The sequence below is a fragment of the Gopherus evgoodei genome, chromosome 2 (assembly GCF_007399415.2).
Source record: "Gopherus evgoodei ecotype Sinaloan lineage chromosome 2, rGopEvg1_v1.p, whole genome shotgun sequence".
Classification (NCBI taxonomy): Eukaryota; Metazoa; Chordata; order Testudines; family Testudinidae; genus Gopherus; species Gopherus evgoodei.
Genome location: NC_044323.1, coordinates 1,065,537 through 1,280,814, shown reverse-complemented (window position 1 = coordinate 1,280,814; position 215,278 = coordinate 1,065,537). Strand labels below are relative to the sequence as shown.

General features: G+C 47.6%; 7 protein-coding genes across 23 annotated transcripts; 3 read left to right on the top strand and 4 right to left on the bottom strand.

The window, feature by feature from the left end:
• Positions 1-57,399: 57,399 nt before the first annotated feature.
• On the bottom strand, positions 57,400-82,482 carry CDC25A (cell division cycle 25A). The gene is made up of 16 exons (XM_030549733.1): positions 82,310-82,482; positions 79,358-79,443; positions 77,658-77,706; positions 76,761-76,799; positions 76,536-76,572; positions 76,035-76,136; positions 71,729-71,848; positions 69,486-69,623; positions 68,095-68,169; positions 66,116-66,268; positions 65,654-65,743; positions 64,996-65,058; positions 64,800-64,898; positions 63,002-63,132; positions 62,541-62,652; positions 57,400-60,255 (listed from the first exon to the last, which is right to left on the bottom strand). Exons 1-16 carry the CDS (start codon positions 82,480-82,482, stop codon positions 60,115-60,117), a joined length of 1,608 nt encoding a protein of 535 aa, XP_030405593.1. The 3' UTR covers positions 57,400-60,114.
• Positions 82,483-87,790: 5,308 nt separating this feature from the next.
• On the bottom strand, positions 87,791-100,472 carry LOC115645302 (E3 ubiquitin-protein ligase TRIM39-like). Of its 2 annotated transcripts, none has more exons than XM_030549732.1 (7): positions 99,806-100,472; positions 97,162-97,248; positions 95,479-95,682; positions 94,317-94,339; positions 93,098-93,213; positions 92,022-92,054; positions 87,791-89,460 (listed from the first exon to the last, which is right to left on the bottom strand). In XM_030549732.1, the coding sequence occupies exons 1-7, from the start codon at positions 100,223-100,225 to the stop codon at positions 88,949-88,951; spliced, it is 1,395 nt and encodes a 464-aa protein (XP_030405592.1). In that variant the 5' UTR covers positions 100,226-100,472; the 3' UTR covers positions 87,791-88,948. The 2 variants fall into 2 exon arrangements, with proteins under 2 accessions (XP_030405592.1, XP_030405591.1); XM_030549731.1 differs by having other exon boundaries at positions 95,479-95,709; positions 99,806-100,470.
• A 9,435-nt stretch (positions 100,473-109,907) lies between these two features.
• Positions 109,908-156,214, bottom strand: LOC115647271. Its single transcript, XM_030554174.1, has 17 exons — positions 156,130-156,214; positions 155,344-155,480; positions 152,753-153,151; positions 151,796-151,877; positions 151,281-151,388; positions 150,857-150,970; positions 141,389-142,937; positions 132,327-132,452; positions 131,492-131,672; positions 131,043-131,272; positions 130,450-130,854; positions 125,902-125,962; positions 124,356-124,461; positions 116,466-116,704; positions 115,050-115,176; positions 114,174-114,281; positions 109,908-111,496 (listed from the first exon to the last, which is right to left on the bottom strand). The coding sequence occupies exons 1-17, from the start codon at positions 156,212-156,214 to the stop codon at positions 110,265-110,267; spliced, it is 5,289 nt and encodes a 1,762-aa protein (XP_030410034.1). The 3' UTR covers positions 109,908-110,264.
• On the top strand, positions 116,939-133,042 carry LOC115645270 (zinc finger protein 271-like). Of its 3 annotated transcripts, none has more exons than XM_030549645.1 (4): positions 116,939-116,967; positions 127,134-127,260; positions 129,369-129,473; positions 130,318-133,042. In XM_030549645.1, exons 2-4 carry the CDS (start codon positions 127,227-127,229, stop codon positions 132,510-132,512), a joined length of 2,334 nt encoding a protein of 777 aa, XP_030405505.1. In that variant the 5' UTR covers positions 116,939-116,967; positions 127,134-127,226; the 3' UTR covers positions 132,513-133,042. The 3 variants fall into 3 exon arrangements, with proteins under 3 accessions (XP_030405505.1, XP_030405504.1, XP_030405506.1); XM_030549644.1 differs by lacking the exon at positions 116,939-116,967 and adding an exon at positions 124,821-125,245; XM_030549646.1 differs by lacking the exon at positions 116,939-116,967 and adding an exon at positions 125,838-126,632.
• A 1,435-nt stretch (positions 156,215-157,649) lies between the features above and the next one.
• LOC115645278 (zinc finger protein 398-like) lies at positions 157,650-173,093 on the bottom strand. 2 transcript variants are annotated; one of them, XM_030549679.1, is made up of 7 exons: positions 173,013-173,093; positions 170,926-171,309; positions 167,214-167,340; positions 164,277-164,390; positions 164,082-164,141; positions 163,550-163,663; positions 157,650-161,044 (listed from the first exon to the last, which is right to left on the bottom strand). In XM_030549679.1, the coding sequence occupies exons 1-7, from the start codon at positions 173,034-173,036 to the stop codon at positions 159,942-159,944; spliced, it is 1,926 nt and encodes a 641-aa protein (XP_030405539.1). In that variant the 5' UTR covers positions 173,037-173,093; the 3' UTR covers positions 157,650-159,941. The 2 variants fall into 2 exon arrangements, with proteins under 2 accessions (XP_030405539.1, XP_030405540.1); XM_030549680.1 differs by having other exon boundaries at positions 157,650-161,041.
• A 736-nt stretch (positions 173,094-173,829) lies between these two features.
• Positions 173,830-186,356, top strand: LOC115645284 (zinc finger protein 282-like). Of its 2 annotated transcripts, XM_030549693.1 has the most exons (8): positions 173,830-173,913; positions 175,963-176,361; positions 176,665-176,791; positions 178,431-178,544; positions 179,440-179,553; positions 181,526-181,639; positions 181,887-182,000; positions 183,565-186,356. In XM_030549693.1, the coding sequence occupies exons 1-8, from the start codon at positions 173,890-173,892 to the stop codon at positions 184,242-184,244; spliced, it is 1,686 nt and encodes a 561-aa protein (XP_030405553.1). In that variant the 5' UTR covers positions 173,830-173,889; the 3' UTR covers positions 184,245-186,356. The 2 variants fall into 2 exon arrangements, with proteins under 2 accessions (XP_030405553.1, XP_030405554.1); XM_030549694.1 differs by lacking the exon at positions 181,526-181,639.
• Positions 186,357-196,569: 10,213 nt separating this feature from the next.
• LOC115645291 (zinc finger protein 674-like) lies at positions 196,570-207,384 on the top strand. Of its 12 annotated transcripts, none has more exons than XR_003998704.1 (6): positions 196,936-197,029; positions 198,274-198,381; positions 198,713-198,860; positions 200,996-201,116; positions 203,970-204,062; positions 205,345-207,384. XR_003998704.1 is itself a non-coding variant. In XM_030549715.1 (5 exons), exons 2-5 carry the CDS (start codon positions 198,495-198,497, stop codon positions 205,875-205,877), a joined length of 1,113 nt encoding a protein of 370 aa, XP_030405575.1. In that variant the 5' UTR covers positions 196,570-196,691; positions 198,274-198,494; the 3' UTR covers positions 205,878-207,384. The 12 variants fall into 12 exon arrangements, 9 of the variants coding, with proteins under 9 accessions (XP_030405575.1, XP_030405573.1, XP_030405572.1 ...); XR_003998703.1 differs by adding an exon at positions 201,989-202,130 and having other exon boundaries at positions 198,274-198,860; XM_030549715.1 differs by lacking the exon at positions 196,936-197,029 and adding an exon at positions 196,570-196,691 and having other exon boundaries at positions 198,274-198,860.
• The last annotated feature ends 7,894 nt before the right edge of the window (positions 207,385-215,278 follow it).

Below are 215,278 nucleotides of genomic sequence, written 5' to 3'. Positions count from 1 at the left end.
GGAATGTGGGGCTAAAAATTGCTTTGTAGATGTTTGGGCTTGGGCTGGAGCCTGAGCCAAAACCCAGAGTTGAATTTTTCTGTGGTATCTTTAACGAGGCTCTGACAGAGATTTGCACTTCTACTGAAGACTTTATGGTCTGAATTCTGCCATCTATACGCAGCCAAAATCCCTACTGAAGGTAAACAATAGTTATGAGGTACATATAATTGGGTCCAATCCACCCAGGCTAGCCTCACTATCCAACTTATTCCATTTTCAAGATCAGATTTAATGACACAGTGAATGTCCTTGGCAGACAGGGCCTATGGGAATTGTTTTCAATGAACTCTAGCTGCCTTTGGGGTTCAAAGCAGCTGCTAATTCACAGCACAGAACAATACTACTTAAGAGCACCAGACTCAGGAGATCTGGGGTCAAATCTCTGACTCCTGGCATCACCGTGGCCAAATCACTCCATCTGTCTGTGTCCCAGTTCCCCATCAAATGAGGACAATAACCTTGCCTTGCTCTCCCTGTTTTGTTTGTCTTGCCTATTTAGACCAGTGGTCCTCAAACTTTTGTACTGGTGACCCCTTTCACACAGTAAGCCTCTGAGTGTGACTCCCCTGTTATAAATTAAAAACACTTTTTTTATAGTTAACACTATTATAAATGCTGGAGACAAAATGGGGTTTGGGGTGGAGGCTAACAGCTCGCAATCTCCCATGTAATAACCTCATGATCCCCTGAGGTGTCCCAACCCCCAGTTTGAGAACCCTTGATTAAGACTGTAAGTGTAACCCTAATAGGGAGATAGCTCTTTAAAAGATTTCACCAAGAAGGTTGGTGGCAATTGGACGTCTAACATAGTGAATGCCAGTGAAAATGACCTAGGATCAGAGTCTAAAATAGGGAAAGAACAAGTCAAAAATTACTTTGACAAGTTAGATGTCTTCAGATCACCAGGGCCTGATGAAATGTGTCCTAGAATATTCAAGGAGCTGACTGAGGAGATATCTGAGCCATTAGCAATTGTCTTTGAAAAGTCATGGAAGACGAGAGACAATCCAGAAGACTGGAAAAGGGCAAATCTAGTGCCTATCTATAAAAAGGGAAATAAAGACATCCTGGGGAATTACAGACCAGTCAGCTTAACTTCTGTATCCAGAAAGATAATGGAGCAAATAATTAAGCAATCCATTCGCAAACACCTAAAGTGATAAACAACAGTCAGCATGGATTTGTCAAGAACAAATTGTGTCAAACCAACCTGATCGCTTTCTTTGACAGGGTAACAAGCCTTGTAGATAGGGGGAAGTGGTAGATGTGGTATACCTTGACTTTAGTAAGGCTTTTGATACTGTCTCGCATGACCTTCTATAAACGAATCAGGTAAATACAACCTAGATGGAGATACTATAAGGTGGGAAAATTGTTCCCAGAGAGTAGTTATAAGTGGTTCACAGTCATGCTGGAAGGGCATAATGAGTGGGGTCCCACAGGGATCAGTTCTGGGTCCGGTTCTGTTCAATATCTTCATCAATTATTTAGATAATGTCATAGAGAGTACGGTACACTTATCAAGTTTGTAGATGATACCAAGCTGAGAGGGATTGCAAGTGCTTTGGAGGATAGGATTAAAATTCAAAATGATCTGGATAAACTGGAGAAATGGTCTGAAGTAAATAGGATGAAATTCAGTAAGGACAAATGAAAACTACTCCCTTAGGAAGGAACAATCAGTTGCACACATACAAAATGGGAAATGACTGGCTAGGAAGGAGTCCTGTGGAAAGGGATCTGGAGGTCATAGGGGATCACAAGCTAAATATAAATCAACAGTGTAATGCTGTTGCAAAAAAAGCAAACATCATTCTGGGATGGATTAGCAGGAGTGTTGTAAGCAAGACACGAGAAGTAATTCTTCTGCTCTGCTCTGCGCTGATTAGGCCTCAACTGGAGTATGAGGACATTTCAGGAATGAGGACAAATTGGAGAAAGTCCAGAGAAGAGCAACAAAAATTATTAAAGGTCTAGAAAACATTACCTATGAGGGAAGACTGAAAAAAATGGGTTTGTTTAATCTGGAGAAGAGAAGACTGAGAGGGGACATGATAACAGTTTTCCGTACACAAAAGGTTTTTACAAGGAGGAGGGAGAAAAATTGTTCTTCTTAACCTCTGAAGATAGGACAAAAAGCAATGGGCTTAAATTGCAGCAAGGGAGGTTTAGGTTGGACATTAGGAAAAACTTCCTAACAGGCAGAGTGGTTAAGCACTGGAATAAATTGCCTAGGGAGGTTGTGGAACCTCCATCATTGGGGATTTGTAAGAGCAGGTTGGACAAACACCTGTCAGGGATGGTCGAGATAATATTTAGTCCTGCCATGAGTCAAGGGATTGGACGTGATGACCTTTCTCAATGTCCCTTCCAGTTCTACGATTCTATGAAGAGACCCACTGAGGAAGGTAGAAGTGAGTTGTGTCTGGGGCATTGTTGCTAGGCAGATTTAGCACTCCGCATCCAAAAGCTTCTGGAATTTGGTGTGGTGGTTTGGGGTCTGCTCCAATGGGTTCCCTGTTGCTGGGGTCAGACTCCATGAGAGCAAGCTGCAGGGCTGCTGCTTTACTAAGGGCCGTGTGCCCTGTGTGAGTTGGGAGAAGCTGCTCCAGGAGCAGGAAGCAGGCTCTTGTCGCGAAACATTTTGCAGCAGGTTAGTGATATTGTTAACCCTCTGACATAGAAGCATGGACAATGTTAATTATAGCAAGGGGAAATAGGAAGGGAAAAATAATTTATTCTATTTTAATTGTATGCTTTGAATGTTGTTTTGATTTTAGCCAACTTGTTCTAGTTAAATTGTCTCAATTAGTCTGATTCACCAACTTTTCTTTAAATGCAGTAATGGGGAAAGATTCATGTATATTTTGCTATTCTCAGTTTTGTATTTTCTTGTAACAGGGTTTTCTTTAAATCTGTACACTTGTGATTTAACTGAGTGATTGGTTAATCAGTTAGCTGGCTGGCTAGTAGTGATTTCAGCAGAGAAAGAGTCTGCCTGAGAAGATTCCTACAAGTGGAGGGAAGATGTTGTTTTAGACTCAGCAAAGTGATTTGGTGATCAAAGACTCTGACTGAGACTTAGATGAACTAAACCTAAGCTTTTGGGAACTCTCAGTTTCTTCTCACTGTGTTTCTGTGGGGACTGAACTGTTCAGATTTTAATTTTTCTTCATGTTTATGTATAACTGTGAAGATAATGTCTGTGGGTTATAAAATAGCCATGTTATGCTGTAAAAATTAGATTATGTATCATAAGGTTTTATAAAGTTATTTAATTAATTAATTTCTTTAGTTTCTTTTGGGACTTCAATGTGGGGAGGTTGCCCCTGTGCAATCCTTGCTGAAAATCCTTAGAGACTGAACGCTGGGTCTCCAGTTACTTTTCTATGGGAGTTGGGGGCGGGTTTAAGGCACTGCAGAAGGGCAATGAAGTGAACTCTAGCCCACCCAAAGGTTACACACATTCTTCAGGTCAGGGCCTGTATCTTACTGTGTATGTGCAGCACTTGGGACCGTGAGGCCTGGGTCTCAGTTGGGCCCTTTAGCCGCTTCTGTAGTCTGACTATCACAATAATACAAAGACGGAAGACAAAGGGAAGAATGCCTCTTGCTGTCGTAAGGGAAGACAAAGGGAAGAATGCCTCTTGCTGCTGGCTTCTGCTGGCTTCTGCTGCTGCTGCTGGCTGCTGGCTTCTGCTGGCTTCTGCTGGGGCAAGTTTCCCTCCTCCCTGGGAGTTCTTCTTCCCCTGAGCCCATGTAGCTGAAGCAAAGGGAAGAATGCCTCTTGCTGCTGGCTTCTGCTGGCTTCTGCTGCTGCTGCTGCTGCTGGCTTCTGCTGGGGCAAGTTTCCCTCCTCCCTGGGAGTTCTTCTTCCCCTGAGCCCATGTGGCTGAAGCAAAGGGTGGGCTCAGATGCCCTGGAAGTGGTCCCGGATGAGGGGTTTCCCTTACAGTTTCAAGTCCAAGTGAAGTGAGGGAAAGGGTACTCCAGCTAGGCTTTATTCTCACCCCAATGTTGCTGTTGGCACCTCCAGCCTCTGCTGTGCTTTTATTAATGTAGCCTTTCCAGTTTTATTTTGGTAAAACCCTAAAGGTGAGAAATTAGAAGTATAAGAATGGCTATACTGGGTCAGACCAAAGGCCCATCTAGCCCAGTATCCTGTCTACCAATAGTGGCCAATGCCAGGTGCCCCAGAGGGAATGAACAGAACAGGGAATCCTCAAGTGATCCATCCCCTGTCGCTCATTCCCAGCTTCTGGCAAACAGAGGCTAGGGACCCTTCCCTGCCCATCCTGGCAAATAGCCATTGATGGATCTGTCCTCCATAAACGTATCTAGTTCTCTTTTGAACCCTGTCAAGTATCCTTGACATTTTGCCAAATATTCTTCCAGTTATTGCTGGGGATAGTTAAATTGAGTTCATGTTCCTATTCTTCCTGCAGCCTTAGACCCAGAGTATATGGAAGAGAGCTGAGCCAGCATGATGTGTGTTCCTTGCTAAATGACTCAAGCTGCCAAGTTTTTTCAAAGTAATCCTCTACGGGAGAATAAGTTACTGTGGGCCATTGCTTCTCTGTCTGGGTATTATTAAGCTCATGTCACTGTGGATACATTGACTATGTGACAAAGGAATGCAGCATTTATTCTGCAGATATGTGATGACTGCCAGTTGTATCTTTAAAGACACAAAGGCCTAATCTACACTAGAAAATTAAGTCGGCTTAACTATGTTGCTCAGGGGGTGAAAAATCCACACCCTTAAGCAGTATAGTTAAGCCAACCTAATCCCCAGAGTAGACAGCACTAGGTCAATGGAAGAATTCTTCCCTCCTCCTAGCTACTGCCTCTCAGGGAGAGGAATTACCTACACTGATGGGAGAAGCTCTCCCGTCAGCATAGGTAGTGTCAACAATGAAGTGCTACATCTGTAGCTGTGATGCTATAGCAGTTCAAGTGTAGACAAGCCCAAAGACAGGTAAGATCATATTTTTTATTGGGCCAACTTCTGAAGTGACTTCTGTTAACACCTCTCCAGTCACAGAATGGGAGGGGAGAGGACAAAACAAAAGCTGAGAAGGGGATTTAAGTGGGTTACAGATGGTTGTAATAAGCCATAAATCCAGGGTCTCTGTTCAGTCCATGATTTTCAGTTTCTAGCAGAGTTATGAATTTAAGTTCCCAGACTCAACTTTTGAAGGTGTTGTGCAGGTTTCCTTTGAGAATGGGGACAGAGGTCAGATACGGAGTGACCACATTGTGAAAAGTGTTTGCCCACAGGTGACAAGGTGTTTTAGTCTTCTCTGTGTGAGCTCATTCGAGAGTGTCATGATGGTCTGGTTTCACCTACATAGTTGCTATTACTCCTTGGGAAATTCTGTGCCACTGCACATGCACAGAATTCATGTCCCCCACAGATTTCTTTGCATCCCCACAGAAAAATGACTTTCTCACAGTGAAGCAAAAGGAAGCTGCAAGAGCAGTCACGCACCACTCCCTAACTGCACAGGTACATGGTTTTGGGGACCCGGAGCAGCTGGTGGAGAGGTAAATCACTGTAGGGCTGGGGACACCCCAGTCAGTGACTCCTACCTTGAGCGGGGATCAGCTTCTAGTCCCAACTGGGCTGGAGGCAGAAGAGGATGGGACTTCCTCTTCCCCTGCAAGGACTGGCTGGGGGTGTGTCAGACCCACCCCCAGAAACCTCCTCCAGCTGCAGGGAGCTCAGTATCCTCACCTGCTTCCTGCCTCCATCGCTCCTCAGCTGCATGGGAGGAGTCACAATACGGGGAGCTGCTCCCCCATTTGCCCAACCCCCTGCATCCAGACCTCCCATACCCAGACACCCCCACCAAGCCTCACCCCATACACCCAGAACTCCCCTAGCCCTCCATACCCAAACCCCATCCCCATGAACCTCAACCCCTGCATCTGGAGGCCCCCTGCCTCCTGACCACCACCCCTGCATCCAGACCACCCCCCACTGAGCTCCATGCACTCCAACCCCCACCCTGATGAGCCCCACCCTCCTGCACTACCCTGAGCCCCCACATCCAGACCTCCAACAAGCTGCACCCAGAGCCCCCACTCCCAAGCTCCACTCCCCCAGCATCCAGAACCCCCTCCTGAGACCCCACACCCAGACCCCTCCACTCAGCCCCAACCATTTTCATCTGCAAGACCCTGCAGAGTCTCATTGCACCTGGAACCCCACCCAATGAGCCTCTGTGCATCCAGATCCCCACACACCTAGACCCCTCTACTGAGCTGCCTGCACCCAGATTGCCCCACACAGAACCCTCTCACCCCACACCTGGATCCCCCTACACTGAGCCCCTCCACACTTAGATCCTGCCTGCTTGAGCCTGCCAGCCTCACACCTGGTGCAGAGGGGCAGGGCCCCAAGGTGTTTCTGGGGCAGGCCCAGGCCTTGTGCTGTGTCAGGTGCAGCCTCACTGCCGAGTCCATGTCCCAGGGGGAGGCTGCAGGGTGATCTCCCACCTTCATGCAGCCAGTGGCCTGTGCTCCATACTACCATGCTGGAATCTTGCATTTATTTATTGACAAATAAAAGGTGCAGAGTTTTGCAGAATTTTAAAATATTGTGCACAGAATTTGAACTTGTTTGGTGCAGAATGCCCTGAGGAGTATTGCTATTGGGGCATTTAGTGCATGGGATAAGGTACACCACAAGTTGTGATCGGCATGTGTCTTAACTATAAAGGGAAGGGTAACAGCCCTCCTGTGTACAATACTATAAAATCCCTCCTGGCCAGAGACACCAAAATCCTTTTACCTGTAAAGGGTTAAGAAGCTCAGGTAACCTGGCTGACACCTGACCCAAAGGACCAATAAGGGGACAAGATACTTTCAGATCTTGGGGAGGGGGAGCTTTTGTTTGTGCTCTTTGTTTTGGAGGTTGTTCGCTCTTGGGACTAAGAGGGACCGGACATCAATCCATGCTCTCCAAATCTTTCTGAACAAGTCTCTCATATTTGAAACTTGTAAGTAACAGCCAGGCAAGGCATGTTAGGTTTATGTTTGTTTCCTCACCTTGTAAATGTTCCTTTTGCTAGAGGGTTTACCTCTGTTTTGCTGTAACTTTGAAACTAAGGCTAGAGGGGGTTCCTCTGGGCTCTTTGAATCTGATTACCCTGTGAAGTAATTTTCCATCCTGATTTTACAGAGATGATTTTTACCTTTCTTTCTTTAATTACAAGCCTTCTTTTTAAGAACCTGATTGATTTTTCCTTGTTTTAAGATCCAAGAGCGTTGGATCTGGACTCACCAGGAATTGGTGGGGGGAAAGTAGGGGGAATGGTTAATTTCTCCTTGTTTTAAGATCCAAGGGTTTGGATCGCTGTTCACCAGGAACTTGGTGGAGAAGTCTGTCAAGGCTACCCAGGGAAGGGTTATAGTACTTGGGAGGGAGATATTCTGGGGGGGAGGTAGACAGAGTTTCCCAAATAACTAATAAATAATTTGGGTGGTGGCAGCAAAACCAGATCTAAGCTAGTAGTTAAGCTTAGAGGTTCTCATGCAGTTCCCCACATCTGTACCCTAGAGTTCAGAGTGGGGAAGGAACCTTGATAGCATGTGTAGGACCTGTGGATCTTGAAAGGTGTGTTGGGGTGTTTCGATCATCAGAGCAATGCAGGTATGTCTGCAGCTTTTGCATCTGTTGTTCTGTCAGGGACTGGCACCATTTTGAGTTGGTGGGTCCTGTGGAGAGCTTGCTTCTGATGATGAACTTGGTACAGTTGGGGGAGGGAGGTTGTTTGAAGGCCAGAAGTGGGGGTTCAGGAAAGATTTCTTTCATCGAGTGTGGATTATAGCTGTTTGATGATACCTCATACAGGTTCCAGAGCGAGGTGGCAGGTGACAACTAGAGATGTGCAGTTGGAAAGGGGTTTATTTTTGTATGGAAGCAGGCTCTCTTGGGGTATGTGGTTGGCCCATTCCATGATGCGATCTACTTCTCCAGTGGAGTGTCCTGGTTTGGTGGAGGCAGTTTACTTGTGTTAAGGTGCATATCCCAGACTTTCTCCTCAGAGCATATTCTGTGGTATCTGAGTGCTGGCCTGTAGATTACAGATTTCTTGGTGTGTTTTGGGTGGTGACTGGATCTGTCAGGGTAGGGGTGATGATCCATGGGTTTCTCTGTGTAGTTGTCTTTAGGGTTCCACTGCTGAAGCTGATCGAGGTGACCAGGAAGTTGATACTGGTGTGGGAAAATGTTCCAGAGAGAGTTGAATGGGTGGGGGTGGGGGTTGAAGTTCTGGTGGAAATCTATGAGGAAGTTTAAGTCGTCTGTCTAGAGAATGATAATATCAGTGATGTATCTCAGGTATCTCACTGGTTTTGTGGAGGATTTGTCTAGAAATTCTTCTTCAAGGTATCTTATGAAGAGGTTGGCATATTAGGGAACCATCCTAGTATGCACGGCTGGAGAAAATGTTTGTTGTTTAATGTAAAAGTGTTATAGGTGAGGATGAAATGGATGAGTTTGGCAATGTGTTTTGGGTGGACCTCTGAGGTTTGTCCATTGTCTCATAGATATTTGGAGCAGGCAGAAATGCCCTAATTGTGAGAGATATTGGTGTATAGGGAGGTGACATCCCTGGTGGCAAGGATGGTGTTCTGAGGGAGGCAGTTAACGTTGCAGAGTTTCTGGAGGAAGCTGGTTGTGTCCTGGAGGAAACTGGCCCTTTGTGTGAGGAGTGGTTTCAAGATGGTTTCTATGAGTCCCTATATTCAGTAAGAGTGCCATGGCCAGATATGATGAGTCTGCCTGGGTTCCCTTGTTGGTGTATCTGGGGAGACATGTAGAAGGTCCCTGGGGTGGGTGGGTGGATTGGGGATGAGGTTGTAGATTTTCTCCTAGAGTTGTTCAGGGGTCTGATGATATCCATAAATTCCTGGGTAAACTGGTGTGGGATCTTCTTTGAGTTCTTTATAGTAGGTGATGCCCAGCCAGCCTCCAATGACTGAAATTTCACTGGAAAGCTTGGATTGTTCCATAGAGGAGTTAGGAATTAATTGCTGAGTTTGAAGCTGGGGATGTTCTTGCTACACTGGAACATATGGAGTCCAAGAAGCAGTGAATTATTTTTTTTTTAAATACACAGTGGTGCTGGTCCATGTCATGCTTCCAGTGGTGCACTCAGCATCCTTTCTATTCTGAGCCAAAGTGGAGCATAACTAGTTAACTAAAGGGTGCAAATCACTCCTGAGCAGAGATGCAGCATAAGCCCTAGACACCACTTAAGTCCTGTTTAAGTTGAAGCAGAACTTCAGAGATGCTGGTCCTCTGTACGGGGTGAATATCACCCTGGGGGCGAGGATGGCGCTGGAAAGCTAAGTATATGGTTTTTAAGCCCTCCCTTCAGAAAGCCAAGCTTTTTATCGAATTCTTGAACAGCTGGCAAAGTTGTTTCTTGTCTCATAGAAACATCATTATTATCTTCTCCAATTGTCTGAAAGCTGAGCAGGGATCTGCATCGCTTATAAACCCAGCATGTAAATAATTCTAGGGCATCTGATCATTTTATGGTAGCTATTTTGAATGTACTCAGCAGTGACAGACCATAGCTGAAGCCATCTCTCTCTATTTGTATTGTGATGTAAACCCCACGGGATAGCTGGGCACTTTTCTGGAAAGGGCAGATGTTTGTGGGTTGTTGAGTGCTCTTTTGGATATTATCAATTCAGTGTGACTTCTGACATTTGATATAGAATCCTGCTGCAGCATGAAAGGAATCACCAGGAGCGGAACTGGGCGGGGTGAGTTACTTAGCAGAATATGCATCAGTCATGAATTATATTATAATATATTCATGATTTCAGACAATATAATGTAGGTTATATAATTATAACACCTTCTGCACTGGCTTGCCTTCATTTTTGTAACTGTGTTTATATTATGGATACATGCTAGGAATTTATTTGCAATGTACTATTTATTGCATACACTGTGTCAAGTACAGCATAGTGAACATGAGTGGTCATTGCATTAGATACACTGTGTCACATATTGTGACAAAGTTCCTCCTCTACCTTGGTGGGTTCTGCGCTTATTGGCAGATTTGCTCACCTCAGTGATCTTCCCCACAATCTGGGCCAGCTTCTCCTGTGTCTGGTCAGGAGTGGGGAGGCTTGGGGGGAACCTGGGCCCGCCCTCTACTCCAGGTTCCAGCCCAAGGCCCTGTGGATTGCAGCTGTCTATAGTACCTCCTCTAACAGCTGCATGACAGCTACACCTCCCTGGGCTACTTCCCCATGGCCTCCTCCAAACACCTTCTTTATCCTCACCACAGGACCTTCCTCCTGGTGTCTGATAACGCTTGTACTCCTTAGTCCTCCAGCAGCACAGCCTCTCACTCTCAGCTCCTTGGGCCTCTTGTTCCCAGCTCCTCACACACACTTCCTCTCCTCTGACTCCCCCCTCCCTGACTGGAGTGAGCTCCTTTTTAAACCCAGGTGCCCTGATTAGCCTGCCTTGGTTGGCTGCAGGTGTTCTAATCAGCCTGTCTGTCTTAATTGGTTCTAGCAGGTACCTGATTACTCTAGTGCAGCCTCTGCTCTGGTCACTCAGGGAACAGAAAACTACTCATCCAGTGACCAGTATATTTGCCCTCTACCAGACTCCTGTACCCCACTGGCCTGGGTCTGTCACAATATAGACACAGCGTGTAGTTGCCTAGGATATGATGCTGTATTTATTGCATACAGCATTAACATAGCATCTAGTAAATAAAACTCATGTCAGGGAATTGAAGGATCCTTAACTAATTTCTTGGACAAAACCCAGTTCACTCATGTGCAAAGGGCAGCACAAGGTCTAGGCACCACATAAGCCCTCAAAAGATGGACCCAAAGTCCCACTCCCATCAATTAGTTCTAAATGGTGTAGACCATGAGGGTCATGTTTGCTTATGCTAATTAAAATGTGCTGAAACATAAGCCGGGAGCAGGTCTTTAGGCCTGAAGTTTGGGCTTCAAGTTAGCTATAGTTCAGTTGTGAGCATGAATGAATAAGAGGTGTTAATAGAAGTGACTTAAGCCATAACCCTGGGTTGTGTAGTAAACATGGTCTTTTGGATGTTTTGGAAAATTGTTAATCACAGAATTTACATCAATGCAAGTGATCATTAGAATGACTTTTGATGAGAAGATAGTTGCGTTTTGGGGTATGGACGATTAAATATGGTAGCAGAAGATAGACATGGGAAAAGAGAGACAATGCTCATGAATTAAGGGTGCTATTATAGTTGATTATAAAAGCGTAGTCCAGTCATTTTAGGTCAGTGGGCTCATCCACCACCAGAGTACTGTTACAGAAAGGATTACATACCCATTCTTCTCATCCAGGAACTGATAACCTCGGAATGCACCCTTTCATCTTAAAGGGCGAGTATAAAAGCAGTGTGTGGTTATGCAGTAATGCCTGTTTGCTTTAACTAATTATTTTATTTTAAATAAAGTCTTTAATTCTACCACTCGTTGTGTCATTCAGTCCTCCACTAAAGTAAATTATCTGTAACTGCCCCAGCAGCTCGAACCTTAGAGTTCAGTTTGATTTGATTCCTTATCTTTAACCTATTAATTAGGAACACCTCAATTGAGGTTACTGGGGGCAGACCCCTGCACTTGTGCAGAGCCCCAGTGAAATCAGTAAGGGCAGGTCTACATTTAAAATGCTGCACTGGCGCAGTTGCACAAATGCCCCTGCGCCGCTGTAGTGCTTTAATGAAGACACTATAAGCCGGTGGGTAAGAGCTCTTCTGTCGGCTTAGTCACTCCACCTCCATGAGAAGCAGGAGCCGTGTCAGCGGGAGGAGCTCTCCCACCACCATAGTGCTGTCTACACTGGCACTTAGGTCAGTATAATGACATCGTTCAGGCATGTGGATGACTCACACCCTTGAGCAACGTAGTTACACTGAAGTAATTCTGTCGTGTAGACCAGGGCAAAGGCTCCATATAGGCACAGGCAGCACCGTGCTTGGAGCTCATTTCTCGATCAGGGCCTAAGGATATATCTACCCTGCAGCCTGTGTCAGCAAAATGGGGGAGTAACTATTCCATCCCCCAAGCGACATCAGTTACGCCAACCTAAGCGCTCTGGCCGACACAGCTTATGCCTCGCATGGGGGTGGGTTTTCTATGCTGATGGGAGAGCTGTCCCATTAGCATAGTGTCTTCACCAGATGTGCTGCACCTGTATGGGTACAGCTGTGCTGCCACACCACTGTATGTGTAGACACGGCCTAAGTGTTACCTAAGTGGCACAGAGCCCTTGTACTTGTCCTGTGAATAGCGCACGTCATTTTATGATATACTTGTGTTACAGCAGCACCTAATGACCCCGATTAAAGATCAGAGCCCCACTTGCTAGTGTTGTACAAACAAATACAAGGAAGACAGTCCCTGGCCCAGAGGGCTCTCAATCTAGGTGTCAGATAGGACAACACAGACAAACGGGGCATGTGGTGACAAAACACACCGAGTTTAGCAGTGAAAAGTGGAAGTCTGAGATGCACCTTCCTGTCTCTGGCTATTGTTTATACAGGATTGTGCAACTTTATGTGTGTTGTTTATATGCACTAACCTTGTAACTACAAAATACCCCTCTGTACATCTCTGCTCCCTTCCTAATTAATTCTGTGGGCAAATTTGGAATTAGGCCACTTCATTGCACTACGCTGACAGTTTACATACCAGTTATAATCTATCTTCTGTGTCAACCCAAACTAGAAATACAAAAGTAATCTTATATGGCCAGAGAGGTTTCAAAGAGAAGTTAAACAATATTATTTCATTCTGACTCCTGGGTGGAACTCATTCCCCAAACTTCTTCTGAGTTAACCTTTTCCCCTAACCGAGCCCTTCTCTGATTTCCCCCCTCTCTTTCCCTATCACATCAGCACTGATCCAGCAATCGGATCCGTACGGGCAGACCCTTACACCTGCACAGAGTTCTGCTGAAGTCAAGGGGCTGTACCTGGGCACAGTACTGGGCTATTATTTCTCCACTGCTCACCAGCCTCTACTTTAATAACCTAAGATAGTAATAACTAAACAACTACATTAAAACCCCCTCCGCCCACACAGAAGGGAACGCAGAAAAGAGAATTCTGCTTTGCTCCTCCTCAGCGCTTTTCCACTTTCTTCCATTTATATTCTTTTCTTGGTTTAAAGCTCCCCTCTTCTTAACTCTAACATAAACATGGCTGACTAGCTTGTCCGATGAAAACAAAAGAGAAAGGGCCACATTTTCTGCAGGTGTAAGCTGGCACTGCTCCATCAAAGCCATTGCACCAGTTTACATCAGCAGACGATTTGGCCCAAATATTTGCACCAAAAAGATCAGCTTTGAAATCAAGTAGCTGGACTGCGGTTGTTCTTGCTAACATCCTGTCTATGCTGTCCAAAGAGCTTGCCAAGCCTCTCTGGGGACCCTGGGGTACACTTACACTGCGAAAGCAAACAAACAAACACGCAAACATGCCAGCAGATCTTGGAGCCTGGGCCAGCTGACTGAGGCTCATGCTACAGGGCTAAAAATAGCAGTGTAGATGTTTTGGCTCAGGCTGGAGCCCAGTCTCTCAAACCCAGCGAGGGGGGCAGTTTCCAAGCCTGAGCTCCACCCCAAGCAGGAATGTCTACACTGCTATTTTTAGCCCCATAGGATGAACCCCACAAGCCAGAGTCTGTTGACCCAGGCTCTGAGACTTGCTGTTGTGGTTTTGGATTTTGCAGTGTAGACGTATCCTCTAAGTGCTTAGTAGAACCACCCAGGATCGGTGTGAAAATAGCAGGAGGCCTAAGATCAGACCTGGTATCAACTCTGAGTATTTGCTTCAGACCACTGCATGCTGCCCGCTTTTTGTTAAGCTCTCCCAAGAAGAGTCTGCCTACCTGGACGTGTGCTGGAACAGGTCTCCCGACTTCCCAGCCGTGGTTTAGCACTTTGCCATTGAGCTGCAGTAGTTTACACATCATGGGCTTGAATTGTCACTTGCATGTACCTTGTGTTGTCATTTTACACCTGTGCAGAATGGGGACAAAAAGCTACCGCATCAGAACAGCAGGTTCTTGGTTCTGGCACCAAGGCTGAGTTTCTGTAACATATATGTCATGGCAAGACCCTCTGTGGGATGTTGCACCCATTCAGAATAACCAGAGCACAATCCTCTCTCATCACACCCGTTTTCTCCCCCAGTATATGCCCTAAGTGTAGGAGGAAAATAGCATAGGGCCATTCTGCTGAGCCTTCACTGCCAAGAATCTCCTTAGCGATGAGTGTTTTCCGTGGTGGGGATATCTGCCAGCCACTTGGTCCCTTTACACCGGTGGAGCTGTAGTAAAGGAGCCACAGTGGAACGTATCATCAAGGCAGAAGTGATTTACCGCCACTTTACACAGGCATGTGTAACCATATGAGGTGAAAGGCAGTGGAAAATAAGGCCCCAGTGATATCTGTGAGTCACTGGAAGATCTTAATGTCTGGCATCAAACAGGTCTTTTCTCTACTGACAGTCACAGATCTCATTACAGCTAATGGACGTGCCTTCTTTCAAGCTAAATGGAAGGAGCAATTAAGTCCCTTTGTAAAGACAGAGAGCTGGAGGAAAGTAAGAGGCTACTGCCCAAGGTACTAGGCCTCATAACAAAGCTTGCAGAGAGTTAAGCCATATGGGTTGAAGGCTTTTCCTGGGGCTGCTTGCAAATTGAGGGGCTAGAGGATTGACTGATGTGTGAGAAGCAGGAAAGGCAGCAGATGGCATGAGAAAGAGCTCTTTGGGAGACAGGACTCACTGGAGGGTCAGGCATGGGAACTGTGATAATGGAAATGGCCTTTTCCTGTTCGTTAGTACTGTTAGTTAGACCATTGCTCCTTGTTCTGTCAACTGCAGCCACTGAGAACAGTCTAGATCCATCCTCTTTGGAACCCCCCTTCAGGTAATTGAAAGCAGCTATCAAATCCCCCCTCATTCTTCTCTTCTGCAGACTAAACAATCCCTATTCCCTCAGCCTCTCCTCATAAGTCATGTGCCCCAACCCCCTAATCATTTTCTTTGCCCTCCACTGGACTCTCCCCAATTTGTCCACAGCCCTTCTGTAGTGAGGGGCCCAAAACTGGATGCAATACTCCAGGTGTGGCCTCACCAGTGCCGAATAGAGGGGAATGATCACTTTCCTCGATTTGCTGGCAATACTCCTACTAATACACTTACTCCTCTGATGCAAGGAAACTGATCTCTGCTACAATGAGACACAGCAATTGCTGCCTTCACTCTTTTTAAGAGAGACGAAGTGAGTGAGGTAATATCTTTCATTGGACCAACTTCTGTTGGTGAAAGAGAGAAGCTTTCAAGCTCCACAGAGCTCTTCTTCAGGTCACTCTTTCACTTTCTCCCCTTCTTCATATGGTTTGCATGAAAAGTATGTCAATCAGAAAAGAACTGGACCCTGCATATTTCTTCCCATTCCTTTCTGCTTCTGTCACAGTGATCAAGCAGCAACCTGATGGCAAGTCATGCCTTGGGGATACATACTATTAAAGGAGGATTAATGGCATTGACAGATCAAAAAGCATACATGGTTTACAGGAATATTACAGGCATCTGTTGCAATGCAGCAAAAATAAATTTTGCATATGCACAAGACAGTTGCTGCAAAGGAAATGAAAATAGGCTGGAGGAAAGCATATCATCAACATTTCAGGAGTTAAATTTCATCTAGTACCATCAAACCTCACATTTTAATTCAAGCCAGTAATACTGTCATTTGCATTTTATGGTTAAGCCTCTAAGACTTACAATGAACAATCATTAGTACCTTAGTGATGGGAGGAATTCGATTTTCAGCTTCCCCAGCCCCAAGCATATTTATTAAACATTCTAATGATTTTGATAATGGATTTCCTGGATGTGGAATACTGGGGAGGGTTGTCACTCTGTGAACAAGGTACTGTAGTTTTGTTTTGGAGGCTGAGGAACATCTGGCAAATGCTGAGGGACAAGGATGCACTTGTCCATGGTGAAGGACAGCCAGGAACGAGTACACGCTAAGGGACATTGTCTATGGCACATGTCGCAAGTATAGCTACGCTGGGAGACCTCCTAATAGGCAAATCCTGCCACCTTACAGTCGCTGAGGGGCTCTGAGAGCAGCAGAAGCGAATGGCTTTAGAGGGGCTGGGGCACAAGATGAGAGGAGTCTGCACATCATGGGGCGGTGCTCCCTGCACTCCAAAGAGTTCTGGGGAGCAGGGGGAAGGTGGAGCGGGATCAGAGGAATAAAATGGTGTGTCAACGGTGCTCTGAGCACAGTGCGTCTGGGTATTGCCGCGCACGGCGAGCAGGTGCAGGGAAGCTGAGAATCACTCACCTTGCTACCAAGTCTCAGAGTTTTGATTCAAGGAGCTCCCAGGAAGCTGACGTTACTCAAGCTCAGGTGGCAAACCTCATTGGGGCTGAAAAGTAGCAACCCCCAAAACGATGCTGTGACCCTCTGTACCTCAAAAAAAAACCCTGGAGCCCCCGTGTTCACCGTGGTGACATTGTAGGCTTTGTACAATGCATGCCTTGTGAGGTATCATTTAAGAAGTTGGATTTGTTGAACATTACTATCCTGTTGGGTTGTCTGTGCTGTCATTGTATGGGAAATGATGAAGTATTGCAAGAGGTTTGTTTCTGAAATATGTGGTACGTGGGAAACACCCGCAGATAGTCTCTCAGTGGCACCAAGGCAGTCGCTAACGACAAGGCAGAGTTACACCAGGACTGGCCAGACATGTGTTGATGGCCCACCAAGAAGAATCCACTGTCCCAGAGACTCCTCAGAGAGAGCATGGATGCAATGGGGTGCGGCCTAACTCCCCATATCACAGCAAGGATCTTTCTAGCTCCTGGAAAGAAAATATAAACAAGGGTTGATGACATCACCACATGGCCTCTCTCCTCCCCCATCTCACCACCTGGAAGATCATTTGAGAGACAAAGGCTTTGAATTGGGGAGATTGGTCCCAGGCTGAGAAGGGAATTCAGCCTGTGTATCAAGAACCGTAAACTGCCTGGAACATCCAGTGGGGATGAGAAAAACTGTTCGATTCAAATCTTGCTTTGTCTGTTCAAGTTTAGAATTGAGACTGCAACTCTATTTCTATGTCTTATATAACCAACCTTGACCTCTGTGCCTAACATTATAATTGCTTAAAAATCTATCTTGCTGTGGTTAATAAACTCAGCTGCATGTTTTATCCTTACTAGTGAATTTGTCTAAGGTGCTACAGGAATCTGGTCAGATTCCAAAGGCTAGTGCATGTCCACTTTCCTTTGACGAAGTGGCGAACTAACTAATGAACTTGCACCGTTCAAGAGAAGGTCTTGAGCAACGTAAGATGGTACATTTCTGGCACAGATGCTCTGGCAGGGTGAAGTGGCAAAGCATAGTTCCTGGAGAACAGGTGGGGGGTGTCCTCCAGCTCCCCAGTCTCCTGGCACAGGGATTATGAGAGCACTGCTTGGGAAACAAAGGACAGGGGATTACCTTCGGGAAGGTCAGGCTCTACGTCCAGCGTTATAGGACTGGGTTGAAACCAGGGTTGGACTGAGGCAATCCACGGGCCATAGTGACACACCTCCACTGTGTGGTCATGTCCCCCCACTATGGCCCCCCTCCTTCTCTAAGACTTTGCCTCAAACTGTCTCTAGACTCAGGCAGACAACACTACATTGATTATCATTGTCTAACGTTTTCAAGGATTTTTTATTTTTTTTTTTGGCAACCAGAAAGGCTAGAGTCTTTGAAAACAAACCAAACCCCTGCAATTTTATAGATTCATCGACATGTAGGGCGGGAAGGGACCTTGAGAATTCATCAAGTCCAGCCCCCTGTGCTGGGGCCACGCCAAGTAAACCTGGACATCTCTGACAGCTGTTTATCTAACCTGTTCTTAAAAACCCCTGATGATGGGGATTCCACAACCTCCCTTGGATGCTTATTCCAGAGCTTCATTAGCCTCATAGTTAGAAAGATTTTCCCAATATCTAACCTAAAGCTCCCTTGATGCAGATAAAGCCCATAACTTCTTGTTCTACCTTCGGTGGACGTGGGGAGCAATCGATCACTATCCTCTTTATAACAGCCCTTAACCTAAGACGTAAAACTGTCTTCTTTTCTCAAGACTAAGCATGCTCAGTTTTTTTAACCTTTTCTTACAGGTCAGATTTTCTAAACCGTTTTTCATTTTTGTTGCTCTCCTCAGGACTCTTTTTCTGATTTGTCCACGTCTTTCCTAAAGTGCCCAGCCAGAACAGGACACAGTGCTCCAGCTGGGGCCTTGCCAGCACTGAGTAGAGTGGGACAATTGCCTCTCATGTCTAACATACAAAACTCTTGGATTCTTGAGGATAAATTCACAGCCAGAATTGGGGGCTGGAGCCCAGGCCTCATGTTTAAACTTACTTTGGTTGAGCCCCACTGGGTTTTCTTTTCTGGTTTTGTGTAGCTATTTTGCCTTCTTGTTTAAATGACCTACTTTGAGAAGAGGTCTAGGGGAAGAAACCTTGCTGTTTAAGACTGGGTGGGTGTTTTTGGTGCTGAACAATTCCATTATCTCACATTCACTGACATCCCACCAAGCAGTTCCTTTTCATGCCATAAAACAGCCCCATAACAAACTCTCCATCAAAGGTATAACAACAACTGTCACTTTGCAAATATTAACTAATTCATCCTCACGTCAGCCTGGAAGGGTAGCTAGATGTTATTATCCCTATTGTACAGATGGGCAAAGTGAGGCAGAGAGCTCATGTGACTGAACTAGCCAAGAACACAGAACAAGGCAGAGCTCTGATTAGAACCCAGGATGGAAGTTATAAGGATGCAATTGGTGGCATAAATGGTGAAGAACCTGTTGATGCATACAGCAGCAGTGATCATGGCTTACTGTACATTTTAATGCTGTGTTGTGTCTTGCAGATATGCTCTTCCAGTGCCTTGCAAATACAGCATTCCGTGCATCATTGGGTGGGGGGAGTGAATTACCAGTAAAGAAAGAAATCCAACTCAGCCTTCTTTAGGCAAACCAGCCTCTCTTTCTGCAGGCAGTTCTGTCATGAAGATATTAGCCTGTGGGAGCTCAGCGAGTCACAGGAAATAATTACTGCCATCTAACTAAGCACCAAAGAGATTAAACCACAGTGCATAGCATAAAGGCAGGCTGTCATTTAAAGGGACAGAAGCCACGGTTCTATGTCTGCCCATCTCAGGTGATGTGTCGTGCTGATTTGTTCCACACAACATAAGCCTTGTTGTCAGGGCCAGCTCCAGGCCCCAGCGCAGGAAGCAGGTGCTTGGGGCAGCCGATAGAAAGGGGCGGCGTGTCCAGCTCTTCAGCGGCAATTCGGCGGTGGATCCCTCAGTCCCCCTCGGAGGGAAGGACCTGCTGCTGAATTGCCGCCGAAGAATGAAGCAGGGCAGTAGAGCTGCACCAAAGTGCTGCCGATTGCAGCTTTGTCTTTTTTTTTTCCCCCACCGCTTAGGGTGGCAAGAAAGCTGGAGCCGGCCCTGCTTGTTGTTCAGCAAAGACTGTGACCTTTGGGCAAGGTGGATGAGGTAACATCTTACCGGGCCAACGTCTGTTGGTGAGAGAGACAACCTTTGGAGCCACGCAGAGCTCTTCTTCCCATCTGGGAATGGTACTCCCAGAGTCACAGCTAAATACAAGGTGGAACAGATTGTTTAGCATAAGTAGTTAGGACATATTGTCAAGGATCATTCAAGGCAGAGTGGCCCATTAACACCTCTGCAGTCATAGGAGAAAAAGAGCGGGTTAATGGGTTACTGATTGCTGTAATAAACCATAAATCCAGTGTCTCTGTTCAGCCCATGATTTGTAGTGTCTAGCAGAGTAATGCATTTAAGCTCCCAGGCTTGTCTTTTTAAAGTGTTGTGCAGGTTTCTTTTGAGAATGAGGACTGATAGGTTCGGGCAAGGCAGTCCTAGATACTATTCAGAGGAGATGGGCTAGGAATAATCTATGAACATGGGAAATACCTGGTCTAAATACCTGGTGGCTCTGAAATATTCAAGAGGCCAAGACTAGGGAGTAACTCAGATTCCTGGGCAAAGATTTTCATGAAATGAGGGAACAGAGTTAGGCTCCTAAATCCATATTTAGGTAACCAAAGAAGTGGTCTGATTTGAAGAACCCAGCTGTGCCGACTGTCACAACTGAAGCAAAGGAGACACAGGAGCATCTTCATCATTCGCTGCACTAAGAGCACGATTCTGAACTTTCAAATCAAAGGGAGTTTTATTATCAACTGCAATGGAAGCAGGATGAGGCCCTAAACCAGAGAAAGTTTTCTTTTGCCATATGCCTAATGAGCTCAGTTCATTAAAGGTAATTGGCTCACCATGCGTTGCTGCTTAAAAGCTGTGGCTTCTGTTACATGTGAGTACACATGCCTCTGTGGCTTTAAATCAAAGGTGGATTCAAAAAGAGGATGACTGCTTTCCATTAAATGCAAGGTTTTCAACCTGCCACATGCAATGTAAAGGTGCAACTCCTGTGTTGGCACTGAGCCAGGTTGTACACATTTGCGTTTCACTCTTGTGTTAAGCTGTGTGTGTGTGTGCACTAAAAGGACTTGAGATTAGTGCCTATAAAAATATAAATACATATGTGAAACCAAGGCAACTTAAAAACGAAGAGAGTCGGAGCCTGACTCTCAGCTAGTCCATTCCTGCGCTCGGGGTGGGGATGGGAAAGATTGATCCACCGCTCCACTCCCTGTATTCTGGGGCCATGTAGGCCCCAGTCCAACCTGTAGTGTAAGTTAGAACAGCCCTGAGGCTGCTCTAACTTATGCTCTGCTTCCCAAGGCCCACTCCACTCATATCCCTGACAAGTTCCCTGTGTAGGGGACAGGATCAGGATCAATGTAGAATCCTTACATTAGCGCTACACCAGCCAGGGAAACCTCTGCATCAGGATATCTCAGTGGGTTATTTCTTCCCTCTTAAAGGCTCCTTTATTCTACCAGAGTTTTCTAACTAGGTCTTAGCATAACAGAGTCAGGCCCAAACTTAGTTCAGAGCCTTTTGACTTATACTTTGTTATGACTATTCCTCTAAGTATGGATGAGATGCTGGTAACACTTAGGGTACATCTATACTACCCCCTGGATCGGCAGGTAGTGTTCGATGTATTGGGGATCGCTTTATCCCCAAATTGATGCCGGTACTCCACCTCGCAGGAGGAGTAAATGGAGTCGATGGGGGATCCATGGCAGTCAATTCGCAGCCATGAGGATGGCCAGGTAAGTTGAACTAAAATACTTTGACTTCAGCTACATGAATAGCGTAGCTGAAGTTGTGTATCTTAGTTCGAACCCCCCCGCTAGTGTAGCCCAGGCCTTAGTGTTAATAGGTCTCAGCGTGCTTTGCTAAGGTGGGTAAGTTTCATTAACATCCTTTCCCAGCAGAGGAAATGGGGATTCAGTGACAGATCATACAGCAAAGTCTGTGGCACAGCTGGGTGTAGAAGCAAGCACTCGTGCCTCTCAGGGTATGTCTACACTTACAATTTTGCAGCGCTGGTAGTTACAGCTGTGTTAGTACAGCTGTATAGGGCCAGCGCTGCAGAGTGGCCACATTTAACAGCACTTGCAGCGCTGTTGGGAGTGGTGCATTGTGGGCAGCTATCCCACAGAGCACCTCGTCCCATTTCGGCGCTGTGGCTTGTGGGAAGGGGAAGGAAGTGTGATTGTCTTTCCGCTTCATGTTCCAACGCCCCGTGGTGCTTTGCTACACATTCCGAGCAGTTTGGTGGCGTTGTGATTCTACAGCGCTTTTTCTGCGGTTTTTGTTATAAATGGAGCCTGAGCAACTGACGACCTTATTGATGAATGTTGCCAGCACATCACGCATGGCAGTGGAGCTATTCCTTCAGCTGCAAAGTGAGAGTGACAGTGAGGAATCAGACGATATTGAATCGCCTCACTGTGAAGACAGTAAATTGCTTGTGGCAGTAACAGACGTGCTCAGCTCCGTGGACCGGCGCGTTTGGGCTCAGGAAACCAGCAGTCAGTGGTGGGATCACATCGTCCTGCAATCCTGGGATGACGAGCAGTGGCTGCAGAACTTTCGGATGAGAAAAGCCACTTTCATGGCACTGTGTGCTGAGCTCGCCCCTACCCTGCGGCGCAGGGACACGAGATTGAGAGCTGCCCTGCCAGTGGAGAAGCGGGTGGCTATTGCAGTCTGGAAGCTGGCAACTCCAGACAGCTACTGATCGGTGGCGAACCAGTTTGGAGTGGGAAAGTCTACCGTTGGAATGGTGCTGATGCAAGTTTGCACAGCCATTAATCGCACCCTGCTAAGAAGAACCGTGACTCTTGGGAACGTGCAGGACATTGTGGATGGCTTTGCAGAAATGGGGTTCCCTAACTGTGGAGGGGCAATAGATGGGACGCATATTCCTATTCTGTCACCATCCCACCTGGCATCAGAGTACGTTAATCGCAAGGGTTATTTTTCCGTGGTTCTGCAAGCGCTTGTGGATCACCGTGGGTGTTTCACTGACATTTACTCAGGATGGCCTGGAAAGGTGCACGATGCACGCATCTTTCGGAACAGTGCCCTGTTCAGGAGGCTGAGGGCCGGGACTTTTTTCCCAGACCGCAAGATCACAATAGGGGACGTCGAAATGCCCACTGTGATCCTTGGAGACCCCGCTTACCCCTTAATGCCCTGGCTCATGAAACCATATACAGGGAAGCTTGACAGGAGCAAGGACCAGTTCAACTACAGGCTGAGCCGGTGCAGAATGACTGTGGAGTGTGCTTTTGGCCGTTTGAAAGCTCGCTGGCGCTGTCTTTATGGGAAGCTAGATTTGGGGGAAAGCAGCATCACCGCTGTTATATCCGCATGCTGTACCCTCCATAATATTTGTGAAGGGAAGGGTGAAAGATTCAGTGAGGAATGGACCTCCGAGGTTCGACGCCTGGAGGATGAGTTTGCTCAACCAGAGAGCAGGGCTAATAGGGAGGCCCAGGAAAGGGCTTCAAGGATTAGGGATGCTTTAAGGGAGCAATTTGATGCTGAGAGGCCAACAGCCAATGAGAGGCCAATGTTTGATGGATTTGATGTGCTTTGCTTTACCTTGGTGTATAATATTTACCGCTTCCAGCAACAATAAAACGTAGTGAAAGAAATAAAAAAAAAAAACTTTATTCAACATACAGTACATAACAGGCAAGGGGGTAGGGGTGGTGGACTGTACATTTACAGGTTTTAATATGTCCTATTTTGATCAATATTCAATGTCTGCTGCACTTCAGGATTACTATGCTGCAGAATAATGGGGTGGAGTGAACAGGGTAAGAATTATAGTTATCAGGGCTGGTAGGTGATCTTACAGGTGTTGGGGGCAGCTGGGGATAATAAGGAACTGGCTGCTGGAGAAAGTTGTTTTGTGGAAATACTGAGGAACAAGGAAGAGGGCTTTGGGAGGGCTGTGGGTTACAACGGTACATATTTGTCTGCATGGCTACAATAGACTCGAAAGACTCAGTTTGGCGAGCCAGGAGGCTTATCATCTGCTTTGTGGTTTTTTTGGCAGACAATTCCTTTCTCCTGCTTTCTGTTTGCCTAAATTCATGTACACTCTTTCTCCATTCATGTACACTGTTTCTCCATTCATAGTTCTTCTCTCTCCATTCCTGTGTCTTCCTACTTTCTCTGTTGTAGTGGCTCATAACAGATTTGATCAATTCCTCTTTTGATTTCCTAGGATTCTGTCTCAAGTTCTGCAACCTACGTGAGGCCGGTGATCCGGCTGCAGTAGTCAAGGTCACTAGAAAACAGAGAGATAGAACCATGTAATACACAGAGGCTACATTGTTTATTATCACACGTTGAAGGACTTTTTAGACTTTTGGTAGCATCCTTCTCACATACCTCACATAACACAGAGAGGGCAGGTAAGCTAAGTCATGGCGAGCAATGGGGAGTAGTTTTGCCCCGATTTCCCCTTGGGAGTGGAAATTGACCAGTGGGTCACTGGGGTTTATCAGCAATGGGTACAGGAGGTAGCTGGTGTCCTGAAGAAGGGACAGTAGTGAACAGGAAGGTGGTGAGCTAGCTGCTTGGGGGGGGGGTTTCTTTGGTCCGCGTTCACGCCGTCCTACTGGTGAGGGGAGGGGGAGAAACGCGGGGCTGGATGCCTGCTTGGAGGGGGGGTGGGGAACACCGGAGCACACCGCGGGGCTGGATGCCTGCTTGGAGGGGGGGTGGGGAACACGGGAGCACACCGCGGTGCTGGATGCCTGCTTGGAGGGGGGGTGGGGAACACAGGAGCGCACCGCATGGCTGCCTACGTGCTGGGAGGGGGGGGGTTTAAAAACAGAGCGCCATGGGCTGGGGAAACGCGAACCTGGTGCCCTGCACTCAATTATCCCTAAATTCTCAACAGGGTTTCCTACTGCCAGACATATCATTGCTGCATGTTACCTGGGAAGAGAAGGAGGGTCTTCTACAGGAATGTGGATACCGCCCTGGCCCCTATGCAGCTTGCCTGTGTGCAGCCATGGTCCCCCCACCCCTCGCTGCACAGTGGATCGGACGAGTTAGCCTGACCGGGACAGGGACCACGGTGGCTCTCCCGATCAACTTGAGAAAGCAAATTGCAAACGCTCTTGCAGCAACATTTCAAGAGATTACCGAGGCAGATTACAGAGACGTGATAGAGCAAATCAATGGGCTATTCCACGTTTAGGCATGCATGCAGGCAGCCATACCCAAAACCCTCCTCTCCCAAAACATAGAAATCTACTTACCCCGAGCACGATCCTCAGCTTCCTCCTCACCATCAACTTCCTGCTGCTGCGACTGGCTAGCCTCCTCCTGGCTTGAGAAGAGCTCCTGGCTCCCTGTGTACTGGGACTCCAGGGTGTCTCCCTCCACGCCAGTAGCCTCACTGTCTCCATCCTCTACAACCTCCCCCACTTCTCCCTGCTCTGAACTCTCCATCGTGCTCCTAGGATTGGCAGTGGGGTCACACCCAAGTATGGCATCCAGCTCCTTGTAAAACCGGCAGGTTGTGGGGGCAGCTCCTGAGCGGCGATTTCCCTCACAGGCTTTGCAGTAAGCACTCCTCAGCTCTTTAATTTTGACCCTGCACTGCAACACATCCCGTTCATGGCCCCTTCTCATCAAGGACTGCGATATCTGCCCATAGGTATCATCATTTCTCCTTCTGGAGCGCAGCTGTGTTTGCACAGCCTCCTCTCCCCAAACACTAATGAGGTCCTGCAGCTCTGCATTGGTCCATGCTGGGGCTCGTTTGGTGTGTGGAGGCATGGTTGCTGAGTGATTGATAGATTAATTGCACTCCACACCTGGCTGAGCAAACAGGAAGGGGATTTTTAAATTTCCCAAGGCATTTAAATGAGGGGTCAGGTGAGCCCAGGGCAGTGGAGTTTGCTTGATTACCAGAGAGGCTTCTTCAGGTATGCTGGGATACCTGCTTATGCCACGGAGGTCAACAAAAACGCTGGTGAGTGTCTACATTTGATGACCAGCGCTGGTGATCCAGCGCTGGATCCTCTACACCCGAGGCTCGACCGGGTGTATGGCCAGCGCTGCAACCAGGGAGTTGCAGCGCTGGCCGTGCTGTGCAGGTGTGTACACATCCTAAGTTGCAGCGCTGTAACCCCCTCACCAGCGCTGCAACTCTGTAGTGTAGACAAGGCCTTAGTCCCATGCTGTATCAAGCAGACCATGCTGCCTTTGTCATTCCTACTGTGAGTGGCCCAGAAGATCAAACAACATACCCACCATCACCTATGATGACAAGGAGACTTGGAGCAAACGTTGTATTTGCATAGCTATCCATCTAATTGCAGTTGGCTCTCCAGGCTAGGTCACTTGAACATTGATATGATCAGTGGTCCACACATCTCACTCTTCTCTGACCAGTGCCCTCTTCTCTCACTGCCTATTTCTCTCCTACTTGTATCCGAGGGGTAGCCATGTTAGTCTGGAGGAAGTGGGTATTCACCCACGAAAGCTCATGCTCCAAAACGTCTGTTAGTCTATAAGGTGCCACAGGATTCTTTGCTGCTCTCCTACTTCTGGCAATTCCCTCATCCTGCTTGGAAGCAAAGGGGCAAGTCGAACAGCTGCCTCTGTATGTCAAAATCCAGAAGGTCACCCAGTGTTTAGAATCTGAAATCCTCTGTTACTCTGCTATGTGACACTGAGGAGTCAGTTTCTAAATACAAGCCAGAGCCAGATTCCCTACTACAGCCTGTGACCAAGCCCCTGTTTGTCAGCAGCTGGGGAATTCCCAGCCAATTCACCACCTAAGTCAGAGTGAGTCTGCTAGGTTGGGCCCTTATTCTCCAGCTTCTTGAGTGGGACAGGGCATGCACTGAAAATATCCACATCAGAAAGCGAGGCCAGTTCTCCTACGATGTCCCTGTACTCCCAGCTTGGTCTGAACGTGCAGCAATGCCCCCTGTTGGGCCTGGAGTAACTCCTGTTTGCACTACATTGTCGGAGACCTGTGTGTGTGTCTGCAAGGTTGTTATCCGTGTAGACAGGCTGAGGCTGCTGCATGCCCCCAGATGCTCCTAGCGCTAACAGACCCTTGCTTTACATCTCTTAACACTGACATTCAGCTGTGATCAATTACTTCACAGTATTGTGTTGTCTTTTCTATGTGAAAGTAATTACTGGTATATGAACATTACCACAGCTGCTTAGCGCTGGCTTCGGGAGGAAGGAGACACGCTCCAGGTACACGTAACAACAGGCACATGCTTCTCAAGGTATAACACTTCCAGAAGAGGGGACCTCCAGCCTAGCTCATGGCTGCCTGGAAGGAACAGCCTGTGCTCGCCCAGTCCCGGTCTGCCCAGAGAGAGGCAAACAGAAAGGTCACAAAGGGGATGTTCCAAAAGAGACACAAACCCCAGGCAGTGAGTATACAACAGGCTTCTACTACCCTGTGTGTGTGCATGTGCTCAGTGGGATTTTGGCACCTAACTTCCTTTGGCTCCTTTGAAACCCCCTGTGATGCTCCCAATGGTGACACAAGAGCGTGTGTACTGGCCTCAGGGCAGACTGTTAAAACCAGGGCACAAACCCCAGACTGGTTGTGAGTTCTGAACGTCAGTTTCATCAGCCAGCTGCACCAAGTACAACCCCCTCAGGCACTTTTAACAGCCTGAATACAGAATGGCAGGCAGCCCCCCTGGGCACTCCCAGGTGAGTGTATCTCTGTGACAGATGGCCCCTTACACCAAGAATCACAGCAATAGTCAGCTTAATCCTGATCCCAAAGGACCAGGCACTTACCCCAGGTCAACTGAGCTTCAGGTTTCACACAAAAGGCAACGCTTGTAGCCAATCCTGTAGTAAACTACATGAAGGTGGACCACAAGCTTAATATGAGTGAACAGTGTGATACTGTTGCAAAAAAAGCAAACATGATTCTGGGATGCATTAACAGGTGTGTTGTAAACAAGACACGAGAAGTCATTCTTCTGCTTTACTCTGCGCTGGTTAGGCCTCAACTGGAGTATTGTGTCCAGTTCTGGGCACCACATTTCAAGAAAGATGTGGAGAAATTGGAGAGGGTCCAGAGAAGAGCAACAAGAATGATTAAAGGTCTTGAGAACATGACCTATGAAGGAAGGCTGAAGGAATTGGGTTTATTTAGTTTGGAAAAGAGAAGACTGAGAGGGGACCTGATATCAGTTTTCAGGTATCTAAAAGGGTGTCATCAGGAGGAGGGAGAAAACTTGTTCACCTTGGCCTCCAATGATAGAACAAGAAGCAATGGGCTTAAACTGCAGCAAGGGAGATTTAGGTTGGACATTAGGAAAAAGTTCCTAACTGTCAGGGTAGTTAAACACTGGAATAGATTGCCTAGGGAAGTTGTGGAATCTCCATCGCTGGAGATATTTAAGAGTAGGTTAGATAAATGTCTATTAGGGATGGTCTAGACAGTATTTGGTCCTGCCATGAGGGCAGGGGACTGGACTCGATGACCTCTCGAGGTCCCTTCCAGTCCTAGAGTCTATGAGTCTATGAGTCTATAAGGTTTATTAAATAGAGAAAGGAAATCAGAGAGATATTTACAAGGTTAAAGCAAGCAAATATAGACACAAAAATGAGTTACAATCTTGGGTTTCAAAAGGTAATATACATGGCCGTCCTTAGGATTTATGGGGCCCTACGCAGTATTATTAAACTGGTGCCCCTATGCCGGATGGCAGCCCAAGCTCACAGCTTGGTGGGGGAGGGGGAGGAGGGACTTGACAGCAAAGGATAATGAGATGCCCAGCCTGCCTCATGATGGCGGAGAGTCACAGTTCCCGCAGAGACTTCCATGCACTCTCCCTCATGCAGAATGGACATGAAGAAAGTACCTAATTAAAAGCACTAAAATTTGGGAATAAAAAATGTCAGTCACAGGTTTTTTGATATGCCCTAAAGTTTGTCAGAGATTTATTTGCAAAAACTTCATAGTAAGGGTGAGTCAGCTGTCCTGCTGAATACAACATTACATATAATGGAATACATGATGCTGCTCTTCTCTGTTCTACATTTTCTTCATCAGTATTTCTAAGCTGAATTTATATTTTAAATGTACTCAAATCTTAAGCCAGCATTCCAGATTACTACATATTTAACTCACTGAAACAAAGACATTCTTTTAAATTAATCAGAGAGATTTAGTGTGTTCATAACAATGTTCATTGCTTTTAGAAAAAGGGAACAGTAATTTACTTTGTGTGATCTCCATAACAAGAGACATGGTTATGAAATTTCACCAACTTTAAAAAAAAATGTTTCCAAAGATTTTAGGTATAACAAGGATTTTGTCTTACTAAGGTACTGATTTTGCTGGAGGGTTCTTTTAAAACTAGTTTGTCGGATAGTCAGAAGTAAAGAAAGGGAACTCTTTGTCCAGCTATCTGGAAGGGAAGGACTGTTGTCCCTTTAAGGGCTCTCTTCAGTGGGGAGTGGGGGGAGAGGTGGTGAAGGGATGGACAGAAAGGACAGGAAGACTTGGAAGCACTTTTTTTTTAACTATAGTAATTAAAATGTGTATTTTAGATAAGGGAGGTCTTTTGAAGGATTTATTTAAAAAACTATGTGTGAAGATCCACACATTTAAGGCTAAAGATGATTGTGCATCTAAAACTCTATGCAAGCATTTTTTAGAAATGTGATTTTATAATCTTCACCAGCTCACTAATGAAATATTTTTAAAGCAAATTTTAAACTAAGGTCCTGTAGACCGACATGTTCTGTGTAAATATTACATTAATGCACAACTGTTTTTGTCAGTAAAGTCAGAAACTGACAGTATAAAAATTTATTTGGGCATAAGCTTTCGTGAACATCTGATGAAATGGGTTCTAGTCCACAAAAGCTTATGCCCAAATAATTTGTTAGTCTTTGAGGTGACACAAGGACTCGTCCTTGTTTTTGCTGATACAGACTAACAGGACTACCACTCTGAAACCTGTCAGTATATACCTTGGGGTTGGCAAATGCCTGTTAAATGGCTTTATTACCCCTTGAATGTCTCTTTAACAGTTTCAATGTTGTGCTAATAGGTCTGGCAGGCTGGAGGTTTTTTCACTTTTAACTACTAGATTCCCTCCCAAGGAAGACTCACCAGGCTAGAGCAGCCATCTGTGGGAGCCTGCAGGAAGGGTCAGAACAGGGATAGGAAAACAAGAGGGTGGACACTAAGACCCAGTGGTGCCCCAAATTTTCAGGTGCCCTACGCAGCTGCCTATGTTGCCTATGCCTAAGGATGGCCCTGGTAATATAGGTTTCTATAATCAGCAAGCTCTGTCTGTCCTTTAGGGCTAACCCAGCTGGGGATCTCTTGTTTATGCCTAGAAACATCCCCTCCACCCTGAGGCCAAGCAACACAGATATCCTCACTTCCTTTCGGTTGTACTTTCTACCCCCCTCCTGCCATGTGCTCTAACCTGCAAACTCAGCTCGTGGGAGGAGTCCACTTACATGACTCATCTTCATGGGTAGAGGAGCAGGACAACAATAAGAATCTTTAGTCCTTTTATTGACTGTTTATCAACCCAGATGTACAGAGTTTCCAGCTGTAAGATCCAACCCTACCCTGTCTTCTGTTGAGGGTCTCCTCTTTTGGGAGGGCTGTGCCAATTTCTGTAGAGAGAGCAGCCCTTCGCACTAATGAATATCTCTCTCCTGCATGGCGATTCATACAGTCACAGAGACTCACTCTATAGCTGCTATAATATTACATTACAATATGGACCACTGCAGTCAGGCCGCTGCCCCACTCCTGGAGAACAGGGGAAAGCAGCAAACCTAGTCTGATTGGGGAAGCAGCCACAGCTGTGGCCAGCTTAGTTAGGGCCCAGCTGGCCCTGATAAGAGGCTTGTGGGCCAGAAGGTGAGGGAGTCCAACCTGGAGGGAAAGGGCTTAGCTGCTGGGGAATAGGCAGTACCTGAAACTGGAGCAGTGCTGGGGACTAGGGCAAGGTAGCTGGGGAGCTCCAGCCTGGCAAACCCCCAGGCTGCAGGCCTTGGAGGAAGGCCTATGAGAAGGTACTTGGGTTGCAGGGGGCAGCCTGGGCTTAGGCAGAGGCAGCTGGTCTGAACCCCTTGCTGATGATGAATGGCCAGGACAGACTGCAGTCTGCCCCAGTGAGCGGGGGCTAGGTGATGACTGGCAAAGCCACTGAGGCAAGGTGGGTTTAGAGGGTTAGGAGTTCCCCTCAGTGAGGAGACCCAGAGTAAGGGGGTGCAGCTGGGGGCAGAACCTGACGAAAAGGGCACTAGGGTCTGGGAGGGACATGGGGCCTGGGGAAGGCGAGCCACCAGCCAACAGAGGGTGTGCCGAGAGCTGAAGAAGAGTTAATTCCCAGATGACCAGCAGGAGGCGCCGTGGCAGTGAGTCTCACGTCGCTACAACCATGGATGTGACAAGACAGACTAATGCAGGCAGCAACTGATGAGCATTTAATAGAGTCCAAACACTAAACACTTTCTTGTCATTCTATCAATATTAACCCACAAGTGAGCCAGCCATGTATTTCTCAGTGTCCAGTTGAGCCATGAGGATCTTGGCCTGAGCTAGCTAGCACCTGGCCTGCCAGCATCACCCCCTGCCTAGCCGACCGACTGGTAATAGGTCTTTCCTGTCTCTATTGTCTGTTATATGCAGTGGGTATTTCAAGAGTCTTGAGTCGGGGTGCTCATGAGCACATAGATGCTCTGAGCTGGGGGAAGAGGGATTACTCAGCATCCCCACTGTTACAAGAAAAGTGCTCCCATCTGGAGGGAATCGTGGTCGGCCAGGAGATCTTCACCTATCGCTGCTGAAGGAGAGGAGGCCATGGGGAGACAAACGGTGCTTCAGTGCTGCCATCTGCAATAGATCAGGGCTGCAGGGAGCTCCACCTGCTGCTGCTGTCATTAGGGTTGCCAACTTTGCAATTTTTAAAAACTGGACACTCCAGCAGGAGTGCCAGAACCTCCCCTGCCCTGTGTCTTCCCCTAAAACCCTGCTCCTGGCCCCACCACTTCCCTAGGCCCTGTCTCTCCTCCATCTCTTACTTGTAAGGTCCTGCCTCCCATTTGTTCCTCTTCCCCCTACCCCAGTCACTCACTGCTCTTCCCCTCCCCTCCCCTCCCCTCTGCCCAGGTCGAGAAGGATTTACCTGCTGCAGCTGCCCAGTGATGCGGGTGATGACCCGGCACCTCCTCACCTCCCCCACCTGCAGTAACTGGACTTTGGGAATCCAGTCAGTACATCTGACCAGACACTGTCAGGTCCCCGTTTTGACCAGCCTTTCCAGCTGAAAACCAGGCAGCTGGCCACCTTAGCTGTCATGTGTGGAAGAACAGCATGATCGGCAGTTGCTGCACAGGAAGGAAAAGAGAGACAAGCAGGGAAGATGGAGGTCAAGTCAAGGCATGAGAATCTTCTGTAGACGTACAAGAGGCGATCATGAGATGACACCATAGTTTGGGTGTTATAGTGCAATGGTCTCCAAAGGGGGGTGCGTACACCCAGTGGCAGATTAACAAATTTTCCACCCCAGGCCCTCAAAAAATTGCCACCCTGCCCCTGCGCCAGCTCACCTCCGCTCCCCCATGGCAAGCCTGGGAGGGATGGGGGAGAAGGGGAGTTGTGGTGCTTGGGGAATGGCAGCAGTGGAGCAGATGTGAGCTGGGGCGGGGAGCGGTTCCTGGCCCCCCCGGGTTACTCCCTGCACCCGCGGGCCCCAGTTCACTTCTGCTCCGCCTCCTCCAAGCGCCACTACTTGCTTCTCCCTCCCTTCCAGGGCTTTCGCGCGGCAAGCCTGGGAGGGATGTGGAAGGAGGGAAGCGCGGCGCGCCTGGGGGAGGTGGGCCGGGGATTTGGGGAAGGGGCGAAGGTGGGGAGGGGTCATGAGCAAATTTGACACCACTGAAAATTTGCCACCCTAGGCCTAGGCTTTGTTGGCCTAGGCGATAATACATGGCTGCTTACACCCCAGGGGGTGCGCAAGACGATCCATTGCGAGGCGTGGCGAGAGGAGCACGACTGGGGCAAAGGGCGGCGTGGTAGGCGGAGAGCTGCCGGAGGGGGGAAAAAAAAGGGTGGCTGGAGGAGGGAGGGAGCAGGGAAGTTATCCCCACAGCCCCGGGGCCAGGCAGGGTCACTCGGAGCACAGGGGCTTTCAGGGCTGCTGGGCTAAGTAGGTCCCGTGGCTCTGGCCTGCAACTCTAAAGCCCCTTTCAGAAAGCGGCCCTGAGTCCTCGGCCCATGGAGGAGCAGGGGCAGCCACGTAGCCAGCGGCGGGAAAGAGGCGGCATTTTCCCCTTCAGAGCCTGCTGGAGAGAAACGGCTCTTTGAAGGGGAAAGTGCTGCTTCTCTCCGGCCGCTGGGTGCGCGGCTGCCCCTGCTCCTCCTGAGTCATCCGGCCTGTGCTCGCAGGGCCGCTTTCCAAAAGGGGCTTTGGAGCTGCAGGCCAGGGCCCCAGAGCCCTTGTCCTGCCACTTCCCCCTGAGGCCCTGCCCCCAGCCAAGCCAGCAGCTGGAGCCTAGGTGGGGAGCTCAGGCCCCTCCACCTGCCCAGGGTGAAGGAGGCTGAGAGCAGCCTTCAGCCCATGTCCCTGCCCCCCATCCTCCTAGGGGGGCCTCGGAGCCGCAGCCCAGCCATGCTAAGAGCCGCCTGGGCAGCTGTGCGGAGCCGCAGACCCTCTATCTGCCCTGGACAGGAGCCTAGGGGGTGGGGGCTGCTCTCGAGCCGCACTTTGCACCCCAGGCATGTGAAGGGTCCACATCTCCCCACAGCTGCCTGGGCAGGCCGGGCTCCCCAGCTGGGCTCCAGCTGACGGCCTGGCCAGGGCCTTTGGCAAAAAGTGGGAGGGCCACAGCCCCCTGGTTCCCCCAATTCCGGTGCCCCTGACTGGAGAGTTCAGGGTTTAGGGCAGGAGTAGTCAATTATTTTTTGTCAAGGTCCAAATTTCTTGGTCAAAGTCTAGTCAAGGTCCAGATTCCAGAAAAATAATAAGAATAAAAAAGTAAATAAAAAGATTCCAGGGTCCATTCAAAAGCATCGAGTGGTCTAGCTTTGGCCCGCAGTTTGCCTTTTGACTACCCTGGGGCAAGGGTCTGGGAGCAGAGACCACCACTTTCCTTACATTTTCCGAAGGGCTGGGATCTTTGTGCTGGTTCCGTTACAGAGCCGGGCCAGCACTAGCTGCTCCCAGCTGGAGGCTGTCTCTGCAGTAGCACTGCGTCAATTCCTGCAGGCTTTCCCTGGCCCCCGCATGGCTCTTCTGAGGATAGAACCATTTCCTCGCTTTGGTGGCAGACCTGTCACAATGCCGGCTCCAGCCATGAGAAGGGCACCGGTGTCCAGTTACTGAGCTAGGCAGGGCTGTGGCAGAAGCCGCCTTTGGTTGTCATTTGTTTGACCTCTGGGAAAGTTTGAGATGCTCTCTCTGCCTTATACTTCGTTCTTTTCAGCTCACAGGCCTTTCCTTCGCATGTCTCACTCGTGTTTCTCTGGGATGTGCAGCTCTGGCGGCCCTTGGTACAGGTCCCATTCGGTTCATAAATCCGTTCTCTTGGTATATTTATGATCCACATGAATGCTTCCGATTTAATCTAAATGCATGTTTCTAGTTCAGCCGTAATAAGTAATCTTGTTTTAGCCAGTCTAATCTGCTTCTGCGCTACACGCAGGCCTGACCATCTTCGGAGGAAGAGAGAGTCTGGCAGCAGGAATTAAAGGCAATACATAGCTCACAAAGCATGGCACTGGCCCAAACAGAAACTCTACCCTCGGTGGCCTGAGCACACGGCTCAGAAGCAGGAGCTCCTGCATTCTCATCCCAGCTTCACTCTCAACCCCCAGAGCCTCCGGCAAAACACTAATGCCTCCGTTTTCCAAAGAAGCTACTGATCTTGTGTGGCCCAGTTTGAGATAACTCAGGCCTTATTTTCCAACTGGAATCGATGGAAGCTGCAAGCCCCTCCGCACCTCTGAAAATCAGGCCCAAGATGTCTCCAGCTGAGCAATTCTGGAGAATGCAGGCCCAACGCTCTCTACCTCAGTTTTTCCATCTGTAAAGTGGTGATAAACCCTTTCTGCCATGGGGCTATGAGGACTCAGTTAATATTTGCACAACACTATGTAAAATGCTAAGGACTATGTTTACAGACAGTGTTATAATTAACTCCCATATGAGGAAAGACTAAAAAGATTAGGGCTGTTCAACTTAGAAAAGAGACACTTAAGGGGGGATATTATCTAGGGCTATAAAATCGTGAATGGGGTGTGGGAAAAAAGTGAATAGAGACATTTTATTTACCCCTTCTCACAGTACAAAAGGCTGGGGTCATCCAATAAAATTAACAGGCAGCAGGTTTAATATAAACATGAGGAAGTATTTTCTCATACAATGCATAATTAATCTGTGGAACTCATTGCCATGGGATGTTGTGATGGCCAAAAGTATAACTGGGTTCAAAAAAGGAATAGATAAGTTCATGGAAGATAGGTCCATCAATGGCTATTAGCCAACATGGTCAGAGATGCAACACCAGGATCAAGGTGACTCTAAACCTCTGACTGCCAGAAACCAGGAGGAGAAGACGGGGTGGATCATTCTAGCCGCCCTGATCTGTACCCTCCCCCTGAAACTTCGGTACTGCCACTGGCCACTGTCAGAGACAGGATTCTGGGCTAGATGGACCATTCGTCTGACCCAGTTCGCCCTTCTCATGTTTTTAACTGAGCTTCCTCCTCCATAGACTAAGTTGCCTATTCACTCCACTTCAGTGCCCAGGACTCCCTCATCCCTGGCGCTCTACAAAATCCATCCCACCAATCTCCTCCCACATCCCCTTCCTGTGTGCAGTCACAGTGCTGAGCACCTCTGGGGGAAAGCCCACGGCCAGGCCTATACTCCCTCCACTACAGATACATCTCTCCCACCTCTGCTTCTGCTCTATGCCCTGCCAGGTGACGCTATTGCTCCCGTAGGGCTGTCTAGCTACAATTGCAGCCAGCTATTTGCCATCCTTGGCTCCTTCCTAAAACTGTCCCTGAGCCCCTCTGGCTCCCACCTCCCTCTCCAAGTGGTACCGATCTGAGCTCTGTTCTGGGCCCTCTGACTGAGGAATGATTGTCATATCCACAGTGCATCTTTGTATGTCACATGGACCTCGTTCCCTCGACCTTGCCACCCTCAGATGATCTGATAGAATCAGCAGATTGCTCAGAGAATCAAAACAGGCCCATGTGTCTTCCAGAGAGACCAAAGTGGATGGACACAGCTCATTCTTCAGTGGTGGTTTCAGGCCCAGGGATTGGGTGCTGATCACAGACATACAGATGACAGCCTGCAAGGCCTGGAGAGGAGGGAGGGCTTTCTTAGGGGAGCAGATGGTGCTGAGCAGATGGCCAAGCAGCAAGAGGTGGCTACAGACCAATGGCCCGGAGTTATGAGCCATGAGGGAAGAGTAGTTTCCAAGCAGTTTTTCCGCTGTGCCTCTGACTCTGTTAGGTTTTAGGGCCCAATCATGCTCCCCTGCAAGCCAAGAGCCAGAGTTCCACTGAATTCAATGGGCCTAGGGTCAGACCCTTACTGTGTTTTCCCTCTGCTTACCCTAAGGTGTCTCTGAGTAGAAATGCTGCTGTGGTGTGCGAGATACAATAGGCTGAAAGTCCGAGCCTCTTCCCAACATTTCGTAAATGGAATTTTAGGATCCAAACCAGCGGAACAGTGAAGTTTTGCACATTTTCAAATGGATCCACACTCACATACACCAACGCCCTATTTTCACTTGAAACACCGCCCATTTTTTGTACAATTCTCTTGCATTGACCCAATTCTCAGTGAAAATGGCATATTTCCAAGATCGAAAAACAATTACAAAATTTCCCATTTCCCCTCCACAAGAGAAACAGGGTATTTTTCAACCCAATGCAAAGTCCATTTCACCCTAGATTCCTTTCCTCGGTTTCCCACTGCTCTTTCCCTCTTCAGGATGGAAAGGTGCCACCTCCACTGAAATACAGCGTGGCTGCTCTGTGGCTGATGGATTCACACGAGCTGTCTGAAAGTTCCTTTTCATCTTACTGGATCCCAGGTAATTTCCCCTGGAACAAAGCCACATACCCCAAGCCATGGACTCCAGCAGGGTTCCGACCTCGCGCTGGTTACACATGGCGTCATGGCCAACCGAGCTCCACAAAGCAATCAGAGGCTGGGCTTTTACCTCTCACTCCTGTGCAGGCAGTGGCCAGCATCAAGCCCCACTTTATGGTTCATGCCAGAGTGGAGACTGTACTTCTTCTGCTCTGGCAGCCAGACTTCAGGAGTCTGAGAGTTACTGGGTTATTTAACACTATGAGATCTCCCCAAAACTGGACCCAAATGGGTATTTGGGCTGCTTGACCCCTGGCTAGTGAAGAGGCCTAAGAATCAGGACTCAGATGCTCCATTCCTAACTCTGCTACTGACTCACCTTGGCCTTCATCAGATCACAGCTGCTCTTTGCCTCTGCTTATCCAGCTCAATATGGGGAGAAATAACCAGGATGTGTAGATATTTCTTTGGTGCCTGCAATAGTTATCTACTTTTCTTGGATATCTGGGGGCTTAGAAGCTTTGCCGGCACAAGAAGAGCAGGATCAGGCCTTTATTTAGTTAGGCTCTTCTCTGCTAATGATGCCTTGTGCAGTGTGGATAGAGCACTGGACTGGGACTCAGGATACTTGGGAGTTTAGTCCCAGCGTGGCGATCCTGGGCAAATCACTTCATCTCTCTGTGCCTCAGTTTCACCAGCTGTAAAGGGTTGGGGGGATGAAACTGGCCTCCCATGTAAAGCACGGTGAGAGCTGTTGATGAAAAGCGCTAGAGCAAAGTTAGGCATTATTATTAAAAGTATCCCTAAAGCGGCTGGCAGCAGCCAGTGGAAAATTGCTCCTGTGCTGGGGAACTTGAAACAAGTGTAAAGCTGGCTGGTGTGGCTCTGCCTCTCTCTCTGCTGGCCACTCCTTTCCCCAGCATGAGGGGCAGAAGGGGGCTGTTCCAGGGGAGGGACATGGGGCAGGAGGGGGAAGGGAAAGTGGATATGGCATGGCAGAGCTCCACCTTATCTTGCACCAGGCCCATGGAGTTGCAGCCCCACCCCCTGGGTGGAGTGGAGAATCAAGCCCTCAGTGTCTGTGAAACACCTTGGAGATGCACAGCTGAAGGGCACCAGAGACAGGCAAAATCTGGTTGTTACACAGGAGGCAAGTTTACACCTGAATGCCTGTACCCTGCTAGGCTCCCTAGCACCTTTCCCTTTGGCCAGGATCCAAGCTGGCTTGACGCAGCCCCTCATTTAATTGAGATGTTCAGAAGGGAGAAACTAACAGCCGAGCACAGAGCCCCCGAAGGATGGGAGGGAAAACACTGAAGTGCTTTGGATAACACCCTGCGACTTACGCAGAATCCCTGCAGTCTCTCCCTGGGGATGAGGCAGCAAAGTTGGGAAGTTTCAGTGTTAATAATGAAAACATTCCCTGTGATGGTAACTGAGGCGTGAGCACCAGGTCTTTCAGTGCTGAAAGCTCTTTGCTGGCTGATGGGCTGCCGCGGAGCACACCAGGTCATGAATTATTGACTGTACCTAGGTAATGCAGCGGAGGGACAAGATCTCACACTCTGCTCCGTGGGTGCAAGTTCCAGTGCAAGCAGCGGGAAAGACGAGAGAGCAGACTTGGGCCCAGAGTCTCCAGCTGTGTCAGTGGGGTGACCAAACCGCAGGGGCTGCTCATCCCTAAACGTACTCAGAATGGAGGCTGCTCCCAAACAAGGTTTCTGCGCTACAGGAACAGACCTAGGCTGGGAAGCAGAGCCAGCCTGTGCTGCTGCGTTGTTATTCTCCATGCAGGACCAGCATGCAGGGCCCTCCGAAGACCAGAGACAGAGCTTAATCCTTGACCCCCAAAATCTCGGTCTAAATCAGACAGACGTCACTCAGACAGAATACACCAGATGAGCAGATGGTCAAATAGCAAAGGACCCCTTTATAAATCAGGTAGGGCCTCAAAAGTAAGGGGTCAGCATCACTCCTAAGGAAACCCCCCTCCCCCCCGCACCCATCCACCACCCAAAACAACTTGCAAAATGGAGAGTTGTGCACTGTGCCCTGAATTTCACCTAGCTCTAGGATTTTCAAGCAACAGCCAGAGATAGCTGCCTCCTCCTTCTCTTGCAGATATTAAACTGCTAAGAACAGGTACTACTTGATCTTAGCCATAAGGCCTTCTCTTGCAGGCAGTTTGGAAACCTTGCCCTAGCTGTCTGTGGAGCCTCATCTTTAAGTCAAAAAGGAGTGGGAGGCAGGGATTTCCCTACACCCCCCATTTTGTGAACTAGTTATATGCAGTGTTGCCAATGCAGTGATTGTTTGGACATTTGAATTGAAATTGAAACATTAATACACACCAGGGGTCAGCAACCTTTCAGAAGTGCTGTGCCGAGTCTTCACGTACTCACTTTAACTCAAGGTTTCGCATGCTGGTGATACATTTTAACGGTTTTAGAAGATCTCTCTCTCTCTAAGTCTATAATATATAACTGAACTATTGTTGTACGTAAAGTAAGCAAGGTTTTCAAAATGTTTAAGAAGCTTCATTAAAAATTAAATTAAAATGCTGATCTTACGCTGCCGGCCTGCTCAGCTCGCTGCTGGCCTGGGATTCCATTCACGTAGTCTGGCAGTGGGCTGAGCGGGGCCTGAGGGACCCTGGTCGGCAAGAGGCCAGCAGCCAGGACCCCAGATCGGCAGCAGGCTGAGCGGGGCCGGTGGCCAGGACCCCAGTCCAGGGGTGCAGGTGGGAATGGGGGAGTGTTGGTGTCACTAAGCATAACCCTATGTAACTTGGGAGGGTGGAAGGCCACAAGAGTATGGAGCCTTCCTGGTTTTAGGCCTCAGCAGACAAGAGTCCCTCCATGTTTGAACTTTAATAGACCTAAAAGGCCAGGTGTAACAGCCGTTATCAGTTGCAACAGTTCTAACTGGTCTAAAGCAGAAATAATGAGGCCTGTGCACCTTTAGCAGAAGGACAAGATAACTTGCAGAAGGAAAACTTACTAACGAGCTGCCGCGGCCAAGATTACTTAATGCACCTGCGCTTACGTAATTGCTACAGGGGGAGGAAGGAGAAAGAGGGAGGGGAAACGGGGAATTGCTAGTCAGTGAGAAAAGTTCTCATGGATATAAAGGAACAGACTACTTGTTTTAAGTGTGCTTGATCTGAGTCAATCTCCCTGCACCGCTTTGAGATCTCAAATAAACTCGGTTTGCTTCTCCACCCTGGTGTGTTTATTGGCGCGGCACACCAGGCAACGGACCCCCCCGCTGTTGCTTGGCCTCAGGCAGTTATCTGCCGGCAACAGGAGGGAGTGCAGGAGCTCCAGTTTGGTGCTCAGGCTGGGGGTGGGGAGGTGCAAGAGTCAGGGCATAGGGTGTGGGGGGCTGGGTATGTGTGGGGGATGCAGGATTCAGAACAGGGGCTGGAGGTGTGTGAGGGGAGTGCAGGAGTCAGGGTGTGGAATAGCTGGGTATGTGTAGGGGTGCAGAAGTCAGGTCTGGGCTTGTGGGGGTTCAGGGGTCAGTGAAGAGGGCTAGGAGTGTGGGGGGGTGCAGGACTCAGGGAAGAGAGCTGTGTGGGGGGGGGGGTCAGGGGTCAGGGCAGAGGGCTGGGGTGCTCAGCTTATGGGAATGCTCCCAGCCCCCTGCCATGAGAAGCTCACGGCAGGAGGCTGGAGGGGATATGCCCGATTTCACCCCTTTCCCCGGGGCCCCCTCCATCCCCACCTCTTCTCTGCCTCCTGCCTGGAGCAGCGAGCATGCTGCGGCTCCGCTCCCGCTCCCCCTCCCCCTCGCAAGGGCGGTCAGCTGATCGGCGCAGGGAAGGAGAGGGGGAGGTGCAGGAAGGCAGCACGCTGGGGGAAGAAGCTGTGGGGGAGGGGAGCTTGGCTGCTGCTAGGACCAAGCTTCTGCCTCCTGCCCCTGCAGGAGAGAGCGGTGTCAGGGGGGCTGGGTGGGGCCCGGACCCCTGCAGGCAGCAGGTAGCAGCATGCCATTAAAAAATCAGCTCGCGTGCCGTCTTTGGCACACATGCCACAGGTTGCAGACCACTGATACACACTTTAAAAGCATATAAAGTGTGTGATAAAATACGTGTATCTGAAAAAGTATAATATCTGAAAAGTATGGACATAGACTAGCTTCCTTACACAGCTGTTTTTTTTTATGACAATGTCAGTGCATTCATTTCGGTGATACTGGCCACCCTAATAATTTAAAATGATGATTTGTAAGCAAAGTCTACATGAGCTCTCCCTGACAGTTAAAGGTGAGCCTGCAGGGAAAGGCTTCAGGACCAGATTGTAGTTACATTCACACCTAACGTACCTAGGTATCCAGGAAACAGCTGTTTTGCCCAAGTGATAGATTTTGGGGAGATTGGGTTACAAATCACTTGAATGCAGGGGGAGGGGGATGAAATGTTGTTATTCCTACTGTATGAGTAAAGAGCAATAGAACTGTACTTAGCCTGTGCTGATTGAGGGCATCAAGAGAGAGGGTGGGGACAGGTGTTTTGCTTGATGGTCTGCCTGAGTCACGAGTACTATTTGACCTGCCCCTCTCCACTCTTTAAAGACAAAGCTGATTAGGCTCCATAGAGAGTCTTTTGTTTTGTTAAGTGACCACTGCAGCTGAAATTTCTAATAATCAGGTCTAAGTCCTTAGTCCTGCTGTGGGACAGTGTTCCTGTGGAAGAGACGTCCTAGTCTGCCCTAGCAGCGAGGTTCCCCCACTAAGAGCTGAGCTGAAATCACTGAGAGCTGGTGGAACCTCAAGAGACCACCTCACAGAGGTCACAGTGGCAAGTGGCAGCAGAAGGTGATGGCGCAGGAGCATTGGCAACAGAGCGGTGGAGTGAACGGTGGCACAATGAACAACAGTGGCCACAGCGAACAGTGAGCAGCTGGAGGAACGAGCAAGTTGCCTTCTTGCCCCCACGTGAGAGGTGAACTCATGTGAAAGCACCTCTGAACTGCGAGTCTCCACTAACCAAGGACTGCACCGTTGAGTGCTAATGAGACTGTTAAGAATGCTAGAGACACAACACCGACCATGCTAACACACATGGCTGTGGCATCATACTTTCTATTTAAGCAAGAGATACCACACACTACAAACTGGAGGCCAATGTTAAGTGAATTGTCACTTGTTCATCCTGAAGTTGAACACTGGTTCTGAACAAGACCAGCAAATGTTCACCATCTTTCTGCAAGAAACTCAACTGACTGGCTAGAAGCATGTGGTGCAACAGTGAAAGACTCAACAGTTGAAAAAGTGAAGAACTCTCTCACCACTTTCAAAAAACTTGCATACATGGCTGATGAATGCACCAATGCAAATAGTCATCAAATATTAAGTCATTGTGTATGTTATCTTGATGTCAGTGGTAGGCCAGTAGATGCATTTCTAGATGTTCAAGTTATAGAAGACACATCGGCTGCATCTGTGACAACCCACATCTTAGAAGAGTTAAATGCTTGTCAGTTGGACCCCAAACAGATGGCTGCTTGTGCATTTGATGGAGCTGCAAACTTCTCTGGAAGACATGGTGGAGTACAAGCTTTGCTCAGAGAAAAAAGTGTAACCCTAATCTCTCCTATACACACTGCAGAGGCCATCTACTCTAACTAGCGCTAGTACGAGCTGCAGACTCTTCATAAGACATTAACAAAGCTACAAATTTTAATGTCTTCATTATATTCTTTTTTCAAGCAAGAGTCCAAAAAGACTGAATATCTTGTAAAATATAGAAGATACACTGGGACTAAGTTCAAATTAGTCCACCCTGAGAAAACCCACTGGCTTTCTCATGAGTGATCTTTGGATGTTGTCTTAAAATTATTTCAGCCGTTATTAGTGGCTTTGGGAAGTATCTACCAAGATGGGATGGATCTAAGTAGTGAGGCTGGTGGATTATTTTTGCTGCTACGTTCAGAGAAGAGTATCACCAGTCTCTCTCTCATAAGTCTACTGTTGAAACAATGGGTCATTATAAAATGCCATCCAGGCATCTGCTACAACAGTAGTAGATCTCTGTCCAGCAATGGAAGCTACATTGGGATCAATCAGAGAGCTATCCGTTGAAAAAGTGCTAGAAGAAGCAAAGACTTCAGACCAGAAGTTGACTAATGATGGCATTTATATTGAATCCTTAAGTGAAGAGGACAAGAAGTGTTTGTTAAGACAGCTGAAAAAGTACACAGACTTGATTCTTAAAAATCTACAACAGTGACTTCTGGATTCTACACAACCTCTACGTAGCTTTTACAGATCCCCGTCCTGTAAAACACCGACAGTTGAGTGGAGTGAGGCACTGCCTGCAAAGGGGCTGCCATGTGATCAGGACAGAATAGAGAATTTGAACACAGAGTGGAATATCATACGACAAATTAATAAAGATTTGACTTCAACTTCTTTTTTATCATCACTAGTGGCTCAACCCGATCTTTGTGCTGTTTCCTGGGATGAAAGAAGTAGGAATTCATCTCTTGCTACTCCCAGTCACAACAGCTACAGCTGAGCGTTTTTTTCATCATTGAATAGAATTGTGTGTTCTGAAAGAAGTCACCTTCTGCCTGATCCTGTGACTGAACTAATGAGCAGATCAATCGAAGGAGTGGAAGTACCGGACATACAAGAAGCCACCAAAGATGAACACATTCAAGAAGTTAATTAACAAAGTTGTGCAAAATTATAACAAGAAACCAAGAAGGATGTAGACGTGGTGCTTCACAGAAGGCTTGAGTAGCCAACTGTAATTGGGGTGATGATTTTAAAACGTGAGTTAAATCTAATAAAATGGTCCTGAAACATTTTTCCATTTTTACTATGTTGCCATACAGCTCTCCTTCGCCCTCACGGTCTCACCCCTCATTGGCCCTTCCCCCGCCCCGTAAATTTGAACATCCCCCCTAATTTCAATTCCTGGGGAAAACACTGGTGGGAGGGAGAACACAAAGACAAGATATGCCACACAGGCCACAGAGAAAGGTGCACGAATGAAAAGGCTGGCGCTGCTTCTTGGCATCTGGCATTATTTTATAGGTGGATACGCACAATGAAATTCTGGGTGAAAGCTGGAATGGATGTGCTGTTTCATTTTTTCAGATTCAGAATTAAAAAAAATAAAGGATCTGTTCGCAAGGTAAGTACCTCCCTGAAGGGATGTGCAAATCTGCGGATACTCGCGGACCATCTTTTTGGATCACAGATCAGATGCGGATACAAATGTTGTATCCATGTAAGGCTCTAAAAATAGCAGCCTTCCTTGGACTTCGGTTCGGCACAAATATTTACAGAATTTCCCTTCCTGACATTTTACAGTGCTTCTCAAACTTTTGTACTGGTGTCCCCTTTCACACAGCAAGCCTCTGAGTGCAACCCCCCTTATAAATTAAAAACACATATATTTAACACTATTATATATGCTGGAGACAAAGCTTGTTTGGGGTGGAGGCTGACAGCTCGCAACCCCCCTTGTAATAGCCTCGCGACCCTCTGAATGGTCACAATCCCCAGTGTTAGAACACTGTCAGTCAATCAGCTGTCTGTACTTGGCCCTTCTGTTTCTTCACATCCAGCTGAAAACCAGTGGAACTTGAAGACGTGGATCAACCAAATCGTGAAGCTTCTTGATCCATGCAGCTCAGGGGCAAACTGTCACAGGAAGAGGGGAAGGTCATTCCACTGAAGCTGTCCATGAAGCCGTTTGCCACCGCAAACGAAAGCTGCAGTAAGGAAACCTGCCACTCCCTCCTGCTCTCCTGGCACCTGCAGACAAAGCAAGAGCCCTGGAGCACAGGTATCTGCTCCCTTCTTCCATGAACAGCCCTTGAGGGCCAAGAAGCAGGTTTGGACTTGCAGAGAGTGGAGTCCACACTGAGAGACAAAAGTCAGCTGCAGAATGAGCCTTCCATGAATCCACCAAATCTGTTCATTCTGCTTAAGCAGAAACATGCTCCACTGTCTACTCTTCAGCCCCAATGAGGTTCCCTTCCCATCCTGTGCCCTGACAGTATGCTGCTCCTCCAGAAAGCCAGGGAGATGCTGAAGCGGGGGGCAGTCTGGGGAGATGGGGTGGGATTGTGCTGGTGCATTGTAACTCACAGTCCTACTAGGTCTTTTCCTGGATGCCCCAGCCACACTGGATAGGCACATTAGTTGATGTTGCCATTAAAATAATCAGCAGTTAACAATGCTGATATTTTAATGATCATCACTATATTCCAGAGTAAACGCCCTTGTGAGAGGAATGGAGCAGGTCCCCTTTCTCCTGGAGAAATCATTCTAGGCTGTCTACAGACTGACAGGCCTGCACCAGGACATGTTTACAAGGTTTTCTTCATGCCCCAAACAGCTAGAAAAAAATAGATATTAAAAAACTGAAAGGGGTTATATTTTTCCCTGCTAAGAAGAGAGGCCTGAATGTGAGCGAAGGTCCAGTACTAGCTGATAAATCTGAGGAACTGTCCCAGACTGAGGTGTCATTAGAGGAGGTTTTGGAACAAATTGATAAGCTAACCAGTAATAAGTCACCAGGACCAGATGGTATTCACCCAAGAGTTCTGTCATCTGTAACCTATCATTTAAATCAGCTTCTGTACCAAATGACGGGAGGATAGCCAATTTTTTAAAAGGGCTCCAGATGTGATCCTGGCAATTACAGGCTGATAAACCTGACTTCATTACTAGGCAAACTGGTTGGCACATAGATTAACTTAATTTGTTGAAGGAAAGTCAACATGGTTTTTGTAAAGAGAAATCATGCCTCACCAATCTACTAGAATTCTTTGAGGGGGATCAATAAGCATATGGACAAGGGGGATCCAGTGGATACAGTGTATTTAGATTTTCAGAAAGCCTTTAACAAGGTCCCTCACCAAAGGCTCTTAAGCAAAGTAAGCAGTCATGGGATAAGAGGGAAGGTTCTCTCATGGATCAGTCACTCGTTTAAAGAATGGAAACAAAGGACAAGAATAAAAGGTCAGTTTTCAGAATGGTGAGAGGTAAATAGTGGTGTCCCCTAGGGGTCTGTACTGGGACCAGTCCTATTTAACATATTCATAAATGTTCTGGAAAAAGGGGTAAACAGTGAGGTGGCAAAATTTGCAGATGATGCAAAACTACTCAAGATAGTTAAGTCCCAGGCAGACTGCAAATATCTAAAGGATCTCTCAAAACTGGGTGACTGGGCAACAAAATGGCAGATGAAATTCAATGTTGATAAATGCAAAGTACTGCATATTGGAAAACATAATCCTAACTGTACATATAAAATGATGGGGTCTAAATTAGCTGTTACCACTCAAGAAAGAGATGTTGGAGTCATCGTGGATAGTTCTCTGAAATCATCCACTCAATGTGAAGCAGCAGTCAAAAAAGCGAACAGAATGTGGGGAACCATTAAGAAAGGGATAAATAAGAAGACATAAAATATCATATTGCCTCTATATAAATCCATGGAACACCCACATAGTGAATACTGTGTGCAGATGTGGTTGTCCCATCTCAAAAAAGATATATTGGAATTAGAAAAAGTTCAGAAAAGGGCAATAAAAATGATTAGGGGTATGGAATGGCTTCTGTATGAGGAGAGATTAATAAGACAGGAACTTTTCAGCTTGGAAAAGAGATGACTAAGGGGGGATATGATAGACGTCTATAAAATCCTGACTGGTGTAGATAAAGTAAATAAGGTGTTATTTACTCCTTCTCATAACACAAGAACTAGGGGGCCACCAAATGAAATTAATAGGCAGCAGGTTTAAAACAAACAAAAGGAAATATTTTTTCACACAACACAGTCAACCTGTGGAACTCCTTGCCAGAGGATGATGTGAAGGTCAAGACAATAACAGGCTCAAAAAAGAACTAGATGAATTCATGGAGGACAGGTCCATCAATGGCTATTAGCCAGGCTGGGCAGGGATGGTGTCCCTAGCCTCTGTTTGCCAGAAGCTAGGAATGGGTAACAGGGGATGGATCACTTGATGGTTACCTGTTCTGTTCATTCCTTCTGGGGCACCTGGCATTGGCCACTGTTGGAAGACAGGATACTGAGCTAGATGGACCTTTGGTCTGACCAGTACGATCGTTCTTATGTTAATTATTCAGCTTTGGTTCCAAATGCGGCATTCCCACTTGAAGGCTCCTATGACTCTGAAATGCAACAAATGCTACGAGCGCCTGATTAAGATTATAGATCAAAGGTTACTGCTTCAGCCTCCAGGAAGGGTCTCTCTCTTTCTTCCTGAGGTGTTCGAAGCACTCCTTCTCTGAGAGCCTTTCATTTTAAATTGTCCAGTCCTTTCACAATCCAGGCTTCCTCAGGACACGACCCTTTAACTATTCCTAGTTAGTGGCACTGCATTCTCTCAGGCTCTCCCACACCATCGGCCCTGTCCTGCACGCCCACCTTCCAGCATTACTGAGCACTCCCAGATGCACTGGGGCTGTGCCATTTCCTCTCCTACTTTCCTATCCGTCTCTCCCAAGCTATCCCACAGGCCTTCATAACAATCTGGACAGTGTTCTGATTTTCCCAGCCAAGCTTGTGTTATATGCATAACGGGGGAGGCTTCCAGCTTTGCTTAGCGACCGTCTCTCTCCTCCGGAGCTGTTAGATGCTACAAGAGGGACCACGGTGATCCTGAGCATTGCATGTTCTCTCCCTCGCAGCTCCCCAGACTGCTCCTCCCAGGGATGCCTGGGCTCACCTCTTGCGCCCCATCAACTGTAGCTAGAGCCAGGGCTCACCCTCCAATCCAGTTCTCTCTCCTTGCCACAAATTCATCCATTCTGCACCTCTCCTCCTCTCTGTCAATTCAGCTCTGGCCCCAGGCTATACTGTCCCCCCTTGCCAGCTGCAAATTCCAGCTCCTCCTTCCCGCTCTGTGGCCTGTTCCCACACCAAATCCCTCTATCTTCCTGTGGGGCACCCATCATGGTCCCCTCTGTGTGGGCCCCAGGGGGAGGTCCTTTCCCCTTAGGGGGAAGTGGCAAGTGGTCTCTGTATGGCCCACGTGTGCCAGCCTGGGTGAGCCACTGAGCTCCCCCACCCCACTCATGAGAGAGCCACAAGGGGGAGGGAAAACAAACTCCTCTTCTGGCTCAACTCTTCTCTCTCATCAACAGCAGTTCATGGTCCCATAGGGCCGCCACGGGGCACAGTGGCTGCAATTGCTTCGCCCTACAGCATCTCCAAGCGGCGCAGACATCCAGGCAGCCCAGGGAAGAATGGGGTGACTTGGCATGGTGGTGCCAATATAGGGGCTAGGGAGCCAGCGGTGCAGCCTTTCAAACAGGGAGCAGCATTGGGGGCTGTGCCGCCATGGAAGGAGGGAGTATGGGGCTAGTGAGAGGAGTCGGCAAGTGTGGGAGCTCTGGGGCCGGCAGAGGGGTGGGGGGGGGCACTCTCTAGCTCTCACAGGGCCAAGGCACCACTGCAGCAGGGGCTGGGATTAGCTGGATTGTTATTGGTAACAAACAGATATTATAGCTATGAAATAACACAGCAGGTCCCCTACACTGAGCACACAACAGCCCCTCCGACTCCCGCCACGCCCCAGCCCCGAGCACACAACAGCCCCCCGACTCCTGCCACGGCCCAGCCCCGAGCACACAACAGCCCCCCCGACTCCTGCCACGGCCCAGCCCCGAGCACACAACAGCCCCCCTGCCACGCCCCAGCACAGACCAGCTGCACATTCACATCTACCCACACCCAACTTGTAGAACATTTTGGCTGGAGCACCCCCAGCCTGGCCCATCCTGCACCGCGGACAGAAACCAGACCTGCCCGCTGAGGCAGAAAGCCATGGATATGGGGTGTGTGTGGGGGGGGACAACCAGAGCAGACAGCTCATATTCAGCCTTTGTTTGAAAATCCTGGTTCCCCCTACCCCTTCCCACAGCTTGGCCAGGTGTGAAGGGGAGTATGTGCAAGAAAAGCTGGGAGGCTCCTACCAGAGCAGGAGCGGAAAGGACATGTCTATGTATGCGTGTTTCCAAACAAGGAGAGTGGAGGTCCCCTACCTGCACTATGAGCCCCCCCCCATCATTTACTCCATCCATTACCCCCTGCGCTGCCTCTTTATAGGCTTTAGGGTCAGAAGAGACAAATATGATCATCTAGTCTGACCTCCTGCACAAAGCAGGCCACAGAACCCTACCCTACTTTGTCCCTCCTTTAATCACATCATTCCCTCAGCAACTGGCAGTCATGCTTGTCCCCCCCACATTGACTCTCATCCTCTTAAGAATGCACTTCCCTCAGCCCACCAGCCAGCTCTGCGCCAGCTACACAAAACAGCCTAGAAATACGGAGAGCGCCAGGGACAGCGTCATTCCCAGCAGGCGAGTGATGCCTAATGAGGCAGGGTCTGCTTCTTTCACCTCCTGGAGAGAAGGGGGGCGGCACATGGCTCACGCATCTAGGCAACAAAGAGGAAATAGAGACATAATCAATGCACCTCGCCCACATTCATGGTAGGGGGGTAGGCCTACGACACAATGCCATTCACGCAGCTATTCGTTTCCCAGAGCCAGCTCTCCCCTTGGGCAGGTTTTCTTTGCTCCTCAGACCTGCTAACAGCCAGTGCACTCTCTGCACCTGCTCTGTTAGCAATCTGTGTGCGCAGAAGCAGGCCTAGCCAGGGAGACTGGGGCCGCCCCTCCTCCCTGGAAGATGCATGAAATCATTAAGTGCACAAGAGCTCTGACGACTTAGAGGAGGCAGTAATGGATTGGCAGCTCAGGAGACACTGTTGCTCCTGCCTGTACTGCGCACTGGAGCTGTAGTGCTTTACCTTCTGCAGAGCTTTTTGCGAACATTAATCTCCCCTCTCTTTCAAACAGAACCAGGAAGTTGGTAACCATATTTCAGATGAGGGCAGATACGGCTTGTCTAAACTAGGGTGATCAGACAGCAAATGTGAAAAATTGGGACGGGGTGGGGGGTAGTAAGAGCCTATATAAGAAAAAGACCCCAAAATTGGGACTGTCCCTGTAAAATCAGGACATCTGGTCATCCTAGTCTAAACTAAGAAGAAAGCAGTGTTTTAAAGGACCTTAACTAACTCATTTCTTAGCACCAAATATAGTAAGTATGGTTTAGAGAAAAAAGAACAGGAGTATTTGTGGCACCTTAGAGACTAATAAATTTGAGCATAAGCTTTCGTGGGTGACAGCCCACTTCATCAGATGCATAGAATGGAACATATAGTTAGGAGATATATACACATACAGAGAACATGAAAAGGTGGGAGTTGCCCAACCAACTCTAAGAGGCTAATTAACATGAACTGCTGTCGGCAGGAGAAAAAAACTTTTGTAGTGATAATCAAGATGGCCCATTTCAGATAGTTTGACAAGAAGCTGTGAGGATACTTAACATGGGGATATTGATTCAGTATGGGAAATGGCTCAGCCATTTCCAATCTCTATTTAAGCCTAAATTGATTGTATCTAGTTTGCATATCAATTCGAGTTCAACAGTCTCTCTTTGGAGTCTGTTTTGGAAATTTTTTTATTGTAAAATTGCCACCAATCCTGTCACTGAGTGGTTAGAGAGGTTGAAGTGTTCTCCCACTGGTTTTTGTGTGTTATGATTCCTGATGTCAGATTTGTGTCCATTTATTCTTTTGTGTAGAGACTGGCCAGTTTGGCCAATGTACATGGCAGAGTGGCATTGCTGTCTTACAGACTTAACTTGTCAGGGTTAAGGCTAGAGGGGGCTATATTTTTAAATATCAACTTTTCTCCTAGGGGAGACTGGCCCTCGACCCAATCAAGAGAGGCCCACGGAGATTAAGGCCAGGTCTACACTACAGACTTCTGCCAGCATAGCTCTGTTGGGCAGGTGTGTGAAGAGGTCTGACCCAACCAATGGAGCAGTGCTAGAACTGCCTCGTGTAGAAGCAGCTATACCAGCTGCCAGTATAGTTATGCACATCTGGAACACTTTGCCAGCATCGTATACTGGTAATCCTACACCAGTAAAGTGCTCCTTGTACTGATGTGGCTGGGCAAGCTTCCCTCGCAAGCCAGTGGCAGAGGAGATATCAGGTCGCCCACAGGCCCCTTTGACTTATAGCCATGCTGTTTGAACATTGCAGCATATGCATGGTGATCAACTCAGAACTGCCAGGAGGCACAGCTGAGCAGGACAGCGTCCATGGGAGCCTGGGCAGACCTACACTAACCCCAAATGATTTTTCTCTCCCCCCAAAATGGGCTTCTCTGAAATTTTAATCTTGCAGGTGATATTCTCCCACTCCTGCCTTCCCTGGTCCTCGGGGAAAATTCAGTTTAAGTTGTTTTTTTTTTAGTGACATAGAATCCTTTCCAAACAAAAGTTCTACCTAGAGAGTAAATAAGGTCCACCAGGGATTTGGGGTTGGCCTACTTGAGACACCACCTCTCAAAAGCATGGCCTGTGTCATGGTGAGCTCAGCGGAGGCCCTCACAATAGATACCCCTCTGGTCTGATAGATCAGGCTTCATGCTTTGGGGATTTCCACACAGGCTAGGGTAGAAGGAAGGGGACAGAAGAGGGGGGTAGGGCATTTACTTGTGTTGGAAACTAAGCAATGAATGGCAAGGTGGGCAGCCCCTTTGGACTGGGCTTTTTATTATGTCTACAAACCTAAATAAAATCTAGGGTAGACATAGGAATTAAAAACACAGCCCAAAGTCAATAATTCATGTTTTATATGAGCCAAATGAAACTAAACTGCCAGCGTTTGGAGCCCAAGGCTAAGTCAAAATCCTGTGATCTGGAGTGAGTTCTAACTTTGGGGAAACAAGTTCTGAGGAGGCCCTAGGGAGCTGCAGTAACTGTTAGTGAGGCAGTAGCTGGCACTTTCAGTGTGCAACCATTGCCTCAGCATGGGGTTGGCTAAAGAATTGAAGGGGCTCCGCTCAGAAAGAGCTAATAACCACCACTTCCAGAACACTCCTGCAATCTCCAGCAGCTTTTAGGGGTGGATGGCCTCTCCCCTTCATACACAGGGAATCCTGGGACTGAAAAATCCAATAGCTATTAAGATGAACTATGCACACCCCTGCCAAACAGCTGCTTTGCATGTTGAGATCCTGCAGTGATTCATCAGGGTAGTGCCAGACTTAACAGGATCAGAGCTGTATTCAGCCCCTGCAAGGAGGCAGCAGAAAAAGGGAGTGAATTGTGAAACCTCACTGCATCACCTCAGCACATCATGCAGCCCCAGAGGAGCCAGAAACTTATTTTTAGAAATAAAATACAAGATGACAGCACCCGCTTGGCCCTGTGTTTGATTCAGGCTGCATAAATCACTGGGATGCTTGACTCTTCTATAGCATCTTCCATCGGAGAATCTCAAAGCCCTTCACACCCTGTCATCTATTATGACTGGGACATCTGGGAGTTAGACATGTAATATTCTGTTCTACAGCTGGGCAATTGAGGCAGAGGAAAATGTTTGACTTGCCTAAAATCACAGAAAGAACCAGACACCAAACACAGTTTTACCAGCACCTACTGCAGTCTTTAAAACCACAAGACCATCTTTTCTCCTCCATCTCTGCCAAAAGCCAGCAAGCCTTTCACCTGGAGCGGTGGTGCAGGCTGACTGTAGAGAGGCATGGGCTATCAGCGGTTAATATGCAATTCCCCTGCCCCCCCATTTTATATCTGGAGTTTCTGGTTCAGACTGAAGTTACAGTACCATCTAGTGGACTTTCTAGTTGTGTGCTCTCAGGGAGCAGTCAAGCCTGATGACAAACTTCAGCAATTCCCTACTTGCTGCTCAATTTTTACATGTAAAAGACTGTGCCCTTTTTCTCAGCTCCTTCCATCCAAGGCTTTCAATGCACTTCACAAGCAGTAATGAATTAGGCCTCACACAACCCCTATGTGGGACAGGGCAGCACTAGCCCCTTTACAGTGCAGGAAAAAGACAGGAAAGTTTCAAGGGGAATTCTGATCTGACTCCTTGACTAGCACTTTAACCAGATCCTCCTTCCACTGTGCCTGCTCACCCCTCCAACCAGCTCTAAAAATGCAGAGATTCTGATAAACCTGACATTTTCCTGTAGCTATGATAGGCCACGTTCCCTGAATGAGAAAAAGTGTTGGGATCAAATTTAAGACCTTGACTCTCAGCATTTGAACACATTAAGTTTGTTAATGATGCTCAGCCTGACTAAAATTAAAGCATGGCTCCTGAGCTGAGATGGGCCCAGGGAACCTATGGTTCTTAGGACCCTCCAGACCTTGGCTGGGCTGAAGGACGGTTACTTATTTAATTGGAGGATGTGGAAATCTTCTCCAGTGGATGGGGCCATTGCCTTGAAGGCAGGGGTTGTGCTCTGTTTCCAGCACTGCTGGAGTCACACTTACATTGGACAAGCCCCCCTTGGAGCCTCAGTTTCCCTCTTCTCTTAAGAGAAGGATAATGATACCCACCCACCTGAAGATTTATGGCCAAGTGCTATGGAAACAGTGAAGTATTTTCATTATTGTTACTAAAAACAGAGGAATTAATTCACAGAAATGGGAGTCAATTCTATTTGTTCAATTCCCTCACTGTTCAAAGGCTGGAGGAAGAATGCACTGAATATAGTATTTAAATATGTACTAAATATGACTGAACATGGCATTTAAGTACAGTTTAAGGCTTGTTACTTCCCAGCAGGCGCTGCAGCCTGACTTAAGGTGTTGCTCCCATTTGGATGTGGATTTGTAAAAACAAAAAAAAAAAGGAAAGTTTTTGCATGTCGTACTAATGACATTGCCGGCCCTGGAGACCAAAGCCCTTGACCCACACACAGACCAGATGCACAAGCCATGGTAAGGGCAAGTTTCCGCAAACTGTCCCGTGCCAATGACCTCTAGCCTATTCTGGAGGGACCTCCTGTAGAGCTAAGAGGATTTCAATCTCTATGGACTATGCAAGTCCCAGGCCCCTCTGCTGAAGCTGCCAACTAGTGCTCTTTTTTTGTGGGAGGGGTGGGAGTACGGTTGATGTGGACTCCTGTCTGCTGAAACCGGACTAGCCCTCACCGAGATGGGAACAGCGATAGGGATGGGGCCTTGCAGGGTCCACCTCCCCCCCATGTACAGAATCCAGGCCTGGTTTTAAAAAAGTCTGGTTTACTACTATTTGATAAAAATATAATTACAGAGAAGCTATTCTTCAGTCCTGTTTTATATAGGTTGTTATACTGTGCTCATCACCATGGTATCTAGGCACCTCCTAGTAGTGCATTATGCGACGTGACTAATATCTGTCACGTTTTGTTCTCTCATCTCCCCAGGGAATCTCTCGTTTTGGCAGGGTTTTTTGGGTGGTGGTTGAAGAACAAAGGAAAATAATGACATAAGCATACAAGAAAACGCATCACACCATTTTCCAACTATATGGGAAATTCTGATCAGTTATGACTAAAAATAGCCCTCCCAAGATGAGAGCACGTACAACATGGAAGGAGGCAGGTAACCCCAGGACCTGTTTAAACAGAGGGACCCCACCTCAATGCTGTCAACGGAATCGGACAGCTGTGAACAGCTAGCTGTGAATGAGTTCCAAGGAGGCTGGAAAAGGAATGATAGCTAGAAATCCCTTGTACATCCCCGCTCTCCTGCTCTAAAGATTTGCCATGCAAAACCTCCCAAAACACTTTCTCTGTCAGGAGTCTCTGGGTCAAACCGTCACATTCCCACCAGTAACAATAAAGGAATTATTTCCTTAACATAGTGGGGAATTGAAGTGTCGCACTGAGTTTATGCTAGGTGAGGTTTCCAAGACTTTGGTAAAATGTAACCACCTACCTGGTTGCAAAACCCTCCTTTCTGGCTACGTTGCATCAAACATTCCGACACACAGTATAAACTGTACCTGCCTACTATACTGTGTATACACCTATGCACTCGTTTGTATTGCCTTAGTCACAGGCCAGGAACCCACTGCACCAGGCTATGTAGAAACACAGAACAAAGGTCTCTGCCCTAAAGAGTATAAAATCCAAGTAGAGCTTACTATTAAACCTGTAATAAACTTACCTATAAACAGGATACTGCATAACTGACATACTCAGTGCAGTATTATCTATCCATCTTCACCTTCAGGCAACCAGACACACCATTTTAAATAAGCAACAACTCCACTGTGTGGCTGCACTTGGATCTAGTGTAACAACCTCCCACTTACTGGATACACAATACAAAGTCTTGTTTAGGGGAGACCTACCTTTAATTGAATTGCATAATATTGATAAGAGAATCAGTGTGATGAATGAGGTACAGTGAAGTATGTAATTTGGTACCATCTTTCTGAGCCTCTGGGAGCTTAGAATTAGTCCATGGGGTTGTGGGGGAGAGGAGAAAGTTTGATAATTAGCAACCATTGCTCCTCTCAACATCACAGACTACGTAACTTCATAATTGTGCCTCATTAGAGAATCATCTGAAGATGGCAGCGGTCTCTGTCGCCTATAGAGGAAGATATAGTGGAAACAAATATGGCTTCTGAAACATGATGTTGAACAGAGACATAATTGTGTCTCGACTAGCTGATTAGAACAGGGCAAGAATATTTGCTCTTCCGGGTATGGATGAGGCTAGCATATTGACAGCTGCTATTGATCACCTTCACTATCAAACAATGAAGTTCACTGGCAGATGTTTCGTTTTCCCTAGACGTGCTTACTTCTCGGCCCTCTGATTCAGTCCAATTTAGTACTAAGCAGATTGTCCCAAGGTATCACATTCTGCTCTTACAGGGAAAGGGTTAATTTTAGTTAGTCTTATCTTTGAAGGAGTTCTCTTCTCCTCCAGCTGATGAAGCTATTTATTTAGGAATATGGTCTGACACCCCAAGGTGAGGAAGCTTCAAGTGCCCTCAGACAAAGCATCTAGCTTAAGCCAGGGTTCAATCCCTCCCTTCATTTTCCTAGCCAGGAAACAAGGTTTAAAAAGCTGCAGAGCATGATCCTTGCCAGTTGTCAATTACAATAAAGACACCTAGAATCAGGGTAAAGATCAATCAGTGAGAGATACATATTTTGCAATTTTACATGAAGTTTCTTCCCTGCTCCTGATTCTGTCAAGGTTTGTTTTTAGGGGGCACTCCCTTCATACATGCCTTTGTTGGCCTTTAAACTCACCAAAATTCTCTTGCAACACTTGAGATTTCAATACAGTAAGAAACAGGGTGCATTTTTCCACCTTTGGGTCACAGATGGAAAGTGATGTGAAAGCAAACGTTCACTTTGTATTCAAGGGCTTACATTATAGCTTCACCAGCCTCTAAGCAGCTTTCCACATCAGTTTTGGTAGGACAATGGATGGAAGTAGAAAGAACAGTTCTCTGCTTTAGTCTACAGTGGATTTGAAGTCACATTACTGTATTTAATTTAAGCTTTTGATTCTGATCCCACTTCTAAGCACCTGTTCTCCATCTCAGTGCTATCTTCTGAAACTATTAACATACCTGAATACAGCATGCAGATGTTCCACTGGGGAAGCATCCAGAACAAACACATATGGATCTTTGCCACATAGTGAGTTGTACAATTCTCTTCTCATAGGGTATGGAGAAAAGCATTGATGTCAATCTCTCTAAAGTTCAGATCACTACGACTCCAGTATTATCCTTCTCTAGTCACTTGGGGTGGAGAGAGATAGTTCAGTGGTTTGAGCATTTGCTTGCTAAACCCAGGGTTGTGAGTTCAGTCCTTGAGGGGGCCACTTAGGGATCTGGGGCAAAAATCAGTACTTGGTCCTGCTAGTGAAGGCAGGGGGCTGGACTCAATGACCTTTCAAGGTCCCTTCCAGTTCTAGGAGATAGGTATATCTCCAATTATTATTTAATATACCTGTAGTATATTAGTTTAGTAGTCCTGCTTTGAGAAGCCTCTAGCCTGACAGCCTTGCAAACAAAACCTAGGATTGAAATTAAACTGGGTTCTTTTCTTACTGTGCATCATGGCCAGTAACAAAACTCTAGAGGTCAGATTAGGCCCTTATAAGTACTTGTGCAATCCTCCACTGCTAGCAGTGGGTTTGCATAACTGAAACTGATTGGGAGTAGGGATGACAGTTCTTCTGGGGGCACCAATGGAAATAAGATTGAAGGCCTCCTTCGACTGGAGTGACTTTACTGACATAACAGGCGTTAGGAGCAAATAAGCCTGCTGCCTTTAAAGTTAGAAGACAGGATTGAATACATCCAGGAAGCAGATCTAGTGAGTAAGATGGAGACATTTTTAGCCATTTTTGCAGCAGAACCATTCGAAGTTGCACTGGAAGCATTCTGTGAAGTGAAAGGGATTTTAGAAAATTAGTAGAAAGCAATTTCACGATACAATGAGTGTAGTCTGTTTTAAACTTCGGCTTGTGCTGTTTTCAGTGTGATATGAGGATGCTGTTCCACATCTTATTTCATAGTATATATTATTCGTATTATTTCTGCACCAGTCATGGACCAGGACCCCATTGTGTAGAAGTGGTACAAACCCAGAACAAAAAGATGGTCCCCAACACAAAGAGTTTACAATACCAATATATCTGAGACAGACAGGTGGATACACAGTCCAGCAGAGAAGTACAAGAAACAATGAGACAAGGTTGGTGCTGTGGCCTCAGCACACCAGCAGCCTGACCATTAAGTCTTTCGTAGGCTTCATGGCAGAGGAGTTTTAAGGAGAGATTTGGAGGAGGATAATGAGTTGGTTTTGCAGAAGTTTACAGGGAGCTTCTCTCAACTGTGAAAGGCAGCATGGGAATTATCCACACTACACCACACTGCTCAAGGATAGTAAAGATGGAACTACAGCGGAAACAAGCAGCTTGGATTTTAGGTAGTTTATTCCCTCTGCCTGCAAGAGTCTATTACAGATGCAGGCTCTTTTTAGTACAGATCCTAGTTAGGACCATGTACATCGTACAACTTCCCTCCCACCCACACAAAATCCTCAAACCAGGGTACATACAAAAGAACAAGGTCAGGTATAAAACAAGGTTTTGTATTTCCACCCCTCTGAACAAGGTTACATGGAACTCTTAACTCAAACCAAACACTGCCACTAATTAACAGTGTGGTACAGCAGTGTTAAACAGCGATATTCAGCACACATTTAATATCCTGAATACCAGGAAGTTGGGGGTATTCTCAGGAAATACAATTGTAAAGCCACAGATTGCTATAATGGTTACGTTACACAAGAAACCAAAAGTGAATGACCCCTTTCAGATGGGGGAAAAAAACACTGTTACTCAGTCTCCCACCTGCTTTTTTTGGATGTGACTTGCAGCTTCACAGTTGTTACATACATGACATTTGTTTACCAGGCTGCACTGGAGGAACGTGTGTCAGATTTACTACCCAGATATGTTGCTAAGTTGCCAGCTTTGAGTACATACTGACCACCTGCATATAGTGAAGGTAATCATGTACCAGAAGGGACTTTGGACAAATGGATTACTGATTAGATTTCATAAGAGCTTTCCCCTTCCCAGATTTAATACTGACAATTCAGAAAGTTTAGATTTAAGTAATTTCACTGGGCTTCTTGCAGAAATTCCTGACACAAAATACCATGCGAGGATGTGGAATACAACCTTCCCTCCTTTTTTATTACTGTAAGTTTGGTAAAGCACCAGCACTGATTTAACACTTATTAATCCACCCATAAGAGACTAAAAAAAAAAAAAAAGTGTTACATAATCTTTTTGAAAGTTAAAGGAATAAAACTTGAACAGCAGACCTTAGGAAATGGGAAACTTAAAAACAAAATAAAACGCCACAAAACCTTCCCCTCCTATACTTTGATGTAAATACCATTTTTGTAACATTGACCTGAAGGCCATAAGTCAAGCCATCTGAAGCACTTTGGGATTTCTGCTAAGGTAAAAATAAGGGTCTCTGAGAATCTATGGAAAGTAAGGCTGCTTTCACTGATATGTTGGCACACGGGGAAGCACAGCCATTGCCAAACCAGCATACTACACTCTCACTGTGCTCAAAGCGAGAGCCGGATCACATGCTAAGTCATTAGACTGCTTTAGCATTTGCTAGACACGCTTTACACGTTGCTAAAGAAGCAACTATAACAGGTTTAACACTGGCCCAATCTCTTGCCATGGGATCCTCAGACTTTTTTGAGTAGCTAATTTCTAGGAATAAGCTGTTTATTTTACTGGAGGACACAAAGCTGGCCTTTGAAAGTTTTTCCTTTTACCAGCATCAACTATCTACTGATGGTGAAAACTCATTGGCTGTAGGCTCCTCTCTTGCTTTGTCCTTCCAACAAACCAGTTGTAAACATCTGAAGTAAAAAATCCACAGCTGCTGAAGTAGTTTTAGCACAGTTGCACAGTGGGAGGTGGCTGAAGTTTCACTGAGAAGCAAATCAACTTGCAAATGACAGGATAAGCATGATTCCACACAGCCAGGTTCTCTTCCAGATATAAACCATGATAACTAGAACTGAAAGCAGCAGCCACATGCTGCTCCATCACTGCTCAATTTGGCAACACTAAATACATAGTCAGGTTTGCCACCTGGCATTTCAGAGTTCACCAGAAGCAATTTGTTCTCTAGCTTATGGGAACTGGCAGTAATTCTGCCCGCTTTGAAATGGTGGTTTCTTCAGATTTAATGAAACAGCTAAGGAGAAGTTCCTGAAGTTAAAATATAAAATAAAGCAACCTAGGTCACAGAATAAATTAAACGAACATGATATCTGCACAACAAGCAGTTTCCCACTATACTGTCAGTAGGCTTCCTGTAGGTGTTGCATTTTCGTTGGGTGAGAAACCTCATAGGGAAGCCACTCCCCATCCCACTTCACTACAGTGCGTTACACTGCCAACAAAAACCAATCAGAGCTGTGGTTGAAAGGAAAGACTTGAGAAACCCATGGTAGGTTGCCTGTTAGCAGAAATGAGGTCTCAGTGCAATCCAGATGACTCACCTGCAGTGGTATTAGCTTCATTCAACTGTACTTAAATAATAAAATAAGGCATAGTTTTAAAACAGGCACTAAAATAATCTCACCATTAACACTTACATGGCACATGCCAGCTCAAGCCACTGCACCTACAACAGGCTGTTGGATAGCTGTTTCTACGTATATCATAGAAGAGAATCCATTTCCATGAACCATATTGAGGAAGGCATACAGAAAAGTCATCTTTGCAGTCAGATCATTAGGTCCACATGAGCAGCATGGTGAATAGAAGTGTTCCATATTGTTTCTCTTATCACTTCCAGCAAGACTGACAAGAATGCGAAGAGTCCATGGAGTGATCTGGTGCACGATAATCATGACCAAGAACAGATACACTCTTCTCCCCTCCCACTTCTGTTTTCCTCCAAGGTGAGCAGTCTTCTGCTGCCCACCAATACAGCCCTTAGAGTTTCTTCAGGCGACTGTACAGTTCCCTTTTGCTCTTTTCACCTGCCCATGTTCTACTTTTTGTGCGGAACCTTTTCAAGTCTTCCTTAAAGTCCTCATGGTGCATGGGGCGGTAGCTCTGGGGTTCACAATAGTTCTGGGAAAGAAAAGCTGGTTTCACTTCAATTTGTCATTGCTTCGTGTACAAATGATATTCCCATCTGAACCTTGTCTGACCCCAGGCCTCAAGCAAACAAGCTCATGCTTACAACCATCCATACAACTACCCAACCATCCTATCACCATGGCATCTAGATCCAGGCCCCAAATTGCAATTTAACAACTGATTAAGTTGGTTTAAGCCAACATTCACAGACTGAACTCATCACTCAGCTCTGCTTGACATCCTCCTCCTAAAGATAGCTCTCTCAAAGCAAGGGGCACAACCTTATATTTACGTCGTTCTCATCCCAAAGCCTCTTACCAAGAAACATTCTTCCCACCAATGAAACCAACAGAACACAGCAACACTCACAGCCATTTAACAAACAGAAAGTGTCCATCCTGAAAGTATAGGGGGAACATAGGGAGGTAGAGTCTAGCTGTTCTATCTGAAATTTGGCTAGCACGCCAATAAAAAGAAATGGGTTTATTTGCAATAGAAAGGCTAGGAAGTGGAGGAGGGGAGCCCTTTTTTTTTTTTAAAACACTCTCCCTGCCTATGCTGGAATAGTATGGAGAGCTAGCTGGAGAACTAGTAGAATAAGTACATGGCACCAAGGAAGTGGAACCTGATTGAGATGGAAAACAATTTTTGTTCAAACTTTTAAATGCACTAAGGCAGAAAAAGCTGTAAGATTTAATACTATCCTTCAAATTAAGGGCTGAGCATACATGGAAGAGCCCCAGCAAAGACCAGATTTGACATTCCTGATATTTCTAAGGTAAAAACAAGCCGAGAATCTACTGGAAAAAACCTCAGGCTTTTGTTCGTCATACAGCATCAGACAATGACAAACCCCATGTTTCTCCTTTGTTCTTGCTTTCATGAAGAATGCCATGGATTTTAGTAACTACAAAAGGTCAATTTTATACCTCATCCAAGAGACATTGGTGAGCGCCAGGAGTGACAACAATAGGTAGCTTTGAGGTGTGGAGAGGGTTTAGACAAGAGCCTTGAGATGCATGGCTAGAAAGGGCTGAACATCCTGCAAAATAAATAACCCTCAAAAGACATTAGGGGAGATAATGTTTGTGTTTTTGTGTATTTATATATGTCTGAGTAGGGTCGACAATGTAATCAACAGTCCCTATCTATGCTGTATTTTGATATCATTTAAATGAATTGTAAAAATGGGATATCTTGGTATTCATCTCTCGTTGAAGTGTACTGTGAATGGAGGAGGAACAAGCAAATAGCCTTATGTTAATTTGTATAGCTAAGTACTGGTGATGGACCTCCTTCAAAGTCATCCTAATTACCTTTTGTTCCCTAAGGAACTCCAACTTGTCAATTTAATGTCTTTTTTGACAAAAAGATCTTTGGGTCTATTCTGTCATCTCAGATCTGCTTAAGCTTCATCGGGGGACGTCTGAGTTGCAAGACTGAGGTCCCAGTTATTCTGGTATGCCCTGAATATGAGAATTGGACATTGGACTATGACCTATGAACTAAATTCTAAAGGAACTGTTTGCAAGTACAAAGCTAACCATCTCTGCTATGAATCTAAACCTCAATGGATTGAACTCATGTCTGTACGTATATTGATCTTTTAGCCATACTCTCTCTTTCATTTTTAAATAAATTTTTAGTTTAGTTAATAAGATTTGGCTGTAGCATGTATTTGGGTAAGATCTGAAACATTCACTAACCTGGGAGGTAATGTATCCAATCCTTTGGGATTGGTAGGACCTTTTCTTTTATATGGTGAAACTAGATTTTCAGAAATCATCATATTTTAGCTGGGTACCTGTATGGAGGCCTGAGGCTGGATCACTTTAAGGGAACTGTGTTGTTTGGACTTCGGAGTAAACAGTAAGGGAATAAAGAAGCTGTTTTATGCTGGTTGGTGAATCTAAGTATTGGAATATCCACCCGTTTTTTGGGGTTTGGCTACCCCATTCTTTGCAGTTCACCTAATTGAGTGATCACAGCTGGCCCCCACTGGGACCCTGGTCACAGCCTTTATTACAAAAACACCTCAAATGGCAAGTTAATCATTGCAATCAATCTAGTCTTGTAGCACAGCAAGACCACTATGTAAAAAGAGCAAGAAGAATGAAGTATAGTGCAGTGAGTTATTCTTCATCTGTTCAGAAGCACAGTTTAAGCCCTATAGCTGAATATAGCTGGAGAGAGAGAGGCATTTGTTCAGTGTTATCCCTGTTGTGAAGAGTGAAAACAGAAGGGCAATGAGAAGTTCATAAATGAGCGATCCTTACTCGGCATCTTAAGAAGAAGTCCTTATAGCCCCCCTTTAGCACATAGAGCTCTGGGTAATGCAGGTTGGGATACTCGTTCCCCAGTCTGTCTCTCTCCCTCACAAACCGGCACCTGTAATAGGGACAGAGGTTAAAACCTATAAACCTGAGTTTAGAAAGGAAGTTATATTTGTGCAAACCACGTTCTTAACCTGTGCCTCCCGTTACTCAAAGAACAGAGTACAGCAGCCAGCCACTGTCTGTTAGGAAAAACATGCTGTACTGTCGGACAGATTCTGAAAACTAGTTGTCTATCAAAAATGACAGAGCCAGCGCCTACTACAGTAAATTGCATAAGCGGTTGACATGTTGCTACCTAAAGTCTTAAACCATCTTCAAAAGCTTACTAGTAACAACTGTGTAACAAGCACAGCTGTGCTATTCTGATCTCAGTATAGGCAGGACCATACTCATATACTCACATTCGGGGACCCCGCTCTGAGGAGAACTCACAGTGGAATACTATTATTACTCGTTTGTTTTCTGATGGCATGATAGGCTTCTTCAGCAGGAAATCCTCCACATCCTCTTCCATGTGGAGGTTTACAGCACCCTGGGAAGGCAGAGTCACAACTGAGCATACAGCACAAGTTAGGAGGGGAGATGTAACAAAGCCACTTCTATCTTCTTGTTGAGCACAGTTAGCTTTGCTATCCTTTGGTAACAGAAAGCTGTTTACACTCCTTGGAGAGCAGCTCTCTCTCTGCTGGAACAGCTCCCATTCTTGTGGTCACTTGGGTGACTGCACAACATTGGTAGGATTTAGCCTTCAAAACATAAGAACGGCCATACTGGGTCAGACCAAAGGTCCATCTAGCCTAGTATCCTATCTACCGACAGTGGCCAATGCCAGGTGCCCTAGAGGGAGTGAACCTAACAGGCAATGATCAAAAGATCTCTCTCCTGCCACCCATTTCCATCCTCTGACAAACAGAGGCTTGAGACACCATCCTTACCCATCCTGGCTAATAGCCATTAATGGACTTAACCTCCATGAATTTATCCAGTTGTTTTAAACACTGTTATAGTCCTAGCCTTCACAACCTCCTCAGGCAAGGAGTTCCACAAGTTGAGTGTGCGCTGCGTGAAGAACACCCTTTTATTTGTTTTAAACCTGCTGCCCATTAATTTCATTTGATGACCTCTAGTTCTTGTATTATGGGAATAAGTAAATAACTTTTCCTTACCTACTTTCTCCACACTACTCGTGCTTTTATATACCTCTGTCATATCCCCCCTTAGTCTCCTCTTTTCCAAGAGTCCTAGTCTCTTTAATCTTTCCTCATATGGGACCCTCTCCAAACCCCTAATCATTTTAGTTGCCCTTCTCTGAACCTTTTATAGTGCCAGTCTATCTTTTTTGAGATGAGATGACTACATCTGTACACAGTATTTGAGATGTGGGCGTACCATCGATTTATATAAGGGCAATAATATATTCTCCTTCTTATTCTCTATCCCCTTTTTAATGATTCCTAACATCCTGTTTGCTTTTTTGACCGCCTCTGCACACTGCGTGGACATCTTCAGAGAACTATCCACAATGACTCCAAGATCTTTTTCCTGATTTGAGTCTTCCTCTCAAAGCACAGTGCTCTTTTAAACTGCTTTTTAGAACTAGCCAGCTTACTCAAGCAGCACTCTTCAAAATAACTGCTCACATTGCAAAGCTTGTGTAAGAGAATAAGGCCATTTCTTCTACAGCTAGAATATTAAAATTTAGTTAAAGTAAACAATGTCAGATTTAGCTATGGAAGTTTTTAATATCTGTTTCCCTAGAGACATTAGGTATCCTAACTTTCTGATTCTTCTACAGAGAAACAAGTGTACGGTCAGTTCTCTACAATTGCCCTACACCTCCCATTAAGGCAAACCCTGCTTCTAGCCAAGGAGAGCTGAGTGTTCCTCCCTTCGGAGGGAAAGCTAATGCAGAGATCAGGGAGAGTGAGTGTAGTGCTAAACAGTTTGTACAGCACAACATGGTCCCAATTGTGTTTGGGGACTTTGGGCAGGGCTGTAATATAATTTTAAATAAGACTAAATATAAACACAGACACCATCTCCTTAACCTGAAGGGAAAAAAAAAGCCCTAAACTGCCAGCCTACCCTTGGATTTGCTCATGAACAGCTAGGAATGAGCATCTTTAAGATACTTCCCAGTGCTCCCTGATTTGCCCAGGCATCAGACACCTATACATTTCTTCTCCAGGGTCACTGTACCTTGATATGGCCTCCCTCATATTCATATGGATATCTGCAGTCAATTATCACACACTCCTTTATGAAGCTTGCAAACTTCCCAGTCAGAACAAATACAATCTACACAGAAAAAGAAGATTTCAGGAGTTTATCTTATGTGCTACATGAGTTTGCTTCTTTGTACAAAGCAATTTCTCATTGCCACTGGGATACATACCATTTCTGGGTCGATATATTTTAAATCTTGATGCTTCCCATCTACAGTGTGGAAAAGGTAATCCTAAAAAATAAAACAGAAGGCTAACTCAGACTGAGGAAATCCCATTTATGACAGTGTTAACCATACATCCCAGTTACAGACTGTCTGGTTATTGATTTTATGGCACCCACAAGTATAACTAGACAATTTAGAGATCAGCAGAGGCACCTGCCCATTATTTTATTATTAATTTGGCATATGCAGTCTGGTCAAGCCAAGCCACAGTGTTCTGAACAATATTCAAGGCACGAAGACTTCCAGGAAGTGGAGTCATTTTGCAGTCCTCCATAATGCGTGTCATGGTTTGTGGCTGCCCATACTGACATAGTAGCTTGTCTCTAAAACTCCACCCACAAGACCATACAATCTAAAGAGACAGACGGAAAATGGATGCAATTTAACAGTTTGCAGGGAGTTAGAGGATTATGAATAATTGTGGGAAAGGATTCAGAATAACTCCTCACCTGGGTGAGGTAATTAGTAAATGATTGTTAAAGCACTTTAATGCTTAGCATTTATAGAGCACTCAAACATGCACTGCTGGAGCAAGAGAGAACCTGACTTGGGTTAGTTTGACACATAAAGATGCTATTAAAAAAAAAAAAATCAGCGTTACCTTTGAGAAGTCACCAATAAGATTCCTTTGGTCATTGTCCAAAATGCTCTCAATCTCTGAGGATGACTGAGTCCTAATTAGTTTCAGACTCTACAGGAACAACAGTTAGAGATGACTGCTGAGTAACAATGGCCTATTATCCCTTCGCAGGGAATCAATGCACTTCACTGAGAGTAGACATGAATATCAACTGATATATATCATAGATAAATCTTGGCCTGCCACACCCTCAAATTTATTTTCACTTGGGATCACAGTGGAAGACCTGAGCTCAAGCACACCTAACCCATCCCCTAACATCATGCATTAAGAGACTACAGCTTGTCAGATGAACAGTTATCTACCTGGAAGAGCATCGTTCTCTTGAACATCCTTGTTATAATTTATAAAAGAATTGGATACCTATCCACACAAAATAAAACTGATTAGACAAGGATTAATATTAGCTATTAAGCCACCAACCATTGCTTCTTCAGAAGGTGTTCCAGGCACATTTTTCCTTCTTTTGCTGTTTCCTGGAGATGTCTCTTCTTGGGACCTTTCCATTCTTTTCAGGGCATTCCTAGCCACACCATTGGGAAGAGATGATGATCCAAACAAGCGGCACCGTTTAATCTGGAAAAAAAATCAGAGAAAAATAAGACACTCCCCCAAGCCAAGAAGGATGACGTTAAAATCTAGATCAGTCTCAAACAAAGTTTCCTGCAAACATGTTTATATAAGATTTCACTAGAGCACGAGTGGGTGTTGGATTGTCACAGCAAAGTAGCAGAGGCATAATGTGATGCCACAGCCAGCAGATCTCTTTTAACTTCAATACTGGCTGTATATTTAGTTGCCATGCAAGAAACCAGGGTCCTAAATCAGTGTTCCCTCTAATTTTTCATGTGCAGAATTAATTTTGTTATGTGCACCAATACGGAGGTGACGTGTGACACATGACCTTTATACTGGTGCACATAAAATTCATGTGGTGGGGATGGGGCTGAGAGGTTTGGAGTGTGGAAGGGGGCTCGGGGTGGGGCAGAAGGTTGGGGTTCAGGGGTGTGAGGGCTCTAGCTGGGGCTGCGGGCTCTGGGGTGGGGCTGAGGGGTTTGGGCAGAGGGTTGGAGTGTGTGGGAGGTGAGAGCTCCGGCTGGGGGTGAAGCTCTGGGGTGGGGATTAGTGGTGCAGAAGGGTGCTCCGGGGCTATGGCGGGGAGAGATGACTTCCCCCCAGCTCCAGGGCCACGGGATAGGTGCCACACCCTTGGCAGGGCAGATCCCAGTTGGGGCCGAGTTGGGGCCGGGAGAGGGGCACTCAGGCTGTGGCAGGTCTGGGCCAGGGCTGTGTTCGGGCCACCTCTACCGCGGCAGGTCCCGGTTTGAGTTAGGGGTGTGGGAGGAGCACCACCATAGGCACCAACTCTGTGTGTGCTCCAGGGCTGGAGCACCCACAGAGAAAAGTTAATGGTGCTATACATAAGCACCCACTGGCACCCTAGCTCTCCCTGCCCCCCAGCATCTCTCATCTGCTGGCAGCTCTGCTGACAAATTCCTCCCCTCCCGCCCACTGCAAACAGCTGTTTCGCGGCATGTAGAAAGGGAGGGGGAGGAGCAGGGATGGGGCACACTTGAGGGAGGAGGTGGGGAAGAGACAGGACAGGGGTAAGGAGTCGGGAGGTTGTTGAGCACGCCCAGCTAAAGGGGAAGTCAGTGCCTAGAGAGGCCCGGAAGAGTGTCTCCCTACCCTGCACCCAGTCCCAACTGGGTGGGTTCCCTGAGCGCCCGCGCAGTGCTAAATAGGCTGCTGCACAGCCATGCAGTTTATAGGGATCTTAGATCCTAATGTTGGTCTCTTGCTATGCAGGTTTACTGAGTTGGAAACACTACAAGAAAAGCATGATCAGGCCTTAGGGTGAGGGAGTGTTTTTATAGCTTGACAGAAAATCCTCCAGCAGATTAAAGTACTGAGTTGATGGACTGTGAAGAGTGTCCATACTTCAGCCTTAAAAGATGGTGGCTGGAGGCATTACAGATGGGTGTACGCAGAATGGGCTGGAGAGACATTTATAAGATTCTGTTTAGGACGCAAACTTTGGACATCTCTCTCAAATGGCTCAAGGGAAAACTTTAATACAGTTAAATCCTATAGACACTGTCCTACTGTTCCCAAATGCTACAAAGACAGAGCCCTCTAGTCATTAGGCAGGCTAAGGTTAAGAGCAAACATGTAGGTACTACCATGCCTGGATCCTGAGAGGTGCAGGCTCAATGGAGCAATTATGGTCACTTGTCTCAAAGGCAGTTTTCGAAAGCCATATTAGCAAATTTATGCCCTGAGTGTATGAGGGATGCTAACTAAAAGTAATGATTTGATCAGTTTTCAATAAGGAATTTCAATGGTGTAGATGACCCTTTGAAAGAGATGCAAGTTTCATTACAGTGGGATGGAACACTTACGTGGTTGTCTGCTTTTCTCATGACCAGTGGAGCAGTCCAAAGGCTTGCCACACCAGATGGCATCTCTTCATCGTTCTGAGGAAGGAGAAAGTTACCTCAGTTCTATCAAATTTCAGGAGAACCACATTTCATCATGGACAGTGGCTACACAACATGTCTAAGGCTTTTGCACAGCTCAAGCAGGCATTTAAATTTAACGCAGGTGGCAGAACAGTTCTTTGGGATTACTTACTAATTCACTACTGTGGGAACTACCATTTATCTGGTAATTCTTAGATTAACAGGAACTCCACTCTAATGAAGACTAGGATACTGGAAAGAGTCTTACAGCTGTTGTGAGGAAAGTTACAGCAGTTGATTCATTTAACAAAAAATCCATTTATGATTTTAAAAATGTTGCTTTACAACTTTGAGAGTCTCCTGCTCACATGCATTCAAATGAAAACAGCATCCTGTTTAAGCAAAAGATTGCAAAGAAGAAGGTACATCCAATTCTGGGCTTACCAGTCATGACTCCATTCCTGGAAATATGGCTTCTACATTAAATACCCCACTGTAGACAGATGGTTTCCTTCCCACTATTTCCTGGACATTCCCCAGTAAATTGCAATGTGAGTATTTTATCAACATAGGAACAGCAGCAAATTGTCTCCATTTAACTGCTACTGTCTGCTGGTGAGAAGCTGAAGTGACAAGGTCTATAGTCTGCTGTTAGAAGCAGAAGCATAACATTTCTGCAATTCTATGAAAGGCAATAAGAGGTGGAAAAGACTATAGCTATGTATACACTAGCACTTTTGTCACTAAAACTTGTGTCGGTCAGGGGTGTGAAAAAACCCACCCCCCTGATGGACTAAGTTTCACTGACCCCCATGGACAGTGCTATGTCAGCCAGAGATGCTCTCCCGCTGACATAGCTACAACCAATTTAGGGTGGTTTAATTACGCCAGTGGGAGAGCTCTCACCCATCAGCATAGAGCAGCTACATGGGAAACCTTACAGAGGTACAGCTGTGCTGCTCTGAGGTCTGTAGTGTAGACATGGCCTACAGCATTAAGTCTTCTTGGAAGATCATCTGCAATTACCAACTTTCTGCCACTTGTGATGAAAGAATTCTATAGCTCTATCTATCTTAGTTAGAGCAGTTGCTCAACATACATGTTCACCCTGGACAAATGCCATTAACAGATTGTTGATGGCCCTATAAGGCTTAACTAGAATTTACACTACTATGGTCATTTAAAAACCTGCATCAAGACTCTGCACTTAGGACACTATACATACACATTGCTTCTCATCTGCAGATTCTTTACTTCTAAATCAGTGTTCAATAGAGACACAGGAATGCTGTTCCCCACAAGTGTAAATCAACCACTCCCCTTTCACATACCTTCAAGTCCTCCCCATCCAATATATCTAGAAATCCATCATCCTCTTCCTCAGTGTCAGGGGAAGTTAGAGATGACTGCTGCATGAAAGCAGGCCTATAGTTTTCCAAGTCACCTTCAGGGGCTTCACCAGTGGGAAACTGGAAAAAAGATATTTTGGTTGAATGGCAGCCTGCATCCAGCCCTTTATTCTGGGGATTGTGTGTGACACTGACAGGTCAGAGCCATAGGCCAATTTGCTTGTGTGTGAATATCAAAGAAATGTTAAGCAAACTAGTATGCACAGACCAATTCACTGATGTGTTAACAGGTATTGTTTTCACCTATCCATACTCTGTTGATTGCTATCACGTTACATTGTGTATATCCCTGTACTTAATTAACCATAGATCAAAAGTGTGTGTTAGTATTAAGATGAGAATTTACTTGATGCGTAAACTTCATGAAAACTAATGAAAGATTGTTATGCGCCATTACATTACAATTTACATAGCATATATCCTGGTAATTAAGTTTACTCATCAAATGCGATTGGACCTTTGGAAATATAAAAGAAGGCTGCTAACTTCAAAGCATGGGTCATTGTGTTCGACAATGGAAATTCTCACACTCAGTATGCATTTAGTCAACAAAGGAGAAACCCATGCTGTGAATGAAAACACTTGCCAGATGGCTTTCTGTGGAAAGGAGCTATAAGAATGGATCCAGGGAACGAGACTGTCTCTGAACTATTTGGACAATCACAGGGAAGCGTTACAGATGCAAAACAGATCTCCAAAGTTTTTCTGGGTAACCTTGAGACACTCATGGAAAACTAGCAGATTACTACATCTCTGCTATCATTTTGGACTTACAAACTTAAGACTCACCTGTTAATATATTTTACCCGCTTTAATCTCTCAATGACTCATTTCTTTTTCTTAGCTAATGAAACTTTAGTTAGTTTACTAGAGAAACTGGCTGCCAGCATTGTCTTTGGTGTGAGATCTAAAGTATCCATTGACCTGGGGTAAGTGACAGACCTTTTGGAGTTGCGAGGAACTGGACGTGGTGCGATTTTTGGTTTTAATAATCTTTATCACTAAGATCAGTTTGTCTGGGTGGCAACCAGGCTGAAAGGTCTAAGGTGACAGTCTGTGGCACCATGTTAACACTGGTACAGTGATCCAGAAGTGCACTTTTGTTACTGTCTTGGTGAAATCTAATTCTAGAATATATCACCAGTTTGGGGTGTCGGTCCTATTTTCTGACCTGAGATCGGCACTCAATTGTGAGCCACTCCAGACAGCGTGACACTATGGTCTCCCTTTCTAGATGACTAGGAACACTGGTTCTAGCAGCTAAGGCAGTGCCATTCCTTGAAAAGGATTTACAGGAGGCGCTCACACGGTCATCTCACCTATTCATCAACTGGCTTAGGCAGCTCCAAACCTGGCTCTGGCGCTGTTATTTGGCCAGAAGAACAGTGAAAAACTTCACTGCTCGTTTTTCATTAAGGGATAATCCTGCATTCTTGAAAATTATACAATTCAGTGTGTTTGCAAAGGGGAACTCACTTCCTGGATGGTGCAGAGAGAGGAGGTCTAAGTAAGAGGATGTTACCACAAGTCTCCAGGTTTTGTGCCTGCAGCCAGGAGAGGTATTCAGAAAGAAGAGGGATCACCATACTTAAGTAGAAGATGAAAATCAGAGAGTCCCCAATTCCCAGCTTATATAGAGTGGTCTTGGCCCCTTTCCTGGATGCCCTGGCCAAGCAACAGAACTTGCCATAGAATAGTTCTTCATCCCTATATTATAGATGCAATTTTCAATTTTATTCTTTTAAATGCATCTAAATTTCAACACATCTGCTTCACTGCAGAACCAGCAACAACATAAAAAGATTCATCCAATCCATGCTTTGTTAGACATCCATGCTCACTTGACTTATTGCAGTTTAGCTTAAGTTTCATGAAGGATTATAGTCAATTACTACTAGTGGTGTCATGGTAACACCCTTAGTTTATTTCCCATATTCAAGATAGAATGAGATTTTTACCAGCTTTAAAGCCTGAAAGCTGGGTGGGCTTTTTTCCAGTTCAGTGTGTTATCAATAAAGACGCAGAAAATAGTTGGTGCTTCTTCCCTCTCCCACCCCCAGAACATCATGTCTCAGGACCACCACTTGAGTGTGCTCTTCATCCTAGACCCAAGCAAGTCTGAGGCTAGGCAAAGGGTTAGTTGCCAAGGACAGCCTGATACATACCATTCGAGCTGGGGCAGAGTTCTGTCTTTGCCCAAGAACATCTTTTCCATCTTCAAGGGAACGGATACGCAGACAACTATGAGAAGCAGGCCTGGTTGGCTTCTTAAACTCAAAGGACTCCTTAATGAAAGGGAGCAAGACAAACATTTTATCAAACCAACAAAGCTTAGAAGTTGAAAGAAGGACAGGAGTACTTGTGGCACCTTAGAGACTAACAAATGTAGAGGTTGAAGGGCCCATTGCAGTGAGATATTTTACAGCCCATCCCTCTTGGACTCAGCTCCCTGCAATCCAAGGGAGTAAGTAAATCTTTCAGGATATGTGCATTTCCAAAGGAAAGTTGTTATAATAGTGATTAATATAGGAGAATTACACTCACTTCCTCTAGGTCTCTACAGTCAACTCTCAGCCCTGCATCTATCAAACTTTCCAGCAAGAGTCCTGTCTAATCATTTCATAGGCAGCCAGATCTGTGCCTAAATCACTAGAATGAACTTGCTGTTGTGCGACAAGCTGCACTGTCCTCCCACTACTCCTAAGAATGACAGATGATTCTGCAGAAATCTGAGCCCTTGTAAGATTTCTTCATTGATCACATTCACAGCCAGTTGGGACATGCATCTGAGGAAGTGGGTATTCACCCATGAAAGCTCATGCTCCAAAACGTCTGCTAGTCTATAAGGTGCCACAGGACAATTTGCTGCTTTTACTTGGTCTATAATGGAGTTGGACTCAATAGCCCCAGACAAGTTCCTTAAAGATTTATGCACTCAGTTTAATGAAATCACAGATGTTTACAGTCTGGTAATTACAACCTGATAGGGCAGTTGTTCGGAGAGCCGGTAAGGGGAAGCCTTGAAAGTTAGAGGGATGACATGGTAGTAGGTTTGGACTCCAGATCCTCAGTGAAGGTAGGATGCCCTAATTAGGTTAGGGCCCATCCCCCACAGATTAGTTTTGAGATAGGAACATTCCTAACAGAGCTGAAGTGGTCCTAGAACAATCCTCCATTTTAATAGGGCACAAGAATTAGGGAGCATCCATCTCCCCTTCCCAGTTACCTTAACGTCTCTACAGTTCCCATCCACCCAATCTCCCCCTTTCTTTCATCAGAATATAGGTCTCACATCCACCTCCCCCCCTCACTTTTGGTGACATTTGCCCCAGCCATGGCGCTCCTCCTATCTCCACACCCCAACCTGTCCCCTCACATGCCACCACTCTTACCCATCTCTCTCCTCTTGCTGTCTGTTGAATACCCATTCCATCTCTAACATCTGTGAAGCAAAGCTTCTCCCTTCCACCAATAGAAGGGAATCTAATGACATTTCCACAACCACCTTGTCTCCCTAACAAGGTCTCAGTCATTCACAATCTCTTCATCTCTCTCTCCCTCCAGCTTCTGGCTCTCCCAGAACCCTTCATCTGATGCTGCCTCTGTAGCTGAGCTCTTACAGAGGGCTCTTCCCTTACCCAACCATTACAGATCAGATCCTGGTGAGGATGGGGTTTCTCTCCAGTTACTGCCGCTTCCAATACCGCCCTCCTCTGATTTCAACATCACTGTGTCTGGTTTGTCTCCCCCTATGTTGCTGTCATTTACCATCCACCCAACTCCTCCCCATCAGCCTTCCTCTCCAACTTCAACTTCTGGCTCTCTTCCTCTCCTCTATATACCACATACATTCTTGGTAACTTCAGCTTCCATGCTGATGACCCATCTGACCCTCTAGCTGCACAATCCCTCACATACAGCTCTTTATTCAACTGGATCCCTGGTTCAATTCTCCCAATCACCAAAAGGGCCATTCACTTGACTTGGTCTTCAAGAGGCACTACCCTCGCTGATCTCTCGCTGAGATCCCTCTCTTCAATCATCGCCTGATCTCTTTCAGCACCACCCATCAGCTTGTGCCCTCTCACAGGGCCTTTCTGTGACTTCCAGTCTATCAGCATTGATGATTTCTAATCTGCTCTCAGCCCCTTCTCTTTGTAGGATTGATGTCCTTCTCCCTCATCACAAGGTCTATCCTGCCAACCTCCAGCTCTAGCTCACCTCCAACATCCGTTTCCTACACCCCTATTCTCATGTTGTGGAAAGTCTTCAGCAGAAATTCTGGGACCAGGCTGATTTCCTCTTTTACAAATTTGTTCTCTCTTCTTCAGTTCTGCCATCTTCCTAGCAAAACAAATCTAATTCTTTAACTTAACTGAATCTCATACCCACAATCCCAGCTGCTTTTTCTACCACCTTTGACTCATGCCTCAAACCCTCCCATCCTCCCTCCACTTTTCTCCATACAGGTTCTCACTGATTCTTCCAAGAGAAAACTGACAAGTTGTGACATGACCTTCCTCTTTCCCTCACCTTGCCTTCCTGTCCCCGACTATAATTCTCTTCTTCCCAGTGACAGGCAAAAGTTTCTCTGCTCTCCTCCTCTAACCCCTCCACTTGCCCTAGTGATCCCAATCCATTTTCTGATCTCCCTCATGCCCACTCTCAATCCTTACCTACATTCCTCCTTAACCTCTCACTCTTCTCTGCCTCATCCCCCTCACAAAAACAAACACACTTTAATCTCTCCCATTTTAAACAAACCTCATCCTTGTCCCCACTTAACTCTTCAGCTATTGTCTCAGTTCTCATCTCTAAGCTCATTGAACGTGCTGTTTACAGTCGCCATCCAGAGTTCCTCTCCTCCAAATCCATCTTAGATCCTTTCCAATCTGGCTTCCGCCCCTTGTGCTCAACTGCTCTCACCAACATCTTCTTGGCCAAGACTCAGAACCTGCACCCAGCCCTCCTTAACCAGTCAGCTGCCTTTGATATAGTCGACCATGGTCCTCCTCTTGAAATCTTGTCCCCTCTTGGCTTCCGTGACTGTCCACTCCCAGTTTTCCTCCTACCTCTCTAATCATGTCTTCAGCGCATCTTCAGAGGATCCTCCTCATCCACCTTCCAATTTTTGTGGCTCTAGAGTGCTGTCTTTGGTTCCCTTTTCTTCTCCCACTCCATTTTATCACTGGGTAATCTCATCCACAAATTCAAACACATCTTTATGCTGATGTCTCAGATCTACCTCTCTGTTTCAGGCCAATCTCCTTTTGTCCAAATTAATATCTCAGCTTAATGTTTTCCAGATGGACATCTCACCATCAACTCAAGCTCAACATGGCTAATCCAGAGCTCTTCCCCCCAACTTCCTTCTCAATAACCGTGCTGCAACACCATCCTGCTTGTCACTCATGCCTGTAACACAGGCATCATCTTTGACTTAGACATAGCCTTGATGTGAGGCTCTAGAGAGGTCCAAGTCTTGTCAATTCTTTCTGCATAACTTCTCTAAGATGTGGCCTTTCCTGTCCATCCAAACAGATAAAACTCTCATCCAGACTTGCACCTTCATTACTGAAATGTTCTTTTTTCTGGTTTTGACAAATAGGGTTTCCTGGCTCATATCCATTCACAATGCTTCTGCAAAGATGATTCTCCAATTTACAGCTTTGATCGTGTCACCTCTTTTTCAATCCCTCTACTGGCTCCCTCTTCTCCATCAGATGAAACATAAGCTACTTGTCTCCATGTTCAAGACCCTGCACAACCTAACCCCCACTCTACCACCTGTCATTCCGTATTAACAGATGACTCCTGCCTCCAGTCAGCCCATGTCAGCCTTCATTGCTCACTTGTTAACACCTCATGCTTGGGTGACCCCCAGCCCCTTAAACATCTACAAAGCCACTGCAGTGTTTTCCTTCAAATCCCTTTTAAGAGCTCTTTGCCACAATGTCTAAAAACTTCACAATGGCTAGACTTGACCACTACCTATTAGGCTGACTGACACTGTCTAGCTGTCTCTTGTACTCTGATGTCTTTCTGTCTGTATCAGTCTTTTTGTCTTAGACTATAAGTGCTTTGTTCTGCATTTGTACAGTACCTAGCACAATGGAGCTCCTCAGCATTATGGCAATACAGAAAGTGGAATCAGCTTTTGCACCAGATAAGTGCAAATTCTGCAAGACAAACCATGGAGAAGTTTAAGAATGCCACAGTTCACCAAAAGAAGAAGAAAGGCCTTACCCACCACATCAACCACTCATAGATTCTAGGACTGGAAGGGACCTCGAGAGGCCATCGAGTCCAATCCCCTGCCCTCATGGAAGGACCAAATACATTACAAACCTCTTCCCCAAATAAGAAGTTATCCCTATGTTTCAAGCCCCTTACTACCACAAGTCACAGCTTCCTGGGTATAGCTTCCCATATTACACGACTTCAGAGATGTGTAGAGTGAGTTAAACTTACATTCTCTTTGTTGTCATCTGGTTCAATCAGGTGAAAAACATCACAATCCAATGTATCTGAGTTGCTCCTCTTCAGAGCAGGACTAGACCCCAAAAGCTTCTGCTGCAAAAGTGAGAGGGTAAATCCTTCTCAGTATCAACCAGATCCCAAAATTTTGGGCAATTGAGAGGCCATGCTGATAGCTTGCCAAGAATGTAAGGGCTAGCCGTGGACACGCAGCCCCTGGAGACAACAGATCCTGGCATGCCATACTTCCACATAAAGCTGGTGACAAGCTGCCTTGTAGAATATAACAGATTACACTTTGATCCATTTCAAGATTACAGCCTATGACTTTCTATTATCTTAATATTAAGCAACAAGCAACACCAGATTCTTGCAACTGGAAGATTAATGCGTTCTGCTGGATATCTGCTGATAAAGTGGGTAGATAAGTAGCATAACACTTAATACTGAAAAACTATTTGCCACTCCCAAAAGACCAAAATCCCCCTCACTTACCGGGAGGGAACGTATTCTTCTGATGGGTAACTGAATACTGCAATGAGAACACAGACAAAAATAGAATCAAATTTTACTCTAACATTTAAGCTGTAAAGCTATTAAGAGTAACAGACAACAGAACTCAGATTTTCCACTGCAAAACTGAATTAGCTAGTAGCATAATTTAACAGACCAATAGACAACTAATTAAGAAGGGAAAATTAAAATTAAAGTTGTACTCACTTGGTAAGTCTGCCAGATTCTAGAATTCTTTTTTCAAAGCTGGAAAAAAGCAGACAAAGGACATTAGTTACCTTTGTTTCTAATTCATGACCCAATACTTTGAACTTCGTGTTGTTTAACTCAAAGTCATGGAAGGTTTATTGCTGCTACTTGCCCCCAGGTTACAAACTTGTGCACCTTAGGCTATGTCTACACTACATCTTATGCCAGCATAAATTGTGTGTGAATAAAGCATTCCCCTGAGTGACATACATTATGTCAGTGTAAGACCTTCTCTCACCAACAAAGCTTCTACTGCTTGAGGGGGTGGTTTTATTATGCTGGCGGGAAAACACTCTCCCATCAGCACAGAGCATCTTCACCACACATAGTGCAGCACTGTACGTATAGACATGACCTTAAGAACAGCAGACCATCTTGCTCTTTGTTTTCTAGAGACTTGTCGTCTCAGTTGGGCTGGAGGACTAAACCCAGTTTCCCCACTCTAGTTTCCCCAAGAAGACTAGCTAGCGTTTCTTAATTCAGGATAGTATTAACAGCAGATTAGCCTAAATGGAAACTATAAGTTACATGCAAGTTAGGTGCAGCGCTCAGACTCCTAAGCAAGGTGCCAATGTGATGCTCAGAGTCTAGAGTCCTCAGAAGTACATACTTTGGTCCGGGCAACACATTAACTTAGACATAAGATTTAAGTAGTCTGAGCCACATTCTATTGTGATAGAAAACCTAAAATCTCAAGCTGCAATGTGCCAAGACATACACTTCAAGAAGGTTAAGTGAGAAGAGCCCATTTTACATGTACTAGCTGTGGAAATTTGAGATCAAGCCTCCCATTAGCCCACATGTAGCAGTTAATAGTTCAGTCTAAAATGCCAGAAGTTTAGCATTTTTACATACGTTTCCTCAATGTCCGAGTTCAGGGGATCAGGAAAATCCAGACAGTAGCCTGTGAAAGACAAAAATGGTTTTACTATTGAAAATAAAGTACAGGGCATTGTTAGCAAGGAGTCTTAGATCTTCTCTCCGCAAAAGTTTACAGTGATTTGCTCAGTATGGCAACTATTTGCCATGCAGAGAGAGTCAGAGTCCAGGTCCAGGTCCATAACTCATCCCCTACTTGAAGCCGGGGGAGGGGGAGAGAAAGACAGCCTTGAATATCACCCAGCTACTACTTCTGACCACAGGTATTGGTTTGATACTGGGCCTTTGGGGTGAGTGAGAAAAGGTGAATAAAAATATCCCACCATACTGCCCTGTATGAGAAACCATCCCACAAGATAGGAACATACTGCTTCAGAGCCACAGCCTAACTAATATTTTGGCCTTTTTTCACATAGGCTAATAAAGTACCATTCCTTTGCAGGTTAACTCTGCCAACTGATTGTTTCCTATACGCAAGCTTTTAGCCATGCTCTCTTATTACTCCCCTCCCCTGCCCAAAGTAGGTAATATTATCACATCTCACAGTCATCAATCAAAAAAAGCCTTCCTAAGACAAATCATTGTCCAGGTAGCAAGATAATTAGTACCTTATTGACATACAAAAGTCAGACAATACAGCTGCTTCTGCTAGGTTTAAGATTATGAAGACTTTTTCAAAAAGAGTTGTGCTTTAAAAGGACTGCTTTGACAAAAAGTAGGTAGAAGCACACTACATCTCCATGTCTCCCTGTCTTACCCTATTACCACCGTGCCCCCTATGATCTGTAGTCTAGAGTATCCTGGTACAGTCATGGCAGTACACATGACGAGATATACATAGAGAGAAAGCCATCTCCCTATACTGGGTTGCTTCAATAGAGTCCTATAAACCCCAATGATTTTAGTAGTATTAATTAATCATATCACTCTAAACAATATTTACATTGATGTAGCACGTTCTATCCCAAAATACTTCAAGTTTTAGACACAGCTATATTTCAGTGGCTCTACATATATCTGGGGTGCAAGGACAGTAGTCGGACAACCAAAATCACACAATATGTCACCAGTAGGTGTAAAAACATAGTGGATTTGTGCAAAGACCCTCTTAACACCCTATGAACTCCAGTGACCATACAAAGCACACAATCATGGTTTGAGGTCTTAATTGAGACGACCAACATGAAATTATGTTATATTCACACAGTTTATCTACCTCAGAAGGATGAAAAGGATAGTCAGTTCTGCTAAGAACTCAATTTGTGACTCCAAGGAGCGTAGGTATTTCAAACCCATTGCTTAGACCATTAAGCCATTACTTCTTGATTGTCAGCAACCACAAATTAACATGGGACAGCTATGTTTACCAGCCAATGGTTTACAAAGAGGCAGAACACACTAGTGAATGGGAGCCAGAACTGATTTTTTACACAGGCTCTGCCACTGACTTACTGTGCGATGCTGGACAAATCACTTAACATCTGAATTTACCTTTTTTTTTTTTTTTTTTTAAATGTGGCTAAGAAGGTTGCTAGGATTAATTATTGTTTCAGAGAATTATGCAAGTACACAGTATTAGCTTCCTCTTAAACCTGAATATTGCTCTTTATAATACAAGGCAAGAGGATGTCAAGCTTTTTCATTCCTTAGTACTTATGTGTGGATTAAAAAGTAACCTGAATCAGTAGATTCTGACGAGTCTGTTCTTTGTAGATTGTTACTGTTCCTCGTTCCCAGCATTTGCACAGAATTCTCATACTGACTGTAAAGGTTAAAAAAATGAGTTATTTTACTGACTGTTTCAGACAGGAACCGCAATAGGTTTAAAATATAGAAATACACAGCAGATGAGCTCACATTGGAATGGCTACTTTTGATCAGTTTATGTAGTGGACAATGCAAAAGGTGCCAGTTTAACAGTCCTGCAAATCGAAGTTTTGAGTAACCATAGACACACTACAGGTAGGAGCAATACAATACACCTGGGGGAATTCTGCGTCACTGCACATACAAAGAATTCCTGTCCCCTGCAAATTTCTTTGATTCCCCCACAGATAAATGACTTCTGATGGGGAAGCAAAAGGAAGCCACAAGAGTGGTCACGTGCCTCTCCTCAGCAATGCAGGCAGGTTGCTTTGGGCAATATATTTAGGGTTCTTTGCCTTCTGGTTTCCATTTCATTCAGATAAGTTTAATCTTGATGCAAGTGTTTCTCTGCATGTATCAGAGATAGAAACTATCTTCTTTACAATTAAAATTGAGATTCTCTTCTAATCTCATGTCTCCAGGAGCTGGGGCTTTGAAATAAACCCCAAATATTTTAAAACTTGAAATAACGTTGTGAGTGTTGGCAACATTGCATGAGTAATAGAGTACTTATTGTACGGAATGAATTTATAGGTGTTACGTGGTCTATCAAAGAGCCAAAAGGTAGAATAGTGGCAGACAACCCAACCCAAATAATCTCATGTTTAATTCCTTTGTTACCTGGAAGAGTACGGTGGGAGAAAATAATTCATCCCTGTGCAGAGGGCCATCTAAAATCAACTTTATACTATTTATGCCCACCCACCCCCCCCCCAAAAATCAGGTTTTAAATGCTGTGTCGGTCTTGTGCTGCCCTATGCACAGGGATGAATTTTGCTCATATTGTGTAATTATTGACTAGTGATTAAATTATTATTTTTGCAATATTATTGCCAACACCTAACTCTGGGAGTTGGGTAGAATGAGCCAAACCAACATACTGAGCAGATTCATCCCTTATAAACTCTCGGTACCAAACTTAGCAGCTTATCAGGGATGTACTTGGCCCTTTGTCATTAATTCACAGTCTCAGTTATTTCAGTGCAGAGAAAGGCTAGAAATCTTGAGACAGTAATGGAGGAGGACTTTGCATCGCATGGGTAAGAGGCTACATGGTGAGGGGTGGAGGGATGGCTACAGGATGTGTTCAGAAGGCTTTGGGAAGTGAGATGATGTGATATAACAGAATGCAGGGTTTGAGCAAAGAAGATTGAAAGTGGAATGCAGGGGACTGCTGGTATTGTTTGGGGGAGTCAGGGTGGGGAGAGAAGGCTGCAGGGGTCAGAGAGCCTGGAGAATAGAAATAGGAGCCAAGGAGAACTGAGGGGCTACCAAGATGTGATCATGTGGGCTGTGTGAGGAGGAAGAGAAGGCTGCAGGGGCCAGGTGGAGCTGCCAGGGCAAGATAGGGGTTGAATAGAGAGACAAGAGTGGCATATAGAGAAGGATTACAGGGATGTGGGAGCCCAGGTACCAGTAGCAGTGGGTGGGGAGCTGGGGTGAGGAGCTGCAAGGCTTGGGTCATGGGAGCTGTGTGCGGGCCACGTCACAGGGGCCACATGTGTGGGGGAGGTGTCAACCACTATAGATATAATGGAGATCGTATGGCACCATGCGTGTGCTGCGTGTTGAAAGAGTGCACCAAGGAGGCCAGTGCCAGGAAGTTATGGGGTGGCAGGGATGTGTTCAAGGGGAATACACATAGGGGAAGTGGCCGGGCACCAGGAGGATGTGGGGGTTGCATGGGTGGGGTAATGGGGGCTGGCAAGAAGCAACAGGGAGCAAGAGTGTTTGTTACATGGGTGGGGTAACAGGGGCCATATGTTGGAGAGATGGGCAAACACCAGGGGTTGTCAGGGCTGTATATGGATAGCCACCAGGATTCACAAGGGTTGCAGGGATTGGGAATACAGGAGTGGGGTCATGAAAGCCATGTGTCAGGGAAAGAGGGAGGCAAAAGGGGACTCTGGAGGGTTGCAGGGGGGAGTCCGTAGAACCACATATGGGGAAGGGGACAGGCAACAGGGGACTAGGGACGCTGCAGGAGCAGGGTCATGGGGCAGACACCGAAGGTCAAATGGAAGCAGTCACAGAGGGGCTCTGGAGGCTGCAGGGGTGGGGTCCTGGGAGCCATATGTGGGGGAGGGGAACAAGCACCAGGGGGCTATAGAAGCTGCAGGGTGGGGTCCTGGGGCAGGAACCAAGGAGGCTATGGAGGCTGAAGAGGTGAGGTCATGGGAGCCATGTGGGGCAGGCACAAAAGGGCTCTGAGGGGAGCCACGTGTGCACCAAGGGACTATGGAGGCTGCAGAGTTGGAGTTATGGAAGCCATGTACAGAAGAGGGGGACAGAAGGGGTGAGGTTATGGGGGCTGAAGGGGTGGGATCCTGGGGGGCAGACACGAAGCAGCTCTGGGGTGGGGTCCTGGGAACCATATGGAGGAAAAAGAGCTGAAGGGATGAAGTTATGGGGGGCAGGCACAAGGCAGCTCTGGGGTGGGGTCCTGGGAGCCACGTGTGTGTGTGGGGGAGAACAGGCACCAGGAGGGCTGTGGGGGCTGAAGGGGTGAGCGTACGGGGTCCTGTGGGAAAGGCACCGGGGAGCTATGGAGGCTGCAGGGGTGGAGTCGTGGGGCGGCTGCATGGGGGAAAGAGGAAGGCACCACCAGGGGGGCTCTGGGGGTTGCAGGGGCGGGGGCCATGGGGCCATGTGAGAGGCACCAGGGCGCTCGGAAGGTTGCGGGGGATGGGTCGTGAGGGGAGCACGCACCCGGGGGATATGGGGCGGGGGGGAGGCGGCGGGGCTGGCACGGCCGGTCTCACCTGTAGCCCAGGCCCTGCAGCTGCTTCATGGTGAGGCTGAGGCCGGAGACCGGGGAGAGCTCGGTGGGGAACAGGGACTTCACCACGCCCGGCCCGGCGGCCGGGAGCTGCGGCAGGAGGAGGCGGCGGCGGTGGGAGCTCGGTGGGGCAGGGCTGGGGGGCCCGGGATCCATGAGGCCGGCGTGGGGCGGGAGCGGACCCGAGCGGCTCCTGCTGTCAGCGCGACCCCCGCACGCTCTGACCCTCCCGGTCACCCGTAGAGAACAAACCCCAGTCAAGCAAACGCTGCGCAACCAGCGCGCGCGCGCTCTCTCTCGCGCCTCGCATACACCCAAAGCTGGCGCCAAACTTGGGCCCACCAATCAGAAGCGGTCTCCCCGCGCCTCGGCCCGCCCACTTTTCTGAGCGACAGCAAGTCCGGTGAGTGAAAGAGAGCGCTAGCTTTATCAGACCAATCACAACCAGACTCTTTTTCTTTTCCAACCCACCACATTGAACGGCAAAGACACTGACCAGTAGAATGCGACCCTTCCCTGCAGACGGCCAATCACCAAGTCTCATCACTTTTCTTGTCCGAGTCTCTAAGTGAAAGGCCAATAGAATGCTGAGCAATCAAGACAGGCTTCTGTTTTCTCCGCCTACTCAGCAGGGCTGACCAATCAAATAGAAGAGTCAGCAAGAGGGAAGACCGATTGAAACCAGCCGAATCTTCTTTCTTCCCGCCCCTGCATTGTTTGACAGGAAATTCGACCACTAGAATTGCAGATAGACCCATTGGGCGCTGGCGGGTTTTTTCGTTGACACTCGTATATAAGGGGCGTGATCAAGGGGTTAGCAACCGCCCGTAGACACTCCGTTGGTACTACAAGTTCCAGCATGCAATGCACCAGCTTGAGCTGCTAGGCCGCTTGGCTCAAGATGGAGCGTTGCATGCTGGGTCTTGTAGTCTCCAGTAACCTCACGTCAGCACCTCAGTAGGCGCCATCACTGAGGGCATCATTGGGAGGGGAATGGGGCTGTAAGAGGGAGTCACGGGGTATAACCACCAGAAGGCAATGGGGCTGCATTGGCATCACTGGGGCCATAAGCTGGCCTCTGGAACCTCTGTGTCTGGTGATGCTGGCCAGGGTGGGAAAGAACCAGCTTGACCCTCAGATCCCAGGTGGAGGTCCCAGGCCCGCAACAAGCAAAGCAGATCTTTCACCTTGTAATCTGAGCACCTGTGATGCCAAAATCAGTGAAGTACAAACATGGAAACACTCCACCACCCTGATGACATTTTTACAGGGCAACTTTTCTGACACTTTGAGAGCAATGTTCCCAAATCTCGTGATTTTAGCACAAGTCCAGTGGTGCTGGAACAATTTTTATAGTGGGGGTGCTGAAGGCAGAAACCATGAATTTGAGTGGTTGTTATTACTACTTCAAGACAGGAAGTGTGGCAGTGCCCCTACTTCCAGCATCTCTGCACAAGTCTCATGACATTTGGTGTTTTTCTTTAAAGCCCCAGCCCCTGGAGGCATGTGATAAAGTTAGACTAATATAATCATACTTAGTTTTTATCTCTGCTTTCATTAAAAACAAAATGAAAGTGTATTGTTAGCCCTCCAGGTTACAGAGGAAAGCCTCAAAACGTGACTCAAGTACATAACTAAAGGGTAAAACACGACTAAAAAGAGCCCATGTTTTATTTTATTTTTTTAATCTCCTGCCTTTTGGACACTTGACTCATGATTTTTAAACATTTGGGGTTAGCAATACTGTAAGGGAGCTTTGAGGCTGGTGCCCACAAATCAGAGAAGCACATTGGGAGTTTGTAATACTTCTGCCATAGCATCACACCCTACAGTGGTGATGTACAATACAAACACTGTTCACTAATGAAAGTGTGCACTTGGGCTTTTGGAACTGGGAGCCCACATCCACAGCTGTTAAGTTTTCTATGTCATTTCTGATCAAAGTCAGACCTTCGCCAGAACAATAAACGAGTGCAGTGTGGCACTTGCCTTTGGGAAACATTTGCTAAAGGAAAATGATCAGCACCTAAAAAAAAAGAAAAAGTCATTGCACATAAGGAGTGGAAAATTTTGGGCCTGATTCTGAGCTGCACCAAACTCAGCGCAGCTTCCAGGGAATAGGAGGGGAGAGGGAGCCAAAGTTGGCTATCAGCAATCTGTATACCCTCACCCCCTGGATTCTAGTGCACTTACAAAAGATAAGCTGTATGCTATTTATGCCTCTTCCCCCGCCCCCTATTTTATATGGTAATTCCTGGAATGACAGCCAGAGATCAAGTGCATGTGCGGACAGGCTGAACCCAAAGTGGAGCAACATTTCTGGAATCTCCCCTACTGTTCTGACTGCAGGGAGAACTGCCAGGACCAGTGCTTCCCAACCCTGCCCAGCTAGAGATGAGCTGCAGGTACACACTGTGTAAGGAGAGCATCTAATAGCAGTAGAATCTCAGTGTCCACATGTGCATTCACATAAGTGAGAGGTTGCTTGATTAATTTATTCAGGTAACCCCTAGTTCTTGTGTTATGTGAAATGGAGTTTCTGGAATTGTGGCTTTAGTGTGTGAGTGTCTGTCCCTGTGTGTCTGTCCAGTTGGTTCTCTTTTGCATCCATGACTGAGAAATCCAAGACCTGAACCACTGTCTTTCGATACCTGGAAAAACAGGACTTATTTTCTACCTAATGGGGTAAATGACTGGGGTCATGAAGAACCAGGTTCCTTACACTGCACAGTCCGTCATTGCCCAGGTCCTAACTCGGCTGGGAAAGCCCATGACTTTCTTGGATGTCTATGTACCAAAGATGGGGGAAAACAAATGCCCAAACCCTCCCTATCAATGATCATCAGTGTGGCTGTCTGATTCCTCTCATGCTCTCATTCCAGTCTTACTATGGTGACCACAGTCACTCTGTACAGTAAGTCATGTACAGTACAATAAATGGTGTAATTTTTTTTAATTTCCCATGATAAAGTCTCACTGCCCTCAGAATTTCTAGAGCAGTGGTTCTTAACCAGGGGTACATGTAGCCCTGGGAGGACGCAGAGATCTTCCCAGGAGTACATCAAGTCATAGATATTTGCCTAGTTTTTACAACTGGCTACATAAAAAGCACCAGCAAAGTCAGTACAAACTAAAATTTCATACAGATAATGACTTGTTTGTACTGCTCTATATACTATACACTGGAATGTAAGTACAATATTTATATTCCAATTGATTTATTTTATACTTGTATGGTAAAAATGAGAACATCAGCAATTTTTCAGTAATGTCCTGTGACAATTTTGTATTTTTATGTCTTATTTTGTGAGCAAGTAGTTTTTAAGTGAGGTAAAACTTGCGGGTAGGCAAGACACATCAAACTCCTGAAAGGGGTCAGTAGTCTGGAAAGATTGAGAGCCACTGTTCTCTAGAGCAGTGGTCCCCAATGCGGTGCCTGCGGGGGCATCTTAATGCACCCGCATCCTGGCCCCCGGGAGAGCACCCGCCGAAATGCCACCAAATTTCAGTGGCATTTCGGCCGGAATGCCTCTCGATGACGTCGCTTGTCGACAGCAAGCGGCGTCATCGAGAGGCGTCGCTGCAGAAATTCGGCGGCATTTCGGTGGGTGCTCCACCGCCGCAGTGGTCCTTTGTCTGGCACCTGCCAGCCAAAAAGGTTGGCGACTTCTGCTCTAGAGCATAAAGCCTGAGCCTGCAAGGTGCTGAGCATCCCCAATGACTTCCTTGTGATCTAAGAGCTACAATTACCCACATCAGCCACTAAACGGCACTTTCAAACAAAATACACAAAATAAAACTAGTTGCCAATTTTCATGCGGTAAATAAGCACCCCAACTTTCACAATAAGCCAAAAATCAAGCTAATCCCATTTAAAAACAAGGCCAACACAAGCCAATCCCTAAGAACCCCAACACTGTATGTGACTAGATCCCCCCAGCGTGCAGCCTGGGACTGTGGTGGGCCCACTGTGCACCCCTGACTCTCTCCCCCATTGCCTCTGTTGCCCCTTGCCCCCTATTGCCCCTGCTTGCCAGGAGCCAATTAAAAAAAAAAGAAACAAGAAGCCAAAAACTAGCCAACAAGAAATTCATAAGCCAATTAAGCCAAAAAGAAGCCCGATTTCTGTGTTTTTTTCCATGGGTTTGGCATATCTGTAAAATTAAATACAGAGGAGCTTCTCCAGACGGGATAGTTAATCCACCTCCCCGAGAGGTGGTAGCTACATCGACAGGAGAATTCTCTGGTGTAGCGCTGTGTACACTGCGAGTTAGGTTGATGTAACTATGTTGCTCAGGAGAAAAGATTTTTCACACCCTGGAGTGATGTAGTTATACCGATGTAGGTTTCTAGTACAGACCATTAGATACACAGCCTCACCCCTTTGCAGATGCCACAGGCCCATGTCACTGATGACCAAGATGATGGGGAACTGAATGAAAGTAGCTTGATTTGTTCAAAACATTTTCAATCTCAAAGGGCTGACAGACGAGCTCCAGATGCACAGTTTGCAAGGAGAATTTGAACTCTCTCAGACATTCCATTGGTTCAGTACTGTCCCCAAGAAGGGAGTACCACCTGCTGAATCATTACGTAAGGATCCATGGGTCTAGAACCTGGGACAGCTGATGTTCCCACATCGCCGCTGGGAGGCCATGCAGCATTATATCCAAGAAGCACTGTGCGCATGAGGTGCAGCAGAAGTACTGTCCAAAAGGACCAGAGCGACAGCACCCTGTGGCCTTCTGATGGGCCTGTGCTCACTGTTCAACTCTGGGAAGTGCCCCAGGAAGTTGTGTGGGCAACCATGCAGACTTCTGGATTGCTGTGACTCTTGACCTGACCTCGCTTGTTGATCTCCATTTTCTGCCCCTAACACTTCTGATTCCAGTCTAGTAACTATCTCTGGTCTCTGACTCTGGCCTGACTCTTACCTACTGAGCCCAGATCTAATGATTACTCTGATCCCTGCTCACTGATCACCACCTCATGGCTGTTCTTGATTTGTGGAAACCAGCCCAGCTGCAACTGTTAGGCCAAACCACCTACACCCTCATCCCTTACACACTATTCAAAACGACCATTTAGGAAGTCAGAATTAAAACTGGCTTGAATAAGTCTGGATGGAGCACAATCCAGACTAGAACGTTCATACCAACAATTACTTAAGCTTTTTTTTTTTAACTCCACCATTCCTGTTCATTGAAGTACCACTGACTTAGCACACCTTACTTTAACTCTTTCCACACAAAGAAAAAATACTGGGCTTGTGCCCTTTTGATTGTGCATCTTTATGATGTATATAGTAGGCCAGCAAAGTTTTCGTCTACATCAGAAATTTAGGTCTTTACCCTGGGAGACTCTATGGCTGACTGGAGAACTGCATGATTTATGACACTAAAGAAATAAAAGATGATTAATTCAGAAAGGAATGGGTTTTTATTCACTCCTTTTAGAACTCTGTTCATTTTTTGTTTTTCTTAACCTTTTTTTTTAAAAAAAAGCATTGTTGCATGTAACTTGCCCAAGGTCTCAAATAGATGTAAAACACGAAGGCTCAGAACCCCACTCACAGAGTGCCGTAGAAACAGGATTTGCAACTGCCTCACAGTAGGAATTAAGTTTGTCTGTCTCTCTCTTGTAACAGGCTGCAGCAATTCTAGGGACAAAATGGCTGCTGTCACTGCAAAAAGGCAGAGCTCTTAGGCCAGGTTCCTACTTGGAAGGCTTTGCTGGTGTAAGAATACCGGTGTATTATACCAGCAAAGCACTCCTAGTATGGACAGCTTATACTGGCAAAATTGTGCTTTGGTTGGCATAAGTGACTGTATCCCTTCCAAGAGATATAACCTATAGTTAGAGCTAAGATTAGGTCATGGAAGTCACGGAATCCGTGACATTTTCTGTTTCAACCAGGGGATGGCGGGGCTGGAACTGTCAGCCAGCACGGGCCCCTGCTGCTTTCAGCTGCTACAGGGGGTGGGGGCCATGCAGCTCTCAGCCACTGGGGGGACCCCAGAGCTGTCAGCCGCAGTGGCGGTGGGTGCTGGACCTCCATCCCTCCTCTCCCGCAGCAGGGCTCCGGATCAGTCCCATGTTGTCAGAGTTATTTTTAACGAAAGACAGGGACAGGTCACAGGCTTCTGTAAATTTTTGTTTATTGCCCAAGACCTGTCCCTGTCTTTTTCTAAAAATAACCATGACAACATCTTAGCCTTACCTATAGTGGTAAAAGTGCACATTTGAAAGTATTACATTAGGGGCTTTTGCCAGCACAGCTTCGTGGGTCACAAATTACACCTCATCACACCCTTGACTGACATAAGTGTGCTAGCAGAGTGAAGCTATGAATTTTGTGGTGAAAACCTGGCATCAACACTTAAAGGGGCAGTACAGAACATCCAGTAGACACTAAAGTTTTATGGCAATACACAAAGGAGATGATCCAGCCCAAGGCTCTGGGTAACGAGTGCAGATGAACTTACTGCAATGAGAAATACAAGCAGATAATTTCTGAGCGTTTGGTTAGTTAGCGTTATTTTAATGAATCCTCTCTTTCTCCAGCTGCAGTCAAGTGTGCAGGAGTTCTCATGTGAGAGCCACTATAAGAAGCTTGATACCATCAGGGACACATCTGGATACATGATTCTGGGGACCAGAGCCAGAAGTAAGGGAAGATTTTCTCATTGAAAGAGGCAGAGAAATTGAAGATTTGGGCCATGTTCTCTGCGTTGTAAAAGGTCACTTGCCCCTCTTCGTAGTCCAAGTGAACTCGGATCTTCCTGGGCTTCTCGTCAAGTGAGAGATGGGTTGGAGGAAAAGTGAGAGCTGTGTATTGACGATCCCAGCCCAGACGTACAGCCCAGATCCCTTCCGTCTGAAGCACTGACGGCCTGTTTCTCTCCACAGACTCTCTGGCAGCCCCCACAGCCCAGCCGTCCCCATCTCCAACCTCCAGCTCCCAATAGTGTCTCCCTGTTGTGAATCCCTCAGATCCCAGGACACAGGGGCTCGACATGAACCTCTTGGGATTGGCAGGCACATCCAGCCGCCCCGCTCTGAGTTTCACACTTTTCCCATCCTCTGACAGGATGAGGTGGGGATTTGCTGTTTCCGGATCCAGAGTCACGTTGACTAGAGAATGATGCAGATAGAGAAAGAGAGAGAGAGAGAGAGAGAGAGACAATCAGAGAGAGGCAGAACCCATTTCTAGGTCAGTTCTGGAGCAAATCAGTGAATTTCCTTCCTCCAGAATTAAATGGAGTGGGGAAGGCAGGAGGAATATTCATGGTCTGAGCCAAGAACAGGAAAGACTCCTTCCACGGGAGCTAAATCAGGAATAAAACCATGGCCGGCATGTGACTCACGCATTTGGGGAGGCTAGGTGTGAGCACCAGAAATGAGAGGGGCTACTGACACCCAGACCATGGCCCCACCCCCTGCTCCACCCCAAGGCCCATCCCTGCTCAGCCTCCTCCCCCTGAGGCCCTGCCAACACTCCACCTCCCTTTGCCCCAGGTCTCACTCCCACTCGGCCCCCTCCCCCGAGTTCCCTGCCTGCTCCTGCCTCTTTGCCCCCTCCTCTGATGCCTCCCCTGCCCGCTGCTCATACTTCTTCAGCCCCTCCCCTCGGGCCTCCCCTGCCTGCAGAGGAGCAATGGGGGAGCCTCGGGGAAGGCGGCAGAAAGGCACAATCGGCAGGGTCCTCGCGGGAAGAGGTGGGACCTCGGGAGGAAGAGGCGGGGCAAAGGCAGGAAGAAGAGCAGCGTGGGTGGGCAACAGGGGAAGAGGACGAGCGGGAGTGGAGCCTCAAGGAGGAGCACAAGTGGTGTTATGGCCCAGGCGCCCTTTCGGCAGTGGCGATGCTCCAAAGACGGCAGCCACTGCACCTCCAGAGGGAAGTGCACTGAATCTTGTTCGGGGAGGTTTAGCCTTCCCTGGCCTCTTATATTCGCCACCCATAATTAAACCACATGGATGAAATCCTGGACCCATTGAAACTAATGGGAGTTTTGCCATTGACATCAGCAGAGCTAGGATTTAACCCCATGAATGCAATTGGCTTTAGCTTCAGCTGATTGTACGTTGGACCATTTCCAGTCCACTTTGGATTCTAATTGTTACCCCACAGCCCAGATGTACATGGGACTCGTCTCAATTTCTGTTTCAACCCTGACATGGCAGTGAGAGACACAGGTGCAGTGAGCTCCCCAATGACTTTCGGTGCTGTGCTTTTCAGGAGAGAAGCATGTTTTTATGCCATAATGGTGGAAGCTGTGCTAGCGACAGTTCAGCGGAAGCACCATTTCCTTGACCAGCGTGGACAGGGATTTTTATAAGCAGGGATATGCATGTATCCCTGGCTTTTTTGGGGTGGTAATGGAGGGAGATGTTAAGAATCCCAACCTAGATCTAAATTCTGGGGCTGTCTCCTGTTGCTGCCATGGCCTTAACCAAACCCCTGGTTCCAAATATTTTTTAATTTAAGGGTGTCGCATATCCAGATCAGGCCTATTTCTATTTCTAACTGGACTAGTATACACCTCTACACAGACTCTATACGGGATGTAGATCCTTATCTACTCTGGTTTAGGAGAAGATGGTAGAACATCATGTTTAAAAAACACTGTTGCTGCTACAGCGGTTTCAGTTCTACTGTGGACAGGGCGTAAATACTAAGGAGTCAGCAAAGGTAACAGTTCTCAGGATTACAGAAAGAGGCCTGTTCTTAACTTGGGTCAGCTCATGGGTTACAACAGCAGTGAAGACGTGGCAACTGAGCTTGTATCTCAGGTTAGCAGCTTGCACTAAAGCCCACAGGTATAGAGGAGCCAGGGCTTACAGTCAGTCTTAATAAAACTCAGCCGCTGCTAACTCCAAGGTAGTTTCTATAAAGCAGTGACCACCTCCTCATTGGCCTACCATTACTTGGCCATCTTATGTTTATATAATCCAGCCCTTTCACCTCAGTCCTATTTCGTACTTATCATTACATTTACGGTTCCTCAGCCCCTCCTTTTAAACCACTATTCCAGCAACAACTAACACAGTCACAGGATGGCACTTGCATGCCTTCAGTGTTCATATAGCTGGTGGAGACAATCTCTTCTAATAGTGAAAACCTCTCTTTGGTCTCAGCTGCCTCTTCTCCCAGAAAATCCAGAGGGAGCAGCGATGGTCTGAACCAAAATTGTGGATCAGAGCACCCTTGAACTTTGTTTACATTATGACTCTGGATCCCAATCCAAAAGTGCCTTTGAGGATATGTGAGTTGTTTCTTTAAGAGCCGAGTTCAACAAAGTGCTTAAGCACGTGCATAACTTCAACCACCTACATTGTCCTGTTAAAGTTACACATGTTTAATACCTTGCTGAATCTGAGCCAGAAGGGAGAAGCAGAGAGGGACGGTGTAGCTTTAGAGCTTATACTGTTCTGAATAACGTTTCCTGTTCAGTGTTAGAAGACAGCAAGTTTCTGGGATTCTTTACCATTGTCACAGAACAATGCTGGGCATGTATTTCTATAACAGGTCTAATCACAACCCAGATCTGAGCTCTCGCCAGTTTGCTGTGTTCTAAATCCACATCCAGACCTTGTGGCCTACGCCCACCTCTGTAATGGAGAAGTACCGTTCTAGCTCCTCATTTTAGAAAACCTTTGCCTCTTATTTGTTCCCAGCAGTGACAGAAACATACCTTTTTCTTTATCCAGCTGAGCTCGCAGATCCTCTAGATGAAGAAAAAGGAGACAGGAGAGGGATGAAATCTCATGCACACCAGTTCTCATAGCACTATTCCAGATGTGCTATCAGCACCAAATCCTGAGTATAAAGTGGTTTGAATTTGTGCAAAATGTCACAGTCTCACACGGATCTGGCCTCCCATCAGTCATTCATCATATCCAACAATGGCATTGCACACCCTTCAGCCATGTCACCAGGAAGGATGAAATCACCACAGCACACCGAGTTCTCTAACATTCCAGAGATATGCAAAGGGACACATACCATGACCCTACCTGGGGCCACCTGTGCAGCCGCCCCAGAGATTCATGGATTTGCAGGACTGAGCCAGATTTTTGAACTTTGCTACATGGTGCCTGGTGTGATGCCATCACCCATGGTCACTCTGGCTGGTGCGACAATCCCTAGTAGGCTAGGGGTGTGTGTGTGTGTGTCTTTTCCTGCTGGTCTTTGTAGCACTGTGGTAGTAGCATAATTGTCTCTAGTTAGAGGAGACGGAAGTCAAAATTTGGAACACCCCTCTGCCCCACTCCCCAAGTACACCCCATGGCTCCCTTCCTCCCAGCTCCTGCCGAGTGCTCTGTTATATCACCTCCCAAACTTGTGGATTCCCCTCTCTGCCCCTTCACGTACAGCAAACACATTTAGTTCCCAGAACCCTCTACACTGGCTGCAGTGAGACTTCACAGGACTCAAGAGTGGATGGAGACTCATAGGTGCCAACAAGACATGACAGAGTAGAACCAATGGCAGACGCACTTCTGTACAAGGAATCAGCTGGCAGAGATTTTGTAGCTGAAGATGGTTCAGGAGTGGTGAGGAAGAAAGCTAAGGTCCAGTGAGAGATGTGGTGGGGACCCATAATGACAAAAAACAGATGAGAAAGAGCGAGATGGGGGAGGGGGACAGAGGCAAAGGAGCAACAGCGTATGGGGCACCATGAACCAGACAATGGGGTAGAAGAGAGAAACAATGGGTCCCTGGGGAGACAGGACTGGAGACATCACGCACAAGGTCACTTTGTTTTACCTTTGAACATGGCCAGCACCCCTGTTACAAGGTTATTATTTTCAGAGAAGTCGCTGACTCTCTTCTTCAGCACAGGAGAAACTGGCTCTGGAGTTGGGACCTTCACACACTCACACCTAGGAAAACACACATATCCTGAGGTCTGGTCTACGCCTAAAATTTAGGTCAATGTACCTTCATCACGCAGAGCTGTGAAAAATTTCACGCTCTGTGCAATGCAGTTAGGTTGACCTAACCCCCACTGTGGATGCACAAGATCGATGGAAGAATTCTTCCAACAGCCTCGCTACCACCTCGTGAAGGGCTGAATTTACTACAGTGATGGAAACCCTCTTGCGTTGCTTTAGTCAGTGTCTATGCTCCAGCGGTGCTGCAGCTGCGCTTGTCGTGTAGACACACCCTCAGAGCATTCACCCAGCGGTCTAATCCCGAACTCTCCACCTGCCCAGAAAGCTTAAAGACCTCAGCCTGCTGAGCCCATCAACACTCTAACAGGGACAAGGCTTCTAATCCGCATGGCAATTAGAGAAATAGGAAGGGCAGCAATTATACTGGTTAGCAAGTACAAAGAGAACCTTACTGCCCGCCTTTGAACTATCATTGTTAGTCAGATTACAGAGATGTCCAGATAAAATTAGGACCTCTTTGGGTTGGAAGCAGCACAAACTCACAGGAAGAGACAATCCCTTTCCTGAAGGGGTTATAGTCTTAACTAGACAAAAGCACAGGGAGGGGAAGTGACTGCCCCAGGTCACCCAGCAGGTCAGTAGCAGAGCTAGGACTAGAACTCGGCTCTCCCAATGCCTGGTTTAGTGCCCTGTCCACAGGGGAGTTAACACCTCATTTTACACAAGGAGAAAGAAAGGTACTTAGAGGCTGAAAGCCTGATTTTTCAGAGCTGCTGAGCAGCCACAGCTCTCAATGACTTCAGCTGGCTATAGGGGACTTGCCTGACACCGCTCTGTCTCACCAAATGCAGAGGAGCCATTTAGTATTATTTTTAAAATGTAAAATGAAACCAAAAAAAAGTTGAGATTTTATCAAAGTACCATTCCCCTGGCAACCAAAACTCAGCCCCTTTGTACCAGTGACAGTTATATTAAATACAAAACATCCCACAGCTGCTCCATGTTGGGAAGCTGGGTCTTCAGGAGTGTTTCCAAGACTTTTCTGAGCACACTATGGTGGGAGGGAGAATGAGAATGAGCCCAGAAGGTACCTGCTCAAGGTGCTGCCAATGTCCTAGAAGGGAAAGAAAACAGATGCTCAGGTCATGTGCCACAAGAAAGGAGGGTTGAATGCGTCTTCCTGCTATACTAGGACAAGTCAAGGGGGCTATGCTGCTGAATCCAGCCCACTATGTTTTCTGCTGGGGGGATGAATCTGTGTTTGCAGTTTGAGTCTCATCTGCAGGTCTCCACAATGGGAAACATTAAATTTCTGGTAACTTAGGCCCTTATCCTGCAATTGACTCCACGTGGTCAGATGCCTGCCCATCAGTGGGACTCTATGAAGGCAAAGGGGTCTGCCTGCATGGGTTTCACTGCAGGATCAGCACCAAAGTCAGAAGTAAAAGGGAGGCTTTGTTTGATTCCCAAGGATGGATCCCTCATCTTCTCATCTCCATAGCACCTCTTTCCCTTCCTCTTCCCACCTCATCAAGATAAGACTCCTCCAACCATTCCAGCCTCTTGCGGCAAGTGACGTAGGACCACCCACCTCTTCCCCCGCCTCATATATCAAGAAGCACAGAAGCCTTGCGCTCACCCTCTCTTTCAGTCATGACATCATTGAGGCCACCTCCCTGCATGCAGCCCCTCTGGGCTCCTTCCCAATTCTTCTCCACAGTCAGCCTCAGATACCCAAGTGCAATGTGTCCCTACTCTGGAAGTGAAGGCCAGGGGACTTCCTCAAACGGTGGGATTGGTTCCTCCTACAAGTCCTGACCTGACCCATCTCCCAGCAGCCAGAAATCTTCCTTTCATGCCTGCCTACATAGCGACCTACTGGCTTTCTCTGAACCCAGGAAATGAGCCAGTTCCCAGGTGACAGCCCAGGTGGGAATTAAACAGTTAAACATTAAACTTTTGGACACCACATACTTTCTGAAGCCCCAGAGACTGTTTGGAGTTTCTCCTCATGGGTAATTTTTCCTCTATTTCTATTCAAGATCATTCAGAGGAAGAAACGCTCCCTCTGTTTACATATAATCCAGAGATGCACTGACACTGTATAGTTCAGTATTTCAATTTTATAGTCAGTATTTCAGTTATACCAGGAGCTCTGAGTCCTGGACTCCAGTATCCCATAGCTGGGCTTCAATATCTCAGGAGTCTTTCCTCTTTGCACAGGGTCACGGGGTATGTACCGTGCAGCCTCACCTTAAGGAATTCTGTCGCTGGCTGGGAACATTTCCTTTGTATCTCGCTGATCAGTTCGTTGAGTAGTAACTTTTTCTCTGACACTTTGGTGACATATTCATGCCGCCTCTTTAAAATCTCCTCATCTAGCATTTCCAGCTGCGCCAGAAGAAGGCACTGTTGTTCACTCAAAAACTCATGCAATTGCTCAAATTCCGACAAAATCTTCCGTCTCTCCAATTCTGTCTGTCTCTGCAGGGAACAGATATAAAGAGGGGAGAGGCATGTTGGTATTACAGGTGAAGTCTTTTCACTCTCCATAAATCCTTGTGTGTATGGATGTGGCAGGTGAGACAGAGTTGGGGATTGGAAGAATAAACCTTACAGTGAGAAAGAAGGACAAAAGAGTCTAAGGGATAGGAGCTTGAGAAGTGGAGTAAATCATAACTGAGCCAGTGGAGAAGACAGCAGGAAGAGTAGTAGAGAAGCTACTGGAGATGACAAGAGGACCTGGTGCATGTTGTTGAAGGATATGAAGTGGTGGTAGGACAGAAGAAATGGAGCTGAGAGGTTAGGGAGGAAGCAGTGTTTAGAGAAGAGAAGGTCAAGTGCTTGGCCATTTTGTCAAAAAGGAGATCCAAAATAGGGCTGAAGGTCAAAGGAGAAGAGGAGGGGGAGGCTAAGAGATTGGGCTGGACATCAGTATGGAAGCTGAAGTCCCCAAGGGTGAGGGTGGGGATTGTGAAGAGAGGAAGAGCCAGGACTCAAAGTCAAAGAAGGTGACCAGGGAGGCATGAGGGGGGGTCAGTGGTTGAGAGTAGAGGAGGCCATCATGGGGGAAAAGTGTCTATTGAAGCTGTGTCAGAAGGGACATCTGATTTTATGTGGGTGCCAGGAGATGAAGAGGTCATGGCAAACCAACTTTTTTGGAGATGGAGTGAGCCTTCCAGGGAGAGCAAGAGAAGGAAAAGAGGGAGGTTGTGAATGAGGGCTGAGAGTGAAAGAGAAGATCCAGAGGGACAGAGGTGGTGACAGGGATGGGGGTGGAAGGCAGGGAGTGTGGGGATAGAGGGAGGACCTGGGTTAGGGCAGATATCATCAGAGGCGAGGCAGAAGCAGTGGAAAGGAGATGTAGATTTGTGGGGAGAAGGGGGGAAGGAGGGCAGTGAGGGTAAAGGAGAGCTAGCAGTAGCAGTAGAAAGTGGAGGTTAAAAGGGATATGGAGACAGTGGGAGAGGAGGGAGGGAATAACAGATACATTAGTAGAAGATCAAGATCAGTTGGGAAGTGATCTGCTAACCAGAACGAGAATACAGCTGTAACCAACACGGTTTGCAATGAATAGCTCTGCCAGCTCTATGGACCCCAGAGAGAGCGGCATGTTACTCATGAGGGGGTGTAGTCCACACTGTCTGCTCATGCAACAGCCAAGTGCAAAACAGGCTCGTATTACTGCCATGTTACTAAGGTCGTGTCTATATGGCGGGTTAGTGCACAGCAAGCTCAGGTGTAAATCTACCAGCTTGTGTGCGGTAACTGGCCCTGTGACCCTGCCTGATAGTTCCCTAGTGAACTGTTTGAAACTGCAGGGTAGTGGCAGTGTTGTCAATGGCCTGGTGCGAACCCACTTGTCATGTGAACACCCAGTGGGTGCTCTAGCACTGCTGCGATGAGGCCCATATAAACAGGTAGGTAGGTAGTTACCAGCAGCTCGTCGCTTTTCTCTTCTCCATATGGTTCAAATTCTTCTCTCTTCTTTTGTAAGAAACACAAATTGCTCTGAAGCTTTTCCTGGAAAGAAATATGGATTCGATGATGTCCATGTTTTATTTTACACAGTATGCAGCAGTATTATGGGTGGTTACATCAGCTCTACACATGTGCAAAGCTCCCTTATGGAGCAACAGTAGCAGCTCTATAGTTAAGGCCAGCTCCCCGTTACAAGTCCAGTTTTCAAGCCCTCCTTGAACATCCCCTAAAAGGAGCCAAACAACTCAGGCAAGGAGTTTTAAAGTTATTGTGTCTGAAACTTCAGTTTACTTGTTGAAAAAAAATCCTAACTTTTTGGCCAATAATATTTCTAAAATGTTTGACATGGAAACTCCAAAGATGTTTTGTGGATCTTACCGAGAAGGGCATGCTGCTATCTGGGGGCTGAGTGAGCGAGGAGGGGTTTGAAAAGATGTAAACACTTGTTTTTACATTAATAAAATGGACCCATATAGTTACTGGCATGTCAAATTCATTGTACTCTCAGTCATACTTTTAGTCTGGTGGAGACTTGCAAGAGTCAGTAAGAGAAGTTTAAAACCAATATAATGCACAGTTTTAAAGTTTGAATTCTCCAGATAATAAACATTTACGATGTTATCTGTTGTTATCCCTTTTGTTGCAAATGTTCGAAGACTAGCTACAGTGTAACTTGCATGGGGTGACTGCAAGTGAAGGAGGAATATCTGGCATGAATGAAGCGTCTTCATGCTTCAACTAGTTACTGCTGAGCTTTTGAGGGAGAAGAACCCTATTGAGAGTATAAAAAATAAAATCACAGTGAATGAACAACAATACCTAGCTCTTCTATGCATTTTCTGAGTGGTAGGTAAATTCCACTGAAATATACTGTCACCCTTACAAACCCTAAGAAAGGTTTTGTTTGTGAATTTCCCTACATGACACACAGCTGTGTCGATAGCTCTTTTCCACCAGAACTATCAGCATTCACAGTTTACAAACCAGTCCAAGAAGAGTCTCAATGAGTAGAAGACTCAAGCCAGAACCTGAGCAAGAAGGGGTTAGAAGACAAGCAGCAGGATCAGTGAGCCAGATCCAAATTTGTCTGCTCATACAGCGTCCATTTCTGTGCTGACCTCTCCTCTGGCTTCTCAGCAGGACAGGCAGGGCCCTGGGGAGTGGGGGGAGAGGGCAGTTGGGGGTATAGGGCATGATGGGCAGTGAGTTCCAGGGGGATTGGGGAGCTGGGGGGTATAACACACGATGGGCAGTGAGTTCTTGTGGGGGTGGAGTGGGGAGCTGGGGGGTATAACACACGATGGGCAGTGAGTTCCGGGGGGGGGAGCAGCTGGGGGTTATAGGGCATGATGGGCAGTGAGTTCCGGAGGGGGGGGAGAGGGAGAGCTGGAGGGTATAGGGCAGGATGGCCAATGAGTTCTGAGGGGGAGGAAGAGCAGGGGTTCTAGGGCATGATGGGCAGTGAGTTCCAGGGGGAGTGGGGAGCTGGGGGGTATAAGACAGGATGGGCAGTGAGTTCCAGGGGAGGGAGAGCTGGGGATTATAGGGCAGGATGGGCAGTGAGTTTGGGGGAGGGGGAGGAGGGAGAGCTGGGGGGTATAGGGCACAATAGACAGTGAGTTCTGGGGGGGGAGTGGGGAGCTGGGGGTTCAAGATGAGCAGTGAGTTCTGGAGGGGGGAGTGGGGAGCTGGGTGTTCACAATAGGCAGTGATTTTGGGGGGGCGGGAGTGGGGAGCTAGGGGTTCACAATGGGCAGTGAGTTCCGGGGGGGGGAGTGGGGAGCTGGGGGTTATAGGGCACGATGGGCAGTGAGTTCTGGGGGGGGAGTGGGGAGCTAGGGGTTCACGATGGGCAGTAAGTTCTGGGGGGGGAGTGGGGAGCTGGGGGTATAGGGCACAACAGACAGTGAGTTCTGGGGGGGGAGTGGGGAGCTGGGGGTTATAGGGCACGATGGGCAGTGAGTTCTGGGGGGGGAGTGGGGAGCTGGGGGTTCACGATGGGCAGTGAGTTTGGGAGGGAGTGAGGAGCTGGGGGTTCACGATGGGCAGTGAGTTTGGGGGGGAGTGGGGAGCTAGGGGTTCACGATGGGCAGTGAGTTTGGGGGGGAGTGGGGAGCTAGGGGTTCAAGATGGGCAGTGAGTTTGGGGGGGGAGTGGGGAGCTAAGGGTTCACGATGGGCAGTGAGTTTAGGGGGGAGTGGGGAGCTAAGGGTTCATGACGGGCAGTGAGTTTGGGGGGGAGTGGGGAGCTGGGGGTTCATGATGGGCCGTGAGTTCTCGGGGGGGGGAGAGCGGGGAGCTGGGGTTATAGGGCACGATGGGCAGTGAGTTTTGGGGGGAGTGGGGAGCTGGGGGTTCATGATGGGTAGTGAGTTCTGGGGGGGGAGAGCGGGGAGCTGGGCGTTATAGGGCATGATGGGCAGTGAGTTCCCAGGGCGGGGCGGGGTGGGAGGCAGAGAGTCTGACCTTCCCTTGACCTGGCTCGCTTACTGGAATGAGCTTCTCCTCCGCCCCAATTAAATGGCAAAACTTCCACTGACTTGGGCTGAGCCGGGACCAGCTTCTCTTCGCAGACATTTCACAGTGTCAGGTTTCCTACCTTATAGGCCTGCGCTGCCTCCTCTATGGGCGCCACGGCGTGGTCCCTGTGCCCCCGGGACTCCCTGCATACCAGGCAGATTGGGCTCTGGTCTTGTTCGCAGAAGAGCTTCAAAGGTTCCTTGTGCTCCTTGCACACAATCTCTCGCGCTTTCTTTGCTGCTTCGACACCGAGCTGCACAGCTATTTCCACCATGTTTGCCAGCTGCCTGTTGGGCCTGAAGTTTCTTGGCTGGATTGTCTTCCTGCACTGAGGACAGGAGAGGTTTCGCGATGATTCCTTGCAGTACTCACGGATACATGCCCCACAGAAATTGTGGCTGCACTCTGTGATCACTGGATCTTTAAAAGAGTCCAGGCAGATGGGACAAGTGGCTTCATTCTGGAGATTTTCAGTCAGATTCGCAGCAGCCTGAGCCATGAGTCTTTTCTCCAGGAAACAGACGCTAAATGAGTTTCACTTTCATCCGCTCAACAGTGGGTTTGACAGGGGAGGGTGTGGATTCCCTCCTCCCCTGGCTTTGTGCCCTGAAAGTCCTTTGCCTTGCAAGCTCCTAAGTCACAGCCTAGAGCAGTGAGACTCAGGGCTCAGTAGCTGAGGAACCAAATTAGTGATCAACATTGCCCAAAAGAGTCACAGGGGTGTGAATTCACTCTTTCATTCATTATACTGCTCTATATTCATATTAAAACAGTCTGGCAGGGGAAATATTTAGTTTATATATGTATAATTCTGATAGCAAATATGTTAATAACTTAGTGCAAGTTAATAGCATAATTGGTTAATGAAATAGTAAAAGCATCCTGATTGGTTAATAATTAAATCACAGTGTTTTCATATCATGTGCTGCAAAGAGTCACAGGAGACACATTTAAGAGCCGATTGCAGCTCTCGAGCTTTGGTCTGAGCATCATTGTCCTGGAGGGTCAATACTGGTGCCTGGAGGAAAGACACGCACACCTACACCCTTCCCCAGGAGCAAGAGAAATGTTCTTGTGCAGAAAACAGGAGTGTTGCAGACCTGTCAGTTTAGATGAAGGAGTCTCTTGGGATTAAGGACTCAAAATCAGCAGGTCTATGGTAACATTTTCAAAAGTGCCTAAGTGACTTAGGTGCCTAAGGGTAGATCTCCACTGCAAAAACCCCTCCCATGGCAGTGAGTCCCAGAACTTGGGTCAATTGACTCAGGCTTGTGCTAGGGGGCTAAAAATAGCAGTGTAGACATCCCTGCTCCAGCTGGAGCCTGGGCTCTGAAACTGTCAAAGCCTGGGGCTCAGCCCAAGCGGGAACATCTAGACTGTTATTTTGACCCTCATAATGTGAGCCCTGTGAGTCTGAGCCAGTTGACATGGGCTCTAAGATGGGCTCCCATGGGTTCTTTTAGATGTATCCTAGGTCCCATTTTCAAAAATATAATGGGATTTATTTATGTAAGTCACTTCAGAGTTTTTGAAAATGTTTCTCCTATGCTTTACACCAGCCTCTGTCCTCACCCTCTGTCTTGGGAAAGTCACTTCACTGCTTTTTGCCTCAGTTTCCCCTTTTTGTAAAAAAACGAGGAAAATACTAACTAACCTCAGAGAGGTTTGAGGGGTGTAACATATCAGTGTTTGCAAAGGAGCTTGAGATCCTGAGAAGGCAGGTGCTAGATAAGAGCAAAGCAGTCTTAAACAAGATCTCTGCTGAGGCAGCAAACTGCATCTGGTTCAGTGATGAAGTGAAGGTAGCAATTAGAAATAAAAACCAATATGTAACATATGGGAAAAGGGGAAATAGATAGCAATCAACAGATATTAGAAATCAGGATTTGTAGAAAATTGATAAAGGAAGCTGAAGACATCAGGGAAAAATCCATGGCTGGCATGGCTAAGGGTAATAAGTGAGAGGTTTTCTAATTGTGTTAGAAATGAAAGAAATCCTAGCACTGGTATAGGCCCATTACATGATGGAGATGGTAACACTGTTGATAGTGATGCAGAAAAGGATAAATATTTGTGTTCTGTATTTGGAAAGGAGCAGGCTGATGTACTCAATCACAAGAAGATGATGAAGTACTTTCCAGTCTGTTAGTAATCAAAGAGGATATTAAACAACATCTCCTAGGGATAAACATTTTTAAATCAGCAGGCCTGAACCCAAGAACCCTGAAAGAGTTGACTGAGGAGATCTCTGATATTAGCACACCCCGTTTAGCCCTGGCACAGGCAATGCTGGTACAAGTCTCCTGCACCTTAGCCCTGGCTGGAGGAACACCTCCGCAGGTGGGAGGGCCTTGCCAGCTTGCAGGTCTGTCAAGGTGGCCACTCCTGCTGCTTGTGCTAGCGTTGATTACAGGTTTCGGCCCAGCTCTCGGCTCAGCCCAGAGGATGAACAGGGGTCCAAGTAACAGGGGGACAGCAGCTTCCTTGCTACGTGTGGAAGGAAATCTCCTTGGCTCTGGCTTAGCGGAACTCAGCTCCTCTCAGGGCTGGTGTAAGGGAGTTTTGTGCCCTAGGTGAAACTTCCACCTTGCGCCATCCCCCCCAGCTAACCCCACCCACCGCCCCCCTGTGGCAGCTAACCACATCCATGCACCCCTCCCACTCGAGGACCCCCCCCCACGGCAGCTAACCCCACCTGCCGTGGCAGCTAACCCACCCCCCCACCTGGAGAGCTCCCCTCACAGCAGACACCCCCCCTTGAAAGCCCCCCCTCCACGGCAGCTAACCCCGCCCGGGGAGCCCCCACCTCAGAAGCTAACCCTGCCCCCCTCCGTGGCAGCTAACCCCACCCACCATGGCAGCTAACCCTGCCCAGGGAGCCCCCCCCCAGAAGCTAACCCTGCCCCCCTCCACGGCAGCTAACCCCACCCGGGGAGCCCCCACCTCAGAAGCTAACCCCGCCCCCCTCCGTGGCAGCTAACCCCACCCACCATAGCAGCTAACCCTGCCTCCCTCTGTGGCAGCTAACCCTGCCCAGGGAGACCCCCCCAGAAGCTAACCCTGCCCCCCTCTGTGGCAGCTAACCCTGCCCGGGGAGCCCCCCCCAGAAGCTAACCCCGCTTCCCTCTGTGGCAGCTAACCCTGCCCGGGAGCCCCCCCCCAGAAGCTAACCCCGACCCCTCTGTGACAGCTAACCCTGCCCGGGGAGCCCCCGCCAGAAGCTAACCTCGCCCCCCTCTGTGGCAGCTAACCCTGCCTGGGAGCGCCCCCCAGAAGCTAACCCCGACCCCTCTGTGGCAGCTAAACCTGCCCGGGGAGCCCCCGCCAGAAGCTAACCTCGCCCCCCTCTGTGGCAGCTAACCCTGCCCAGGGAGCTCCCCCTCAGAAGCTAACCCCGCCCACCATTGCAGCTAATCCTGCCTGGGGAGCCCCCCCTCAGAAGCTAACCTCGCCCCCATCTGTAACAGCTAACTCTGCCCAGGGAGACCCACCCAGAAGCTAACCCCGCCCACCATGGCAGCTAACCCTGCCCAGGGAGCCTGCCCCAGCTCTCCTCCCCTAAGCACGCCGGCACTGCTCTAATTCTTCTCCCCTCTCAGGCTTGCTCCACTGATTGGAGGAGACTTAGAGCGGGGGCTGTATGCTCAGCAGAGTGGAGGTGATCTGGGGCAGGGAGCGGTTCCCCTGTGCGCTCCCCTGTTACTGCGGGCAGCCCTCTTCACGCCTCCCCCCCTCGCCCCAGCTCACCTCCACTCCACCTCCTCGCCCGAGGGGACTTTTAGGTGCCCCCAACCACTAGGTGCCCCAGGCGGCCGCCTAGTTTGCCTAAGTGGTTGCACTGGCCCTGGCTCCTCTCCTCACTGGGAACCAGCAGCAGGAGGAGCTGGGATGTTTCTGGGGCACAGATGGAGCAGCAGCAGCAGCACCCGTCAGAGGGAAAAAAGAGTCCACCCATGTCTGACTCCTCCAACAGAAGATCTGTCCCCTGCCACCCTAACCAACTTGCCAGCTCCCCCTCCTCTGGAAAAGAGGGGAAAAGGAGTCACTCCTCTTACCACTTCCATCCATCCTCCAGGCCCCCAAGGGAGGACAGCCAAATTCAGAAGCTTGCTGGGGCCCTGTGTGAGTGACAGCCTGTCTAGGGGTGGGGGCCCAGAGCACTGCACATGTGCTCCTGGGACGCCCACACGGCCAGCCTTCAGCTCAGGCCTCCTTTGGACATGAACTCCTTCCTCAGGCATGTTGCCTCTTGTCCCCATTCCCTTCCTCTTGCTGTGTCCCATCACCGCAAGCTGCCACAATGCCACTTTGATGCATAACACTGAGACCTGTCATGGCAGCTTCTGAAAGAGGTGATCACACTCCTAGTTTAATCTACTTCTCCACTGTGGCTACATACCTAATGGATCTAGGCTGGGACCATCAAACAGTGTGGCCAATCCCAAGCATTCAGAAATCATGAATCAGGTGCCAAAAAATCATGATAGTTATATTAATATTATATTTTAAATCAGTCTCTTCCATGGCACTTTTCATCAGGAGAGCTCAAAGCGCTTCACAATCTTTTATGTATTTATCTTCATGACACATCAGTGAGGTAGGGCAGTGCTATTATCCCCATTTTACAGATGGGAAACTGAGGCACAGAGAGGCCAAGTAACTTCCCTAAGGTCACACAGGAAGTCTGTGGCACAGTCTAAAAAATTAAGTCCTTTTTATTTGTCTTCTGTTTTCTGAGCCTTTAAGTTACACTTGCTTCATGTTTTCAAGCTTTTCCCTGCAACCAGGAGGGCTAGAAACTTACATTAAAAAACAAACAAACATTTGCACCTATTCTCTTGATTCCAGCAGCTGAAGCTCTAGAAAAACCACCAAATATTGCAAGATTTATAACAGAATTGCACAAGATAGCAACACTGATTCACATAGCAACTCCTAAGCAACCATCATGGGTGCTGGAATGATGTTTATAGTGGGGGTGCTGGGAGCCATTGAAACAAACTGTAAACCCCTTCAAGCCAGGTGTTGCTGCAGCACACCCTCCCCCTGCACCCCTAGTTCCAGTACCTACAGCAACCATCACATAGTAATAATTCCCTTAACATAAGAACTGGGTCAGACCAAAGGTCCATCTAGCTGTGTCCTGTCTTCCGACAGTGGCCAATGCCAGGTGCCCCAGAGGGAATGAGCAGAGCAGTTAATCATCAAGTGATCATCTCCTGTTACCCATTCCCAGCTTCTGGCAAACAGAGGCTAGAGACAGCATCCCTGCCCATGCTGGGTAATAGGCATTGATGGACCTATCCTTCATGAATGTATCTAGTTCTTTTTTGAACCCTGTTATGGTCTCGGCCTTCACAACATCCTCTGGCAAGAAGTTCCACAGGTTGACTGTGTGTTGTGTGAAGAAATATTTCCTTTTGTTTGTTTTAAACCTGCTGCCTATCTGTTTCATTTTGTGACCCCTAGTTCTTGTGTTATGAGAAGGAGTAAACATCACTTCCTTATCTACTTTCTCCACACCAGTCATGATTTTATAGACCTCAATCATATCTCCTCTTTGCCATCTCTTTTCCAAGCTGAAAAGTCCCAGTCTTATTAATCTGCCTTCATACGGAAGCCGTTCCATTCCCCTAATTATTTTTGTTGCCCTTCCATACTGGCCTCTGCTGGATTTTAACTGCTGACCAAGGGGTGAGACTGTTTAGCTCATTTTGGATCTACTGATTCCTCCTGCATGTGTCGCTTTGTATTTTGTTTCTGATTTTGATGCAGAACATTTGAGACAACATGGAAAAATGGAATAGACTAAACTATTGAAATACCATGGTCTGTACTATGCAGGAGATCAGGCTTAATGCTCATAATGAGCCCTTCTGATGTTAAAATCTATGGGTACATGTACACTGCAGCTGGGACATGCTTCTCAGCACGGGTAAGCTTTAGCAGCCAGGGATAGTTCAGGTGGCAGTCTGGACTTGTCACCTGAGTACATACCCAGGGGGTCTGCATGGATTTATCTTGCGCTACCCTGAGTATTATTAGCACACTAGATCGAGCTGAGCTAGTCCATCTCTGTCTATGCCAAGCTGCAGTGTAGATATACCCTACGTAGATATGAAATAGCTGTTCGTCCATGTCTATAATTTCCTTGTCTCCTGAAGCACCAGGAATAGTTCAGACCACAAATCTCTCCCGGGCAGCCTGAAATATACCATTTGTATATAAATAATTGTAAAATCAAGTTAAACAAATACACACAGTTGATTGTCTTCTGCAGTAATGAAGGGAACTAACCAAAGGTGGAATTAACTGAACTCGATAACATCCAGATGATGATCAACTTGTGTTACACAGAGACACGGATAAAAGGGAGCTGCAAATACTGGAGAGACAAGGTGGGCGAGGTAGTACCTTTCATTGAACCAACTTCTGTTGGTGGGAGAAATATCACCTCACCTACCTTGTCCCTCTACTATCCTGGGACCAACATGGCTACAACCACACTGCAAACATAGATACAAATATTCCCACTTGTGGAATCGTCCTTCAATAGCCTATACGAACAATTCTTTATTAGAGGCTGTGCAGCTAAAATGTATGTCTCAAGGCTGCAATCCAGGAGGGCGCTGTTCCTGTTACAAACGAGTGACACACAGGACTGCTGGCAAGAGACTGATTTTTATTTCCTAGTCCCAACCTAGTACAAAACAGAATCCCCTGCCCCATGACAAGTGCCAGTATCTGCTGCTTTCAGTGGTGCTGTTAATCTTCCTATTTTTTCCTTTTGAAACTCAAATGCAAATAAAACATAATACTGTCCCAAAACAACCACCGCCAGCTAATACAGCCAGCTAGTAAACTTACAGTCTAGATGGGGGTCAGAGCAGACAAATTATATCAGGCACTACTCTTACACTACTCACTGCCCAGATGGATGGTATTGACCATGCATAGCATGGCGTCCTCTGTACAGAATCCAGTCACACACAACAACTTCATTCCTTTAATCCCAACATTAAATGCTTGGAAGTTCCTGGCCTTTCACTAGCTGGCCATCCATCTAGAATCCCTCTCTCGAGCTGCTGTCATAATTTGTCTTATTCTGGTGACAGTTTTATTTTCCAGAAGTAGGAAGCAGCTGAGACATATTTACTTCATACTCCTGCAGCTCCAGGCTTTCATAATTTATAGGCACTCCCGAAAGCATGTCCACTATGAAAAGCTCCTGGCGAGGCCTGTATTTTATATTTAACACATCCTCTGGCAATTTCGTGATCGTTTCCAGAAGCGAAGGCAGTGCTTTCCTCCATAGCTTCCTGGCCCTCAGCAGCTGCACTTTGGATGAATTGGAAAGGACACAATAAGGTGTTGTGGAAGCTGAAAGAGAGAAGACTGTGGTAATCAGGACTGGAGACTAGTGGCGCACAGACGAGAGTTTCAGATGATGGGATAGAACAGAAAGGTTTTTAAACATTTATTGAATATGATGAAAGAAAAAGCAATATTTAGGCACGGTCTGGATGAGCAGAAAAGTGAAATATGAGGGGCCCAAAATCACCCAAAAATGTTTCTGCAATATTTCATAGAGACGTTTTTCACCAGTTTTGCACAGCTCTACCAGACTGTGACGCTTTCTGTCAGATGAGCACCGACCTCCAGATTACATCAGAGAAATCATCTTTTCATAAAACCAGCAAAGAGTCCTGTGGCACCTTATAGACTAACCGACGTATTGGAGCATGCATCCGACAAAGTGGGTATTCACCCATGAAAGCTCATGCTCCAATACGTCGGTTAGTCTATAAGGTGCCACAGGACTCTTCCCGCTGCTTTTACAAATCCAGACTAACACGGCTACCCCTCTGATACTTGACATCTTTTCATAATTATTATTTGTAAGGTGGTAGTACCCAGAGGCTGGAGGCCGGAGCAGAGCCACACTATGCATGGGGCTATGCAAACACAGACAGAGAGTCCATGCCCCAAAGAGCTTACAATCTAATTAGAAAGAAAACGTAAGTATAAAAAAACGATACGAGGGAAGATGGAGAAGCGGGGATGAGGGGAACAATAAGATCACATGGTCATGCACATTACATTCAACATGGGCAAACAGAGGACAGTACAAACTAGTAATATATATTCTTGGTACTTCAAAAGGGCAAATTTTCCCTAGACTAAAGGAAATTGGTTGTGATGAGAAATTTGAAGAAAAATTGAGAGTTCTTTAAGAAGAGTTTATTAGGTGGCCAAAAAGCCACAATTCTACAATCAAAAAGATGACGACTTTGGCTAAAAGGCCATCCTGGTTCAGGGTGAATTGAGGGCATCAATTAGAAATAAAAAATAATACACACTATAACAAATGGGGAAAAAAGGGGACTGGATAGCAATCAATGCAAATTAGAAGTTATGAAGTGTAGAAAATTGATAAGGGAAGCTGGAAACATCCAGAGCTGACATGAATCAGGACAATAAGAAGGAGTTTTTTAAGTGTATTAAGAACAAAAGAAATCCAACAATAGTATAGGCCATTACTAGATAGAGATGGTAAAATGGCTAATAATAATGCAGAAAAGGCAGAAGTGTTCAATAAATATTTCTGTTTTGTATTTGGAAAGAAGCAGGATGATGTACTCATATGATATGAGGATGATGGAGTACTTTCCAATCCATTAGTAACCAAAGAGGATGTTAAACAATATCTCCCAGGGATAAATATTTTAAAATCAGCGGGCCTCAATAACTTGCACCCAAGAGACCTAAGTCTGGTCCGCTGATGTTAATTTTTAATAAATCTTGAAATATCAGCAAAATTCCAGAAGTCTGAGGAGTGGTGATGTTGTGTCAATATTCAAAAAAAGCAAGTGGGATGACCTGGGGCACTACAGGCCAGGTAGCCTAATGTCAATCTTAGATAAAATAATGGAAAAGCTGATACAGGATTCAGTTGATAAAGAATTAAATGATAGCAATATAATTAATTCCAGTCAAGATGGATTTATGGAAAATAGGTCTTGTTAAAAAACACAATATTATTTTTTGATGTGATTACATGTTTGGTTGACAAAGATAATTCTAAATATAATAGACTTTTGTGAGGGGGTTGACTTAGTGCCACATGACGTTCTGATTACAAAATTAGCACTGTACAATAGCACTAAAACACCAGTTAAAAGGATTAAGAACTAGCAAGCTGACAGAGCTCACAAAGTAGTTGTCAATGGTGAATCATCATCACTGAAGGGGAGTGTTTCTAGTGGGGCTATCTAGGGATTGGCACTAGGCCCAGTGCTATTTAACACATTCATCGGGGGTTCACAGGAAGGACAAGATCCCTCTATAATGATTCAAATACATCAAAGAAACAATAAGAGCTGTGAGACTGTGGCCGCCTGGACCCTTTGAGGGAATGGAGGTGCAGCTCCTTCACCTTCTCCGGGGTGCAGTGTGTGTCTGTAGTGTTTCTTCCCCTCCATTCTCTGCCAGGAGCTGTGAAGGGGTGATGGCTCCAGGGGTGGTTTCTCTGAGTCCCTGTGGAAGCGGTTTCCCCTCCGTGAGGGAAGCGAGGAGGGAGTTTGGGGCAGGACAACTGTATTGTCTATTGTGACAGAGCCAGGCCACTGGGGTACAGGAGTCTGGTAGAGGGCAAATATACTGGTCACCGGCTGAGTAGTTTTCTATTTCCTGAGTGACCAGAGCAGGGGCTGTACTAGAGTAACCAGGAACCTGCTAGAATCAATTCAGGCAGACAAGCTGATTTAGAACACCTGCCGCCAACCAAGGCAGGCTAATCAGGGCACCTGGGTTTAAAAAGGAGCTCACCCCAGTCAGGGACAGGGAAGCCAGAGGAGAGGAAGTGTGTGTGAGGAGCTGGGAACAAGAGGCACAAGAAGCTGAGAGTGAGAGGCTGTGCTGCTGGAGGACTAAGGAGTACAAGTGTTATCAGACACCAGGAGGAAGGTCCTGCGGTGAGGATAAAGAAGGTGTTTGGAGGAGGCCATGGGGAAGTAGCCCAGGGAGTTGTAGCTGTTATGCAGCTGTTACAGGAGGTACTATAGACAGCTGCAATCCACAGGGCCCTGGGCTGGAACCTGGAGTAGAGGGTGGGCCCGGGTTCCCCCCAAACTTCCCAACTCCTGATCAGACACAGGAGAAGATGACCCAGACTGTGGGGAAGATCACTGAAGTGAGCAAATCTGCCAATAAGTGCAGAACCCACCAAGGTAGAGGAGGAACTTTGTCACACTATGGTCTAGTCTACACTACCATGCACAGATGCAGCAGCGCTGCTGTTGTGCGTATGGCGAAGATGCACTGTGTAATGGGACAGCACTTGCCTGTCAGCATAATTACTCCACCTCAATGAGAGGAGGGACTATGTTGGCAGGAAAGTGTCTCCCACCGACATAGCAGGGTGTTGACAGTGCTTTAAATTGATGTAACTTGTGTTGCTCGGGAGGGGAGGGGGGGGGACTTTTCATGTCCCTGGGCAATGTACGTTACATTGACCTAAGTGGTAGAGTAGATGAGCCCTATGTCTGGGCCCTTTGGTGGGTTCTCTGGTGTTTGGCGAGGGAGTCTTTCCGCCGGAAGCGTTTCCCGCACTCTGAGCAGGTGTAGGGCCGCTCATCCGTATGGATCCGGAGGTGAGACATCATCTGCTGCTTCTGCCGGAAGCATTTCTCACACTCTGGGCAGGCATAGGGCCTCTCGCCCGTGTGGATTCTCTGGTGTCTCTTCAGCTTCTGCTTCTCCCTGAAGCTGAATGGGCACTCGGGGCAGCGGAAGGGCCTCTCATCCCTGTGGATTCTCTGGTGTGTGGTCAGCTCCTGCCTGCGCCGGAAGCTCTTCCCACAGAGAGGGCAGCTGTAGGGTCGCTCCCCGGTGTGGATCCGGCGGTGCGGAATCAGCTGCTGCCGCTGTCTGAAGTACCTCCCACAGTCGGCACACTGGTAGGGCCGCTCACTGGTGGCGTGCTCTCGCCGGTGCTCTTGGAGGTCGTGCCTGTGAGCGAAGACATCCTTGCACTTGGGGCAGGGGAAGACCCGCCCTTTGGCCTGGCTCCCCTCAGAGCCTCCCTCTCCCACATGGGTTTTCTGGTGGACCCTGAGCGCCTGCTTCCAGCGGAAGTTCTTGGAGCACTGCGTGCAGGGGAAGGGCCGCTCTCCCGTGTGGATCCGGCTGTGCGACACCAGCTGCTGCTTCTGCCGGAAGCTCTTGCCACAGGTGGTGCAGGGGTACGGTCGCTCCCCTCTGTGCATCTTCTTGTGGGTGCAGAGATTGGCAGTCTGGCTGAACCTCTTCCCACAGTAAAGGCAGAGGTAGGGCTTTTCCCCTGTGTGGATCCTCTGGTGCCTCTTGAGGTCCTGCTGTAGCCGGAAGCACCTCCCACACACTTGGCACTTGCGTGGATCCTTTATCTCGTGGACGCTGTGCTTGTGTCTGCTAAGGTCTCTCTCTCCTTTGAAGCTCACTTCACATATGTGACACGTAGGTGGGCTCTGGCTCATCTTCGGTCTCTCCTGCGCAGGGAGCCTCGGAGGTTCCTGGTCACCCCTTTCACAGTCCCTTGGGGTATCTGGCTCACTCCTCTCCGAGATCTCCTGCAGCCTCAGCGACCTGCACTGCCTTTGGCAAGTTTCTTCCTGCTCTGGACTCTGGAAAACTCTCTCTTCTGACCCACTCGGTAAAGTCCTTTGTGGCTCCAAGTTCTCAGGCCCTTCCTCCTGCTGCTGCTCCTCAGTTCTGCTCAGGCCTGCATCCTCTGGAGAAGAGAACCCAGACATTACTTCGTGTTTTACTCCTACGCAGTGGGGAAGGGGTTTCTATGGCAGAATCATCTCATCCGCAATGACAGGGGATACTCCTAAAAATCGGACACTCCTACAAAAATCAGTTGTGAACAGATGCTTAACACAATTAATATTAATGACAAGGGGGAAAGATCTTGGGCCAAAATAGGGAGAGAAGAGGTTAAAAAATATTTGGATTTTAGATGCATTTAAGTCAGCAGGGCCTGATGAAATTCACCCTAAGGCAGAGGTGCCCAAACTGTGGGATGCACCCCCCTAGGGGAACAAGGAGGAAAATTCAGGGGAGCAGCAGGGCCCAGGCCAGCCCTCACGGGGGGGCAGGGAGGGTGCACCGCCCAGCCCTGCTCCGCTCCTAGCTCTGCTCCAGCCCCGCCACCAGCCACAGCCCTGGCTCCTGGCCCCACGCCCGGCCGTGGTGCTGTACCCGGCCTTGGCCCCGCTCCTGGTCCCAGACCCACCCTCCACTGCGGTCCCAATCTCAGCCCCCTTACCCCTGTCCGCATACCCCACCCTGGGAGCCGTGGCCTCGCTCCCGGCCCTGGCTCCAGGGGGGTGGACAGAGGCAAAGGGGGGTGCAACCCTGAAAAGTGTGGGGACCACTACCCTAGGGTACTTAAGGAACCAGTTGAAGCACTCTCTGAAACATTAGGGATTATCTTTGAGATCTCATGGAGGATGGTGAGGACTCAGAGGACTGGAGAAAGGCAAACATCGTACCTTTAAAAAGCGGGGAAAGGAGGGCCTGGGGAACTATAGACCAGTCAGCCTAACAGTGGAAAAAATTATTAAACAATCAGTTTGTTCAAACCTAGAGGATAACAATGTAAGTAACAACCAGTATGGATTTGTCAAGAACAAATCATGTCAAACTAATCTAATTTCCTTCTTTGGTAGGGTAGTTGAGCTAGTGGACAGGAGAGACGCAGTAGATGTGATATGCCTTGACGTCAGTAAGGCTTTTGACACAGTCCCACATGACATTCTCATATGCAAATGAGGGAAATGTTGTATAGATGAAATTACCATAAGGCGGGTGCACCACTGGCTGCTAAACTGAACTCAAAGAGTAGTTATCAATCATTCGCTGTCAAAGTGGGAGGATCTATGAAGTGGGGTCTGCAAGGGGCTGTTCTGGGTCTGTACTAATCAATAATTTTATTAAATGACTTCGATAATAGAGTAGTGAATATGCTTCTAAAATTTACAGATGAACTCAGGCTGGGAGGGGTTGCAAGCACTTTGGAGGACAGGATTAGAATTCAAAATGATGGTGATAAATTGAAGAACTGGTCTGAAAGCAGAGAGATGGCATTCAGTGAAGAGAAGTGCAAAGGACTACACTGAGGAAGGAAAAATCAAATGCACCAATCCAAAATGGCAAATAATTGGCTAAGTAGCACTACTGAACAGGGTCGTGCAGTTATAGTGGATCACAAATTGAATATGATTCAACAATATGACACAGTTGCAAAAAAGGCTAATTTCATTATGGGGTGTATTAGCAAGAATGTCGTATGTAAGACATGGGAGGTAATTGTTCCCTCTATTCAGTACGGATGAGGTCTCAGTTGGAGCATTGTGTCCAGTTCTGGGTGCCACACTCAAGGACAAATTGGAGAGAGTCCAGAGCAGAGCAACAAAGATGATAAAACATTTAGAAAAACCTGGCCTATGAGGAAAGGTTGAAAGAACTGGGTATGTTTAATCTAGAGAAGAAGTCTGGGAGGCAGGGGGTGGGGGAAACTGATAACAGTCTTCAAATATGTTAAGAGTTGTCAGAGAATGGTGACCAATTGTTCTGCATGTGCCCCGAGGGTAGGACAAGAAGTAATTAGCTTAGTTTCTACAAGGGAGATTTAGGTTGGCTGTGAGGGAAATGTTTCTAATTCTTAGGACAGTTAAGCACTAGAACAGGTTATGAAGGGAGGCTGTGGAATCCCTGTCACTGCAGGTTTTTACGAACAGGTTGGACAGACCCCTGTCAGGTTTACCTGGTCCTGCCTTAGCATAGGGTGGCTGGAATAGATAATCTCCCAAGGTTCCATCCAGCCCTACATTGCTATGATCCTCAGGCACTTACTGCTTTGGTTGGAGCCCTGCCCTAGGGTAACGTTTTGAGAGAGGTATGGGAAGGGTTGGAGAGTTCTGGAGAGCCTGGGAGTGGAGACAATAGGTGAAATTCAGTGGAGCTGCACCAGCAGGGACTTGGTTTAACCCTTGAGACAGAACATAAAAGGCTGCCATTTTTAGGACTTCTGAAAGGCAAGCAGGAGGTGATCATGCCAGTGCTTGGGGAGGGGCGGAGGGGTCTGACACTGCACTGGGAAGTAGGATTGGTTGGGATTCTGACCTGGAGCAAGATTTCTGTCCAACCCCACTATTAATCCTGGGAGTGTGCTGCCTGTTGCCAGCTCCCCAGCTTGACCCTGGGCCCAAGAGTTAGCTAGTGGAGGGGATGAGCTGGCCATGCGTGTTTGTGGTTTGACACTTGCCAGAACAGCCCTGCTTACGAAAACCATGTGGGAGAGAGACTGGGGCAGCAGCCTGCGACAGTGGCACCTGCCCCAGCTCTGGGGTCTATCGTCAGAACTTGTGGATCTAAAGGCAGAGGAGGTTATAACTACTCACCCAGTGAGGTGCATTCCAGCCTCTCTCTTTCCTCCTGCTGATCCACGACCCATGGCTCTTCCCCTTGTTCGATCCGGGATAAAACGTCAGGCTTGGTGTCTGCATGGCCTGTTTGTGGGGATGCAGATCAGAGGATGTAATAGTTTGGATTGCCACCATGGGATGCTTGTTACAAAGCCGTGTGAATGGTCTGACACCAGTTCCCTCCCTTCGCTAAAAGCATTGTGTATTATGAATGGATTTAAAGCATAGAGATCAAGGTATTCCCACTTCCACCATCCAGCTGCTCCTTAGAAATGGATGCACCCTCAGCAGTAAGATCCCAATTATGTCTCTCCTCTGCCCTTAAATCACTCTCAAAAATCAAACTTTCTGATTACAGCCCAGGCCTCCAACGCAAGTTTGAGGCCAGTCCTCTGAACGACGGGCTTGCAGAAAGCTGTGGCTGCAGCTAGCTTGGCATATGTAGCTTGAGACCATTATACCTTTGTTTTCCTTCACGTTTTTAAGACCTCTGCCTCTCTGCGGGGGAGGCAGCCATTTTGCTGTCAGAGTTCCTGCAGCTGGTTATAGAGGAGAACAGTTGCAAACACTTTGCTCTTTCATGGAGACTTTTTCTTGTTGCTGTTTTCCTTTAATCTAAAATACACATCATTTTGGATTAAAACAATACAGTTGCTTTTTGTGTGGACACATGACAGCTGGAACTAAAAACCAGGAACAAAGCTGTTCAGTTTTTTGTGAACCCTCCATAATGACTTACTGTAACAGGCCCAGCAATTTAGGAAATGCATGACTGGAGGTGAGCTCCAGCCTTAAAACACATGGATGAATTTTGCAAAGCGCAGAGAGTATAAAAAGAAAATGGACTTTTACCCAGGGAATTCAGATTGTCATAATGTTCCTTCATCACATCCCGGTACAGCTCCTTCTGCCACTCTGCCAGCATCTCCCACTCCTCCCGGGAGAAATAGATGGCAATGTCCTCAAATGTCACCGGGACCTGGAATTGCAAGCATTACTCAGCACCTTCTCTGCAGCCACCTCCCGACACCTGCACCCAAAGTCAGTGGCCACTTTATATCATTTTGGCCTAAGTTATTTGATCAAAGTAATACACTGAGTCAGTACCAGAGCAGAAACAGCAGGTAGGTGTCCTGGCTCCCAATCCACTGTTCTAACCACTACACTACGGCAGGTTGTTATTTTGAGAGCTTCCTTCAGAGCGAGCTTGAGGACGCAACATAGAATTTGTTTTGCTTTGTGTAATGCAGGTCACTTTGCTAGATGTAATAAATAAGCACTATGACATTTTGCACTGTGGCAGGCTTGTCACGTTTCTTTATTAGCCATGGGCTTTGCACTAGATTGTTTTTACAATATGCTCACTGCTCCTCTTCTGCCAAGTGAGGCTGGAGCCCTATTATGCTGGGCTCTATCCAGTCACAGAGACAGTCCCTGCCCCAGGACAGGTAAAGGGAAATGTTCCAGGATTTGTAACAGAGAGGGGTTTAGAAGTGACAGCACTAGGCAGATTAAGGCCAGTGTTGAGGTTTCTAAAAGGAAAAGGGGCTGCACAAGCTGATGTTAATTGAAATGGTTTCATGACATTATTGGTTTGAATTGATACCTAAACTTTGCAGCACTGTGATAACACATGAGAACTGCCCTGTGAAGCTGAGGAGCTCAAACGCCGGCTGGAGGGTGGTGTGGGACCATTCTAGTGACAGTTGCCCCCTCTCTGGATGTCAGAGTGGGGAGCAGCCTTGGGCCCTGACATGCAAATGAACAGAAAGCTGGAAGATAACTTATTATGTGCAAGTGAAGGGCCCCGTTTTACTCCCACTGCTGTCAATGGAGAATTTTGTTCAGTAGGAGCCCAGATTCAGATGAAATAAACGAAGAACATTTATTTAAACCACCCCCCTACCCCCAACCAACATCGTCATTGCAAGGGGCTTTGCAGTGTGAACATGCAACACTTCAGGCCTTCTCCTTAGCACGCTAGCCCCACGGGAAATGGCTGGTGGGGGGCCTGTCAGGCCCTGACTGCCCCCTCAAAGGGGTCCACTGTCACTTTCCATCCCCAGACAGCTCCTTGCCATGAGATCAGTCAGGCGGCTGCAATGAGGAAAATGGGATCTGAAGGCAGGGCTAGATGGGCCCCAGGGGGCCACATTCAGACCAGCCTGGTGCAGGGCAACTGACAGACGAAGTAGCAACTGTTCACACCAGCCCCGAATACGGCCTGTTGTCTCCCCCCCGCAGCACACTTCACTGCCTGTCTCCTACCTGCAGAGTGGCCCCGGCTGGCATGTTCTCTTCAGCTTCTCCTCCCTGCATGTCGATCGGATCCTTGCGCTGCAACAGCCGGAAAAATCCCCCCTGCAGTCCGGGGCCCTGGCCAGCGCTTGCTGCGGTAGCTCCGCGTCTCACGCGCTGCTTCTGCTCCAGCCCTGCGACTGCAGCCTGAGAAGGGAAGTGGAGCAAGCCAGGAAGTGATCTTGCTCCCAGAACTCCTCGGGGTGGAGCTGGGGCGTTTCAGAGACAGGAAAAAAATGTTTTTACAATAGTGTCTGCAGCCACGGCCGAGGGGTTGGTGTATAGGACAGTGGTTCTCAACCAGGGGGGCATGTGCCCCTGGGGGACGCCGAGGTCTTCCAGGGGGGACCTGAACTCATCTAGAGACTTGCCTGGTGTTACAGCAGGTTACATAAAAAGCACTAATGAAGTCAGTACAAACTAAAACTTCATACAGACAATGACTTGTTCCTACTGTTCTAGACACTGAAATGTAAGTACAATGTTTATAGTCCAGCTGATTTATAATTATATGGTAAAAACGAGGAAGTCGGCTATTTTTCAGTAACAGTGGCCGTGACACGTCTGGGTTTTTATGTCTGATTTTGTAAGCAAGTCGTTTTTAAGGTGTAACTTGGGGGTACGCAAGACAAATGAGACTCCTGAAAGACTCCAGTAGTGTGGAAAGGTTGAGAGCCACTGGGCTAGGAAATGGGTCTGCGGGCTGCAGAGCGAAGGGTGCGGTGCTTGAGAGCTGTGGAGGGGAGCAGGTTCAAAGAGTCACAGCTGGCTGCGGGTGTGCAGAAGTTATGGAGAACTCGGAGGGGAGGGGAGGGGAGGGGGAGCTGGGAATTACTCAAGCTGACGCTTATGGCATTAGAGAGAGAAGATGGGGGAGGCAATATCTTTTACTGGGCCATCATCTGTTGGGGAGAGAGAGACAAGCTCGGGCACACTGAGCTCTTCACACATTTTGGGCAAGATAGTGGAAGCCCCTCATGCAGAAGGAGAACTGGGAGAGGGCACGTATGTGGCAATCATAAACCGTCTCTGCATTCATTCCTGCAACATAGCCTTGGACACGGCCCCTGTGGCACACCACAGCTGCATGGGGCAATGGGCATGCTCCCTGGAGCTTTGGGAGAGACTATGCCCCAACCTCCCCCCCATCCCATTAAAGAGGTGTGACTCCTGCTGCCCCAAGGCCAGTCTGGAACTATGGGCACAGCCGGGCCCTTAATGTTGCATTGAATTATGAACTAGTCCACTTGCTTCATTAGCCAGGGGTGGCTCCAGGCACGAGCCTGCCAAGCACGTGCCTGGGGCAGCAAGCCATGGGGGGCGCTCTGCTGGTCGCCGTGAGGGTGGCAGGCAGGTTGCCTTCAGTGGCATGCCTGCGGAGGGTCCGCTGGTCCCGTGGCTTCGGCGGACCTCCCGCAGGCTGCCGCCGAATCCGCGGGACCAGGGACCTCCCTCAGGCAAGTCGCCAAAGGCAGCCTGCCTGCTGTGCTCGGGGCAGCAAAATACCTAGAGCCACCCTTGTCATTAACGCATTATCTTGTTGGCTGGTGAAAAGGTTTTTCAATGGGGTGTTTCCCCTGGTGTTAAGCAGGCAAAGTAGGGTGACCAGATAGCAAGTGTGAAAAATCAGGACTGGGGGTGAGGGGTAAAAGGAGCCCATATAAAAAAACCCCAAATATCAGGACTGTCCCTATAAAATCAGGACATCTGATCACTCTAAGGCAGAGGTCTCTGTGTACCAAACCCTGAATCTTGCTGAACCGTGTTTCATGTTGGGCAGTGAGTGACAGGGTTATATTAATCCCTTCCACACTTTCCACTGGAATTAGTACAGTAGGAGACACAGGGGGGACCATCACCTGAGATAGGGGAAGAGAGACACAGAGTCCCTGGCATGGGGGGAGAATGGGGGACCCTAGAAGCAGCAGCGAGAGGCCCCACAGAACTCCAGGTGGAGGAGGGATTGGAGGAAAGTGTAGGGAGTTCCTGAAACTGGGGGATATGGGGCAGACAGGGAGCTTGTGGGGCAAATGGAGAGATGCAGGGAGCCTGCAATGAACTCAGCCTATAGGAGTAACAAACCGTGTGCGAGCAGCTGTAAGAACTGTATTCATTCACATGAGACATGAATGGAAATTCCTGATGCAGAAACACATTTTGACCTCAACTTCCAAAAGTGCCCATCAATTTGGGGGCACTCAGGTTTTGGATGCCCAGCCTGGGACACGCACATCTGACAGTCAGAGGTGCTGCGTGCTCACAAGTCCCACTAAAAGCAGCTGGAACTGCAGCTGCTCTGCCAGTCCGGCCCTGAATTACCTCCTGCGCAGCTGGTGTGTTTTCATTGCCTGTGCAATGGCTTTTCCACCTGCATCCAACCCCGAGTGCCTGGTAGGAGGGTGGCTTAACCTGCATCTGCTTAGTTAGGCCTCAGGAATAGATCTGTGGAGTTTAAAGTCAGAAGGACCCATTAAGCTAGTCTAGGCCAAACCTCCTGCATGACACACACATAGAATTTCACCGGCAATGAGTCCTAGGCGACCGCTGGAAGCTTTGTGTTCAGGGTTCATTGCAGGAGCCGAACTGGAAATCTTGCCCTTGCCACGGCAGGAGCAGCAGGACCAGGCTGGCTGTGTGAAGGGCCCCCCAGCCCTTTGGAAAACCCCAACTGAGTGGCCTGCACTGTAGCCTCAGCACAGAGCTGCCTATCTGGGTCTCTCACCCCGCTGGGTGCTCAGGGTCCGTGGAGCTGGTTAGCAGAACCCCACCGAAAACCTCCAAAAGGTCAAAAAGGTCAAACCCCAAAACATTCAGGCCTCACAAACTGGCAAATTCGGCCACAGAATCTTCCTGTCACTGGACGTGGAGCAGCGGAGGGACACTGAACTCCCATCTGGATGATAGGGCACGAATAGGGGACAGCCAAGCGGTAACAGCAAGGGAGAGGGCAGGATGCGGAGGGAAGGCGAAGGCCCCTGTCGCTTAAGAGGCAATCGGTGGGGAGCAGGCCACGTGCTGGGAGAAGGTGCAGATATAACCGGTTGCAGTCCCCTCTGCACGCTGACACCACAGGAAAGGTGGAGGCGCAGGGCTGGGACTTGTGAGAGGTGGGTTCAGTTTCCAGTTCTGCCACTGACTCCCAGGGACCTTGGGCAAGTCACTTGGTCTCTGGGTCTGTAATATAAGAATCCTTCCTCTGTCTCCCTTGTCTGTTAGTCTGTGAGTAATTGGAGCAAGGACTGTCTCTTATTCTGTGTGTGCAGCATTTAGCATGATGGGGCTCTGATTTCAGCAGGGGCCTCTAGGCAATCCTCTAATCCAAGGGTGGCCAAACCCCAGCTCCCGAACTGTTAAAATGTGGCTCACGGAGCACCCCATGCCACTCCCCCCCATTTTCCACCGACCACATTGGGGTGAGGGGGAGCTCGGGGCTTCTGCTCTGCAGTGTGGTGGTGGAGCTAGGGGCTTCTGCCCAGAGGGGAGGGGGGCTTAGGGGCTTCAACCCTGTGGGAGGCACTTGCTGAGGTGTGACGTTATTGATATAAACTGGGACCATATAGAACATGGGTTGCAACCAAGGTCCTGTAGTGGCACCAAATCTTATGTAAAGGGGGTCATATAAGGTGTCTAAGACCAGGTTATGGGTTGCTGGTTATGATTATGCTGTCTGTATCATTTTGGTAGTTGAAGTTATGAATATTGGCTGTATGCTGTCTGTATTTCAAACTTGTGTTGTGTTACTGGGAAAGGTCCCAGACAAGTTGGTGTCAGCTCTGTTTAGCCTGCTTGATGGCCCATTAAGGACCATCACCTACACAATTGTCCCATCGAGAGAAGGCAGTTACGCCCTGTGACTCAGCAGGGTGTGCAGGAACTGGCCCATGTGACTGCAAACTCCATTTTGCTGTAACTTTCCACAGCAGGAACAAAGGAGTGTTCTTACACTTGGAAAAGCCTATATAAGGCAGAGGCCTCATCTCCATTTGGTCTTCAATCCTGCTTCTTACCTCTGGAGGGATTTTGCTACAAGCTGAAGCTCTACACAAGGGACTGAGGACCCCCCAGTGGGGGATGTTCTCCAGAGACTTGATTTGCACCTGCAGTTTACTCCATCACTGCTACAAGCCTGAACTAAGAACTTTGCCATCACTGTATGTAATTGATTCCATGTAACCAATTCTAGCTCTCATCTCTATCTTTTTCCCTTTATGAATAAACCTTTAGATTTTAGATTCTAAAGGATTGGCAACAGCGTGATTTGTGGGTAAGATCTAATGTGTATATTGACCTGGGTCTGGGGCTTGGTCCTTTGGGATCGAGAGAACCTTTTTCTTTTACTGGGGTGTTGGTTTTCATAACCATTCATCCCAGGACGGGTGGCACTGGTGGTGATACTGGGAGACTGGAGTGTCTAAGGAAATTGCTTGTGTGACTTGTGGTTAGCCAGTGGGGTAAAACCGAAGTCCTTTTTGTCTGGCTGGTTTGGTTTCCTTAGAGGTGGAAAAACCCCAGCCTTGGGCTGTGACTGCCCTGTTTGAACACTTGGTCCTGAATTGGCACTCTCAGTTGGGTCCCTCCAGAACCGCAACGTCACCCGACCACATTGGGGTGAGGGGGAGCTCGGGGCTTCTGCTCTGCGGTGTGGTGGTGGAGCTAGGGGCTTCTGCCCAGAGGGGACGGGGGCTTAGGGGCTTCAACCCTGTGGGAGGCACTTGCTGGGGCTCGAGGCTTCAGCTGCAGGGCAGCTCAGGCATCTACCACTTGACAACTACTGCAGAGTGTTTTTAGCTCATGGGGCTTGTGCAAGTACTGGGACCAAAAGCTAGAGAGAGACAAGAATTCAGACCCCAGACTAGTATATTACATAGACATGTTGATAGCTCCTTATAACAGAGGTGTTTAGATATCCCCATGGTAATATTCTATGAGGTTGCTGGTCAGCCAGGAATACAGGTGAGTGACGGGTGGATCTTTGCAAGATTTTAAGAGCGGTCTAACTCCGTTGACCTTTCTGGAGGTGTTCTGGCTTGGCATCTCTTTAAAGTGTGAGGTGACTCAGACATTTGACAGTTTAACATACAATTCAGCCTGGTTTAATGACAGACTGAAAACACAAAGAGTCACCAGGCATCTGACACTGCGTTATACCAAGGATTTATTTCATCTTGCTGTTACTGTAAATATAACCCAGGTCTGATGTTCCCATGAGGTTCTATACACATGCTTGCTGAACCATTATGGAAAGTTTCTTTATGTTTTGAGAATAAGGAACATTCCATATTGGGCAGCCACCATTGTCATTTCAGAAAGGATGATGGGCTCAAAGTGTGTCCCAAGGAATTGTTCCTGTAGCTTCTGCATTACACAAAGTCCCCCTTGTACTGCAGGGCACTGGGCTATTATAATAAACATTGTGACCAGGTGCCTGGCTACATGTCGAATGGCTCACTCAGGGCAGACAATCCCCCAAAACTGGTGGTTTTTTCTATAATTAGAGTCACTGAACTGCTGCCCTGACAAACAGGTCTAATCTAGTGAGGGGTTACTGAAAATCCAGTTCACCAGATGTGAGGTTCAACTGATCCCAAAGGATCTCTTTGTGGTCAATGTGTCTCTCAGGTCTTACCTGAATATCATGATGTCAGTCAATCCTTCGTAAACTAACGAAAGATTTATTAATTAAAGAGCTATTGAATGGTTAAAGAATCACATACATACAAGAGATTTGCAATGTTCATAGATCAGGATCACAGCAGAGGGGGAACAGACCCCAGGCTTGCAAAAGTCTCTCTCTGGTAACTGCCAAAAGATTGGAAGGTCCTCAGTCCACAGCTCCAAACACTCCTTTTAGAGAACGGGAACAGGAAAGAAGTAAAGTGGAGATGTCTCCATGTCTTTTATATCCTCTGCCATGTGCATGAAAATTTACTGTCCCAGACAAAACCCACAGCCCCTGTGTGTAGCTCCCCTCTCCACCTGGCTACCTCCTTTAATGCCAATCTGTGTACAGGTTTTGATGGACAGGTCTGGGTTCTTCTGGTTCCCGCCACTCACTCAGCAGGGTGTATCTTCTTTCTTTTTTTCCTATGAAATTATTTGGCGGTGCCTCCACCTCCCTCGCTCCTTCCTGGGAGGGTCACCAGGGCAGCTTGGGCAGAAAATTCTACCTACAGAGTTATCCCCACTTACTTGCCAGATAGTTGGAGACTTCCAAGAAATAACACAAACGCATCAAAATATATTCACATGTCCACACCACACTGTCCTTACATGGTTTGCTGAATGACAAGGGGCAGCCATTGGCCCCTTGCTGTCTGAGGCATCCACAGGAAATACTTACTGGGTGGGATGAGTTTCTTCAATGGCCCATGGTGAGAGTGGAGTGTCCTTAATGGGCCATGAACACCTCGCTGGCTAGCTCTGATGTCAATCTGGAGATGTCACCCCAGGCACACAACACAGGTTTGAGATACAGGTAGACAGCCGATATTCCTAACGTCAGGTACACACGATACATGGATCTAAACAAGATCATCATACTTGATAGACTGTAACTTTTCCACTGACACCTTATATAGACTCATAGACTTTAAGGTCAGAAGAGACCATTATGATCATCTAGTCTGACCTCCTGCACAATGCAGGCCACAGAATCTCACCCATCCACTTCAATAACAAACCTCTAACCTATGTCTGAGTTATTGAAGTCCTCAAATTGTGGTTTGAAGACCTCAAGCTGCAGAGAATCCTCCAGCAAGTGACCCGTGCCCCATGCTGCAGAGGAAGGTGAAAAACCTCCAGTGCCTCTGCCAATCTGCCCTGGAGGAAAATTCCTTCCTGACCCCAAATATGGTGATCAGTTAAACCCTGAACATGTGGGCAAGACTCACCAGCCAGCACTCAGGAAAGAATTCTCTGTAGTAACTCAGATCCCATCCCATCTAACATCCCATCACAGACCACTGGGCATACTTACCTGCTGATAATCAAAGATCAGTTGCCAAAATTAAGCTATCGCATCATAGCATCCCTTCCATAAATTTATCAAGCCTAGTCTTAAAGCCAGATATGTCTTTTGCCCCCACTACTTCCCTCGGAAGGCTGTTCCAGAACTTCACTCCTCTAATGGTTAGAAACCTTAATCTAATTTCAAGTCCAAACTTCCTAGTGTCCAGTTTATACCCATTTGTTCTTGTGTCCACATTGGTACTAAGTTTAAATAATTCCTCTCCCTCCCTAATATTAATCCCTCTGATATATTTATAAATAGCAATCATATGAGATACTTTGTATCAAATTTGTTGCATTTGTAACAGTGGCAGCAACAATAATACAAAAGGTCGTTTTCAGTCATACAGCATCATAAACATAATCAAGGAAATTACTGATCTGGGGTATGTTCGCCTCAATCCTCTGTGATTAACAAAAAAATTGTCCAAAGCAAACCCGGCTGTAATTCTATATCAAACCATATAAACGAGCTACGAGAGACCCATTTCTCTTTGATACGTATCCAGCCCCCTTCATATTAGCTGAGCACCTCACAATCTTTGATGCCTTTATCCTCACACGCTCCTGGGAGGTAGGGTGGTGCTATTATACAGAGGGGAAATAGAGGCACAAAGAGGCTAAGAGACTTGCCAAAGGTCACACAACAGGAAGTTTGTGGCAGACCAGGGACTTGACCCCAAGGGGCCTAACCACTGTTGGAGGGTGGCCACCCTGTGGCACCCGCAGGCGGCTCCATGTGCCCCGTGAGGAGGCCCCCAGCCTGAGTATCCCCCGTTTGGAGCCTGCCCGGCCCAGCCTCAAGGTGCGGGTGCTGCTCCCCCTCGGGTGCTGCTCCCACCCGAGGCTCACCCAGCGAGACCAGAATTCCATAGTTGTACTTCATCACCTCCCGGTACAGCTCCTTCCGCTGCTCTCGGGAGAAGTGCACCGAGACATCACCAAATGTCACCGGGACCTGCACTCACAAACCCGACCGACTCAGCCCCAGCCCTGCATGCCAAGCAGAAGTGTGTCCTGAATGGTGTTGGCTTAAATACCCACGATGGGTGCCGTAGAAGAGCCCAGAGAGACAGACACAAGTTATTGAACTCCTCCGTGCCTCAGTTTCCTCACCTGCAAGGGGTGGGAGGGGGGATAAGAAGACTCATCCAAAGGGACGCTGGGAGCTTTACCTAAAGCCCTTTCAGTGCCTCAAATGCTGCAGAAGTGCAAAATATTACGCATCAGGGAGCACCCGTGTTAGTCTGTATCCACAAAAACAACGAGGAGGCTGGTGGCACCTTGAAGACTAACAGATTTATTTGGGCACAAGCCTTCGTGGGTAAAACCCCACTTCTTCAGATGCACGGAGTGAAAATATCAGCTGAGTGTTTTGGGCTGTAATGATTGTTCCAAGGTCCCACTCCCAACGTCCACCAGGGGGCGGCCTATCCTCGCCCTGGGAGCGGGATGTTCTAGGGAGCGCGCAAGCATCGTGCCTGTCTCTTCCCCCCTCACCTCCCCGGCTAACCAATGGGAGGGGGTTTCCTCCTGCCTGCACTGCCCAGGACTCAGAGCTACTGCAGCGTGTGTGGGAGACAGGAAACCAGAGCCACCCTGAATGCAGCTGGGGGCCCAGGGATCTGCTCAGACAGGCTCCTGCTGCTGCTGCTGCTGCTGCTGCTGCTGCAGAGATTCTGGCAGGCTGGGGCTGCTGAGAAGGTGGAAGGAAAATGTCTGAAAGGGTTTCTGCCTTGCAGGTAGGGGAAATGCATCTTCGGACTCTAGGCTTGGCCTCTTCCCTTGTGCTTGGCAGGTGATGCTGCAGCATGAAAACAGCAAACAGGGCGCTGGGTCTTCCCTCCTTCGGCCTCTGCACTGTGCATGACAATAATAATATTACTAATAATTAATAATTACAAAAATTGTTGCCCTCCAGCTATAGCTTTGTTAACTGCATCCACGTTCATGTTTTAAACACCAACCACGGGGAACCCTGTGCGATTGGTTTCAGAAATAAGGAGAGACCAGCCTTCACTGTAACGTAAGCCCGTTTTTAAACTCAGCAATCCCAGAATGAAATCCAGTCATTTTAAAAACCGACACGATAAATGTCATGAACAGAATGGGGGCGGGGGGATAAGCAACGCTCTCATTTGATGTATTGAACAATGCTTCAGTGCAGGCAAAAATAATTTGCAAATATGTCATATGGCCCAATCCTGCTGTCCTCACTCAGGCAAAACTCCCAGTGACTTCAGTGGGTTTCAGCTGGGCAAAGAGAGTGCAAGATCAGCCCCCAAAGTGACCAGGTAAAACCCTGGATGCTAAATGGGGATACTCTATCCTCATCAGGGGGGTGCTCTGTTTGATTCTGCAGCCCTTTCCTCCCCACAGATCCCCACCAAATTCTCACAGTCCCCACCGGGGCAGCCATTTCAAGAGGCAGAAGCAGGAAGCTGAAATTTTTAATTGGTCTGCTCGAATACACAAATAGTGCTCAGAGCTTTTATTAAATTGGGAAAACTTGCACCAAGTGTGACCTGGGATGTTGACTCTAGGTGCGGACTGGTCAGGACTTGCAACAAGCTTGAATGAGATAGGCTGAGTGATTTTGATGCAATGTCCGATTGGCCAAATGCTAAACATGGCTTTGGTGAGGAATTGACTTCAGGAATCATCAGGTGATTTGATAAATTCCCCACCTGTCTTGTCCCTGGTGCATGCATGGTAAATTGAAAATGGTGCGCACCTTTGCTGCGAGATCGCTGTGTAACGTTAGTACAGTGTGTAAAATGTCTGTGATCATCCGTGATTTACAATGTCATTTTATAGCAAATCATTGATCGCCACTTTAAAAACACATGCAAAATTATTGTGCACATTTATGTGGAGGCTCCTGGGTGTTTGTTTTTTGCATAAGACTTAATAATATAACACTTGTGACAGCTACCATGAGTACTCTGGTGATGAGCCCTGCACCTGCCTAGATAAATAGAACACTTTAGTTAGGTTTGGGAAGGCATTTCTTTGTTCTCTCTCTAAAACATGCATCACTGTCCAGCACCAGTCCAAACCACTCCAGTTGACAGTAGCGATGCTGCAGTGTTTGGGGAAATGACTCTTCAATGTGGTGTCTTTTGAGAGGTAAATTCTTTTAAAACAATTATAACAATTTCTTCGGGTGTTTTTCCCCCTGAAACTTCAGGTCTGATCTCAGTCAAAGCTGGAGGAGTAATGAAAATAATGTGTTCATTTTACTCAGCTAACATATTCATGGCAGGCTCATTTTTGTATATGTTCATTATTTGCCCAGCTTCACAAATAGGATGAATGCTGGTGAGAATTGTCAAATAATTTTTAAAAAATTCATCAAATAAAATCAAATGTTGGAGAGAGCTCGAATCTCAACCGAAAGGCAAATGAAGAAAAGAGAACAAATGAATTCTGCTGGTGTTTGACTCATGGAGGGGGGAAAGGATACTTTTCCTGCGATTAGAAAACCAAACCCCATATTTCTTCCTCCTCCTTCTAATCATGCAAAAAGGCGGAACATAAAGGGCCATGTTTTCTTCTTGGTTCTGCTGTTGAAATCCATGTTGAGCTGCGACTGCAGTACATATGAATAATAATTTCCTGTGATTTCAGGTCCGAGTGTCATTTGCCGACGTCTCAGTCAGTTTCACCCAGGAGGAGTGGGAGATCTTGGCAGAATGGCAGAAGGAGCTGTACTGGGACGTGATGAGAGAGAACTATGAGATACTGGTATCACTGGGTAAGTGACTGTACGTTAATGGGGAGCTGTCACGTCTGAATGGCTTTGAGAGTTTTTTCCCCCCTTTTAATCTTCTAATGAAGGGTGTTGGCTTGGCAGCCCTGGAAATGGAAGGCAGTGTCTCCTAGTGGGTAGAGCCGTGGGTTAGGGCTCAGGAGATCTGGGTCTTAGTCCTGGCTCTGCCACTGGCCTGCTGTTTGACCTTGGGCAACTCACTTCACCTCTCTGTGCCTCGGTTTCCCTATTTGTAAAATGCAAAGCACTTCCCAGAGGAGATCACTATCATTATCCCAATGATACTGATCTTTTTTTGTTGAAGCGCTTTGAGATCTACTAGTGGAAAAAAACCTACGAGCTAGGTCTTGTTTATCTACAAAGCAGGGGAGCAGCAGCAGTGCCTGCTTCTCACATTCTGTTCCAGTGCTGTCCCACCTTTCCAGTGTGAAAACATTCTGGACCAAAGGGGAGTCGCTCTCCATGGTCTAGTCAATCTGATGAGACCATCCGTCAGAGCCACTTGGTGGCAGTTGTGCTGACAGCTTTTTGTGATTGCCGTGTTAGGAACTGGGATTCCCAACTTGTTTCACACTGGTCTCTTGAAGATTTTTGGTTTTGCATAAATGAGGGGCCACCTCTGTAAATAACTCTCAGTGTTCATCTATTTTGCCTTTAAACATTACCCTCTTACAGAATGGAGTTCCCTCTTGTTAACACGAACAATTTTGTTCTTGGTTTTCATAAAAGTGCCTAAAATTGATACTTTAGCATTGGCCACTTATTCCCAGAAATAGCTTCCAGATGAGTGGGCTTAGCTAGCTCCCCTGCCTCATTTTCGACCCTGCAGGCTCAACCTAGCTTCTGAAAAATCAGGCTGTGTTTTTTCTGCGAGCCGTAAAGATCCTGAAATAGGGATTTAACTGGTAATTTTGTTGGGAATCCATGAGGCAGAATGAGGTGCCGCTTTTCTTGCCTGTATGTACAATCTATTAGCTCTTCAGGGCTGACAGTGGTAAAACAGCCAGAGGGACTCATTGCCACAAGATATCATTAAGGCCAAACACTTGGCCAGTTTCAAAAAAGGACTGGGTGTTTATATGGATAATGAAAATATTGCTGTAACACCAGACAAAGGTTTAAAAAGCAGTTTGGAAGGAACAGAAACCCTCATGCTTCAAGGCTGTAGCCTGCCTTTAATTGAGGAAGGGACTTTAAGAAAAAATTTTCCCCTGTGAGCAGGTTATTCCAGCAGTGCCTACTGCAGGACGTGAATCACCTTGTACTGTGGCTGGTGTGGGCTGCTGTTTGGAAAGAAGGTACTGGACTAGGCGATCTGATCCCGTCCAGCAATTGCTATGCTCCTTGTAAAGGGCTCCACTCACCGCAGATGCACCAACTTGTGGCTAGGTCTGGGAATCCGCTTTCACCCTGTCTGGTGCCCATGTCCTCGGCTGCTCGCATGTGGTCCCTCCCTCTCTTCGCGCCTGGAAGCGCTCCCTCTGTGTAACTCGGCCCTGCAGACGCCCCACTAGACAGTCTCCCCTTTGCGGGGTACCTAGGTCCCACTGGACGAAGCTGTCCAGATGCTGCCTAAGATGGTCTCTGTTCCATCTCTAGGTCCTGTGCCACTGCCCAGTGGCTGGTAGGGGAACCTGGGCCCCCCTCCAGCTCCAGGTTCTGGTGCAAGGACCCTCTGACTAGCAGTCCAGGGCTGCTCAGTCTCAGTCCCTGTCGGCATTTCCCTGGCCTCCTTCCTACCCCACTTCTCTATCTCCTGGTCTGTCTCTGGGTAGAGCTTCCTCTGCTGCCCATGGCTACTTCTCCCCTCTCAGCCGCTTGTCAGACTCCTAGTCCAGGGCAGGAAAGAGACACGGAGGCCAAGTGAAGCCTCTCAAAGCGAAGAGGGAGTCTAGGTCAGAGCCGGAATTAGTGCTCAGGAAGGCCTGATTAGCGCTCAACCCACTAGGAGGAACCTCTCTCCTGGGAAGTGGTGGAAAGCCCACATACGTACGAAGGGCTCAGGAAGGTTTGATGTACAGCCCCTTAGCAGAAGGATATGACTGCTGCGAGCCAGCTCTGATTATTTCTGATTGTTTGTTTGTAACATGCAGGTGGTGATATGCCAAAACCTGCCCTCCTGCTGCTGATGGAGGAAGGGGGAAAGCCCCATGCAGAGGAGGCCTCTGCCCGGGAGGCCCTGGCCCCCATGTCCATGGGTGAGTACGGGAAATGATGGCAAGAAACGTCCCTGAGCAAAGGAGAGCTGGCTGAAATTCTTCACACCCAAAGCTTCTGTTGTGGAAATGGGGCCTTGTTTTGGGAGTGAAAAATCTTCTTGAAAAACTGACATTACAGAACAATTACTGACATTTATTGTGCTCCAGGCTTCTGGTGCATGAAAAAAATTAGAAACTAGTGTGTTGCTAACAGTTTCAGTTAATTTTGAAAAAACAAAACCTGGGGCAGTTTTGAACCCTTCGGAAAGGAAACCAGCTAGAAATTTGTAGCAAAACTGTGATTTCCACTTTTTAAACCAGCTCTGTTTTAAGTGGGAAACCTGCATAAAAGCTTCCTCTTCACAGGCAGCTTAGTGTGCTTCTGTCAGCGAAACAGCCAGGACCTGCAATAGGCCCAGCTTATTATGGTACGGAAGCTGGGATTAGTGACCTCAGGCACAATACATGGTTGTGTCTCCGCTGAATAAGTATCACCTTTCTCTTCGCTTCATAGATTCCGAGGCCAGAAGGGGCCCCTGTGATCAGCCAGTTTGCCCTCCTGCATGACACAGGGCAGGGAACTGCCCCAAAATAAACATCCCATCTTGATTTAAAAATTGTTAGTGATGGAGAATCCACCATGGCACTTGGTAAATTGTTCCAGTGGTTAATTACTCTTGCTAGCTCCCTGGTTCACATATGGGCTCTTTCGGAGTTCAGGGGCATGTCTTAGTTTCAGATTCATGTGACTAGGAATTCCTAAGAGAATTAAATCGAGTCAAGAAATGCAGGGGGAGCTTTGCTCTGCCGTATGCCTAATGAGATGGGTGTTGTTTCCTTCCAGTTGCTCAATGCCTGAATGCAAATGGAAAGGTGAAACTGGAGGACAGTGAAGTTGAAATCCAAATCTCTGAGCATCTCCCTTTGTCTGTGGAGGAAAGGCCTGTTTCCTGGGGCTCGGAGAACAACGCTTCACCTTTGGGTGGTCAGCTGCACATGGCCCCCCAGACTGCTCTTGGCGATGTCGCTGGTAAAGCTCCCGATGTCCTCATTAAGTGCAAGACAGAGCCCTTCGGGGAGGTGGAAATTCCTCCTTCGCAGTGTGACGGCAGTTTGCGATGGCAGCACCAGGCCGACAGCCCCGCCCCGCAGGAGGCTCGCTGCCGTGCGAAGGAAGAGATTGAAGGAGATGGTGGCTATGGAATGGGTTTCAGTGCTCAGCAGTACCAGAGCGCCCCCAGAGAAGAGGCAGAGGTGCCTCCATGCACCAAATATGATGAAAGCTACAGCCCATGGCTGGGCGCCGCCGGCTGCCAGAGGACTCGTGTGGGAGCGGATCCATCCAACGGCAGCGAAGAGCAGAGTGTTGTCATCTGCAAGACTGAGATAATGGATGACCTCCAGGTTCACGTGGTGGAGGAGCCTTACCCGGGCGAGTCCCCGGCCGGCGAGCAGCAGCGAGATCAGCAGAGAGAACGGCTCCTGTGGTGCTCCACGTGTGACAGAGACTTCCTGTGCCGCTCAGACCTGGTGAGGCACTGCCAAGTGCACAGCAGCGAGCAGCCGTACCGCTGCAACCGCTGTAGCAAGGGCTTCCGGCGGCGCTCGCACCTCAACGAGCACCTGCGCACGCACACGGGCGAGAAGCCCTTCCGGTGCAGCCTCTGCCCCCAGCGCTTCAGCCGGCGCTCCACCCTCAACAAGCACCAGGAGATCCATGCCAAGGAGCGGCCCCGGAGGCACGCCGAGCGCCCCAGGGAGCCAGCCTGGCAGAACGACCTGCCAAAGCCGCGCCGGGTCTGCAAGGTGGACAAGGCCTACCCGAGTGGGAGGGGGCATGCGACCTTCAGCACGCTGGGGCCCGTGGCCCAGCACAAGAGGACACACGCCAAGGGGAATCCCTTCTCTTGCGGCGTCTGCAGCAAGAGCTTCAGCACGCGCTGCTACGCCGCCAAGCACGAGCGTGCCCACCTGGAGGCGTGGCCCTACCCCTGCGCCGTGGGCCCCGAGAGCTTCACCGGGCAGCAGGCCCTGGCCAGGTGCCAGCGGGCGCCCAGCAGCGAGAAGCCCTTCCCCTGCGGCTTGTGCGGCCGGTGGTTCCGTCGGCGCTCCCACCTCAGCGACCACCTGCGCACGCACACCGGCGAGAAGCCCTTCCCTTGCCATCTGTGCCCCAAGCGCTTCACCCGGCGCTCCACCCTCAACAAGCACCAGGAGACCCACACGCGGCCAGGCCTGCGCGCCGCCAGGGACAGGGACCCCCTCCACAAGCTGCCCCGCCACAGTCACCCAGCGGCCAAGCCCTACCCCTGCGGCAGGTGCCACAAGAGCTTTAGCACCCGGGCCTATGCCCTGCGGCACGAGAGGTCTCACACCGAGGAGAGGCTGGATCTGCCTGGCGCGGGCGACCAGAGCTTTGGCAGGCAGACTCGCACCGTCAAGCAGGAGACTGGCCCCCAGGGAGAGGAGCCGTGTTGGCCCCAGGGCCACAGGAACGGGGTCTGGTCACAACCACTTGCCTTCAAGGAGAGGCTGTTCCCAGGGGCGAGCGTCCTGGGGCGAGCGCCGGAGCATCCGCCTGCTCCTGCCAAGGACAAAGCCTACCCCTGCCCCCTCTGCCCCCAGAGTTTCAGGAGCCTGCTGGCTTTGAAGAGGCACCAGCCAAGCCACACAGAGAAGCCCTTCTCCTGCAGCCTGTGCCACAAGCAGTTCCGCCGGCGCTCCTACCTCAGCGTCCACCGGCGGGTGCACCTGGAGAACGGCCCCTACCAGTGCGCCCTCTGCGAGAAACACTTCATCTTCAAGTGCGACTTCGTCAAGCATTACGGCTTCCACACGGGCGAGCGGCCCTACCCCTGCAGCCGCTGCGCCCGCAGCTTCCGCAAGCAATCACACCTCACCGAGCACCTCCGCATCCACACCGGCGAGAAGCCTTTCCCCTGCGAACTGTGTGACAAGCGCTTTGGCCGCCGCTCCACGCTGACCAAGCACCAGCAGATCCACACCCGCTGTGCACCCCTCTGCTGCACCGACTGCTAGAAAACCTTCACTGTGGAGCTGGGTGTTTATCATGCACCAGAAAATGCACGGTAGGGCGGCCGCACTCAGTGTGTGACTCCGTTTCCAGAAGCACGGAATACCTGCATGGGCCAGTCGCTGATCTGTAGCCAGCTGCTGCACGGGACAGGGAGTCACTCCAAAGGCCAGCTTTGCTGACTGCCAAAGTGGAGAAGGGCTCTAGTCAAGTGCTGGGTGCCTCCCCCTTAAAAAATGCGCTAGGGTTATTCTCATGACTGCAGTGGACAAAGAATCGGCATGGAAAGCTTTGCTTGGATCATACAGCAGGCTGGAGGATATGTAAAACATAAGAGAAATTATTTAGATGCATGCGCTAGTTGTTATGCCTCTGGGTGAGTCCCCAGCAGTGCGGATTGAACCTGGGATATCTGGATATCAACAGGAGCCTCTCTCCTGCTTGGGCTAAAAGACTCAGCTGTTTAGGGCTAAGAACATAAGAACGGCCATGCTGGGTCAGACCAGTGGTCCATATAGCCCAGTATCCTGTCTGCCAACAGTGGCCAATGCCAGGTGCCCCAGAGGGAATGACCAGAACACGGCAATCATCAAGTGATCCATCCCGTCATCTACTCCCAGCTTCTGGCAGACAGAGGCTAGGGAGACTCAGAGCCTGGGGTGGCATCCCTGACTATCTGAGCTAATAGCCATTGATGGACCTATCCTCCATCAACTTATCTAGTTCTTTTTCTGAATCCTGTTACACGTTTAGCCTTCAGAACATCCTCGGGAAAAGAGTTCCACAGGTTGACTGTGCGTTGTGTGAGAAAGTATGTCCTTATGTTTGTTTTAAACCTGCTGCCTATTCATTTTATTGGGTGACCCCTAGTTCTTGTGTTATGAGGAGTAAACAACATGTCCTTATTCGCTTTCTACACACCAGTCAGGATTTTATAGACCTCTGTCATATCCTCCCTTAGTCATCTCCTTCCCAAACTGAAAAGTCCCAGTTTTATTCTGTCCTTATATGGAAGCTGTTCCAGACCCCTAATGTTTCTTGTTGCCCTTCTCTGTATCTTTTCCAATTCCAATACATCTTTTTTGAGATGAGGTGACCAGATCTTCACACAATATTCAAGGTGTGAGCAAACCATGGATTTACATAGAGGCTGTTTGATATTTTCTCTTATTCTCTATTCTCCTCCTATTGCCAGTCTGTGCGGTTTTTAGACTGCCACTGCACATTGAGCAGATGTTTTCAAAGAACTATCCATGATGACGCCAAGATCTTTCTTTATACATCATTTTTTATGTAGGGTTGGGATTATGTTTTCCAATGTGCATTACTTTGCATTTTATCAGCATTAAATTTCATATGCCATTTTGTTGCCCAGTCACCCAGTTTTGAGACCCCTTTGTAACTCTTCGCAGTCTGCTTTAGACTTAACTACCTCGAGTAATTTTGTAGTGTTTGCAGATTTTGCCACCTCACTGTTTACCCGTTTATCCAGATCACTTATGAATATGTTGAATAGGACTGGTCCCAATACAGACCCCTGTGGGACACCACTATTTTCCTCTAGCCATTGTGAAAACTGACCATTTATTCTTACCCTTTGTTTTCTGTCTTTTAATCAGTTACTGATCCATGAGAGGACCTTCCCTCTTATCCCATGACTGCTTACTTTGCTTAAGAGCCTTTGGTAAGGGACTCGTCAAAAGCTTTCTGAAAATCTAAGTACACTATATCCAATGGATCACCCTTGTCCGCATGTTTGGTGACCCCACTCAAAGAATTCCAATAGATTGGTAAGGCATGATTTTCCTTTACAAAAGCTATTTTGACTCTTCCCTCAACAAACCATGTTCATCTATTGTCAGATAATTCTGTTGTTTACTACAGTTTCAACCAATTTGCCTGGTCCTGAGGTTAGGCTTACTGGCCTGTAATTGCCGGGGTCACCTCTGGAGCTTTTAAAAAAAAGTTGTTTACATGTCTACATTTACAGCCGTGTGAAAAGTACAGGTACTATGCCTGTAGCTGCATGCTGCAGTGAAAGACTCTGGCAGGGGGAAGCAGAACACTACATTGCTAAAAATAGCAGTGTAGATGTGGGAGGTGCTGCCTGGGCGTGCAGAGACCTGTGTCGGGTGAATATGCCCTAGAGTTCAGGTGCATAGGGGATGCTATTCACCTAAACTGTGTCTTACTGTCGACACTGCTGCTTATGCCGGTGCCAGGGGGTGTGCAGCATTTGGACTTTACCTATTGCCAAAAGTGTAGATGTAGCCTTAGCCACCACAGTAGCAGGCTCATCAGCCTCTATTTGTGGCCTAGCCCCCACTAGAGGGGGACAGAGCACTGCCGTGAGTGGTTGCAGCTTACATTTTAAAGGGTGTTTTCTCACCTAGGGCTGAGACTCCCTCCGCTCTCATACGCTAAGCTTGGTCACGCCAGGTCTGTACTTGGACGGGGGACCAGCTGCTGAAGGCGAGATGGGAATTTGAAAGGTGACTCTTCCACATGAGTTGGTGCCGAACCCAGGGCCAAGCATGGTGCTAAGGAGCATAGTGCTTCTGGAGGTGCTGACATTTGGCCGAGATGTAAGACTGGGGTCCACCACTTGTCCTCATTAAAGATCTCCTGAAATGTGTCCAGAGTGCTATCCTGGCCCGATCCCATCTTTGGTAACAGCATTCAGCCAACTTGGAAATCTGTCCCCACTCTTTCAGTCTGATGGGATATTCTTCCTGCTCTGCCGTGTTACCGCATGTAGTTAAACTGTTGCCATGTTCGACCCCAGAGGCAGCTGCATATCAGTGGTAGAGTCGAGGATTAATTTCCAGTATATATAGTTGAAGACTGCAAAGAACGAGATGTGCAAGATATTATCACTAATGTCTAGCTCTGGCCTCCCACAAGAGACATGTACCCATAGGCTGGGGGAAGGCGTTCTAGTAAATGCAGCCTGGTATCGGAGCATAGCCGACTGGGTATCTGGGTGGCCAACAGGTGTGTGGTGCGCAGCATCCAGCCTGTGCGATACAGACCTCCTCTTGCTTCTGGTTCAGCCACCTACTTAAAAGACTGATGGTTTTTACTGTAGGTAACGAGTGAGAACCAATTGCACTGATTAGTCGGTAACGATTCCAGTTCTATCGCCGTAACCCGAGACTGGATCTCTTGCACTCGATGGCTTTGCTGTAAATGGACAATAAAAAGGTTAATTAGAAGTGTCTTGGCTGGTTATTATCTTGGAATAGGACCTGAGTTCAGGCTAACTGTTGGGTCTTTTATTTAAATGTTCTGATGGTGGAATATGACTGGGCCCAAATCCCAGTGGACCTTGGCAGGAAGCTGGGGACAGAATCCTTCCCATGCGCAGCTTCCTCCGTTCTCCTGGGAGACAAGGAGGACTTCAGCCACCCTCGTCAATAAGAGTGTGCCTGAAACATTAGGCCAAAAGCACGTGACTTGCTTGGCATGTATCGTCCAGCATTAGCGAGATGCTAGAAGGTTCTCCTGGAGCAGAAGAGGCAGGGAGCTTTACAGGGTCGGACGCGAGCCTGGGAGCACAGGCCAGCTCTGCCACTGACTTGCTGGGTCAACTGCTCAAACTCTGCAAGCATCTAAAAAGTTTGACACTATTCCTTACTATTGTCCTGTTGGATGGGTGGCAGCGCCCAGTGTGCAATGCCCTTGCCTGCCAGGCAAACACAGGCTCTGCCTAGGGCCTGGGAAAGATGGGGGGAGGGATAGGTCAGTGGTTTGAGCATTGGCCCCCTAAACCCAGGGTTGTGAGTTCAATCCTTGAGGGGGCCATTTAGGGATCTGGGGCAAAAAATCTGTCTGGGGATTGTCCCTGCTTTGAGCAGGGGGTTGGACTAGATACGTCCTGAGGTCCCTTCCAAGCCTGATATTCTATGATTCTATGACCCGGCTTGCAGAAGGGCTGGGCTCTTAGAGCTCCTACTGCCATCGGTGGCAAACTGGGAGTGTCCAGCCCTGCAGAAAAATCAGCCCATTCCTAGGGGGTCTCACTTCAGGCACCTGCATGTGGCCAGGGCTTCTTGGTTCTTATGAGCTGTGGCTTACACACATCAGCTAGCCCTTAGTGTTTGGGGCCATCTGCCTGCCCCGCCCCCTGTATCGTGCTGGTGCCGACATACGTGGAAATGGAAGAAGATTCAAGCTCTGCTCTCTCCAGAGCTGAACGGAGGCAACTGGGCCTGACATCCTCACCCCATGCCAGGATGCTGCAGCGACTGCATCCCATTGTCCTCCATTGCCCACACCAGCTGTGCGCCGTACAGGCGCAGTGGCGTGCTCAGCCGATGTAACGCATGACGTAGCGACCAGCTGGCTTTTCCTCTAACAGCAGTAACAAGTCTGGAACGTAGTAAATTTAGCGCTAGTAACCTGGTGGTGCGCTGAGCCCTTTAGAAATGGGACTCCTCACCCTGCCCCCAGAGGGGTACGGAGAGGTGCAGTGACTTGTGTGAGAGAATCCATGGCAGAGCTGGGCCAGGAGCTTCCATCAGATTTAGCTATTGAGCACCATTCTCAGAGATCTCTAGGGATTGCATCTCCTGCCTCCCCAGCCTGGGCATTAGCTACACTGGGGTCCCTTCAATAGGTTGATCCATGTAGCCCCCCCACCTCCCCAGAGTCAGACTGCTGGGAGGAGCCCTTTGTAAGTTCTTCAAGGGACTCTCCAAATCTGGGCCTCAGAGCCAGGTTGCGCCTGCACTGTGCTCTGGGCTGGCCTCTGGCTGTGGTCCTGAGTATGCTCTGGTGGTCAGGCACCTTCACCTTTCCCAGCTAGGATACAGCTCCAGCCCCACCCTTGGCCTTGATCTGCTTGTACAGCCAGCTTCCCACTGCCCTTTCCTGGCTGCTTGGGCCAGCGCTGGCCTGGGACCGGTGGCCATTGCTGCTGCCCATGCAGGGCTCTCACTATGGGGGTGTCAGGCTGCCTGTAGCTGAAGGGCCAGGCCTGCCCTGAGTCCCTTCCTCTTGGCTCCCCCAGTAGATTAAGAACCCCCATCGTATGCCCAGCTCAGGGCCTTCACTTACCCTCCCTCCCTGGCCCATGCCTGGCTGGTCCCTGCAGCCTCCCCCAGCTTGTGCAAGGAGCCTACTGCTTGCCCCGCAGGGGAGGAGCCCGGAGTGGCTGTTATAGCATTTACTGCAAGCCATGGACCCCTGGTGGTTGATGGGAGAATTCAGGGGCACGTTGAGCCCTAGCAATCTTCTTAAGCCGGCCCCCTCTCCCCAGTGTATTTATTTGCTATTGCCACCCCAAAGGGTGCTACCCCAGCCTTGCCAGCTGGCATTGTTTAGTGAGCATTAGTAGGGGCCTGAACTGGTCATTTTGGCATCCGCCACCTATGGAGCTGCTCTGAGCACAGCTCAAGGATTGTGACCAGAGCGTTACTGAACCAGCTGCTGACAGAAATAATGGTGGAGCAGGCCTCTGCAGCCAGGACCATCTACTCACACTTCGTTCATAGTCCCGGTGGAGGTGGATGGTCCTCATCAAGTGACCAGCAGTGAAATATTTAATGCTAATGATGTTTAAATTGTCATAATTCGGGTTCAGACTCAACACCTCCTTGAGATGAATGGGGCACTGTACTCCTTCCTTTTGGGCCCAGTTCTATATAACAGAGGCCATGAATTGTAACCCAGAAAGGTGTCAAGGATCTGCATCTGAAGAAGTGAGGTTTTTTTACACATGAAGGCTAATGCTCAAATAAATCTGTTAGTTTTTAAGGTGCCATTGGACTCCTTGTTTTTGTTAACCCAGAAAGAGGCTCCACTCCAAGAAAAATTAAAATAGCATGGTAATAGGGACACACTTGGCTTTTACAGCTCCCTACAGGAAGCCCTGTGGTCCTACTATACCCTGCCCCAAGAGAAGAACAGTGAAGGTGGATCATCCAGGGCTGCCTAGGGAGGCCTCAGCAGCCAGTCAGAGCCCAGCAGGCTCAGATAAAAGGATCTGCAGGGGCTGGGTCCAGATGGGCAAGGCCGGGTGCCCCTCTCCAGCTGCAGAAGCGCAAGGGACTGCCAGAGTTAGGTTCTGGCTGCACTTGCTGAGGCTGGAGAGAGAGACCCCGGGAACCTTTAACCCTGAGGTAAGGGGCGCTGATAAGAGGGCCACAGGAAGAGGCCCAGGGAAAGTGCTGCAAAGAATTGCAGTCGGCAGCATGTGGCTGGTGCTTATAGCATCCCTGAGGTGAAATCTGGAGCACGAGGTGGCCTGGCTTCCCTCACTGGCAAAGTGGTGTAAACCCAGAGAAGAGGACCGGGCTTGTTTGGAAGCTTGAGTGAAGGGCTGAATTTAAAGGGCCCAGAGCTGGGGCCGAAGACTGGGGAGGACAGACAGTTCCCTTGGACTTTGGAAGGGGTTTATTTTGACTGAGAGAGCCGGCCGGAGGGCTGAGCCCCTGAAGACCCACCAAGTCTGGTCAACAACCTACAGGGGCATGCCAAGAGCGGGAAAAGGACTGCGGTATCACACCCCACCACCAGCAGGCACTCAGGAGGGGAGTGGCCCCCGTTACAAGCACATTCAGCCTGGGGATGGTGGCAGTTGATCCCCATGATAAGAGGGTTGGTCTGACTCAACCCACTCTGCTTATAACTAACTAGCTGCCTGTAGCGGGACGGGCTCTCTGCTGCCCTCCAGACTCTGCTCCAGGTACGTGAGGCAGAGTGCAATTTAACCACTGAGCATGGAAAGGAAGTTAAGACCTGATGCTACAGCCATTGGCTACCAATGAGCAGCTTTCCATGGGCTCAGGCTCTCTCTGGGCAGAACTTAAGTACATTTTCAATACAGCTAAAGTAGGGATGGCCAGCACCTCTGGAAGGGGGAAAACATTGGTACAAGTGGGTAAAATAAACGCATTCTACCTCAAGTCCACATTGGAAGTTCATGGGAATTTTGCCAGACCACCACATTGCGGGTTGAGGCCACAGTTAATTTTGTAATAAGTCTTTTGCTTTGCTGAAGCAGGGTCACGCCCATGAGAACGCTGCTGTAGTGAACATGGCTTTCCCTGCCTCCAATGAAATGGTGGGAGGGAAATGGGTCACTCCTGTTTCACTTCTTCCTGTGGAGTTGGGTTCAAGAACCCGCTGTCTACAGTCGGCTTTTTAAAGAATTTAAACTCACTCTTTCCAGTGGGCTTAGACTCCAGCTGTGTATATTTAAACATGCCTATGTAACCTTCATGCTAGGGTCTGTACACTCACACAGTGACAGAACCTTCCTTGTCTTCGTTCCCCCCTCCTGTGACTCCTCCTGCTGTCAGTTAGCCATCTGGGGTCAGGACTCAGCACGCACAATGTCCTGTACCAGCTCCTCTATTATTTAGTGTCATACATGGATTCAAAATACATCAACACCTCTTCGTTGTAAGAAAGTACCAAGCACTCGAGATGGGGCGGGGGGCAGAGGGAAGCTTGCATTTGCCTGGCCATCTTCTGCCCCCCCTCATGACTTCGGTAGGTTTGGGAGCACCAAGAGAGTAGTTCCTGCCAAGATCCCTGTGGTTGTAAGTCCTGCTTTCCTCCCAGCATCTGCCCGCGTAGCCTGGGCTCATACATAGGAATCGCCATCTCTTGGGCTTTCATTATTTCTGACAGTTACACAAAACTCAGTTTAAACAAATTATCTAGTAAATCAAACACGTTTAATTTATAACTGATGAATGTAATAAAGTCACACATTATCCAAAGTCACGTACAAGCCCTCCTCCATTCTGAATGTAATGAGACAGGCCAGCAGCCAGACATGGCCCTCTCACTACAGACCGCATTGAAAGAGAGTTTCTTTGTTGTTACAGCATCGCTAGCGTTCGCTTGTATTTTTTCACTTGCACAAGCTGTAGACAAGCAGTCACTGCTCGGGATGGTCACTGAAGAACCACAACTCTACACAAGTCCTTCATTCCCCTTTCTAGAAGAGACACGTTCCGCCACAGCGGTCAGCCACGAGCCAGTAGCAGCAGGAATGCAAACACTGCCTTGAACACCGAGCAGCTCATCTATTCAAAACCCTGCACTTGCTTGATGCTGACAGCACCGTAACGAGGGAGCCCCAGATCATCTCCATGGAGGCACAGCCCAAGGTCAGACAGGCAGAGCCAGGATTAGAACGCATGACTTCCAATCCAGTGCTCACCCCAAAGAACCTATTTTGAGTGGCAGGGATAGGGCTGGCTCCAGACCCAAAGGCCATGCATGAGCAGTCCTGTCTCTAGAAGAAGACATTCAAGTGGGAAATAGCTCACCTACCCTCTGTTTTTCCATAGAGAGTCTTTCCAGAACCTCACACAGGAACAGTGGTAAAACACAAGTAACGTACAGCTCTGAGCTAGAAGAGAACATACATGTGCAAACCTGAAACCATGGGGGCCATAAACGAACTCTACCTATAAAACAAATCTGTGATGAGAATTCTCACAAGACACCAGCTGGAGGATAAAAGAGCCCCATGCTGTACATGGAGGGGGGCGGGCGGGGGGGAATCTAGCTGTCAAAAGTTTCTAGTCAGGTTTCCAGTTTAGCACAGTCTGCCAGATAGGGCTCAGGTTTCTTTCCATGTTGGCTTCCTCCCAGCCCCAAGGGTGAGCGATCTCTGGCAGTGAATGTTCCTCCAGCTCCGAGGAGGTTCAGCAGCTTTGGTTGCTGTATGAGATATACAGACATGGAGCCCAAACGTGCAAAAAACTAAGGATGTGACTGGTCCCATTGAAGTCACACGCTTAAAGTTAACCATGCACGTAAGTGCTCGCCAGATCAGGGCTTGGTTAGTGTGTTAACTCGCTGTACTGTATTTCCATTGTGTGTTAGACGATCAGTGGCAGGCTGGAACCCATTTCTGCATTAAGGAACCCAGGCTTCAGTCCTGGGAGAAGCCTCCAGGTGATCTGGCTCCGCTCTATGCACCCTCTGATGGTCTTTCAGCAACTGCTTATATTGGAAGCTTCTCCCGCATTCGCTGCACTCATGAGGCCTCCCTCCGGTGTGGATCCGCTGGTGTTTCAGGAGATGTTCCTTCCGGATGAAGCTCTTCCCACAGTCACTGCACTGGTGGGGTCGCTCCCCCGTGTGAACGCGCAGGTGCTGGAGGAGATGGTACTTCTGGCTGTAGCTTTTGTTGCACTTGGTGCATTCGTAAGGCTTCTCCCCCGTGTGGACCCTCCGGTGGCGGGTGAGTTCCGACTGGCACTTGAAGCTCTTCCCGCAGTCACTGCATTCGTAGGGCTTCTCTTTGCTGTGGTTTCTTTGGTGCTTTAAGCTGCTCTCCATGAGCCAGATGCTTTGTTCGCACATGGCATGCTGATGGCATCCATCGGCATGGCTCTGCTGGTGGCTCAGGAGGTCCTGCTTCTCCGAGGCGCTCTTCCCGCATGGGACGCACCGCTGTGGTCCTTCGTCCAGGTGGACACGCTGGTGATTCCGCAGGCGGTATTTCTCGGCATAGCTTTTGCCGCACTTGTTGCACTGATGCGGCCGTTGCCCCGCGTGGATCAGCTGGTGCCGGAGGAGGCCTGAGTGGTAGCTATAGTTCTTGCCACACTGAGTGCATGGATAGGGCTTCTCACTGCCATGGCTCGTCTGGTGCCTTAAGAAGCTCACCTTAAGGCGGAAGCTCTTCCCACACTGGGCGCAGCTGTAGGGCTTTTCGCCGGTGTGGATCCTGTAGTGGCTGGTCAGCTTGGATTTCTCGCTGAAGCCTTTCCCGCACTCCGTGCATTTATAGGGCCACTCCCCTGTGTGGATCCGCTGATGTGAGACGAGCACGAACTTTTGACTGAAGCTCTTCCCGCAGGTTGCACAGTGGAAGGGCCGCTCCCCGGTGTGCAGCCTCTGGTGGTTCTGGAGGTGCTCCTTACGGCTGTAGCTTTTGTTGCACTGGTCGCATTTATACGGCCGCTCTCCCCTGTGGATCATCTGGTGCCGCACGAGCGCTGAGTGGCACTTGAAGCTCTTCTGGCATTCGTTACATGGATAGGGCCGCTCCTTGGTGTGGCATCTCTGGTGCTTCACAAAGCTGATCTTGAGCCTAAAGCTCTTCCCACAGTCAGCACACATGTAGGGCCTCTCACCCGTGTGGAGTCTTTCGTGCGACAGGAGAATGTCCTTTCGAGTGAAGTTCCTCCCACACTGGGCACATGCATAGGGGGCTATTCCTGCATCGCCCCTGGGATGGGCGGCAACAGTTCTGAGTTCTCTTTCATGCTGAGTAAGTTCCCCCAGGTTGTTACCTGGAGAGCTGATTGAAGTGCCAGAACTCCCAGCAGCTGTTTCCTGTTCAGCACCTTGGAAAGCTCTCTCCTCTGCTCGGCCTGGCAACGGCCCAGCTAGCTCTAGGTTGCTAGGGCCTTCTTCAGGATGTTGCTCCTCTGTTTTGATCATGAGCTCAACATCTGCTGGTACAAAAGAGAATCAAGACATTCATTTCATCTGGCTCAGATGAAGGAAGTCTCCAATACATAACGCAGAAAGGGTTGGCAGCAGTGTTAGTCTTGAAGCGAAAAGGTAAATGAAATGACACTTTTTATTAGAGCAAAAACCACTGTATAACACAAAGCTTTATGGCCAAACGTTTCCTCTCTGGGGCTTGGCATCTGGTACCTGCATAGTCCCCACCTACAGCGTCTCTGTGACAAAGTGGGACTGTTCTTAATGCTTCCTCTGAATAATGTGTGGGTGCCTCAGTTTCCCCTATGCATTTCTTAAGTCTCCAGTGTGCATAAATGGCCGACACTTTGTATCCTGGCAACAAATGGCCGGGGCCCTTCCCTCCTGCCAGGGAATAGCTAAAGGTGAACAAAGATCAGGTGACCTCCTGGCCTGGGAAAGAGACAAAGGCCAGAAAGGAAGAGCTGGAGGGGATTTCAGTTTGAGACCAGCTGGGGATGGGGAATGAGGGCAGACGAGGTTGTCTGGCTCACTGGGCCCCAGAATGGACCTGGCTGAGAGGTCCCATTCTCTAGACCTACAAGCTCTGTTTTAGACCGTGTTCCTGTCATTGAATAAACCTCTGTTTTACTGGCTGGCTAAGAGTCACGTCTGACTGTGAAGCGAAGTGGGGGTGAATGCAGGACCCTCTGGCTTCTCCAGGACCCCACCTGGGCAGACTTGCTGTGGGAAGTGCACGGAGGGGCATATGCTGAATGCTCCAAGGTCAGACCCAGGAAGATGAAGCCATGTGAGCTTCTTGCCCTGAACAAGTCTGCTCCAAGGGAGAGGAGGCTCCCCAAAGTCCTGACTGGCTTTGTGGGGAGCAGTTCCAGAGCATCGCCTGGTGACTCCGTGACAACTGGTGGCAGCAGGGGGACGTACTGTACCCCGTGAATGGCGCTGCTTGCAGTAAGTGACTGGGGACCAGTAAAACAAAGGAGGGATAATGAGGACCAGGCGTGCTGAAGGCTCAGAGAGGGATGGTTTCAGGGGGCGATTAACCTCTGGGAGTGTGTGACCAGCGAGAAGGACTGCTGGAGTAACGAGGTTCCCCTGGGGATTGTAGGAGCAGTCTCAGGGGCGGAGGAGCTTGCCGCTCGACCCTGGGAGAGAGAAGGATTTTTGCAGTAGCAGGGTTCCCCGGGGGATTGCAGGAGCGGTCCCAGGGGCGGAGGAGCCTGCCGCTTGACCCTGGCAAAGAGGTGGTGACCACAAGAAGGGCTGGCACACTAGAGGTTCTTCTTGGAAACTGTGGGGGAGCCAAGACCACACAGGCCTGTGAGTCCAGAGCAACTTAGGAACAGTGAAGAAGTGATAGCCTATCACCATCTCCTCAAGAAGGACCTTGTGATCCTCTGCAAAAAGGAAGGGTTACACATTGGGAAGTTCACCAAGGCACAGTTAATCGTGCAGCTGGATGAGGAGGACCGCTCTAAGGAGCAGATTCCTGACCCAAATGGGGCTACAAGAGGATCTGGGAGCATCTGGAGTGGTAGCCAGACATCCCCAAGAGTCTGGTCCCCAACCAGATGGGGGTCTTCACGATCGGGTTCCCCATCAGGGGATCGGAGATAGATGGGATTGGAGCAGAGCCCGAGAGAGCGAGAGAACTGGGAGAGAGAGCAAGAGCCCAAGGAAAAGCTGCAGGAGAAGCAACAGCAGTATGGACTGGCGATGGTGGAGCAGAGAGGCATAGGGGGTTTCCCAGGGGTGAGTGGGGATAGACCCCAGGCTGCCAGTTCTGCAGGGAACCTTGACACTAAATTGCTGCCCCTAGTTAAGGAGGGTGGGGGGATGTGGATGCTCACCACACGGCCTTCAAGCAGGCTGGTGATTTGAACCAGGGGGACTCTGTGGAAAAGCCCCGGTATGTAGCTCCCTTGCTGGGTCCCAAGGCCATAGATGCTGTCAGCCAGATGGGTGGGATGGTGGACAGGCTCCGACTCCTGGCCCTGGCCTAAATGTCTGCGTGGAATCTCCTGGGCTCAGGCCCATCGGACCCCCAGTGGGAGCAGAAGGTGGGGGTCAGTGGGGAGACCTGCCTGGGGTGGCGAGATCCCTGGGGCTGAGTGGGAGGGAGAGATGCTCCCCACCCCCTGCACACCGGAGAGGGGGCTCATGCTGGCTCTGATGCTGTTACCAGAGCAGAGAGCTCGCTGCCTGCCCCCACTGAGACAGCAAGGGCAGCGCTGAGCACGGTGGGAGCTGAGACCCCAGCTGAGTGGGGGGATACCCAGGCAGGGCAGGTCGGCTGCCAACCAGGTTTGCCTGGTCCAGATGTGCTGCTGGGAAGTGATTACACAGCAGGGAGGAGCTACCAGGGACAGGGCTCAGGGGGGCTGTGACCCCAGGCCCAGCCAGCGAGAGGGAGCAGGTCCCACTCCCTTCCCCAGCTGCTGAATTCCAGACTGAGCTGCAGAAGGATCCCTCCTTGGAGAAGCTGAGGGAACTTGCTGGCCACAGCGCTGCAAACCCCCCTGGGGAAGGCTGCAGGGACAGAGTCCTACGGGAGAAGGGATTCCTGTCCCAGGAATGGGCTCCCCAAGGGGAAGTAGAACTGGGGAGAATCGGGATGCAGCTGGTGGTGCCCCAGGAATCCACAGGATTCTTCCCATTCGAGCTGCTGGATGGGAGAAGAGGGAACCCCTGGACCTGGAAGGGGAGGATTAGGAGGAGAAGGGGGAAGATCCCTGGTGGATCTCTTCCTTAAGTTGGGAGCCAATCTCCCCATCAGGTGTTCCCCATTCAAAGTCATTGGGAAAGCAACCCAGAACCTGGAGAGAGAGGTCAAGGACCTGCTGGCTTTAGATGTGATCCAGCCGTTCGACAGCCTACTGGCCTCACCCATAGGGCTGGTCCCCAAGGAAGACAGGATGATCTGGTTCTGTGGGGACTATCGGAATCTTAAAGCCATCATGGTGTCTGATGTCTACCCCATGCCTAGGCCTGGGGAGATTCTAGACAAGCTGAGGGGGATGGAGAACTTGGCCTTGGCGTAAATTGATGACAGGTGTGTCTTTAGCCAGACCTGGGAGGAACACATGTTCCAGGTGAAGAGGGCGCTGGGCTGCCTCAAGGAGGCAGGATTGACGGTAAAAGCCGAAAAGTGCAAGGTGGAGATGATCAGAGATTGGCCCATTCCCCAGACCAAGAAACAAGTCCAGGCCTTTATCAGGATGGTGGGGCCCTACTGGAGGTTTGTACCCCAGGTTAGCCCCCTAGCTGCCCCATCCCTGAGCTATGTGAGAGGGGTAAGCCAGACAAGGTGGTCTGGACCGAGCAGTGCCAGAGAGCTCTCTGTATACTGAAGGAGGCTCTAATCCAGGGCCCGGTAAATCTGGTAAACCCAGACTTTGCCAAGGCTTTTGCAGTGTTCACCGATGCCTCAGATGCAGGGCTGGGCATGGTGCTGATGCAAGCCAATGCTGAGTGGGGGAGACACCCCATCGGGTACCTGAGCAAGAACCTGCTGCCCCGGGAGCAGAACTCTGCGGCCTCAGAGAAGAAACGCCTGGCCATGGTGCTGGCCCTTAGAAAGCTGCAGCTGTATCTATTTGGGTGGCGCTTTACTGTGTATACTGACCACGCTCCTCAGACGTGGTGGCGTCAAATGCAAGGGCTGATGCTGAGCTGCTGGAGACAGAGACACCTGGTCAGAGGGTGGCCAAGGTCAAGATGGGGGCTCTGAACCAAGAGGGCCCGAATTGCAGCCCTCCAAACTGGAGCACTGGGAAAAGACCTAATCCCAGTTTAAACCCCAGGGGTACTGGGGTGGCAAAAGGGTACGGGCTGCATAAACCTTCCCACATGCAGCCTGCCAGCACCATCAAGCACAACAGACCCACGGGAGGACCTGGAACTGGAAGGGCCTGGTGTAAGTCCCACCAAGAAACAGGAGAGATGATGGGGCATCCATGGGAACGTTGGTGGGTTCGAACTTCCCCAGGTCACCGGTGTGACAGATCCAGGCCAGTGGGGTACAGGAGTCTGGCAGAGGGCAAATATACTGGTCACTGGATGAGTAGTTTTCTGTTCCCTGAGTGACCAGAGCAGGGGCTGCACTAGAGTAATCAGGAACCTGCTAGAACCAATTAAGGCAGACAGGCTGATTAGAACACATGCAGCCAACCAAGGCAGGCTAATCAGGGCACCTGGGTTTAAAAAGGAGCTCACTCCAGTCAGGGAGGGGGGGAGCCAGAGGAGAGGAAGTGTGTGTGAGGAGCTGGGAACAAGAGGCACAAGGAGCTGAGACTGAGAGGCTGTGCTGCTGGAGGACTACGGAGTACAAGTGTTATCAGACACCAGGAGGAAGGTCCTGTGGTGAGGATAAAGACGATGTTTGGAGGAGGCCATGGGGAAGTAGCCCAGGGAGTTGTAGCTGTCATGCAGCTGTTACAGGAGGCACTATAGACAGCTGCAATCCACAGGGCCTTGGGCTGGAACCTGGAGTAGAGCGCGGGCCCGGGTTCCCCCTAAACCTCCCAACTCCTGATCAGACACAGGAGGAGTTGATCCAGACTGTGGGGAAGTTCACTGAGGTGAGCAAATCTGCCAATAAGTGCAGGACCCATCAAGGTAGAGGAGGAACTTTGTCACACTGGCTAAAGTGACCTCGCTCAGTTCAGTCTCGAAGTGGGGAGAGATGTGACGAAGTGGGACTGTTCTTAATGTTTCCTCTGAATACTGTGTGGGTGCCTCAGTTTCCCCTATGCCTTTCTTAAGTTTCCAGTATGCATAAATGGCTGACACTTTGTATCCTGGCAACAAATGGCCAGGGCCCTTTTCCCCTGCAAGGGAATAGCTAAAACTGAACAAAGATCAAGTGACCTCCTGGCCCAGGAAAGAGACAAAAGCCAGAAAGGAGGGGCTGGAGGGGGTTTCAGTTTGGGGCTGGCTGGGGATGGGGAGTGAGAGGTGAGGGGGTTGTCTGGCTCGCTGGGCCCAAGAACGGACCCGGCTGAGGGGTCCTATTCTCTGGACCTACAAGCTCTGTTTTAGACCGTGTTCCTGTCATCGAATAAACCTCTGTTTTACTGGCTGGCTGAGAGTCACGTCTGACTGTGAAGTGAGGGTGCAGGACCCTGCGGTTTCTGCAGGACCCTGCTGGGAGCAGACTCGCTGTGGGAAGTGCACGGAGGGGCAGAGGATGCTGAATGCTCCAAGGTCAGACCCAGGAAACCGTGTGAGGTTCTTGCCCTGAAGACAGTCTGCTCCGAGGGAGAGGAGGCTCCCCAAAGTCCTGACTGGCTTTGTGGGGAACAGTTCCAGAGCATCACCCGAGGACTCCGTGACAGCCTCTACTCCCCTACCTCTTTCCTGTCTGACAGACACTCCTGCTGGTTTACTCACCTCTTCACCCCCACACATGCAACAGGATGTCAGAGCACCCAGAATCCTTTGCAGCAGACTCACCTTCCTGCTGGGGCATAGTATGAGACACACACAGGAAATGCAGGTCAGCACTGCAGTGGGAAGTCAGAGCTTTCAAATTTGGGGTGAGTAATGGGATTTATCTAGAATATTCTAGTCAATTGCCAGGGGAACACACTTTCGGTTTTAGAAATCTACACAATCAATGGCTTTAATCAGCTTGAGTTTGGGATGGCTACACCACCCTGGAGTCACACAGGTTATCCCAAACAAGGGCCAGGTAAGCCTTTAGACAGGACTGCACCACCATGCATTCTGCATATGCCACGTTACTCAAATAACTAACCAATGCTTTTTGCTAGGATTCTTTCAGTATCCCTCTGCCTTTAAAGCTAGTCTCCCTTCGCTACCATGATTCTAAATTTTTCAGATGAAGATGGAATCATCAAAATTTCTAACAGGAACCTAAAATAGCTTTTCTACATTTTTTTCTATGTTTATTCTCAGGACATTTCAGGGCCAGAAGCAAGTGCTGTGTATCCTGTTGGGAAGCTGGGGATTTCCCCCTTTCGAGTGAAATAAGCTTCCCATTTCTAGTCCTGCAGAGTTGTAATATATTGGAAGTGAAGCCAGTTACTTCTCAATCAGTGAGTATCTAAGCCTTGGGCAGATGAGCAGGCTTTGATTTGAAGCAGCTCAGAGGTCTGGAACACTGCAAGTTTCAGGTGAGACAGATCAGAGGGCAGGAGTGGTGCAAGATAAATGAAGTGCGGCACAAGGTCCTGTAATTCATCACATGCACACAATGAATTTGTATTAGGACAAGAATGACTGAGAGCAGATCGCAGAACCAAAACCAGAACCACCATTTACATTGTTTCAAAGCAACGTAACATCAGACTGTTAAGAAGGTGCTCCTGTCCTAACAGGACCCGTCATCACCAGATAAAGAAACAGGTCTTAAAATCGTTCAAGAAAACTTTGTTTGACAATGTTTTGTCTGGCACGGAATTGCTTATCAACAGTTGTGATTGTGACATTTCTACTTCCATTGTTTTGCCTTTATGGTCCTCACTTCTGTATTGTTTCTTTGTCTGGTTCTTTGATTGTTTTGGTCTGTGGCATAACTAATTTTGCAAGATTTAAATCAACTAAGGTGGTGGGGTCTGATTGCGTAAACAATTGTTTCGTAATGGGCTGTGATTGGTGAAAAATACTGTTCAGCAGGACTTCTCTTTAAAATGATTGTTAAGGTAGAGCTAAGCAGGACTCAAGTTTAACTATATAAATTGGAGTCCAAAAGGAAGTTTTTGGGAGCTTAACTTCAGGACACAGCCCAAACTCAGAGCTGCCAGACCTCAATACCCTGCCTATCACACCATGCAGGAAGCCAGAGCCCCAGATGATCTAATCTTGACTAGCCACCAGGAAAAGTGTGCACACCTTATTGGGAGTGGTGAGCACTGTATGCTTAGCGTGTGCATTCAGTTTGGTAACTTAATAAATAGAAGTTAAGGATATTACTGTATATGGCTCTTTCACTGGTAAAAGGCCCCGCAAACCTGCAGAAGAGTACGCCCTGAGCCCTAGGAACTGGGGAAGGATAGGTGCCTAAATGAAAACGGTTAGGCCTTGAGCCCAAGGAAGGGTAATGATGGGTGCCCTAGAGTGTGCGGGTAACAGGAGGGTAGCTAATATGATGCCAATTTTTTAAGAAGGCTCCAGAGGCGATCCTGGCAATTACAGGCAGGTAAGCTTAACTTCAATGCCAGCCAAGCTGGTTGATTCTATAGTAAAGAACAGAATTTTCAGACATGACGATGGACACAATGTGTGGCGGAAGAGTCAACACAACCTTTGTAAAGAGAATTCATGCCTCACCAATTTTCTAGAGTTCTGTGAGCGAGTCAAACACACACATGGACAAGGCTGGATCCAGAGGATCCAGTGTACTTGGACTTTCAGAAAGTGAATAAGGAAGTTTTGTTTACCCCTTCACATAACACAAGAATTAGGTCATCTGATGAAATTAACAGCCAGCAGGTTTAAAACATACATAAGGGAGTACTTCCTCACACAACACATGCTCAACCTGGGGAACTTGTTTCCAGGGGATGTTGTAAAGGCCTAAAATATAACTGGGTAATAATTACATAAGTTGATGAAGGATAGGTCCATCAATGGCTGTTAGCCAAGATGGTCAGGAACACATCATGCTCTGGGTGTCCCTAAGACTCTAACTGTTCAATGCTGGGACTGGACAACAGGGGATAGATCACTCAAACTGCCCCGTTTTGTTCACTCCCTCTGAAGCATCTGGCAGTGGCCACTCTCAGACGACAGGATACTGGGCTAGATGGATCCAGCATGGCCATTCTTATGCACCGACAAAGGCTACTTACAAAGCTATGACAGATGTACAAAAAGATAGAATGATAGGAGCTTGGGAAGGTTTGATTGGATTTCCAGCTCCGTCTACTGTGTCACTTCTCAGTTGTTTAAATCTACTGCTCACCCATTCTAAGATCTGCAGGGATCTCTCTCTCCTCTGAGTCCCGCTGATCCTTGATACACAACTCGTCCTCCTGTTTAATCCAGGATGAAATCTCATGTGTAGGAACTGGAGAATCTGTTCAGGGGAAAGAAGGAAATTGCTTTTCAAACCCTTTGCTAAGCATTCTGTGGATGTTGGGAAAACACGATCTCTAGCCAATACTATTTCTTTCCTGAATAAATGTAAACAGGGTAATAATGAGGATTCAGAGAAAACTGACAGAGGATCAGTGGGCAGAATGTCAGAAAGGGGAGCTGCTAGATTTAGAACCTATTGGGATGGGTGGAGAAATCTGGGGTCAGAACTGTCTTGAGGATAAGGAACCCTGGGATATGAGAAATCTAAAGAGCCTATCAGGCTCTTGGAGTATTAACCATGTCCGTACCCATGCTGGGCTCCATGGGGATTTCTGTCTCCTCCGGCTCATCCCCAGTACATGGCTCCTCTTCTCCTTCAGTCCAGGACAGGATGCTGGGTTTGGAAATTGCAGAGTCTGTTCATGGAGAAGAAGAATAGGGCTCTCTGGTCTTTAATTACATAAAACTTGATGTGATTTTAAACCCCCTTTTGTCACTGAAGGTGCCTGCTCCTGTGAACCAAGTTGCAAAAGTGTTAATGAAGAGCATGCAGAAAATGGAGATTGCTGGTGACAGGTAAGCTGGACTCCCAGCAGCAGATTCAGGGCTCATAAGACGGAGAGAAACACAATGCATTGTGCACCATGCATAAAGATCTGGAGGCAGATCCTCACCTGGTGTAAACTGTCACAGCTCCATTCTCTTCAATGGACTATTTACACCAGGGAGAATCTGACCCTTGATCAATAACTCTGAGCTAGAGCCAACCCAGCCCCTGCCACATCACAAAGCCTGTAATAAGCGAGTGAGAACTGATCCTTACCCATGGAGATCAGAGTCTCAAAGTTCCCCTTCATCACGTTCTCACAAAGCTCCTTCTGCCATTTGGCTGCACTCTCCCATCCCTGCTCAGAGAAATACAGAGATGCATCAAACGACACTGGGACTGAAATCACAAGCGCTGTATGCTTTCCCCTTTGGGATACTACATGGATAACATTAGCAATGTAGACGGAGACGGCACTGCTCGGGTGTGTGGAGAGCCGTGTAGGATACATAGCCTAAGGCTCTCATGTGGGTTTACTCATCTAAACCATGCTTCGCTGTCTACACTGCTATTTATACCCAAGCTAGGGCAGCGTGCAGTGCATGAACTCTGCACTCTGCTATGAGGAGTGTGCAGTGTAGACACACCCTAGATATCCACAAAGAAGTGATCAAGTAGTTCCCTTGTTGGCGGATACACCCAAACAGGCCAAAATTCAAATGTGCACAGAGGCAGAACTCTCTTCAGCCATAGAGGCTAAAGGCCAATTTCTCTGCTGGTGGAATTCCACTGGTTTTAATATAGCTACATAGGCAGAGAGTTTAGTCCTAAAATAACACTGAGAGAACATGAGAAGAGACAACGCAGACAGGAGAAAACCTCACCCGCAGGAGGTCAGCACTGTGAATGAAATTTAGATACAAAGGGACCCCTCCTACCTCAGGTCTTGGACATGATCCAACAACCCAGTAATTAGAATGAGAAGAGGCAGGAGATGATGTCAGAGTCTTTTTGAGAGTTACATTAATGCTGACTGGGGGAATGAAACCAGAATTAAAGGGACAGGCAATATTATCCCCCCCAAGATTTTATTCCTGGTACAAAAGTATCTATCAATGAGATCCAAATCAGCAGTGCCTTAAAGAACCTACCAGGCACAAGACACAAATACCCCTTCGATATCTGACAATCAGCTTTACCTCGGCTCTTCTGCACCAGCTGGGATATCATTACCTTGGGGACTTCTCCCTTAGTGCCTAAGGGGAGTCTCAGGATCCAGAAGTTCCTGTTCTTCAGCAGGTTCTCCATGTTCTCCAGCCTCCTCTGCAGCAGCCCGTACTCCTGAATCAGAGTTCCCAGCACGGCCCACTTACTTTCCAGCTGGTTCCCAAACTCCACCATTGTTTTCTCACAGCCGACTAGTTTCTTCTCAGCCGTCCCCATTCTCCCATCCAGATTCAGCAACTGTGCAGCCTGAGAATCCATCTTCCTCTCTACGGCTTGAACTTCAGCCACCACAGTCAAAGAAATCTCTGCTCTTTGCAGCTGGGTTTCTCTCAGGGAAGTTTCTTCAGGGACAGCAGGTGGCTGCAAAGGCATTGGCCACCATGACTCTGTGTCCCATTCTGGAGCCTATTTGAAAGGACAGAAATGGAAAGACATCTAGCAAGGTAAACAATACGCAAACTGCCACTCAGCAGTGTCTGGGGCTGGATCTTTATTCCAAAAGAGTCATGCTCCAGATGTATCAAAGTTTGTTGATATTTTCATCATCAGCTGTGTTTTTAAACTCTGGCAATTTAACCTACATCAGCCTTAAATTTGACACACACAAAACCTGAACTCCATCTGCAATACAATTTCAAACTGTTCAGATGTTTTCTGAAAAGGCCCCAAATTGGTTTCATCAGCAGGTTCACATATTTTTTACACTTTTTTTTGGTCAATAGCTTCATTTTACAAAACAGACTTTGTAGATAGTCAATACTCTGCCTGCATGGTGAACTTTTCTCTATTTCAAAACACTAAAGCTTTTGGTTTGAAAACCACAACTCTTAGCTTTTACTTACTCCTAAGCTTCTGCTTAGCGCATGAGAGGAAAACATTTCCAAATGGTCTTCTGCCTGAGTGACCCCTCAGCCCAAAACAGAAGGAGAACAAGGATGGGTTTATGGTTAAAGCCCAGGACAAGGACTCAGGAGATGTGTGACCTATTTCCATCTCTGCCACAATCTCCTTGTGTGAAACTGAACAAGTCACATTCCTCCCTAGATCAGATCCCCACTGTCAAATGGGGGATGAGAAGAGTCCCTTTCACCTGTCCTTTTTCAGCCGTATCTGTTTAGACTGCAAGCTCTTTAAGGCAGGGCCCGTTTCTCATGATGGGTAGATACAGTGTCCATCACACTGTGGCCCTGATCTCAGTTGGAGACCCTAGCAGAGGTTGTAATGTGCATCTTAGTGCCATATGAATGAATGGGAGAATTATTTTTTACTATTATTTAACAATCACCTTAAGCTGCCAAAATCAGTATCATTAGACAGTTCAGGGCATCTCCCCTGATTAGAAGAGAGGGAGGCCTAGTATTTCCTGGGTGAAATGCATGTTCCTCTACCGTTGCACACCAACATGTATTGTGCTGGCCCAGGGACTGCAGCCCCTGCTCCCCCAGTGCAGTTAAGAATCTGGGCCTAACATTTGGTCCCCCAGGCTAGCAGAGTGTGCTGTGCTGCAGGGAAGAGAGGCCTTTACAACCCTCAGGCAGCCCCTTTATGCCAGCAGGCATTGCTCTGAAGGGAGCTGCATTCGGATCTTGACTGAAGAGAGAGTCACGATGACCTGGAACTTGAGAAAGGTCAATCATCCTTTCTGATTGGGATGGGGAGGAGAAAGAAAAGAAAACTACTAGAGAACCCAGTCTCTACAGCCAGAGTCCTGGTATGAAACATTTCTTCCCTCCACCACCAGCCATCTGCACTCAGTTCAGGAACAGAGCTGGAATTTAGATCTCACACTAACAGCCAGGATGTTACACACAAACTCTCCCCTCTCCACATACTGGGCCAGTTATAGAACCCCCGAGCCAGAATACTTTGCTAGGTCTAGAAGCTGCGGGACAGAGAACACAGAAGATGGGTCTATTGTCCTTCTTGACCCAGACAGGTCAAGTGAGACAAAAGCCAATCTCTGCCCGGGAGGGGGGGCGTGCAAAAGGGGTCAGAAACAAAGTAACTTTGGAACCTCTACCCTCCTCCTCCCCACTCTGCTTTTTACTCCTGGCATCAGAGCCGACCCCACAGCTGGCACTGCCCTGCTGTTGTGCCTCCTGCTCGGACTCTAACCCCTGTGCTGGGTGGGGAAGGTGCAGCGGGCACAGCAAGCCCCATGGGGCGTACACAGAGGGCAGGGGAATTGGGCCTTGCCCCAGGCAGCAGCCTCAGCCCCTCAGATTCCCAGCTATGGTGACGAGACAGCAAATCTGAAAAATCAGGACCGGGGTGGGGGGGTAATAGGAACCTATATAAGAAAAAGACCCAAAAATTAGGACTGTCCCTATAAAATCAGGACATCTGGTCACCCTATTCCCAGCAGCCTTTAGCTGCAGGTGGTTCCATAGCAAAGCGGCCAGTGCCCCATGGGAGCCCGGTGCCAGCGGCCCCGGACACCAGCCGGCTCCGACAGGGACCGCTGTGGCCTGTCCACGGGGCGCAGAGACCCCCCCACCCCGGGCTCCGCCTCAGCCGAGTCCCCAGGGCTCAGCCCCCGCTCGGCCGGGCGGCCCGGCTCCCGGGGCCCGAGGCTCCCCCGCCCGCCGGGCCCTTACCTGGGCAGCGGCCCGCTCGGCCATGGCCCCCCCGGGCCGGCGGGCGGGGCTTCTCCAGCGGGCCCGGCCCGGCCGAGCTCCGCTCCCGCTCCGGGCTGGGCAGAGTCCCGGCGCCGCCTCGCCACGGGCCGGCCCCGCTGCCGGGCGGAGCAGAGCGAGCGCAGCCGGGGCCCGGGAGCGGCCGCGCACACAGCATCAGCCCGCAGTTCCCGCAGGATTTGAACCCGGGGCCGCCTGCGGAGCGGGCAGGGAGCAGCGCCCGGCCGCGCTCTCCCTAGGGAACGTGCGTCACCCTGTGGGGCGGGCGCTTAACTCAGCCCGGGACTCACAGCCCTGGAGGCCTCCCGCCGCCCACAGCCAGTTTTGCATCTGTCCAGCTCCACACCCACGATTCCCGCTCCTGCCTGGGGCCGCCCCTCTGACGCCAGCCCTTGGGCCCGTGCTGATGACCTGCTCCCATGCGGGGTCCCTCCCGCTGCCGGGAACATGGGCCTGGCCTCCTGCTTAGCTGCCGCGGAAATTAAAGGAGGGGGAGCATCTGCACCAAGCTCGCAGCTGATAGACGCCTCCCCCTCACCCCCCATTACTGCCTCTAAGGCATAAAACTAAAACAGCAATTCCCCCTCCTTGCAGCACTGCTGTTGGGCCCTGCAAGGGCTGAAGCCCTGGCTCCACAATACTGCGGAACTGTGTCCTACAAGTGAAGCTTCACAAGGCTCCTGTGTGGAGACGAGCATGAGGCACAGGGTGGGGATGGGAATAAGGAGTATGTGTGTGAGCTCTTACCTCTGTGCACACCAGCCACACCCTGTTTGGACTGGCCCGCCCGGTGCAGAGCCAGCTTACAGCCCTGTTCCTCCCATAGAACCATGGCCAGTATTTGAGCCTACCTCACGACTGGCTCCATAATTCCTTTGGGCTGTACAGTCCAGGAGAAAAAACCCTAGACATACTTTGTGAATACATTAATTTTATCCCTTTAATTTCCCCCACTGCTCTAGTCATCTCTGGCAGCAGCCCCCACTGCCAATGGCAGCACATGGTTTGCAGGTGAACCTGATGCATGGTCATATAGTTAAAGGATAGAAGGGACTAGCAGCTCTAGTCTGACCTTGTATATTACAGGCCACCCGCAAACAGGTGAAGAGCACCAATTCCTCTTGATACAGGGCACTGGGAATGTAAAGCACTAAAGAAGGGGTTTTATAGCACCACCCTCTGTTATGGAGCTTTCAGACTCTTGTAACGAATCTACACACTCTTTAAAAAGTGTATTTCTGTTCTGAAAAGCACGTCTCAAACTGGCATTGTGGGGGCTTGTTTACTGTCATTCCATTATTTCTTTGTAGCATGAGCACATTTAATAAGTAACATTTGTTTTTCCCAGCCCTGCAATCTCAGACTGGGTTCATCTGAATCAGGCCAGGGTCTGTTTTATACATCCCCAAATTAAGCCCTCAACAGCCATGACACCTCATTGCTTTCAATAGGTTTACAGAGGTGTAACTGCTTAGGATGTAGTAAACAACTCTGTCAACGAGCACATGAAGGAATAGACTCCAGCTCATTCTCTCAACTGTGTTAGCTCTGCAGACTTAAAAGGGGGGAGCAGGAGAAAAACTAATTTTTGTTAATGAAGTCAGGAGCTAAGGCTCGCAATACACATAAGAGCAGATCTTTTGAGTAAGAAGATGCTATTTTCAATTTCACTTTTCAGGTTAGAATTACACCTTGCACTGCTCTTGCTGAACCAGTTAAACCACACATCCTGAGAAATGGTACAAGAAGTTGTGTTCAAAAATCATTTCTAGTTCCCTTAAAAGGCCTCTTTCCACACTGGCGAGCTAAAGTGCATTTACACTTTTTCAACTAGAACTATGTTTTAAACTGTGTCAAAGTGGTTTAAACATTGTTTAAAACTACAGGTCTTATGCAAGGTTGAAACGTTTAGTTGTATGGCAGTAGCACCTAGGAGTTGCAGGCACGAAGCAGGACTCCATTGTATGAGATAGGGTACAAAAAGTCAAAGGATTCCCTGTCCCAAACAGCTTCCACTGTGAGCACATTTTTTCTCTTCCGTTTTGCAGCTTGCCATTTACTGACCCAGCAAACTCCATTGACTAGCTGCAGCACACACAAGATGGGAAGAAAGGAGAGGTGATGACAAGAAAGAGGCTGCTAGGAAGAGGATTTTAGCTGCAGGAGAGTCCATCCATCTTGGGACAACGCTCATGCTGCAGATGACCTCCTGTGTTACATCAGACAAAACATCTGCTACAACATGTTAAAACACAGCAGACAGGATACATCAGGTAGTACCATTTATTGGTCCATAAAAGTTAACACACAAGCTTTCACACTAAAGACGTTAAAATTATTCAAGTGCTGGCAGTTTATACAAAAGCAGAGACTTTACATAAAAGGTTGTATGGATGTGTTCACAGTGATTTAGATTAACACAATGGCATTGACTATATCTCAAAGGATGATTACACCCCAGGCTGCTGAGAGGTATTTTCTGCATCCTCACCTATTTTCAAGAGCAGACTGAGAATAGCAGTAAACAGGAATGGATGTACTGTACTTGATCATGTGAGCTGAGATTAGAAAAAGGAGAAAAACTGTTGCCATAGCGACTACTGGTGGAACATAGCCCCTGTAACTGCAGAGTTATTCCTTTTTACTCAAACTACCAACAACAGGCCAAAATGCTGAGAGGACTGGACAGTGCTCAGCTCTGAAGCCTCAGGTCAATATTCTCCTGCATCCAGCATATACTATAATCTTTACAAAGATGTTTTTGACCTGAATGCACTGCAGTAGCTTCATGTTAAGTCCCCAGGGGCATGCACTGCTCTGATGCTAACACTATTAGCAGCCAGCTGCAATTCATGTAAATGGAAAAAAAAAATACTGAGTTTCAGTGTCTCCCCCTCACAAATTTTTGTTCTGATTCAGAGATTGAAGACCTGGCTCCTAAGCATGGTGGAAGATATTTATTTTACTTTTGCAAAGATTTTTTTTTCCCAGGAGTTTGGCTCTTTACAGGATAACTAGGAAGCCTAAAAGCAGCAGCAAAGCAAAAATCAGAACATCTCCCTCCCCAAACAAGCCCCAACTACTATACTAAATGTCACAACTGCAGGGTCTTCTTGGTCCTGAGTTTTCTATATTTTAACACACTGACAGCCTGCCACAAAGCCCACTGAAGCCAATGGAAAAAACCCATTGCTTCAAGGGAAACTGGATCAAGGCCTTGGTGCATATACAGTCAAATTTAGGCCCCAATCCTGCAACTTCCTGCATGTGGGCACTTGTGTCCACACAGAGCCCCTCTGTCTTCAGCAGGGCGTGATCCAGGTGAGCAGTCTGTTCAGTCTCAAGAAGTTAAGTGATCAGAGCCTTAATTTGGCGCTAACACTTTGCACATGTGACTAAGCCATGTAATAAAGACCTATATAGAAGCACAGACCCACATTATCCTCTGTCCATCAATGTTTAAACCATGGAGAACAAAGTGCCTCAGAAGAATTACATTCCCTACCAGCCAAAGAAAAATGTTCTTCCTGGAATCTGTGTACAAACAGTGCCAGGTACAGGCTGTAGGGCCATTCATATTCCAGTATAGAAAGGTGTTCGTTAATGAAGTGATCACAGTATTACAACATTATTTCAGTGGCATAGCTGGGGGAGAAAAATAAATCTTTAAAACAAAAGTTCTGATAATTTTTTTATGTAGTTCTCCCGTTTCCCATATGTACAGAAATCCCACTTTTGTTTCCAGTCACTAGACTTTTAAATACTGAGGAACTGCAAAAATCTTGTCTTTTTTGAGAGAAAGAAAACCCAACACTTAATAAATTCACGAAGTAATAAATGCTTGGTTTATAAACAGTGGTCTTACACTTGATATCGGCAGTGTTATGCATGCAAACAACACTGGACTATCTTATAAAAACTACATTAACTCTGCTGCATATATTTTTTTTTAAATCAGTGAATTCTCAGAAGTGACCACTCAAGTTTTCCAAGACATGGTTCATGCTGATGACGCTTTTTTGGAAAGCGTTTAATCTGTAAAACACTGCAGGATCCTAACGGTATTGGTTTTTAAAACAAGTGATTATTATTATTTTTAAACAAAGTTCTCACCTGGGTCACATCTAACCTCTTGTTCCTGTTTTCCCTAAAATAAAGTCCAAGAACTAAAGAAAAGCATTGACTGCTCAAATTAACGATTCAAGACATTTTTATACAGTGTGTATAACAGATTGACATACACAGCAAGGTAAGCTTTAACCGGGAAAATCTTCAAACAGGAGTTAGACCAACTCTAAGGTAAAAATAATCTCAATAATGAGTTTGACAGACAGAGCCAAGGTTCATGCCTTTCTCTTCCCCTTTGTAGAGTTCACATGAGCACACTGAGCATTCTTTCTTCTCAAGGGCTCATGGATTTAGAAGCTCATGAGTGTGCTCCTCTAAGAGAGGGAAGTTTCAACGTCTGCTTTTCCTTACCTTTATAATGTGATAACATCCTCTTCCAATTTGCTGGAGCTGATGTACTTTTATTACGCAACTGACTACTTACAATCATACTACCATGTATTTTCTATTTTAACATCAAGGAGCCCAGTTTCTATTTCCTGCAAAAGACCCTGAGAAATTTCCGGCTGCCCCTGCTCTGCACTATGAATTCTCAGGTGATCTTTGAGCGACTGTTTATACCTAAAGCTCTTGCCACACTCAGCGCACTGGTAGGGCCGCTCCCCAGTGTGGATCCGCTGATGTTTCAGAAGATGATGCTTCCGAATGAAGCTTTTCCCGCATACCGTACATTGGTAGGGTCTCTCTCCCGTGTGCAGTCGCTGGTGGTTCAGAAGATGCTCCTTCCGCATGAAGCCTTTCCCACAGTCTGTGCATTTATAGGGTCGCTCCCCCGTGTGAATCATCTGGTGCCTGATGAGTCCTGAGTGACAATTGAAGTTTAAGCCGCATTCAGTGCATTCATAAGGCCTTTCCTTGGCGTGGTTTCTCTGGTGAATTATAAGGCTTATCTTCAGACTGAAGCTCTTCCCACACTCGGCACAGGTGTGTGGCCTCTCGCCTGTATGGATTCGATAGTGGTTTGTTAATTTGGATTGCTCGGTGAAGCCCTTCCCGCACTCTGTGCACATGTAGGGCCGCTCTCCCGTGTGGACTCTGTAATGGTAGGTGAGCCTGGACTGGTGGATGAAGCTCTTCCCGCACTGTGAACACACATAAAGCCTCTCACCTGTGTGGAGCCGGAAGTGGTTGTTCAGGTTGGATTGCTGGGCAAACTTTTTTCCGCACTCAGAGCAGGAATAGGGTTTCTCGGCTGTGTGGGTTCTCTGATGTGATATGAAGATGTCTTTCCGGCTGAAGCACCTCCCACACTCACTGCACAAATATGGTCTCTCCCCCAGTTGGCTTCCCTGTTGGGCGGCGACGTTTGGAAATTGACCAAACTCTGTTTCACCTTGAGTGGATTCCCCCAGATTGTTTGCTGTAGGGGTTGTGTTTGAGATGAGCTGCATGTTTGAGTTGGGCTGATTTTCACAGCTGGCTACCTGGAAAATGCATGCTTCTGATCTTCCTGATAAGGTCACAGGCAGTTCCTGGGTCACAGGACCTCTCTCCTCAGGACGCTCTTCATGTTTGACCAAGATCCTATCATCTGCTAGAAGGGGGGGGGGGGGGGGGAGAGGGGAGAGAGATAATCCTTACATTACTTATGCATCAATTTGGAATAAAGAAACCCCTCAAAATTGGAGATTTCTAATTCATAATGGAATCCCATGAAGTCAGATTAGATTTCTCTTCTGCACATGCTACAAACGTGCTAGGAATGATCTGTTGAGACACTGCCAGGTAAGAAAGATTTTACTCTCAGTCTGTAGGTACTAGGACAGGGAAGGGCAAACTACAGCCTGTCGGGGCTTTCAATTCGGCTCGTGGGATTGCCAGCCCCATGGTGCAGCAGGGCTAAAGCAGGCTCCCTGCCTGCCCTGGCCCCACGCCGCTCCCAGAAGCAGTTGGCATCATGTCCCTGTGGTCCCTGGAGGGGGCCGGGGGTGGTGTTAGAGGGCTCCATGCACTGCCCTTGCCTGCAGGCACCACCCCCCGCAGCCCTCACTGGCCGGGAACAGGGAACTACAGCCAATGGGAGCTTTGGGGGTGGTACTCACAGACAGGGCAGCATGTGGTAGAGCTACCAACCGCCATCCCAACCCCAGGAACCACTGCCGGACATGCTGGCCACTTCTGGGAGCAGCGCGGGGTGCCTGCCTTAGCCCCGCTGCATACCACTGCCACCCTAGAGCTGCTCAAGGTAAGCAGCGCCGGGCCGGAGCCCGCATCCCTCCTCCACCCCAACCCCCGGCCCTCAAACCCGTCTTGAGCCCCCTGCCACACACCTCCTGCACCCCAACCCCCTGCCCTGATCCCCTCCACAGTCCACACCCCCTCCTACACCCGAGCCCCCTCACACACTCCGCACCCCCTACTGCACCCCAATCCCCTGCCCTGAGCCCCCTCCCACACCCTGCAAGCCCTCCTGCACCACAACCCCCTGCCCTGAGCCCCCTCACCCCTGCCCTGAGCCCTCTCCCACACTCTGTACCTCCTCCTGCACCCCAACCTGCACACCGCACCCCCTCACACCCCAAACCCCTGCCCCAGCCCTACATTCATGGCCCTGCATACAATTTCCCCACCCAGATGTAGCCCTTGGGCCAAAAAGTTTGCCCACTCTTGTTTAGGAAGTTATCTATATCCAGCTATTTACAGAGAGTTCTCCATTAGACTAGCTTCTCACCCCAAACTGGCCTCTAGACTGACTAGTCAAAAATGGAGCTCTAAGAATCATTCTTGTCACGTCCCATTATTTTCCACCAAAACAACAATGCAGCTGGCCCTAAACCTTATCTACTACATGATCATACAACAGGTGCGGGACAGAAGCTGAGTGAAAATCTTCCACTTTCTTCCTAGTGCATTACACCAAGAAGAAATTTTGAGCTGAGTTCTTTTGTGATGAGTTTCACTTCTAAGAAAAGTCTAAATCCAAAGCTTTGGAACTAAGAAGCTGGAATACATGAATCTAGATCTGCATTCACTCACACCAAGATAAAAGGGGACAGTCACTCTGATTTCCTAGTGCTTTTCAAAATACAAGATCATTCCCTATAATGTTTCCAAAGAGAAACTGTGGACTTCTACCCAGAAATCAGAGTCACAGAAAAGCCTTGTGCTGTATGGAACCAGCTTTGTACGTACACGTGATTAGTGTTTTAAGCCCCAATCTTGCAAGATGTTCTGCACAGATGGAGAACTGTGCAGAGGTCAGGGGAGGATCAGGGCTCATCTGTTTACAGAAAGTTTTATATATAGGAATAAAAACCTCTTATGGAGCGGAGTGAAGCTTTCACTGTTATGGAGAGAGGAAAAACAATATTCCCAACTGTATAAGAATTAATAGGCTTACAAGAGATTTACAAGTGCTGTCAAAAAATCGTTGAAGTATTAATATTCATTTTATCTGGCCAAGTGGTATTAGCTGGTATGTACCGTGTCGAGCATGGATGAATACTGAATGGGCAACTACTGGTTCTTTTAGCAATAAAACACCTTTAAAATTTAAATAAAATAAAAACTGAATGTTACAGGCCCCTCAATCCCAACACTGGAGGAAATCAGTCATATTGCAGTCTGTTTCCTTCTGGTTCTCTACACCAGACTCTGCCTTTTGGGCCATTCTTGCTAACAGAGAAACTGAAGACCAAATCCAGTTCTGTGGAGATCAGTCACAAGAGATGGGCCCTCTTTCCAGGAGGAGAGGAAAAATGATTCATATCCCCAGTCTCTCTATGTTTGGGCAACTAGGGTTCCTAGCCCACACAGCTGCTGAAAACTTTCCCAAGTGGATTCTCCATCTGCACCTCTCAGGAAGTCTAACAGCTGCCCCTTCACCTCTGACTCATTAGCAAAGCCCTGCATCTGTCTTTCCATTGGAGCTGCATCCACAGTGAATGTCCTCCCTCCAGGATGGCACTCTAAACCCAAAACGCACAGAGAGATGGCACTGCCTGGGCCTCCCAACAAATCCAGAGGACTAGTCGCCTTAGGAAAGTAACTCCCAGGCAATTTACTCACTGTTCCTCAGTTATTTCACTCCTGTACTCACTGGTGCAGGTACTTCTATGTGTTTCTCTTTCCTTAGCATTCTCTTGAGCCCGTATGCTCTGCTCCTCTTCTTGTTTAATCCATGACATAATGTCCGTGGTAGAAATGGGAGATTCTGTTCAGAGTAAAAAGGGTGACATCACAGCTTATCTATAATCCACGGAACACGTTACTCAGTATTTGAGAGCTGATCTGAAACAAACACAATGGATCAAGTATCCAGTTGGAGCAAACTGGCCCAACGCCGCTGACTTCAGTGGAGACTTGCATTAGCATATACCACTGGTGTATTTGACTGTGTCTTTGCTGGAAGAGATGCACATTCTGAGGGGGTGTACACGTTAAAATGGAAATTAAAAAATATGGGGTGAATAGGTCAGATGATCCGAATTCTCTGAAGAGCCAGAACAAGGAGAGACTGGTGCAAGAGCAGGATAATCAGAACCTGCTCACAGAAATTTAAGCTGTGACTACATGAGCAGGATTCTCGACATTAACTGCATTCAGTGTTGCAAGTAGATTTTTTGTATTACCTGTGCTGGGACCGGCAGAGATAGAAGTACCTGGGGCAGGTGGAAAGTCATGAATGACACCTGCAAAGATAAGAAAACTGTAAATTAAAAAAAACTTATCAAGCTCATGTGGTTTTTTCCTCATATATTTCTATTCTTTGGTGGAATTCCCTGCTTTTAACTGCACTCACTTTTCCATTTCAGTCTGTTACTCACCTGTAGTAGACTCTGTAGGGATCTCTCGCACTTCCAAGTCCTGTGTCTCCCCAACACAGAGCTCCTCCCCTTGTTCAATCCGCGATAAAATATCAGGCTTGGACATGGCATGATCTGTTCAGGGGAAAGAGGTATTGAGGATATAGGAAGTACTGATTTTAGTTTTAAAGGGGTTCTCCCGGTTTTAAGCCAACCTCCTTGCCTCTCTGGAAGAGACGGGTAATCTGCACAGATGTAAGCAACGGTGAACGAAGATCATGCAGAAGAACAAATGTCTGCTGGAAAATGGGAGCTCTTTGTAGGATGGGGGGGTTCCCTCACACAGACCCAAAATGCAGACTGCTGGGCTTTCCTGTGCTGCTGGAGAATAAAGGCAACCTGTGGGACGGGGTAGGCAACCTTTCAGAAGTGGTGTGCCAAGTTCACAGTAATTTAAGGTTTCGCGAGTCGGTAATACATTTTAACGTTTTGAGACAGTCTCTCTCTATAAATCTATATTATATAAATAAACTATTATTGTATTTAAAATAAATAAGGTTTTAAAAATATTTAAGAAACTTCTTTTAAAATAAAATTAAAATGGAGATCTTATCAGTTTAGTGTGATCCTTGCCCTCCCTTTTCCTTGCTGAGTTTTCCAGTGTGGGCTAAAGCAGGGGGTGACTGAAGAGCGCTGGGTTGAGGCCAGGAGCAGAGCCCTGGGCTGGCTGCAGGTACCCCAGGATGGCAGTGGGCTGAGCAGGGCCGGTAGCCAGAACCCCAGATCAGCGGCGGGACGAGCCGCTCAGCCCACCGCCGGCTCCGCTCAGTCCGCTGCTGGTCTGAAGCTCCAGCAGGGGTGAAAGTAACTTACATTTCTTACAGGTACTGTCATATTGCAACCCCCTTCAGGGGAAGGAGCTCAGGGGCTGGGAATGTGAGGGTGCAGGGGAGAGCAGTCAGGGCAGGGGGTTGGGATGCGGGGATGTGGCTGATGCAGGAGTTAGGACTGGGAGCATACGGGGTGCAGAAGTCAGGGTTTGGTGGCATGAGGGGCTCAGGGGCTTGGGGTATGTGTGTAGGGGGAAGTCCTGGAGGGGGTGGGGCTTGGGGCTGGCCTGGGACAGTCCCGGTGGCAGACGGGTTACCTGGATGGGTTCCTGCCCGGGGAGCTGTGGGCCAGCTATGTGGGGGCACTGCATCTGCAGGCAAATGGGGAGCAGCGGCAGAAGACCCCCTGGCCTGCCGTTCCCTTCCCCCCGAGGGACCGTGCACGCTGCAGGGCCGGCACGTGCCTGTAGTGCCTTGGTATCCAGCCACAGTGGTGAGAGAGGGGCAGCAGGACAGGCTGGGACACCTCCACCGCGCCTCCCGCCGGCACTTTCATTTGCCTGACTGCCTGCTGCTTAGTCCGGTGCACAGGGCCGCCAGCGCCAGCCTGCAGGAGAGTTCTGGCAGCCAGCAGGACCCCCGCTGAGAGCGCGCCACGCGCCGTGCCTCCAGCCGCAGCGGGGCGCCCCAGCATCGGCCGGCTCCGAGCATGCATGGCCCGCCTTACTTTCTCTTCTCTGCGACGGCCAGGACCCTGGCTGGCAAGAGGCCGGCAGCCAGAATCCCAGAGCAGCGGTGGGCTCAGTGGGGCCAGTGGCCAAAAGCCCAGAGTGGCAGCGGGCTGAGCGGCTCAGCCTGCTGCCGGTCTGGAGTTCTGGCCACCAGCTCCTGCCAGCCGGGGTTCCAGCCGCTGGCCCCGCTCAGACCGCTGCCAGCCCAGGGTTCCATCCATCCAGGCCAGCAGCAGGCTGAGTGGGACCGGCAGCCGGGACCCTGGGCTGGCAGCGGGCTGAGCAAGGCCGGGGCCCCACTCAGCCTGCTGCCAGTCTGGGGTTCCTGCCAGCTGGGGTCTCAACTACCGGCTCCGCTCAGCCCGCTACCGGCCGGGGGTTCCCTTCACCCAGGCTGGCAGCAGGCTGAGCAGGGCCAGCGGCCAGGACCTTGGCATGCCATTAAAAATCGGCTCGCGTGCCACCACTGGCACACATGCCGTAGCTGCCAACCCCTGCTACAGGATATCAAGGAAGTGGCAGGTCTCTAAATGTGTTGAGCACTTCTCCAAAGCTCATCATCGTCTCTCGAGAGAAAACGCTGCTGCCATTCATGAGCAGCTGTCAATCTGCACAGTAAGATATGCAGACATGTCCAGAATACCATGAGGCTGGCGGTATCAAAGGTATCTGAGAGATCTTCATTCCTTGCCAGGAAGAGATCACTAACTAAGGATTCAGTCTAAAACAAAGTTGCCTGTGCTCAGACTTCCTTGGCTCCTCCAGATACTGTCCGAGTTGCCTTGCTATAATCCTCACCATAGAAAGGGGGATTCAAGACAGCTCAATAATCAGAAAGACAGACAGTCTGTATCAAGGGACGGTTTCCAGAGAAAGGACCTAGTAATCACTTCCTCACAACTTGCTGGCACTCTCAGATTTGCATAAATTAACAGCACCTCAATCCTCACCAATATCAGGTGGCTCAGGGTTCTGTGTGAACCTTTTGTAAAGTCCTAATTTTTAAAATGTGTGTTTCTAGTATAACATGGGCAGAAGCCTTGAGATAGCCATTAATGCAGAAGATCTTGCAACAACTTCACACAACAAATAGGTCAGGTTTCTGGACATGGCTGAGCTTACACAAACACAATTAACTCGGTACCAGAAAACTCAGAAGGTGGAGGGATCAGGAATCCCGTTTATGTTTTGAAATCTCTCTAAATTGGGAAGATTTGTGGGGCTGGTCTATCACACAGGGTCTGAGATAGGTGCTGATCCACCAGAAATTAGAGGAAGTTGAGAACAGCCATGAAATAGAAGAAATTCATCAAGTCAGACTGCAAAGCCCCCAAGAAATAGAAGAAATTCATCAAGTCAGACTGCAAAGCCCCCAATAAGTGTAAACTGCTCTTTACCTAGTGAGATCAAAGACTCATAGTTGCCCTTCATCACATTCTTGTAAAGCTCTTTCTGCCACTCTTCCAAATTCTCCCACTTCTCCCGGGGAATTTGGATTGAGACATCATCAAACGCCATTGGGACCTGAAATCACAAGTGTCACACATTCAGTACCTTCTGCTGCTATCACCTCCTGACACCATCTATCCTTTCACCTTGTATAACAGAGAAATAGGTTGGAAACTGTAGAAATGTAGCTTTGGGATGACTGCCCAATGGCCAGTATGTAAGCAGGTGGGTCTCCATCCCATGTCCAGGCAACAGGTGTCCACACCAGATTAACCACCATGAAAACTGGCACCAAATAATGGCCTTGCTAGAAGTCTCTGCGTTGAGACTGGAATGGGCTTGGGGAGTGAACTACTTGCTCACCCTTGGAGGTGGTCTCTCCAGATCAGATACAGTATGAGCGACAATGGCACTGTGAGTTGGGAGGCAGAGGAAGTGGATTAGTCATGTTTATATGGAAAACATTTTAAATAATATTCCCACAGAAACTTTAAAGTTGATTTGCCGTATTAAAAAAATTAGACAAAGCATTTTAGAAGTCAGCAGCGTGTAGTTATAGCCTTTGATTTCAAGAGGATTTGTATAGATTAAGTGACAGTTTAAGGCAGAGGTGGGTAAACTATAGCCCGCAGGCCACATTTGGCCCACGAGACTGTCCTGTCAGCCCCTGAACTCCCGACTGGGCAGTGCAGCGGCGTGGCTGGCTCTGGCATGGTAACGGGGCAGGGGGCCTCAGGGGGAAGTCAGGGGACAGGGGGCAGTTGGATAGGGTGGAAGTGCAGGAGGGGGCACAGTCAGGGGACAGGGGAGGTTGGATAGGCATAGGAGTCCCAGGGGACCTGTCGTCAGGGGATGGGGGTGTGGATAGGGGTTGGGGAAATCAGGGAGCGGGGGGTGTTGGATGGGGGTGGGGTCCCGGGGGGGCAGTTAGGGGCGAGGGTCCCGGGGTGGTGGTGGTCAAGGGACAAGGAGCAGGGGGGGTTGGATAAGTCGGGAAGTGGGAGGGGTCGGAGGCCAGGCTGTCTGGGGAGGCACAGCCTTCCCTACCTGGCCCTCCATACATTTTTGAAACCCCGATGTAGCCCTCAGGCCAAAAAAAGTTTGCCCACCCCTGGTTTAAGGTATTATTTAAAAATGCCTTTCACCTTCTGCTTGTTAACCAGCTCCCTAGGGCTGACATCGCTGCACGTCAAAAATCTACTTTGCTTTATCCAGTACTGAAGAACATTGCATGCACTATAGCAGTGGTTCTCAAACTTTTGTACTGGTGACCCCTTTCACATAGCAAGCGAGTGCAACCCCCCTTACACGTTAAAACGCTTGTTTATATATTTAACAACATATAAATGCTGGATGAAAAACGGGGTTTGGGGTGGAGGCTGACAGCTTGCGACCCCCCATGTAATAACCTTGCGATCCCCTGAGGGGTCCCAACCCCCAGTTTCAGAACCCCTGCGCTGTACAAACATTTGTCTTTTGAGTATTTATACCACACACCACCCTGGAATCCAAGCTCCTCTCAGTAAGATTACTTCACTGTGCATCTATTCTGATAGCCCAGAAACCCGTTACTCGTAACTATGCTATTTAACGTGGGTCACTCGGGTTCTGAAGTGCTGGAGAGCCTATGGACCAAGAGGTGACTAACTGCCCATGGCAATTTTCCCCTATTTTTAATATGTTCTAGAATCAAGTATTATTCCACTGTTCGCAGATACTGAACTGCAACAAGGTACAGCTCAAAACATCAGGCTTAGTAGGAGTTTGTGGAAAGACAACTGGTAAAAGCTGTAGGCTGGACGCCACCCCAAACATAGTATGGGACTTTGGGCCAGATCCTGCTTTCACTTGCAGCAGAATCTGAAGTAGTCAGTGAAGTCATTCCAGTTTGACATGAGATTCTGTGGCCTGCGTTGTGCAGCAGGTCAGACTAGATGATCATAATGGTCCCTCCTGACCTTAAAGTCTATGAGACAATAGAAACAGGCGCCTGTAGAAAGTGACATGCCTCTAAAGAAAGCAACACGACCATTGCCTTTTATAAACAATGTAGAAAGCTATAAATTATAATAAAAGTAAAATAAGAACGGCCCTACTGGGTCAGTCCATCTAGGCCAGTGTCCTGCCTGCTGACAGTGCCAGGTGCCCCAGAGGGAGTGAACAGAACAGGTAATGATCAAGTGATCCATATAAAAACAGACAATAGATTTCCTCCCCATTGAAATATTTATTTTAAAACAGATGAATGTCTGGCCGTGGATCATTATGACTAATAGCACATTGTATTCATTGTCATCCATCCTTTGCTTGGTTAATATACCTGTTTCAGCAAAATATATTTTTTAAGCTTAAATAGAAATTGTTTAGATGGTCCCGACCCAGAAAGTCAGATCTATAGCTTGCATTTCTTAAAGTTTGGGAGACTTCCATTCGGAGATTCTGGTTTAGTTCTCTCGTTTTAAAAATAACAAAATTCAATTAAATTAAAAACCTTATAGTTTTAAGCCATGCACTTATCCTGGAAAGCAGCATTACTCAGCTGGTCGAAGATACTTTGAAACAGGCATCTAAAATTTGCAAGCATCCAACATCCCACCCAAAAAGCTTTGTTAAAAGAAGGTTACATTTGCAAGTGTAGCCTATGAAATGAAAGAGCTTCAAAGCAAAGAGCTCTCTGGGCAGCTAGGCAGCACCATCTGCTACCAGGGCAATAGAAAGCTCTCGTAGCAGTAGGGGCAGCATGCCTTCAATGGCCAGCAGGTAGTCACAAGCCACACACGAGCAACTAGTGAGATGAGGAAGGCAAAGGGGGCAGAGCCCTCCCCTTTCTGCACACAGGGTGGTGGGCCAAATAAAATGATCTGGCAGGCTTCACGTGCCCCCCGCCCGGGCTGCCAGTTGCCCATCCCTTATTATAGTCCAGTGGTCAAGGCCTCGTGTGAGTATGTATTGGTTAATCTGGGCCTGGCAACCCATCAGTAGTTTTCAAATAGGCTGTTAAAATGGAGTTTTTGTTTGTGCAAATCCACCCTGAATGCTAATTATTGGGGGCGGGGGCATGTCACATTAACAGAGATGAACCCAATGGGGGTCACGGCATGATAAAGTCTGGGATAAACACCGCACTAGATAGTGCCCAACTTTTATTGTGTCAGGCAAGGGTCCTGGGTCCCAAGGAAAAAAATAAAATGTAATCATGCATACCTAGGGACATTACTGTAATGCATATGAACCAAGCAGAAGAGTTAAGCTTAGGGGAGCAACGGATTTTGGCATTTCCAAACTTAAGTGTTTCACTTTGGAAGCATAATATTATTTTAATATAGGGATTTTTATATGAAATTTATTGGGTTTTTTTGTTTTTTTTTTAAATGAGATTTCTTCCTTTTACTGATATTGAACGGTTTCCTGGACTGCAGCAGAAGGCTCATTCCGCATGATACATCGGAGTAGGGCAGGGCAAAATGGATACACATTTCGTAATTGCTTTCATGCATCTTGTGGATCAAGTACTTGCTTAATAAGCAGCACAGCTAGCAGCCAGTCGGACCACTCCCTGCAGCCAGGCTATTTTACAGCGGCGATTTACAGGGATATAAAAACTTCTCTGACACAGTACACATTAGTTTTACACTAAAGTACTAGATGGGTTACTGTTACCTTTGGGTCTTCTCCTTTACTAGCGGGGGGAATTCTTAGGATCCAGAAGTTCCTGTTCTTCAGCAGGTTCTCCATGTTCTCCAGTTTTCTCTGCAGCAGCCCATACTCCTGGATCAGAGTTCCCAGCACAGCCCACTTACTTTCCAGTTGGTTACCAAACTCTACCACTGTTTTCTCGCAGTCCACAAATTTCTTCTCAGCTGCCCCTGATCTCCGCTCCAAATTCAGCAATCGCATAGCATGAGCCTCCACTTTCCTCTCCACAGCTTGAACAGCAGCTACCACAGTCCACAAGGAAATAGCTGCAGTCTGCAGTGGGCTTTCTTTCATAAAACTTACATCTGGGATAAGGGGAGCTTGTACCTCTGTGTTCCATTCCGATGCCTGTTTGCAAGGACAAAAATTAAAGAGAGCTGGGTTCACGTTCCCCTCTAGCGAAGAGAAACAAACATAAAAGTAGAACACGTGCTACACACTGCTCCAACCTTCTTGCGATTAGATCTTTGTTTTTAATACGGTCAAATTTAGAGTTGTGCAAAACAGCCCCAACAAAACCGCAATGTGATCTAGTGGACTGGTAGTCAGGAGACCTGGGTTCTATTCCCACCTCTGCTACTGATCTGTGCTGCAATACCTGACATGTAATTTCACCTCTCTGTGCCTGCTTCTTGTCTACATGGGAAGCTATTTGGAGCAATAACTGTCTCTTGCTATGGGTTTGTGAAGGCGGAGCACATTGAAGTGCTGATCTTGGTTGGGGCCTTTGGTCATTATTGTAATAAAAACCACCAACACCACATCAACCCATCTGTGCTGGGATTATTACAAAGTGGAAACTCAAATGATGTGCACCACTAAGGTTCATAAGCCTTGCTAACACACCTGGGACAGTTTACAACAGAGCCAAGCAAAACTCTGGTTGCTACTGAGATTTCATTTGAGGCTTTGGGTCTGTTTGAACCTCAAAACAAGATTTGGGATGGGAATTTCATATGGGATAATGTGAGCACTCTGCAATTCTAGTCTGGATAGAATAGTTAAAAGGTCTGTTAACATTTTCACTAGAAGCTATGTTTAGAGGTTTATAATACATTGGTCTGGGACTTGCCCCCGAGCTTACATCAACAGAGCTGCTACTGATTTTCTAAATTCATTACAGCAATCCCGCTATTTTCTGTCTTTAGAATATTCTGGCCTGACCAATTCTTGTCTGTCAAGCTGCAACACACATTTCATTCAACCCCCTCCTTAAGACTCACTTCTTCTACATGCCCACAAAAAGCAACTCAACCATAGTAATACATTTAATGAAAAAATAAAAAAACTTAACTGAACCATCAGAATATGTATATATCCAATACCCAAATCCTGCAGGCTGCTCTGTGTGGGCAAAACCCTGTGCAGTGCCCCACCGAAATCAACAGGACTCCAGGTGAAAGCAGAAGGCCATCACCAAGGAACAGTGCGGGATCAGGGCCTGACTGGCTGACCGATAATCATACCGCTGTAAGATTATTTCTTCTTCGGAGCCCCATATCCATTCCCTTCTCCTCGTTATACTCACTAGTCATGTCTAAACATTAGGTCCCAAGCCTACAACTGAATCCACCCTTGCACCCCAGCGAGCTGCACAGTCTTCACCAGGATTCGTGGGGGGGGCAGCAGTCCCTTGGATTGTAAAGCTCTGACCAGGGCCTGCGATTTACTGTTGCCCAGGGGAGCCCGGAGCACAGCTGGGACGCTCGCTGACTGCCCAGGGCAACAGGACCGAGCGCGGAGCCCACAGGAAGCTCCGGGGCTGCTCGGGAACAGTCTCCCGAGAGCCTCTGTGTTCCCGCGTGAAAGGCAAGTCCCGGGCGGTGTCTGGCACAACCCGGCTCAGGGTATTTGTGCCCAGCGGGGGCGGGTCGGTCCCTGCAGCTAGGGGAGCACCAAAGCCCCGATCGCTGGGAGCCACCCCGCTCCCCGGGGCTCAGCCCCCGCCCGGCCGGGCAGCCCCGCGCTCCCCGCGGCCCGGCTCCCGGGGCCCAGGCCGGGCGGGGAGAAGCTCCCGGGGCCCGAGGCTCCCCCGCCCGCCGGGCCCTTACCTGGGCAGCGGCCCGCTCGGCCATGGCCCCCCCGGGCTTCTCCAGCGGGCCCGGCCCGGCCGAGCTCCGCTCCCGCTCCGGGCTGGGCAGAGACCCGGCGCCGCCTCGCTAGCGGACGGGGCTGGGCGGCGCGGCCAGGCCGGGAGGCAGAGTGCATGCCGGGAGCCAGCGCCCCCGCGCCCAGAACAGCGCCACCTGCAGGGGTCGGGCCGCAGCGCGCGTCCCCGGTTCCATCCGGGGCGGCTCTAGGGGCCTGCGGCTGCCCCCACCCCACTGGGCAACACCGGCCCGGCGGCTGCTGGCGCTTTCCCGGCATCTGCCCACATCTAGGGGCTTCATGCCTGAGCGCCGCTGCTCTCTGCTGCCAGCGCCACCCGTGACCGGCCCACCCAAGCACCGGCTGCACTGGGGCGGCCTGACTGGCAGACGAGCCGCGCTGAGTATCAGTGAATATCAGATCCCTGCCCCGACCGGCGGAGGGAGGGAGGGAGGGAGGCCGGTCCCAAGGGTCTCACACACGGGGCCCATCTTCCACGTGGGCTGGGGATAGCCCGGCGCGGAACAGTCCCGCGTGTGCGCGCACCACTGCCCCCTAGTGGACGGGCCCGGCATGGCTCACCCGCTGCCACCGGCCCGACACAGCCCACAAGGGCGGGGCCTGGAGGGGGCGGAGCGTGGGCGGGGCCTGGAAGGGGGGAGCGTGGAGCCCCGGCAGCCAGGCTGTGGATCCCTCCCTGCCTCCCGGCTGCGCTCGCTCTGCTCCGCCCGGCAGCGGGGCCGGCCCGTGGCGAGGCGGCGCCGGGACTCTGCCCAGCCCGGAGCGGGAGCGGAGCTCGGCCGGGCCGGGCCCGCTGGAGAAGCCCCGCCCGGGGGGGCCATGGCCGAGCGGGCCGCTGCCCAGGTAAGGGCCCGGCGGGCGGGGGAGCCTCGGGCCCCGGGAGCTTCTCCCCGCCCGGCCTGGGCCCCGGGAGCCGGAGCGCGGGGCTGCCCGGCCGGGCGGGGGCTGAGCCCGAACCGATCCGGTTTGTGTCGCTCAGCTTGGCTGCACTTGCGAGTTAGTGCTCAGTAAAGCGGCCGCGGCGCACTAGCTCGCCCCATCCACACTGGCAAGTCACGTAGAGCGCTCTAACTCCGTGGCTACAGCGCTGCCGGTTCTCCACCTCCGCCAGAGGACTAAGGTTCCTTGTGCCTTGGCTACAACGGCCAGGTGTCAGTGTGGATGAGGTGCTGCATTACTGTGCTCTGATCAGCCTCTGGAAATGCCCCATAATCTCCTCAAGTCAAGTGGCCACTCTTGTCATTGTTGTGAACTCCTGTAGGAATGTGGAAATGCCCTTTGAAAGCACCAGCTGGCATGCAAGGCCTTAGTGTGGAAGGGGGGGGGGTCTACTGGTGTCTGAACTTACAAGCCAGCATGATAACATGGTCTCACCCCCCCCCGCCCCACCCCCTGAAACCCAGTCTCTCTCCCTGCACATACACACAACACGCTCCCTGTCACACTCCACCCCATCCCCCCATTTGAAAAGCACGTTGCAGTCACTTGCATGCTGGGATAGCTGCCCATCATCAACTGCTGCAAGTGCTGCAAATGTGGCCACGCCTGTGCGCTGTCAGTGGGGACAGACTGCAGCGCTTTCTCTAGGGTGCCCTCCGAAGGCTGGTTTAACTCGCAGCACTCTATATCTGCAAGTGTAGCCATGCCCTCAGACTCTGGGGCCATCTCCAGCTTGTGCGGGGCTATTTGCTGATGGTCCGGGGAGCAGGGACCAGGCCTTTGCTGCTCCCCAAGCTGCAGGGACTGACCCCCCCCTCCTCGCTGCACTCTCTCAGACTCCTGATGTGGAGCACGTTTTAACAGCACCATGGCCTCGTGAACCCCTGCGTGCCACCCAAACAATCCCACTAGTCAGTGTGCAGTGCTTAGCTGGCAAGCAGCCTTGGGCTCTCCCATCTCCTTTCCCTGCATGTTTCGCCTGGTCCCCTGCACCCTTAGCTGCATCTTTTTGCCTTGCACTATCATACTCCAGGGATCTGCTCGAAACCACAGCTGCATGTTCAAAGGACAAAAATAAATGGTTCCTGCTTTTTGCTCCTGTCAGCTTGCTGGATTCTGTTTCTTGGGTGGCAACAACAGACTTGTTTACATTTCATTCATTCATACCTGTGAAAACCTGCTGAAGGCAGTGTGGGTTATAGGTGTGTCAGAGAGGGCATAATTTAAAGCCAAAATAGCCATAAGGGTAAAAGTTGCTTTGCTGAATAATTATTACTGGTAGTAGTACGTGACTGGGGAAGAAGGTAGCCTGACTCTCATTTCCATATTATTTTTATTTAAATTACAGTAAAACCCTAGTGCCCTCATACCACAGATTCACAGATTCTAGGACTGGAAGGGACCGTGAAAGGTCATTGAGTCCAGTCCCCTGCCCTCATGGCAGGACCAAATACTGTGTAGACCATCCCAGATAGACATTTATCTAACCTACTCTTAAATATCACCAGAGATGGAGATTCCACAACCTCCCTAGGCAATCTATTCCAGTGTTTAACCAGCCTGACAGTTAGGAACTTTTTTCCTAATGTCCAACCTAAACCTCTCTTGCTGCAGTTTAAGCCCATTTCTTCTTGTTCTATCCTTAGAGGCTAAGATGAGCAAATTTCCTCCTCCTTCCTTATGACACCCTTTTAGATACCTGAAAACTGCTATAATGTCCCCTCTCAGTCTTCTCTTTTCCAAACTAAACAAACCCAATTCCTTCAGCCTTCCTTCATAGGTCATGTTCTCAAGACCTTTAATCATTCTTGTTGCTCTTCTCTGGACCCTCAGTTGGAGCTGCATTGTGCTAGGGTGCTAGACAAACATTTGACGAGATGGGGAAAGGAGACTGCCAGGTGTATCAGTATCAGTGTCACATGCCCCACTTTCAATTTCTGTCCTTGCTAACAGGCTCCAAAATGGGACCTAGAATCCCAGCACCCGACACTTTTGCATCCCCTCACCAGCCTCAAACAAACTTCGCTGAGAGAAACGCGACTGCAGAGTGCGGAGATTTCCCTGACTGTTGTGGCTGCTGTTCAAGACATGGAAAGGAGGGTTGATTCTCATGCTGCATGTTTGCTGAATCTGGAAGGGAGAACAGGGATGTCTGAGAAGAAACTAATAGACTGTGAGAAGACAATGGTGGAGTTTGGAAACCGGCTGGAGAGTAAGTTGGCCACGCTGGGAACTCTGATCCAGGAGTACGGGCTGCTGCAGAGGAGGCTGGAGAACATGGAGAACCTGCTGAAGAACAGGAACTTCTGGATCCTGAGGCTCCCTCCAGGAACTAAGGGGGAAGTTCCCAAGGTAACAATATCCAAGCTAATGATGAAAAGTAGTTACAAAGCCTGGCCATGAACTATTGAAGTGGGTTGTTTTTTTTCAGAACTTGGTATATTGGCCCTTTATTTCACCGTTAATAAAATGGCTTAGAAGAAGGGAACTGATCTGGCTGCTTGTGATGTGCTAGTTCACAATTAAATATGTTTAATACTTTATTTCAAAGGAAACAAAAGTGAGGGAAGTCTTTTTAATGGAACATAAAAGGAAGCAAGCCTCAGAATGTGATCCCAACAGGCGGCGCTGAATGTGTGACATTTGTGATTCCAGGTGCCAGTAACATTTGATGACATCTCAGTCTATTTCAATGAGCAGGAATGGGGGAATTTAGATGAATGGCAGAAGGAACTTTACAAGAATGTGATGAAAAGCAACTATGAGACGTTGATGTCACTGGGTAAAGATCAGTTTTGCTCTTTTGCTCTGGTCCTTTGATTTCTGGTGGTTGGGCCTTCTAGTTAGTGGAAACTTGGTGATATCGTCTCAATTCCCTTTGCTGTCTGCATGACATGTGACATTCCAATCCATTCAGTTTTTAACACTGTAGAGTTTAAAACGCCAGCTCTGCAGTGTGGAATGTGCACATGCTGCATTTATCTCCATGTTTATGCATTCATATGACTGTTTTATTTGGAAATCATAACTTCGATTGTTCCTGGCTTGTATATTTACAATCTCAATTTTAGATAACACTTGTTTAATAAGCGTTGTGCTTTTTCTTGGCTTGACCTTGGCCTCTTATGGGACCTGGACTTTGTGCAGATTTATAAGGTGCATGGATACTGAAGTGGTGGGAACAGTGAGAACCTACATAGCTAGCAAGTGGATTAATACTTGTTGAAGGACATAAATCCACACCGTGTAGAGGCCAAGCATAGGAGTTTATTACACACAGCACTGGCGGATTGTCACCTTGCTTATTAGGCTCAGAGACACTGCCAATCAATTGATTACTATGGACTATATAGATTTTCCATGGGTGGGGGAAAGTGACGGGGTAGGCAGTTCCAACACCTGGCAATTTGCTGATGAGGCCTATTTTATCAAAACAAGATTATCTGTTTACCCCAGCTTTCCCTTAGCTGATCTCTGTTTGCTTGGCCTCTGGTCTCTTGACCATACTTTGGGTCTGAAAAAGAGCTGGCACAATCCATAGACCAGGTTGTTATATAAAATGCACATGGATTTTAACCATTCACTTGTGCTATGCATCAATCTGCCAGTGTGTGGAGATCTCTGGCACCCTTCCAGAAAGCACGCACACACCTCCCTCTGTAACAAATTAATGAGCAGCTAGCAACTGACACAATTGCTTTATAAATCTCTCGTATCCCCAAATTGCTGGGACTGGGACCCTGCTACTTTAGCTGTAGAGAGACAGTCCTCTACCACTTGAGCTAACGGAGCGCACCTATGTAGGAGTAATCCCTTATCCGCTGTGTGAGGCCGCCTAGAGGGCCGCATCAGACAGCGTACTGTCTCTGACTCAGTACTTCATAGCACCTGGCATTTTTCCCTACAATGCCTTCAATAACACTTTTGCTTCTGTTCTAGCCTCTAGCAGTGGGATGAACTAAAATAACTCAAAATCTTTAATGAAAGTTAATAGAGCACTAACTGCTACTCCTGAAGGATACGTGGATTGGTAGGGTTGTGACATGCTGCTGTGCTGGTAAGAGGCTTGTCTTTCATTCCTGTCCCTAGTCACCTGTCATGGGTCAGGCTTACAAATGATTAAATATCTCTGTTATATCCTCTGACTCTTGTGGCTAATACCTGCATTACAAGCCTTATTGGATGGAATGTAAATGTGGCTGCTGCCATGGAGGAGATAAGATGGAACTGGAGGGGAGGAAGCAGTAGCAGAAGTTGTTTCCTTCCCCCCACTCCTAAATCATTCTGTGGTGGCTGCAGCCTTCAAAAGATACGCCCATCCAGTAGAATGCAGTGATATACATACATGCTCTGGGAGGACAGACTCATGCAAATCTAGCCTATTACCATATACTATCCTTAATATCTTTTTCTACCAACAGACTATGCCATTTCCAAACCTGACATCCTATCGCGGATTGAACGAGGGGAGGAGCTAAGTGTCAGGGATCAAGGAGATGCGGAAAAGAGAGAATTTCCTACAGACCCCAGCGCAGGTGACTGATATGGCAGAAGAATTCCCACACGTAATACAGTAAAATGCTGGAAATCCAGCAAGACTTTTGAACTCTTTTTGTGGGGAGAGACTGATCTCTCCATAGTTGTGGCTGTGACCAGCTTTGCATGATCAGCCTGACTCTTGGCATGTGTCCACTTTCTCACCTCTAACTATGCCAGAAGGCTTGAAATCATACAACTCTTTACTGTCCATGGTAGTTGAGCTTCTTGCAACTGTGCATGTAAAATCCTCAAAACCCTTGCAATTAAGCTATATCTTCTTTGCCAAACAAAAGTGGAGGTGATCAAAGGTGTTCCAGCTGTGGACACTGGATACCAAAATACTGTATTTGAGGATTAATGTATTTGGCTCCCTTGGTTCCTGATTTAACATGTAACTTAGCTGTGATCTTATGATACTCTTCATAGACTTGTAGGTCTAGCTTACATGGAGGGTGCACAGAGTGGCAAGAATATTGGGGCAGAGTTAAGGCTGTTTGAGGTACCTTAACTCTCTTTCTGTATGTTCCAAAATCTCTCTGGTTTTTAAGTGTAGCTTTCTTTGAATTTCTGGTGTTCATACTAGTTTGTAAAACTGAAACACCCTATCAATGTTTATTTCCTTATTGGTGCAAATGTAACCCCAATGTAACATTTTGTGCATGCAAACCATTGTTCTGAATCATTAATGGAGTTACCCTGGTGTAAAACTGGAGTAACACAATGGTGAAACAGGCCCTTGGTATCTTGTTATGTGTTTTATCCATGTTTTCGTACTCTCTTGACAAACACCATTGAGACCTTTTGTAACTTGAGCTAATCCCTCATGAACTCTTTTCTAAAGCATATGCTGTATGTTGGAAAAACAATGTGAATTTTTCTTCCTGTGAACAGACTCTCCAGTTTGTACACAAGAGAGTTTATTAGTTACTAAACAAGAGGAAGAGTTGTGTGTTGGGGATCAGCAGGACTTGGAGGGCAGAAAAGTCCCTAAAGAGCTCTGCACAGGTGAGTTAGAGTAAAGTAACTCAAATGTGGAGGGAAATTGAAAGATTAATAAACATTGTGAGCTCTTTTATCTTTTTCTACATGTTCCAAATCTACAGCCAACACTTGGCGTCAATCAGGCTTTCAATCAGTCCTGACTGATTTGAGGCATTTTCTCTTTCCCATCTTCTATCCATTTTCTGAGAGGGCCGAATTGGTGACTGCCTCTTTCGTGTGCAGAAGGTGGTAGATGTAGGAAATAGTTTTCCTCCCTTAACCCTCCTTGCTTGGTGTCTTCAGCCCAGGTGGCCATCAGCAGCTCAGATGATTACTGTGATTTCTCTCTTTCTAAATAAGACTTTTGGACCAGGGCCTTATTTTATTAGTCTTTTCAGGCAGATGGTGCAGGGAGCATAGAACTGATCCATTAACCTGGGAAAGGTAAGCCAGTTTTGTGCATGTATTTGGATATGTGCATATATATAAAAATTTCACACACAGAAGCTCTGTTAAAAGAACATTTAAGATTGCAAAATCAAGCACTCAAAAGTTAAGAAATGCCAGAATTAAGTCTTCCTGTGCAATCTAAATGTGGCCCCCTTGTGCATATACAATATGATACAATCTTTAATTAAGTGATCAGGTACTGGTTTTTTTCTACAGGAGCCCTGCCTCATTCACTGAACAGGATGAACTGTGCTGTGGGGAAGAATTAGGGTTGTGGCTGATGAGAGGCTTATAATTTGGTCAAATGTGGGTGAATTTTCATGGGGGTGGCAATAAGCACACCCCTGACACCTGTGGGACCCTATGCCACAAGTCAAGTCCTTGCTCCAAATCAAGGAGATGCAGGAAAACGAAAAGGTTGTAAGAATTATTTTTATCAGGGTAAAACTGTTTTCCCCCAATCTTGTTCTTGGAAATGGCTGAACTCTCTTAGCTGAAACTTTGTATTAAAATTCAGGAGTACTTGTGGCACCTTAGAGACTAACATTTATTTCAGCATAAGCTTTCATGGTGAAATAAATGTGTTAGTCTCTAAGGTGCCACAAGTACTCCTGTTCTTTTTGCAGATACAGACTAACACAGCTGCTATGCTGAAACCTATTAAAATTCAGCCTGAGGTAGACACCTGGCCTGGAAAACATCAACCCTAGCAGTTAAAATTTTGCCAAAATTTAAAAGTAACTGAAAACAGGGTCTTAAAATGGGAAGTATTGAGTAACTTTAACAATAAGTGGTACTACCAGCTCCTCCTATAATATACAGCGCATGAGTATATACACATGTACTGTATAAACGCAATGATAGTGGGTCCATCTAGCACATCAGTTTTGAGCTCCAGCACCCATCTTTTTCTGTTTCTTATAACTTTCTGAAACAGACTCCTTTGTCTTAGATGCTTCTGCCCGGAGCCTAAGTGCTTTCTTTTGGAAATTTTGAGGAAATCTATTTTTTGGGGGGGAGTGCGGGGTGTATTTTAATAAAACACAACCAGATTCCCTTATGTTCTAACACAAATTGTTTTTACATTAAATGCCCAAATAAACTCCCATCTAAACTAAAGAGCCAAACTCTGACTTGGAGTTCAGGGCGGCTATGTTCTGGGGAGTATCAAGCCAAACTAATAAAAATCAAGAAATGTATACGCTCCATTGGCAAAGTCTCTCTTTTTTGAAAGAAGGAAATTTCTTAAGAAAATTTCATAAATGGGGCACATGAAATTAAGGCTAAAAGCTCAATCGTAGCATTCACTCCTTTTGGTTAAATATAATCATATTATCTGCTAAATAATACATAATGATACAAAGAAACTGGAATTGTAGACCCCCTTATGCTGAGTAAGGTGTATAAGACCTTGGGTATGCAGGTGTGTTTATTTTAATGTCTAATTGAGATTTACAAAGCAAGCCAGGTTTGGGGAGGGGAAAAAACAGATTTTGCAGCTACTTTTATATTCACAATACTTGTATCTCCATTTCTCCTTGAACAGACCATGCAGTTTCCAAGTTTGACAGTTTATCTCAGACTGAGGAAGGCAAAGAGTTATGCATCAGGGTACTGCTAGAGTCAGAGAATACAGAGATGCCTATAGACCCATGCAGTGGTGAGTAATAGATCAGAACAACTCAAATGGTGTAGGACAAAACTGGACACCCAGCAATACCTTTGGGAGCTCTTATAACCATGTCTTTCCTGATGCTTTATCAGCACTTTTCTTATCTGCATGACAAATGTGACTTTCCAGCAACCTCGACCAGATGTAATCTGGGTTTCCTAACTATTCCAAAATTCTTCATTTTCCTAACTTCTTAAGTGAATGCTTTGTAATGTAATTCTTTTCCCATGAACAGGATTTCAGATTTGTGCAACTGACATTTTATCACGGATTAAACAAGAGGAAGAGCCGAGTGTCTGTGAGCAGCATGATTCAGAGGAAAACGAAATCCATACAGATCCCAGCACAGGTCAGTAAAGGAATAATGCTCCCAGTGGGAAAGGAAAATTAATGCAAAGTTAAATTAATCAAAATGCAGAAAATTCAGGACCTTTTTAGTTGTCCCCCCCCAAACCCAATAATTCAGTGTCATCCTCTTGATATATGATGAAGCATCCTCCTAACATGGGTCAATGGATTAGCTATGGTTACTACAAAATAGACACAAGTTTGGTTAAAAACTCAGGAAATGGTTGTGTCAAATAGGAAAGCAGTATCAAGTAGAATCCCATATGGTTTAGACCTAGCACTATTCATCTTTCAACCTGCCAGGGCCCAAATATAGGATGAAATATTTGTGAAAAGGCTCAAAATGAAGGACACCCAACAATTGTTTGTGCAGGAAATTGCTAATCGTGTGGCATTAATTCGCTTCATGTAAATGACTTTCTGTAACCTGAGCTTCATGTGTGCCTTTATTACTGGTGTAAATAATTGTCAAAGGTAGAAGTGGGGGGACACCGCGTTTGTGTGGAACAAAAATAACTGACACTGAAACGAGTGGTGTCCCAATATGGTATGTGGAACAGATGCCATTCAGTCTTCTCATTAACAACCTAGCGGGTGTAGGGGAGCTTTAACGTATTGAATGTGTGGATGATACAAAGCTGAGATGGATTAGAAACACTGAGGAGATTATTAAAATATAGTGATCATGAGACACTGGACACCTCTGCTGAAATCCGTTGAAAAACTAATCTTTAAAGCTGCAGGTGAAGTGATCGATGTGGGGAGGAATAATTCCTTACAGAATGTGGGAACATGCCCACGGGGTGGCAGTACACTAATGCAGTAGCAAGAATGTCACCTACTCTGTTGGGCTCTATTAAGAGAAGTATCAAGTATATAATCGGGCCTAGCCCTGCAATGAACTCTCAGCATGGATACACTATGGGCAGGAGCCCAGAGCTCTGGGTGTGCGCATGGGGTTGCCCTATACTAAGTTTGTTGTGGGATCAGAGCTCTCAGTGAGGCTAATGTTCTGCTATGCTCAGCACTGGTTAGGCCTCAATTGGATAAGCTTTCAGGTTAATGGTGTCTCTTATTCAGGAATTTAGTCAGTACACAATCAGTTCACACTACAGGCCTGATGTTCAGAGGTGCTGAGCATCCACAGATTCTTGTCTGATTTTATTTGGAGGTGTGGATACTCAGTGTCTCTGAAAATCAGGCCCCAAAACTTTTGTGTATTTACTGATCCAGTGCTAAGACTAAACTCTGAAGCTGGGCACAGGTCTTGCCATAGATTGTAAAGTGCTGATCAAATCTATGACTCTGCATAAGTGATTTTTAATAGAGCTGGTTGCAGAGACTTTCACAAATGTTTTCTATTTTTCATCAACATTTTAATTTCAGTGGAAACTTTCCAAGCTGTTCTACTGAGTAATAAAGCCTATATTTTATTTAACTCGCTTATCTCTTCTTCAGGAACAGTATAGCCACAAACATTTTTCTGGTTAAGACCTTTGGTTGGTTGCAATCAGAAGAGGTTTCCTTATTCGTGTTACCTTCTTGTGATTGTATGTTTATTTCAGCAAAAGATGGAAGCACAAACAAGGATAAGCTCCCTGGAAAACCTCTTGACAGCATTGTGTACAAGTCTAGATTATATGGAAAACTCGGAGAAGAGTGTTTGCAAAATCCCAAACAGAGTGTGACATGGAAGAGTCTGTACGATTCAAAAATGCAGCAGACAACTGCTACTGGGAACAGTTTGGGGGTTTCATCTCTCTGTGACAAAAATGTATTAATCCATCAAGAAGAACCCTACCCAGAAGAGAGACTGTATACAAGTACTGAATGCGAGAGAAAGTATACTCAAAAAGTGTATCTTCAGAATCACCAACAAGCCCACACAGGAGAGAGAGACTTTGCATGCACTGAGTGTGGGAAAAACTTCCAGCTGAAGGTAAGTTTGACAAAACACCAAAGGAGCCATGGAAAAGAGAAACCCTATGAATGCAGCCAATGTGAGAAGAGCTTCATTTGCCACTCATGGCTCATTAGGCACCAAATGATTCACAGTGGAGAGAGGCCATATAAATGTACCAAATGTGACAAGAGCTACAGCAGAAAGGATTATCTTCTAAATCACCAACGCCGGCATTTAGGGGAGAAATTATTCCAATGTAACGTGTGTGGGAAAACCTTTGTGCTGAAAAGAAGCTTAGTTAAGCATCAAAAAACTCACATGAAAGAGACCCAATCCACTTAGCCAGTTGATTCTTCTTAGACACCAGATGATTCACACAGAGAAGCTGGAACAATCCCTAGGTGAGCGAAAAACTGAGTAGGAAATCTATGAGCCTAAAAAATAATCCTATCACCAGTAACTCCATCTGAAGGCTTCACCGGGACCTGGATACACAGAGACCAGCTTAATGGAAAAGGAGAGGATGCATTAATATCTTTTCACAAGTTACTATGTGAGAGAGAGCTAACTGAAAATAGGTCAGAAAATGCATGTTAGTGTGACCCACAACAGGAAGAAGGGATTGTTGGCTCTTTACTGAGAGGAGGGACTCCTACCATTTGAAATTTAGAACCCATTTCTGAACTCCTCTTCAGAGAAGCAGAAGATACTTAGGAATGGAGTTTGGGAGGTGAAATGCACCTGTAGCTCCCACTTAAGTCAAAGGTAGCTCTCGGTATTCAGCACCTCTATAAATCACACTTTTACCCATTGAAGCCAGGCAAATGGAGATATTTTAAGATTACCTAGCTGAGACCCCTTAAGAGTTGGAGACTGACTAGAGAAAGCTTACAGTATAGATTTCTTTTTGGACAGCCTGAGTTTTCCACCTTCCAAACGTAATGTTCCATATTACAGACTGTTATATATATGGTTTGATGTGTGCATTACTGGACACTGAAGATTTTTATATGCTATTTGTCCTGGGTTTGAGAACACTCTCTTAGTTTTCACCACATTTTGGTTTTGAAGGAAACATTATGGGGAATAAAGTGGATAAGCATTTGTCGTGCTGCAGCAGCTATAGGTCATTACTATCGCTACTTTTCACTGGAAGGACAAAAATGTACCTGAGACAGGAACCAGCCCTGTTCAGTAACACCAGGTTCTTGCTGTAATAAAAGAAAATTTCTCTAATCTCACTTTCGATGGCACTGTGGCCCCTCAGGGGAAAAAAAACTTTAGGTGCAGCAGGGCTGGGTAGTTAAGTTGAGCAAAATGCCATGAAAGTCAATAAATAATACAAGTGAGCACCTCAGCTGGTATAACTTGTCCTAGCTCCTTTACGGTCAGTGAAGATGTTAAAAGTTACAGCAGCTAAGGAGCTGGCTCTGTATTTATAAACTCTTACTGAAGTTTGTGTGGGAATTTCTTTAGGTTTTTTTTAATAAAGTTGTCAGGAAAAATCCTCTGGCTCAAACTTGGCAGGATTGTTTCTAGCACCCTCTGATGCCTCTTCTGGGGGACTGAGCTATGTTATAGAAAAGAGGAGGGGAGGGAAACAAACCAGCAGGGCAAAACCTAGTTCTGGCATTAATCACCTTGTAAGCTCCATCCAGATGGCACTCCCTCCGAGTTTGTTTTGGAACAATCTATTGATGAGTTACTGGTGGGGAAAAATACAAACAAAATAAGTTAAAAAAGCAGATTCTTCACAATCATGTCTTCAGCCTATCGACCACTTAAAGTCTCATATTACAGTCTCACAGGGTGGAATTCAGTTTAAGTCAGTGGAGGTTGTGAGGGCATTCTGCCCTTCACGGGGTGGGGTCCCAAATGTAAATCAAAAATTTTCTGATTGAGGTGCAGCATTACATCAAATGATTATGGCTTAGAATAAGAGTTTGGCCCACCAACTGCACTTAAAGTGAAGGGAGTCTCAGCTGGAGAATTCAGAAGACGGCCATGAACAACACAACTGTGTGCTAAACCCAAAACAGAGGCGCAAGGTATTCTTTATAATGTATTCTTTGTGGGTGAAGGAAATGCATTCTGCTTAAATTACAGAAGATGGAAAATTGGTATAGGCAAATATATTCGGCAAAAGAATCATTTCATGGTCTTGGTAAAATCTTTATGGGTAATTTTGTTACTTTTCTGTTAATATGGACCTTTCACTCAATCTGACTAGAATCTGTTTTTCTCTCACCCCATTAATTAGCTGGTGAGCTGTTGTGATTGTTTATTAGAGGTGTAATTCTACTGTTCTTATCCTTGTGAATGGATTATCTTGTGTGTTATATTGCCATGGATAGCATTTTGTTCTTAAATTAACACTGTTGAGAGTAGTTATTTGCCACAGAACATGTTGTATTTCCTACCCTCAATTAAAGGAATAGATACTGTAACCAATCACTGGAGCTGTCTAGATACATTTGGGCCTTACATCCAGCCCTAGCGTGCATGAGTTCTGTTGACCTTAGTAGGGCTACTCTCATGAGTAAGAGCTGCACGACAGGGCTTTCTATGTGTGTTCTCCAATAGTGATATTTTATGAAATACAAATACTGGTAAATACAGTACATCAATCTTACGAACAAGCAGCTATACCAACTATTTTCCATAATTCGGGGTGGGGTAGGGGAATTACATAGTGGAAGTGATGTTGAAGAACAAATCAACATCCATTCAAATTCTGATGCCTCCAGTGGAAATTACCTTGCAGTGGTTTGAAGGACAGGAAGAAAACAAATGTAGTACACCATACTGCAATGGCTAATTGAGATATTCAATTTTATGAATTATTCAATCCCCTGTTAATTTAAAAATAAAGGTTCTGCTGTATAGTTTAAATATGCAATAGTTTTATTACCTTTTAGAAAGGGGGATTTAAAACTGAAATTTCCCATTTAAGCGAGCAGTGTACAAAGGGTTTATATGCCACTTAAACCTATCAGTCTCCTAAGCAGTGCAGAGTAGTGGATCTTTGCATGAGTTAACTTCAACCTTGATGAAAACCTTCCCAGCAAGGCTTTATCTGCGTGAATGATGTGTCTGTCTCTCTCATGGGCATTGGGATACTGGATCCTACTCATAACAATGTTTTAAACTCATGATCTATTTTGGATACTATGTAATTAAAATTATGAACAGTAGAGGCTGTTCATTTACTTAATAAATAGAACTCTAATCTATTAGTAGGAGGGTTGTGTTTATCAAAATACTCTGACCCCTCTTTTTAAAAAAAACCAACAAAACACAAAAATACATGTTAGTAGTGATAGGCCAAGGAGAGGAGACATCTTTGAAGCCAAGATTCCAGCACTGCCACTCAAACCAGCTGTAGTTTTCTGATTGAGAAGTCTAGGTCTGAGGAACTAGAGGATGCTTTATCGGTTCAGCACTGCTGTTAGAGGGTGAGACAGGATTGGGACTCACCCCAGCGGCACCTCCCACTGGTCGCTCCAGGAATTAGCTCAGTCCATGGAGAACATCCTCTCCTGGTGGTGTCCTGTCTATCTCTCACCTTCTGTTGGCACCTGGACCCATGTGCTCCCTTCTGCTCATGGCATCCCCTTCAGGACATTACCCTCCAGCAGTGACTCCTAATCCATTCTCACCCCCTTTCGGGGGGGGCGGGGTGTTAACAGCAGTCCTCCACCAGCCGCAGTGGCCATCCACACCCCAAAGTCTAACCCCTTCTGTCAGGGGTATGGTTTGGTCCAATATTGCCACTTCCCATGGCTCGGTGCAATATAAAGGGAAAGCAGGAGACCCAGGCCCACCCACTACTCCGGGTCCCAACCCAGGGACCTTCTAGGGCCAGCCTCCCTGCCCCGCTTCTTGCCCCTTGCTTGCTGTCCACTATCCCTGAGTCACTTCTCCTCTGACCCTTTAAGCCCTTCCCTTCGGTTCCCCTGAGCCTGCCCAACACTACTCTGTCTGTAGTTCTGGTCTTCTAGCTCAGGAGACAAACCTTCCCTGTTGGAGGTCTGGGAGAGACTACCTGTTCCTCTCCTAGGCAGCCTTCATATAGGGCTGAGCCTGGCTCTGATTGGCCGCCTCTTGCTCAGCCCTCACTGGCTCTCCCACAGGCCTTCCCTGATTGGCTGCCTCTTGGCGCAGCTGCTCTGGCCTGCCCTAACCCAGTCTCTCCTAGGGGTAGGGCAGCCACCCGAGCACAGAGGGAAACAAGTTATTTGAGCCCAAAGAGGCATTCATTTGGGATTAGGACTGGGGGGAGGAGAGGTGCTTCTGGTCTTTATGTTGGGAGATAGTAAGAGAGAGTAGTTGAGAGAGTGGTAATATGGTGGGAGAGATGTGGCCAGACTGACAGAGTTGATGGAGAGGGTGGGTTAGGTTTATTTGCCGCCATCTAGCCATATCTTGTACCTCATATTCATAATTCCTTGCGGTTGGCAGTGTGTCCTCTCACAGGACCAACCTTAGAGAAAATGGCGCCCTAGGCAAACTTGAATTTTTGTGCCCTTTCTTTGAGTTAAGTTATGCAGTGATATTAACAGAAGTTTCAGAAATAAAGCTGTAATCTCAAAAGTTTTTATAATTTATTAAAAAATACATAAGACAATTCAGTTTTATTCAAATAAATTATGTAAAATAACATAGCTAAATGACAAACACTAAACTAAATTAACAAAACAGCCTTTGTTTACCAAGATTCAGAAGGCAACTCTGTGTGCCTTTGCTGCTGCAAATTCTATATTGCTTATGGCAGGTCTATATTTTGAGCCACAGCATTCTCAATACACAGGATGGCCAGCGAAGATTGTCTGTCATCTCCCAGGGTTGATCGCAAATATGTGTTTATGAGCTTCAACTTCAAGAAGCTCCAGTCGTTGCACACCACTGTTACAGATATGGTTAACAGGATCCTGAGTGCTATCTGTGTGTTTGGGAAGTTGTCATTAAGTTGATTGTTGTAAATAAATTGCAGAATTTCTTGAGGAGCACTACAGTCCATTGGAAGCAGACTTTGGAGATAGCCAAGTTCTTTGCAGAGGTCACTGCCGTTAATGTCAGAGCTCTCGCCATATGTCAGTGCACTATGAAGGTTGTTGCAGTGCTTCATCAAAGTTTCTTTGTCAGGGAGTTGCGGTATGTTATATAGAAAGCCCTAAAGGTTCACATGTTGATTCATTTGCTCAGACCATTCTTCCAGAGACATCAGTGTCTAAAGGCCAGTTGAAAAATTCAATTTTAAACTTGACTTCTGGATTGTAAACTATTTCATCTTCATCTTCATAGCTGAATTGATGTTTTGAACGATGAACACGTGGGGGTGGTTTAAACTCTATATCAACACCAAGATTTTCAACTATTTCTGTAGCTGTTGTCAGCTCCTTTGTACCTGACTTCCCTGTAGTTTACAATATAGTCACAGCAAGCATTTACCAAGTTTATGGCTGCAACAATGTTGAAGTTTTTCTTTCTTTTGTTCACATTGACTTGAAAAAGGACATTGTACCACACAACAATGGAGACAAAAAACTTGAATTTAGTTAGTTCGCATGCCAGAGTGAGTACTTCAGGAGGGACACCAGCATCTACTTGCTCTGATTCAGCCAGTGCGATGAGGACATCGTGGATTTCAGCTGTTTGGTATCCAACAGCTTTAACAATGTCAATTCTGCACTCCCAGTGTGTTTCATATATTGGCTTCATAGTGATATTGACATGATCTGTGAGAATCTTCCAATGATGAACAGAGGTAGAGAACTAGAAGGTAGCTCCTTGGCAGAATGCCAGAGAGGGAGATGGACTCCGGTGTAGATATTGCAGCATTCCCCACCACAAGACTAAGTGAGTGGCATCCACATGGAGCAAAAAATGCTCTTGGGTTTTGATTAAGGATTCTTGCCTGTACACCCTTGTTTTTCCCCTTCATGTTTGCACTGTTGTCATAACCCTGGCCCTGGCAGTCTTGGATATTTGCAGGGCCACACGGGGGGCGGGCAAGTGGGGCAATTTGCCCTAGGCCCCACAGGGGCCCTGCAAGCCCTGGCCCGGTGGCACTCTGGGTCTTCGGCGGCATTTCAGCAGCAGGGGGCCCTTCAGTTGCTCCAGGTCTTCAGTGGCATTTTGGCAGCGGGGGGCCCTTCAGTGCTGACAAAGACGTGGAGTGACTGAAGTGCCCCCCCCCCCAATATGCCGCCAAAGACCTGGACCGCCGCTGGGTGAGTACAAGCGCCACAGCTCCCCAGCTTTGCCCCAGGCCCCCTGAATCCTCTGGGCGGCCCTGGATATTTGTCGCATTCCTTCAGAGTAGTAAATATAGTATCAGTTAGTGCTTTCCCTGTGGACTCATACACTGTTTTAAAACTAATAAAGGAACCCAACAGTGAAAAACATCTTTTCATTGCGGCTCTCATTTGGAGTGCAGCCAATATAACGGAGTAGAACTTAGCACTTTTAAGAATATCTTGCAGCACTTTCTTCACCAATAATTCAGTTATCTCATTCTCAATTGTTTTTCCAGAGTAGTGATTCATCACCTCCCCAGAAAGTATGTGTCGCAAATGTTCCTTCATTACTTCATCATACTTTCCTTGTAACTCCACCAAACCTAGGAAGTTCGTGAAGAGCCTGTCAGATAAACCTTGGAAAGCCATGTTATTTTTAGAAAGATAAAGTGTTATTGTCATAAACCTCCCAGTGTTTTGTCTCTTGTTCATGCAATTATCCAGTTTTAGCCTTTGCTCTGCTTTGACCCTCATTTGGTAGGAACTGAAATGACTAGGCGACTTTTCAAGATGCATGAGAACCTGAGACATGTTCTTCAATCATTCGACACCTCGAATGCTAGGGATGATTTTTGGATTCAAGTCAAAGAGTTTGCAGCAAAAACAGAAAACCTTGTCAGTGGAGTCCGAGTAAAGCAGCCAGCTCCACTTCAACACTTTGCTGTTTTCAAGTTTTCTGAATAAAAACATAGAAAAATGGCAATTCTGCTTATCTAGAGGAAAATCCATGTCTTTTACTTTTGGTGGACCATTGATCACTAGCAGATCTTGAATTTTGGGTGTTAGATTGGACCGTAAATGGTATTGCCAGTGGTTATAATGGGAATCATTTAATCTCTGTCACTAGTGGCATTGTCATTATTGTGGTTTGGATAAAGAATTTCTGTTTTGTTTGGATCTTTGTTTTCCTTGTGATAATTCTTGAACGTTGAATTGTGGACCATCTATACATTTTTCTTCTGATGTCTCTGCTGCGACTGTCTTGCTGCTACTACTGCACGGGTTGTTAACATATTTTAAGTATTTTTTCATCGTGGCTACATCTTTCTTCACTGCAGTCATTACATGAGCTTTTTGTTTCCTTTTCTGTGTCCCTGACATCATCATCTTAGGTACTTATGACTTTGTGTCCTTTCACATTTCATGAAATAAAAAAAAACAACCTCTTTCATCAAGCTTTTAAAGATATCTACGCTCTCTGTGCTACAATCAAATGAATGGTGGCTTCAGCTAAACAACTTGATGACTGAACAGCTCCGAGATTTACAGGTATATTTTCGAACAGGGAGAGGAGGTACCACCAGGAAGAAAAAACGGGGGTTAGACAGAAGGGAAAGTTGCTAAGAGCTGGATATGATTCTGTGATGTTGCATTCCATAATACTTTATAAAAATGTTTTAAAGTGTGAATCTGATGTAATTGGAATATGCTTTATGCAAAAGGTCTCTTGTAAGGTATCATAACAAAGCTTGTAATCTACTGAATGCGTTCATCCTATTTGTATGTATGTTCCATTCTTGCATCTAAAACTAGAAATATGAAGTATTACTCTGAAGTACTATCGTAATTATGCAAAGTGTGGGCCATTAATGGTGGCTTGGAATTTTGATGGCTCCCATTAACTAGAACAGTGGTTCCCAAACTTTAACAGCCTGTGAACCCCTTTCACTAGCACATCGTCTCACAACCCCCCCTTAAAAATGAATATTTCCAGGGATTTTATCCATTCCTGAGTATAAATTATAAAAGCAGTGATATTGGAAATATAAAATTTGTTTTATGATATGCTTATTACACGTTACTTATTATTAATTATTTATCATTATAGTATTTTTATTACATTATGAAAATGGCAACACTCTTCCAAGATCTCACTTCGTAGCTTGTAGCACTTTGAATAAGCCTCTTCTAAGACAAGGCTCCTATGTTTCATCAAGGAGTATCAGATGTGAAACAGCATGAAGGTATTTAAGAAGCCAACTCAAAAGAGTTCCTCCTACACAAGCATTCAGGTCTTGAGCAGTCCAGGCAAACAGCGCACGTTACACGAAGCTTAAACTTGTTCTTCATAATTTAAAAAACAATACTAGCTGCCTTTTTAATTTAAAAAACAGCAAAAAATATTCACCTCCCTTTCCATTTCTTATAAGGAGTCTTGAAGTTTAAATCTCCTCAGCATGATAGATATGCTTGCTTTGATCGGCTTAGCTCTTGGAAGCCCAGGGGCTCCAGGCTGCTGGCCCCGTGCTGCCCGGGGTCCCTAGGGACAGTTCTGTCCGCCATTAGGGAATTATTTCCCCGAGAACCCCTGTAACATTTCACGAACCCCAATTTGGCAACCACTGAACTAGAACAACTGTCTGTAGATGGCTTTGTTTACCTGCAAGCCTCCACTGCCTATGTACGGGCCAGTCCTAAAAGAATGGAGGGGGGCTCACAGGACGTGTGAACATGTCACATGACACTGAAATCTGTCTTTAACCTGGTGCTTTTCCGTTTAGAAGGAGGGGTGGGAACAGAGAGAGACAAAGGATTCCTGTCTTGTCAAAGATCTAAAAGGGCGTGGAAGAGAACAAAGGGGGGCTCCAGGCATGTGGAATCCCCTACTGTTCACCCAAGATGCCTGTTGGCACTAACAAGGTCTGTACTAGGGGAAAGGATTGGTCCCAGACTATGAAAGAGTCTAGTCTATGAAAGAAGCTTATTGGAACATCTCTGAGGATCAGATTTCATCTGTAATCATTTTTTTAATGTATTAGGCTTAGACCTGCATCTTTTATTCAGTTTTGCTTGGTAACTTACATTGTTCTGTCTGTTATTACTTGAAACCACTGAAATCTTAATGACTTTTGTTTATGAATTAACCCAGAGTGATTAATACCTGGGGGAACAAACAGCTGTGCATGACTCTGTGTTATGGGGGGGACAATTTATGAGTTTACCCTGTATAAGCTTTATACAGAGTAAAATGGATTTATTTGGGGTTTAGATCCCAGTAGGAGTTGGGTTTCTGGGTGCTGGAGACAGGAGTACTTGCTAAGCCGTTTTCAGTTAAGTCTGCAGCTTTGGGTGTGGACCAGACCTGGGATTGTGTTTGCAGCTGGCTAGCATGTCTGGCTCAACAAGGCAGGGTTCTGGAGTCCCAAACTGGCAGAGAAAAGAGGCTCAAAGGTAATCTCAGCACATCAAGGAACAGTCTTAACGGGATCTCTGTGACTGAACCCGTCACATGCTCCCTCTGTTTCCACACCACCATGCACTTTGGTCTCCCCTATTCCCTTGCCTAGAATAGTGGTCTCTCATTTATCTCATGTTGCTGCAGTGGGGTCACAACGCTCCAGGTTGGTTGATTGGGGGGTGGGGGCTCTGGGTTGCAGGGTAATGAGCTGAAAGTGGGGAGGGGTCTGCGGGAGGCAGAAAGGGGCCACTGGAGGAAGGAGCTGGCTATGTTTGAGGGGAGCTTGGGAGAGGGGATGGGCCATGTCTGGGGACATGTCAGCAGGAGACTGATGGGTGGGACTTGGCGAGAGCTGAAGGGAGCTCCAGGGGCAGCTGGCTGGGTGTGCCTGAGGGGAGCTTGGGTAGGCTGGGTGCAAATGAGGGGAGCTCGGGTAGGCTGGGTGCAAATGAGGGGAGCTCGGGCGGGGGGGCTGCGTGTGACTGAGGGGAGCTTGGGGAGAGTGGGAAGGGGGGGTGGGCTGAAGGTGACTGGGGAGTTCAGGGGGGAGGGAGGGCTGGGTGTGACTGAGGGGAGCTGGGGGGCTGGCTGTGACTGAGAGGAGCTGTAGGGAGGGAGGGAGGGTGGGCTGGGAATGACTGAGGGGAGTTGGGGGGGCTGGGTGTGCCTGAGGGAAGCTCGAGGAGGGGAGGGCGGGCTGAGTGTGACTCAGGTGAGCTCTGGAGAGGGAGGGAGCTGAGTGTGACAGGGGAGCTCGGGAGGAGGGAGGGCTGGGTGTGACTGGGGGAGCTCTAGGGAGAGGGAAGGTGGGTGGGCTGAGTGTGACGAGGGGAGCTCGGGAGCCGGGAGGGCTGGGTGTGACTGGGGGAGCTCTAGGGAGAGGGAAGGGGGTGGGCTCAGTGTGACTGGGGGGGCTGAGTGTGATGAGGGGAGTTGGGGGGCTGGGTGTCACTGAGGGGAGCTCTAGGGAGAGGGAAGGTGGGTGGGCTGAGTGTGACGAGGGGAGCTCGGGAGGAGGGAGAGCTGGGTGTGACGGGGGAGCTCTAAGGAGAGGGAAGGGGGGTGGGCTCAGTGTGACTGAGGGGAGCTGGGGGGGCTGAGTGTGATGAGGGGAGTTTGGGGAGAGCGGGAGGGAGGGTGGGCTGGGAATGACTGAGGGGAGTTGGGGGGGCTGGGTGTGCCTGAGGGAAGCTCGGGGGGGGAGGGCGGGCTGAGTGTGACTCAGGTGAGCTCTGGAGAGGGAGGGAGCTGAGTGTGACAGGGGAGCTCGGGAGGAGGGAGGGCTGGGTGTGACTGGGGGAGCTCTAGGGAGAGGGAAGGTGGGTGGGCTGAGTGTGACGAGGGGAGCTCGGGAGCCGGGAGGGCTGGGTGTGACTGGGGGAGCTCTAGGGAGAGGGAAGGGGGTGGGCTCAGTGTGACTGGGGGGGCTGAGTGTGATGAGGGGAGTTGGGGGGCTGGGTGTCACTGAGGGGAGCTCTAGGGAGAGGGAAGGTGGGTGGGCTGAGTGTGACGAGGGGAGCTCGGGAGGAGGGAGAGCTGGGTGTGACGGGGGAGCTCTAAGGAGAGGGAAGGGGGGTGGGCTCAGTGTGACTGAGGGGAGCTGGGGGGGCTGAGTGTGATGAGGGGAGTTTGGGAGGAGGGCGGGTTGGTGTGACTGAGGGGAGCTCGGGGGAGGGAGCTGAGTGTGACAAGGAGAACTGGGGGCTGACTGACTGAGGGAAGCTGGGGAGGAAGGAAAGCTGGGTGTGACTGAGGAGAGCTGGGGGGAAGGAGGGCTGGGGGGGGATGGGTGTGACTGAGGGAAGCTCTAGGGAGAGTGGGGCGGCTGGGTATGACTGAGGGAAGCTCTAGGGAGAGTGGGGCGGCTGGGTATGACAGATGAACTCGGGGGGGAAGGAGGGCTGGGTGTGACTGAGGAGAGCTGGGGGTCTGTCTGGGTGTGACGGGGGAGCTCTGGGGAGAGCAGGATTGGGGATGGACTGGGTGTGACTGAGGGAAGCTGGGGGGCTGTCTGGGTGTGACGGGGAGCTGGGGGGCTGGCTGCGACTGAGGGGTGCTGGGGGGGCAGGCTGGATGTGACGGGGAGCTGGGGGCACAGGCTGGGTGCGACTCAGGGGAGCTGAGGGGGCTGGGTGTGACTGAGATGAGCTCTGGGAAGAGCAGGGGGGTGGGCTGAGTGTGACTGAGGTGAGTTCTGGGGAGAGCAGGGGGGTGGGTGAGTGTGACGAGGGGAGCTGGGGGGCTGGGTGTCACTGAGGGAAGCTCTGGGGAGAGCCGGGGGATGGGCTGGGTGTGACAGGTGAGTTCTTGGGGGGTGTGGGCTGAGTGTGACGAGGGGAGCTCGGGGGAGAGCGGGATTGGGGGTGGGCTGGGTGTGACTGAGGGGAGCTCAGGGGGAAGTGGGGCTGAGTGTGATGAGGGGAGCTCGGGGAAGAGCGGGATTGGGGGTGTGCTGGGTGTGACTGAGGGGAGCTGGGGGGAGGGGAGTGGGCTGAATGTGATGAGGGGAGCCCTGGGGGGGCAGGCTGGGTGTGACGGAGGGGAGCTCAGGGGGAAGTGGGGCTGAGTGTGATGGGGAGTTGGGGGGGCTGAGTGTCACTGAGGGGAGCTGGGGGGCAGAGTCTCACTGGGCGGAGTTCTGGGGAGAGCGGGATTGGGGGTGGGCTGGATGTAACTGAGGGGAGCTCTGGGAAGAGCAGGGGGGTGGGCTGAGTGTGACGAGGGGAGCTCGGGGGAGAGCGGGATTGGGGGTGTGCTGGGTGTGACTGAGGGGAGCTGGGAGGCCTGGGTGTGACTGAGGGGAGCTCTGGGAAGAGCAGGGGGGTGGGCTGGGTGTGATTGAAGGGAGCTCTGAGAGCGGGGGGTGGCCTGAATGTGACGAGGGGAGCTGCCTGTCACTGAGGGGAGCTCTGAGGAGAGCGGGGTAGGCTGGGTGTGACTGACGGGCCGTGTTTGGGGGCGCGGAGGGCAGCAGGCAGGCTCTGGGGGCGCGGCAATACCTACCCACCAACCACCCAGTTTGGGGGTGGGGCGGGAGGACTAACAACAAGCCCCAGTTTTTCGCACCGCGGTTTTTGACCTAGGATCCCAGCCTGCCCCAGCTCCCCGCTCTCTCTCTGTAAGGGCTCCTCGGCAAGCTCGACAGGCGTCTCCACCAATCAGAACTAGGTGGCCAGCCAGCTGCGGGCCAATGTGGGACCGGCCCACCACTGTCGTGTGGAGAGGAGACTCCCGGGGGGAGTGGAGGGGTAAAGAGGCTGATTGGTTCCTCGGGACCGTCGATCACCAGTCTGAGGACAGGCGCCGGAACAGGTTAGCCAATCAAAGTGGAGGACGGAAGATGATGCCATCCTGGTAGACTGAAGCTTGGAGCCGGCGTTCGCTCGCCCGGTTAGTGTGGCAGGGCGGGTGGCGCCGCCATTATCCGTCCTAGCTGGCGTTGATTCTGATTGGTCGTTGTCCTCGCGGCCTGTCATAACCTCTCCCTGCTCTCGTGAGTGACTGGTTGTTTCCCATTGGTGGGCAGTGACCAGAGGTGTGCGCCAGGCGGGTCCGTTACAGGCTGCTGCGCGCGCTGAGGGAGGGGGAAGGGAGTGGGTCGGTGATGAAGGGAGGGACTGAGAGGGGGAAATGGCTGCCCGGCAGTGGAGGTGAGAGAATCTCATGGAGCCCCTCTGGAAGGGGCTGCCAGGGGGGAGAGGCGCCACTTCCCATGATGCCCTAGGGCGATGGAGTGGGGCTTGCCCTCCTCAGGGCGCCCGGGGGCGATGGAGTAGGGATGCTCCCCAATAATTCTGTGTCGGCCGTTGCACTGGGGGTTGCCCACCCCCCAGGATAGAGTAGGGCTGTCTGCTCCCCGACCCGTAATGCAGCGGGGCTGTGGATGGTACATTCCCAACAATGCACTGGGGTGCGGAGTGGGGCTGATTGCCCACTCCCCGCAGCGCATCAGGGCAGTGAGCCAGGGGCTGCCTGCCCCTCATAGCGTGCTGGGTTGATCGATCAGGGCTGCCCAGGCAGGATGAACCAGAGTGGAGGGTTCACTGTGCCCCTTCTCCCCCCACTGATGTGGTGGGCTACCTGCATTTATTTCCCAAGCGTGATGGGATGGTGCTTCTCCTTGACAGAATACACTGATGTTGGTGTGCTGCTTGTGCGACCAGAGGGTCAGGAACTTCAGGCGCTTTCAGATATGTGGAAATGGTTAAGAGACTTATTCCAGGGAAAGGACATATCCCAGAACCAGTTCTGGGGTATCTGGGGTTAAATTTGTTTGTACAATGCATTCCCAACATTCTCCCTTCTAGAGTCGCTTTTCTTGACATTTCCTTCACACGACTCCATCCCAATTTAAAATGTAGGTACATATCTGACTTGTTGTCTGCAGTCCTCTGTGTATCAGGATATACCTGAGTTCTTGCACTCCAACATGTTTCTTCTAAGAGTTCCTTCCTGCCATTGGACATTCCATATGTCGATCCTCTGAGACTTGTTTCTGCGTCAGTGTGCAACCAAAGTCTCCTCCTCTTCCTGACAAGTATAAAGCTGACATTTCCTCAAATGAATCACTTCTTTTGGAGATTGTACATCACCTTTCCGTTGCTGCCTTCTGTGTAACCCTAACGTTATAAATATTCCTTTGCTCCTGAAAATGGCAAAATTCTTAGTAAATATCTTGATTGATAGGGTGTACTTTTGTGTATGCATAATGTAGGGGTGTTTAATATATGGGAGATGTGCATGGTAATGTTAAATTATGTTATTTTAAAAGGAACATTTTAGTTTGGGTGTTGTAAATTGGTAGTTGGAGTTGTGGAAACTGTATGCCAGTATATGGTTTAAGAAAGAGCGGTATATAAGAAGCAGGAACCTGACTTTTCCTTGTATTTTACAGATGTCAACTATGCTGAGGTCTACATGTGTCCTATTTTGAAGTCTGGCTCCATGACTACATTTTGCTTCACTGTGAACTTAATCTTTTCCTGTACTTTACATTGTAGAGGTGCATATATCTACTGCTCTTAATATTAAAGCAATAGTTGATTATAAACCCTTCAGACTGACCTCTTGGCATCTTATTACTGTTTTAGATTTGCTTCTACTGCTCATTTTACAATGGTTTATTGCTCAGCTTTGAACTGTCAAAATGCTACGAGTGGGGTATATAAGAACAGTACAGTTACTTTCTATGGCTTTCCTTTACATAACAAACCTCTCTTGAAGCAGTGGATTCACAACATGGGTCGGGAAATGGGAACTCCATCAAAACATCAGCGACTATGTTCTAAACATTTTGAGGACAGTTCTTTTGAAATTGATCCTCTAAAAATTAGGAAAAACCGGCGCCTACTGAAAGAAGCAGTTCCCAAAAAATTCATTTTGGGTGAAGATGGAAACTGGCTTGTTGGAACACCTCAAAGTTTCTGTGGTGGAATAAGTAATAAAACTCGAAAACGAATCCGGAATCCTGAACATTTGAAGGTAATTTAAATATTTTATATTCTGTTTGTTTCTCTTAAATTAAGAGAGCATAATAAGAGAATACTTGGATGGGCATTCTCCAAGGGAACACCTAGGTGCTGCCAGAAATAAAAATATAAATGATTCAGTATGTTGCACTTTTTCCTAAGAGTTGTTACTTAACATTGTGCACCATGGAGTTAGGAGGCACATGGTTGCTGAACACTTGTGAATATGGAAAATATCCTGGTACTTTTCTCTTGATCCCGTTTCAGCTTGTGCATTTACATTCCGCCCAAGTAAAAATTTCTGTCTGGCATTTCAGTTGGCTACTGTACTCTTCTTTACTTCCTGCTCTAAAATGGATCCTGATCCTGCAAACCCGCACTCGTATTAGTGAGTAATCCTTACCCGTATGAATAATCTCATTTGATTTGGGATGACTTATTTGTAGTATAGAGCTTATACTGTGTATGTTTGTTGTGTACAGTATTGTTGTAGCCAGGATGTTAGAGAGATAAGAATGGGAGATTATATCTTTTATTGGACCAATTTATGATGGTGAAAAAGGCAAGCTTTTGAGCTACACAGACCTTTTCTTCAGATCTGGGCAGACCTTACTGGGGACTGTTAAATGGTGTCTTAGGCTTGGTCTACACTGCGGGGCATTGATCTAAGTCGATGTACTTAGATCTACTTACTGTGGTGTCTTCACTGTGGTAAGTCGACTGCTGACATTCCCCCGTCGACTCCAGTACTCCACTGGAGTGAGAGGCACAGAGCGCTCGGTGGTGGATTTTATTGCATCTAGTGAAGATGCGATAAATCGACCCCTGCTGGATTGATCGCTCTGGAGGTAAGTGTAGACATGCCCTAAGTTTCGATTCAGTTCAGTATCTTGTACATCAGTTTTGGATGGTGATCCTGTTTAGAACCAGATATTACAAACCATCATCTGCGTAGTGCTTACTCATGGAATCGTTTCCTAATGATTTGTAGAACTAGGTCCATAGATTGTACAATTGATAACATTTGTGAAACACTTAGATACCCATCTGAATGAAAGGCAATACATAAAGGCAGAGTGTTCGCTCCTAATATTACCTAATGGATACAGGCCACATGGGAACAATAATACTGATCGGGTAAGTATTGATACAACTTTACATGTAGTTTGTGTCCTTTAATATTAAAATTAATTGGGCGGGGAGCTACAAGTTGGATGTGAAATTGGCAGTCTTGGATGTATTTGCACTAGCTTTTCATTGATGTTTTGTTTTATTTTCTAAATTTTATGTTTATAACTGTAGGAACAAAAATATGGCAAACATCTCCTCAGAGATTGTTTAACCTGTGTGGAGGTTGTGGGTATTACACAAGATTCAAGGCCAAAAGAAGCACTTCTATCTGGGAAATGGAAGAGGAAGTGGATTTAAGAAACTGCAGCTATAATACTGTACCCAACTCTGGTCACCTCAAATCAGAAAGATCTAGATGAGCTGGAAGGAATTGAAAAAGGAGTAACAAAATAGATTAAAGGGTTGGAGGGTTTGATTTATATGGAAAGATTTACTAGAAAAAATATTTTTAAAATATGTATTGGTGAAGGAGTGATACAACAGTCTGCCAGTATTTGGAAGGTATAAATGCTAAAGAGGGAGAGGAATTATTCAGTGTGGTGCAAGAGAGTATAGCTAGAAGTAAAGAATTGTAAACGAGCAAAGGAAAATTTAAGTTGATTATCAGGAAAAAGAAATCCTGGCAGTGAGATCTATTAAAATGTGGAGTTACCTCATAGCTTGAGTCATTTAAAATACATTGGACAAAGAAAGCACTGGAGAATGTGCTGAAGAGAACAACTGCACTGAGTTTTAGAGTTTGGCTAAGATGACTTTGATAGTCTTTACTTCTACCTTTTGATTCTGTTGCTTGGGAAGTCATGATTTCAGTGAAGAGCTAAGGAATACCAGCTTGAAACGATTATACTGACTTTGAGAGAGACATAGTCATAGCAGTATAAATATCTAATTCCTCTTTGTAAAGGAGATATACAGTAGCATGAATGCCATCAGAAACATCCGGCAAATGACTGCTCATTTAAGGCCCTTGTCAGGATGTAATGAAAGATACTAAGTATGCAATATTTTTTATTTCAGGTCCCAGGGACATTTGATAATGTTGCAGCTCCTGAAAGGAAGAATTTAGAAGAGTGGCAAAAGGAGCTTTACAAAAAAGTGATAAAAGACAATTATGAATCTTTAATCTCACTGGGTAAAGGTAAGTTTTCACTCATTCTCTGAAAATTGTGAAATATGTACAGTTCTTGGGCTGGCTCTGGTCTGTTTTCTCAAATCCTTTGGGTATGTCTACACTACCTGCCAGATCGGCAGGTAGTGATCGATCTATCGCATCTAGTGTAGACGCAATAAAATTGATCCCCGATTGAATCATAGATTATTAGGGTTGGAAGGGACCTCAAGAGATCATCTAGTCCAACCCCCTGCTCAAAGCAGGACCAATCCCCAAATCCCTAAATGGCCCCCTCAAGGATTGAACTCACAACCCTGGGTTTAGCAGGCCAATGCTCAAACCACTGAGCTATCCTTCCCCCGAGATTGCTCTGCCATCAACTCCGCTTCCGCCTCTCGCCGCGGTGGAGTTCCGGAGTCAACTGGTGAGTGGCAGTGGTCGATTCGCCGCCATCCTCACGGCCAGGTAAATTGACCCAAGATACACCGACTTCAGCTATGCTGTTTGCGACAGCCCCCCCGCAGTGTAAACCTAGCCTTTGATTGCTGGTGGACCAGTTCTTAGATGCTCCAAAACCTTTGTGATAGAAGATCAACTCCATACGTCCTTTTCTGTAAAAGAAGATTGATAGACACAGTCATGTTTCTAATACCTCTATATCCACCACTTTCCTGCTGAGAATAATGCTTATACACTATTAGTTGTGTATGTTGAAGCCACATATACAGATGCTATTTTCCATGTGTGATGTGGATGAAACACTCCTTCAGTAAAGGATACTTTATTCTTGAAATATTTAAGTAATTTGTGATTATATCCTTTCTAATCCATATGCCAACTCTAAAACCAGAAAAAATGGCAATGGGAAAGATTAAATGTGTGTTCTCTTTCTCTTGAAGGGGATCTGGACTTTCAGCTGATTTATAAACTGCCAAGTGGTTTAGTACATGTGGTGTGATTGGGATTGTCCCTGAATTTCCTGAAGGGAGCAAAACTGATTTCCTGGCAAACATTCTACCTGTCTGCAGGATCTTTATTAAAGTAATCTGCAAATCATTTCTGATCTTTTCTAGGATTACTTCTATTTTAGCATGTGTTTTTTTTTAGTTCTAAGATTTTTTTTTAACTGCCCCCTCTCCCCCTTAGTTTGCCTTTTGGGCGCACACTTTCACTCTTGGCAGTTTTTGCTTAATTGTAGGTGAAAGAATTCCATCACAAACCCCATGGACCTTTTAATCATGAAGTTGTAGTGGGAGCTGCTTCTTGTCTGATTCCCTTCCTCCCTCTCCTCCCCTCCCCACCTCACCTCACCTCCCAGTACCTGGTCTGTGTACAGTTTTTATACTGACTTAACTGGTATGGGGGTTATCAAAGTAGTTAAATTGGTACAGCCCCATGTGCGGTGCTGTTTCAGAAAATTAGGAACACCTGTTGGGGAAAAAAACAACAGCTTCCTGTGAAATTTTTGATTTAAGTGACTTGCTAAGCATCACATAGGAACTCTGCTGCAGAGGCAGGGATAGAATCCAGTTCTCCATGGCAATATTCAGTGGCATTAACCATGAGGCCACCCTTTCTCTTCCTGCAATTCCCTGCCTCATTCGCTGCACACCTTCCAACTTCTGCAATAAATGAAGCAGGGGTCCTATGGACCATAACCTCTTTCACAACGCAACCCTGATCTATTGTCAAAGTACAATCCGTCTTTTACAAGGAATGGGGCAGGAGTTGTGTGAAAACGTAGTATATCATCAATAATTAAAGACTATCATAATGCATAAGCATAAGGGGGCTGAATTAAGATTATAGGCATCCTTCATTCATGCTTGACTTTGTAACCTTCATGTTCTTTTAATGTTTTTTAGATGTAATTTCTTAAGTATTCTTTTTTTTCCCTTTATTTTATCCTGAGGAACCATATTGTCCCTCCCACATAGGTCATCAGCAGAATTAGGATCTTTAGATCCATACAGACCTCAACTACTTGAGGTAATAGAGTAAGTGGAAGGAGTAGAAGGTTTTTATCGTTTGTGAGGATGTGGCACTAGAGGGGGATGGTACACACTTAGCTAGTGGGTTCACAGGTATTTGCTAGACAGCAAAGGAGTATTAAATTGATTGAATGACATGTGTTTTTCAGAGAGTGTTTTCTAGTATAGAGCCTTCCACCCTTGTGCTCCCAGCCTCCTGTCTGCTCTTATCCCCTGGCAGACTCCTGTGCCTTCTCCTACCCTCCAGTGTCTTCTGTCCCGTCCCCTTGCCCTAGCTCTGCATCTCTTTTCTCCTCACCTCTCTGCCTTTGAATCAGCCAGCTTCACCCTCCTCCATGCTACCTAGGTGTCAGCAGCAGGAGCATTGAAAGCATAGGAGAGAGAGTCTCCCTGCTCTTGGTTTTAGTGGCTGGTGTTAGTGTCCCCCAGCAAGTAGGAAGAGCAATTGCAGGGAAAGTCCTGTTCAGCCCATGCATCTCTGGGATAGAGCATGCTCAGTTGCTCTGTAGGGATGGTGCAGTGCCATCTTTCAGTACTTAGGAGTTGTGTGGGGAGGGATGGTTGTGTGGGGAGGAGGAGGAAAATGCAAGGGGCAGAGTTTAAATTCCAGTCCCGTGGGTTTTCCTGGGGAGGTCAAAACCACTGTTTTTAAACAGACATTAATGAAAACAGGGATTTTGACAAAAAATAAATAAGTAGACCAAAAGGTGAACAGACTCAGAGGTGACCATTTTTAACACTGTTACCTCTGCTTAGTTTACTTGCTACCTCAGCAATGTAAGCATCTTAGTTTCAGATAATGTGAAATTCTTTGAAGATTAAAAAATAATCAGTGAATATTAAGAAGATATTATGGGAATTTTTTTTATTCTTTGTCTAAACTATTCAGTCTCCAAACATGATATTCAGTCACGAGAAGAGCTATGTGTCAAGGCTCAGCGGGGCTTGGATGAAAGAGAAATGTCTATGAGACCTAGCATAGGTGAGTAATGGATTAAGACATCTCAGAAGAGTAAATGATTAAAGCTGGCAAGAGAAACCATCATGATGAACTCTTATAGTTTTGTCTTTTCTCATGTATTGCTATTTTATAACAAGATCTTCTCAGAAGTTCATTATAGATATGGGAACCAGTGAACTTTCTGGCCTAAGGCAGTATCTCTCCTTTCATCCCTCCAATTTTTGAGTGTTTGGATGAAATGTTGTGTTGTTACTAGTATCTTTTTAATATTAAAAATCACATACTGATATAAATTTACATAACCCTTTTTAAACATGGTATGACACATGCCCTACCTTGCAGAACATGTAGTCTGAGATGAAACATCTCTTTTGGTACTTATATGGCCACCATTACTATCATAGTGGTTGTGTGACATGGAAAAATAATTTAGGAAGGGTGCTGGTGGTGAATTATTATTAGTAAGGAGCGAGGGGTAGGGAGAATTCCATGAAGTGTTTTAACAGAAGGTCTGAAGGAGGCAAGAGAGGGTGCTTGGCAAAGAAGAGGGATGATATTCCAGATTTAGGGGCACTCTAAGGAGCAAAGCTAAGAATCGGAGAAGGGAGCAGTCAGGTGAGAGAACCGGGAGAAGCATGGGAAATATAGAGAGAGTAGGGGGAAAATGAGAGCAGAGACGTTGGAGACAGGATGATATATGCCTTGAAGGAAAGGACATATTTCTATTTAATGCAGTAAAAAAGAGGGAGCAAGTGAAGGGGGAAGGGAGTTAGGTGATTCAGTTTGAGTGACAGGGAGAAAGATGACACTAGCTGCAGATTTTTGTATGGAGTAGATTGGAAGGGGTTTGAATCCAGGCAGCCACAGAGAAGGTTACAAAAATCAAGAAGTGAGATGACAGGTTTTGTCTGTAGCAATAGAGAGGCACAGGTGGATTTTGAGGGTATTAAAGTTGTAGAATCATCATTACTGGTGATATTCATGGCTTCTACTAGGGATGGTTTACGAAGTCAAATCTATCTTGTTAAAATGCAGGGAGATAGATTAGATGACATAATGTGGAGTTCTTTCAATCTAAATTATTTAAACTTGGCAGCTTATGAGAGGCATTTTATATGCAAAAGTTTGAGTGACATACATTATTTACTGGTCCAATAAGTTATCACTTTTCTGTTTTTTGTTTCCCTCAAGGAGCAATATGACCTACAAGCATTTTGTGATTATGGATCAGGAATGTTTTATTCTTAGGAGATTTCCTTTTCCCAAGCTGATGAAATGAATGATTGGATTCTTTTTATTCCAGTGGATGATGGGATTGTGATCAAAACTGAAGTGCAGGATAATGAGGAAGCTCCAGGAAATATGGAACTGCATGGATCATTTTCAGGAAGATCAGAAGACCTGGTTTTCCAAACTCCTGACAAGGGAATAACTTGTGAGAGTCATTGGAGCATAGAAACACAGCCAAGTAATCTTCCTGGAAGCAGAATGGGTAACTCTACTCTTGGGAAAGGAGATTCCAATAAATTCAAAGGTATCCTTTTCTACCAGGAGACACCCACAGGAGAGAGACTATACCTATGTACAGAATGTAAGAAAACCTTTAAGTTGAAAATAGGTCTTTTAAAACACAAGCAAATTCATGTAAAAAAGAGTCCGGTATCATCATACATATGTACAGACTGTGGAAAAAGCTTTGGTCGCCATGCAGATCTTATTAGACACCAGAGAACTCACACAGGCGAGAGACCCTATAAATGTACAGAATGCGAGAAAAGCTTTACTGAGAAACCAAGACTTACTAATCACTTACGAACTCACAACATCTGCCTGTAACCACTGTGGCAAAGGCTTTATGGGAACTGATTTTCCACTCAGTCATCAACAAATCCATCAGAGAATATGGACCATACACATGCACCAACTGTAGGAAAAGCTTTTGTGTAAGAAGACATTTTATAACATTGAAATGAACTCAAGCATGAGATGGACCTGTCATTGTAGCTCATCTGTTTAAGCCTTGAGAAGCAACTGAATTTATTAGCTATCAAAATGATTCATGCAAGGGGGAGAACAGACATATAAAAGTGTATTGACTATACCAAAAATGTCATTAAAAAACATTTTCTAAAATACCAACTAACCTATACTAGAGAGAGACTGTATCATTGCAGAAAATGTGGGAGAAGTTTGACATGAGGAACCTTTGACCACATCACCAGAGAATTTATGGAACAGAGCAAGATAATTTTAGATAGAAATTAGAGCTTCAACGAGCCTTAGATCAGTTTAAGAGGTTGGGCTTCTTGATGTTAAAAATAGGAAATAAATGGTAAAGTCCATTAAGCACAGTCAATGACAGTGGTGTCAGCAGTGAAAGAACCAAGGCATGTTAGTAGGCCGAAGACAAAATGTAGTTCAAACTTCCACAATTTAGAGTAATTTACAGCACATGAGATGCAGGCTTCATTTTTGAGCTCCTGGAAGAGAAAACAGAAATGGATAATGTTCTCCTTTCTGTTGCTTCTGTGCAACATGAATGATGGGAGGCAAAATTTATGTGGGATTATTCTTCTCTCTAAACCAAAAGCAGCACTGGCACCAATTTCAGAGAAAGCGTCAACAGATGGAGATAGGGGAAAAAAACAGTGGAGTCATCTGCTTAAAAATACAATCAAACACAGGTCAGAAAATCTTACCAGACCTGTGCATCTTGTTAAACGCCTTGCTTAAAGGTGGCCTGCAAAGAATTAAAAAACACCTGTTTTTGTGCCCTTTTTGTTTTAAAACCTTATGATGTGGACTTTCTTGCCTGGAGGGGGCGGGAGCAGGGAAGGGGGTGTTAAAATAAATCCTCCAAATTCTATAGGGTATTGATTTTACCATTGCCCAATTGTGCCTATATTATGAGCAGTTAGGGAGAACTAAAGAGAGGGGAAAAGAGTAAAATTTTGTATTGTATGATCAGCTGTTACAGTGAAGAGTGCTACATTGTAGTATACATAATAACATTTGTTTCCATGAATGATGCCTGGTAACTAGGGTAGCAAGGTGCCTGGTTTTCGACTAGAAAATCCAGTCAAAAGGGGACCTGACAGTGTCTGGTCCGATCTACGGACCGGACAACCAAAGTCCCGTCACTGAGGGCGGGGAGGTGTGTGGTCACTAATCTGTGCCAGCTCCTACTCAGCTGGGGCCTCCTCCTACCTGCGTTGGGTGGCTGCAGCTCCCAGCCCTAGCTTTGTAGGCGTGTCCCTCCTGACCGGGGCAGAGAGGCAGAAAGGGGAAAAGCAGCAAGTGACTGGGGAGGAGGGAAGAGAAGCGAATGGGGGTGGGGCCTTGGGGGAAGAGATGGGGCAGGGGACGGGTCTTGGGGGCAGGGGTGGGCTTGGGGAGCTAGGGCAGGTTGGTTCTAGCTGGAATGTCCAATTTTTAAATACAAAGTTGGCTACCCTACTGGTAACTGAACTAATGGGGAGATTCGCCAAGATTTTTATTATTCTAATTGCTCTTAGTCTTATTTTTCCTCTATTAAATGTTTGTATTATTACCTAGCAGGTAAGCAGTTAAAATAATTAATTTTGCAAGAAGCACATTCAATAGAGCAAAAGGTGGTCCATGGACTGCTTGGCAGTGGGTATGCAGACAGCTGTCTGCTCTCATGTTGTTGACTTCTCCTTACAACTGCTAAATCACATGAGAGACAACTAAACCTACATTAAATACTTCTCAATTATTATTTTCCCATGTAAGCATTTGAAATGTTTTTATTGATTTACACTTTCACTGAGTTTTAAGCTTTTTTGTTTGTTTGAATTTTCACAGTTATAGGAAATTGTGGGGGATCAGACAATTATTTAAAGATGATAGACATTGAGATGCAAAAAGTTAAAGCTTTATAAACCATTAAAACACAAACTTTCAACATCACATGTCAAAATAGCCTTAAATCAACAAATTCTACCTGTTTTAATTATTCATTCTCTGTTCCATTTGTACCAAGCCTTATCCAGAAGTCTAAATCACTGGATTTGACTTTAATAAGTTCTCAGTCGGCATTTTTCTTACCTTGCCTATCTGTAAACAGCAGTTATTATTGATGGAAATATTTTTTGTTGATTTGTGCTTACGCATGGTGAAATTGACATTTTCTGACTTTTACTGATAAAAATCTAATCCTTCCAAGCCTAGTCAGATAGCACTTTATATGTTCAAATGCTGTACAAATGGTAATCAAATAAAACGTTAAGCAGAAAACATTGAACACTGAAGAGGCTTGGCAATAAAATTAGATTCTCCCACAGAATAGAAAAAAATTAGATTCTCCCACAGAAAGCTGTTTGGCCATAGGGGTGAGCTCCTATAGAATCCAATGGGAATTAATAGCTAGAGGAGTCATGAGTTTGGGAGGGGTATAGAAATGGAGCATTCTGTATTTTTTGACCAACAGCTCAAAATCTTGGGAGACCAAGAAGCAGACCCCTTTTTTGTTGAAATGGATTGTTTTTCCTTAGTTGGAAATGACACCAGTAAAAGAACCTGGAATCGTGAGTCTTTGTATCTGTCCCTTTGTGAAAATTGCACATGTATGTAGGCAGAAGCACCATGATAGGGTGTGTAAATGACACAATATATGCTTTTCCCCATCTGGGACTGAGCACATTTGCAAAAAGAGAACTACTCCCCTTCTTAAGAGTCTTCTGCTAAGTGTTTCTCTGAATTAACATCATTCTATCCTGCTAAAAAACAGTCATTTGGAGCTAATGAAGATAAGTTTCATGTTTTGTTTCCAAAGATATAGGGCTTGTTCCTGATTCCCTTGAAGTCAATGGGAATCTTGCCATTGGCTTAAATGGGAGCAAGATTGGACCCATAGTGGATAAGCAAATAGTTTGTATGTGAATTTAACACCCCCCACAGCAATTAATGTTGTTCTGTGTAAATGAACAGGTATTTTTCATGTGAGGTTAGGCATCTTTACTACTACTGTTATTTCTGAAAGTATCTTTTCTGAGTTCAGTTAACATCTTATTTAAATGTTTGTGCCTTGAATCTCTGCTAAAAGCAACTCTATTCTCTCAACACAGATCCTGAAAACATACTTTAGATTCATGCCTACCACTAATAAAATATGAAACATTGTTGCTAGTGGAATGACTACTTGAACAGGACTATTCCAATCCCCTTTTTACCCAATGAGAGGACTGTTGCAGAGCCATTTTCTGTATTTCCAGACAGAATGAATATACATACAACCCATAAACATGATGTTTTCATGTAGATACTTGTATTTTCAGTGCTTCATTTTATGGTGTCCTGTTATGTTGCAACAATCTGACACATGTACCATATTTGAAGCTAGTTTGCTGTTAAGATTCAATAAAGTTTTTTTTTTAAGTGATTGCTGTCAAATGACAAATTACAGCATGAGCAACACATCCGAGAGCACAACCCAATAAGCAATTGTCCTAGTCCAAGGGGATGTTTTAGAATAAATGATAGTAGATCTGAACTCTGTCAAAGAAGTGCAGGAAAGATGCCAAATATAGTAACTTTTATCCAGCATTTGTTAAATGATTGCCCCAAAGTGTGTAAATGGGGAGGGGAGAGAAGTGACATTACAGGCACACAGTAAATGTTATTTACTATTTGTAGTGCCTAGGAGCTCTAGTCATGGACTAGGACCCCCTTGTGCTATGGTCATATTATGTCTTTATGTATATAGGGGCCACAAAATTCTATGAATTTCCTCAATTGCCATGGTTGCCCTGAGAATGTAAAATAAGCCTTGGGCCATAGCATATTATTTTGCCAGGAATTGTAGTGAAGCAGACAGTAGAATAAAACATATGTTGCCTTCAGAGTCTTGTCTTGTGCTGAGCAGCCAGATTAAGGTCAAAATGTCGTGTAAAGATTTTCTGCCCTTCGTATTTTAATGGGTTTGAATTGTCTTGCTGACATAAATAAACTTTCTCTGTCACACTGATCTGTCCGGTTTGTGATTACAGTACAGTCTAACAGTTCATCATTAATATCATCCATAGGTGTTTGTTTTGTTTTGAAAAAAATCCATAATGTGACTAATATGTTGTGGGTGCTAAGTAATAATAAATAACAATACTGACTCCACAGGTTGTAAACTTGTAGCAGCATTTTCAGGAAGAGGATCCCTATGTACAATAACAAATAAGCTCATGGTCCCTCACTGCCTCACTCTTAAGGGGGAATGAAAAGCAGATAACAAGTCTATTTGTTGTTCCTCTGCTGTGCGGGTAAAACAATGAGAAGTAGATACCCATGTCCTGCTAAATTGGGGTTGGGCTGGTGCCATCTTCACATTTAACTATTGTAAGGGAGAATGCGTGCTGCATATAAGTATCTGAGGTTCCTGCCCCTGGATTTGGTTCATCTGTGTTTGGCTGCTGGTGGGACAGGCTAAATGCCCAAATAAATTTGTTAGTCTCTCAGGTGCCAGAAGGACTCCTCATTGCTTTTGCTGATATAGACTAACACAGCTACCACTCTGAAAGCTGGCTAGATTGAGACTCCACTGCAAACGGATCCTGACTCTTGCTGTAGCTGGACCACTGGCCACATGGGGCACTGTTGCTGATCCCTGTGGTACCCCTTTGTTTGCTTCCCCCATGCAATCTTTGTACATACCCACATTTCCATGACAGGTCTACAGTTGTGCATCCACAGCCTCTTTTCCCTGCAGGAGTTCACAAAGAGCGGTCACTTGGGCATTGTGGGACAGCTGCTGGAGGACTGTGAGGCGTTTACACTCACACTTCATTGACCAGAGCCGGTAGGTTGAACATGGCTCCTCTTCCTTGCGGTCCGTACCTGGTGTTATTGTGTCCTCACAATGGGGCACTTGCGGGAGCCAGTGTGGACACAGTCACAAATAAGTACAGGCAGTGCAGAGCGTGTGCAAGGGGACTGATGGGCACCTCCCTGTGTAGTAGAGGGCGGGGCTAAGAGTCACTTTATTTTAAGTGGGGAGAGTGGCTGGAGGCCAGGGGCAGTTAAACTTGACGCTAAAGGGGGGCTGGCTGTGTGACGAAACGTTTAGCAACCCTCTTGTTTTGCAGCTAGGTGCAGTTTCCTCCACGCAACGTGATCATCTGGGCTACTGCTCAGGACTTGCTGCCATCTGGTCCATGGGGTTGTGAATCAGGAGGGATGGGGTTTGTGCTTGAAAAGCTCCGCTTCCGCTCCGGGCTGGGCAGAGTCCCGGCGCCGCGAGTCAGACCCGGTGTCTCGGGCTCGTTCTATGGGCTCTCGTGTAGCAGCCCCCACCCGGCTGTCGGACCAAACCAACCCCCTTGAGCCATCACTTCTCACTCGAACTTGCTGCTGCTCCTGCAGCAGGTGTAACGACGCAAACACCTTCCATAATTTCTTCCTTCTAAGAGTTTCCTCAGCTGTTGCAGCAACTCACAAGCCCACGAGATGAAAGCCTCAGTGGGCTCTCCCCAGGAGAACTCCCAGGCAAACTCCCTCTGTTAGCCTCTGCTGTTTGCCGCTCAGCTGGTTCGCTGCTGACTGCCTTTTTATAGCAGTCAGGCCCACTCAAGGCCCACCTGGAACAAAGCACTCCCAATTCAGGTAGGTGCTGCCAAAACTTGACGAGTACTCCACACACTTGCTCAATGAGGAGGCTAAACTGAGTATGGTGTTTTTGTCATTTCTGATTGGGACATTTGTTAAAAAAATACAGGGCAGAAACCAGAGACTTTTTTTCATTGGCTACTAACGAGAAACCAGAAAATAACAAATTATTTTCAGGCATTCCCAACCTCTACCACTACGTTTGATATAAAGTCACGGGATGCAGGTGTCAGGAAACAACTGCAGCAGATGGTGGTGAATGTGTCACATTTGTAATTTCAGGTCCCAGTGATGTTTGATGAGATCTCAGTCTATTTCAATGAGCAGGAATGGGGGTATTTAGATGAATGGCAGAAGGAGCTTTACAAGAATGTGATGAAGAGCAACTATGAGACTTTGCTCTCACTGGGTAATGATGTATTTTCATTCATTTATCAGAAGTTCTATGATCAGTGCTTTTTACATTTCCCATGGTTTTGGGTAGATCAGCATTCACTTAGAACTTTTGTGACTGATCCACTTTACACAGCCCCCATGTAAAGAGACTAAAAATACCCAATGATGGGTTTAATTCTTTAGTGTCCAGTATCAAAGCACTAGCTATATTTTTCTTGTGGGTATTTAACTGATACAGACAGAGATTGGACAGAAAATCTAGATCTACCTGCTCAGAACTAGACAAAATTAAACAAACAACCCCCCATATAAGTGGATATTTCTGACTCAGCTGCAGGGTTCAAAACTGATCTACCAGATGTTTTATGTTTTTTTAACTATTTTGTCTACACTCAAATTGCCAATCCTTTCTGGTGATGGAAGGGGAATAGTTTAACATAATTCTCAGTCCTTTGAAATTGTAGCAAGTACTCAGTGGCTATTAATGAAGAAGGCCTTTACCCAACTTAAGGTGGCGCTCATGTCTGACCCTGTGCTAAGGGCCCCGGACTTTGACAAACCATTCCTAGTAACCACAGATGCATCTGAGCATGGTATAGGAGCAGTTCTCATGCAGGAAGGACTGGATCACAACTTCCATCCTGTTGTGTTTCTCAGCAAGAAATTGTCTGAGAGGGAAAGTCACCGGTCAGTCAGTGAAAAGGAATGATATGCCATTGTGTATGCCCTGGAAAAGCTACGCCCATACGTTTGGGGACGGCGGTTCCAGCTACAAACTGACCATGCTGCGCTAAAGTGGCTTCATACTGCCAAGGGGAACAACAAAAAACTGCTTCGATGGAGTTTAGCTCTCCAAGATTTTGATTTTGAAATTCAACACATTTCAGGAGCTTCTAACAAAGTAGCTGATGCACTCTCTCGTGAAAGTTTCCCATAATCCACTGGTTAAAATTTGTCCTTCAAATGTACAAAGCCTTGTAGTTTACATACTTAGTAGTATATGTAAAGGTGCATGTGTTGTATTAATCTGTTCATTCTAAAGTTCTAGGAAGAAATCACTGCCAGTGAGGTTCCCCACTGTCTGCCATTTGGGAGGCGTGTCATAAACAGATAGTTAAGGGTTAATGTCTCTTTTACCTGTAAAGGGTTAATAAACAGGGAACCAAAAACACCTGACCAGAGGACCAATCAGGAAACAAGATACTTTAAAATCTTGCTGGAGGGAAGCCTTTGTTTGTGTTTTTTGGGTTTTGTTTTGTTCTCTCTGGGTCCTGAAAGGGACTAGACGTGCAGCCAGGTTTCTGGCCAATCTCCCTGCTACAGTCTCTTATATATTCAGAATAGTGAGTATTAAGTAGGAAAGGCGGTTATAGTCTTTGATTATTTTCTGTATTTGCAAATGTGTAGTTTGCTGGAAGTATTTTAAATTGTATTTTGCTGGGGGGGGGGGCTTCTCTCTAGTGTCTATAAGCTGAAAGACCCTGTAACTTTTACCATCTAAATTACAGAGATAACTTTTACTTTTTTTCTTCCTTTTTATTAAAAGTTTTGCTTTTTAAGACCTGTTTGATTTTTTTCTCCTTGTTGAAGCTCAAGGGAATTGAGTCTGTACTTACCAGGGAATTGGTGAGAGAAGGAAGGAGAGAGAAGGGGAAAAAAAAACCCTAATTTCTCTGTGTTGTGATTCAAGGAGTTTGAATCACGGCGATCTCCTAGTGTACCCAGGGAGGGAAAGATCTGGGAGAAAGAAAGGAAAAGGGGGGGGGGAATGGTTTATTCCCCTTTGTTGTAAGAGTCAAGGAATTTGGGTCTTGGGGGTCCCCAGGGAAGGTTTTGGGGGGACCAGAGAATATCAGGCACTCCAAGACCTGATTGGTGGCGGCTTATCAGATCTAAGCTGGTAATTAAGCTTAGAGGAATTCATGCTGGTACCCCAACTTTTGGACTCTAAGGTTCAGATTGGGGAAATATACCATGACAGAAGTATAATGATCCCTGGTATCTGTTTCCATGATCAGACTATGCAATTTCCAAACCTGACATTCTGTCCTGGACTGAACAAGGGGAAGAGCCATGTGTCAGGGATCAAGGGGAGCCAGAGGAAAGGGAAGTGTCTACAGCAGGGGTCAGCAGCCTTTCAGAAGTGCTGTGCCGAGTCTCCAGTTATTCATTCTGATTTAAGATTTCGTGTGCCAGTCATACATGTTAACGTTTTTAGAAGGTCTCTTTCCATAAGTCTATAATATATAACTAAACTATTGTATGTAAAGTAGATAAGGTTTTAAAAAATGTTTAAGAAGCTTCATTTAAAATTAAATTAAAATGCAGAGCCCCCTCCCCGGACCGGTGACCAGGACCAGGGCAGTGAGAGTGTCACTGAAAATCAGCTCACATGCCGCCTTTGGCACGCGTGCCATAGGTTGCCTACCCCTGGTCTACAGACACCAAGACAGGTGAGTAGTGACCGATTATGTAGGGCTGTGAAGGAATGATGTTGTTTATGTATGGCACAGGGATATCCGTATCCTAGAACAGAGGTGGGCAAACTATGGCCTGTGGGCCACATCCGGCCCGCGGGACCCTCCTGCCTGGCCCCTGAGCTCCTGGCCCGGGAGGCTCACCCCCGGCCCCTCCCCCGCTGTTCCTCCTCCCCCACAGCCTCAGCTCACTCTGTTGCCGGCACAATGCTCTGGGTGTTGGGGCTGCGAGCTCCTGGGACAGTGCAGCTGCAAAGCCCGGCCTGACCTGGTGCTCTGTGCTGCGCGGTGGCGTGGCTGGCTCTGCCAGCCACCAGTGCTCCAGGCAGTGCGGTAAAGGGGCAGGGAGTGAGGGGGTTGGATAGAGGGCAGGGGAGTTTGAGATGGGGTGGTCAGAGGGTGGGGGTGTGGTTAGGGGGTGGGGTGGTCAGAGGCCGGGGAATGCGGGGGGTTGAATGGGGGCAGGGGTCCTGGGGGGGCAGTCAGGAAGGAGGAGGGGTTGGATGGGGCGGTGGGGCAGTCAGGGAGAGGGAGTAGTTAGATGGGGCATTCAGGAATGGTGGGGGGTGGATTGGGGGGGCAATTAGAGGCAGGAGGTCTGGGGGTGATCAGGGGATAGAGCAGAGGGGTGGATGGGGCAGGGGCTCTGGGGGGGCCATCGGGGCAGGAAGTGGAGGGCTGGGCCATGCCTGGCTGTTTGGGGGGATACAGCCTCCCCTAACTGGCCCTCCATACAATTTCAGAAACCCA

What these genes read in the sequence shown, in the direction of transcription:
- CDC25A (XM_030549733.1), bottom strand. Translation starts at nt 82,482, where the DNA reads ATGGATCCCGGGCCCCCCAGCCCTGCCCCACCGAGCTCCCACCGCCGC. An exon ending in CTGCAGGGCCTGGGCTACAG is followed by an intron (nt 79,444 to 82,309) that starts GTGAGACCGGCC and finishes TAACCTTTACAG; the next exon opens with TCAGTATGAGAATTCTGTGC. An exon ending in TCAGAGCGGGGTCCCCGAAT is followed by an intron (nt 62,653 to 63,001) that starts GTGAGTATATGA and finishes TCCCTATTACAG; the next exon opens with GTGCCGGTTTGTGAGGGAGA.
- LOC115645302 (XM_030549731.1), bottom strand. Translation starts at nt 100,225, where the DNA reads ATGGCTCAGGCTGCTGCGAATCTGACTGAAAATCTCCAGAATGAAGCC. An exon ending in AGGCAGCGCAGGCCTATAAG is followed by an intron (nt 97,249 to 99,805) that starts GTAGGAAACCTG and finishes ATTTCTTTCCAG; the next exon opens with GAAAAGCTTCAGAGCAATTT. An exon ending in GGTGCTGGCCATGTTCAAAG is followed by an intron (nt 92,055 to 93,097) that starts GTAAAACAAAGT and finishes TTCTTCATCTAG; the next exon opens with AGGATCTGCGAGCTCAGCTG.
- LOC115645270 (XM_030549644.1), top strand. Translation starts at nt 125,219, where the DNA reads ATGTCTGAAAGGGTTTCTGCCTTGCAG. An exon ending in AAAGGGTTTCTGCCTTGCAG is followed by an intron (nt 125,246 to 127,133) that starts GTAGGGGAAATG and finishes CTGTGATTTCAG; the next exon opens with GTCCGAGTGTCATTTGCCGA. An exon ending in CCTGGCCCCCATGTCCATGG is followed by an intron (nt 129,474 to 130,317) that starts GTGAGTACGGGA and finishes GTTTCCTTCCAG; the next exon opens with TTGCTCAATGCCTGAATGCA.
- LOC115647271 (XM_030554174.1), bottom strand. Translation starts at nt 156,214, where the DNA reads ATGGTTCTATGGGAGGAACAGGGCTGTAAGCTGGCTCTGCACCGGGCG. An exon ending in TGAGACTCTGATCTCCATGG is followed by an intron (nt 151,389 to 151,795) that starts GTAAGGATCAGT and finishes CTCCATGAACAG; the next exon opens with ACTCTGCAATTTCCAAACCC. An exon ending in TTGCTACAGCGGTTGCAGCG is followed by an intron (nt 130,855 to 131,042) that starts GTACGGCTGCTC and finishes CCATTATCTCAG; the next exon opens with TCTTGCAGATGACAACACTC.
- LOC115645278 (XM_030549679.1), bottom strand. Translation starts at nt 173,036, where the DNA reads ATGGCCGAGCGGGCCGCTGCCCAG. An exon ending in CTCTGCCGGTCCCAGCACAG is followed by an intron (nt 163,664 to 164,081) that starts GTAATACAAAAA and finishes TACTCTGAACAG; the next exon opens with AATCTCCCATTTCTACCACG. An exon ending in ACATAGAAGTACCTGCACCA is followed by an intron (nt 161,045 to 163,549) that starts GTGAGTACAGGA and finishes CCCCCCTTCTAG; the next exon opens with CAGATGATAGGATCTTGGTC.
- LOC115645284 (XM_030549693.1), top strand. Translation starts at nt 173,890, where the DNA reads ATGGCCGAGCGGGCCGCTGCCCAG. An exon ending in TCCTACAGACCCCAGCGCAG is followed by an intron (nt 178,545 to 179,439) that starts GTGACTGATATG and finishes TCCTGTGAACAG; the next exon opens with ACTCTCCAGTTTGTACACAA. An exon ending in CCCTAAAGAGCTCTGCACAG is followed by an intron (nt 179,554 to 181,525) that starts GTGAGTTAGAGT and finishes CTCCTTGAACAG; the next exon opens with ACCATGCAGTTTCCAAGTTT.
- LOC115645291 (XM_030549715.1), top strand. Translation starts at nt 198,495, where the DNA reads ATGGTTTATTGCTCAGCTTTGAACTGTCAAAATGCTACGAGTGGGGTA. An exon ending in GGAATCCTGAACATTTGAAG is followed by an intron (nt 198,861 to 200,995) that starts GTAATTTAAATA and finishes TTTTTATTTCAG; the next exon opens with GTCCCAGGGACATTTGATAA. An exon ending in GTCTATGAGACCTAGCATAG is followed by an intron (nt 204,063 to 205,344) that starts GTGAGTAATGGA and finishes TTTTTATTCCAG; the next exon opens with TGGATGATGGGATTGTGATC.